The 275255-nt window shown below is 47.0% G+C and overlaps 17 protein-coding genes and 6 long non-coding RNA genes across 46 annotated transcripts in view; 10 read left to right on the forward strand and 13 right to left on the reverse strand.

Moving 5' to 3' along the window:
* Positions 1-4720: 4720 nt before the first annotated feature.
* On the forward strand, positions 4721-14572 carry LOC128399545 (zinc finger protein 500-like). 3 transcript variants are annotated; one of them, XM_053361114.1, is made up of 4 exons: positions 4721-4941; positions 9485-10499; positions 11839-12040; positions 13264-14572. In XM_053361114.1, exons 2-4 carry the CDS (start codon positions 9675-9677, stop codon positions 13908-13910), a joined length of 1674 nt encoding a protein of 557 aa, XP_053217089.1. In that variant the 5' UTR covers positions 4721-4941; positions 9485-9674; the 3' UTR covers positions 13911-14572. The 3 variants fall into 3 exon arrangements, with proteins under 3 accessions (XP_053217089.1, XP_053217087.1, XP_053217088.1); XM_053361112.1 differs by having other exon boundaries at positions 4723-4941; positions 13261-14572; XM_053361113.1 differs by lacking the exon at positions 4721-4941 and adding an exon at positions 5275-5666 and having other exon boundaries at positions 13261-14572.
* A 3069-nt stretch (positions 14573-17641) lies between these two features.
* On the forward strand, positions 17642-21440 carry LOC128399547 (uncharacterized). Its single transcript, XR_008327235.1, has 2 exons — positions 17642-19885; positions 19920-21440. It is a non-coding gene; the product is annotated as an uncharacterized LOC128399547 (long non-coding RNA).
* A 1970-nt stretch (positions 21441-23410) lies between these two features.
* Positions 23411-23785, reverse strand: LOC128399546 (uncharacterized). The gene is made up of 2 exons (XR_008327234.1): positions 23692-23785; positions 23411-23595 (listed from the first exon to the last, which is right to left on the reverse strand). It is a non-coding gene; the product is annotated as an uncharacterized LOC128399546 (long non-coding RNA).
* Positions 23786-33201: 9416 nt separating this feature from the next.
* On the forward strand, positions 33202-33741 carry LOC128400743 (uncharacterized). The gene is made up of 2 exons (XR_008327366.1): positions 33202-33260; positions 33295-33741. It is a non-coding gene; the product is annotated as an uncharacterized LOC128400743 (long non-coding RNA).
* A 1640-nt stretch (positions 33742-35381) lies between these two features.
* Positions 35382-53171, reverse strand: LOC128400745 (uncharacterized). Its single transcript, XR_008327368.1, has 2 exons — positions 53075-53171; positions 35382-35574 (listed from the first exon to the last, which is right to left on the reverse strand). It is a non-coding gene; the product is annotated as an uncharacterized LOC128400745 (long non-coding RNA).
* Positions 53172-60779: 7608 nt separating this feature from the next.
* LOC128400744 (uncharacterized) lies at positions 60780-61138 on the forward strand. Its single transcript, XR_008327367.1, has 2 exons — positions 60780-60841; positions 60945-61138. It is a non-coding gene; the product is annotated as an uncharacterized LOC128400744 (long non-coding RNA).
* A 5409-nt stretch (positions 61139-66547) lies between these two features.
* LOC128400737 (zinc finger and SCAN domain-containing protein 16-like) lies at positions 66548-71877 on the reverse strand. 4 transcript variants are annotated; one of them, XM_053363186.1, is made up of 4 exons: positions 70022-71877; positions 68625-68751; positions 68098-68187; positions 66548-67037 (listed from the first exon to the last, which is right to left on the reverse strand). In XM_053363186.1, exons 1-4 carry the CDS (start codon positions 70820-70822, stop codon positions 66595-66597), a joined length of 1461 nt encoding a protein of 486 aa, XP_053219161.1. In that variant the 5' UTR covers positions 70823-71877; the 3' UTR covers positions 66548-66594. The 4 variants fall into 4 exon arrangements, with proteins under 4 accessions (XP_053219161.1, XP_053219159.1, XP_053219163.1 ...); XM_053363184.1 differs by having other exon boundaries at positions 66548-67145; XM_053363188.1 differs by lacking the exon at positions 68098-68187.
* Positions 71878-75911: 4034 nt separating this feature from the next.
* On the forward strand, positions 75912-92591 carry LOC128400736 (zinc finger and SCAN domain-containing protein 2-like). 2 transcript variants are annotated; one of them, XM_053363182.1, is made up of 5 exons: positions 75912-76032; positions 80313-81461; positions 86934-87060; positions 88808-88861; positions 89497-92591. In XM_053363182.1, exons 2-5 carry the CDS (start codon positions 80352-80354, stop codon positions 90819-90821), a joined length of 2616 nt encoding a protein of 871 aa, XP_053219157.1. In that variant the 5' UTR covers positions 75912-76032; positions 80313-80351; the 3' UTR covers positions 90822-92591. The 2 variants fall into 2 exon arrangements, with proteins under 2 accessions (XP_053219157.1, XP_053219158.1); XM_053363183.1 differs by lacking the exon at positions 75912-76032 and adding an exon at positions 76308-76397.
* Positions 92592-101824: 9233 nt separating this feature from the next.
* Positions 101825-110556, forward strand: LOC128400740 (sulfotransferase 1A1-like). 2 transcript variants are annotated; one of them, XM_053363193.1, is made up of 10 exons: positions 101825-102247; positions 102642-102745; positions 102905-103053; positions 104830-104955; positions 105094-105191; positions 105625-105751; positions 106334-106428; positions 106856-107036; positions 107939-108073; positions 109983-110556. In XM_053363193.1, the coding sequence occupies exons 3-9, from the start codon at positions 102906-102908 to the stop codon at positions 108049-108051; spliced, it is 888 nt and encodes a 295-aa protein (XP_053219168.1). In that variant the 5' UTR covers positions 101825-102247; positions 102642-102745; position 102905; the 3' UTR covers positions 108052-108073; positions 109983-110556. The 2 variants fall into 2 exon arrangements, with proteins under 2 accessions (XP_053219168.1, XP_053219167.1); XM_053363192.1 differs by lacking the exon at positions 102642-102745 and having other exon boundaries at positions 101826-102247.
* Positions 110557-115805: 5249 nt separating this feature from the next.
* SGF29 (SAGA complex associated factor 29) lies at positions 115806-122131 on the reverse strand. 3 transcript variants are annotated; one of them, XM_053363194.1, is made up of 10 exons: positions 122010-122131; positions 121011-121089; positions 120629-120704; positions 120371-120443; positions 120209-120273; positions 119656-119785; positions 119409-119555; positions 117918-117953; positions 117673-117835; positions 115806-116651 (listed from the first exon to the last, which is right to left on the reverse strand). In XM_053363194.1, exons 2-10 carry the CDS (start codon positions 121083-121085, stop codon positions 116535-116537), a joined length of 882 nt encoding a protein of 293 aa, XP_053219169.1. In that variant the 5' UTR covers positions 121086-121089; positions 122010-122131; the 3' UTR covers positions 115806-116534. The 3 variants fall into 3 exon arrangements, with proteins under 3 accessions (XP_053219169.1, XP_053219170.1, XP_053219172.1); XM_053363195.1 differs by lacking the exon at positions 122010-122131 and adding an exon at positions 121714-121820; XM_053363197.1 differs by lacking the exons at positions 121011-121089; positions 122010-122131 and adding an exon at positions 120872-120996.
* A 10323-nt stretch (positions 122132-132454) lies between these two features.
* LOC128400738 (uncharacterized) lies at positions 132455-140231 on the reverse strand. The gene is made up of 12 exons (XM_053363189.1): positions 140038-140231; positions 139806-139917; positions 138722-138815; positions 138309-138363; positions 137855-137995; positions 136937-137097; positions 136707-136805; positions 136348-136493; positions 135731-135905; positions 134685-134797; positions 134510-134594; positions 132455-134316 (listed from the first exon to the last, which is right to left on the reverse strand). Exons 1-12 carry the CDS (start codon positions 140159-140161, stop codon positions 134260-134262), a joined length of 1362 nt encoding a protein of 453 aa, XP_053219164.1. The 5' UTR covers positions 140162-140231; the 3' UTR covers positions 132455-134259.
* Positions 140232-142367: 2136 nt separating this feature from the next.
* Positions 142368-145842, reverse strand: LOC128400742 (sulfotransferase 1C2-like). The gene is made up of 7 exons (XM_053363198.1): positions 145720-145842; positions 145415-145589; positions 144969-145097; positions 144714-144869; positions 144076-144209; positions 143372-143552; positions 142368-142867 (listed from the first exon to the last, which is right to left on the reverse strand). Exons 2-7 carry the CDS (start codon positions 145584-145586, stop codon positions 142755-142757), a joined length of 885 nt encoding a protein of 294 aa, XP_053219173.1. The 5' UTR covers positions 145587-145589; positions 145720-145842; the 3' UTR covers positions 142368-142754.
* Positions 145843-148295: 2453 nt separating this feature from the next.
* Positions 148296-157144, reverse strand: LOC128400739 (sulfotransferase 1C2-like). Of its 2 annotated transcripts, none has more exons than XM_053363190.1 (8): positions 156973-157144; positions 156029-156206; positions 155797-155925; positions 155611-155708; positions 154203-154329; positions 153315-153409; positions 150903-151083; positions 148296-148614 (listed from the first exon to the last, which is right to left on the reverse strand). In XM_053363190.1, exons 1-8 carry the CDS (start codon positions 156979-156981, stop codon positions 148502-148504), a joined length of 930 nt encoding a protein of 309 aa, XP_053219165.1. In that variant the 5' UTR covers positions 156982-157144; the 3' UTR covers positions 148296-148501. The 2 variants fall into 2 exon arrangements, with proteins under 2 accessions (XP_053219165.1, XP_053219166.1); XM_053363191.1 differs by having other exon boundaries at positions 156029-156203; positions 156973-157143.
* Positions 157145-160523: 3379 nt separating this feature from the next.
* Positions 160524-167848, reverse strand: LOC128399386 (sulfotransferase 1C2-like). Of its 5 annotated transcripts, none has more exons than XM_053360778.1 (9): positions 167714-167848; positions 167133-167301; positions 166861-166989; positions 166660-166757; positions 166246-166372; positions 164995-165089; positions 162615-162653; positions 161399-161579; positions 160524-160729 (listed from the first exon to the last, which is right to left on the reverse strand). In XM_053360778.1, the coding sequence occupies exons 2-9, from the start codon at positions 167296-167298 to the stop codon at positions 160617-160619; spliced, it is 948 nt and encodes a 315-aa protein (XP_053216753.1). In that variant the 5' UTR covers positions 167299-167301; positions 167714-167848; the 3' UTR covers positions 160524-160616. The 5 variants fall into 5 exon arrangements, with proteins under 5 accessions (XP_053216753.1, XP_053216750.1, XP_053216751.1 ...); XM_053360775.1 differs by having other exon boundaries at positions 162615-162656; positions 167714-167847; XM_053360776.1 differs by lacking the exon at positions 167714-167848 and adding an exon at positions 167547-167645 and having other exon boundaries at positions 162615-162656.
* A 1230-nt stretch (positions 167849-169078) lies between these two features.
* LOC128399387 (sulfotransferase 1C2-like) lies at positions 169079-173017 on the reverse strand. Its single transcript, XM_053360782.1, has 7 exons — positions 172657-173017; positions 172377-172505; positions 171986-172110; positions 171576-171702; positions 170522-170616; positions 169799-169979; positions 169079-169243 (listed from the first exon to the last, which is right to left on the reverse strand). The coding sequence occupies exons 1-7, from the start codon at positions 172835-172837 to the stop codon at positions 169131-169133; spliced, it is 951 nt and encodes a 316-aa protein (XP_053216757.1). The 5' UTR covers positions 172838-173017; the 3' UTR covers positions 169079-169130.
* LOC128399389 (uncharacterized) lies at positions 172029-175595 on the forward strand. Its single transcript, XR_008327216.1, has 2 exons — positions 172029-172116; positions 175006-175595. It is a non-coding gene; the product is annotated as an uncharacterized LOC128399389 (long non-coding RNA).
* LOC128399385 (cleavage stimulation factor subunit 2-like) lies at positions 175173-187225 on the reverse strand. Of its 5 annotated transcripts, XM_053360772.1 has the most exons (16): positions 187102-187225; positions 185983-186061; positions 185117-185286; positions 184867-185003; positions 184330-184449; positions 184010-184201; positions 183545-183659; positions 182640-182684; positions 181081-181140; positions 180516-180657; positions 179733-179902; positions 179061-179306; positions 178867-179027; positions 177712-177837; positions 177057-177193; positions 175173-175689 (listed from the first exon to the last, which is right to left on the reverse strand). In XM_053360772.1, exons 1-15 carry the CDS (start codon positions 187157-187159, stop codon positions 177071-177073), a joined length of 1944 nt encoding a protein of 647 aa, XP_053216747.1. In that variant the 5' UTR covers positions 187160-187225; the 3' UTR covers positions 175173-175689; positions 177057-177070. The 5 variants fall into 5 exon arrangements, with proteins under 5 accessions (XP_053216747.1, XP_053216746.1, XP_053216744.1 ...); XM_053360771.1 differs by having other exon boundaries at positions 178867-179306; positions 183545-183656; XM_053360769.1 differs by having other exon boundaries at positions 178867-179306.
* A 2223-nt stretch (positions 187226-189448) lies between these two features.
* LOC128399388 (sulfotransferase 1C1-like) lies at positions 189449-193310 on the reverse strand. The gene is made up of 7 exons (XM_053360783.1): positions 192963-193310; positions 192710-192832; positions 192518-192615; positions 191838-191964; positions 190738-190832; positions 190369-190543; positions 189449-190087 (listed from the first exon to the last, which is right to left on the reverse strand). The coding sequence occupies exons 1-7, from the start codon at positions 193135-193137 to the stop codon at positions 189975-189977; spliced, it is 906 nt and encodes a 301-aa protein (XP_053216758.1). The 5' UTR covers positions 193138-193310; the 3' UTR covers positions 189449-189974.
* An 8545-nt stretch (positions 193311-201855) lies between these two features.
* On the reverse strand, positions 201856-210776 carry LOC128399567 (sulfotransferase 1B1-like). 2 transcript variants are annotated; one of them, XM_053361148.1, is made up of 8 exons: positions 210469-210776; positions 208910-209664; positions 206298-206426; positions 206101-206198; positions 205880-206006; positions 205047-205141; positions 203854-204034; positions 201856-202778 (listed from the first exon to the last, which is right to left on the reverse strand). In XM_053361148.1, the coding sequence occupies exons 2-8, from the start codon at positions 209088-209090 to the stop codon at positions 202666-202668; spliced, it is 924 nt and encodes a 307-aa protein (XP_053217123.1). In that variant the 5' UTR covers positions 209091-209664; positions 210469-210776; the 3' UTR covers positions 201856-202665. The 2 variants fall into 2 exon arrangements, with proteins under 2 accessions (XP_053217123.1, XP_053217122.1); XM_053361147.1 differs by having other exon boundaries at positions 210259-210776.
* A 128-nt stretch (positions 210777-210904) lies between these two features.
* Positions 210905-222757, forward strand: LOC128399568 (phosphatidylinositol transfer protein beta isoform-like). Its single transcript, XM_053361150.1, has 12 exons — positions 210905-211018; positions 213078-213108; positions 213872-214017; positions 214092-214183; positions 215206-215213; positions 215520-215594; positions 216864-216947; positions 217833-217910; positions 218770-218880; positions 219172-219294; positions 221195-221276; positions 221738-222757. The coding sequence occupies exons 1-11, from the start codon at positions 210999-211001 to the stop codon at positions 221240-221242; spliced, it is 816 nt and encodes a 271-aa protein (XP_053217125.1). The 5' UTR covers positions 210905-210998; the 3' UTR covers positions 221243-221276; positions 221738-222757.
* Positions 222758-251832: 29075 nt separating this feature from the next.
* LOC128401063 (trichohyalin-like) lies at positions 251833-260027 on the reverse strand. Of its 3 annotated transcripts, none has more exons than XM_053363948.1 (8): positions 259265-260027; positions 256502-256692; positions 256225-256358; positions 256050-256104; positions 255832-255970; positions 253384-254849; positions 253124-253305; positions 251833-253034 (listed from the first exon to the last, which is right to left on the reverse strand). In XM_053363948.1, exons 2-8 carry the CDS (start codon positions 256544-256546, stop codon positions 252971-252973), a joined length of 2085 nt encoding a protein of 694 aa, XP_053219923.1. In that variant the 5' UTR covers positions 256547-256692; positions 259265-260027; the 3' UTR covers positions 251833-252970. The 3 variants fall into 3 exon arrangements, with proteins under 3 accessions (XP_053219923.1, XP_053219922.1, XP_053219920.1); XM_053363947.1 differs by having other exon boundaries at positions 256502-256716; XM_053363945.1 differs by lacking the exon at positions 259265-260027 and having other exon boundaries at positions 256502-257132.
* Positions 260028-260189: 162 nt separating this feature from the next.
* Positions 260190-269151, forward strand: CLN3 (CLN3 lysosomal/endosomal transmembrane protein, battenin). 2 transcript variants are annotated; one of them, XM_053363949.1, is made up of 16 exons: positions 260190-260210; positions 260329-260416; positions 260521-260611; positions 261360-261462; positions 262894-262953; positions 263044-263123; positions 263781-263866; positions 264244-264316; positions 264833-264976; positions 265089-265219; positions 265535-265584; positions 266085-266153; positions 266651-266706; positions 266837-266930; positions 268040-268180; positions 268620-269151. In XM_053363949.1, the coding sequence occupies exons 2-16, from the start codon at positions 260368-260370 to the stop codon at positions 268737-268739; spliced, it is 1347 nt and encodes a 448-aa protein (XP_053219924.1). In that variant the 5' UTR covers positions 260190-260210; positions 260329-260367; the 3' UTR covers positions 268740-269151. The 2 variants fall into 2 exon arrangements, with proteins under 2 accessions (XP_053219924.1, XP_053219925.1); XM_053363950.1 differs by lacking the exon at positions 260190-260210 and having other exon boundaries at positions 260250-260416; positions 260527-260611.
* A 2208-nt stretch (positions 269152-271359) lies between these two features.
* LOC128401065 (eukaryotic translation initiation factor 3 subunit C) overlaps positions 271360-275255 on the forward strand; it is an 18830-nt gene continuing 14934 nt past the window's right edge. Inside the window, exons 1-5 of one of the 2 annotated variants that reach the window (XM_053363951.1) lie at positions 271360-271482; positions 272733-272877; positions 273217-273282; positions 273472-273661; positions 274751-274876. In XM_053363951.1, coding sequence (XP_053219926.1) covers positions 272777-272877; positions 273217-273282; positions 273472-273661; positions 274751-274876 — 483 coding nt within the window. In that variant the 5' untranslated portion in view covers positions 271360-271482; positions 272733-272776. Of the gene's footprint in view, positions 271541-272732; positions 272878-273216; positions 273283-273471; positions 273662-274750; positions 274877-275255 lie in introns of both variants that reach the window. The other variant, XM_053363952.1, reaches the window with a different exon arrangement.

Here is a 275255-nt window from a genome sequence, read left to right on the forward strand (position 1 = left end):
TTTATATGAAAGAACTGAATTCAGGAATCTGGCAACCTGTAATGTTCTATAAGAGTCAATGTCCTGGAGTAGATAGGCGTCTGGATAACCTTGTGTTGGAATAAAACTAGAAGGTGGGGGAAAACTTTGTTTTTTGTTAGATGATGCTCTCACAATTCAACAGGCAACAACATCTCAGGAGAGGTGCCCCCTTCCCTGTATAAGCCAGGGATGGGGAACCTGTGGCCGTCCAGTTTCCATCATCCCTGACCATTGGCACTGCTGGCTGCGGCTGATGGGAATTGGAGTCCAACAGCATCTAGAATCACAGGTTCCCCATTCCTGCTGTAAGAGAAGAAGCAGAATGGCTGGGACCCATCACAGACTTTTAAAGAAATTTTAATATAAGAACATAAGAAGAGCCACCTAGTCCAGCATCCTATTCTTACAGTGGCCAGCCAGACACCTATAGGGAGACCACAAGCAGGAACAGAAAGCAACAGCCATTCTCCTCACTTGTGGATGTGGAACACAGCCGTGACTAGTAGCCATTGATAAGCGTTACTTACCCACCACAAATTCGTCTAAATCAGGGGTCAGCAACCTAAGGCCCATGGGCCGGAAGTGGCCAGCGGACGTCATTTGACCGGCCCCCGAGCTGCCCCCGAACTGAGCTGCCTGCTCATGCGCTACACTAAACTGGCACAGCGCGGCACAGGGACTCATTTTCACGGTGCCGAAAATTGCGTCTGTACAGACGCAGGTGCCGAAAATCACATCTGTGCAGATGCAGACACCGAAAATCATGGGCCTGCGCGCTCACGCGCACTCCGGCCCACAGAGGGATCTCTGCAGGTCCAATCCAGCCCAGGCAAGATAAACCTTGCTGACCCCTGGTCTAAATCCTCTTTTAAAGCCACCCAGGTCTCCTGCACTACCAACTCAGCTCTCTCTCAGGGCATGGATTGGAGGGACTTCCAAATGCACAAGGGCTGTTGCACCACATTTTGAAGGATGTGAAGTAGCACATCTTGCCATTTAAAAATGGGGTGGGAGAAGAAGTGGAAAGGGAACAGAGTGGCAGGGAGGAGACCACGACTGGCTGAAAGACAAAAAAGGAGGAATCCGCATGGCAACGTTTGGTTTCAGTCAGATCTCACTTCTTCAACCATATTTCTCCATTTAATTTCGATTTATGTAATCCCAGTTTCGGGTCAAAGTTTGAACTAAAGAAAAATTATACATTTCAGAAGGTGAAATGTTGCATTTCAACATTTGGCAGCATTTTATTTCTGTCAGCCTCAAGCTTGCACACATCTTTTCCTCTGGGAGGGACGACTTAAAAGGTTCCTACTATACTTGACTGATGCAGCTGTTCTGTAATATCTGAGGTAAGGAGTTTTGAGCCCAGGGGGCAAATGCAGTCCTTCAGGCTTCTCTGTCTGACCACATGCCTTCCTCAACCGTACCCGCTCTCCCCAGCCCTACTTCATACCCTATTTGAATACTTTTACCTAGCTGAATGTGTCCTTCACCTCCATTAATGCCTTAATTGCTTGGATGGATTGGGTTTGTGAGTGTAGAAACAAGCGTACTGCGTAAAGGTGAAATTTGCATTCATCACTCCATCCATTTTTGCCTCTGGCCCCTGAAAGGTTGCCCACAGCGGAATGTGGCCCTAAGTCTGAAAAACGTTCCTCACACTTGCTGAAGAGTTACCCTATGCCTGTTCAATTGCACTTCATTCCGGTTGAATCTGGTGGCATTTGCTCCTCAGACAAGACTTTACCACTTTGGGTTCTGCATTTGAGACCAGCCACCGGCCTGCGGCTAAACAGGGAAAGGACTCTGCCAGCATTTAGGAAGGCTGCGGCCCACTCCCAACCACTCAGCGTCTATTTCTCCAGTTACTTTTACAGACACACCAGTGGCGCTTTGAGAAAGCGTGCAGCAGTATGCCAAAAGCCGCACCGGATTAAATCTTGCATATGCCGTCAGGATGCACACAACTGCTGTGCCATGTGACAACATGGCTGGAAGGCAGCCTAGGCCCTTCTCAGGCCCTCATCCCCTTCAAACGAACAATCGGTTTTGAGTTATGCGAAGGTGGGGGGAAATATTTGTTGTATTTGGCGGGGACAGGATGCTCTCCGCTGCCCGGGCTCAGTGTGCCATCTAATGGCGGGTTTATGTAACTGTGCCCACAGTAGATTCCCTTTTATTTATTTGTTTTAAAACCCAGCTCAGCATGACTGCAGAAGTAACACCATCATGGCTCCCCCCACACAAACCCTTATGGAATACTGGTAGATTTCTGGAAAAGGCCAGAGATCTCTAACCGAGAAGTCTCTTAACACCCCCACAAATCTGCAGTGATTCTTGGAGGAAGCTCAGAGAATGAATCCAATTTAAAACTGGATTGCTTTTGTAGCATAATTGCTCAGTGACGGCGTAAACAACGACGGATGTTTTGAATCTGAAATGACAGTAAGTGAGAATCAGCATAAGCACTGCAGAGTTCACCCGGTTTGATTGTTTCCCAGGCTCATTTTGCTGGCGCGCTGCAAAAAGGTGTGTGAGCAGAAAATGCCGCAGACGTGATCTCATGTCTGTAAAAGATTATGATTTCTGCAGAGCAATAAAAGGGTTGATTTCCCCCTTGCTACTACTTCCATGGCACTCGTCCTAAAATTGTACAAATGTGACGGAGGAAGGAACAGAGAAGAGACCTCCTGCTATTGAGAGATGAAAACGTTGGTTCCCTTTTCTTTGTTTCCAATTCTGACCGCTTCCTTGCTCCCCAAAAATTCAGAGGAGAATTCAAAGGGGAAAGGGGGCTTTCCGCCCCACCCAAGAGCCTGTGGAAAGCTCTCCCTAAGGAGATAAAACTCCCCCAAAATAAAATAATGTTTATTTTTAATTATTTTATTTATTTATTAAATTTGTATACCACCCTATACCCATAGGTCTCAGGGCGGTTCACAACCTTCAGCTATCTCCTTGTGGCATCAGGGGTAGTATTGAGCTCTGTTTCACTCACAGCAGCCCCACTGAAATGAATGAGCATGACTAAGTTAGGTCCCTTAATTTCAACGGGTCTGCTCTAGAGATAGAGGATAAATTCGGTTTAGTTCACGTTTAAAGCTGATTCTATCAAATCTGTGCTTTCTAACATGAGAACCAAAAACACAGCCATCTTTCCCAATTTCCACTTCCAATTTTGGGATACAGTCCCCCAACCTGCCAATGTTTACAAAAAGGCCTACATAGGGGGATAAAAATGCATATATTAGTGAAAATAACATACAAAATTGCATTGCATTTAGGGGAGATTTCTTGCAAAAATGTGCAGTTAGTCAAAACCACATATATGTTACAAGAAATTCACACTATAATCCTAGCACTTTTTAAAGTTAGGGCTTTTCCCCAAAGAAACCTGAGAAGTCTACATTGAGTTGTTAGGACCCCTTTGCCCTTACAGACCTAGAGCGCCCTGGGAAGGAGGACTGATTCTTAAACCACTTTGGAAATGGGCTTTAAATGTATAGTGCAGATGTAGCCTTGACTGAATACTGCTCTAGGTTAATAACCCAAGTTGATCTACAAAGGCCTTTGATGAATGGTTATTATGGATAGTCTTTTGACTACATTGCCTGCAAAATGTTGCCTTTTCAGTCTGTTGGTTGGGATTGGCATGAAGGTAACTTGCAACTTTCACACATTTAACTTGAGCACGATCTGCTTTATGGGCTGGGCGGTGGAATTAAAAAGGGGGTGCAGGCATCCGGGGTAGGGAAACTTTGGCAATCCCACCCACCATTGCACCCAATGGGTTTTGACTGCTGTGTGCTGTAATCACTACACACAATTTTGGCTTTATGTACCATCCCCAGAATGTAACCCCCACTTAAGTTGAGAGTTGCCTCTACTTGACTTATGCGTGGATTTTGGAGTGGGTTGTGTGCTTGCTTCATTTTACATGAGCCACTGTGAACGTTTATGTAAATTGAAAGCCATTCTAGGAATAAATCAAGATGAGGCAGTTTTTGAAACCATATTCCACCACTTCACTTGGTGCATATGTTTGCAAGCCAACTTGTCTCCCCAAGTTGCTCCACACACGCTCAGGGACACTGGTTTCTTAAAAACCATATGCTGCCTTGTGAAAGTATGGAGATTAAGCATTGATCCGACTGGCCTAGTTCTGCCTCTCCTGACACCAGACCATCCATTGGGGGGGGGGGTCTCCTCTTAGGCAAGAGGCCTTTGCCTTCTCTTCTCCCAGGCTGAAGCAACACTATTCGCTATAAAACGACCCTACTCGCCAGCGTCGTTTTTGAAGCAGTTTCGCAACAGACAGGCGCTCGTTCCCTTCCTCAAAGGAAAGGCGCTTTGCACATGCCTAGAAGCAATGCAGCGCAATATGCAGCAAAAGCAGCAAAAAGTCGGCGACCCCTATTTCGGTGCGTTGTTTTATTTTTATTATTATTATTAGAATAAAGAAATCGAACGGGAAGAAAGACGCGTCTGCTGCGCCCTCCTCGACCCGGCTGCGCGCAATCCCGGCCGCGGCGCCTGCAGCGCGGAGCAATCGTGGCAAAGGCGGCCCTGCCCGGCCTGCCTCCCTCCCTCCCTCGCCGGCCCGCCCTCCCTGCCGCTTTGGGCGAGGGGCTGTCCCAAGCCGGCTTCCCCTTCCTTTCGGCGGTGACTGACAGAGATCGCAGCCAGTGCCCGCCCTGCGGAGGGGGGACTAACCCCAGCCTCTCCGGCGCAGCCCGGGAACCAACCTGGCGGCCACCTCCAGGGCAGGGCGAAGCGAGGCGAGCGGGGCTGGCGCGGCGCGCGGGCAGGGCCGGGCAGCGCGCGATGGGCGCCGCGGGACTCGAGGCGGAGACGCTGCCGCCGCCGCCGCCTCCGGAGCCCTGAGAGAGCGAGCGCCGCGCGGGAGGCGCCCCGGCCCAGGTAGCGGAGCCGGGCCCGGGGCGCGCCAAGACGCGCACAGCCGGCGAGCGGAGCGCGGGGCGAGGGCGGGGGACGGAACAAAGGGCGGAGCTGGAGCCGGGACTCCTGGGTCCCTGCGGGGAGGAAGCGGGAGCCGGGATTCCCTTTCGCAGGTCCCGGGGCTTTAGCGGCACCAGGACGCCTGGGTTCTCCCGAGGGAAGGAGGAGGGGGAGGCTGCGGCACTCGTCCGGGTCCCGTTAGTTCTCGCATTTGGGGTTGGGCTCCACCAGGCTTCCTAAGATCGGGGTGTTGTGGGGGGGTGGTGCGGGCGGGAAGGTGGAGGTAGGACTCCTGGGTTCTTTTTAGAGGCCGGAGCCAGGACTTCTGGGAGCGGGACCGGCTATAGTTTTCACAGATTAGGAGCAGGACTGCTGGTTTCCTTAGGAAGAGAGGCGCGAGGCTGGGCTCCTCGGTGCTCTTAGAGGGCAAGGGAAAGAACCTGCGCCCTCCGCCCAAGATGTTGTGGGGCTCCAGCTCCCATCAGCCCCAGCCAAAATGGCCTGTGGTCAAGGGGGATGGGCGTCCCGGTCCCAGCACCCTCTGGAGGCCCTGCCGATTCTCCATCCCTGCCTTAGGGAGACAGAGCGTGGAAGATTAGAAGCAGCACTCTTATAAAAAGGAAGAGATAAAACTTCTTAGAATTAGGGCTGGGAGCCAGGACTCTTGGATTTATTTGCAGGGAAATGTAAGTGGGAATCTGATGTGCCAGGGCCAGGACTTCTTGGTCCTCAGGAGACTTTTTCCTGGAAGAGCCACTGGAGAATCCTGAGAGTCAAAATTCCTTGGGATCTCAGGGAGAGTGAGTTTTATAGGCTCAAGCTAGCCTCCTAAGCTGGTCTCCCATATGCTTGGCGAAATGGGATGGCAACAAAGAAAGGCGAGGGGATGCGAGTCAAGGAGCACAGCTCCATTGTGACATTTAAGGGGGCGTATTGGGCATGAGGGGTAGAATTCGCTCCATCATCCCATCCAGTGATAGGATTATGTGTGGGTGGCAGGGAATATTAGAGTGGGTGCTTAGTCCAAAGGACTGCCCTATACGTTAGCAGTATGGCATATGCTGTGTGTGACATACAGATATGCGTTGGTCCATACGCGCTTGTGAACTCTTACAAGGGACTTTTGTGGTGTGTCCATTGGGGGGGGGGTGGATCTCCCTGACACACCCTGGCTGTGTGTTTAAGCATGACCAGAATTGCTTCTTGCCTGTTCATTCTTGGTGCGTGGTGAGAAGTCCGTTCTCCCGCATCCCCTCCCATAGCACTATAGCTCAAGGTTCATCTGATGAAATAGATTGGCAGGAGATTCCAGACTGACCCGCCACAAAAAAGTACTTTATTTGAGGCACACACTTAACATATGTATTTTGCTGCTTCTCGATTAGATGTCTTTAAAAAGAGATTAGGAAAAGAAAAAATGAATGGAGCATAGGCCCAGTTCATTGTAAGCTAAATGAGAGCACTGTGTTCAGACTCTGCTTGTGGGCTTCCCAAAGGCATCTGTCAGGCCAGTGTGAAAGCAGGAGGCTGGACTAGATGGGACATCAACCTGCTCCAACAGGGCTTTTCTTCCATTCTTACGACACAATAGGAAGCAAGATGGGCCTTTGGTCTTATGCAGCAGGGCCTTTTCTATGTTCTGCAAACACCCCAAGCGGTTTCTTGGAGCAGCTGGGAAGCAGCGCATTACTTGGGAGGTGTGACCCAGATGTGTGCATAACCCAAGTACTTCACACGCACCCCAGCATCCTCTGAAACCTTGCAAGGGATTCTGGGCATAATTCCCAGACTTCCCATGGTCTTAGTGGACGAACCTTGTCAAAGAATCCCTAAGAATTGGTATCAGGCAGCTCACAGTGGTTTGGTGCTCTGAATTGGCACATTTAAATCATAGAATCATAGAGTTGGAAGAGACCACAAGGGCCATTGAGTCCAACCCCCTGCCAAGCAGGAAACACCATCAGAGCACTCCTGACATATGGTTGTCAAGCCTCTGCTTAAAGACCTCCAAAGAAGGAGACTCCACCACACTCCTTGGCAGCAAATTCCACTGTCGAACAGCTCTTACTGTCAGGAAGTTCTTCCTAATGTTTAGGTGGAATCTTCTTTCTTGTAGTTTGGAACCATTGCTCCGTGTCCGCTTCTCTGGAGCAGCAGAAAACAACCTTTCTCCCTCCTCTATGTGACATCCTTTTATATATTTGAACATGGCTATCATATCACCCCTTAACCTCCTCTTCTCCAGGCTAAACATGCCCAGCTCCCTTAGCCGTTCCTCATAAGGCATCGTTTCCAGGCCTTTGAGTCGTGCCACATGGAGTTATCCAATGGAAGTGATTGGAATTAGATGCAGGAACCATAGAATTCTGCTTAGTGCAGAATCCGCAGTGAAGGAGAGCCCACTTTCTCCCTAGGGACATTTCCCCAGAACTAAGCATCTCTCGCTGTTAGGATGTCTCTCCTCCTGTTTAGCTGCTGCTTTGCAATTTCCACCTATTGGTTCTAGTCCTGCCCCCTGGAGTGACAGGACTGGCAAAAGGTTGCGTGATTAGCTTCTGTCATTCATCTTCATGGGATGCTGTGATGACTGCTGGCTTTCCATTGGCTTGTGGACCCTTAAAAATCCTAGGAGGCTGCCTTAGACCAGGTCAGACTAGTTGCTAATCTAATGCAGTACTGGCTCCTCCAACTGGCAGCAGCTCTCCAGGGCAGAAATAAGTATTGCCTCCCCCTTCCCACATCAGCTACTTACTGATCATTTTCCTTAAAATAACAAGAAACCCACTATGCTAAGAATTGAGCTTGGGACCTTTCTACTCTGAGCTACCATGCCGCCCTTAGGTCAGGCAAGGTCTGCCTAGCCCAGTATTTTACTCCCAAGTAGCAGTGGTCTTAGGCAGAGATCATTTGTTTCCTGCTTCACTGGAGATCCTGAGGATTGAACCTGGGACATTCTGCAGACAAAGCCCATGAGCTGAGGCCCCTCCCACCTGGCCAGGCACTTTCAGAATGCTGAACTAAAGGGACCTTTGGTCTGGCCCAGGAAGGCAATTCACGTGCTCTTTATCTTTTTAAATAAAGTGTCAGTATATTATTCTCTCTGGCTCAGAGGCTCTGTAGATGACCTGTCAGCCGCGAGAGAGCAAGTAATGGTGCAGAAATGTGCATTCCAGGGCACAGTTACACCCGGAACATTTTAAAGCAGTAGTGCTTTGATCCTCAGAGGCAAAGTACTGCATTATCCTGCCCTATCACTAGTTTTTACTGTGCCCTAGCTTTGAGGAGAGAACTACCACTTGCCCCGTGTTCCTAAGAAGGGTGCTCTCATTCAATGTGGAAAAAATGGATAGCTAGAAATTCCTTCCCCTCCCCACATGAAGATAAAACTCAGGTTTTCTCAAAAGAAATCCATTGGCAGCAGACACTGGAAGGATAAAAGGAAGCACTTTTTCATGCAATGGGTGCTTCATCTACAGCAGGGGTTCCCAAACTCTGGTCTGTGGCGTGGCTGTGGATTTGTGGCCAGAAATGGGAGGCAGTGCAGTGAGTCATTGCCTTAAATATTTTCAAACTGTATTTTTATTGCTTCTTGCGTTTCTTGCATTGTATTACAAGTTGAGTTCTGTGGAATTCGGGTTGCATTGCAATAAAATAGGTATGGAATAAAAGAAGCAATAGAAACACAGTTTTAAAAAATCGTACCGCGTCTAGCACAGTGCATTACAATTGCTACAGCCGGTGGAAAAATCATTAAATGGTCTGCTGTCTGAGACTCTTGGCAATTTGCAAGTGGTCCAGGGCTGGGGGGTGAGTTTGGGAATTGCTGGCGTGTGGTCTTCCCTGCCACAAGATGGAGTGATGGCCACCAACCTGGGTGGCTTTAAAAGAGGATTAGGTACATTTCTGGAGGAAGGGAGGGTCTATCAATGCCTGGTATTCTGTCTACGTTTTATCTCCAGGTTGTGAGTGCTGATGCTTATGTGACCAAAATGCACAAGAAGAAGAGGTCAGCAGGCTCAGCGGGGGGAGAGACCCCAAAGTTTGTAGAAGTACCAAAAAAAGTTAAAAAATTTAGGGGGGAAAGGGGCTTTAGGATCCTGATTGACTTGGGGTAGAGGTTTGGGGGCAGAAGGAATGGCACAGAGTATCTAGAATCCTGAAAAGCAGCACTCAGCATTGCAGCGTTTTGCTGCAGGCCCCATTTTCTTTATTATTATTTATTCAATTTATATGCTGTCCTTCATCCGAAGATCTCAGGTTGGTTTGCAAGATAAAAATACAGGATAGAAGCACAAAATAAATAGGTAAAACAAAATGATAACTCCCCCTTCTACAAACACATGTAAAAGGTCATAGAAACATTTAAAAGGACATAGACACTAATTGAATTCCAAACTCCTACTGACCTAATGCAACAGGGGTGCAGACAGTTCTCGGCCGCTTTGGGGTGGATCCCGTTTCTTACGAGCCTAATTCTCAGTGGTATTTTGGCTTTATGTTTCAGGGAGGAGTCCTCTTGCTGCCGCATCATCACTTCACCAGTGTTAAGGTAACATTTGTCGGCTGCCGACCCTTTTCACCCTTGTCCGGCTCACGGAGACGTGTGGATTGTCTCAACAGCCTCTTCTGACTGGCCCCAGTCGGCACCGGCCAGGGGATTCCTCCTTTTTGCTGAGGGGAAGGTTGGAGGGAAAATGGCCGCCACACAGGAAGTGCCTCCTCCGGCGCTGGGCCTCCATTTTTTGTACCCGTTAGAAGACACGCTGCCGCCGCGGGTGAAGATGGAGGAACCTGGTCCTCCGTGCCCCGAAGCAGGGTGGGAATGGGACGCCGCAGGAAAGGCCCCCCTCGTCGTCCAGGCTGGCACCATTAGCGATTTACTGAGGTGGGCAACCCCTCCTCAGGTGAGAAGCGACCCCATCCCGCAGCTGTGGGAGGTTCAGTGCCAGGAGATGGTGCAGACCCCCGTGGCAGTGCCGCCCCCGCCACCTGCCTGGGGGAACCTCCAGCTCCCCGAGCTGGCGCCTGTGGACGACATCGAGGCCTACCTGTCGTCCTTCGAGAGGGCGGCCGAAACCTGCCAGTGGCCGAGGGGTGAGTGGGTGACCCGCCTCATGCCGGCCCTCAGCGGGAAAGGCCAACCGCCCCACAACGGCCTGGACGCCAGGAGCAGCCGGGGTGACCACAGGAAGTCGAAGTCCTCCAGCCTGCGAGGGGAGGCCGGGCCCAGCGTGGAGATGCAGCGCCAGCGCTTCCGGCAGTTCCGCTACCAGGACTCAGAAGGCCCTCGGGAGGCTTGCCGGAGGCTGAGGGAGCTCTGTCGCCGCTGGCTGAAGCCCGAGAGCCGCACTAAGGAGCAGATCCTGGAGCTGCTGATCCTGGAGCAGTTCCTGACCATCTTGCCCCAGGAGATCCAGAACTGGGTGTGGGAGCGAGGCCCAGAGACGTGTGCCCAGGCGGTGGCACTAGTGGAAGGCTACCAGATGGGACGGCGAGAGGCAGGCATGTGGGAGCAACAGGTGAGGACGCTTTACGTCATGGTGACAGAGAGGTTTTATTTTGTGGACTACCCTGAGATCCTCCAATGAAGGGTGGTATAATAATAAAAATAAAAATAATAAAAATAATAAGGGAGCCTCCAGCCACAGTCCCTATAGTATCCTAGTTCCCCCAACGACACCTCCAGAAGTTTTCTCAAGAATCCAGCAAGACGTTTCTGTATAAAACCCTTAACCAAGTGTCCAGTAAAAAAGGTAAAGGGACCCCTGACCATTAGGTCCAGTCGTGACCGACTCTGGGGTTGCGGCGCTCATCTCGCTTTATTAGCCAAGGGAGCTGGCGTACAGCTTCCGGGTCATGTGGCCAGCATGACTAAGCCACTTCTGGCGAACCAGAGCTGCGCACGGAAACACTGTTTACCTTCCCGCTGGAGCAGTACCTATTTATCTACTTGCACTTTGAGGTGCTTTCAAACTGTTAGGTGGGCAGGAGCAGGAACCGAGCAACGGGAGCTCACCCCGTCGCGGGGATTTGAACCGCCGACCTGATCGGCAAGTCCTAGGCTCTGTGGTTTAACCCACAGCGCCACCCGTGTCCCAAGTGTTCAGTACTTCACATAAATAAAGAGAGACAAGTCCCTGCCCCAAGGGGTGTACAGTCTAAAACAGTGGTTCTCAACCTTTTTTTGGCCATGCCCCACCTACGCATCTCTAAAATCCCTGTGACATATAATTCTTATTATTCAAAAAGTGAACTATTCATGTGGAAGAAGCCTAAAAAGCCATTAACTGTTAATAACTCATTCTCAAATTGCCCCCTTTAAAAATCAAATTGCCCCCCTGTGGTGCGTGTGCACCGTTGGGAACCGCGGGTTTAAAAGAACCATTGGCCCTACGTATGTTGCTGGAACTACAACGCCCATCTGCCCCAGGAAGCATTAACAGTGGCCAGGAATTGTGGGAGATGGGCAGCGTCTGGAGGGCAGGAGGTGATCCACACCTGGTCTAAAATATTTGAAGGATAACAAGGGAAGACAGTCGAGAAGGGGAATGTGCAGGCTGGTGTTCATTTGCTCTCAGAAGGGTATTGCAGAGCTGGAAAGGTGCAGAAAAGGCTAACTTAAATGAGCAGAGGACTGAAGCATTTTCCTTGCAAGAAAAAGCTAAATAAAGCAAAAGGGGAGAAAGCTGTGCCCCTACGACAACTCCCATCAGTGTCCAAGAGTCAGGAGTGTTGGGAGCTGGTCTAGCGATAGCTGGAGGGTCACGGTTTCTTCCTTCCTGTACTTCAAAGGTGATGGGGGGGCCTTGAAGGAGACTGTTTCCTTCCTAATGGCATGTTGTTGTCCCTCATTGCCAGGTTACAGTACGGGTGAAAGTTGAGCAGGTAAGCCCGCAAGAGATGATTCTGCCCGGAGCGCCATGGGAACCTCCTGCCCCACTGCTGCCCCATCTCGACTGCTTATCCTCAACAGAAGTAACACTAAACCAGCCTCCCCTCATCCCTGCTCTCAAGATGCCCTGCATCCCCAAACAGGAGCCCCGAGGACTTCAGGAAACAGGTAAGAAATACAAGAGGAGCCCCTGGTTTTAATGGAGGAGGCTTTGGGTGCAATGGGAGGTTCTGGGGATGTTTTCCTATGCCCAGAGACTGAAGGTTGCTGGACCCAGTCCTCTTGGTTTGTTTCAGTTTTTACTTGCCTTTCTCATAAAACACAGGCCAACCTGGTGCTCTCCAGATGTTTTGGACTGTGGCTCTCATCAGCACCAGAAAGCAACTGGCCATGCAGGCAACCCACCTATAGTCTGGCTCATACACATGCAGAGTCTGCATTAGCGATGGGGAAACTTTTTTAGCCTGAGTGCCACCTTACCTTCTGGACAACATTTGAGGGCTGCACGCCAGTGGCCAAATTGGGCAGAGCAACAATCAGGGGGAAATGGGTATAACTAAATTAATAATATTAATAATATTTTTTTACCTGTGTGCAGTAATCTGGTTTGTGTACACACGCACCTCACACCATCCTCCCATCTAGCCTAGGAAGAGGCCTTAGCAGAGGTCAAGGACACACGCTAGCCAGTCCAAAATCACTCAGGGAAGGGTGCAAAGCAGGACCAGAAGAGGGTGTGACTAGGGAGAATGATTTTCAATGCAGGGTGCAAACAGGGTGGGGAAAACCTGGGGCCTTGTGGATGATGCTGGACTCCCAGTTCCCCTCACCCCTCACCACTGGCCATGCTGCCTGAGGCTGATGGGAGTTTGAGTCCAAGGAAGTCAGGGGAGTTCCACAGGTTCTCCATCCCTGCCCTACAGCACCCCAGACACACAGGCCGCTTCCCTGTTTGAATAGCTTTTACGTTCCTCCGAAGGCTTAGCCCGCTTCCCTGCCGTTTCCACTTATTTGGCACTGCAGACAAGATGCACCCATTTCTCCGTGTGGTGATTTAATATCTAGAGCCCAGATGAGGGAGGGTGAATCCTGAAGAACAGCCATGCTAGTAACTCTGCACAAAGAGCATTTCAGCTTGATGTTCCTGAAATGCAAAAAGTGAGAGGCGAAGCAGGGGCAGCGATTTATTTGTGTCTCGAGACAGATGCCAACGATAACAGCAACATTTATAGGGACCAGGAAATAGGAACAGTCCCTAATAAAGAGGGACACCAAGAGTGCTTGCATTTTGCTTTCACAATACCAGAGACAGGTTGCCAGCCTGGCTCTTAGGCGCAGGCAGCGTGCTGGCAAAGTGTGACAATGCCCTTCTCTTTTTCTTATCCCAGCAGGTGCCCTGATGGTAAACGGGAGCCGAGAGGAGAACCCTCTGCAGGGAGGTGCCATGGAAGTGGAGCCTCCCAGGGTGTTTCCGTCCGGGAATTCCCAGGAGAATGTGGCGGCTGAAAACCGTGGCGGCGAGAGAGCCAGCCAGCCTCGCGAAGAGAGGTGCGGTGAAACGGGAGAGAATCCGGCTTCGTGCCCCGTCCCCAGTGGAGCATCCCACCCGGCAGGAAAGCCCCTCCACCGGTGCTCAGAATGCGGGAAAACGTTCAGCCGCAACTCGCACCTGCTCACCCACCAGAGAATCCACACAGGGGAAAAGCCCCACCAGTGTCCCCAGTGCGGCAAGTGCTTCGGCCACACCTCCCAGCTGACCCGGCACCAGAGGACCCACGCCTCGGAAAGACCCTTCCGCTGCGCCCAGTGCAGCCGGAGCTTTTACCAGAGCTCGGAGCTGACCAGGCACCGAGCGTCCCACGCCAGAGAACGCCCTTACGGGTGCAGCCAATGCGGCAAGAAGTTCCGCTGGAGCTCCGACCTCATCCGCCACCAGATCACCCACACGGGGGAGAGACCGTACAAATGCCCTGAGTGCGGGAAGAAGTTCGGGCAGAACTCGCACCTCGTTCGGCATCGGAGAACCCACACGACTTAGCGGAAGATCTTCCCCCGACGGAAGGAAACCCGAATTGCCCTGCGCCAAGAGTTCGCCGGGGACCAAAGCGTGGACTGTGCTCACCGCCAAGTTTGGTGCTGTTGTGGGCCAGATGACTGGTGTCCCTTCAGCTTGACGTCTGCAGATCATTATCTGTCAGGGATGGCTTAGTTAGAATGAATTCTATTTACGTGCACAGCGGGAGGGACAGTGTGGCTGGTTTCCGGATCCCATTTTGTGTCTCGCCAGAAGCTCCATAGCACAACCAGACTGAGCGGTCCAAGAAGATGCCCAGTCTTGCTTGGCTTGGCTTCTTGAACCGATAACATTGTGGTGGCACCAGCTGAATGTCTCTTCTCTCTCTCTCTCTCTCTCTCTCTCTTTTTCTCTTTTTTATAGGAAAGGCGATAGCGATAGATCTTCTAGTCCTCTAGACAGGTTTATTGTTACATAACACAGCCTGTATTTCCGTATGCCAAGATCATACCTTTGTAGCAAAACAAAAGCAATGTATTTTTTAGAGAAGACGGTCCATTCTGTATTTGGGGAAGCGGGGAATCTTCAGAACAGTGGAGATCCCTCTTGGGGAAGCTGCTCTGGTACTTTGTTTTTTTCTGGGTGGTGGTGGAAATTACAGCTTTGATAAACAGGAGAGTTGTCAACACAGGGTTTCACTGGTACGGAAGTACACAAAGAGGAGGTGACAATGACGGCACTGAGAATCTGGGTGTCTGGACGTTATGGTAACAGGAGCTCTCCCCTGCCTCAAATGCTTGGGATTGGCAGCTGGCATTCAAAGGGCCCCACAGGCATTCCATCTGGCCCTCAGCGTTGCCCCCCTGTCCCAGAGAAACGCCATCCCTTGCTACTTGCACACCTTGGCCTTTTCCTCCAATGTAGCAAAGGGCTCTTCATGTTCTGTGCAACAGAGGATTTTCCAAAGCTATTAACTTGCTTGACTCGTCTGTGAGCTCCCTTGTGTGAGTCGAAACACATGCAAAATTGGAGTCTGAGCAGGTGATGTACGTAAGGAAAGCATCCCTGCCAAGGCCTCTGCTTGCTGTTCACACTCTGGGGTTACAGAAAGGGTTAAAGAGCCCTTTGCTGGTGAGGATGAGCTGGTGGGATGAGGCCAATGCTGCCAGCCCTTCAGGCCTTTCTTAGCATCGCCCTGCTGAAAATGAGGGACTGTGAGTATGAAGGGCCACAAGAGGGAGGAAAGGGGAAACTCCAAAAATCTCTTCCTGAAACCTCTTGAGTTCCTGCCATCTTCAGAGTGCTGCAAAGCCCACTCAGAAAGCCCACAATTCCCATTCATGATTCTAGTATAGTGTCTTTCAAACGTGGGTCTCCAGCTGTTTTTGGACTACAGTTCCCATCACCCCTGACTATTGGTCCTGCTTGTTAGGAATGATGGGAGTTATGGTTCATCTGCAGAAGGAGACCCAAGTTTGGGAAACACTGTTCTAGTCCACCTGCTGTCCACTCTACATGATAGGCAAGGCTTGGGACAATATGATACTTTTTAAAATTCTCGTATGCCCTCCTTGCTTCTCTCCTCTTCCAGCCAACATCCAGCTAGTCAGTGATTGCTCCAGTCTTCCCTCATTTATGCAATTTATGCAAACCCCTCCACACCCAAATATATGCAAATATGTTTTGATTTGCACAAACCATACTGGGCCCATGCTTCATTTTCTCTTCATGCAGAATTTTTGAGTCCTCCCCTTTTAAAAAACAAAATACATGTGTCCTAAGGAGACTCGGGGAGAGCAGTGAGAGCTAAAAGCAGGTTTATTGGGGGGGGGGCGAGGCTGCCACGTCCAGGCGGCACTTCTGCGGAGGGTGCGGCTGCTTCTCTGGCCTAGCGGTACGTGGAGGTCAGCATGACGGGCGGCTGTCGATGGAGACGATGACGCTGTTATCTAGGAGCCTGGACGTTGACGTCTATTACCACCTGGATGTCTGGGCTCGGCAGCTGCGGGAGAAGCGAAGGCAGGAGCGTTAGACGGAGAGGACGGAGCGGCGCCAAGGGGCGAAAGAGGAACCCACGTGACGGGGAGGGAGAGAGACTCACCCTGGAGTTGAGGGGCTCCCTGAGCAGGTTGTGGACGATTACGGTGCTCAGGTAGCCGAGGGCGCGGAGGATTATCTCCACGTTGAGGCGGCCTAATCCCCCGGAGACGTGCTCCCTGGAGGGGCCGGTGTTACGGGAGGAGGGGGAGAAGAAGGTCAGCTTGCGGGAAACGAGAGTAAAGAGGAGAAGGGTCGGGCCATGGCCTCGCCATCGGGAAAGGGTCCCTGGCCGACGGGGCGGGCTTACCTGTCCCCCGCGCTGATGTTCTCAGGAAGGGACGGGATCTCGGCCCAAACGGGCTGCACGTGGCTCTGGCTGACTCCGCTCGGCACCATCCTTGCACTTCAACTTCTTTGGTGCCGTCGGAGACCGAGGAGCCCTTTTTATGCCGTGCATCGCTGCATTCATGCAAGACTTTCACATAAATAGGTTTATGGGAATAAACAGAGAAGAAGACTCCAAACAATAACTTGGAACATCAAAAGAAAGAATAACACTTGCACAATCTAAAGTCTAGTGTAATTGGTAAGGTTAAATATGTGGGAGACCCAGACAGGATTAATAGGAATATATTTATAGGGTACTGAACTGGGAGCCAGTTCCAAACTGGACCATTTCCCCTGGAATCCTAATTGAATCACTCAAACATAGGCAAATCAACAACATAAAAATTCTTCCTTATTTCAGGATTGGTAGGAAATGGTCCAGTTTGGAACTGGGCCCCAGTTCAGGAGCCTTGAAATGTATTTCTAAACATCCAGCTTGGTTCTCCCATAAATTTAACATCACCAATTAGACTGGGCTGAACTACAGATTGGCTAAGTGTTACGTTCTTTCTTTTGACCTTGCAAGTTGTTTTAAGTTTGTTCCTATGTTTATTCCCATAAAATTATTATGTCTTGCACGAACACTTCAGTTGTTCATACTTTTCAGTAGGCTGAACTAGATTCTCAGCCCCACCCGCAATATGTTACATTTGGGGAGTTTGGCAATGTGGATAGGAGTCAGATGCTCTTCATTGTTCAATATTTGGTGCTGGGTCCAGCAAACGGTGGGACAAGATTCTTTGGGTGGATCTCTAGGAAAAGAAACAGCAGCCCAGCACCAACAGGAAGCTTCTAAAGAGAAATTGCTCAATTTTCCATGTGACAGCTGTTAGGATATTTGAAGATGCCTATAATTTATAGGAAGTGGGTGGCACTGTGGGTTAAACCACAGAGACTAAGACTTGCCTATCAGAAGGTCAGCGGGTCGAATCCCTGCGACGGGGTGAGCTCCCGTTGCTTGGTCCCTGCTCCTCCCAACCTAGCACTTTGAAAGCAGAAAGTGCAAGTAGATCAATAGGTACCACTCCGGCGGGAAGGTAAATGTCGTCTCCGTGTGCTGCTCTGTTTCGCCAGAATCAGCTTAGTCCTTCTGGCCACATGACCCGGAAGCTGTACGCCGGCTCCCTCGGCCAATAAAGCGAGAAGTGTGCGCCACAACCCCAGAGTCGGTCACGACTGGACCTAATGGTCAGTGGCCCCTTTACCCTTTACCTTTATAATTTATAAGAGGGACACAGGTGGCGCTGTGGGTTAAACCACAGAGTCTAGGACTTGCCAATCAGAAGGTTGGCGGTTCCAATCCCCGCGACGGAGTGAGCTCACATTACTCGGTCCCTGCTCCTGCCAACCTGGCAGTTCAAAAGCATGTCAATGTGCAAGTAGATCAATAGGTACCACTCCGGCGGGAAGGTACAGCCAGAAGCTGTACTCCGGCTCCCTTGACCAATAAAGCGAGATGAGCGCCGCAACCCCAGAGTCGGACATGACTGGACCTAATGGTCAGGGGTCCCTTTAGCTTTACCTTTATAATTTATAAGCTAAACTTCCCCAAATCCCTCTACCGTTCCTCATCAGGCTTGGTTTACGCAGGACACTTGTTACATTGAATTGCACTTGCCATGTTACTGCCCATTCACTCATTTCAGAGGGGACCTTTTGGAGACCCCTTTTTCCTTTCACCCCCCCCCCCACAATGTACTAACATACTCAACTTTGGCCACCTCACTGCTCTTCCCTGACGCTGGACTGTTGAGGAACAAGTTAAAAAGGAAGAAGCCCCCTCTTTTCCCTCCCCGATCCTTGTGACTCCCAGTTCCCCTCACCCCTCACCATTGGCCATGCTGCCTGAGGCTGATGGGAGTTGGAGTCCAAGGAAGTCAGGGGGGTTCCACAGGTTCTCCATCCCTGCCCTACAGCACCCCAGACACACAGGCCGCTTCCCTGTTTGAATAGCTTTGAAATGCGAAAGGCGAGAGGCAAAGTGGAGGCAGTGATTTATTTGTGTCTTGAGACAAACAGATGCCAACGATAACAGCGACATTTATGGGGACCAGGAAATAGGAACAGCCCCTGGTAAAGAGGGACAGTAAGAGTGCTTGCATTTTGCTGCCATGATACCAGAGGCAGGTTGCCAGCCTGGCTCTGTAGGCGGCAGACAGCGTCCTGGCAAAGTGTGGCAATGCCCTTCTCTTTTTCTTCTCCCAGCAGGTGCCCTGATAGTAAACGGGAGCTGAGAGGCCTCTGCTTGCTGTTCACCCTCTGGGGTTACAGAAGGGGTTAAAGAGCCCTTTGCTGGTGAGGATGAGCTGGTGGGATGAGGCTAATTCTGCGAGCCTTTCAGTCCTTTCTTAGTATCGCCCTGTTAAAAATGAGGGACTGTGAATATGAAGGGCCACAAGAGGGGAGAATGGGGAAACTCCCCAAACCTCTTGAGTTCCTGCCATCTTCAGACTCCTGCAAAGCCCACTCAGAAAGCCCACAATTCCCATTCATGATTCTAGTATAGTGTCTTCCAAACGTGGGTCTCCAGCTGTTTTTGGACTACAGTTCCCATCATCCCTGACCACTGGTCCTGCTTGCTAGGGATGATGGGAGTTGTGGTTCATCCGAAGCAGGAGACGCAAATTTGGTAAACACTGTTCTAGTCCACCTGTTGTCCACTCTACGTGATAGGCAAGGCTTGGAACAGTATCATACTTTTTATTTACTCTTCTGTGCCCTCCTTGCTTCTCTCTTCTTCCAGCCAACATCCAGCTAGTCAGTGATTGTTCCACTCTTCCCTCATTTATGCAATTTATGCAAACCCCTCCACACCCAAATATATGCAAATATGTTTGGATTTGCACAAACCATACTGGGCCCAGGCTTCATTGTCTCTTCATGCAGAATTTTTGAGTCCTCCCCTTTTAAAAAACAAATATATGCAGCTCACAGCAAGCTGCTGTTATCTCAGAAGCCAGCTTTTACCAGAGAGTGGCTGCCTCGTGGACCTACAAGACTGTCCAGTTTCTCAGGGCGGCTGTGAAGCCGAGAGATCTTATTTGAAGATTTTAACAGTGGATAGCGGGCTCACCAAGTCCTAGACTAGTCGGGTAGTGAAGAGGGGAGTGTTCTGCTGGTATAAACATCATCAGAGTTGTACCGATGGGTCAGAAGGGAGGACTCGAGAACACATAGGGCGGTGGTCAACTAACTCCTTCTTGTAGGAGACCCATTGAAGTTAACGAACCCAAGTTAACCATGTCCATTAGCTTAAATGGGTCTGCTTGGAGTAGGACTTGTGTTGAATCCCACCCCTAGTATCAGCCATGTAGGACCTTATTAGGTCGTTTTGACAGTCATCATAAGCACCGAAGCAAAGTCCAGGAATCGTAAGTAACTCTTTTGGGAATGTTCTTTTAATACTTGGATCGCCAAACATCTCACATATACTCCTAATTTTATACCAGCAGAGGTTGGGCAAGTATTGACGAGGAATAATTTGGGGGTTACTGCAGTGTCTGACAATTTGTTACCTAGATGAAGTGGGTGGATGTTGATAGGGGGAAAGGGGGCCAGTGCCAAGCAGCCTGGTTTCCTCCTGCGCTTTGGGTGCCAAGCAGCCAGGGGAAAACAGTAGTCAGGCACTCTTGACTTCCAGGAGGGTGGTTGTGTGTGTGTGTGCAAAAGCCACAATTTTGGAGCTGATTTTCAGAATTTTTGGAGTAAAATTAGAACGCCTGGAGTCAAAGTGTGATTTCCCACTTCATGAACACACTTGAACTTGTATCACACACATACACACCCACCCACCCACTAAGCCAGACTGTGAAGCTCACCATTTCATACTTGGCTGCAAGAGACTGCAAGATGTGTGTGGCTGGTGGGTGCAGGTCTGTGCCTCCTCATAGGCGAGCAGAGACCCACAAATTGGAGCCGGCCTTGGTAGCCAGCCAGAATTTGCACTTGCCACTCGCTTTACTTCTCCTTGTAATGGGGGAGAAATGTCCCGCTGAGCTCTGGAGGCTTTTTCAGAACGAATAAATACCAAAGGGACAAGCCTTCTCTCAAACTCCAAATCCATGTGAGTGTTGAGGGAACTTCCTCAATGCTCTTCCAAGAGGCTCCACATGAGGGCCAGGAAGATCCTCTGATGCCTTCTCTGAGCTAAGGAGAAGGCAGAATAATCTCCCAGGTTTCGGGCTGGGTTTCGGGGATGAGATCTGTCACTGTTACCCACGTAATTCCAAGGCGCTGAGTGCAAAAAAGTCTGAAGTGCAAGACGGTCTGAGGACTCTGCCCTGTATCTGAGTGGGGATTTCACCAGATTACAAAAAATGGTGTCACCTGTGGAGGTTGTATACTCATAAAAACCCTCTACAATTCCTTCACTCCTTGGCTAAGGTGTAAACCAGCATATCAGCAAGTACTAACCATGGGAGTGAAAATGAGGCTCCACTCAAATTATGAGGGAAAAGATACAGGCTTAGTGAAATCCACAAGTCCTACCCATTGACTGTCCCAAATTTAAGTCAAATCATGCCCCCATGCTCCCCATAGCCGTTCAAGAACAGTAGCTAAGGGAGTGTTCACAAAAAGGAAGGGCCACTGGCCCACTCTGCCTCCAGTTTAATACAAGCACTGGCTCTGCTCCTACCACCATCTGCCAGGCCTTTAACAAGGCCTAAGTTCCACCTCTTGGTCATTGTTTGTTGACAACCCAGTTACGTAGTAATTCTTTGTAGCTTTGTTTTATTTCAACATTTCTTCAGTCCTGGCTACTTGGAGGTTGACAGCCACTAGCAAAGTCTCTGCCATGGTAGAAGGGAGATTTCCTCCCACAAAGTCGTAACACCAAAGAGCAGAAAAGCAGTATCATCCAGTACCATGTTTGTTCCTTGGGATAAGGTTGCCCTTGTTCTTCGTCTAGCTATTTGATTATGATTCTGTTATTCTATGATCTGAGCAGGAGTGAGGAGCTAGCAGCCTGCAGGCCAGATCTGTCCCACCCCCACAAGCCTTTCCTACTAGAAACTGAATATTGGGGCTGGCCCAGTTGGACAGTTTCCTTTTTTTAAAAGAAGTTGGATTTTATTTTCATTTGTATGGATTAATTTGAAGAAATTAAACATCTCACATTTTTGTTTCTCTCACTGGTTCCCCTCCCCCCTTTTCACAAGTTTCATAATGCGCTCCCTTAACTGCATGCCTTTTAAAAACTCAGCAGCGAGGATAGATGGGTGAATATTTTATCGGAAGGATGCCTTTAAAAAGAAATGTCGTTCCTCTTTTAACAGTGCTTTTTTGTTACTGGATGGGAGGCTGTTCCTTGGTGAGAGTCGGGGGGCATGGCATTAGGACACCTGGATCACTGACAGCAGCAGCTACCAGACCCTCCAATTGTCTAGGGACAACCCCAGATTTACAGAAGCCATCACGATTTCCGATTTGATTCTGGAATGTCCCATTTTTTCCCTAGGACTTTCAGGCCCCATCCCTGTTCTGAAACTTCTGTCTGTCCACTTCATTCATAGGCCCTCAGTTCCAGTACAGTGGTACCTCGGGTTACAGATGCTTCAGGTTACATACGCTTCAGGTTACAGACTCTGCTAACCCAGAAATATTACCTCGGGTTAAGAACTTTGCTTCAGGATGAGAACACAAATCGTGCGGCAGCAGCGGGAGGCCCCATTAGTTAAAGTGGTGCTTCAGGTTAAGAACAATTTCAGTTGAAGAACAGACCTCCAGAACGAATTAAGTTCTTAACCCGAGGTACCACTGTATTACAACCTGTCATTTACAGCACAACCTGCTTATTGCCTCAGTCCCAAGATGCTTGTTCTTCAGGCAGGAACTGTAAAAGCAGCAGCAGACATAAATGCTGTGAGAAGACCCCTCACAGAGCTACAATTCCCACAGTTCCTTGGGAAGTGGGATTGATGGTTAGCGCTCTTGGTACTGTAGCTCTGGGAGGGGGATAGGGGGGTCCCAACAACTCTCCAGGCCCAACTGCCGTTCCCAGGATTATTTGGGGCAGTGGCGTAGCGTGGGTTGTCAGAACCCGGGGCAAGGCAAGTAATTTGCACCCCTAACCCGTGGATTTGCGCCCCCTAACCCTAACCCCCAGATGTTGCGCCCGGTGCGGCCGGCCCCCCCTGCACCCCCCACGCTACGCCACTGATTTGGGGGAAGCCATGGCTGTTCCACGCCTGTTTCAAATGTCTGCAGCCGGACTGGCGAAGTTGGAGTTGGTTCAGCAGGGAATCAGGAGCAGGAGCACTGGGGAGAGAGGAATTGGAGAGCGAAGGGGAAGAATCCGAGGGCAGCGTAGGGGAGTATGACAGTGGCCCGAGAGATTCCATGAGCTTCTCCAGCGAATCAGAAGATTCCCAGAAGGGGGCGCCGATGGTCAGGGCAAGGGGGGTCCCAGGGGGGACGCACCAGAAACAAGGAGCCAGAGGGGAACCCCAAAGCAGCAGTGGAGGATCGGGACCAGTTTCCCCACCAGAGCGTAGTGGGGGGGAAGAGTCACATGTGTCAGGGCCAGCGTCTCCTCCAGAGAGGGACTCAGGGCTGACCACGCCTCCATCGGAGAGTGGGGGAACGGAAGGGAGGTCAGTTGCAGCTAGCCCCCCCCCAAGGGGGAAGCAGTGACAGCAGCAGTGAAAAGGTCAGGAGGAAAGCTGCTGGCTGGGCGCGCGCGCCAAGTTCAAATGTGCAGGCGCGCGGGACAGCAGGAGACCCGGATGGGGAACCAGCTCCTAAAGCCCGCCGGAGGGAGGGAGAAGGCTCAGGGGAATCAGCGTCAGAAGAGGCTAGAAAGGGCGAGACCCCGGCGAGCAGGCGGACCCAGAGGAGGAAAGAGCAGCGGTCTAACGGTTGAGACGTAGAGCTGCGCGCTGCGGCTCTGGAAGTAAAACTGAACTTCAATAAAGACTTTTGTACTTAACAACGAAGCAGCGTTGGTCCTTTGTGAGCTGGGACCTAGGGTAGCTCTGACATTCAGATTCCTGCATTGCAGGGGGTTGGACTAGATGACTCTGAGTGTCCCTCCCAACTCGACAATTCTGTGATTTCCCGGCAACCCAGTTCAGCCTAAAGAGACTCCGGGAGAGCAGTGAGAGCTAAAAGCAGGTTTATTGGGGGGGGGGGAGGGACGTGGTCGAGGCTGCCACGTCCAGGCGGCACTTCTGCGGAGGGCGCCGGCTGCTTCTCTGGCCTAGCGGGATTAGAGCAGCGCGTTGATGATGAGCACAGCCTGGCTGAAGATGTCCATTTCCTCCTGGGTGTCTTGGTTCGGCAGCTGTGGGAGAGGCGAAGGCGGGGAGCGTTAGAGAGGACGGAGCTGCGCGAAGGGGCGAAGGAGGGACCCACGTGAGGGGGAGGGAGAGAGACTCACCCTGGAGTTGACGGGGTCCGCGAGCAGGTTCTGGGCGGGCAGGGCGCTCGGGTTGTCGAGGGCGCTGCCGAGTAACTTCAGGTTGATGCGGCAGATTATCCTGGAGATCAGCTCGCTCAAGGAGGGGGCTCTACGGGAGGAGGGGGAGAAGAAGGTCAGCTTGCGGGAAACGAGAGTAAAGAGGAGAAGGGTCGGGCCATGGCCTCGCCATCGGGAGAGGGTCCCTGCCCGACGGGGCGGGCTTACCTGGGCACAGCCTGGGCGCCGATGTCTGCGGAACGGGACGGGATCTCGGCCCAAACGGGCTGCACGTGGCTCTGGCTGACTCTGCTCAGCGCCATCCTTGCACTTCAACTTCTTTGGTGCCGTCGGAGACCGAGGAGCCCTTTTTATGCCGTGCATCGCTGCATTCATGCAAGACTTTCACATAAATAGGTTTATGGGAATAAACGGAGGAGAAGAAGACTCCAAACAATCACTTGGAACATCAAAAGAAAGAATAACACTTGCACAATCTGTAGCCTAGTGTAACTGGTATGGTTAAAAATGTGGGAGACCCAGACAGGATTAATAGGAATATATATATAGGGTACTGAACTGGGAGCCAGTTCCAAACTGGACCATTTCCCCTGGAATCCTAATTGAATCACTCAAACATAGGCAAATCAACAACATAAATATTCTTCCTGATTTCAGGATTGGTAGGAAATGGTCCAGTTTGGAACTGGGCCCCAGTTCAGGAGCCTTGAAATGTATTTCTAAACATCCAGCTTGGTTCTCCCATAAATTTAACATCACCAATTAGACTGGGCTGAACTACAGATTGGGTAAGTGTTACGTTCTTTCTTTTGACCTTGTAAGTTGTTTTAAGTTTGTTCCTATGTTTATTCCCATAAACTTATTATGTCTTGCACGAACACTTCAGTTGTTCATACTTTTCAGAAGGCTGAACTAGATTCTCAGCCCCACCCACAATATGTTACATTTGGGGAGTTTGGCAATGTGGGTAGAAGTCAGATGCTCTTCATTGTTCAATATTTGGTGCTGGGTACAGCAAGCGGTGGGACAAGATTCTTTGGGTGGATCTCTAGGAAAAGAAACAGCAGCCCAGCACCAACAGGAAGCTTCTAAAGAGAAATTGCTCAATTTTCCATGTGATAGCTCTTAGGATATTTGAAGATGCCTATAATTTATAGGAAGTGGGTGGCACTGTGGGTTAAACCACAGAGACTAAGACTTGCCTATCAGGAGGTCAGCGGTTCGAATCCCCGTGACGGGGTGAGCTCCTGTTGCTTGGTCCCTGCTCCTGCCAACCTAGCACTTTGAAAGCAGAAAGTGCAAGTAGATCAATAGGTACCACTCCGGCGGGAAGGTAAATGTCATCTCCGTGTGCTGCTCTGTTTCGCCAGAATCGGCTTAGTCCTTCTGGCCACATGACCCGGAAGCTGTACGCCGGCTCCCTCGGCCAATAAAGCGAGAAGTGTGCGCCGCATCCCCAGAGTCGGTCACGACTGGACCTAATGGTCAGTGGCCCCTTTACCCTTTACCTTTATAATTTATAAGAGGGACACAGGTAGCGCTGTGGGTTAAACCACAGAGTCTAGGACTTGCCAATCAGAAGGTTGGCGGTTCCAATCCCCGCGACGGAGTGAGCTCACATTACTCGGTCCCTGCTCCTGCCAACCTGGCAGTTCAAAAGCATGTCAATGTGCAAGTAGATAAATAGGTATCGCTCCAGTGGGAAGGTACAGCCGGAAGCTGTACTCCGGCTCCCTCGGCCAATAAAACGAGATGAGCGCCGCAACCCCAGAGTCGGACATGACTGGACCTAATGGTCAGGGGTCCCTTTAGCTTTACCTTTATAATTTATAAGCTAAACTTCCCCAAATCCCTCAACCGTTCCTCATCAGGCTTGGTTTACGTGGGACACTTGTTACATTGAATTGCACTTGCTATTTTACTGCCCTTCACTCATTTTGGAGGGGTCCTTTTGGAGATCCCTTTTTCCTTTCTCAACACCCCCCAACAATGTACTAACATACTCAACTTTGGCCACCTCACTGCTCTTCCCTGACGCTGGACTGTTGAGGAACAAGTTAAAAAGGAATAAACCTCCTCTTTTCCCTCCCCGATCCTTGTGACTCCCAGTTCCCCTCACCCCTCACCATTGGCCATGCTGCCTGAGGCTGATGGGAGTTGGAGTCCAAGGAAGTCAGGGGGGTTCCACAGGTTCTCCATCCCTGCCCTACAGCACCCCAGACACACAGGCCGCTTCCCTGTTTGAATAGCTTTTACGTTCCTCCAAAGGCTTAGCCCACTTCCCTGCGGTTTCCACTCATTTGGCACTGCAGACAAGATGCACCCATTTCTCCGTGTGGTGATTTAATTTCTAGAGCCCGGATGAGGGAGGGTGAATTCTGAAGAACAGCCATGCTAGTAATTCTGCACAAAGAGAATTTCAGTTTGACATCCCTGAAATGCGAAAAGCGAGAGGCAAGGTGGAGGCAGGGATTTATTTGTGTCTTGAGACGAACAGGTGCCAATGATAACAGTGACATTTATGGGGACCAGGAAATAGGAACAGTCCCTAATAAAGAGGGACAGTAAGAGTGCTTGCATTTTGCTTTCATGATACCAGAGGCAGGTTGCCAGCATGGCTCTGTAGGCGGCAGATAGCGTCCTGGCAAAGTGTGGCAATGCCCTTCTCTTTTTCTTGTCCCAGCAGGTGCCCTGATAGTAAACGGGAGCTGAGAGGCCTCTGCTTGCTGTTCACACTCTGGGGTTACAGAAGGGGTTAAAGAGCCCTTTGCTGGTGAGGATGAGCTGGTGGGATGAGGCCAATTCTGTGAGCCTTTCAATTCTTTCTTAGCATCGCCCTGTTGAAAATGAGGGACTGTGAATATGAAGGGCCACAAGAGGGGAGAATGGGGAAACTCCCCAAACCTCTTGAGTTACTGCCATCTTCAGACTCCTGCAAAGCCCACTCAGAAAGCCCACAATTCCCATTCATGATTCTAGTATAGTGTCCTCCGAACGTGGGTCGCCAGCTGTTTTTGCACTACAGTTCCCATCACTCCTGACCTCTGGTCCTGCTTGCTAGGGATGATGGGAGTTGTGGTTCATCCGAAGCAGGAGACGCAAATTTGGTAAACACTGTTCTAGTCCACCTGTTGTCCACTCTACATGATAGGCAAGGCTTGGAACAGTATAATACTTTTTATTTACTCTTCTGTGCCCTCCTTGCTTCTCTCTTCTTCCAGCCAACATCCAGCTAGTCAGTGATTGTTCTGCTCTTCCCTCATTTATGCAAACCCCTCCACACCCAAATATATGCAAATATGTTTGGATTTGCACAAACCATACTTGGCCCAGGCTTCATTGTCTCTTCATGCAGAATTTTTGAGTCCTCCCCTTTTAAAAAACAAATATATGCAGCTCACAGCAAGCTGCTGTTATCTCAGAAGCCAGCTTTTACCAGAGAGTGGCTGCCTCGTGGACCTACAAGACTGTCCAGTTTCTCAGGGCGGCTGTGAAGCCGAGAGATCTTATTTGAAGATTTTAACAGTGGGTAGCAGGCTCACCAAGTCCTAGACTAGTCGGGTAGTGAAGAGGGGAGTCTTCTGCTGGTATAAACATAATTGTACCGATGGCTCAGAAGGGAGGACTCGAGAACACATAGGGCGGTGGTCAACTAACTCCTTCTTGTAGGAGACCCATTGAAGTTAACGAACCCAAGTTAACCATGTCCATTAGCTTAAATGGGTCTGCTTGGAGTAGGACTTGTGTTGAATCCCACCCCTAGTATCAGCCATGTAGGACCTTATTAGGTTGTTTTCACAGTCATCATAAGCACCGAAGCGAAGTCCAGGAATCGTAAGTAACTCTTTTGGGAATGTTCTTATAATACTTGGATCTCCAAACATCTCACATATACTCCTAATTTTATACCAGCAGAGGTTGGGCAAGTATTGCCGAGAAATAATTTGGGGGTTACTGCAGTGTCTGACAATTTGTTACTGTGATGGGATGGTGAGCTGCTTGTGCGTAAAATCCTAGTCCCTCAGAGTTTGGCTAAGTCCACAAACCTCTGTCTGTGACGGAGCTCCTTAAGCATGGCTCCATCAGTCGCTCGTAGAATCGGACAGTGGGCGTTTACGGAACTTCTTCCAGCATAAAAGTTCCTTAACGGAAACGCGTCTTCTGGACTCTCGGCATGAGAGTTTCCGGCGAGGAGTGGGTGTCCCTATGGGAGGTCCTGAAACCTCCCCACTATTTTCGCTGGAAGTGTCTCTGAGCCCTCCCTCCGACTCACTTTCCCTTGGAGCTCTTCCTCTCCCCCTGCTGGTACCTTCCCCAGCTGATAAGTCTCTCTCAGCCTCTGTGAGCCCTTTCACCTCCTGCTTTTCCGATGGCAGTTCCCTGACATCCACCTCCCCTCCAGGGCCCCCTTCACCACCTCCCCTTCCCTCCTCTGCGGGAGGCGAGGGAGCAAAACCCCTGAAAGAACCTCCCTCATCTTCCGAAGTTTCGAACACTTCCCTCCACCGGTTGCTGTTTCCGGTTTCTAAGTACTCCTCCTCCTCGGAGTCTGTTCCTTCTTCCAACTCCGGTTCCCTGAATCCTTCCAGTTCCTCCTCATCGTCGGTGGTGCCAAAGTACTCCCTCCGGAACCTCGCTACTGGCTGAGGTTTCCTGGGGAACCTTTGGTGGAACGTTTCGATCAAGATCTCGTCACTGACCTCCTCTGCCGTCACCCAGGTGTTTTCCGACTCCTGTTCCCCTTCCCACGCGACCAAATACTCCACCTGATTACCCTTCCACCTGGAGTCAATGATCTCCGCCACATGGTTGCTGCTTTCCCTTTCTTCTAAGACTGGCCCCCGTGTGGATACCCCTTCACCTTCCCCCCTATATGGTGACAGCAATGACCTGTGGAATACTGGGTGCAGTTTCATGTGGTTCGGTAACCGGAGTCTGAAAGCCACTGGGTTGACCTGTTGGATGACCTCAAATGGTCCCAATCTTTTGGGTCTCAATTTCTTGCAACCCCCCTTGAACGGCAACCCTTGGGTTGACAGCCAGACCTGACTCCCTACCCTGATGGTTTCACCTTCCCTTCTGCTCTTGTCTGCCTGCCTCTTATATTCTTCTTTGGCCCTTTCTAAGTTGAGTTGGAGTTGACGATGGATCGCTTCCATTTCTTCTACAAAATGTTCGGCGGCCGGGACACTCCATCTCTCCCCTCCTCCCCCTGGAAACGCCCTGGGGTGGCACCCATAATTAGCCAAAAAGGGGCTCATCCCGGTGGACACATTCTCCGCATTATTGTAGGCAAATTCCGCTAGCGCCAACTTTTCGACCCAATCGTTCTCTCTGTCATTGACATAACACCTCAGGTATTGTTGGAGGATACCGTTTGCTCTCTCCGCCTGCCCATTGGTCTCAGGGTGCCTGGCAGTCGAAAAGTTGACCTCTACGTGCAACAAGCTCATAAGTTTCCTCCAGAACCTGGACGTGAACTGTTTCCCTCTGTCGGAGACCACCCTCAAGGGGGCGCCATGCAGCCTAAAAATATGTTCTACAAACAATTTCGCTGTCTCTTCCGCCGTGACTGCATGTGAGCAAGCTACAAAGTGACCCATCTTAGTTAACAGGTCTACTACGACTAGTATGGCGGTTTTCCCCTGGGATTTGGGCAGATCAGTCATAAAATCTATCGATACCGCCTCCCACGGTCGTTCTGGTGTGGGTAACGGTTCTAATAACCCCGCTGGCGCCCGCCTTTCTCCTTTGGCTCTCTGGCATTGGTCACACCCTCTTACATACTCCCGTACATCCTCCCTCACCTTGGGCCACCAAAACTCCCTGGTCACCAACCACATGGTCTTGTGTTGCCCAAAATGCCCCGCTGTGGGGTTGTCGTGCAGCTGTTTGAGTACTCTCCCCCTCAATTCCCCTTCGGGTATATATAGTGCCCCTTTGTAATACAATGCCCCGTTTCTTTCTTCAAAACCTCCAGGGTCTTCTCCCTCTCTCCTTAAACCTCTGAGCTTATTCTGGGCGTATTCATCATTTACCGTTCCCTCTACCAGTTCCCTTTGGCCCACCCAGGCCGCCCCACACACCCAGCGGTCCTCTGGGATGATATGTCTCTCTTCAGGCGCTCCCTCCCCCTCCAAATATTCAGGTTTGCGTGAGAGAGCGTCCGCTCTGATGTTTTCTGGACCTGGCACATAGCAAATTTCAAAATGGAATTTGGAGAACTCCTGGGCCCACCTCACTTGTCGTTGGTTGAGCACTCGTGCCGTTCTCCAATACTCCAAATTCTTGTGGTCCGTACACACTTGCACCTTATGCTGTGCGCCAATTAGTAAATGTCTCCATCTCCGGAACGCTTCGTGAATGGCGAGTAGTTCTCGGTCATATACGGTGTAGTTCCTCTCGGATTTGTTCAGCTTACGCGAAAAGAAGGCACACGGTCTCCATTCCGACTTATTCCTCCCCGGCTGAAGCAGCACCGCCCCCACCGCCCGGTCTGAGGCATCAGTTTCCACTCTCATGGGTTTTTGTAAATCCACATGCAGGAGCTGTTCTTCCGAAGCAAATGCCCTTTTCAATTCCTCAAATGCTTGCTCCGCCTCCCCCGTCCAAACGAATTTCTTCTTGCTGCTGAGACAGTCTGTGATGGGAGCCGTTAAGTGGGCAAAGTTCTTGATGAATTTACGGTAAAAGTTCCCAAACCCTAAGAACCTTTGCACATCCTTTTTCGTTTTCGGTGTCTTCCATTCCAGCACCGCCTGGACCTTGCCTGGATCCATGGCTAATCCCGTGTCTGATAAGCGGTACCCCAGGAATTCCACCTCCTTGGTGTGAAACTGACACTTCTCCACTTTCACCCACAGCTGGTTTGCTTGCAGTTGGCTCAGCACTTCCCTGACATCCTTTACATGCTGCTCCTCATTCTCTGAATATATCAACACGTCATCGAGGAAGGCCACGCAATTCTTGTAGAGCAGAGGTCCCAGGACGTGGTTCATGAACGATTGAAAACATGCTGAGCCTGATTGCAATCCGAAGGGCATAACTAAATATTCAAAAGCCCCCAAAGGGGTGAACATGGTGGTTTTCCATTCATCCCCTTTCCTTATTCGTATCAGGTTGTATGCCCCTCTCAGGTCCAGTTTCGTGAATATCTTTCCCTTCCTCACCCTGGTCAAAATGTCATCAATTCTGGGCATGGGGAAAGTCACTGGTTCTGACACTGCATTTAGGGCCCGGTAGTCCACTACAAGCCTGGGTTTATCCGTGTTTTTTTTGTCCACAAAAAACACTGGGCTCCCCCCCACCGCTCTGGACTCTCTGATGAAGCCCCTCTTCAGGTTTTTATCAATAAACTCCCTTAACTCCTGCATTTCCCTGTCTGACATGGCGTACAGCTTGCCCACGGGGAGCTGGGCTCCAGGGACCAGGTTAATTTGGCAGTCAAAGGCTCTATGCGGTGGTAGTTTATCTGCTTCCCTTTCGCTGAAGACCTTGCTCAGGTCAGCGTATTGTTTGGGCACCTTCCCTTTGTCCGCCACTTCCGTCCCTGCTAGAAAGGCTTTTGCCCCTTCCGGCACCTTTCCCTCTCTGCAGTGTTCCAGGCAATGTGCTGACCCAAAGGAGACCACTCTCTGATGCCAGCCCACTAGCGGATCATGCAACGCTAGCCAGCTCATTCCCAAAATAACGGGAGCCCCTCCCAGGGTGGCCACATTGAACGCTATCCTTTCGGTGTGCCTGGCCACCCTCATAACCATTGGGACGGTCTGTAGGCTAACTTCTCCTCCCAACAGCTCCCTCCCATCGATCGTGGTCACCTGCAGGGGGTTACTTAAAGGGAGTATCTGTATCTGGTGTTCAGCTGCAAACTCCTTACTCATAAAATTACAGGAGCTGCCTGAGTCCAACAGCGCCTTTGTCTTTAGTGGGTATCCGTTTGCCAGCTCTAGCAACACCTCTATTACTAGGGCTGGTCTTGGAGGTTCCGGAGTGGGCACTTTTACTGCTCCTTGGCCTGGCTGCTGTGCCCTGACGGTGGCAGCCAGGCGTTGGCTTTTACTGGCTCCTGGACTCCCTCCTCCTTCCCTCCAACAGCTCCCGCCATCCCTTGCCATTCCTTTCTTTGCGGGCAGACTCTGGCAAAGTGACCTGGCTGCTGGCAGAGATAACATTTCTTGGTGCTCTTCCCCTCCTTCCTCCTCCCTTCACTGGGATTTGAAACTGTGCGCGCGCGCGCTGTTCCAATTTCCATCGGCTCTCCTGGCGGGAAATTTGGCTCCGGAATCTCTGGAATGCGGAAATCCCTCCAACGCTCTCCTTTCCCTTCCCGCTTCTCCAAGGCTCTCGCCTCCTGGCGCGCTCCAATGGTCAGCGCTGATTTGGTCAGCTGGTCCATAGATTCCGCCCTGGGTGCCCGGGAAAGTTTGTCTTTCACCGCCGAAGAAAGCCCCTCTTCAAAAAGCATTTGAATGGGTTCCGCCGATAGGTCCCACCCCAATTTATGTATCAGCATTGTAAACTCAGTCCAGTACTCACGAACCGATCGGCTCCCCTGTTTACAAGCCATCAACTGTCTGCGCACCAGTCCCTGTTCAATCTCGCTGGAAAACATCAAATCCATGGTGCGAAAAAACTTCCTCGTGTCCTTCAGCATTTCACTATTCCCTGCCATCAGGGGTCTAACCCAGTCTCTCGCCCCCCCTTCGAGATGGCCAACCACAAACGCCACTCGCGATGCCTCGTCGGGAAAGTCGTCAAACTGCAGCTCGAGAGCATACTGCATCTCTGTCCTAAAGGCTTGATAGTTCCTGGGGTCCCCCCCAAACTTCTGCACCAATCCTGGCATCTTTCTTGCTAGGGTAGCGCCTTTTGCCTTTTCTGCATCCTGCGCCCTCCTTTCCTCTAGCCTCGCCGTTTGCAGCGCTAGCTGGACTTCCAACACCCTGTACCTTTCTTCCAGACTTGGACCCTCTCCAGCTCCTCCTGCTCCCCCGGCTCTGGCTGGGTTGCTCATGATGCCTCTCTGCACAAGCTGCTTTCAGGGACTGTCCGATTGCTGTGATGGGATGGTGAGCTGCTTGTGCGTAAAATCCTAGTCCCTCAGAGTTTGGCTAAGTCCACAAACCTCTGTCTGTGACGGAGCTCCTTAAGCATGGCTCCATCAGTCGCTCGTAGAATCGGACAGTGGGCGTTTACGGAACTTCTTCCAGCATAAAAGTTCCTTAACGGAAACGCGTCTTCTGGACTCTCGGCATGAGAGTTTCCGGCGAGGAGTGGGTGTCCCTATGGGAGGTCCTGAAACCTCCCCACTATTTTCGCTGGAAGTGTCTCTGAGCCCTCCCTCCGACTCACTTTCCCTTGGAGCTCTTCCTCTCCCCCTGCTGGTACCTTCCCCAGCTGATAAGTCTCTCTCAGCCTCTGTGAGCCCTTTCACCTCCTGCTTTTCTGATGGCAGTTCCCTGACAGTTACCTAGATGAAGTGGGGTGGATGTTGATATCTGGAAAGGGGGCCAGTGCCAAGCAGCCTGGTTTCCTCCTGCGCTTTGGGTGCCAAGCAGCCAGGGGAAAACAGTAGTCAGGCACTCTTGACTTCCAGGAGGGTGGTTGTGTGTGTGTGCAAAAGCCACAATTTTGGAGCTGATTTTCAGAATTTTTGGAGTAAAATTAGAACGCCTGGAGTCAAAGCGTGATTTCCCATTTCATGAACACACTTGAACTTGTATCACACACATACACACCCACCCGCACACCCACTAAGCCAGACTGTGAAGCTCACCATTTCATACTTGGCTGCAAGAGACTGCAAGATGTGTGTGGCTGGTGGGTGCAGGTCTGTGCCTCCTCATAGGCGAGCAGAGACCCACAAATTTGAGCCGGCCTTGGTAGCCAGCCAGAATTTGCACTTGCCACTCGCTTTACTTCTCCTTGTAATGGGGGAGAAATGTCCCGCTGAGCTCTGGAGGCTTTTTCAGAACGAATAAATACCAAAGGGACAAGCCTTCTCTCAAACTCCAAATCCATGTGAGTGTTGAGGGAACTTCCTCAATGCTCTTCCAAGAGGCTCCACATGAGGGCCAGGAAGATCCCCTGCCCTTCTCTGAGCTAAGGAGAAGGCAGAATAAACTCCCAGGTTTCGGGCTGGGTTTCGGGGATGAGATCTGTCACTGTTACCCACGTAATTCCAAGGCGCTGAGTGCAAAAAAGTCTGAAGTGCAAGTCGGTCTGAGGACTCTGCCCTGTATCTGAGTGGGGATTTCACCAGATTACACAAAATGGTGTCACCTGTGGAGGTTGTATACTCATAAAAACCCTCTACAATTCCTTCACTCCTTGGCTAAGGTGTAAACCAGCATATCAGCAAGTACTAACCATGGGAGTGAAAATGAGGCTCCACTCAAATTATGAGGGAAAAGATACAGGCTTAGGGAAATCCACAAGTCCTACCCATTGACTGTCCCAAATTTAAGTCAAATCATGCTCCCCATAGCCGTTTAAGAACAGTAGCTAAGGGAGTGTTCACAAAAAGGAAGGGCCACTGGCCCACTCTGCCTCCAGTTTAATACAAGCACTGGCTCTGCTCCTACCACCATCTGCCAGGCCTTTAACAAGGCCTAAGTTCCACCTCTTGGTCATTGTTTGTTGACAACCCAGTTACGTAGTTGGATTTTATTTTCATTTGTATGGATTAATTTGAAGAAATTAAACATCTCACATTTTTGTTTCTCTCACTGGTTCCCCCCCCCCCTTTCACAAGTTTCATAACGCGCTCCCTTAACTGCATGCCTTTTAAAAACTCAGCAGCGAGGATATATGGGTGAATGCCTTTATCGGAAGGATGCCTTTAAAAAGAAATGTCGTTCCTCTTTTAACAGTGCTTTTTTGTTACTGTATGGGAGGCTGTTCCTTGGTGAGAGTCGGGGGGCATGGCATTAGGACACCTGGATCACTGACAGCAGCAGCTACCAGACCCACAGTACAGTGATACCTCGGGTTACAGATGCTTCAGGTTACATACGCTTCAAGTTACAGACTCCGCTAACCCAGAAATATTACCTCGGGTTAAGAACTTTGCTTCAGGATGAGAACACAAATTGTGGGGTGGCAGCGGGAGGCCCCATTAGCTAAAGTGGTGCTTCAGGTTAAGAACAGTTTCAGGTTAAGAACGGACCTCCAGAACGAATTAAGTTCTTAACCCGAGGTACCACTGTATTACAACCTGTCATTTATAGCACAATCTGCTTATTGCCTCAGTCCCAAGATGCTTGTTCTTCAGGCAGGAACTGTAAAAGCAGCAGCAGACATAAATGCTGTGAGGAGACCCCTCACAGAGCTACAATTCCCACAGTTCCTTGGGAAGTGGGATTGATTGTTAGCGCTCTTGGCATTGTAGCTCTGGGAGGGGGATAGGGGGGTCCCAACAACTCTCAAGGCCCAACTGCCGTTCCCAGGATTATTGGGGGGAAGCCATGGCTGTTCCAAATGGTATAATAGTGGTTCAAATGTCTGGAGCCCGACTGGCGAAGTTGGAGTTGGTTCAGATTCCTGCATTGCAGGGGGTTGGACTAGATGGCTCTGAGTGTCCCTCCCAACTCTACCATTCTGTGATTTCCCGGCACCCAGTTCAGCCTAAGGAGAGTCGGCGAGAGCAGTGAGAGCTAAAAGCAGGTTTATTAGGGTGGTTGGCGGTGGGGAGGGACGTGGTCGAGGCTGCCACGTCCAGGCGGCACTTCTGCGGAGGGCGCCGGCTGCTTCTCTGGCCTAGCGGGATTAGAGCAGCGCGTTGATGATGAGCACAGCCTGGCTGAAGATGTCCATTTCCTCCTGGGTGTCTTGGTTCGGCAGCTGTGGGAGAGGCGAAGGCGGGGAGCGTTAGAGAGGACGGAGCTGCGCGAAGGGGCGAAGGAGGGACCCACGTGACGGGGAGGGAGAGAGACTCACCCTGGAGTTGACGGGGTCCGCGAGCAGGTTCAGGGCGGGCACGACGGTGCCGAAGTTCAGGTTGACGCTGCAGATTGCCCTGGAGAGGATCTCGCCGACGGAGAGGGCTCTACGGGAGGAGGGGGAGAAGAAGGTCAGCTTGCGGGAAACGAGAGTAAAGAGGAGAAGGGTCGGGCCATGGCCTCGCCATCGGGAGAGGGTCCCTGCCCGACGGGGCGGGCTTACCTGGGCACAGCTTGGGCGCCGATGTCTGCGGAACGGGACGGGATCTCGGCCCAAACGGGCTGCACGTGGCTCTGGTTGACTCCGCTCAGCGCCATCCTTTCACTTCAACTTCTTTGGTGCCGTCGGAGACCGAGGAGACCTTTTTATGCCGTGCATCGCTGCATTCATGCAAGACTTTCACATAAATAGGTTTATGGGAATAAACGGAGGAGAAGAAGACTCCAAACAATAACTTGGAACATCAAAAGAAAGAATAACACTTGCACAATCTGTAGCCTAGTGTAACTGGTATGGTTAAAAATGTGGGAGACCCAGACAGGATTAATAGGAATATATATATATAGGGTACTGAACTGGGAGCCAGTTCCAAACTGGACCATTTCCCCTGGAATCCTAATTGAATCACTCAAACATAGGCAAATCAACAACATAAATATTCTTCCTGATTTCAGGATTGGTAGGAAATGGTCCAGTTTGGAACTGGGCCCCAGTTCAGGAGCCTTGAAATGTATTTCTCAACATCCAGCTTGGTTCTCCCATAAATTTAACATCACCAATTAAACTGGGCTGAACTACAGATTGGGTAAGTGTTATGTTCTTTCTTTTGACCTTGCAAGTTGTTCTGAGTCTGTTCCTATGTTTATTCCCATAAACTTATTATGTCTTGCAGGAACACTTCAGTTGTTCATACTTTTCAGAAGGCTGAACTAGATTCTCAGCCCCACCCGCAATATGTGACATTTGGGGAGTTTGGCAATGTGGGTAGGAGTCAGATGCTCTTTATTGTTCACTTTATTGGCGCTGCTCCGTCCTCTCCGTCTAACGCTGCTGCCTTCGCTTCTCCCGCAGCTGCCGAGCCCAAACATCCAGGTGGTAATGGACGTCAACGTCCAGGCTCCTAGATAAGAGCGCCAGCGTCTCCATCGACAGCCACCCCGTCATGCTGACCTCCAAGTACCGCTAGGCCAGAGAAGCAGCCGGCGCCCTCCGCAGAAGTGCCGCCTGGACGTGGCCACCTCGACCTCGCCCCCCCAATAAACCTGCTTTTAGCTCTCACTGCTCTCCCCGACTCTCCTTAGGCTGGACTGGGGTGCGGAGAAATCACAGAATTGTAGAGTTGGGAGGGACACTCAGAGCCATCTAGTCCAACCCCCTGCAATGCAGGAATCTGAACCAACTCGTCCCTGGCAGGTGGCCATCCATCCTCGGCTAAAAACCTTCCACGGCTGCCAAGCACTGACAGCAGCAGCCACTGTATGCAAGAACTCTGAAACTATGACCCCAAGAGGTGATGGTCACAAGGGAGGATGGAGTTTGTTCCGGAAGGTAAAGAATGGCTGTATGTGGAAAGATGGAACAAATGGGACAATTCCGATATTTCTCAGTTTCCCCTTTTAAAATCCTGAGTTTAGTTTGCCACACTTGTACATCAGCTGTTGATTTTGTTTTAAAGCCCTCACAAAATATGTCAGCTTTTCCAATGTGCATTTCTCCTTAGATGTGTGATTTTGTTCACCTGTTTGCTTAAGGTGCACATTTCTGCAAGCAGTTCCACCTACTAGAATTCCACAAGTAATAGTGTGACGAGAGAGGGAGAAAAACTTGTCCCACACCACGCATCATGTTATAGATTCCGATCATGGCACCCTTTCCTTGCCTTTTCTCTAAACCAGTGGTTCCCAATCAGTGGTCCGTGGACCTCAGGGATTCTGTGTGACCCACCCAGGGCGTCCGTGGAACCTACCCATCAGCTGCCTGGGACATCCTGCTTTGGAGAGCTGTGATCATGTGCCAGATCGTGGCACCCAAGCAGAAGTAGCAAGTCAGGGTAAGCATCATCTCAGAGTCTTTATCACTCCCAATCCTCATGCCTTTCTTTCCACTGCTTGGTGTAGCAGATAAAGAGATAGCTATCCTGAGTTCTGTGCATGGCTAAACAAGGGCCACATCCTGGCTATACATCTAGAGCACTCATACCACTTGAACAGTCATAGCTTTCCCCCAAATAATCCTGTAGTTTGATAAGGGTGCTGAGAGGTGCTAGGGGACTCTTCACTAGGCTACAATTTCCACAGGATTGGGAATTATTACAGTGGTGCCTCGGGTTACAGACACTTCAGGTTACAGACTCCACTAACCCAGAAATAGTACCTCGGGTTAAGAACTTTGCTTCAGTATGAGAACAGAAATCGCAGCGGGAGTGGGAGGCCCCATTAGCTAACCCGAGGTACCACTGTATTGGGAAGAGGGATTGGTTGTTAAACCACTCTTTGTATGGTAGCTCTGGGAGGGAAATAGGGGTCGCCTAACAACTCTCAACGCCCAACTACAGTTCCCAGGATTATTTTGGGGAAGTCATGGCTGCCCATAGTGTTTTAAATGTATAGAGCGGGTGTGGCCAAGTTGGTGCTGTGTGCTTTCAATGCTGAACAGCTTGGTCTTGGGGGCAAATCCACTGAGCATTGAAACCAGTGGGAATTCTTGTCTCCTCTACTGAAGAACCTCCAGCCTGGGGTGTTGGTATTGCCAGCGAACACGGAGCCCTTCTCCAAGGGCAAAACGGTGCTCTCCTAATATTTGGGTCCCTTCAGGCCCTGCTATACAGCTGTTCTGAAACAGACTTTCTCGGGAGGCGGTGGACTCTCCTCTCTGGGAGGGTTTTAAGCAAAGGTTGGCTGGCCACTTGTCAGGGATGCTTTAGCTGAGATTCCTGCATTGCAGAGGCCTGGACTAGATGACTGTGGGGGTTTCTTCTTAATGTGCCTTCTTGCCTGCAAGGCCACACTCACCCCTCTTCTCCTTAAATTCTGGTTTAGCTAACCCAGGGTTTCTGATGCCACTCATGTTTCTGCCTTCTAGCGGTGTGCACCCACTGTGCCATACCTATATATTTTTTTTTAATAAGATATTTATTAGAATTTTCCATTTTATACAAACAAAGAAAAATTAAAAAGAAAAAATAATAAAAACACATAAAGTTCATAACTTATTTTTCAATAACATATTTCCCTGACCTCCTCATGCCTCCCCTTCTTGTATTCCAGTTCAAATTGTTTATCCAGCAAATCCTTATCTCCTAGCATTACAATTAAACCCCTTATTTTCTATCCATCTTCTTAAATTATTGTAGCTTAAATTCTTACTTATATACAAAGAAAAAAAGGACCATTTTTTCATATTCTTGTGTACCATTACAGCTAGAAACCACTTAATTTCAATCCAACATCACTCAACATTCATTAATATTGCAATATTTTTGTAAGTAGTCCTTGAATTTCTTCCATTCTTCTTCTGCCGACTCTTCTCCCTGGTCACGGATTCTGCCAGTCATTTCTGCCAATCCCATAAAGTCAATCAACTTCGTCTGCCATTCTTCCAGAGTGGGTAGATCTTGCGTCTTCCAATACTTTGCGATGAGTATTCTTGCTGCTGTTGTAGCATACATAAAAAAAGTTCTATCCTTTTTTAACACCAATTGGCCGACCATGCCCAAGAGAAAGGCCTCTGGTTTCTTCACAAAGGTATATTTAAATACCTTTTTCAATTCATTATAAATCATTTCCCAGAAAGCCTTAATCCTAGGGCACGTCCACCAAAGGTGAAAAAATGTACCTTCATTTTCTTTACATTTCCAACATTTATTATCGGGCAAATGATATATTTTTCCAAGCTTGACTGGGGTCATGTACCACCTGTATATCATTTTCATAATATTTTATCTTAAGGCATTACATGCCGTAAATTTCATACCTGTGGTCCACAACTGTTCCCAGTCAGCAAACATAATGTTATGTCCAACATCTTGTGCCCATTTAATCATAGCAGATTTAACCGACTCATCCTGAGTGTTCCATTTCAACAGCAAGTTATACATTTTTGACAAAATCTTAGTTTTGGGTTCTAACAGTTCTGTTTCTAGTTTGGATTTTTCCACCTGGAAGCCAATTTTCTTGTCCAAATTATAAGCCTCCATTATCTGAAAATAATGTAACCAGTCTTGCACTTTATTTTTTAATTTCTCAAAACTCTGAAGTTTCCATCTATCTCCTTCTTGTTCCAAAATCTCCCAATATTTCGGCCTGTGCCACACCTATAATACCCACCTGCTTTGGTGAGCACAGGAAAGAAAACATTGGTTGAAGTCCACAGCCAAGGCCCTGGTAAAGCCCCTGGAGTTCTTCACAGGAATGTCTGGAGGGCTTCCTCCTGCCTCCAACTTAGCACCCTCAACACACAGCGACTCTTCATTTTCACCCATTCCCTCCACTTGCTCAAAGTCATCTGATTAATACCCATCTTGCCAAACACCCCAAAGGTAACATATTGACCCCGAGGCTGGAAATTTAGTTCAGCCTACATAAAAATACACACAACATAATAGGTTTGTTGAAATAAACAGAGGAACAGACTTCAAACAACAACTTGGAACATGAAAAGAAAAAGGAACCCTTAGCCAATCTGTAATTCAGACCAGTCTAATAGGTGAGATTAAATAATGGGAGAACCAGGCTGGATTATCATAAATATGTTTCTAAGACACCAGATCCTCCAATTCTCTAGGGACAACCCCAGATTTACAGAAGCCATCCTGGTTTCCTATTTGATTCTAGAATGTCCCTTTTAGGACGTTCAGGCCCCATCCCTGTTCTGAAACTTCTGTCCATCCACTTCATTCGTAGGCCCTCAGTTCCAGTATTACAACCTGTCATTTATAGCACAATCTGCGTATTGCCTCCGTCCCAAGATGCTTGTTGGTCAGGCAGGAGCCAGCAGCCATGAATACTGGAGTAGCACTGGCAATTTGCAGCAAATTAACTAACAGCAAGGTTAACTAACAGCAGGATTGTTAACAGAAGTTTCCAGAACTGAGGAAACAACAAAATAAACCTATAATCATGTTGAAAAAAGGGACACAAGAGGAGGTGGAGGGATAGTTGCATAAGAAAAAATGTGTAATTTGTCCATGCAAAACTCTGAAGGCATGAGGCAAACATTGCATGCCAGCCTGATGCTTAATTTATTCAACAGCAGGTATTGGAGCTTAAGGCTACCTGGAGATTTAACCCTGTGATGTGGACTGTTTTATCCTGATCCAGGACGGAGGTCCACTGGAATTCCTCAAAAGTGTCAATGATGTACCCTGCACATAGTCAGAGAATGCTACTCCAAACTGCAGGTCCCGTGCTATAGAGCTATTCTGCCTTGGAAGGGACACTCCCGGGAGGTTTTTAGCCGAGGATGGATGGCCACCTGTCAGGGACGATTTGGTTCAGATTCCTGCATTGCAGGGGGTTGGACTAGATGACTCAGAGTTTCCCTCCCAAATGTACAATTCTGTGATTTGCTCGCGTAAAGAGACTCCGGGAGAGCAGTGAGACCTAAAAGCAGGTTGGGGGGGGGGGAATGAAATGTTTAATTGGGGACTTCCGGTTAGCGCCAGCGCTTAATGGCGGATCTCACCCGGAGCTCTGGGAGAGGTCTGCTTCGTAGGTTCGGGTCCTGTCAGCTACGGCGGAGTGGGGACCCTCAAAAATCACAGGCGTGTTGCCTGTGAACCGGAGACTCGGCGGGCACCTTTGCGCCCCCCCGACGCTGTGAAATAGCCTTTTTAAAGGCTGCGGATCAGCGGAGGGTGTGAGGAGCGGTGCTGAGAGTCGTCTTCACCCAGCCTGCGAAGCGAAGCCGCGTCGCCATTAGCGGAGAGCGCTGATTTCTTCCGGCGAAAATTGGATCAAAAAAAACAACTATCCGTGAGTAGGATTGACCGCTAAAATACAGTTGGACATTAAAATTAAAGAAATTGGGTACCGAGACGGATAAGCACTAAAAAGGAAGTCTGCTTTCCGTTCTGTAGCAAGATCAAAGCGAAAGGCACTCTGGCTGTAACTGCTTGAGAGGAAATTTGCGGAAATTAAGAAACCCACCACCAAAGCAAAGAACTCCCTCCCCGAAGGCAGAAGGGGGGGGAAGAAGATTTTAAAGCGTTTCTCTGCCAATTTTTAAAGAACTGAGTTAAATATCGCTGTTCTTATACCTGGGATCGGACTGCCGGAGGAAAGGAACCGGCTAAGGACTGTTGTTATAAGAAGGTTAAAAAGTATCTTTAATTGACTTTGGTTACTCTCAACTTGAAATATTTATTTTGTTGCATTGTAAAGTTACTTATTGGACATTATTGACTTGGATCCCTTAGAAAGAGAAAAGAACAATTGGAAGGGACTAGGAAAACTTTTGTTTACTTTTAAGAGAGTGTGGGACTATTTGGAGAAGTAAAAAATTGACTCTGCGCCCTCTAGAGGATTTACAAATTGTTACAGCAACAAGTGAAGTGTAAAATTTGAGAACTTTTGTTTGACAGTTTAAGAGTGTGGGAATGACCTTGACTAAAAGACTTTGTTATGGCAGATGGTAAAGACAAAGGGGATTTACAAGAAACAACTTTGAGATCTGGCAAACAATATAAAATTGACTCTTTCATGCAGAGAAGGGCTTCTGTATCAGGAGCCTCTGGAACTACAGCTGCTCCAAAGGCAAGAGTGAAAACAATGTCTACAGAAGAATCATTTGCCAAGGTACTGGAGAAGATAAATGACTCTTTGGAGGAACTAAAAAAGCAAGGTGCAGAAACTAAAGCACAAGTGGCTGAAACTAAAATACAAGTTGCTGAAACAAATAAGAAAATTGAAGAAATCTCTGGGAAAATTGATTCAAATACAAAAAGTATAACTGACCTTGGGAATAAAGTGAACTCAAATGCAGAAGCAATTGGGAAAATACTGGAAGAATCATCTACAACAAGAAAGATAGCTGAGGAAGCTAAAGAAATTGCAACTGCTGCTGAAGGAAAATTTCCACCAGTGTTTAAGAAACTAGACGAATACGAACTGGCATTTTCTATGCAGGATATGCAACGCAAGGAGAGGAATTTAAGGATCAGACTTGTGCCGGAAAAGGAAGAAGACAACCTGGTGGACTATCTGACAAAAGAATTTTCTGACTTTTGGAAGCAGGAGCTGGATAAAGAAGAATTTAAGATAGAAAGCGCTTTCAGACTGGGAGCAAGGCAGAGGAAGAATCGACCCAGAGATTGTCTTATAACTCTAAGATCAAAGGAGGAGCGAGACAAAATATTGAACCTGCATTACCAAACAACCCTTCGAATTGAAGATTTTCATATTGAGATCTTCAAAGACATTCCTAAGAGTATCTTGGATGCAAGAGGACACTACAAGGACTTGGTGATATTGCTGAGAAGGAACTACATACCATTCAGGTGGGAGTTCCCCCAAGGCCTGTCTTTTAAATACAAGGGGAAGAAGAGAAGAATAAAGACTGTGAGTGATAAAGACAAGTTCTTGGGAGAACACGAAGAAGACCTACAGAAAGAGACGCATCCAGGACAAGGGCATCCTTCATTAGATACGGATACGGAACCACCGACAAACGAAGAACAAAAATTGGGAGCTGTAGGAGGAAAGAGTAAATAACCCCATCATGGACCTGCAGCTTCTTACCTGGAATTGTAACGGTTTGAACATCCCTAGAAAGAGAAAAAATATATTTCATGCTTTGAAGAAAGACCAATTGGACCTAATTTGTTTACAGGAGACCCATGTGACAAGAGCTCATAGAAAGTTATTAATAAATAAAAGATTGGGACAATAATTTATTTCTTCAGACAGAGTAAAAAAGAGAGGAGTGGTGATTTATGCAAAGGAGAAGCTGCAACCGAAACAAATTTTTAAAGATGATCAAGGAAGATATTTGGCAATTGAAATTCAATTTCAAGGAGAGAAGTATTTGATAGTGGGAATTTAGTTTCAACAAATATGGATAAAGCACAAAGACAGGTTGTAACAAAAGATGGAAGACTACCAAAGACCTTTTTTGAAATGACTGACAATATGGACTTGATCGATATATGGAGAACAAAACACCCATTAGAAAGAGAGGGAACCTTCTTTTCTGAAGCCAAAATGACATGGACAAGGATCGACCAAATTTGGGTGACTAGCAATATGGCGCAGAACATAAAGAGAGTGGAAATCTGCACAAAAACTTTCTCCGACCATAATGCAGTAAAGATGGTGATGAGGCAAACAACAACTGGCTCCTTTAGATGGAGAATGAATGACACCTTACTTAGAGATGAGGAGATTTGCAAGAAGGCCCAAAAAACTTTGAAAGACTATTTTGAAATTAACCTCAGGACTAAAGTAGAAAAAAGAATAGTATGGGACGCAAGCAAAGCCGTGATGAGAGGGTTTCTGATACAACAAAATACATTGAAGAAAAGGAAACAAAACGAGAGGAAGGAAAAAATTTTGGAAAAGATAAGAGAAGGGGAAAAGAAACTAAGATTGAAGCCAAAATCACAAGAGATTCTAAGAGAAATTAAATTTTATCAAACACAATATATGGAACTGACGAATCAAGAACTAGAGTGGAAAATTAAGCAAATGAGACAAAAGACTTTTGAATCTGCTGATAAATGTGGCAAGCTACTGGCTTGGCAAATAAAGAAGAGACAAAAACTCAACACGGTAACAAACATAGAAGTGGAAGGAAAGAATATAAGCAACCCAGCTGAAATTAGAAACTGTTTTCAGAACTACTTTAGACAACTTTACACACAAGGGCCGCAAAAAGAAACAGATACACAACAATTCCTCGAGAAAAATGGGCTGAAAAAGATTTCGCAGGAAAGTAAGACAATTTTGAACCAGGAGATAACAGCACAGGAAATAGAAGATGCCATTCAAAATATGACGTTGGGCAAATCACCTGGACCGGATGGACTGACTTCCAAATATTACAAAGTTTTGAAGGAAGAGCTTATACAACCTTTGAAGGAAGTCTGCAATGAGATCATGGCGGGGAGGAGGGCACCCGATACGTGGAGAGAGGCCTATATTACACTTATACCAAAGACAGAGACTGAAAAGACCCAACTTAAGAACTACCGACCCATCTCGTTACTAAATGTGGATTATAAAATCTTTGCCGATGTTTTAGCAAAGAGACTGAAAAGGGTTTTGATGGAGGAGATTCATGGAGACCAAGCGGGCTTTCTCCCGAAAAGACATTTGTCGGACAATGTAAGGAATATAATTGACATTTTGGAGAAGTTGGAAGTGAACATAAATACTAAGGCTGTTCTGATATTCGTGGACGCCGAGAAAGCCTTTGACAACATTTCTTGGAGCTTTATGTTGAAGAACCTCCGGGGGATGGGGGTAGGCCAAGGGTTTGGGAATGGTATAGGTGCAATTTATTCTGAACAGAAAGCAAAATTAATTGTAAATAATGTGGTTACAGAAGAGTTCAAGATAGAAAAAGGGACACGACAGGGGTGCCCTATCTCCCCATTACTTTTTATATCGGTCCTGGAGGTTTTGCTTAATATGATTAGGAGGGACCAGTTGGTTAAAGGGATTCAGGTCGGAGCTAAACAATACAAACTGAGAGCATTTGCAGATGACCTAGTACTTACATTGCAAGAGCCAGAAGCTAGTACGAAAAGAGTTTTGGAAATAATCCAAGAGTTTGGTCAATTGGCAGGATTCAAACTGAATAAGTCAAAAACAAAGGTATTGGAGAAAAATCTAACACAGATTGAAAAAGAAAGGTTTCAGAATGAGACGGGGTTGTCTGTGGTTAAAAAAGTGAAATATTTGGGGATAAACATGACAGCTAGGAATGTGAATCTATTTAAAGATAATTATGAAAAAACTTGGACAGAAGTGAAAAAAGACTTGGAGATTTGGTCAAATCTTAAGCTTTCCTTGTTAGGTCGAATTGCAGTTATAAAGATGAATGTATTGCCAAGAATGTTGTTTTTGTTTCAAGCATTGCAAATAATGGATAAAATGGACTGTTTCAAGAAGTGGCAAAAAGACATATCTAAATTTGTCTGGCAGGGCAAAAAGCCCAGAATTAAATTTAAGATATTAACGGACTCAAAGGAAAGAGGGGGGTTTGCCCTGCCAGATTTTAAACTGTACTATGAAGCGGCAGCTTTCTGCTGGCTGAAAGAATGGCTGCTTCTTGAAAACACAGACATTTTGGATTTGGAAGGTTTTAATAATATTTTTGGGTGGCATGCATACTTGTGGTATGACAAGGTTAAAGCACACAAAAGTTTTAAAAACCATATTGTCAGGAAAGCATTATTAAATGTCTGGGTCAGATATAAAGATTTGCTGGAAAATAAAACTCCAAGGTGGCTGTCGCCAATGGAAGCTAAGGCAGTTAAAAAGTTAAACATGGAGTCTAAGTGGCCAAGATATTGGGAAATTTTGGAAAAGGAAGGGGACAAACTGAGATTGCAGAGTTTTGAGAAATTAAAAGGGAAGGTGAGAGATTGGTTGCACTATCATCAAATAAATGAAGCGTTTAAAGTGGACAGTAAAATTGGCTTTCAGGTGGAAAAATCAAAATTGGAGACAGAACTGTTAGAACCCAGTACTAAGAATTTGTCAAAAATGTATAATTTGCTGCTGAAATGGAATACAGAAGATGAAACGGTTAAATCAGCTATGATTAAATGGGCTCAGGACATTGGTCATAATATTTTGTTTGCTGATTGGGAAAAGTTGTGGACCACCGGGATGAAATTTACGGCATGTAATGCCGTAAGAGAAAATATTATGAAAATGATCTATAGGTGGTACATAACCCCAGTCAAGCTTGCAAAGATTTACCATTTGCCTGACAATAAATGTTGGAAATGTAAAGAAAAGGAAGGTACATTTTTTCACCTTTGGTGGACGTGCCCGAAGATTAAGGCATTCTGGGAAATGATCTATAATGAACTTAAAAAGGTATTTAAATATACTTTCACCAAGAAACCAGAGGCCTTTCTCTTGGGTATTGTTGGCCAAGGGGTGTTAAAGACAGATATAACTTTTTTTATGTATGCTACAACAGCAGCTAGAATACTTATTGCGAAGTACTGGAAGACGAAAGATCTACCCACACTGGAAGAATGGCAGATGAAGGTGATAGACTACATGGGTTTGGCAGAAATGACGAGCATAATCCGAAACCAGGGAAGAGAAACAGCGCAAGAAGAATGGAAAAAATTCAAGGACTATTTAAAGAAATATCACAAAGTTAATGAAAGTTAGAATGATGATGGACTGAAAGTAAATGGTTACTATTAGTAATGGTTAAGACAAGGAGAACAAGGAAGGTTAGCTTAAACTTAAATTAAAATAAGGGAAGATTTGCTGAGTAATTGATAAGAATTTGGAATACAGAAAAGGGAGGCATGAGGAAGTCGGGGAAGGAAGGTATAAGAAATTAGGATATGAAATGGTACATGTTTTTTTTTGTTTTGTTTTTGTTTCTGTTTTTGTATGTTTATGTATGTTTATGTATGTTATGTTTATATGGAAAACTTTTTGAATAAAAATATTATAAAAAAAAAAAAGAAATGTTTAATTGGATTGTTTTTATTTTTTTTATTTTGGATATGACATGGCAAGATTTGATATGTTATTAATTGAGATGTTATTAATGAAAAATTAATTTAAAATATGATTATTTGTTAAAAAGAAGCCAATGAGAATCCTTCTCTCCTCTCTGATGAGCCTCCAGCCTGGGTCCTGGGCATTGCCGGCTAAAAGGAAGCCCTTCTCAAGAAGCAAAATGGTGTTTCCTGCCATCTTGGGCCCCTCCAGGCCTGCAAGCTCCCTTGCTGTAGAGATATTCCCCCGTGGAAGGGGCATTCCCTGGAGGTGGTGGAATCTCCTTCCTTGGAAGGTTTTAAGCAGAGGATGGATGGCCGCCTGCCAGGGACGATTTGATTCCGTGGCTTGGACTAGATGACTCTGAGTGTCCTTCCCAACTCCATTATTTCCCGCACCCCCACCCACCCCGTTCAGACTAAATAGACTCCGGGAGAGCAGTGAGAGCTAAAAGCAGGTTTATTGGGGGGGGGGGAGGGACGCGGTCGAGGCTGCCACGTCCAGGCGGCACTTCTGCGGAGGGTGCGACTGCTTCTCTGGCCTAGCGGTACTTAGAGGTCAGCATGCCGGGGCGGCTGTCGATGGTGACTGAAATATACTCAGAGTCGCAAGGTGATTTCATGCTCTTTATTCAGCTCATAGTGGTGAGGAGGAATGAATGAGAGTCCCCTCAAAGTATCTGCTTTATATACATTATTTACACAATGGGCTACACATGATTGGCTAATTCCGGAATTCTACTGTAAGCCAATCAGGTTGTGGATTCACTTCTATCTGGAGCATGATTGGGTAGTTCCTGCCAACCAATCATACTGCTGCATTGTTCTAGGACCAATCAGACTGCTGCATTCTGAATCCTATTGTTCTAGGACCAATCAGACTGCTGCCTTTTGGATCCTATTGTTCTAGGACCAATCAGACTGCTGCAGTTTGGATCCTATTCAACTCAGTACATAACACCCCTCCCCTCTAAGTTCCAGTCCTGCCCGGGAGGTCGCATTCATAGTCCTCGAGGTACGCTGGCGGCCTACGTGTGCGTTGCGGCCTGGGGTGTTCCCTGGTCCGGGGTTCAGGTTCTGGCTCGTGTTCCAAGGATGCTGGCTGTGATGGGGCTATTTGGTCTGGCGCAACCGGCTCGCTCAGTCGTGGTTCTGGTTCCGGTGTCCTTTCGGCCTCGCAGGTCCTCTCTGTATTTACTGATTCTGCCTCTCCTGCTGGCCCCTCGTGCTCTATGGGCCTCACTGCCCCTCCGTTCCCTTGGGACTCCTCTGACCTTTCCTCCTCCTGGTTTTCTCCCGGGAATCGTCGCCGTATCTGGTCGCAGTGGCGGCGCCAGCATTGCCCCCCATCTGTTAGCACCTCATACGACACGGGGCCAGTGACCCTGGTGACTGTGGCGGGTACCCATGCTGGGCCTGCCCCAAAATTCTTTGCGTACACTGGGTCCTGGGCCTCGAAGGTCCGGGGGTTCCTGCCTTCCCCCACCACTACCTCATCCTGAGCTCTATCGGGGTGAAGGCGGTCCAATCTGATTGCAAGGCGCCGACCCATTAGTAGTTCAGCGGGGCTCCGGCCAGTCGTTGAGCTGGGGGTGCTGTGCTGTGCTAGAAGGAATGTGGCAAGGCGGTACTCCCAATCCCCTTGCGTCATGCGGCGAAGGGTGTCCTTGGTGGTCCGCACCATGCGTTCTGCTTGGCCATTGGTGGCAGGATGGAATGGCGCCGAACGGATGTGGCGGATGGCGTTCTGCGCTGTGAAGGTTTGGAATTCTCCTGACGTAAATGCAGTCCCGTTGTCTGAGACGAGAGTGTCAGGGAGCCCGTGGGTTGCAAACAGCCTGCGTAGTACCCGGATGGCTGCGGACGTAGAAGTGGACGGTACCAGTGCGACTTCCAGCCATTTGGTGTAGGAGTCCACCACTATGAAGAATGTTTTCCCCTGAAAGGGGCCAGCGAAGTCCACATGCAGGCGTGACCATGGTGCTCGGGCGGACTCCCAGGACTGGACTGGGGCCCTTGGGGGATCTGGGCGGGATTCTTGGCAGGCCTGGCAGTGTTTGACCCAGGCCTCTATCTCTCCGTCGATCCCCGGCCACCACACATAACTCCTGGCAAGGGCCTTCATTCTTACTACCCCTGGGTGTGTCTCGTGTAGGGCTGTGAGGACCCTTTTGCGGAGGGGCTGGGGAACAACGACCCTGCTTCCCCATAACAGGCACCCCTTGTGGGCCGACAGTTCATGTTTGCGGGTTGTGTAGCCGGCGAATTCTGGCCCGGGGCTGCTGCTGGGCCATCCCCTCCACACCCAGTCCAGGACCCGGGAGATGACCCTATCTTTCTTGGAATGGTGTGCAACTTCTTGTGCCTGAATGGGGCGGTCGGGAAGCAGCTCCAGGCTCATAACCTCTTGTGCAGGTGCTGGGTCGGGGCCTGTTTCCGGTAGTGGTAGCCTGCTGAGGGCATCCGCATGGCCCATCGCCTTTCCCGGACGGTGAATCAGTGCATACTGGTAGCTGGCAAGGAAAATTGACCACCTGAGGACGCGAGGAGACAGCACTTGGGGGGTCTGCTTTTCAGGGGCAAATAAGCCAAGCAACGGCTTGTGGTCAGTCACCACGGTGAAGGGCCGCCCGTACAAGAAATCATGGAATTTTTTTACTCCCTTCACAATTGCCAGACCCTCCTTGTCGATTTGCGAGTAGTTCCGCTCGGTTGCGTTGAGTGTCTGGGAAAAGTATGCCACCGGTACCTCTCTTCCATCCGGGAGTTGGTGTCCCAGGACAGCGCCAATTCCATAGGGCGAGGCATCGCATGCTAGCACCACCGGCAGCCTCTCGTCGAAGTGTGCCAAGACCGAGTTTGAGACAAGCAAGTCCTTGACTGCCTGGAATGCGGCCTCCTGGCGCTGGCCCCACACCCAAGGGGCCCGCTTGTCCAGGAGTCTGTGTAGGGGCTCTGCTACCGCCGCCTTGTGGGGAAGGAAGGAATGGTAAAAGTTCAATAGTCCCAAGAAGGCCTGAAGTTCAGTCTTGTTCTTGGGCGCTGGGGCATCACAAATGGCCCGTACCTTGTCCCCAGTCGGGTGGACCCCTTCTGCGTCCACCATAAATCCCAGAAAGTCCACCTGAGGCACTCCTAGTAGACATTTTTCCCGCTTCACCTTGAGACCCGCCGTCTGGAAACGGTGCAGAACGGTGCGGAGGCGGTCCTCAAACTCCTTTGGTGTGGGCCCGGCAATCAACACATCATCGAAGAAGGGGGTGACGCCAGGAATCCCTTTAAGTAGAGAGTCCATTAGATTCTGGAATATGCCTGGTGCCACGCTGACACCGAATTGCAGCCGCTTTACCCTGAATGCTCCTCTGTGCGTCACAATCGTCTGTGCCTCTGCTGTGGCCTCATCTACTGGCAGCTGTTGATATGCTTGGGCCAAGTCCAGCTTGCCAAAAATTTTCGACCCAGCCAGGGTGGCAAGAACATGGCTGACCACTGGCACTGGGTATGCATGGGCCGTGAGGGCCTTGTTTATGGTACATTTGTAGTCTGCGCAGATGCGGACTGAACCATTAGGCTTGACGGGCGTGACGATTGGGGTTTCCCAGGGGGCATTAGGCACCGGCTCCAGCACTCCTTGCTCCACGAGCCGGTCCAATTCCTCGTCTATACGGGGTTTCAGGGCGAACGGGACCCGGCGGGCCTTGAGCCTGACTGGTCGTACTGCGGGGTCAAGCTGTAGAGCAATGGGGGGGCCCGTATACTGTCCCAATTTCCCATCGAAAACCCCCGGAAATTCCTTGCATATGGCGTCCACGTCCTCTTGTAAGCTAGTGTGGTTCACCCCGGTGACGGCTAGCCCCAGTGGTCCAAACCATGCCAATCCCAGTAAGCTAATGTAGGGGCCCTTGACCACAAGCAAGTCCAGTTGCCGCGTCCGCCCTCGGTATTGCACCCTGAAGGTCCCCACCCCCATTGTGGGGACCTTACGTTTTTGGAAGTCCCGGAGGGTGAATGGGGCCGGCCTGAGTTTGGGACCCCCAGTAGGACACAGTTTCCTTAAGGTCCTTGCCGAGATTATGGATAGAGTTGAACCCGTGTCAAGCTCCATGCGGCATGGGGCCCCCTCTATCTGTACGTCAACATAAATTTTCTCTACGTTGGGGTGGGGCAACTGGTATACCTGGAAGTCCGTGAGCTCTGTCGAGTTGCCTTGGTGCGTTGGGCCCCGGGACCTGGGGCTCTTGGATTGGTCATCTGATGCCTGGCGTCGGGTGGGCCGAGCCCGACACACCCGGGCGATGTGTCCCAATTTTCTGCACTGCCTGCACTCTGCGTTGCGGAAACGGCAGGTCCTCCTCTCGTGACTTTCTCCACAGCTTGCGCAGCTCCCTCCTTCTCGTCGAGGCAGCTGTGGTATGTGGGCTGCTTGAGTGCGCTGCTGTACTCGGTGCACCTCCTCCCTGTCGGATCCTGAGTCGTCGGTGAGGTCTTCGTGGTGGACCCTCGGTTGGGACAGCTGGCTCGGCCGTGCCTCTTGCGTCGACCTCTCGGCAGCTTCCGTTGCCAGGGCCTCCTCCAGAGCGACCTGGAACGTTAGGTCCTTCTTAGCGTAGAGGCATCGTTGCAGCTTCTCATCCTTCAGGCCACCGACGAGGCGGTCACGAAGCATGTTCTCCAGCTCTGAGAAGTTGCAGAACCGGGCGGCTTGGCGGAGAGAGGTCACAAACCCAGTTATGGTTTCCCCAGGGGCTTGCCGCTTTGCGTAGAAGGCATTTCGACGAGCCACCACTGAGGGCTGCGGCGAAAAGTGCCCCTTCAGCTGTTCCATTATTGTTTTGTATGGAACAGTAGCGACGTCTTCAGGCGCAAGGAGAGCCCGGGCGATTTCAAACGTCTCCTCTCCGCAGACGCTGAAGAATATCGCCCTCTTCTTGGCGTCTTCTTCGTCGGTGACCCCTTTGGCTTCTAGGAGGAAGGTGAAACGGGAGGCGTACGCTTCCCAGTCTCCCGATGCTGGGTTGAACGGCGAGAAGCTGTTGTCGGTTGCCATTCTGAGTTCCTTGTGTCCCGGAGCTGAAGCCTGGATACACGGTGCGAGGCAGCGGTGCGGCAGGTGGCGGTGCTGCGGTGCTGTGTGTGGCAGTCAGCTCAGCGGGATCCCACCTTCGTCGCCAGTGAAATATACTCAGAGTCGCAAGGTGATTTCATGCTCTTTATTCAGCTCATAGTGGTGAGGAGGAATGAATGAGAGTCCCCTCAAAGTATCTGCTTTATATACATTATTTACACAATGGGCTACACATGATTGGCTAATTCCGGAATTCTACTGTAAGCCAATCAGGTTGTGGATTCACTTCTATCTGGAGCATGATTGGGTAGTTCCTGCCAACCAATCATACTGCTGCATTGTTCTAGGACCAATCAGACTGCTGCATTCTGAATCCTATTGTTCTAGGACCAATCAGACTGCTGCCTTTTGGATCCTATTGTTCTAGGACCAATCAGACTGCTGCAGTTTGGATCCTATTCAACTCAGTACATAACAGTGACGCTGGCGCTGTTATCTAGAAGCTGACGTCCGTTACCACCTGGATGTCTGGGCTCGGCAGCTGCGGGAGGGGCCGAGCTGGGGAGCGTTAGACGGAGAGGACGGAGCGGCGCGAAGGGGGGGGGGAGGAAGGAACCACGTGACGGGGAGGGAGAGAGACTCACCCTGGAGTTGACGGGGTCCGCCAGCAGGTTCTGGGCGGGCAGGGCGCTCAGGTTGCTGGGGTCGCCCTCGCCTTCCTCCAGGATGCGGCGGTAGACGGACTTGTAGATTATCGTTATCAGCTGCGTCCTAATGGGGACTCGGCTACGGGAGGAGGGGGAGAAGAAGGTCATCTTGCGGGAAACGAGAGTAAAGAGGAGAAGTAAAGAGGAGAAGGGTCGGGCCATGGCCTCGCCACCGGAAGAGGGTCCCTGCCCGACGGGGCGGGCTTACCTGGGCACAGCCCGGGCGCCGATGTCTGCGAAACGGGACGGGATCTCGGCCCAAACGGGCTGTACGTGACTCTGGTTGACTCCGCTCAGCGCCATCGTGCCAGCTCAACCTCTTCGGTGCCGTCGGAGCAGGGGCAGCCCTTTTATCGCCGTTCACCCCAGCCTCCCCGCCCCCGCGAGTGGCGTCTCTCTCGGGCTCTTCCTTCCGTCGGCTCTGCTGCCTCTCCCGCGTCCCAGCCTCCTACAGCCTTGGCTGGATTTGGGACGGGGCGTACGAGCCCTGGCAAGGGAGTAGCTTCCCTGCCATTCCTGATGCCTCCCGCCATTCAGAAGAGGAGTGTTCCACGAGGGCATCAGGAACTGGTGAAGCAGCAGGAAGCAGAGAGTTCTCCCCATGGACAGAAGGGGAAAGCAGAGTTCTCCAACGATCGGGAAGGGAAAAGAGCACATTTCTTTCTTTCTTTTTAACTTGTTCCTCAACAGTCCAGCGCCAGGGAAGAACAGTGAGGTGGCCAAAGTTGAGGATGATAGTACATTGGGGGGGGGTGAAAGGAAGAAGGGGTCTCCAAAAGGACCCCTCCGAAATGAGTGAATGGGCAGTAACATGGCAAGTGCAATTGAATGGAACAAGTGTCCCGTGTAAACCAAGCTTGATGAGGAACGGTTGAGGGATTTGGGGAAGTTTAGCTTATAAATTAAAAGGGTGGTGCTGTGGGTTAAACTACAGAGCCTAGGACTTGCCGATCAGAAGGTCAGCGGTTCGAATCCCCACGATGGGGTGAGATCCCGTTGCTCGGTCCCTGTTCCTGCCAACCTAGCAGTTCAAAAGCACGTCAAAGTGCAAGTAGATAAATAGGTACCACTCGGGCGAGAAGGTAGACGGCGTTTCTGTGCGCTGCTCTGGTTCGCCAGAAGCTGCTTAGTCATGCTGGCTACATGACCCGGAAGCTATACACCGGCTCCCTCGGCCAATAAAGTGAGATGAGCGCCACAACCCCAGAGTTGGTCACGACTGGACCTAATGGTCAGGGGTCCCTTTACCTTTACCTAGCTTATAAATTATGTTGTTGTTGTTTACAAATGTACCATAAACAAGGCCCTCACAGCCCATGCATACCCAGTACCAGTGGTCAGCCATGTCCTTGCCACCCTGGCTGGGTCGAAAATTTTTGGCAAGCTGGACTTGGCCCAAGTATATCAACAGCTGCCAGTAGATGAGGCCACAGCAGAGGCACAGACGATTGTGACGCACGGAGGAGCATTCAGGGTAAAGCGGCTGCAATTCGGTGTCAGCGTGGCACCAGGCATATTCCAGAATCTAATGGACTCTCTCCTTAAAGGGATTCCTGGCGTCACCCCCTTCTTCGATGATGTGTTGATTGCCGGGCCCACACCAAAGGAGTTTGAGGACCGCCTCCGCACCGTTCTGCACTGTTTCCAGACGGCGGGTCTCAAGGTGAAGCGGGAAAAATGTCTACTAGGAGTGCCTCAGGTGGACTTTCTGGGATTTATGGTGGACGCAGAAGGGGTCCACCCGACTGGGGACAAGGTACGGGCCATTTGTGATGCCCCAGCGCCCAAGAACAAGACTGAACTTCAGGCCTTCTTGGGACTATTGAACTTTTACCATTCCTTCCTTCCCCACAAGGCGGCGGTAGCGGAGCCCCTACACAGACTCCTGGACAAGCGGGCCCCTTGGGTGTGGGGCCAGCGCCAGGAGGCCGCATTCCAGGCAGTCAAGGACTTGCTTGTCTCAAACTCGGTCTTGGCACACTTCGATGAGAGGCTGCCGGTGGTGCTAGCATGCGACGCCTCGCCCTATGGCATTGGCGCTGTCCTGGGACACCAACTCCCAGATGGAAGAGAGGTACCGGTGGCATACTTTTCCCAGACACTCAACGCAACCGAGCGGAACTACTCGCAAATCGACAAGGAGGGTCTGGCAATCGTGAAGGGAGTAAAAAAATTCCATGATTTCTTGTACGGGCGGCCCTTCACCGTGGTGACTGACCACAAGCCGTTGCTTGGCTTGTTGGCCCCCGAAAAGCAGACCCCCCAAGTGCTGTCTCCTCGCGTCCTCAGGTGGTCAATTTTCCTTGCCAGCTACCAGTATGCACTGATTCACCGCCCTGGGAAGGCGATGGGCCATGCGGACGCCCTCAGCAGGCTACCACTACCGGAAACAGGCCCCAACCCAGCACCTGCACAAGAGGTTATGAGCCTGGAGCTGTTTCCCGACCGCCCCATTCAGGCACAAGAAGTTGCACACCATTCCAAGAAAAATAGGGTCATCTCCCGGGTCCTGGACTGGGCGTGGAGGGGATGACCCAGCAGCAGCCCCGGGCCAGAATTTGCCGGCTACACAACCCGCAAACATGAACTGTCGGCTCACAAGGGGTGCCTGTTATGGGGAAGCAGGGTCGTTGTTCCCCAGCCCCTCCGCAAAAGGGTCCTCAAAACCGCAAAAAGGTTTGTCATTGCTTTCCTCCCAAGAAGCAGGCGTCTCTTAATTTCATGGCTGCTGTCACCATCTGCAATGATCATGGAGCCCAAGAAAGTAAAATCTCTCACTGCCTCCATTTCTTCTCCTTCTATTTGCCAGGAGGTGATGGGACCAGTGGCCATGATCTTCGTTTTTTTGATGCTTATAAATTATAGGCATCTTCAAATATCCTAAGAGCTGCCCCATGGAAAACTGAGCAATTTCTCTTTAGAAGCTTCCTCTTGGTGCTGGGCTGCTGTTTCTTTTCCTAGAGATCCACCCAAAGAATCTTGTTCCACCGCTTCCTGGACCCAGCACCAAATATTGAACAATGAAGAGCATCTGACTCCTACCCACATTGCCCAACTCCCCAAATACAACATATTGTGGGTGGGGCTGAGAATCTAGTTCAGCCTACTGAAAAATATGCACGACTGAAGTGTTCATGCAAGACGTAATAAGTTTATGGGAATAAACATTGGAACAGACTCAAAACAACTTGCAAGGTCAAAAGAAAGAACGTAACGCTTACCCAATCTGTAGTTCAGCCCAGGCTAATTGGTGAAATTAAATATATGGGCTCCTGTTAAAGTCAAGGCTCCTGAACTGGGGCCTGGTGCCAAACTGAACCATTTCCTACCAATCCTGAAATAAGCAAGAATATTTATGTTGCTAATTTGCTTATGTGTGAGTGATTCAATTAGGATTCCAGGGGAAATGGTCCAGTTTGGAACTGGCTCCCAGTTCAGTACCCTATAAATATATTCCTAATAATCCTGTCTGGGTCTCCCACTATTTAACCTTACCAATTACACTAGGCTATAGATTGGGCAAGTGTTATTTTTTCCTTTGATGTTGCAAGTTATTGCTTGGATTAAGATGAATGTGCTGCCAAAGATGCTTTTTTTTGTTTCAAGCCCTCCCCATTATACATAATGTGAAATGTTTTAAAGAATGGCAGTTGCATATTTGTTGTTTGTTGTTGTTGTTGTTTAATCGTTTAGTCGTGTCCGACTCTTCGTGACCCCATGGACCAGAGCACGCCAGGCACATATTTCCTTGCAATGATGTCCCCTTTCAAGCAGTGGGCTCATGGCCTGAGGGAAGGGGCCTGGAACCAAGAGCCTCCTGGTCTGGGCTTAGGACCTGCCAAGCTGTCCAGATTGTTTTTTCTACCTCTTCAGCCAAGAGGGTAGTTGCTTACTGAGCCCAACTAGCGCTGCCTACACAGAAGTGGGAGGGGCCACAAGGCTTGGGGGGAGGCCCCACACCCCTGGGGTTTGCACAACAACAGGGAAGTTAAGAAAAAACCCCAAAGGGGAAGAACTCTCCCAATTGCCCAAGAACTGAGAACCCTCAATGGACACAGAGTGCAGACTGGTTTTCATTGCTGGGTATGTTTTGGGGGGCGAGGTCTCTGATGCTGGTCTCGTGGAGGCCCAGCCTCCTCCAATACTTTATTGGGGACCCCAAATGGACCTCGGTCCCTAGGAATTGGGTTCTGAGGTGGCCATCACCATGATGATATTACCCAGCACCTGCAGGAGAAGCAGAGGTGGGGAACTTTAGGTGGGAGGATTGAGCGGGTGCAAAGGAGGAAAGGAGGGAGGCCCCCTCCAGATCCCCCTATGGGGAGGGAGAGAGACTCCCTCAGAAGGTCATCTCCTCCTCCAGCAGGGCGCTCAGGTTGCTGAGGCCGTCCGCAATGCTGTCTTTGGGGGGGGGGCAGCGCTGTGAACACTTGGAATAACGTTCTGAGAGCAAGAGCTGTTTGACGGTGGAACAGACTCCCTCTGAAGGTGGTGAACTCGCCTTCCTTGGAGATTTTAAAGCAGAGGTTGGCTGGCCATCTGTCTGGGATACTTCAGCTGAGATTCCTTCACTGCTGGGGGTTGGGCTCGATGAGCCTCGGGATCCCTTCCAACTCTATGATTCTGTGATGCAAAAAATACACATCTTAACTCCACACATATATATTCATGAGTCCGAACTGGCAGTGGCCAACTTGGATCGAGACCTTAAGATGGTAGTGGAGAGCTGGATGAAAAGGCCAACCCTGTGTTCTGCAGCTGTGAAAAAGGCTGGGTGGGAGTCACTTGAAAATGCATTTAAAAACAAGACTGTGGCTACCAGAATGCCATTCTACAAATCTGTGGTGCAAAAACACTTGGAATACTGTAGATCAGCGGTTCCCAATTGGTAGTCTGCAAAACTCACCTAGGGGGTCTGTGGCTGGCACATACCCGTCAATATTCTGGGACATCCTGTTTTCTTGGGGGGGTGTCATGCAAAATTGTGATGCCCCAAAGTGCTCACGCCTTCTCCTCCTCCTTCCCTCCCCCAGTATGGCAAGCCTGCATAGAGCACCAGCCCCACATTACCCCCACAGCTGCCCTCCCAAGAGACTCTTCTGCAGGTGTCTTCTTGCCTGGCTTCCATGCTCAGCCTTTCGTGGACAGGGGGAGAAATGGCCTGCAAGGTCACACACGCTCCTCTTCTTTTAGCTTCTGGGTCAGCTGAACCGGGGAATTCTGCTTCCACTCACATTTCTGGCTTCTCATAGATGTGGCCTACACCCACTCTGCCCCTCATAAGCGTGCACCAAAAGTGTACGTCTGTGTTTGGATAGGAATACATGGCCAGGTCCCTGCATGATGGCCTCTATTACCTCTAATAACTACAGTACTTGGTTTGGTGTGGATAGGAATGTTTGTGTAGGTGACCCACCCTGGACACCTATAATGACCACCCACTTTGGTGAACACAGGAAATGAACCCTTGGTTGCAGTCTGTGGCGAAGGTGTCAACTTATCATCCCTGGTTGCTGATCCCCTGGAGTTCCTTCCAGGACAGTCTTGAGGGCTCCCTGCTGCCTCCAACTTTGCACTCTCAACACATAGTCACTCTGAATCTGCACCTGCTCCTTAAACTTGTTACTGTACTTCTTTCAAGTATAAAACTGGAATGATTAGAGGCGCCCTCTTTGTTGGTGTTGGTGGTGTTTGTGTTCCTTGAGATCCACTGGAAGAATCTTGTTCCACCACTTGCTGTGTCCAGCACCAAATACTGAACAAAGAGGGGCATCTGTTTAATACCCAAGTGTTTGTGCAAGGCTTTCCCTTAAATAGGTTTATGACAATAAACAAAGGAAGAGACTTCAAGCAACAACTTGGAATGGAACAAGAAAGAATAATACTGACCCAATCTATAGTTCAGCCCAGCATAATTGAGTTGTAATTTCTAGGCTACTGAACTGGGGCTTAGTTCCAAACTGGACCATTTCCCCTGGAATCCTAATTAACGAATAAGCAAGTAAACAAAATTCTTCTTTCTCATTTCAGGGTTGGTAGGAAATGGTCCAGTTTGGAACTGGGCTGCAGTTTAGTAACCTAAAATATATTTCTAATAATCCAGTCTGCTTCCCACATATATTTAACCTCCCCAATTAGACTGGGCTGAACTATAGATTGGGTAAGTCTTGTTCTTTCTTTTTATGTTCCAAGTTGTTGCTTGAAATCTGCTCCTTTGTTTATTTCCATAAACCTCTTAGGCCTTGCATGAACTCTTCAGTCCTGCGTATTTGTAAGTAAACTGAACTAGATTCTCAGCCCCACCCTCAATATGTTCCCCTTTTGGGTGGCTTGGAATGGGGAGAACTGTCTCTGCTTTCCTGCTGCTTCGCCTGTCCTGATCCCCACAAGGACCCGCCCCGCTTCTTTCTTGCCAGGCAAGTTTCCTGGGAGTCCCTTGGGGCGAGGACGTCGAGGACCAAATGCCCCCATTCAGCTGGAGGGACTGATCCTTCCTCTCTCCCGCATCTGCAGTCCTGCTGGCGACTGGCCTGGCGGACAAAGGAGCGACCCATTTGGTTCGATTGGGGTCGCAGCTTCCACCCCCGCAGGCGAGGACCTGAGAGAGAACCTCCGCGCACGGTGAAATATACTCAGAGTCACCAAGTGATTTCATGCTCTTTATTCAGCTCATAGTGGTGAGGAGGAATGAATGAAAGTCCCCTCAAAGTATCTGCTTTATATACATTATTTACACAATGGGCTGCACATGATTGGCTAATTCCGGAATTCTACTGTAAGCCAATCAGGTTGTGGATTCACTTCTATCTGGAGCATGATTGGGTGGTTCCTCCCAACCAATCATACTGCTGCATTGTTCTAGGACCAATCAGACTGCTGCATTCTGAATCCTATTGTTCTAGGACCAATCAGACTGCTGCCTTTTGGATCCTATTGTTCTAGGACCAATCAGACTGCTGCAGTTTGGATCCTATTCAACTCAGTACATAACACACGGCTTTCTGGGAGGCCCCATTCCTCCCTTCCCCTCGTGCCCCTCTGCCGTGCACAGCAATGGGGGAAGAAGACTGACTGGCCTACCTCGCGGGGTGTGTGTGTGTGTGAGGACTACCGAGTCATCATCGCCCAGGGAGCGTTCAGCGAAGATGCTCGACGGTGTCCGCCTGGCAGCAGGCAGCGGGAATTGCGAGGAGCATGCTCGCTTGCCAGGGCTCGTGCGCCCCGTCCCGGATCCTTGCCGAGGCCGTGGGAGGCAAGGACGCGCTGGCAGAGGCCGAGGGAGACGCCACCCGGGAGACAGGGCGGGCGGTGATAAAAGGGCTGCCCCTGCTCCGACGGCACCAAGAGGTTGAGCTGGCAGGATGGAGCTGAGCGGAGTCAACCAGAGCCACGTGCAGCCCGTTTGGGCCGAGATCCCGTCCCGTTCCGCAGACATCGGCGCCCAGGCTGTGCCCAGGTAAGCCCGCCCCGTCGGGCAGGGACCCTCTCCCGATGGCGAGGCCATGGCCCGACCCTTCTCCTCTTTACTCTCGTTTCCCGCAAGCTGACCTTCTTCTCCCCCTCCTCCCGTAGAGCCCCCTCCTTGATCGATGTTCTGGACAGATTAATCTACAGCTTCAGCCTGAACTTAATCGGCCCCCCCCCTTCGACTACCCTAGCGCCCTGCCCGCCCAGAACCTGCTCGCGGACCCCGTCAACTCCAGGGTGAGTCTCTCTCCCTCCCCGTTGGGCGGGGGCTCCGGACGTGGGTACCTCCTTCGCCCCTTTCTGTCCTCTCTAACGCTCCCCGCCTTCGCCCCTCCTGTAGGTGCCGAGCCCAGACATCCAGGTGGAAATGGGCATCTTCAGCTCGGCTGCGTGCTTCGGCAACGGGGTGCTCTCCATATAACGCTAGGCGAAAGAAGCAGCCGGCGCCTTCCGCAGAAGTGCCGCCTGGACGTGGCAGCCTCGACCACGTCCCTCCCCACCCCACCACCCCAATAAACCTGCTTTTAGCTCTCACTGCTCTCCTGGAGTGTATTTAGGCTGAACGGGGTGGGGGGTGCGGGGAAATAATGGAGTTGGGAAGGACACTCAGAGTCATCTAGTCCAATCCCCGGAATCAAATCGTCCCTGGCGGACCGCCATCCATCCTCTACTTAAAACCTTCCAAGGAAGGGATTCCACCACCTCCAGGGAATGCCCCTTCCACGGGGGACTATCTCTATAGCAGGGGAGCTTGCAGGCCTGGAGGGGCCCAAGATGGCAGGAAACACCATTTTGCTTCTTGAGAAGGGCTTCCTTTTAGCCGGCAATGCCCAGGACCCAGGCTGGAGGCTCATCAGAGAGGAGAGAAGGATTCTCATTGGCCTCTTTTAAAATAAATAAATAAATAAATAATTTTTTATTAATTTTTCATTAATAACATCTCAATTAAGAACATATGAAATCTTGCCATGTCATATCCAAAATAAAAAAAATAAAAACAATCCAATTAAACATTTCATATTGATTAATTGAATGGGGCTTCCCATTTTCTGGCTGGTCCGGAGATAGTCTTATATTTTTGTTCCTGCATTTTCTCTATTATTTCCAAATGTCTTAAAACCACACACCACCAACTTCACCACACCGGCTCTACACAGTTGTATCTTGGAAGTCGAATGGAATCCATTCCAGAATCCGTTCGACTTCCAAAATGTTTGGAAACCAAAGCACAGCTTCCGATTGGCTTCAGGAAGCCCCGTCTGACGTTCGGCTTCCAAAAATAGTTTGCAAACCAGAACAGTCACTGCCAGATTTGCAACGTTTGGGAGCCAAAACGTTCGAGGAATAAGCTGTTTGAAAACCAAGGTACGACTGTACATTCAAAACACTATTATAACACTTGAACAGTCATGGCCTCCGCCCAGTAATTCTTTAGTAAGTCACCCAGAGTAGCTGGAACAACCCAGTCAGTTGAAAGAGGTACAAAAATTAATTATTATGGAAATAGGAGGTAGCAATGGCAGCCATCTTGCTACCTCATAGAACCACTGCAATGGAGACAAAATGGTGGACAAAAGAGGCTAACTAACTGAATAAGAGCATCCAGTCCAACCCCCACAATGCAGGAATGCGAACATTATTTTGCTCATGTTGAACATGGGGGAAAGGAGCTGAAATGGAGAGTGGCTTGCCTGAGACTGCCTAGCAAGTTCATGACAAAAGTAAAACCTTTGTGCTGCATAATTCTGAGGGTGTTAGCTTCCCCTGTAAGGATTTGGATGTCTCTTGTATATCAGAGCAGTCTAGTACCCTGCCCACCTGCCCCTGCAGAAGGGTCTCGCTTGCCACATCTGCCAGGGAGTCCCATGTCCCCTCTCTGTCAGAAGAACCTGCATCAGAAAAGAAACACAGTGTGGTTTGGCCAAAACTGGCTGAAGAGAACAAGGAACGATATCAGAGGTTGTTCAGTCGCCAGAGGTTGAAGTGCTGCTACTCTCATTTCGTCCTTGGAATATCAGTCAGTTAGGAGGAGCTGCATATTTGCTTGCAATGATGTCCCCTTTCAAGCAGTGGGCTCATGGCCTGAGGGAAGGGGCCTGGAACCAAGAGCCTCCTGGTCTGGGCTTAGGACCTGCCAAGCTGCCCAGATTGTTTTTTCTACCTCTTCAGCCAAGAGGGTAGTTGCTTACTGAGCCCAACTAGCGCTGCCTCCACAGAAGTGGGAGGGGCCACAAGGCTTGGGGGAGGCCCCACACCCCTGGGGTTTGCACAACAACAGGGAAGTTAAGAAAAAACCCCAAAGGGGAAGAACTCTCCCAATTGCCCAAGAACTGAGAACCCTCAATGGAACAGAGTGCAGACTGGTTTTCATTGCTGGGTATGTTTTGGGGGGCGAGGTCTCTGATGCTGGTCTTGTGGAGGCCCAGCCTCCTCAAATACTTTATTGTGGATCCCAAATGGACCTCGGTCCCTAGGAATTGGGTTCTGAGGTGGCCATCACCATGATGATATTACCCAGCACCTGCAGGAGACCTGTGCCCCTTAAGCCCGTCCCGTCGGGCAGGGACACACTCACGCGGGCGAAGCCGCTGTTCTGACCCTTCTCCTCTTTACTCTCATCTCCTGCAGGCTATTTGCCGCGCACCCCACCTCCCACACCCGCTTCTCCCTTCCTACTGTAGCACCTCTCCGGCTACATCAGCCTGCAGGGAAAGAAACTACTTTGGTTTATCCACAAGGACGCCAGACTCCTCGTGGACAACATTGTCGACACCCTCGAGGACCTGAGCGTCCTTGACCGTCCAGAACCTGCTCGTGGACCCCGTCAACTTCCAAGTGAGTCTGGGGGGAGGGAGCTGCGGGGGCACGTTCCTCCTTACTTTCCTCTACTCTTACTCTTACTCTTACCAGGGGTCAGGAGACTTTTCCAGCAGGGGGTTGGTCCACTGTCCCTCAGACCTTGTGGGGGGGCCTTGGTTTGCCTACCCATGTCTTAGACTCTCACTCTTCTGGCTCTTAGCCAGCACATGACTCAACCTTCACACAGGATGGAGCCCGCAAGCAGAAAGTCTGAGATGTAGCTCAGACTTCTTTTCACTGTAACCACAAGATAAAGCCTGCCTTCAGATTACTGCTGTGAACTGAATGTGAGTTTAAAAAATAAATCTTATTTTTAAAGAAGACTGTGTTGTGTCGTCATTATATTAAGAGGGAAGTAAAGGGGAAACTTACCGAGAACCATTCAGACTGGCCAAGCCAGACTGGATTGCTTAATTAAAGGATTCTAATGAAGCATCAACTTACTTCCAGTCAGATGCAAAAGGAATGTGCTCTGCTGTTTATTCACTAGCATGAGTGAGAAGGGATATCAAAACAATATATCCCCTCCTGCCTTCCTTAACATTCCTACACCTCCTTCCCTTCTTTGCTGCTTCTGCTTTGCTGCCTAACTCTCCTTGCTTCCACCACTCTCTCACAGATGCTGAGCCAAAGCATGCAGACGGCCTCATCGCTGTCCGGTGCTGACCTCGAAGTACCTCTAGACCGCAGAAGCAACCAGCGCCCACTGCAGAGGAGCCGTCTTCATGCTGCCCCCTTGAATCCCTAATGCCCCCCCACAACAATCTGGCTTTTAGCTCTCTCACTGCTCTCCTGGAGTGTCCTTGGGCTGAGCTGATCTGGGGGTGGCAGGGAATCATGGAGTTGTAGAGTGGGAAGGGACCCCCAGAGTCATCTACTCCAACCCCCGGCAATGCAGGAATCTCAACTAAAACTTCTCTGCTTAAAAACCTCCCAGAATAACTGATCTGTAGAAAAGACTCTATCAGCTGAAAACAGAAACAATGCATGAACTTTTGTAACCCAAGTAAATCTTTTAATAAAATCTATTTATTTATTTTTTAAGAAAAATATACCTCCCAGAAAGGCGAGTTTACCATCTCCCAGGAGAGTCCTGTCGATGGTCCACAGCGCTTAAGCGGGGGACCTCGCCTTCATCTTCTTCTTTGGCAGTCGCTCGTAGCTAAGTAAGATTGTCTTCCATGAACACTGTCTTAACAGTGACTTCCTGTTGGTAAACTACCAAGCATCCTTGGAGTCCATCGCTGATGCTTGCTTGTCATCATTATTTTTCTAGCCCAGCACCAGCCATTTTAATTACCCACAATGCCCCACGTAAAATGGCTGCCTCAAGCTGCCTAGACCACTGCTGCTTTTGCCCTTGCCATAGTCAGGATAGCCCACCAGGACTTATTGATGGGGGGGGCACCAGACGTCACTTTGCCCAAGTGTTGGTCCTGGAGAAGAACTCAAAATTTTAGACCACTCTAAAAGATGTGTAATGGGGAGGGGGAAGAGATAAATGTACAGGCCCATTGGTCTGGTAGACCTGACTATCTTCCATTAAGTTCATTTACAATCACCTCTTCTGTTAGAGGTCCTGCCTGTTTTTAAGAGAAACAAATATGGATTCTGATCACACCTCCTATACTCAATAACACCTCTCTGACCTAGGGTAAAATTCAGTCACAAACGCTTTCATGTTGTGAAGGCAGATATAACAACAAATTCTTCAGCCCACCTTCAGAACTGAATGACATACATACCACCAAATCAAACACCGGTTCAGCTGTCATTCCCTTTATATTTCAAGTAGGCTCCTGAAACATGAACGCCTTCTTATCCACTTATTTGTCAATGCATTAATTTTAAAAGAAAACATTTTTTTTTACATTCCAAAAGGGCTCCAAGGGCTGGGAAGAATTCTGTTTGATATTCAGGGCACTCGGCACAGCTGGCTGCTACAACAGACCTGCAGGACCAGCTCACCCAAGCATGCTTCCTCATTGCTATATACAGTGAGAGGGGGGAAAGTATTTGATCCCCTGCTAAATTTGCCCATTTGCCCTCTGACGAAGAAATGACCAGTCCATAATTTTAATGGTAGGTTTATTGTAGCTGTGAGAGACAGAATAACAACAGGAAAACCCGCAGAGACCCCTGAGCATCTGTTGGTTTCTTCCCCCAGGGGGACAAAGGGTGGAAACGGGCTCCTTTCTCTTCAGTTACACCAGGAATGAGAAACTGAACCTTTGGTCCTCCGTCACAGCCAGCATGGCCAGTGATGATGGCAGCTACAGACCAGTGATACCTGGAGGGCCAAATCTCCGCCTTGTTGTTGTTTAGTTGTTTAGTCGTGTCCGACTCTTCGTGACCCCATGGACCAGAGCACGCCAGGCACTCCTGTCTTCCACTGCCTCCCGCAGTTTGGTCAAACTCATGCTGGTAGCTTCGAGAACACTATCCAACCATCTCATCCTCTGTCGTCCCCTTCTCCTTGTGCCCTCCATCTTTCCCAGCATCAGGGTCTTTTCCAGGGAGTCTTCTCTTCTCATGAGGTGGCCAAAGTACTGGAGTCTCAGCTTCAGGATCTGTCCTTCCAGTGAGCACTCAGGGCTGATTTCCTTAAGAATGGATAGGTTGGATCTTCTTGCAGTCCATGGGACTCTCACAAGTTTCCTCCAGCACCATAATTCAAAAGCATCAATTCTTCAGCAATCAGCCTTCTTTATGGTCCAGCTCTCACTTCCATACATCACTACTGGGAAAACCATAGCTTTAACTATTCGGACCTTTGTTGGCAAGGTGATGTCTCTACTTTTTAAGATGCTGTCTAGGTTTGCCATTGCCTTTCTCCCAAGGAGCAGGCGTCTTTTAATTTCGTGACTGCAGTCACCATCTGCAGTGATCATGGAGCCCAAGAAAGTAAAATCTCTCACTGCCTCCATTTCTTCCCCTTCTATTTGCCAGGAGGTGATGGGACCAGTGGCCATGATCTTCGTTTTTTTTTTATGTTGAACTTCAAACCATATTTTGCGCTCTCCTCTTTCACCCTCATTAAAAGGTTCTTTAATTGCTCCTCACTTTCCGCCTTACAGCAGAGGGGCCTAGGCTCGTCCCCAGGCCTAGGACTTCTCACTGCTGTGAATTCGCTAGTGCTGCACGAGCGAGCGTTTATTGGCACACCTTCGCCCGCACTCAGCGCAGTGGTGGGGCCTGTCCCCCAAGTGTGTCCTCTGGTGCTTGGTGAGGTGAGAGGAGTCGACAAACTGCTTCCCGCACTGAGGACACGCATACGGCTTCTCTCCTGAGTGGATCCTCCGGTGCACCGTCAAATGCCCACGCTGGCCAAAGCGCTTCCCGCACTCAGCGCAGTGGTGCTGCTTCTCCCCCGTATGGGTCCTCTGGTGGACGGCCAGCGCCGACGGCCAACGAAACCCTTTCCCACACTGGGAACACAGGTACGCGCTGTCCCTGCTGGCGGCGCCCAGGTGTGCTGGGAGCCCCTCAGCTCCCACAAGCCTCTCTCCATACTCTTCATTTCTGGCCGGTGCAGGGAGGGGAGAGAATCCGAACGCCGCTCCACAGCTACCAGCTGCCGGAGAGAAAAGAAGACTGAAGGCCTGAAGCTGGCAGGAGGAAGGCTCTAAATGATACAGCCGAGTATTTGCAGCCAGCCAACCCTGCGTGGGGTGTAAATGCACTAATGAATAAAAAGAAAATAAATGTTTAATGTAAGGAACAGCTGGTGCCCATTTGGACCGGCAAGGCAGAAAGTAGGGAGCCCAATAGCAGGTAGCGTCAAAGACAATGACTGGCCAAGTCAATTAATTCTCGTTTTTTTCCTCCCACATTCACACCCTACATCTCAAGCGCAGTGATTCCCTTTTAAATGGGCATGCCTTCCCATAAATAATTATGGGAAGGGCAGTTTATTCAGGGTGCTAAGAGGTGTTGGGAAACCATTCTATTCCCTTCGCAATACTCTCAATTCCCAGAGTGGTTTAATAGTCAATCCCTCTTCGCAGGGAATTGTAGCTCTCTAATTGTAGCTTGGGGATGTTTTCTTCCCCAAAAAGTTTTTGATTTGCGTTTCTACTGAAATGAGGCTGCATCTTAATGTTGTATTTTAATCTTGTTTTTAAGTTGTATTTTAATCAATTGTTTTTATATCTGGTGTTAGCCGCCCTGAGCCCAGTCTTGGCTGGGGAGGGCAGAGTATAAATAAAATTTATTATTATAAAGGGGAATAGAGGAGAGAGAATGAGTGTGACTGGCACAAGGTCACCCTGTAAGCTTTATGGCTGCATCTGGATCTGAACCTGGGTCTCCCAGGTCCTAGTCCAACACTAACCATACTGGCTTTCTTATAGCAACTCTGTAAAAATCATAGAAACATAGAATTGGAAAGGGTTCCAAGGGTCATCTAGTCCACACACACACCCCCCCGCCGCAATGCAGGAATCTCAACATTATTTGGCCTGTGTTGAGCATGGGGGAAAGGATCTGAAACGGAGAGTGGCTTTTGCTTAAGACTGCCTAGCAAGTTCATGACAAAGGTAAAACTTTGTGCTGCATAATTCTCAAGCCGTTAGCCTCCCCTGTAATGATTTGGATGTCTCCTGTATATAACAGCAGTCTAGTACCCTGCCCACCTGCTCTTGCAGAAGGGTCTTTCTTCCCACATTTGCCACGGCCCCCTTCGTCTGCCAGTGAGTCCCATGTTGCCTCTGTGTCAGAGGAACCTGCATCAGAAAAGAAACACAGTGTGGTTTGGCCAAAACTGGCTGAAGAGAACAAGGAATGATATCAGCCCTGGCCTGAAAACCAGGAAGTGGAACTCCAATAAGGGACATCACATGAACTGGAACATAGTACTGCTGTTTCCAAGACATGGCGGAAACAGCTGGTATGGATGGCCCCATAAAAAATTCTGTGAACAGGGTTGCTGCACACTAATTTTACAGAACTGGGGAGAGCTCAAGGGAAGAGCTGGAGGCAAATGTAGGGGTAGTTCTAGGTTTTGTGGGGGGGGCACACCAATCACATGCTACTTAACACTTAGAACAATACTCTAAGTTAAACTCAACACTCTAAGTTAAAACAACAGTACAAGCTATGCGCCCGTGAAGATGGCAATGCCTATGTAAACTTGAATTTCAAAAATGCAGCAACTACTCACCCAGAGAGCTGGCATCTCCTCCACCACCTGTCTGCTTGGCCTTCCTGAGGAGGTTTTGCCTGGTGTCTGACGGAGCCAGCTCTGCCCTTGGGGAACTCACGAGCGTGTCCTCGAATGGCCCTGACACCTGAAATTGCAGGGAAGGTCCCGCTCAATGCAGGAACAGGGCTGGTAGGAATGAGCATTCGATATCCTGGCACAAACTCCCTGGAACAGCTTGGGGGAGCAAAGGACTTCACTGGGTTTGAGACAGAACTGGGGACTCTCACAAGTCAGCGTGATTTGATGTCATAATGTCAGGATGCCAGCCAGCAATAAATCATACAAATTATAAGCTCAGGGAAGCCAGGCCTAACGAGCACAGCAACTCTTCTGAGTAGGTTTTGCTTCTACTCATAAGATGCCAAAATCTCCTTCTCTCTGGGTCCTTCCCAAGCAACCTGAGACTCCGCTGGCACGCCTGTCTCTGCTCCTCCCTCTTCATAACCCCTTCTGGTGCTGGGATACCAGAGGGGAAGGGAACTGGTCACAGCAGGAGGGGAAGACCCCTGACTTCTTTATCGCTGCCTCCCTCCTCTCTTGCTTTTGCTTCTAGACCTCTCTCTGCCACAGATTCTCCCCACTCACTAAACCCTGTTACCTCTTCAGCTTCTGACACTGCCTCCTCCCAGCCTGTTCCTCTTCTCCCTCTGATCTCCAATCGTCATCCCAACACTAGTCCCCTGGCTCTGAGCCTTCTTTCCTTGGGGGTTCCCAACTAGTGCCTCCCACCCCTCCTCTGTATCCAGCCAGTCCATGACACGGAGCCTCAGCTGGGACTCCTTACAGTCAGGAAGGTTTAAAAACATTAGGAAGCTGTAGGATTTTTCACTTTTACCATCACAAGGGGTAAGCTGAGAAAGGGGAACCAGTGGTCCTCCAGACAATGTTAGACTCCAGCTCCCATCAGCCCCAGCTGGCATGGCCAGTAGTCAGGGATGATGGGAGCCAGAGTCCATCAACATCTGGGGGGCAGCAGGTTCCCCACTCCTGATCTCCTAATTCTCTTCCCTGTCTTTTGTGTCCTGTCTGTTTAGATTTTATGTCTTTGGACACGGACATTCTTTGCTTCTAACTTTGGGCAAAGCACTTACATCGTTCTCCATACAGCTAAAGTCTATACAAATTAAATATATTATTCCAAGCCTTCGTGCACCAGATTTTCACAGCTCATAAAGCAGCTTTGACCATCTTTGCCTTTATGAAGACATTTTACATGAGAAGGATTTTATTAGATGGTGATCAGGAGGAGAGAGGTGCTTTGTCTCCCCTCGCATAAGCACCTAAGGAAAACTTCCCGCATGGTTAGACCAATTTGGGACCCCAGGGATCAAGAAGGAACTGCAGGATCCTCTCACCTGGAGTACCTGCCTCTCAGCCTCCTGCTGCCTTGCCAAAAAATTCTCAGCCAGGTTCACCGCCTGGGCACAGGTTTCTGGGACTTGCTCCCAAACTTGGCTCCGGACCTCCTCTGGCAAGATGGTCAGGAATTGCTCCAGGATCAGCAGCTCCAGGATCTGCTCTTTGGTTCGGCTCTCCGGCCTCAGCCAACGATGGCACAGCTCCCAGAGCCGCCGGCAAGCATCCCTCGGCCCCCTTGACTCCTGGTACTGGAACTGCCGGAAGTGCCTCCTCCGCTTCTCCGACGCCACAGGTTCCCTCTTCAAGATGGCTGCCTTCACTTTCCCATAGTCCCTTCTGTCACTAGTGTCCAAACTGAGGTAAGCCTCTTGGGCCTCCCCGCCCAAGGCTGGCAAAAGCCGGGCCACCAACTCTTCCCTCGGCCACCGGCAGGCGTAGGCCACGTGCTCAAAGGAAGCGAAAAGTGCCAGGATGTCATCCCAAGGTTCAGCCTCGGTGGGCCTTGCTCTCCCCCATCCAAAAGAAAGGGGATGTTCTGTCTCTGGGCCTTGGACCTCCCAGCGCTGGATCCTTCCTGCATCTGGCTCCTCCTTGACCAGTGGAGACACCTTCCATTGCAAGAACTTCCTGGCACGGAGGACACAAGAAGCCTGTCCTGCTTTTTCTAGGGCTTGCCCCATTCTGAGGGCTGCTGGTGCTTGCTCTTCCATTTTAATGCCTTGCAGGCTCAGTGGCGCTTGGGTCACAGCTCCCAGGTCTGCCTCAGCCCCCTCCTCTGTGGCCATCTTCTCTCTCATGGTACCACCTTCACACTCTCTTCAAACCTGCATTCTTGCTCCCCAAAACTCCCTTTCTCACATCCATCAGTGACTACATGAGGCGATTTGAGGCAGCCGTGGAAGAATCGTAACAGCAACATCGTTTAAATAGACATCAGATCAGCCAATTACAAATTATTTTGTACGATAACAAGTGTGAACGAATCAGGCAGCAGATTTTTTTTCCTTTAAAAAAAATCATTTTTTAAGGCAAGGACTTACAAACAGCATGTGTGCTGGCAGGCAACCATCTCAGGAAAGACATTTTCCTTTTTGGTCTTACGTAGCAGGGTACGTCTCTTTAAGAAAGCTCCTGTGTGTGTGCATTACTGAAAAATGAAGAGCAAAATAGTTTTTTCCTCCAGGGCTGTTGTTTTATGAAGGTGCGGATTCGATCAATTAAAACAGCTACGATGGAGCAACTAGCATTTCTTGAATCAAGTGAGTGCCCTAATTAGGATATGATGATCTGCAGAGTAATGTGACATCTCTGAGCGATGAGAACCAACTGTGCCTGAAATGATGAGATATGGTTAAAAAAAGAAATATTGGCATAGATTAGGGAGAGGCTAGTGAACCAACGTTGGCCCTCTCTCAACATTCTCAAACTATGCTTTTAAATGAAACCTGTTTAATCTCAGGGTTCCCACCCAAGAGTCTTTTGGTATTGTAGTTCTTGGAAGGAATCAGAGGCTTCTAATAATGTCCTCATCACTCTTTGCATAACCAGTACTTTTCAGAGTTGTTTGGGGGAATCCAGGGCATTTAACCTGGCTTCAAACTGTTTCCAAAAATGGCTCAGGCAAGGGATGGGGTATTTATGAGTCCAGAATTGACTCAGGACTGCACTCAGTTCTGTCCATGGTAGAGATATCCAAGGGGTGTCTTTATTATCTAGCTGATAAAAGGTCTGTTCTCCTGCCCATTTGTATGCATGAATTGCACAACTTTTCTGAAAGCAAAGCACATTCCTTTCAGCTGAACAGGTTGGAAACTCAAGCAGCTAAAGGAGATTTTGGTCTGCGGGGGTGGGCGGGTGGGATGGTAACAATCTTGATTAGAAAGCATGTATGGTTGGGAAATTAATAATCGCAGGGGTAGCTGCTAAGCACCCCTTGATATTTATGCATTTACATCTATTTCCCTTTTCTCTCTCTAGCTAAAGCACCCTATGGGTGCTGCGTTCTCTATCTTCCCGGGACCTCTTTTTAACTCACCCCAGGACTGCCTCGCCTCCACCACAAGCTCCTGATTCTCCTGCTGAAACACTGCCCCCCTCCCACCTCCATCTCCAGAGAGGCGGAGCAGGAAGGTTCCTCTCCGAAGCCCCTCTCGCGCTCCCCTGCTCTATCATATTAACCCTTGGAAAATCTCATTCGTCGCCACGTTATCGATAGAAAAGAGAAACCGGATCGGCGTCGCAGCAAAGCTGGCTCAAATCATCTAACTTTTCACGCTCTTTCCATACAATAAAACAAAAGAGGGGGGTGGGGGACAGATCTGCCGTTTAAGAATTGAAAGCAGGTTCAAAAATCCAGCCCAGGCTAAGCCAATGCCTTTGTATGCGCGATAACCTGGCTCTTCGGCGCAGTAGCATGGGTTTATGTGCGTGCACGGGAGTGCCCGTTCACACGTTACGTTAGGGTGTTCATGCCCCGAAGACCACAATTTTCTCCCAAGCACATTAAATCCAGGCCGAATGTCAGAATGAGCCCAGGAATGCCGTGCGGATGCAACCATAATTCCCGTACAGCAGCCCTAAATTATAACAGAATAACGAGGAATGCCAGTGGTGGCTAGTGCCCATCGGGAATGGGAGGGAGGAAGAAGGAAAAGTCAATAGTAGTTGGCTGTAGAGCCGATGGCTGGCAAATCACCACAGTAATTGTAGTGTAGTTCCCACCCTCCTCCTCCTCCTCCTCCCTGCTGAGTAGTTCTGCAGGGACTAAGGAGGAAGAAACTGGCAGGCAGTGCCACCCTCTGGGCAAGAGGGAAGTGAGAGGGTGGCAGGTGGTGGTTGGCTGAGGGCAAGCTGAGGTTAAGGGGGGGGGAATGCCATTCACCCCAATGGACCAGCCCCTCTGCTGAAATCCCAATGCTCTTTCCTGAAGGATCTATTACATGGCTGTTCGCTAGGAAGAGGGGCTGATTGTTAATCCACTCTGGAAATTGTAGAGTGGATAGTAGAAGTGGCAGTAGGAGTGTAGTAGTAGTACTAGTGTACTAGCAGTGGTAGTGGCAGTAGTAGTACAGTAGTGCTAGTAGTAGCAGTTGCAGTAGTAGTAATGGTGTAGTAGTAGTAGTTGTGTAGTGTAGTAGTAGTAAAGGTAAAGGTACCCCTTACCGTTAGGTCCAGTCACGGATGACTCTGAGGTTGCGGCACTCATCTCGCTCTATAGGCCAAGGGAGCCGGAATTTTGTCCGCAGACAGCTTCCAGGTCATGTGGCCAGCATGACTAAGCCGTTTCTGGCGAACCAGAGCAGTGCACAGAAACGCTGTTTACCTTCCTGCTGGAGTGGTACCTATTTATCTACTTGCGCTTGACATGCTTTCGAAATGCTAGGTGGGCAGGACTGGGACTGAACAACAGGAGCTCACTCTGTCGCGGGGATTCGAACCGGGACCTTCTGATCGGCAAGCCCTAGGCTCTGTGGTTTGGACCACAGCGCCACCCATGTGTCCCTAGTAGTAGTAATAGTAATAATAATAATCTAGACTCCTCATGAAAACTGATTTAACACTGGTTTAGCTATCACAGCTTCCTTAAAATCAAGCTGGGAACTGTTGCTCAATGAGAGTACTGAATGCCTGAGAATTGTAGGAATGGGGCAGAAATTTGATTTAGCTTGCCTTTTAATGAAAAGCTACGTAACTGGCACTTCTTGGACCAATACGCAAACCAAAACACAGCTGCCCTTTGAAACCGTGTGATGCAATTCGCCGGCCAAACTGTGTGTGCAAAAATGCTTATGTTGAGGGAAATGCACATAAAATGCATATATTAATTAAAATAACAGACAAATATGTGTTATTAGGGGGGAATTGCGCTCTGTGTGTGTGTGTGTGCCAAAACCACATACAAAAATATGCTAATTAGGAGAAATTCATCCTAAAAATGCTGATAAATTTTGATGAGTTTGGGTTTTTTAAATTGCTAATTGTTGCAGAAATGTGGGGATTTGAATTTGAGACTGGGAAAATGAGAAACCGAGAAACCAGAACTGACAGGTTCACTCATCCATATATGGGAGCCATGACATTTAAATCAGTATGAATGTGGCTTAAGTGTGTTGAGAGGGCTCCTCCAGAATACACCTTTATTGAGCATTCATCATAATTCATGTGGGGCATTTATACATCATCCCATACTTTTCAGTTCATTTCCGGTCACTTTCCTAATTGCAAAAATATATATCAAGTTTTCAAGGAAAAAAGAGATTATATGACATATTTGCATAGTGCTAACTAGCATTAATATCATTTATTTATTTTATTAACTTTCATTTGTTTCCCTTTTAAAAAGCCTTGTTTGAAGTTGGTGCCAGCCTGACAGTTTTGCTTGTTTTGAATGTACAGGTCCTGTTCATTTTATTTTGTAAGAAACAAAAATCTGCCCTTATTCCCTTATGGGGAACACAAGAGCCCTTATAGAGTCCTTTGTAGGTTCTCCATCAGTTGGAGAAAATAAGAGAGGCCAACCAGAGAATATTGGGAAGCAAAGCAGCTCGTAAGCCTGATCTTTATTGAAGTGTTGCAACAGGGTGCTCCCCTCACACACAGGAAAGGAGGAGGACCCAGAACAAAGGTGTGCCCGCCCTTATATAGACATTTTAAGTTGCCCACCCTGGAGTCCAGGACCATCCACAGAAACATCATACATACATCACAGAAGGGGTGTAGCCCAGAACTACCCCCCCCCCAGATACATCATACCTACATCACAGAAGAGGCGGTCTACAACAGAAATCTGAGTGCGTTGTTTATCTCTTGTCTGGCAGGTTACCTATTAATGGTCACTTGATTGGATTACCTGGGTAGCTTGGCCAGTCTTTTGTAATGATAAATACGGAGGAACTGAGCCAGGTCACAGGCTCACCCTATTCATACACAGACATACCCTTAAGACAGGATTTGTGAACAAAAAGACAATGGGGAGGCTTTTCCATTTTCCTCCGACCTATCAGAGAAATATTTGAGGTATATATATATATGACCTTAAATTTTTTATTTCAATTTTAATCATTTTTATTGTGCTGTGTTTGAGTGGCTTCAGTCACTGTTACTCTGTGCTAGATAGACTATTTGAGTCCAAGACCTTTAAAAAAGTTAGGTTTCTCCAGCTCGTTGGGGGGCGTGGGGGAGTTTGGGGGGTGGGGGGTTGTAAATGGAGAAATTAACAGAGTGCCTTGTGGCACCTGAAAAGATAACCAAATTATTTTTAACAGCATAAGCTTTTATGGGGTCCATTTAATCAAATGGTCTGTAGTCCAGTGATGAAAGCATATTATGCCATAATACATTTGTTAAGTCTTCCAAGATGCCACAAGACATTCCTTTGTAGGGTCAGCTGCAGCAGACCCACAGGCCTGTCCCTCTGGAAATGGTTACAAAGGAAGAAACTGCACGCTTGTGTCTGAACAAAATGAAGCCTGATCTCCATGGGAGGATAAAACTCCACGCTGAACGAATTTCCTGTGAGCAGCTTTGAAAAATCTCAGACGTGAATTATTTTTATTTTTATTTTATTTTTATTTTTTATTATTATTATTATTATTATTATTATTATTATTATTATTATTATTATTTCTAATGCGTAGGGGTTTTATTTCGAAATACGTTTTCTTAGATTAGAGAAAAGTGGGGTCATCCCCCCAAAAAACCACTTTGGACACTGGTTCGGCTCCTATAAATCCACAAGAAAATGACCATAAACTGGAGGAACGTGCATCTGATTTGCGCGTTGATGAGCGGCGGGGGCGAGAGCTGGTCGTCCGAAGCGCGCAAAGGGTTAATGCCCTGGCGCCGACGTGGGGAGGGAGGAAGAGGAGGAGGCGCCTTCCTGCTCCGCCTTTTTTGGGGGAGGAGGGGGCACGGAAGAGAGAGAGAGGTTCGGGGTTGCAACACCCCCAAATAGCCGCATCTGGTGCAAGGGGGCGGGAGAGGGAAGACCGGCTCTCCTCGCCGAAGGGTGAGTTGCAGCGGCCGGCCTCCCCATTTTGCAAAGCCACGTGCAAAGCGGGGGTGGGGGAAGAGAGGGCGGTGGGTGGGCTGGATTTGGAGGGGGGCGCTTTTCCTGCTCCCCCAAAATCCTAGGTAGATGTCACCGATTGGAAGGGGGGGTTGGTTGCTGGGAGCGCAGGGGAGAGCGAGCGGGGAGCGCAACATGAGCCATCGCTTTGCCCCTCCCACCCCCAGCCACATCAAAGAGGCAAAATGGCTGCATTCCCCTTGTCTCGGTTTCGGGGTGGCGGGGGGGGGCGAGTCTAGTGGGAGGGCTGGCAAATGCACCAGGGCCTCTCTCTGCCGCGATGGGGTGGAGAGGCAGGGGGAGCTGTGCGTAAGGGCGAAGGGATGGGCTCGGGGGCGGGGGAAAGGCCGGGCAATGAATGGTCAAGGTCCTTCTTTTTTGTTCTTGGGAAGGGTGGTGGTCGCAGGGAGGTGGCCTTTTTAAGCCACATGGGGGGGAGACCCTTCTCCTGGGAGAGGGGAAGGGGTTAATCAGGGGAGGGCTAGGCAGAAATGTTTCTGGTAGGAGAAAGAGGACAGGAAGCTAAGATGTGGGGGGGGGGGGGAGAGGTGGAAAGTTGGGCCATCTGGGAAGGAAGGAGGTTTACAGTTAGAAAGATGGAGGTGGGGGGCTGTGTCTCTGCATCTGATGGTGGGGAGGGAGTGCACCCCACTTTGTATAGGGGGTGTGGGTGGCTGATTGCCTTACCCTGGTCTTTGGGAAGAGGTGGGTGCTTCCTGTTTAGTGGAAGCAACCTAACAAAAATGACAAGGAGGCTGAATCACCACTTCAGCTCCCCTTCCCCCTTTTGGTGTTAGCACAGTAATCCTTTTGCCAATTAATTAATTAACAGATCAATCAAGTGCTTCGCCCTAATAGTGAACAAATAATTGAATGTCTGGTCTAAGTCCTTATGTTAAAGTGAGCAGGGAGGTGGTAGTAGATCAACTATGTTCTCACCATTAGTAAACATGCTCATTTCCCCCAAGCGGCCCGGGCTCCTCCCCTCGCTGCCCCCCCCCACTTCTGCTGCCAATCTGTGGCTTCCGTGGCATTAGTGTTCATTAGTCAGTGGCCCAGACATGCAGGGACTGCTTGGATGACTTGCAGTGCAGTTTGGGAATCTTTTGGGCATAGAGTTTGGCCAGAGTTGTTGAGTTTTTTTGAGGGGTGAGCCAAAGTTGTTGAGTTTTTTTGGGGGGGTAGATCGCTCAGGATCACGCAATCAACCATGTTTGACCACAGACAACACATGGTTGCCCGGTAGATCTCGATCAACCGGTTGAACATGCATGATCTAGGGTGAATCTTTTTAAAGAAATATTGAGGGAAGGGAATCTCCAGTGTTGAATATAGAGTTACTTTAATTGAAAGGGTGCATATGCCACCATACCAATTTTGGAGTACAAAAAACCTGTTTTATCAAATTAATAATCACTTGAAGTTGGCCGTGTGAGGTTTGATCAAACTATGTTGATGAACAGTGTTTGAAATTAGCCAGGCACCAGGCACATTTTGCTATTGGCCACTTGCAACACAATCAGAATGAATTTCAGGAACCAAAATGCTTTTTCTGTGCAACCTGTGCAAGAGCAGCGAACAGTGTTATAGTTAATTGTATCTTGTCCTCTCTTACCCCACCCCACTGCCCTGCTCACGGTTGTGAATAAGATTCTTATGTTATGAATGGTCCCTGTCACCACTGAGAAAAAGAATTGGGAAAGGGCAATATATATGTGGACTGTCCCTGGATAAAACAACTTTTCTTCTTTAAGTTCTCAGAGTTCTTAACCTAACTCAAGGTTTTCATCTGAACTAGCCAGATGTTTAACTGATAATCACAGTCAGACAGTCATTTGAAAAAAATAAGACTTTAGATCCATCTTGCCCCAAAATGGCAAGTAGACATTCTGTTTTGATGGCTGTAGCCTTGGTTTAAGGAGCCATTTGGCGCCTAGCTTATACACCTGAGGATGAACAATACTTTTTCAACACTGGTGGGGGTAGGAGAAAGAAAGATTGCATTTGTTAAAATGAAAAAGTATGGTGAGAGGGTGGGAACATTTCCTAGTACTTGTCCTTTAGCTAATTGTAAATGTGGAAAGTTTCCATTTTTGTTGCTTTTTTGGAAGTTAGAATTTGGTACATAGTCATCTGTAAGCACAATGTATCGATTGCTAGTATAAAGTTCCTACATTTCTGTACAACTTACTGTTGCTGCTTACATTTGCTTAGTTTATTGAGCTGTGAGACTGACCACATGCAGAGGTGCGTCATAGTTAATAGGAGGGAATATTTGTGAATATTCTTAATGCTGAAGGATGATGGAGGCGTTTGTATTTGAGGCAGTTACCAAATGTCAACAGGTGTCACCATCCTAAGGGGAGTAGAAGTGTGTGTGGTGGGGGGGAGAGTTCATCAGTGGCCTCATTTGCTTGTAACACTAAGCCAAACCATGGCTAAACATGAATGAATGAGTGTGCAGGTACTTGGAGGAGAAATAGTGGCCATGTCTCTCTTCCAGTGGTCCTCCTCCTCTTGCACTATACAGAGCTAAGCCATGGTTTGGCTTAGTGTTACAATAAACCCCAGTTCCCCCAGACCAGGCTTTCTCAAACTTGCCCTCCAGATGTTTTTGGCCTGCAACTCCCATGATCCCTAGCTAGCAGGACCAGTGGTCAGGGATGATGGGAATTGTAGTCTCAAAACATCTGGAGGGCTGAGTTTGAGGAAGCCTGCTCCAGACTAACCATGGGCCAGTAAGCCAATAACAGACCTTTGGCTGCAGCTTTTTGGAGCAAGACAAACCATGAGCCCTAGGTTTGGATGTAATGCTAAGTCACACCAAATGGGGTCTGTGTGATCATATGTGACCGAGGACTTAAAACAGAACTGCAAATAAATTTTGCATAATTTTGAAAATCAGGGGAAATCACCTGAGGTCAAACCCAGTACTCTGAAATTTTAATGTTTAATGGAGTGCAGACATTCCAGCCACTGTACTATATTGGCTTAATAAGTGGCCTTGGTAAATTATTATCATTCTTTGTACCACCCTATCAGCACTGAGTATGGCACTGTACAAACAAATGGGAACTTGAGCCTCTGAAAAGGAGAGAGAGAGAGAGAGAGAGAGAGAGAGAGAGAGAGAGAGAGCAGCAGCAGCAGCAGCAGCAGCAGCAGCAGCAGCAGAGCCATGAAGTCTGCTGCTTTCGTTGGGCAAGTAGCTAAATGGCAAAAGAATGGCACTTCCTGGCCTTGCTATAGCCTCTAGAGTGCTGCATCGTATTTCCAAGCTGGGAAAATACATTGTGTTGTGTTGTAGTAGATGTACTTGCCGTTCTCTTATCCATCTGGCCAGAAGACACAGAACCTGATCTACATGCTCAGAAAAACAGACCCTGCGAAGGCTGTCCCATTGTGGAATGCTGGGGGTGGAGGTGTTGCATGTTTGAATGCGCACCGTAATAAGAAATTCCCTAGGAACAGAACAGAGAAGGCTGGGCTATAATAACTCTTCTGTCTAACATTCCAGTATCCAGGGACATGGTGTTTTTGGCCTTGGGGAATCACTCCATAGTATGATTTCCTACCTGCCTCTTGAAGAGTTGCAGTATGTGGGCTGGGTGAAGATTCTAAATGTGCAGGATGGCTCAGAGTGAGAGAGCCATGAGTGAAGCAGACAGACAGTGGCTGTGTATCTCTCTTCTGGAATCAAACTGGAAGGAGATTTTACTGATGGCCATCCTAACAATTTCTCCCTGGGCTTTTTGCAGTGGAGTTAGGGGTGGCTGTGCAAGGAAGATGTTCCTCAACACTGGCTGTTTCCCCCCTCAACTTCCCCCCTTCCTCTGTCCCCCCCCCTTTTTAATGGACTGCAATGTTTCATTCATTAATCAGTTATATGTTTTGAAGTAGCCCGCATTAGTGAAGTGGCAGATTATTATTATTATATGCAAAACTATATAATTATAAATACAAAAACTGGGCAGCTGGTACCTTCTTAGAAGAGGTGTTCCCTCTTCCCTCACACACAGAAGGGAATGTTTTACCTGAGATGGCCCCCCCTCTGGCATGTGCATTGCATCACCTAAAAACAAAAGTATTTTGTTTTTCTTCAGAACTCTTGCTCTTATTCATATAAACCAATTCAGGAAAATGACTTTCAATTGATTAAATGGCTCAGGTTTCTTAAAACTGGGTGATAGCCTTCCTTTTTTTCTTTCCCCACCCACTTTCAGGGAGACAACGCCCCTGTAAACACTTCCTAGTTTCCCGCCATGTTTGCGTGTGAGACTTGGGGCCTCGGTGGCCAGACCTCCGTCTACAACTGGGAGAAGTCGGTCTACCTTTTGGAAGACAAAATGGAGCCCGAGCAGGGATCGGGAGAGCTGGATCTCCATTTTAAAGTGCTGCTTGAGCAGGGGGTCTATCCGGAAATCACGATCGAGGAAGAGGAGGAAGAAGAGGAGGAGGAGCCAGAAGCGGAGGCGGAAGTCGTGGTGGAAGCGGAAGGAGAGGAAGAGCAGGAGGAGGAAGAGGAAGAAGTAGAGGGAGAAGAAGAGGAGGAGGAGGAAGAAGAAGAAGAGGATGAGGAAGAGGAAGAAGGAGGAGAGGAGGAGGAAGAAGATGAGGATGAGGAGAATCCAACGGGGCCTGTACGAGAGGCTGTGGGAGCAGAGGAAGGAGATGACTCCCTACTTGTGGTGTGCACTGGGACTGTGGAGGAACTTCTGGGCTTGGAAGTGCCACCCGCTGCTGAGCCTGAGGCCCTAGAAGAAGCCCCACAACCTCAGCGCTGGGAAGTCCAGTGGGAGGAGGTGTCTCAGGCCCCACGAGCTCCGCCTCCTGCAACTGTGCAGCCGCCGCCGCCACCAACGCAAGATGCTTCCCCAGCGACTGAGGCAGCACCCATAAACATTGAGTCAGGGGCCTTCTCTACTACAGCATTAGAGCCAGCAGAGAACCCTCCCTCCTCCCCATGGACAGCTCCGTACGCAGAGGAGAGCCAGCAAGAAACCCAGCCCAGTACCCCAGGCAACGCAGACCGAGGGAGCATCGGGAAGACGCGGACGTCCACCTCGGGAGTGGGTGGCTTCACCCTAGAGACGGCCCGCCGGCGTTTCCGGCAGTTCTGCTACCAAGAGACGGAGGGGCCGCGGAAGGCTTGCGGTCAGCTCTGGGAGCTTTGCAACCACTGGCTGAAGCCGAAGAACCGCACCAAGGAGCAGATTCTGGACGTCCTGATCCTGGAGCAGTTCCTGGCAGTCCTCCCTCCGGGGATTCGGAGCCGCGTGTGGGAATGCAGCCCGGACACTTGCGCACGGGCTGTGGCCCTGGCAGAGGAGTTCCTGTTGAAGCAGCAAGAGGCAGAGAGAGCAGAAGAGGAGGTGAGATGGTTTTCGTCCCCCACCCCCTTTCTCATCCCATACGCCACCCCCAAGGACAATCTTGTGGCTTGCGGAGGGGACAAGTTTCTTTGTGAGGGCTGACCTGCTGAGATAGGCCCATAACTATGGCGGAGATGGGAAGGAAATGGCAGTGGGGTGCTAGCAACAGATGGGGGGCAGGTGTGATGGGCATATTTTGTCCTTGGGGCATGGGCTGCCTTTACAATGTTGTTATTGCTGTGGCTAATGGTTATTTTGTTTATTTATACAAAAAGATTTATATAGCACTTGATAAGAAAAACCTCAGCAGTTTGCATAAGATGATATATCTGTTTAAAGATGACATATTTGTTTTACAGCTAAGGCTCTCAAAATCGTGTACAATCAGCCTCGCAAACATTTTTAAAAAGATATAAATAGTATAAAACTACTTAAAACAACAACAACAATAATTTTATTATTTGTACCCTGCCTATCTGAACAGGTTGCCCCAGCTACTCTGTGTGGCTTCCAGCGAATATAAAAACATAATAAAACATTAAACATTAAAAACTTTCTTATAAAGGGCTGCCTTCAGATGTCTTCTAAAAGTTGTATAGTATTTATTTCCTTGACATCTGACGGGATGGCATTCCGCAGAGCAGATGCCACCACCAAGAAGGCCGTCTGCCTGTTTTCCTTTAACTTCACGTCTCACAGTGAGGGAACCACCAGAAGGCCCTCGGAGCTGGACCTCAGTGTTTGGGCTGAAAGCTCCTATAATAAAACAATCAAACAATGGGAGTATGTATTTTGTGCTAAGTCCCCAAAGCTTTTATTTACTTCTGGAATGCCAGGAGGGAGGAAGGAGTAAAACATTTAGCCTGTGGAAGGGCGTTTTGGAGCAGTCACCAAAAAACCTCTGCCTTGTGGGTAAACTAGTTTAGTTTCTGGATAATTTGGACCCATCGGCATTTTGTCAGCTGAACTTAATACTTTGGATAGGTTCATACAGGATGAGGCCCTGATAATGCCCAGGATCCAGGCCTTCAGATTCTAAGTCTGTAATTCTATATTCACCTTATGAAAGATCACAGGGCAGTGACCTGAAAATGAGCTTTTTCAACCATTGCCCCTGCACTGGGGAATATCCTTCCCTCTGCCATTTGTGAGGCATCACCGGTTGTCTGCTTCAGGTGTCTTGTAAAGAAGATGTGCCTTTTTTGCTCAGGCTTTCTCTGACCCATCGGATTGGATCTTCCTATGACCAAATTCCTGTTCTTATAATACTACAGTTTTACAGCTTTTTATGTTGCATCTTTCTTTTTTGGATACTGTTTTTTTAATGTTTTGTATTTGCATACTGCCTAGAGATTTTTAAATATTAAGCAGTTTAGAAATGCTTATAAATAAATTTAGGGAGCCCTATTCGAATTCAGTGAGGTTGAGCAGACACGTTTAGCGGGTGTGGGGAACCTCCAGGCCACTGGCCAATGAGGCCATTTCCTCCCACCTGGGTGATGTCAGCTGATAGGCAGGGGGCATGGTTCTATCCTGCTGTTTTCTCCAGCATATTCTCTGCAGGGAGTGCGCAGGTGAAGCAGACCCCTCCCTTCACCCCATAGGTCAGCTTTGACAGGTGGGGGAGACCACACGCCTATCAGTCGCTTGACGTCCTTATGACGCCCCCTGCCACAGTTGCCCCAATCCTGTTGTAGAGGATTGCACTGTAAAATTGCCAAGGCAGTGGCTTCTTCCGCATTAGCTGCATCAAAACGTGGAGCCGAGTTTTCGAAATGAGCCAAAACGCTTGGTAATTGAAACAGAGCAATAGCTTGGTTGCTTTAATTTCTGCCCTTTGGTGTAATTAAAATGTGGAGATGGTTTGGGACGTAGGAAACTGTTATGCACCATGGCCAGAATATTTGTCACTGTAGCCCAGTATTGTCACCTCTGACTTAGCAGAGGCTCTCTGGGGTCTCAGGTGACAGGTCTCTTCTGCATCACCTGCTATGAGGTTTGTTTGTTTTTCAATCAAGATGCCAGGGAGCTCTTCCACTAAGGTTTTCATTGCTGCTATTATTATTATTATTATTATTATTATTATTATTATTATTATTATTATGCTTCTTTAAAAAAATGCTATGTTTTCATTATTTCACATAATACATGATATATTCCATATTTTCTGCCTTGGCTGGTGCAGTTGTCGAATTTATAGCCTTCTCAGAACTAGTTGTTACAGAGGAGCCATGGCTACCTCCAATAACAGCAGCCCTTGTGTCTTGTCTCCCTACTTCTCCTGGTACTGCCTAGCAATACAAAATGGCAGACATGACGTCACATCGTTCCAAGTCTTCCCACTCGCCCCTAAGTAGCAGCCAGCAAAGTGAAACCAGAACAGGCCAAATTCAAACAGTGTTGATGTCACAACACAGGCCTTCTGTGGACATTACATTATATTAGGCATTGCAGAGGATGGAGATGTTTTGTAGGGAGAGGGACTTCTGCTTTCTGAGGCGCCTAGCGGGTGTCTTCCTTAACAGCAGAGTAATCGCAAATAACTGGGATTCCAGGAGTATGGAATCGAGGTCAAAGGGTGTGAATGGCAGCACTATGTTTGTCCTGCTCTTGTTAACATAAAATGCGGCTGTCTTCTGCCTCCCTCCTTAGTGTCCCTCAGGGCTTGCCTTCCATTCAGCCATGCGGGGCAGTTTACCTCAAGGAGTGGTGACTTTTAGGGCTACCATCAGGTATTTGGGGAGGCAATTTTTCCAGGGAATTCCCCCCCTCCCCATTTTGCAAGTTGATTTGTAAACAGTGAATGGGTGCCAGTTGCAAATAAATATTTGCAAGTGTGGCAGTTTAGAAGGGGTTTTTAAATAAATAAATATATATATATATATATATATATACATATATATAGCTTTGTTTACCAAACAAAAGTCAAATAAACATGCTAAATTAGATTGCTCTCTAGGGTATCAGGAAATTTTCTGATGCAAACTGGAAATTCTCCAACACAAATTGCCCTAATTTACAAAGGAAGATACCCCCCCCCCCCCCGTTTTAAATCTTCTGGAAAATCTGTGTTGCTGGGTGACACTAAAGAGAACAAATAGTCAATAGTTTTGTTTATTTTTATAGTTTTCCAGCTTGAGCTTTGTGCGTGAGGCACCAAAATACATTGAATCATCTCTGAAGTCTCACGTCTCTTTATTCCTTCCTCTGGCCATTAAGACTCCTCTCTTATTTTCAGGACCTCAAGGCAGCCTCTACAAACCCAGCTCTCAATTCAGAGCTGCGCCTCTTATCTCTTATTCCCAGCTTTCCCTCTTCGGCCCTCCTGGTCTCCTACAAACACTGTTAAGGCTGCCTACAAACCCCAGAGGACTTTTGCACCTGCCGCTCACAGCGGATTCACCGAAATCCGCACAAAGGCTTTTGGGAGTTGTAGTCCTGCAGCCCAGAAACAAAGGGTTTCCTCCTAGTAGCTGGCCATCTGCCATTCTCTACAAGCCAACACTGTGGGCAAGATGTCTCCTCTCCCAGGCTGAGGCATATTGGGGGGAATGAAAAGAGCTGTTTGCTAAGGGAGCCCCCCCCCATTGCAGTCAGGAATTGTGACTCTGCCTCAGAAATGATGGATTTGCACCAGTCATTTGTTGTTGTTTTTTAATTAATTTCATTTTTATTACAAATAGCCAAGGATTTTCCCCCCAAATATAAATCTGTAAAACAATCATCTTGACTGTACAATTTCATTTACATTATACAATCCAGAAAAAGTACACAGTTAAAGAACTGTTTTTATACATTAGCCCTTGGCCACAAAACAAAGAATTTGGCAGTACTACTACAACTTTAATGACTATGGGGTGAAAATCAACATATCAATTACATCATCTAACTTCATTATCAAAGCGGGATACATACATACATCATTGTACAGGGAATGTTAATTTTTTTAACTGGAAACTGTCATGTTGTAGTTTTTGTGCACCAGTCATTTGTGTGATTTGACAGAAGGGCACAACTGGCATAATTCTGTCTGTGTGTGCAGGTTTCCTGCAGGAAATCAATAAGCAGATGGAGAGCACACAATAGGCAGAGTTTTGCCTTCCAATTCTTAGGATATGAAGCAAAGAAGCCCCAGCCTTTTCCTCCACACTTCCAGAGTTCTGGAATCTGCATGGCAATGAAATGCAGAATATGGACTTTAACATAGCATCTGTTAGCCCTAGCAAAAATTCCAGGATCTCAATTCTGGCTTGTTCTTTGTGTTCTCTGTGTGTATATTTATCGTGCTAATATTATTTTGTGAGCCACCTTGAGGGCGATGTATCATGTTCAACTCTACGCTGAGGAATATTGGTTCTTGGGGTGGCTGTCCTATTGTCTCTTAAAAACCATCCTAATGAAGCTGCCTTGGTGCATCCTAGAAGAGCACTTATAAAATCTACATTTCCAAAAGAGCTCATAAGGGTGGAATTGCAGCCAAGCAATGCTATCAGCGGAATCACATGTTACAATTTGCTGGGTTGTTAATCTTTAGAATGCTGGTAGGGGAATTCATATCTGAGTGAAATGCCTACTCCCAAATTTCCTGCTCTTCTCTGTATATTATTATTATTATTAAAATTTGTATACCACCCTTCATCTATAAATCTCAGGGCAGTTCACAGCATAAAAATACAAGATAAAAGCACAAATAATCTGGGGTATCCCCCTGCTTGCAGTGTAAAATGGTACAGTCTAGTAAGAACTGTACCATAGAGTTCTGCTTTTCGTGCAGCTCTTAATGAATCAAGGCAGAGCTAAAAACATTATTAAAGCCAAACCGTAGTACATGGGATGGCAGCTGGATTTAGTTGCTTTCCTCCCCCCCCAAAAAAAATTAATATTACAGTCGTACCTTGGTTTTCAAACAGCTTAGGTCTCGAACGTTTTGGCTCCCGAACGCTGCAAACCCGGAAGTGACTGTTCCGGTTTGCAAACTATTTTTGGAAGCCAAATGTCCAGCGGGGCTTCCGTGGCTTCCAATTGTCTGCAGGAGCTTCCTGAAACCAATTAGAAACCGTGCTTTGGTTTTTGAACGTTTTGGGAGTTGAATGGACTTTCGGAACGGATTCCGTTTGACTTCTAAGGTACGACTGTACTGATCTATTAATCACTTTCTAAACAACCATCTCAAAGTGATATACACTACAGATTATTAAAAATGGTGAATTAAAAACCATACAAAATAGGCACTTGTGGCAAAGATCCACTTAGCCAGCTGGGAAAGCCCGTCGGAACAAAGATGTCTTCAGGTGTTTCTGGAAAGTGCCGCTAGTGAGCACCTGTCTTACCTGGACAGGAATGCTGTTCCACAGAACAGAGGCAGCCATGCTAAAAGCCCTACTTTTTTGTCCGTTCGTTTGTTTAGCTAGTTTAACATTAAACAGTCTTTGATCGATCTTTTTGTCGAATGTGTCTCTCTGTTTATTTCAGGATTCAGACCTATTTGAGGAGGTGGTTGTGAATTTCCCCGATGATGACCAAGCCTTGTCAGATGCCGAGCAGGGAGATGCATGCATGGAGGCCGAGCAGAGGGGCGATGTGGATATCTGTTTGCTGGGTAAGAATCCTCTCTTCCTTGTGCTTAGCTCAGGCTTCCTCAGCCTCAGCCCTCCATATGTTTTGAGACTACAATTCCCATCATCCCTGACCACTGGTCCTGCTAGCTAGGGATCATGGGAGTTGTAGGCCAAAAACATCTGGAGGGCCGAGGTTGAGGAAGCCTGGCTTAGCTCCTTGACCTACTTCTCTTCGGTACACAAATGCCTTTATCTGTTATGTATGCCAAGTGTGTTGTTGAACTGCAGCTTCCATCATACCTGACTATTCATTATACCCGACTGCTGACCTTGCTGGCTGGGGCTAATGGGAGTTCACAACTTCTTGAAAGCCACAAACTTCCCACCCTTGAGCTAAACATTTATTCTCACCATATTTTCAAGGTTAGGGTGATGGCTAGCATCACACCCAGATGGTTGAGATTATCCTCCAAACTATGGCTTGGATTATCAGACGTAAGTCTCCTCCCTCCTTCCTTTGTGAGTTTAATTTCACTCTCTAGTTTCATACAAACCACTTTGCTGTGTCATCCAAACCGGTTTGTGCAAACCATTGGGCTGCTGCCTGCCAGAATTGAAAACTGTAGTTTGAAGTGAGTTTCTGGTTCGAGCAGGTTTGTTGTTAGACCTTCCTACTTGATCTAGGTCTTTGGGCCTTAATTGAACTCCAGTAAAGTTTTTTTAGTAGCCCACAGACCTTCAGGTTCCAAAAACAAATATATGATTCTATACAACTGGTAGAAAAGAAACACAAAAGCTACGAGAAAGCATGCTAAATAGTACACTTTTCAGTGCTAGATGTTTAAACAAACATCAACATTGAAAGCAGTGCCCCACAGCAATTCTTGGAAAGCTGCATATGGATCTCTATAGCTTTTGCACATTTTGCAACTGGTTCACTTCTATGAGGCTGTGTATCTACAACCAGGAAGGTTGTATTATATAACACTTGAAGACCTTTCTGGGAAGGAAACATTCTAGGGACAAATAAGTCTGGGTCTTTTTGTTTCTGTAAAAATGACACAGTAGTAACATGTGTAGTACACTTTCTACTTGAAAGTGAGAGCCAGTGTGGTGTAGTGGTTAAAGCGGTAATCTCGTAATCTGGGGAACCGGGTTCGCGTCTCCGCTCCTCCACATGCAGCTGCTGGGTGACCTTGGGCCAGTCACACTTCTTTGAAGTCTCTCAGCCCCACTGACCTCACAGAGTGTTTGTTGTGGGGGAGGAAGGGAAAGGAGATTGTTAGCCACTTTAAGACTCCTTAGGGTAGTGATGAAGAAGAAGAAGAGTTTGGATTTGATATCTCGCTTTATCACTACCCTAAGGAGTCTTCAGAGAAGTGTGACTGGCCCAAGGTCACCCAGCAGCTGCATGTGGAGGAGCGGAGACGCGAATCCGGTTCCCCAGATTAGGAGTCTACCTCTCTTAACCACTACACCAAGCTGGCTCTGATAATGCGGGATATCAAATCCAGACTCTTCTCTACTTTTCACGGCCATACAGACGATCACAGTTCTGAAGGTCCCTTGCCTCAGGTGCATTAGAGATCCTCTCCAGTTGTCAGTCTGTACTGTAGACCTGTTTCAATGAATTTCTTTTGTAGTTCTGGGGCACTTGTGGGATGGAGTTAAACGTATCCAGATGAAGGCATATCTGTACTCTGTCTAAAACATCCTGTTATACTGTGTGGATGCGTGTGACGGAGGGCATGTCACAGTCGGACCTGACTCATTTCTTTCCCTGCACAGGTTCTTCTGACACCGAAGCAACGTGGGATTCTTCAGCTGATGAAGGAGGCTCAGGTGGGTCTTGCAGGTGGCAAGCAGCATCTTAGAAGATGCATTTTCTAATGTTGGAGAGAGAAGGGGAAACGTCTCTTCCAAGGTGGTGCTTGCTGTGAAAAACACACAAATCATGTTGAAGCAATTAGCATTATTTATCTATCCTCTTTTTTCCTCTTTTTTGTATGCTGACTTAATCCAGTTACAGGGCAATCTTATTCATGTTTGCTCTGAATTAAATCCCGTTGTACAGTCGTACCTTGGTTTTCGAACGCCTTGGTACGTGTACGTTTTGGCTCCCGAGCACTGCAAACCCGGAAGTAAATGTTCCGGTTTGCAAACGTTCTTTGGAACCCGAACATCCGACGTTGCTTCTGCGGCATCCGATTGAGTGCAGGAAGCCCCTGCAGCCAATTGAAAGCCGCGCCTTGGTTTTTGAATGTTCCGGAATGGATTACGAACCAAGGTGCAATGGTATTCAGTGGGACTTGCTGCCAGATAATAGTGAACAGAACTGCAGGGCTTAAACCTCTATCTAAAACACATGCATTGATCAACTATCGTTGCTTTAATTGAGTGACAGCTCTAGAATTCATACCTATGAAATCTGTAAATTTTCTCTTGCCTTCCCCCCTCCCCACCACCACCCAAACCAGGTGCCAGGACTCCCAGCAGAGCAGACCCCCAGTTTGAATTTGGAGAAAGGCTCAACGGGATGGTGCAACACCTGAACCCAAAGCGGATCCGAGTGAGAGAGAAACGCCACCCCTGCATTGAGTGCGGGAAGCGGTTCCGGTGCCAATCCGAGCTGGCCTTGCACCAGAAAGTTCACACCAGGCCAAAGTCCTACCACTGTGCCGAGTGCGGGAAGCAGTTTGGCCGTTCCTCGCACCTCACCAGGCACCAGAAGACGCACATGGGCGAGGAGTGCCACCTTTGCACGGAGTGCGGCAAGAGGTTCCGGTGGTCGACGGAGCTCGCCATCCACCAGAGGATCCATGCAGGCGAACAGCCACACTACGGCATGGACTCCGAGGCGCTGTTCCAGTGGCCGCCGGAATTCACGATGCACCAGAGCCTTTTCACAGGTGAGAAGACCCCTCCGGCTGCCGACTGCGCCAAGCCGCACACCGTCAAGAAGCCCCACCTCTGCCCCGAGTGCGGGAAGGGGTTCCGGTGGCCGTCGGAGCTGGCCACGCACCAGAAAACCCACAACAAAAACAAACACTACCTCTGCGCCGAGTGCGGGAAAGGGTTCCAGTGGCCGTCGGAGCTGGCGGCGCATCAGAGAATGCACACCGGCGACAACTCCCCGCTGGCCGCCGACTGCAGGAACGGCAACGGCCAGCTGCCCCCTCTGGGTGCCTACCTGGGAGGCCACGTGGCCGAGAAGCGCCACGTCTGTGGGGAGTGCGGCAAGGCGTTCCGGTGGCCGTCCGAACTTGCCACGCACCAGAGAATCCACACGGGGGAGAAGCGCTATTTCTGCACCGAGTGCGGCAAAGGGTTCATCTGGCCGTCGGAGCTGGCTGCCCACCAGCGAACCCACACTGAGAAGGAGTCCTACCAGTGCATGGAGTGCGGGAAGATATTCCACGACCTCTATGGGCTCACCAGGCACCAGAAGACCCACCTGGGGAGCAAGGTCTACCCCTGCGCCGAGTGCGGGAAAACGTTCACCCGGCAGTCTCACCTGACCCGCCACCGGATCACGCACACCGGGGAGAGGCCCTACCCATGCGTCGAGTGCGGGAAGAGGTTCGGCCGGCAGTCTCACTTGACGCGCCACCTGAGAATCCACACCGGGGAGAGACCGTACCAGTGTGGGGAGTGTGGGGTGAGGTTCCGGCGAAGGCACAGCATGATCTACCACCAGAGGATCCACTTGAGAGAGTCCAACGGGGGAGCGGACCTGCCAAACATGCCTGACATGGAGAACCTTGATGATGACCTCCAGAGCCCCATCCATGTAACAATCTGAAATTTGGATGCTAGGCGGTTAGGGGAGGAACCTTTGGATGGGTGAGTGGGACGATGCTCACAGGATCTGGCCGCCCGAGTCCTTTCCACGCAGAGCTGAACGGAGAAAGGTTGCTGCTTGGTGTGGCTGCCCCACCTGGTCAGAGACACAAGTGCCTCAGAGCTCCTTGTGGTGCAGCAGTGGACAGCCAGCCTTGTTGGATCACGTTGCAAAGGATTCTGGGACAGGGATGCCCACACACCCATCTCTGATCATGTGCTACTTTCCTGTTGCCCAAAATTTGGGGCAACTGTTTGGGACATTTGTGCGGCCAGGTTCAGCTCCGCTGCTCTAACTCTAGATTTTGCCTCCATGTAGCATTTACAAGGAGCACTTAAAACCTGTGGGGAGGTGGGGGGGGGAGTCTCCCTTGCTACCTGCAGCAGCTAGAACACTACTGTCCATTTCCTGAATCATGTGACAGAAGCCTTCCTCCCTGCCTCTCCAGCTAGTTCTGTCCTCCTATCTGACTGCTTTGCCACACACAGCGAGTTGAATCAGTGGGTCCACACCATGAGAGGGCCGTGAAGGGTGACTTTGCATGCTGTGGAGCCAAAGGATGGCTGGATGTCTGTGTGGTACAAGGCACCTTTGCTTTCTGAGCGTTCCATGTGCAAAAGGGAGAGAATTTGGGCAAGCTCTGCTTCTCTGGTTGCAGCACTAGGGAAAACAGCACCTTCTCTGATTCCCCCACAGAGCCTGGTTCTGGATGAAATCTGGCAAATTCCCAATAACAGTTTCTCTTTCCTTCCAGCTTCCCCTCCCTTTTGGAAAGATTCCAACTAATAAATCTGATTTTTAAAAGAGCCTGAAGCAGGAGTGATCCTTCCTTGTCATCAGTGGTACTTTTCCAGGCCTGGCCCAAGACACTTTGCTGCCCGAGGCAAGAGACAAGGTCGCCGCCTCCCATGCCAGTTAGGCTGGAGGTTGCATCTTGCTTCAGCACTGGCAACAGGACAGCATCCTGCATGCCTGAGGGCAGCAGGTTAGCTTGGGCGTGCGGCACACAGCGCTGCCTGCTCCCCACCTCTCTTTATCCGCCACCTGAGGCAGTTGTGTCACGCTGCCTAACAGCAGGGCTGGCTGTGTAACTTTTCCCCTCCAGAGCACTTTTTGCTAGGCACTTCTATTTCCTCCTTCCCTTTCCTTCTTGGAAATCAAGGGGGACAAGGTTTCCTTCTTAGGGGACGGGGGCTGTTTTACAGCCTTATATAAGTGGCTGTTTTCAAGAGGTTTCAGCAGAAAATCAGTACAACCAGCCTGGATTAAATGCTGGAGAGGAAGACAAAGGCATCTTGATCTATGTTAAATAGGGCTTTTACTCCTCAGTAAGTGCATTTAGGATTGCCTCCTAAGAAAGCAGATCTTTGGAGATGAACAGGGAGGTACTGGGGTGTGCCCAGCCCTGCTGCCTTTTGTGAGCAGGGAGGGACATTTTGAGCTTGAACTTAGCTCTGCCTCACAAATAACCCCACAACGGTTGGAATCTAGGAGAAGACCCGTGTCCCATTCTAGGCTTCAGATTCTCTCTTTGTTCACCCTTGGTGAAGGAAAGAGGAAAGTGTATTCCTGCCCTGGCGCACCCCTCCCACCCACCCCCACAAAAAAAACTTTAGCTGCATTTCTTCTTTTCCTCTTTTGGATCCACATTTGAGACTCTGAACCTCCTAAAGGAGCAAGAACGAACTCATTTTTGGAAATAACTTAAAAATAAATGGTTTCTACAAACGGCTTCTTGTGTGCAATTTTCTGTCTTGTGGAGGGAGCAGCATCAGGTTTTTTTCCGCCTCAGAATCCAGACTTACAGTTAGCACAAGATTTCTTATAAAAATCACTAATAGGACTCTGAGCAGCAGGTAGGGAAATTTTTCAGCTAGAGGACTGCGTGCTGGTGGGGGTGAGCCAGAGTTAAAAGTGTGAAGAGCAATAAATATGAATTCTATCTTTGTACGGTCGACTTGTTTCTGCCCTGGCACTCCCCTCTCTATCTTCAATCCAGGGAAGCAAGGAGCATTATCTGAGTTCAAGGAAACCTTCCAGCCAGGGCAAAAACACTTGAGGTTCCTGTTGGGCCTTAACACTAAGCGAAGCAACAAATTTCAAGTGATTGACCATATTAGGTGTAAAGGTAAAAGGACCCCTGACCATTAGGTCCAGTCATGGCCGAAAGTTACGGCACTCATCTCGCTTTATTGGCCGAGGGAACTGGCGTACAGCTTCCAGGTCATGTGGCCAGCATGACTAAGCCACTTCTGGCAAACGAGAGCAGCACACGGAAACGCCGTTTACCTTCCTGCCGGAGCAGTACCTATTTATCTACTTGCAGTTTTGACATGCTTTCGAACTGCTAGGTTGGCAGGAGCAGGGACCGAGCAAGGGGAGCTCACCCCATTTGCAGGGATTCGAACCGCCGACCTTCTGATTGGCAAGTCCTAGGCTCTGTGGTTTAACCCACAGCGCCACTAACTCCAGGAACTGGAGGCCATTAGCTTATGGCCCAAACAAGTGACCCTCTGGCCTAGCCCATGCTCCTGGCCCTCCACTTGGGTAGTTGTTGGCATGTGTCTGTCTCAAAAGACAATGGAGTGCCCCTCTAGGGGTGAAGTCAAACCAAGGTGGTAGCACTGAAGTGACGACCTGGGGCGCAAGCCTGGGCAGTGTGTATGGAGGTCCTGGGCTGCCCAGATGACAAGATCCCTCTCTTGGCCTTGCTGATGTGCTCCAAAGGAAAGCAGAGCAATATGTTTGGCACCAGCTTGGCTGCAGGAGTTGCCGGAAGGAGGCGTACAAGGCGCCATCCTACCCTCGTTGGGACTCCAGATTTGTGTAGGGTCCACTCCTTAGCCTTTTCTTCTCCCAAGGATATCCCGCAAGGCATCAGAGGTTTATGGTCTGAGTTGTCCTCCTAGATGGGCTACCTTCCCAGGTTAACAAGCCCCGTCCGCACCTCAAATGAAGATCAGTAAACAATCTTAATAATAAACTTCTTATTATGTGTTATTTATAACATGCTTTCCTACTATAGTATTCAAAAAGCGTTCTACAGCAATTGAAACCACAAATCATAAGCAGCTCACAAAATCCTAAAAACACTAAATCTATCAAAGAAACCTGTATGGTCAATAGGAACCTGCTTAAAAAGGATTGTTTTTGCCTGGTGCCTAAAGCTGTACAGCATAATGAAGGTGCCAACTGGGGAGAGAATTCCATAAATGGGCAGCCACTGAGGAAAAAGCCCATGTCTTATGTTGCCACCCTCCAGACCTTTTGAGTTTCCTCACCAGGGACCAGAACTAGAGGACTTACAAATAACTTTTGGCAACTTTGTATTCTGTATTAACAACATTCAGAAGTGACTCCTCCAAGTCTAATATTCTTAACCCATATCCATTTTTTTAATTAGAAATAAAACTGTTTATTGCAATAGCATTTTCTTGTGGGTATAGGTGCTTAGGATCACAGCAGCAACAACAATTTATTTACATGCCACCCATCTGTCTGGGTTAGCCCAGGCACACAATATGACATCAAATATTATTAATATTAATTAATAGTATAATGTAAATATAATAAAAATTAATAGATATTATTTATAACAATAACATGTTTATTTAGCTTTTCAAACATGCCTGCCTCTGCTGCTCACTGTTGTCAAGTTCTGGTCCACAAGGGGGAGCCAATGGCTTCAAAACCCTTTTCTCCACATAATTTAGACTTCCTTCGAGTCTAGAACAAATATTTTTAATGTATTTAGTTTCGAAATATCTTCCCAGCCCTTCCTTCCAAATGAAAGGCCGAGCAGCTGTCAAAACAACCATAAAAATGCAGCCAAACGTCAGGTAAAACGACTCAAAGCGAGGAACATTCCACACAATAAAAGCCAAACTGAACACGGAGATCTACATCCAAATCCTTGGCCTAAAAATGTCTGTTGGGAATAAGGATGTTTTATTTGTCTGTGCATGTGGACCTAGTATTTGCTGGCTTTGACTTGGGCAGTCTTCTCAGGGGATGGCATTCCACAGCAGCTGTGTCACAACCGAGAAGGCCCCGCTGCTTCCCAACCTCATACATTTTTACTCGTCTGGTCAGAATAGGAGAATGTAAAACTATAATACCAGCCAAGACATTTTTCCTGTCAGTACAAACAAGAACAAACATAGCACAGGTGCCAGAGGTGGAATACTGGGCTGGAGCTGGGCAGTCCCACGCCTGCGACTAGGGGTAGGCAAATCTGTCAGTTTTGGTTACTCTCAGTTCCGCATTTTTCAAATCTTAAATTATTCACATTTCCACGCCACTGCAATTTTTTTAAAAAGAGTCTTTAGTAAAATTCGTCAGGATCTTCACGTGAATTTTTCCTAATATACAGTTTTGCCCAATGTGCACACCTTTGACAGTTTTTCCTAATAAAATGTACTTTTGTATGTTATTTTCACTAATATACACAATGATGTGTTGAGTTTACTTTCATGTATGCATTTTTGAACAAATTGCATTGCTGGAGAACGGCGCTGCAAATTTCGGAGAAGTGCATTTTGAAGGATGGCTGTGTTTCGGATAGCATATTGTTTTGGAAAGTGCAAAAAAAACCCAACACGTTTCAAAAAAGCATGCAAAGTATTTTCTATGTAATCAAATGTCCCCTTAGCTGAGGAAGCTGCTAAAGAGATTATTCTAGCAGTCCTTGCAGAAGTGAATGTGAACTTTCTTTAATTCCTGCATCAAACAAAGATATATATGGGGGTCAACTCCCATCTCTTTGTGAGTGCTCAATTAGTGCCAGTGCCTTCCATCAGGAGTTTGGGTGTAACCTTCGACACATCCCTCTCTATGGAGGCACAGGTTGCAGCTAATGCAAAGGTGGCATTTTTTCACCTTTACCGTGCTAAGCAGCTGGTCCCTTACCTTTCCCACCCTGATCTAGCCACAGTGATCCATGCAACAGTCCCCTCCAGGCTCAATTATTGTAACTCACTCTATGCGGGACTGCTCTTGAAGCTGACCCAGAAACTCCAGTGGGTACAGAATGTCGCTGTGAGGGTCCTTACAGGGTCCTTGCCGTGGGACCACATTCATCCAGTGCTGTGCCAGCTGCACCGGCTCCTGGTGGAGTACAGGGTCAGGTTTAAGGTGCTGGTTTTAAACTTTAAAGCCCTATACAGCCTAGGACCCTTGTACTTACAGGACTGCCTCTCCTGGTATGCCCCGCGGAGGACCTTAAGGTCCACAAATAATATCTTGGAGGTCCCGGATCTCAAGGAGGCTAAACTGGCCTCAACCAGGGTAAAGGCCTTTTCGGCTTTGGCCCCAGTCTGGTGGAACACTCTGTCACAGGAGACCAGGGCCCTGCGGGACTTGACATCCTTCCGCAGGGCCTGCAAGACAGAGCTGTTCCGTCAGCCTTTGGTCCAGGTCCAGGCCCAGGCTCTTTTATTGGCTCATATGGGTCCAGCATGGATAGCTGGCCCTGATGAATGCTTGAGGTTTCCGACCCCTATGGTTGTAATTCGTGGGCAGTCATTTAATTTTATCCTGATTCTAATATTTAAGCTGTACTTTAATCATTTGATTGTGTTTTAATGTATTTGATATTGGATGTTAGCCACCTTTAGCCCGGTCTTGGTCGGGGAGGGCAGGGTATAAATAAAAAATTACTTACTACTTACTCACTAATTCAGAAGGAATTTTGAGGCAAGAGTTCAACAGTCTAAAAGTCCCTGAACTCCAGTGTGTGCTGTTTTATGGCTGGTGGAATGAAGGCCTCAGGTTAAGGTGAATGACTGAGAAGTAAAGATAGGGCTCAACCACACATAACTGCTGGCTACTGAATCATGGAAGATCAAATAACTTTTCATGCAAAGAGGGGGCAGTTTGTGGCTCCCTCCAGCCCAATCTACTGATGACCATAGATGACAGTTCATATTTTTTTGTCAGCAAAAGTATAGGACGAGATTCACAGCAAAGTTCATTACAGCCTCCCACTCAGGGAACTGCGTTGGTGACAAGGCCAATGTGCAACAAGGACACAGGGATAGCCTATACACTCATGCTAGGGCCATGTCTGTCTCGTTACCACAGAGAACTAGGCAGTAGCCACAAGCACAGCTGTGGGAGCCCTGTGACACTGTCTGTTAAAGCACACACAAGCACATTCAGGAAAACAGTTGAGGACGTCAGATCCACCATTCTTCATCCCAATGGACAGCAGAACTTGCTCAGTATCTAATCCACACTATTTTAGCTGCCAACCAGAAATTAAGTTAAATAAATCTTAAAATTAGTCAATATATTTCTCCCTGAGACACGAGATCATAGAATTGTAGAGTTGGAAGGAACCACGAGAGTCAGGTGCTCCAACCCCTGCAGTGCAGGAATCTTTTGCGCAATGTGGAGCTGGAACCCATGACCTTGAGATTGAGAGATGAAGGGTCTCAGGTTTTACTCGGATTCTACGTTCCCATTACAGTGGTACCTCGGGTTAAGAACTTAATTCGTTCCGGAGGTCCGTTCTAAACCTGAAACTGTTCTTAACCTGAGGTACCACTTTAGCAAATGGGGCCTCCCACTGCCGCCGTGCGATTTCTGTTCTCATCCTGAAGCAAAGTTCTTAACCCGAGGTACTATTTCTGGGTTAGCGGAGTTTGTAACCTGAAGCGTCTGTAACCCGAGGTACCACTGTACACTGACTCGGGCACCCCCCCACATCTGGTGATTGAAGCTGTGTACACAGGGCCGTCTTTAGCAGATGCGGGGCCGGGGTGCAAATATCTGCCCAGTGGCCCCAAATTACCATGGATAGTGGGGGGGGGGGGTGAAGCTGTGCACTGCCAGCCATTGGGGGTGTGCAACTCTCCCCCACTGAGCTGCGGGAGAGCGATCCCTGCAGAGGCTTGGGAGGGAAGCTGTGCACCCGCCAGCCATATGGTTGGTGGAGCGCAGCTGGTGGGCATGCAGGGAAAGCGAAGGTCGCTGGCAAAGCTGCGCAGCTCCCCCACTCATTGCGGCGTCCCTGAGAGGCCGGCGCCCTGGCACGATGCACCACTAAGCCCTATGGGAAAGACGGCTCTGTGTGTACATACGGCATTTGACACAGCCCAGACATATCCTGCAGCTTATTGAGAAATGCCATTTGATGCGTTTCCCCCTCAAACCGGCTTACATCCAATTCAACAACGTAAGCCGTATTCACTTAGCAGTTAAACTGAGGCATGTATGTTATTTGAGACAGCCATTGCGCATGTGCAGATGGCAGCTTCGTGAATAGGAGTTGATGGGGGTTGCAGGTGTGAGGGAACCAAACAGGTAATGAACATCAGGTGAAGGCATTCCCGAAATATGAAAATGTGACTTGAAACACAGTATGGGGAAACCAGTCTTGCTTCATTTTGAGCTACTAATGTGTAGGTAGCCATAGACTCTGGACCTATGGGTCTTTTATCATGGGTCTTATTGTTGTGTAGTAACGTGTATTTACTTCGCTTATTTCACAGTGTGTTCCATGAGGCCCACTGTGCTCTGCTGAGTGAGGCCTCAGAGTTAATGTCTCACTCTGAGCAACTTATTCCTGGTGTGAATACACACTGGCTACCTATTTTTGATTGTTGACTTGGACCCCATCTGTACTATACATTTAAAGCAGTTATCAAACCACTTTAAAGAGTCATGGCTCCCCCTCCCCAAAGAATCATGGAAATTGTAGAGTGTTGAGTGTTGTTAGGGGAACCTTATTCCCCTCACAGTGCTAAAATTCCCAGAAGTCCCCAAAGAGGGAATAATTGTTAAACCACACTAAGAATTGTGAGGGGAATAAGGGTGTCCTAAAAACTTTCTGTACCTTTAACAAACTACAGTTCCCAGGATTCTTTGAGGGAAGCCACAACTGTTTAAAGTGACATGATACTGCTTTAATTTTAATGTACATGTTGTTGCCAGAAGCTGGGATGTTCATCTTCCCAGCCATGCTCCCAAGCAAGTCACGTGACCTACGCAATATCACGGAGCTCAAAAACACACGTTTTGGGGCAAAACATGTGAGATCACGCTCTCACACAAAGTCGCAGTGCCCTAAACAGGGATTTTTACTCCTAACTTTTTTTAAATGTATATTTTTATTAATTTTCAAATACAAAACAAAATTATACACTCCATACATCTTAATTACATCTTACTTTCCTTTTTTTTTACTTCCCTCAATTTGTCTGTAAATCCTTCATATTTTTACTTTTAACACATTTCTACCCATTGTTTATGTTATTACTGTAAACTTCATTCCATTTTAATACTTATTTTAACCTTTTCCAATCACAGAGCTTCATTAAAACTTACAAACGTAATCTGGTTATCACTCAGTTTTTGCAAATATTGAATAAACTTTTCCCAATCTTCTGTAAATCTTTGATCTCGTCGATGCCGGATCCTTCCTGTCATTCTGTCCAGTTCTGCATAGTCCATCATTTTAGTTCTCCATTCTTCTATCGTAGGTAGTTCCTCCTGTTTCCATTTCTGGGCCATCAATATTCTTGCTGCTGTCACTGCGTATAGAAATAACTTCTTTTCTTTCTTATTTATCTCATTACCTGTAATGCCTAGTAAAAATGCTTCTGATTTCTTAACAAATGTATATTTCAACATTTTCTTCAGTTCATTATATATCATTTCCCAAAAGCACTTCACCTTCTTACATTCCCACCACATATGAAAAAATGTACCTTCTTTTTCTTTACATTTCCAACATTTGTTACTTTTCTTATATATTTTTGCTAGTTTCACCGGAGTTACATACCATGTATATATCATTTTCATAACATTTTCTTTTATAGCTGTGCATGCAGTGAATCTTGAACCTTCCTTCCATAGTCTTTCCCATTCCTCCATTTGTATATTATATCCTATATCTTTGGCCCAATCAATCATAACTGATTTTACCTCTTCATCCTTCATGCACCATTCTAATAATATCTTATACATTTTTGCTAGGATCTTAAAATCACTGTTCAATATTTCTGTCTGAAATTTTGATTCTTTATCCGCAAAACCCGTTTGATTCAAATCTTTTCTAAACATCTCATTAATTTGAAAAAAATGCAACCAATCATTGACATGGTCCTTAACTTCTTCGAATGGTCTCATCTTCCATTTACCTTCTCTTTTACTTATTAACTTCTCATATGTCACCCATCCCCCTGACATATTGACTTTCTTCACACTCATTGCCTCCAACGGTGATAACCAATATGGAGTTTTTTGTTCCAACAGATTTTTATATCTTTCCCACACTTCAAGATTTTTACTCCTAGCTTTTGAAGCAGTATCTTCTTCTGGTTCCTCTGGCCTTTGTTTGCTGTTTTACAACTTAACTCCTGTGTCTGCTACAGCCAAGAGCCTAACTCTTGCCAATTCCTCAAAATATCATTGATGTAAGAGTTTCTATGGTGTTGCTCTGAGGGAATGGCCCATGAAACTTTTTTCTATTGTTTCAGATACATACAACTACCACCCTCTATGCCCCTGAGATTACTCTTGGCAGACCTATTTTCTGTAAAAAAATTAAATGTTTGCCTTTTGAGCACTTGATGTTTGCTGCCCTTTGACGACAAGCAAAACCAGCTTTCTGAGGTGGCCGTCTCACTCTGCCTAATGGTAGGCCGGCCAGCTCTATTTGGATTGGTAGGAAGCTTCTGGAAAATTCTCAGCTACAGCCTTGTTAAGTCAGAGGTTTCTCAACCCCTTCCACCAACCACCTTGAGCAAAGGAACAAATATGTTATTATTCCTCCCATCCCCATAAACACATCTGAAACATTTATATACAACTATAAACGTGAAATAAGTTATAACACCATAAAACAAGCATTTTTAATATTTACTCAACCTTGCCCCAACTGTGTGGTCCATGATTGTTAAGCCAAGTATGGGTGTATACCATAGAGAACCAGAGCCAATCATGTGAGTGCAGTCTGCCATGTTTGCACTTATCCAAAGCATGCTTAAAGATGTGTGTTTGTGCATTGAAATGGCCCCTTTTTTTTACCTGTGTGAGACAGGTGCACACTACTAAACATATAACACATTGTATGAACTCTCTAAGTGCTAACAAATCCCATGGCACCTTTGTAGGGCCAGAAATGGGAGGCTAATGGAGATTTTATGGCACTCTTGTGACATCTATGTGCTTCAAAATATACAAGTTGAAGAGGTGGGAATCAAGCCAGTAGTCAAGCAGGCATAGAAGAGTTTGGATTTGTATCCCACTTTATCACTACCTGAAGGAGTCTCAAAGCGGCTAACATTCTCCTTTCCCTTCCTCCCCCACAACAAACACTCTGTGAGGTGAGTGGGGCTGAGAGACTTCAAAGAAGTGTGACTGGCCCAAGGTCACCCAGCAGCTGCATGTGCAGGAGTGGAGACGCGAACCCAGTTCACCAGATTACGAGTTCACCGCTCTTAACCACTACACCACACTGGCTCTCACTGGCATGGCAGCTTCAGAGACATATCAGGACCCCTGCAGAACACCCAAGTTGCTTCTCTAGCCAGATCAACACATTATAATGGCTTCTTTCATTGCTCAAATTAAAACTACCCAAATTGTTTTGGGAAGCCTGGTATCAAGAGACCATTAGTGGGCTCACTTAACACGGTGGTGGTGAGCTGAGAGAGTGTGGCATCATCTTCATCATGTGCACACGGAGGGGCCTCGAAACCATTTTAAACTGCTGTCTATCCGCAGATCTTCAATTGAGTCCACTTTCAGTCCTCACTGATAGGTGAGAACATGCAAAGTTGACCTCCTGAGCATGTGCAGAGTGTTTTCCCTGTAGAAATGAGTAGGAAAGTCCAACCCAAACTATGTTGGCTGTTGAACGGTGACTCTGAAGGGGCAGGTTACTTAACAGGCTTGTTGCATAAGCTCCCTGGCAGCCTTCCGAACAGACACCTGGAAGAGGGATCTATTCTCTCTGGGGCTAAGCGAAGAGAGGGCACTTGGGGGTCTGGGAAGCTCTTAAAGAGGCAGCACTCCGTTAATCCACCGTGCTTGAAAGCAACCCTTAAGCCTTGATCGGAATGCCAGCATTGTTTGGGGTTCGTTTTTGTTTGGGGGGCTGGGGATCTAGGAATTCCCAGCATCAAAGATTGCTATATATATTTAGTGTTTCACAATGAAAACCCTTCCCTTTGCTTTGCTGAAGCAGAAGGGTTGCCTTGATCTCAGCGGCACCTCGGCAAAGCCACCAGCAGCTCTCCACTGTCCCACCCCGGAATAATTCACCCCGGGAGATCTTCTCCGCCCATTCCTGGTCCACGCCCCACAAACCGGATTCGGGAGCGCTTCAGCTCCCAAATCAGCGCCAGCCGCCGAACCATCACCAGCGCCTCAAGATCAAGGTAAGCGACACCCGCGGAAGCTGAGCTGCCTCCGGACTGCGGGCAGTGGAGGAGCGAGGAGCTGTCAGGGCACAAGGCAGGCAGGACTCCTGGTCTCCCTGGGATGATGAGGGCAGAGCAAGACCGTCCAATATCCTGGTGGACGACTAGTATTCAAGGCTGAGAGGGAGCGAGAGCCTGGGTCTTATTTTCCTGCATGCAGGCTTCAATCCTCGCCGACCCATTTCCCAGGCAGAAAGACCGACTGAACTCAGGAGGACTTGTAGGAAGGGATGGGATTGTGAGGCTGTTTTTTTTAATCCTGGTCCGTCCTGACCCTCGGAAAAGGACACAGAGAGGACAGGTGGCAAATGAGGTTGAGGATGGGGGTAAGACTTTCCCTTTTCTTCAGCAGATATTTCAGTTCCCTCGCAGTGAAATCCCAGTTTCTTGCAGTTATCTGATCCTATTATTCAGCCCTGCCTCAGAAATCCCTGCCAACTCCAGTCAAAGGGGAAGGTAGCGCATGCCAGATGTTGTGTAATGTTTGGTTGAATTTCAAGCTCAGATTCCACTCATGTATTGTACACCTTCCTTGCATGCGGGGGGGGGGGAGGAGACTCACTCTGCCCAAGGCTGTAAGCAGCCCATTTCGCTTTAACCCCTTTTTTCTGCCAGGATGAAGCCCGATGCAGAGCCTGAGCGCCCGCCGCTGGTTTACGTCCAGGGGGTTGGCATGATCAAGACATTTGCTGATGTCTTGGAAGAGGTGAAGGACTTCCAAGTTCATCCGGGGGACTTGCTGATCTCCACGTACCCGAAGTCTGGTGAGTGAATGTCTGGGCTGCGTCCCACTCAATGCGAAGGAAAGTTGCGATGCCTGCATTTGCAGGGTATTGGACTAAAATTAAGGTCACCAGACGTCCCCATTTCCTGGGGACAGTCCCCGGATTTACAAATCAGTCCCCATACAAAATCTATTGAAGTTGAAAAGTGTCCCCGGATTCATTGAAAAAAATCTGGTAACCTTAACTAAAATGGCTCATTGGACCCCTTCCAACTCCACAGTTCTGGGTTTCTCTGAAAAGGTGCTATGCCCTTGAGGTAATGTTACATTGTCTAACACAGGCTCCAAATAGCAATGGCTTCCAAGAGAGCTTAAAAGGGATCACGTTCTTTGCAGACTTGTGGCTGTACAAATATGCCGGTTGTCGAGGTGGGAAGCAAGTATTTCCCTGGTGAAAACAGGGACATAGCTGTGCAGTTGTTGTCAGTGCTAGATTTAGGGCTGTGCAAGCGGTTCCCCCGAACCGAGGGGGGAAACAAAATAGAGGAGATCCATTGGAGGGCGGGGGCAAATTTTGGGCTCGTGCAGAGTGCCATATTACACTTGTGATATATCTCTAATCCTTACACTAAGAATTACTTTATTTATTAGATTTGTATACCGCCCATTCTTCAAAGGATCTCTGGGCAGTGTATTAAAACATGAGATAAAAGCACAAGGTAAAGGTAAAGGGACCCCTGGCACTAGGTCCAGTCGTGACCGACTCTGGGGTTGCGGCGCTCATCTCGCTTTATTGGCCGAGGGAGCCGGCATACAGCTTCCAGGTCATGTGGCCAGCATGAACTAAGCCATTTCTGGCGAACCAGAGCAGCGCATGGAAACGCCGTTTACCTTCCCGCCGGAGCGGTACTTACTTATCTACTTGCACTTTGACGTGCTTTTGAACTGCTAGGTTGGCAGGAGCAGGGACAGAGCAATGGGAGCTCACGCTGTCGTGGGGATTCAAACCGTGGACCTTCTGACCAGCAAGCCCTAGGCTCTGTGGTTTAACCCAAAGCGTCACCTGCGTCAAATAAATAGTTAAAACAGGACTCCCCTCCCCCAATCCACCACCACACAGTTTCCAGACTTCTTTTGGGGAGGATATGTACTTTACCTGTATTCATGGGATTTATTTTAGGGGGGCATGCTTTATGCTGGGGGGGGCAGAACTGAAATATCTGTGATGCAATTAGTCAGTTAGTTAAGTATTTCTATTTATTTACTTGATTTGGGGGGCAGTGCCCCCACCTGGGCTACAGCCATGACTGTATGGTGTACAGTGGTACCTCGGTTTACGAACTTAATCCATTCTGGAAGTCCGTTCTTAAACTGAAACCGTTCTTAAACTGAGTTGCACTTTCCCTAATGAGGCCTCCCACCGCTGGTTCCCTTCCACCGTTCTGATTCCGTTCTTAGACCGAGGTAAAGTTCTCAATCCAGGACACTACTTCTGGTTTTGCGGAATTCGTAAACCGAATAGTTCGTAAACAGGACTGTTCTTAAACCGAGGTACCACTGTATATGTACCCTCAGGTGGCATATATACGTTTTAAAGCACACCACCACCCCCTTAAAGAGTTCTGGCAAATGTAATTGACTCATTACAAAGTTACAATGCCCAGAAATACTTAACAAACTACAGCACCCAGAATTATTTGAGGAAAGGTAGTTCGCATGTGCTTTAAATGTAGGGTGTATGCAGCCGCAGTCTTGGGTTTCCCTAACTGCACTGCAATCGAGAATTTATGCAAAACACCCCTTCATGCCCTTTCAGGAACTACCTGGGTGAGCCAGGTCATCGACCTGATCTATAAAGAAGGCAACGTGGAGAAATGCAGCCACGAACCCATCTACCAGCGAGTCCCTTTCTTGGAGTTTGCTGTTGAAGGAGTTCCCAAAGGTAAAACACCCCAGAAGGCCAGCAATCCAGGAGTCCCTCGCCCTAAGGTATGCTGTGGGGACAGGTCGTAAAAGATGGAGAGAGGAGAAGCTTCTTTATTGACTTCTGTTTCCTCCCTCCCTCCCTCCCTCCCTCCAGGCATTGATCTGCTCAGAAAAGCACCTCGGCCATGTCTAATTAAAACACATCTTCCTGTCCAATTGCTTCCAAAATCATTCTGGGAAACGGATTGCAAGGTGAGCGGGTATATGGGCACCTGAATCTAGCAAGAGCGGGATCTGAAAGAGGTCACTGTGGAAGAAAGGGGCTGGAGGGTTAATCTGAAAGGAGGACCACAAAGTTGCCAGCAGGGCTGTGTATTCCATGCAGAAGAAGGTTACTGTTTTCAAAAAAGGAATCTAAGTTTCTAGTCTATATATGAAAGATACTTAAATACTTTATTTTTAAAAATCTAGGTTACTAGTCCATATGAAAACAGGCTTGAAAATCTATGGGCAATGTAAAAATTTAAAAACCAGAGGTGGGGAGGACTTTGCAGCATTTTGTAGTGGCCAAAGAGAGGGACTTCAAAACCTTTGCATTGCCCCTTGCCCTTCTGCCTGACTGACAGAAGCAGAATAAATTATGCTGATCATCCATTTAATCTGCATGCTACTTTCTGCACTACAGATGATCTACGTGGCCAGAAACGCCAAAGACGTGGCTGTCTCGTATTATTACTTCTACCAAATGGCAAAAGTGCATCCTGATCCGGGAACGTGGGACGAATTCCTGGAGAAGTTTATGGCTGGAGACAGTAAGGACTGTGGGAGATGAGACAGAGGCAGAAGGCAAGGGCAATGACCCTGAAAGCCAAGGACAGAAAACTTGTGATCTTCTAGATGTCATTGGACCCACCTGCTATATAGACCATGTAGAAATTATGAAATTCCATATGGAATTATGAGCAAGTGTTTTACATAGATCTTACCTGGTTTGGAGGAGCTTTGTGAGTGTGAAGGTTCATATCCAGGCATTGCTCCTCTGGCTTCCCATTGCTTCTGGGCAGGTAGTGGTAGAATGAGATAAACAAATGATGAAGCTCCCTTATATGATAATCTGACTGACAGCAGCTCTTCAAGGTGTCTGTCAGACTATCCCCAGTTCTGAAGATGGAACCTTGATCCTTATGTGTGTGGAAAATGTGCCGTGTTTTAGACTACCACTTCCATCAGCCCCAGCCGTCCTGACTAATGGTCAGGGAAGATGGGTGTTGCAGTCCAAAAAAGAAAAAAAGAAGAAGCTATAGTACTGAGTTGCAGCCTTTACCCAGCAGAGGCCAGAATTTCCTTGTTTCTAGAAAGGTTCTCACGGAAGCCCATAATCTCTCTTTCCTCAGTCTCTTTTGGATCCTGGTACGACCATGTCAAAGGCTGGTGGGACAAGAGGAATGAACATAAGATGCTCTACCTTTTCTATGAAGACTTGAAAGAGGCAAGGTTCCCACCCCTCATTCAGCAGAGGTCTCTGGCCCTCCCCGGTATAACCCTTTCAATGCCAGTTCTGCTGCAACGGCAAGCCAAGCCACCAAAATGTTCAGAGTGTAAACATAGCACATATTGAATGTATCGTGCATGCATGCAGTGTGTCAGAAGGAACTGTGGTGTCTAGAGGGCCAGAGCATCATTTGCCACATTCAAGAGGTGCACCAGACCAAATGACGGTTCCCAGGTTGGGAAATTGGGAGGTCCACCTGGGTATTCCCATTCTGTACACTGTGTCCTTCTCCCCTGCCTCCCTTTCCCAACCCAGGGCTGGGGAAACGCAGCCAGATGGGCGGGGTATAAATAATAAATTATTATTATTAGTTTATTAACCCAAGTCCCCCGGCTTCAACCCCCGATCATTGCTTATCTTCTAGAATCCTCAGCGGGAGATCCGAAAAGTAATGGAATTCCTGGAGAGGCCCCCTGATGACCGCCTGGTCGAGAAGATTGCTCACCACACCTCCTTCAAAGAGATGCAGAAGAACCAAATGGCCAATTACACAAGCATCCCAGCCACGATTATGGACCACAGTATCTCCCCTTTCATGAGGAAAGGTAAGCTGCACTGACAGCTGGAGGGATGAGCTGAAGAGGGCTGAGATTCCAGGGGTTCACCCCAGGGTCTGTGTTTCCTTTTGGAAATGAGGCACAGCGGAGACTGTGGTATCTTTATGATATATGGTTTATTTACACATATATACATCCTGAGCCTGCGATGGAGGGGTTCACAGCATCAGTACATCAAAAGGGTCTTGTTTCTACCACAGCCACAGGCTTGGATTCAAGCAGAAATCAGCCACAACTCTTTCTCTCGCTCTGTCTTTCTAGCCTGCAGCTTTTTCCTCCGGGTCACATCACAGCAAACCCAGCCCCCAAATCTCAGGCTTTGTCCTTCTAACTCTCCGAGAGCTGGAGAAGGGTCCCGCCCATTTGTCATCTAGCACAAACCGCCTTGCCTTTGTTCTCTTAATGATCCATCAGCCAGGCGGTTACCTCATCGGGAAGCTAGCCTGGCTTGATTAGCTTTTAATACTTGGTGTCTGGCACCCACAAACACATAACAATACTATTGCTCAGAAGAGGTCTTGAGGCATCATAGGGCTTAAGGAGTGGGCACCAAAAAGGGATCAGCTTACTAGAGGAGGCAAATGTCCCCATCATCTGCATCACCACCATCATCGTCATCACATCATCACAATTAGGGCCTGCAGATCACTTCCTCTGCTTATGTATTTATTTATTATTGAAAACCCTATTATTATTATTATTTGTTTTAAAAAAAATCCAAACAAATGGAATCTGCAACTGTGTATTGCTGCATGGAGTACGGTGTGGAAAGGGCAGGAACTCCCCGTTCCTCTCTTATCCAGCATATTTGACAGGTCTTTAGGTAGTAATGTTCATGTCTATCTTGTCCCTCTTTAATTGCTAGTGTCTTGACTCCCATTTCAACCCAGGAATCACTGGCGATTGGAAGAACAAGTTCACAGTGGCTCAAAATGAGCGCTTTGATGCTGATTACAAGAGGCAGATGGAAGGAACGACCCTGCACTTCCGGACAGAAATTTGATCTGTCTGACTTCCCTTTTTGGGTGAGTCGCCTTTTATTCCCATTCTATGGAATCTACTACCTTTGCTTCAGATTCTTAATATCAATTCCGCCCACGGGGTTTCTTGTTTGATGAACAGATCTTCAGGTGAGTTAATAGAAAAGAGACAAAATACGGAAGCCATGATTCTTGGATTCTCTCCCATGTCCACAAACGCTCCTGAACATGCACAATACTATCCAGCTTTCTCCCTAGTGGACAACTCTTCCTTGACATTCCCTGCTGGTGTGTAGGTGGACACTTCCAGAAGAGCTGTTTATTGAGCTCAAACCAAGTGTTATTCTGCACTTCCCATCACTTTTCTTATTGCAAAAAGTGGATTTCTGCATTACTTTTCACATTGCAAAAGTCTGATCTTTGGATAAGTGGTTTTGTTGTTCAAGACTGCCTAATTAACTATAATGGTGCACCCTGTCTTTGTTGGTATATGATTGAATCCCACCCCAAAATAGCAATGGTCTAGCAGAGGCGTGTGTGTGTGTGTGTGTGTGTTAGAGAGAGAGAGAGAGAGAGAGAGAGAGAGAGAGAGAGAGAGAGAGAGAACACAGGATTCATCAGTTCACCCATTCCCCAAATTTCAGTCCTGGTGTCAGAGGTCAACATAGTTGGGCACTTGCTGAGGGTCATACCATTGCTGCCCATTCAGTTGTCCCCTCTTAGCAAGTGAGTAGTGTCAGGAACAAGGAGAAAGTAAAAAGGTAAAGGGCCCCTGGACAGTTAAGTCCAGTCAAAGGTGACTATGGGGTGTGGCACTCAACTCGCTTCTGGCCGAGGGAGCCGGCGTTTGTGCACAGCTTTCTGGGTCACATGGCCAGCATGACTAAACTGCTTCTGGTGCCAACGGGACACCATGACAAGTGCCAGAATGCACAGAAATGCTGTTTACCTTCCCATCACAGCAGTACCTATTTATCTACTTGTACTGGTGTACTTTCAAACTGCTAGGTTGGCAGGAGCTGGGACATAGCAATGGAAACTCACCCGGTTGCACGGATTCAAACTGCCGACCTTCCAATTGGCAAGCCCAAGAGGCTCAGTGGTTTAGACCACAGCGCCACCCGCCACCCCAACAAGGAGAAACAGCAGGCTCCACTCCCTTACCTGCTCCCTCTGGGCAGTTGTGTGGCTTGAGCAGTGCCCAGAGAAAGAGGACTAGTGAATGGGGAACAGCAACAGCAGTGAAAATGAGCAGGGGGGCCCCGTGGAATCTGGAGCTGGCACTATTTCCCCTTCCTTCAAAACCCATATTTCCTTTGGGGCCTATAATCTCATAATCTTCCTTCCCTAAGGTAAAGGTAAAGGTAAAGGTACCCCTGCCCGTACGGGCCAGTCTTGACAGACTCTAGGGTTGTGCGCTCATCTCATTCTAGAGGCCGGGAGCCAGCGCTGTCCGCAGACACTTCCGGGTCACGTGGCCAGCGTGACAAAGCTACTCTGGCGAGCCAGAGCTGCACACGGAAACGCCGTTTACCTTCCCGCTAGTAAGCGGTCCCTATTTATCTACTTGCACCCGGGGGTGCTTTCGAACTGCTAGGTTGGCAGGCACTGGGACCGCGCAACGGGAGCGAACCCCGCCGCGGGGATTCGAACCGCCGACCATGCGATCGGCAAGTCCTAGGCGCTGAGGTTTTACCCACAGCGCCACCCGCGTCCCTTCCTAAGGTAACAAAGCTTCAAATACAGCCACATCCCCACCAACATTTAAAGCATATGACTCCTCCGCCCCAAGAGTCCTGGGAACTGTAGTTTACCAAGAGTGCTCTGTGAGGATTAAACTATAATTCCCAGAGTTCTTTGGGGCAACAAGTGTCCTTTTAAATGGTGTGGATATGAATGCGATGGCATCTGCCCACATCATTCCCTCCCTTGCTCTCCCCATTGTTTGTTTTAGATTGTAAACTGTTTGGTGCCAGGAGAACACCCTGTGGAAGATGCCACCATGTGCCTTGATGGTGTAAAGATGAAGATCAAGCCAAGATGCCTTCATGACCCCTTCAAGAAACAGCCAGTTTCCCAAAGTGCTGCTATGTAGTTTTTCCAGCCACTGTGTAGCTTTGGAGCTGTCACTGCTTATCAGGCTGTGTCTAGAACAACCACAAACTAATGTTCAGCTCAATTTATAGCCCAGTAAGCTGTGAATCCTTGACCTCCCTTCCTAGACAGCAGATGCAGGAAGGCGTTCAAGAAAATCTGGTTGCTACATTCCAAACGGAACGTCTCTTTTTTTGCCTCTTTTTTTTTGTCTCTTCTCTCTCTGTCCTGCTTTGACCCTGGAGAGGCTTTTTAAAAATAGAACGATCTGGTCTCAAAGAAGCCCACTTTTTATAGAATTTTAGCAGAGACATATATTTTGCATTACTTAAGCAGAGTGCATGACGTGCACTTAACAAAAGGTCCCAAATCGTCAGGTTTATACTCTGCTCATATCTCGTATCCCCACCATTAATAAATACTTTTATTGAAAAGCCTTCTCGTTCTCGTCCTTTATTAATTTAACAACATTAGTGTTGAGTGTCAGCAAATGATTTCCTGCATCAGCAGGGGGTTAGGCCGAATGAGCTTTGTGGTACCTTCCTGCTCTAAGCAAAGTTTCAAGGGTAAGTATATCTTTGAGCTGATGGCTATATTCAAGAAAAAGCACATGACATGTGGAATGTGCAGTTTCATCTGGAAATAATCATCATTATACCCTGAGAGGACTGCAGCCTTCCAGCCAGAACCTATGTTTCCTCCAAGTAGGTGGTGCTCTGAGCATCCCAAGGGGCAAAGGAGTCGGATGAGCTGAATTTCCCTGCCTTGTACTCTTCCTACTGTCATTTGGGGACGGAGTGTAACAAGAAACAAAACCAGGCACCAACCACCTCGCACTGAAACAGCCTTGGAACACTAAGCATTGCCAAACTTTTTAGTTTTTTAAATAATACTTTAAACATTGTACAGTGGTACCTCGGGTTACAAACACTTCAGGTTACAGACTCCGCTAACCCAGAAATAGTACCTCGGGTTAAGTACTTCGCTTCAGGATGAGAACAGAAATTGTGTTCCGGCGACCCGGCGGCAGCAGGAGGCCCCATTAGCTAAAGTGGTACCTTACGTTAAGAACAGTTTCAAGTTAAGAACGGACCTCCAGAACGAATTAAGTTCTTAAACTGAGGTACCATTGTATTCCATCAAAACTATTCAAAGACTGTTGAAACACATACATAGGCAGCAAAACTTAATCCCCTAATTAAACCCTTAACTTCAGTGTGGGGAAAAACTTAAGGAAGCTATGAATTAAACAAACACTTGTGTAGAAAGTCAGAAACATCACACCAGTTGCATTCATCTAAATGGCCCTGTAAAGAAAAAGAAAAGGATTAGAATAACAATAATAATAATAATAATAATAATAATAATAATAATAATAATAATATATTTATATCCCGCTCATCTGGCTGAGTTTCCCCAGCCACTCTGGGCAGCTCCCAATCGAGTGTTAAAAACAATACAGCATTAAATAACTTCTCTAAACAGGGCTGCCTTCAGATGTCTTTTAAAAAGTAAGGTTTATAAATGTTATGAAATAAATAATCTTTATATCAGACTTGGACTCAATAGCTATTCAAACAGAGAAAAATAGAGGATTCCCTCTCTAATGTAGGACACATGACCGCCCTGCTGTGATCTTGACTATTGAGAAAAGGAATTTAAGGTGTGGGGGGGGGGTCATGTGTCTAGGAGGTTGAAAATGAGTTAACAGACCGGTATACTGCAGAGCTGGAACTGAGCTTGATGTGGGCTTGCAGCTGAAGCTGAGGACCTGCAAGAACAGATTTGATGTAGGAGATCTCACCACACACTTTCATAAAGTGGACCTCTATGGGGGGGGCAGTGGAGAGAGCACAGATAGGAACTGCAACTGTCTTATTCCCCTCTGCTCCCCCCCCCCCAGACATAGCTTCAGTCAAAACTGGGGAGGGGCGGGATAGGCTGTTTTAAAGTGTATGTGTGAGGAAACAACTGATCTCACACCCTGTTTTGGCCCTCTGCTAAGTTTTAGAGCTACAGTTTCCAGCACATGATCTGAGAGGATTTGCCTTTTGTTGGAACTACCTTAATAGTTCACCCTTCCCACAGATGATGCAAAGAATTCGCCAGAGGATTACTGGATTTTCCCCTTTGAGGATTACAGCAATGTGCTTCAACATGTGACGGCTTTTTTAATGTTATAAACTTGTTGCAAGTACAGAGGCGGTTAGGTGACATTGAAATATACTGTGCTTTTGCAATACACCGTATTTCATCATATATTTATTTGGTGGAAAGCGCTGAACGCTACCCTACCCTTCTGTTTCAACACGTCCCGGGACAGTTTATAATGAATGGTTAACAACACAACCTTTTGCTTCTGTTCAGAAGTTTTAAATCCCATTGAGTTCAGTGGGAACTTAATACCAAGTTGCTGACTATAGGATTGCAATCCAAAGAATTAAAACTAACAAAAAACACTGCAACTTATTTCTCAGGACAGCAATCAAACATATCAGAAGCATGAAAACAGGCCCAGAAAAGACATTTTTAAAAAAAGCATTGAATAAATGGAGACGTCTCAGAAAGATTGTTCCAACGGGAAGCCTCGATTTCCGCTTCAGTCTGGCTGTCAGCCACCTCCTTTCAGCAAAACAGTCCATGATTGGAACTGAGCGACAAATAGGTGGCTGCTTATGAATTGCCAGAAAAGAGGGAACACATCATTTCAAGAGAGGACACAGGCATGGGAAAAAATTGCACATGCTAATTTATAGGCATTGATGCAATCTTAAGAAGGATACAGTGGTACCTCGGTTTCATAACAGTCCTGTTTACGAACGATTCGGTTTACGAACTCCACAAAACCAGAAGTAGTGTCCCAGTTTGTGAACTTTACCTCGGTCTAAGAACGGAAGCCAAATGGTGGAAGGGAACTGGCAGCGGGAGGCCTCATTAGGGAAAGCGCGCCTCGATTTAAGAACAGTTTCGGTTAAGAACGGACTTCCAGAAAGGATTAAGTTTGTAAACTGAGGTACCACTGTAATTTTAGATATAAACGAAACACATCTCACCACCACACTGTGGCCGTTTCCAGGCGACCTGTTGAGTATCCGTCCTAATTATTTTGCACAAATTTTCAGGGTAGTTATAAAGAGTATTGAGCATTGGTTTTGACTTGTTGGCAGGGAGATTAATAGGACATTGGGTCAGGCAATTGTTATCCAGTGCAGTTTCCTGTCACTTTGCTGACTTTGCTCTTGAGTTTCTTAATTTGTTTACTGAGGGAGGCTGTTACATAAGAGGTCCAAATCCACTTGATTTGCACAGCCTGAATTTACCAATCTGCAGTTGAAGCCCACCTGAAAGATGGCAACAGCTTGGAAGTGGCTTTTGACCAGGTGACCTGCTATGGGCCTCCTTTGTTTACTCTTCAAGTGCTAAATGCTGATGGGACATTTCAAGGCTTCTGATGCTGCTCTGCTTTCCCTTCTGAAGGTTATTTATCTTTTGAATCCAACTTGGACCAGACAACCCTTCAAGAAGGGGGAAAGGACATCCTCTATAGGGATGGGCAAATCCCTCAATTTTAGCTCCGCTCAGTTTCTCATTTTTCTCATTCTTAAATTCAGTCCTCCAGATTAGCTTGCAATTTTAAAAAAAGAAGATTAATCAGTATGGTATTTTAGTGTGATTTTACCTCTTTGAACATAATTTTGCCCAATATTTTTGCAATACATATTTCCCCCAAGATTTCTACTTTCCCAGATAAAATGGATTTTAGTGTTATTCTGACATATGTGCATTTTTGTACACATGACTTGGCTGGAGAACTGCACACTAAAATTCAAAGAAGTGTGAAGGACAGCTGCCTCTCTGTTTGCCCATTGCTTTGGAAAGGGAAAATAAGGTGGATTCATCCGATAATGTGAACTGATAATGTGAATTTCTTCCCCTATCCTGAGTTCTCTGACCCTCAGCCAGCCTAGAGACAAGATGGTTCCACAAGCCTGTTCTGTCCCTCTCCTGCTGCAGAGCTACTCGCAGTTTGGGGTGCGGTTGTTTGCATTTCTTGCCTGATGTCTTTTCTTGGCTCCCGTTATGTGTTGACACACTGAGGCAGATCCTGGCAGAAAATCAAGGTGGGGGTGAGATACACACACACACACACACACACACACACAACCCAGAACAAACTTAGTTGATCTCTAAGGTGCTACTGGACGATTTATTTTTTTTATCTCAACACACACACATCAGTTCAAGAACCCAGAGGGAGACAATAACAACATAACCTCCCCTTGGCTAGCTTTGGTTTGGCAGGCCTGCCTATGGCTGTGCGCAATTTTGAAAACAATTTGATGTTGCAAAATCGAGCTGAGCCGAAATTTCTCACGGGAGATTTTTCAACCGCCTGGAAGAACCTTGTTAAGAGGAGAGGGTTGGTCTGGAATCTTTCACTGCTTGAAGAGTAAGGCTGTGCACAACAATACTTTTTAAGCCTTAAGAGCAAGAAGGCTGCTTTCCTTTCCTTTTTTTTAAAAAAAGAAAGCATTTACATTTTTCAAATGCTGAACCAACTAGCAAACGTAGGATTTGCACCGCTCTCTTCTGGAATTGTCACACATACGCATCTTTGGGTATGACAGCCTCTCTCTAAAAGAAGCTTGAATCACCCAGCAGTAGAATAGAGAGAAATACAGAATCTAGATAGCCAGAGGCCTCCACCAGCAAATGGATTGGCCAACACAATTTTTAAAAGTGCTTGATCCGTGGGGTGGGAACTTCTGAGTTTTTTACTTGAGGAGGGGTGGAGCCTAGAGGATCATCTCGTGGTCACTGGGGAGGTGGTGGGATCTTGAAAGTACTTCAACTCGGAAGTGTGTTTGTCCACCCCAATCTCTGAGTGCTGCAAGATTCCAGGCACTTACCCCGGGTTCGTGTTTCCTTTTGAAATCAGGCTCAGGGAAGACTGTGGTGTCTTTGTGTTATATGACTTATTTACACACATATACAGCCTGAGCCTACAATGGAGGGGTTCAAAGCATCAACACCCCAAAAGGGTCTTGTTTCTTCTATAGCCACAGCCTTGGATTCAAGCAGAGATCTTGGATGGTGCTCTCTGCTGTTCCAGGATGTCGCTTTTGCATACAACTTCTAGCTCACATAACTCCTAACTCTCAACTCTTGACTTTCCTTCTCACAAGCTGAGGGAGGGGCTCCACCCAATTGCATCTCCCACAGCCCCTTCCTTTGCAGACTAGTCTGGCTGGATTAGTTTTTAACACTTGCCTAATTCCAGGGATCAAAGGGGTTCAGCACACACAAACTTGTAACAATACCTTGTTTATTCGACAAAATGCCAAAGAACCAAACTTGAGGCAAAGGTATCAAACCCTGCTCAAGTCTTGGCAGTGTTTTTATCAGTGGCTGGGCGGATCTGTTTAACAGTGTTAATCTGCAAACCCTGTAAAGATTAAATGAATTTTTAACAAGCTTAAAACTGACTGGCAAAGTTCACAGCCACACAGGAGAGAGGCCAAAAATGAGATGAACAAGGGCCTTTTATGGCTGATAGGAATCAGGTGATGGAGAGGGGTGGGGCCTCAGAGAGAGACTGAGGCTGTGGGCACTCTCCTGCTCCGTCTGTATCCTGCGAACCCCCCCCCCACTGGTCTGGAAAGCATCTACACAGGACAGCAGCCACAGTTCACAAATATCCTGCTGTTCTTTATTAATTGCTAAATTTTGATGAGCTTCCCACCAAACCAGTTTTGATCCAAATCAAGAATGACTTAGGTGCATTTTAAGCTGGTAAAGACACCAGGCCTGAAAATGTTAATATCCCACTCCCCATGAAGACCCCCACAATCCTAAACTCTGAATCCAGAGCCAGCCGCACTGATGTTGGGCTGGCAAGACCACCATTTTGTGAATGACATTTTTATTTGGGGCAGCACACATGGCTCTTTCCTCACCCTCTCTTTTTCCCAACACCCATATAGCCGCCCAGAGTGGCTGGGGAAACCCAGCAAGATGGGTGGGGTATAAATAATAAAATTATTATTATTATAATTATAAAAATTATTATAGGCCAGGCTGAGATGCTCAGTTGCCCAAAGCCACCAAATGAGATTTAATGGCTGCTCAATATCCAATGCCTTGAATCCATTTGGTCTGAAGCCCAAGCTTGCCCACAAGTCAAAAGCTCTGCCTTAATTCCCACAAGTACAGAATTCATGTAAAACATTTCTATCCCTTTGCAGTGTGCTGTTGTGGTTAGGGGACATGGGATCTATATTACTCTGGATTAAAAAACCTGTCTCCTGCACCTATCAGTTTCTGTTTTATTAACTCTGCAATTGTAACAGTCCCATTTGAGAGATCTGGTTCCTTGCCATGCCACACCACCAGCATCCACTAGAGGGTGCTGTCACTTCTTCTTTGTTTCTTTGCAAGCCACTACATAGCGCTGAGCCACATTGAGGGGTGGAGAGTAGCCATCTGCATAGCTGGTGTCTTCAAACAGCACAGAGTAATCATCCTGCGGCTGAGAGAGAGAGAGAGAGAGAGAGAGAGAGAGAGTGGTAGAGGAGAAAGTTATGCATTATCTCACAGAGGGGAAAGGCCCTGGGTCCCATGACCTCAACAGATAACCCCAGAGGAAATTCACCCTAAGAGCAATGTTAACCAATACTTTGTAGGATGACTTGGTCAAAGTGGGCTGTCCCTGCCCCAGGCCCCTGCTACCTTCCAACACTTGCAATTCACAGAATCACAGGCACAAAGACCCTGGGTGGGAAGCGGGGGGACACAGGATAAAGCCCCACATTGGGGAAGTGCTAGATGACAGCAGCACATGCATTCGCTTCATTTGGATGCAACCAGAACTCCAGTTCAGCATTTCATAAACAAGCTCCCCTTTTTTCTCCTCCTGCAATGGCTGTGGGAATCAACCGTGGTTTGAAGAGGGCTCGTTTCAGTAAGACTAACCACAGTGTAAGAAGGTTAGGACACAATGCCAAACCATAGTTTAGCCCCGCATCCAAAGGAGACCATTATAGCTGCAGCAGTGCTCACAGTTTGCCTGAAGAACCCAAGCTCAGTCTCCCAGTATCTCCATTTCAAATGCTTGGATAGCAGGAGAATGGAAAGACCTCTGGCAGAAAGCAGCCGTCAGCCAGGGCAGGCGTTGCTCGGCTTAGATGGACCAATGAACTGACGCCATATAAGGCAGATTTATATGTGGGAAGCAGGTTAGATGGCTTCCAAAACAATTTAGACAAAATTCATGGGCAGTAGGCCTCCGTGGCTATTAGAAGAAGCAAAACTTTTATGTTCAGAGCCGGATGTTGACAACAAACCGCTAGAGATGGCTATCAAGGGATAGACTGGGGTTTTTCAGAGGTATCTGGCTGGATTCTGTCAGAAGCAGAATGCCAGGCTAAATGGACTTTTTGGTCTCGTTTGGGCAAGGTGGTTTTTATGGTGGCCTGTAGGAGACAGTGCAAGACCAATGGGAGAGAAGGATTCGGAGTCTCAGCTGCCCTGTCCTGTGGCCTCTTCCTTACCCGCTGTGGAGGAGTGTGGATAAGTGCTCGGTAGAAACAGGTAGTTTGTGGGTACAAGGCCAGGACCAGCTGATCTTTCTGGAACAAGGCCTCAGGGTCTGTTTCAGGGTTGGCCTTCCACTGGGGCAGGGGGATGATGCGGCGGCGGCTCAAGGTGTGGCGCCTGGAGAGAAGAAGCAGAGATTAAGGGCGGGGGGCAAATCTGACATCCCCTCATCCCCTTCAAGAGTCTCTTCTTCACTTACTCTTTCCCTTCCTCGTCAATGTCATCCACCTCATACCTGGGGAAGAGAACACGGCAGGTGAGAATTCAATGTAAGCAAAACCATATGGCTGCACAAGAAAAAGGAAGGTGGATTCCAACTTTCCCATGGACACCAAGCGGTGTGCATGGGAAAGTTAGGATCCATCTTCTTTAGAAAACGTTTCTGCACCTAACACAAATGCAACACAGGTTTTGTGGTATGGTTACCTATGTAGAATGCCTAGATAATTTATTCTATATCATTTAGCTGCTGAAGTCAGAATCTTCTCTGTTAGAAAGTCATTATCAGAACCAAAGCGGCAATAAGGGGGGAGGGGGAATGGTCACAGCAACTTGTCAGGACATGCCTCTACTGAGATATATATTTTAGGACCCACTTGATTGTTGTGTTTGTGATTTATTTTAAACCATTTTTGACGTTGTATTTTAAATTACTGTGGCCCACCTCGGGACCCTAGGGTGAAAGGCAGCCAATAAATCAAAATTAATAAAAATAATAGTAATAGGTGTGCCAGTCTTTATACTTCAAACAACAAAGCTAACAAGCAATTTCCACCAAGATGGTAGAGGACCTTTCCTGAAGTAGGCCTGGCCTGCAGCATGGCCTGGCATTGTCTAATAAGAGGCTGTGGAAATTTGATGCACAATAGCTCATCGCTTCTGAAAATGAGGCTCTGGGCTATGAAGCCAGAAGATGGCATGTCCAAAGCCAGGGTGAGCCAGGAGAAACTGGGCCACCCAGCAAAACACAGACCAGAGCCTCAGCTCAGAACCTCCAAGAGTACCATTTGGTGAAGACAATTCTGGGAATGCAAATAACCTTGCCCTACTTCAGAGCTGCTCATTACAGAACTTTTACTTCTGTGTCAAAGAAGGCACCAGAGAAAACACACACCCAGCGCTGACCTCCAAAAAGGACAGCAGGAACCAACCAGGCTTTTCCGCAATGTTCCTCTTCCCCTTGGCTCTCCAGATGTTGAAATACAACTCCCATCAATTCCGGCCACTGGTCTTGTTTGCTGGTGCTGATGGGAGTTGCAGCTCAGAAACTGCTGTAGGGCCAAAGGTTCCCATGCCTGCCTTAGGCCACCACAAAGCCTCTTTCTCTGAAGATGTAGCTGCTCACTTTTCAGCACCTCCTAGAGAACAGGCTCCAGGTGACCATTGCATTCATTCATACATCAATTTGGGCTCAGTCAATGGCACACAGACATGCCCAAACCACCACCAGACCTCTTGAAGAATCCTTTCTGACAATACATTTCTTCCTGAAGGCTTTAGGCAGGGAAGGCCAAGCAACCACAGACTTCAAAATCCAACTTCTGGTGACTGAAACACCCATTCCTGGGTCTGGATGCCTGTCCAAACACAGGGCTCCCCAAGCCGAATGCTACCTGTGGCTGAAGGACATGGAACCCCAGACTGCCTTCTAGCGCAGTCCTGTAGCCCCAGATCTACCAGACACACTCACTTGTTGGTGGCGTGGTTGTAGCTCACGGCCTCAGCCAAGATCCACTGCTCGTCTCCATCGACCGTCTTGACACGAGCAGCCACTTTGTCGCCTGGCTTGGCCACGTAGTCGCTAGAGGCAGGGATGGCACCACAGAGAGGGGGAGGTCTGAGGTGGAGAGGGAGAGAGAAGCGGCTGTAAGCAGGGCTGAAGCATAAACACACAGGAGAGGTCCCCAGCACCCGCCATGCGCCCCCTGAATAATCACTTCTCTCCAGGTTTCCCAATCCACAAGGGAAGAGTCATGGCCGACTGCTGAAGGAGCGTCATCAGCACACCGCGGCGCATGGTTTTGCGTGGCGGCTCCGAGTCGTTGTAGAGGCCGGCAATCTTGGCAGCTGTTAAGAGGAGAGGGAAACCACAAGGAGGGCTTGGTTAGTGTCCAGGAAGCTCTTAAGAACATAAGAAGAGCCTGATGGATCGGGCCAATGGCCCATCTAGTCCAGCATCTTTTTATCACAATGGCTGACAAGATGCTTCTGTTTTAGCCATTCCCCATTTCCTTCCTGGAGAGAGGAGAGGACCCTCAACTGACTTATTTCAACCACACCATCGATCAGGGAAATCAAACTCACCCAAAGATTGCCCATGAAATACCTTGGAAAGCCATACACCACCGGCCCTCTATTTCTCCTGCACCCTTGGCTAGTTAAAATGTTGTTGGCTTATGCTGGGATGGTTTGAAGCTGTTTGCTCCAGAGCTCTAAAGCTATTCACCCAACACAACTGATCTTGCCTTCTTGGGACCTTGCAGCACTCACCTATGCGGCGTTCTTCCAGAAGAGACTTAATTTCTGCAATCTTGTCCAAGTCCTTACGCAGGATGCTAGAAAAGGAGGCAGAAACCCCAAGTGAGAGTCAACGGGAATTTCTTAAGGGAGTCAAAGTATCCCCACTGGAACATAACACTGTGCTGCACTCACTTGCATTCTGCTTCTGCATCAGCCTTGGCTGTTGTGTAGAGGCCACGTAATTTGGTCCGATAATATGGAGAAACTGAGAGGGAGACAGACAGGGAGATGAGACAGTAAACAGGAGGCCAAGGTTTCAGTCTCCCACAATTCTTCCCTCACCCCTAGCCCTATGGTCTAGTGGTATCTAAAATAGAAAAACCAGGAAAGAACTGAGGTCTTGGAGACTATAAAGCAGATGTTTTAAAGTGGAGTGGAGTTGCAACTCACTCTTGTTTTCTGTCTGCATTCTCTCGTGCGTTTTCTGGATGTTGACTAGGTTGTGTTCACTTCTTGATCGTTCCTCCTAAGAAGGAAAGAGCTTATGGGTTACTTTACCAGCTATACAGAGTATCTACTTTAATACACAGACCATATTCACCCAACCTGCCGCACTCAAACCAGTATTCTGTCCCTCCCTCAGAATACAGATGCTTGACACAGCATCAAAACAAAATGGCAGCCACAAACTACCATGTTCCTTCCATCCCAAGAAACTGCTGGAGAGGCCCTTTCTTCTCCTGTGCTGGACATCCACAAGCAAAGAAGACTCTCTTTATCTGACCCAACTCACTTCCTATCGCTTCAAATTCCAGGAAAGCTACCATGTTACCTGTGTCTGTTTGATAAGCTGGTGCAACTCCCCCAGGAGCTCAGCGATGCGGGAATCGGCTGATACCAGAGCCATGTTACTAAAAGGGATAAAAAAGAAAAGAAATGTTAACTCAAAAATTGATTTCCTATGTTGTGCTTTATCTTGACTGTACTATTACATTCTGTGGAAATTCTGCTCTTCAACATACAGCAAAGCTAATAGATTTTCCTAAGAGTTGGGGGGGGAGGGGTGAATGGGATTGAGGGCTTGTTTACTGTCACAAATGTGGACCTGTTTTTTCAGGATTGCAGAAGAGGTTTATCCTTAGAACCATAGAACTGTAGAGTTGGGAGGGGCTTACACATAGGATACAGAACAAACGTGCTTGGGGTGTCCTCAATGAATACCACCTATCAAGATAATGATAGCTCTTAATACGTGCAATTATGCAAAGCAGTGTGATAAAAAAAATAGGGTTTCCCCCTAAACACGTTTATAGATGAAGGGATTCTATTCTGCAGTAGAATGCAGAATAATGTGCTGGGAATTATTCCATGTTAACTCAGAGCCCCTCCAACTGTCCTTCATTCATGATGATTTTGGTGAACTGTCATACACAATCCCACTTTCAATACTATTTGTATCCTTGCTGGCAGAAATCTGTTGTTTTGAAGAAACAGCATAAATTATTTGTTAAGTCTGAGACTAATTGGCCATTTACTATCACATCCCTCAATGGGCTTCTTTTGGTTCTTCGTTTATTTAGGCTTCAGACACTCATGCTGCACCAGAATTAAATATAACGATCCCGTTTAGAACCACACTCCCAGCATGCACCACGGCCGGGCACCACTGAGCAGAGGCCAAAATCCCAACATGCCATGCGGCCTGACAGTGCGCGATCTTACTGGAGCCTTGAATCACATTTGCTGTAGGCGCGCCTGTATAACCGGCGTGCACACGTGCCCCGGGCACACGCACTAAACATATCCTGAACACGCGTCAGGCCATACATACGTTCTGCTGTTTGCGCGTCGAGGCAAGCTCTACCGCACATCCCCGCATACTGTTGCTGGCATAATGGGAACTGCCTGCTCGAGTTCCCGGATGCGAAACCCCGGCAAGCCTTGCCCCGTTGCCAGTGGCAGGGAATAGCTTCAGTGACGTTTTTTGAGTGCGTCCGTCATTACTGTGGCGCTAAGTGGAAGTTCGCGTGTGCCTTCCCTATGGGTTCCAGCAAAAAAGAGGGAACTGGGATATTCCCTTTTTTCCTGCCACGGCTCATTTCGCTTGAGCAAGCTGCTACTGACTGTCCTACTTATGCGGGATTAAACTCTCTCTGAGTTAGCCCACTAATCTTCCGATGGCGAGAAGCGAACTGCCCTTTCAAACTGCCACCCTTCCCTTTTGATGGATGTAATAATGGAATACTAAATGGTTTAGTTTTTGTAAAATATGCAGAGATATATGATATGCAAAATGAACCATGGAAAGAGAATAAGGGAAGTCATTTATATTTTAAGAATGTTTAAATGAGTATTCTAAATTGTAAAACAGAAAATTTAATAAATATGTTTTATATATTGTAAAACAGAAAATTTAATAAAAATGTTTTATATCTATACAACTGCCAGCCTTCCCTTTCTGCAAGCTTCACCTTTTATCTTGTCTCACATTTTGCCCTTACATGTGATTATTCCCCCACACACACACGCCCACAGCACTGTCGATAGTGATTCTTTTTGTAATTTGCTGCTGCAGCTCTTTGAAAATCAACCTCTGCCTATTCTCTTGAACGAGGGCTGTGACCAATGAGAAATCTTCTGCACTTAGGGTCTCCTGGGAGTTGTAGTAATTGCCATGGGGCGTCAGCCTCCGAGTCTGCTCTACTGTCGGCGTTTAATGCAAAGCATGATGGGGCTGGGGCTGTTTAAATCCTGCTTTTCGAGGGTGGTGAAGTATTTGTATAGCAGAGCCATTCTTTCTTTCAAGACGGGTGGGGAAGAGCTCATTTTCGGGATAGAGAAGTTGTTGCTCCTGTGCATGTTTCTTCTGAAGTAAGCCCCACTGAATATCAGTCGGACTTACTGTCAAGTATGTACGGGATTGCAATATTAATAAAACAGAATGAAGCTGCGTAGGAATTTTAGAGGATAGTGTCGCAGCAAATCCAACTAAATGGACAAGACTACTCAGAATCTAAAGATTTCTGATAGCTGCTTTAAAAGGGGTTGCGGTGGAAACTAAATGCAAAAAGTAAGGCGTTTCTTTGGAGGAGGAATCTTGTTTGTTTTAAGCAGTTGTACCCCGCTTTCTCCTAAAAAATGAACTCAAAAGCTGTGAACAATTAAGAAATCAACATACGATCATCAGAACAAAAGGAAAACTAAACTAAGTATAAAAAGGAAGCATAGCCATCAAATAAAAAGCGAAAGAAGTACATTGTAGGGAAATGTTTTAAAGACTTCCATACCTGATCTGAATCACAAGCAAATTATGAAGATGTGGTGGGCATGCATGGCTAGAATGCCTAGTGTCTTAAGAAAAAGGAAATCCTGGCAAGAAACCATAAAAATGGCACCCAAAAAGGTTTAATGGAAAAAGATAACCAATCAAATTTTCTCTGCTAGGACAGATACAACCAAGGATACCCCCTGAAAGATCCCTGTGTTGTCTTCTGACTAGTTAATAATTCCTCTGCTTCCTTCTAGCAAATGAGAACAAACTGAACCAGGACTGCTGATCCTAGATAAGATTGTACAGCACTGGCAAAGCAGGACTGTCCGTTGCAGGGAGGGTATTCAAAAGATAACTATGCCCCTAGCTTTAGTAATATCTACAGGTAGCCCTTGGACCAGCTGTTTCAGGAAACACAACATAGAGTTTCGTTTGAAGACCAGCACTTTTATTGTGGAGTACATTGTTACCAGTTTTGTACAGATACTGTTCTAGGGGCTGCAGCGTGAGGCCACATTGTCATGAAATGCAAGAGGTATTTTATACCAGCTGCACAGATATAAGATGGGGGACACCTGACCTGCCAGTAGTACATGTGAATAGGATCTAGGGGTCTTAGCAGACCACATGCGTAACTTGAGTCAACTGTGTGATATAGCGCCAAAGAAAGCTAGTGATATTCTGCATCAACAGAAGTATAGTGTCCCAATCAAGGGAAGTATGAGTACAGTGGTACCTCTAGTTATGAACATAATTCATTCCGGAGGTCCGTTCTTAACCTGAAACTGTTCTTAACTAGAGGCGTGCTTTCGCTAATGGGGCCTCTTGCTGCTGCTGTGCCGCCGGCACACGATTTCCGTTCTCATCTTGGGGCAAAGTTCTCAACTTGAGGTAACTCTTCCAGGTTAGCAGAGTTTGTAACCTGAAGCGTTTGTAACCTGGGGTGTTTGTAACTTGAAGTACCACTGTACTGCTCTATTCTAACTTGGTCAGACCACACCTGGAGTACTGTGTCCAGTTCTGGGTACCACAATTTAAGAAGGATATTGACAAGCTGGAACATGTATAGACAAGGATGACCAGGATGATCAAGGGTCTGGAAACCAAGCTTTATGAGAAATGGTTGAGGGGGCTGGGTATGTTTAGCATGGAAAAAAGGAGTCTGAGAGGAGATTGAATTGCCATCTTCAAATATCTAAAGGGCTGTCATAAGGAAGATGAAGCAAGCTTGTTTTTTCCTACTCCAGAAAGTAGGATTCGAACAATGTACCGGTATTCATCTTTCAAGGAAGGAGATTCTGACTAAACAGGAAGAACTTTATGAGAGTAAGAGCTGTTCGACAGTGGAATGGACTCCCTCAGGAGGTTGTGGGCTCTCATCCTTGGAGGTTTTTAAGCAGAGGTTGGATGGTCATCTGTCATGGATGCTTTAGTTGAAATTCTTCCAACTCCACAAGTCTATGATTCTATGATTGGTACAATCTGGAAATTCTATGTGAAGCTTCAGTGCAGGGATAGAAATCTGGTGCCCTCCAGATGTTGCTGAACTACAACTCCCATCGCCTCTGCCCATTGACCATGCTGGCTAGGATCAGGTGAGCCACTCTTGCAATGCAGTCAGCCAAGTGGCATTCATAGTTATGCTGACTGCAAGCATTGTCGGGCTAGACCTTCATGAAGAAAATTGAAAAGTGCAGCCATATGGAAATACGTGTGGCCGTGTCCCAAAAATGTGGTTTTATGGCACACACAAACATTGGTCCCTCCCTGCAACTTCTGGAGTCTCTCTTCCCACCCACAGAAAAATAAACGGTTACTGCTAGGAAAAAGAAAAGGGGAAATGAAAATAAAATGAAGCAATTGCTGTGTCATTTTGCACGGGGGCGGTTAAAATACAGACTGCTTACTGGAACTCTCAATGTTAATACCCACACCAGAGCTCCCATGAAAAAAAACCCTCAAGCCAGGGGAGGGTGATGGGTGTGGTAGTGGCATCAAGGAAGGTGATACATGTTTTCTGATTAGGCCACTGTTTATCTGAAACAGAATCAAATCACTTCTGTTCTCAAAAATACTGCTGAGTCTGCTGATTCTGAGATGGGTGTTGTTTCTTGTGCCCACCCACAATCATCCCCTTAATGTTGTTATGGTGCTACAAAGTGAGGCCACTCTTTTTCTAGGCTTCTGTAGTGCATTGATGGTTTGGAAGATGCTCATTGGATAAACACCAGCCACTTAGGTGAAAGGTTAGAGAGGCATATTTTGGAGTGTAGGCTATCTGGAAGCACAAATCTAACGCATGTGTACTTGGAAATAAGTCCCATTGAGTCCAGTGACTTTAGAAATAAGTCTCATTAATTATGTCCACAGGTAAGTGTGGACAGGATTGCAGGCTGATTTTTGCAGTTGACTGGCAAGAAGCAGTTTTGGGGAGTTGTGATGGCATGTTGTTGATTTTGGAGAAGTGATCCTGGTTTCAAAAGAGTTGCTCCATTTCCAGGTACATCCTCTGTTTGTACATTTGTAAGTAAATAAGATATTACAAAATGTCATAATACTCTCTGGTCAAAGACTGCTTCGTGGAGCTTGCCACTGGTCTGAGAAAAGGACACACCAGCTAATTCCTTGCTAAACAGCCCCGTGGTTTTGTTGGCTTCCTCAGTATTTGAGTTATTTGGGCCAACCTTTTTCTTTCCAAACCATCTCCTGAGGAGATGACGATGAACTAGAAAGTCCACATACTTTAGACCAGATTGAAGGATACCTCTCTTCTGATCCAGTCCATTGCAGTGAGTGGGGGAGAGCGTGCATACTTGACTTTTCTCCCAACGTCCCTGCATGCCCACGTAGAAGTACAATGTCTGGCAAAAAGCCTATGAGAGTAAAATCCAAAGCACGTGAGCCAAAATCTTTTCTTTCCCTGTCTCCCACACACTGGATTTTATGCTATATTCAGATACAGTATGCAGATATGAATATGCAAGGGTATGAAAACCAGGGTGAGTACACTAGCTGGGCAAAAGTACATTCAACACCCCTCCCTCTGATAGGCTGGATCAGGGAGACATATACGGTAATTTATCCAGCTCTCTGTCACAGACAGGTTCAAGTATTCTAAGAACAATTCTTTCCACAAATCTCTCTCCAAGCCCCTAAATAACGCAATTCCTACTATGTGCGCAGCTAACAATACCAGTAATCAGATTGACCAAGTTTTTAAATTCAGCTTTAAAAGAGTCTTGGGTGAGTATATTCCATTTTTATTGGGGCAGCAGTGCTGGAGAGGTGGGTTTAGCCTTCCCAACTGTTAATAAGACTGGCAGGGCATGGCAGGGGAACAAACAGGAAAAGATATCAAGATAGCATTCTCCACTTCCACCCTGCAGCAAGGAGCAATAACAATTTGAGCTGTGGAGATTTAGACAGGACTGGCCCAAGGCATTTACTGTCTGAGGAGGCCCTCTCACATTGGCTCTTAGGGTTTGTCCACACCAGAGCGAAATGTGGATTTGCACCTGCCTAATGTGGGAGTATCTGCATGAAGGCCTCCCTATCCCAGTGTTGGTGTGGACCTTTCCCTTTTTAAATGTGGGGATTTTTGATCCTTGGAATGTCTGAAATGTACATTAACAGTAATGGAAAACGATCCTCCACCACAGCTGAGGGCATCAGGCTAGATTAGAAGAGCACAGGAAAGGTACCCCTGACCGTTAGGTCCAGTCACGGACGACTCTGGGGTTGCACGCTCATCTCACTCTATAGGCCGAAGGAGCCCGCGTTTGTCCGCAGACAGCTTCCGGGTCATGTGGCCAGCATGACTAAGCCACTTCTGGCGAACCAGAGCAGCACACGGAAACGCCGTTTACCTTCCCGCCGGAGCGGTACCTATTTATCTACTTGCACTTGATGTGCTTTCAAACTGCTAGGTGGGTAGGAGCTAGGACCGAACAACAGGAGCTCACCCCATCGTGGTGATTCGAACCACCAACCTTCTGATCGGCAAGCCCTAAGCTCTGTGGTTTAGACCTCAGCACCACCCGCATCCCTGTTGCTTGAGGTGGTCTCCCCTAAATGGTAGGTCCAGCCCTAGATTTAGAACAATAAAATGGGGTGAGGGGTGTGGGTTAGCAGTTAAATCTCCTCCTCCAGGTCAGCTGCTCTGCTAAAAATTTCACCCCCACCCACCCCCATGGCTAATTTAAGAATTTTAAAAAAATAAGGTCAGGCAATACGATCACAGATCTCTCACATTACGTCTGTTTTGGCAAAAATGGTTAATGTGACATCTGTCTCTAGATTTCTGTTGAACACAGAACCACACACAAGTATGGCACTTTGCCTCTTCATCTCTTACTCTTAAAACAACTCTAGCTTCCACTGTAACCCAATTAACAGCATAAGAGCAGTAGCTGGGATCTGGTATGGGGAAAAAGAATTGCTTCAAGGAAAAACAGGAACAGCAGTAGAGTCACCTTGGAGCATAACAATAACATTGACTCAGCCTCTCCTTGTGACTTGATCTGTTTGTGTGTCTTGGGCAGGATCCAAACCACAAGGACTCAGTCAGATAAAAATACACAAATTAGGAAAAGAGAGCGAAAGGGCCCTGCCTAGGGGGGACGTGAGACACAACACCAGGTAGAAAATGCAGAGCAGCACACCAGCGCAAAGAAACAACAGATTAAAATTTGGGTCTAGAGTTGATTCCACAAACTGGTGTGGTGCAGTACTTAGGGTTAGACTAGGACCAGGGATCCTGGGTTCAAATTCCCTCTCAGCAATGAAGTCCACCTAGGGCCAGTCACGCACTCTCAGCCTAAACTACCTCAAAGGGTTGCTGTGAGGATAAAATGCAGGGGAGCTGGAGGAGAGGTGTGTACCAGCTTGAGCTCCTTTGAGGAACAGTGGGATAAAAAGCCGATAAATTGGATTGCATTTCTTGGTTCTATATGCATAATTTCTCAGAGCATGTGTAGATTAGCATCTTAACAGACCCTAGAGAAATATTATAAGTCCTTTAATCACACAGGAACTCCCAATCCCTGGCAGTTGCATATAAAACAGAGGATTCCTTCCAACAGACGACTGCCCTCTGCAACAGATGGCCAGTCTATTGCATCCATGCTCAGCACACAGGGATCCCCTATCTGTTCAGCAGATGTGGGGAATCTCAGCTTGCAGGTGGATGCCAGAAGCTACAAAAGAATGGAGCAGGAAATGCAAGAAGACATATCTCAGCATAAGATAAGGAACTGGAATATATTTGAAAGCCACTTTAGACCACTTCCGGTGGCAATTGCTATCCAACACAATCACAGAGTTGGAGGGGGCATGAGGACTTCTGGCCCACCCCACCCCTTGCTCCATGCAGGAAATCCTAAGCTAGAGCACCCACAAAAGATGTCCACCTATCCATCCTCTGCCTGAAGATCTCCACCGAGGGAGAGCTCTTGGCAGGGGGCTCCATTTTCAAACGGTGCTTACTGTCAAAGAGTTTCTCCTAATATTCTACCAAAATTTACCCTCCTGTAGCTTCAGTCCATTAAAGAACAATCCTGTGCTCCGTGGCATCACAAACCTAGTTTCTCAGGTGCAGTGATGGAGGTAAACACTGCTTACTTGGTGCTGCAAGGTATTATACAAACCACTCACTGCACTGTGTGGGACAATTTAAAGTGGCTTTTACAATATGTAAGCCAGTATAACACAGTGTAGAATCATCATTCCGTAGGCAAGATTGCACTGAAATGCAACACTACAACTCTGTATGCCCAGAAGGGTAATTTAAAGATGTTACTAGTCCACATTAAAAAAAACCTTGTGGCTTTAAAAACATATTATTTTGGCATAAGCTTTTGTGAAGCATACTTCATCAGATCTGTGGCATATTCATTCATAGACAGATATGATGCAATGGAGTTGAAAGTTTATGCCATTTATCTACTAGTCTTGATGGTACTGCAAAAAAAAAAAATCCCCTTGCAACGGACTAACAGGCCTAACTTATCTGGAAGTAATAGTCCTAGTTACTATTCCACTAATCTAACAAGTAGTTCACACTGTATTTTTGAGTACGTGATTAATAAAAAGTAAGCAGTAGATTCTACACCTGAACTAAGGAATATGGTTTAAAGTTGGTTATTTCAGCTTTCCGTCAAAGACAGTCATGCTCAATAGACATTAATGATCGACACATAGACCTTCTCAAATATACACAAAGTGGACATTTCACATAAGCCTCTGGGCAACATTCATTGTGCAAATAAAGTTACTCAGCATGTTCTTGACAGGAAGTTTTGGTTATAGGATCAGGTGAGGGGTGGGAGTGGAAAGTCCTTCAGTATACGGAAAAGGAGATTGTATCGTCACGTGAAGGGGATTGGCAGCATCAGATATTTTACCAGTTGCATCAGATTCTGAGATCTGTTGCCTGTAGCTTTAAGGGGTGGAAGAGATGATGCAATTGTGGGTGTTGTTGGGGGTGTGTATATATATATGTTGTCTCCCAAACACATTGAGAGAGAAAAACAGGCTCACAGAGAAGACAGATAGCACTTTGAACTCCTGATTGCTGTCATTCCTTCCTTCCTTTTTCTCCGCTGTCAACGAAAGATCGGTCCCAGCATGTCGACTTCTTTCGTCCAAGTCGAGAAGCTACACCCAACGCCTTTCGAGGTGGAATACTTTGACCAGTATGATTTCTACAGCCTGACGGACAGATACAGCAGTAAGTGCACTGCAGAAATGGGGGAGAACCCAAGGGCGGGAAAATCCCATATTGTGAAGGGATTCTTAGGGTTGCAGTAGAAACTATGCTCTGGGTCGTTTGAAAAACACTGGCATAGATAAAGAAGAAACATATAGAAGGATGGCAGGGAACTAGGCGCAGTGTAAAACCATAATGTTGATCAGCAAGCTGTGAGTGATCCCATGCAAAAGATTGCACCTCTGTTTGCTGCATTAAATTCTAACACCCCTGATTCCCTTCTCACAAATCCCCCACCCTAAAATTTGAATTCCAGCTTCACCCACATAAAGCCAAGTTTTTGTGCATCTTTAACCACTCCAGATGTGTGCTGTCATAAAGTTGGTTAAAACAGGTTACTGGTCTGTAATAGCATTATACTGTAGTCATTTTGTGGCTTGCCTACAGCGAGGGAAAAGGATGTCAAAGGGTTAACAAATCAGTACTAAGCGAAGGCATCCCTGGATGATGTGGGCCAGTCATGTGGTGCGTTTTTCCTTATAAACAAACAGCCCCAAGTTACCATTGGAACTCTTCACAAACAGAGCGATGCATAAATGTGAATCACTCTGGTAGTGCCCGATTCACAAGATGACTAGCAGAGATCTACTGTCGCTGCATGAACCACCTCTAACTGTTCAAGTCTTTTCCTCCATGGGTGGAAAAGCAGCTAGAGGGTATAATTTCGAGTAGCAAAAAATGACCCCAGGGGAAAAGGTTAAAGGGCTCAAGTCACAGCTCCCTAGGCTGTTTTTCTTCATCATCCAGGAAAACTGCATATGCAAAGGACAAGCCACGGCAGCTCACCTCTCTGGAAGAAACCTGCTTCTTAGGCTGGGGTGTGTGGTGAAATCAGCATTAGCTGAAAGGAGCAGAATCCCTAACCCTAGTAACACAAAGCAGATGGCCACCCCTCACCCTCAAAATAATTAGCCGTTTGGGGAAATTATAGTCCAACTGCCTGTGATGCAGAATATTATTAACTTGTGTTTGGTTCCACCAGGTGGCTCCTCCCGCAAAGGTCGTTCCAAGAAAGAGGCGGAGGATCATACAAACCGCCCAAATCCTGGGGGCCATGAACGTAAGATAGTATTGAAGCTGCAACGCACAGAGCAAAAGCGGAAAGGGACAGCATCCAAGAAATGAAAAACACAGGTGAGAGGCCTCCTCTGTGAGGCTCAACAAAATGGCTGCCCTTCTGCCAATGAAAGGATACCACCCAAAACAGCTGCCACTTACATGAACAAGATGTCTACTATATAAAAAAGGGGCTGCCCCTTATTTAGAGGCAAGAGACATAATCAAAAACAATGGGAGTGGTACAAATTTAGGGTAATACATATTTAAAATCCCTTCACTTACTACTGGGTGTGGATCAGGTGTCAAGCTGATACACACACATTGGCCGCAGGAAGTTGTGGTGTGCATTGCTCACAAATCTTTCCCTCACTTCCCCCCCTATAGCTCTGAGTCTGGTCACATTACTCAGGTTCTGGACACAACGGCAACGTCGATACGGAGATAGCTGAACGCCACGCAACGGTGGTTTCTTTTGAGGAGGAACAAGGTCTACTGCTCGCAGCAAGTGAGAGTGACGCTGAAGATGGTCAAGATGACCGCAGCCCAGCCCAAAAACCAACGAGGATGAGACTGAGGAAGAGACGGCCACAGCAGCCATCCCTCACACCTCATAAAGGCCAATGGAAGGATGCATATTTAAGCTCAGTTAGAAAATAAAACCTTCCAAGCCTTTCCATTTGGGTTTGGGTTTTTAAAATTGTATTGCAAACTGCCCTGAGGTAAATTTACAAAGGGTTATATACAGTTGATATACAAATGTATCAAATAAACAATATACAGATTTTAATATCTTGCCTGGGGGTGGAAACTCTTCACCCGTTTACTTACTGATATTTAATTGCCTATGTAAAAGTCTTTGCCCTTTTCCCAATTTGGGGGTGGTAGCTGGTGATCTACAAGTAGTGAAACTGGGAAAATCATCATGGATAGCATGAATTCATAGAAAAGCTGCATCCACAGAGCACCAGAAAGGGCAGAAGGGAAGGCAATATATTAATACTGCACACCCCAAACCAGTGTACTTTCTAGATTAAATAAAGATGCACGACTGTTTTCTTGTGACACTCATTTGAATGGAGCTGGGCCAGGAAACATGAGGAAAAAGCAGAAATTAACACCAGGAGGGGAAGGAGCTACATGTGAGGACTAAAAGCTTCTGGATGGGAAAAAAAAGCCAAGGCAAATTCTACAGCAAGCTTTATTAAATGCACCATCCTCCCCGCACCCACCCTTAGTGGTAATGTTTGCTGGAGCACATTGCAGAAAGAGAAACTTGTTTTACTGAAGCCCTAGGCAAGGGGTTCATACCAGCAAATTTTAAAACAGCTTCTAATGAGTATATTTTACGAATTTCAGGCTACACCCCTCCTCTTCCCCATCACCACCTTAGTACCAGTCCATGCCAACAAAAGACACAAAGCTTCAGAAAGTGGTGCGGAGGAACCATGATGGTGAGCCAATGAGCAGTGACACAGCCATAAATTCTGGCTCCTCTCCTTTCCTGAAGCAAAGCAATCTCTTGACAAACTTGGAAGTTGGTAGTTGGCATACATACCATGGGCTATTTTCTGTTTGTAAGGAGGGAAAGACAATTGAAATTGAACTCTTGCGCCCCTGTTCCATTGACTAGCACCACCACAATCCCATTTGGGGATCGGGCTTGAGAAGTTATAACCCCGATTGTAACATTTTTGTGCAGCTATGAGGGCAATTTAGAAACTCACAAATAAGCCATTTCTCTTGGATCATGGTTTACATCCAAGTCTCGTAAAGCAAGGGATTAGAGAAAAATAGCTCCCTCTACATTGAAAAGTTTCTGATCCTCACAACATGATTGGTTACTGCTACTGTCACTTGCCTCAATATGTGGAGTATCTCAAAACAGATGGAAAGATCAGTCTCTCATGGACACACCATCTTTAGCCATTTCATGAGGCACAGATACAGAGACTACAACAGAGATGTCTGAGAATCAATGAATGCAGCTGAGGGACCCATATGAGGGAAATTGGCTGAGACAGCCCTTTTTTCCAGACAGGTGCCACTAGATGTGTGGGATGAGACTCCCAGTATGCTACAATGAGTGCTGGAGACATTATAGCTTATATAAAAAATGCAGTTATGGTGAGAATTCACAGCGTTAAGTATCAGCATAGGTAGGACTGCAGAACGAACGAGAGGACAGTGGTTATCGGCAAAAATGTCCTGACTACCCCTCAAGAGCTGGTATCAGTTGAAGGCACTTCATAGTGTGAGACGGAGGATGACACGGGCATCTCCAAGTCCTAATGCAACATCCAGAGATGTTCAGAGGTATGAGGTATTGCTTGCCAAAGGATAAGAAGAAGACACTGACCTTGACATTTAACAGAGACAAAAGTCATCCTAAGGGACAGTGGATGGGCCAAGGCTAGTTACAGGTGGAAGTGATGCAGAGATGATGCATTGCCAAAGGAGGGGAGTACCAGTTAGGGTCATGAAGACAGGTGGTCCCCATCTTAATGAAAATGATGTTAGTAGCCAGTAAAAGAGCATTATCAGCTTATAGTGTTGCCAATTAAAAACTTGGTTATTTAGGAGTGACATAGTTCAATCAGGTGCAAAAAGCAGCTGGGCAATGCTGCTGTTGCTCCCTCATGAGGCCACAGAAAAGGCCAGAGGCACCATCCCATTAGAAGTTAAGTGTAGCAGCCTTAGCAGGACTTGTAACAAGTGCGGACGCAGGGCACCACTGGTGTGATTGATCCCAGTTCAGAAGAACACAGGGTGCCCACTCCTATCCAATCAAATACAAGGAGTTGACCTATGTAGAGCAGATGCTAAGTCAATTAGAGGCCCATGAAGTGGCGTTTTAAAAAAAAACCTGGCCCCTTAGGACGGTTCACAGTTGCTGCACAAATCTCTGTTCTCTGGAGTGACTCAGAGGGGAGAGATTTTAACATGGCAGGGGATTGGCAGTCTCTTTGAATCCATTAGGGAAGGGTTTCAGCTCAGGTCCTGCTCGCCGATGCTTTGGCGAAGGTATTCCTCATAGAGCTGTCTCTGCAGAAAAAACAGAATTACTTGTAACCTGATACACTGGCCAGCCCCTTCTCCTAGGAAGGATATCCCCAACCTACCATTACCCAGAATCCCACACAGGAGTCATGAACCCTGCCTCTCCTAACCATGATCTTTTGGCACAGATGCCAAGCCCCGTGTCATAACTCCAAACCAAATTCCCAAAGCTGTCAACCTTTTTTTCTAGCACCACGTCCACTACGTAGTCTCGCCTGTCCTCCAGCTGCCGCTTCTGTTTCTTTGAGAGAGTGGGCTTTGTCCTAAACAAGAAAGGAGGAGGGATACGTTAGTGTGGTGCATGTCTCCTCTGCACAAGGCTCTCTTAGCGTTAAGCCGAGAGAGCTTCTTACCTGAAAGTGTAACTGGCCAAGAGCAGGAGGAGAATTGAGAGGCCGAGAAGACCAAAGAATACTGTTAAGGTTTGCTCTTCAGGGACAAGGCTCCACATGGAAGCAATTGGACGCTGAAAAATAAGATAGTGGGTGTAAGACACAAGAGTTTTTATTCACAGAGGAAATCATAAGAGCTCACATACTATTTGCTTTAAATATTTTTTTACTAAAAATCCAAACATTTTATGGCAAGGCAATCCAAATTTCCTACTGACAAAATTGAAATTCTGTGTCCTGCAAAAAATAAGCGATATAAGCATGCATGCTTTAATTATATTTATCAAGTGTTCTACTATCTAGGCGCTGCCCAAATTTATTTTGTTTACTTTTTAAAGAACCACGGTTGTTTCCTCCCCAAAAAACACAGTTTTCTTATTTAAGAAAAAAGAAAGAGAGAAAACTGGGATTCTTACTGCACTGAATCCTGAAACCATGTTGCATAGGGGAAGAATTATAGACAGCACACAGCCATAGTTATCTGTATCAAATTAACTTTATCTAGCATTTGTGACTACAGGGTATATCCAGTTAGTCACACTCAGAGGATGCCCATTAATAATAATGTGCACTATTAACTTAGGTCCATTCTTTTCTTTTTTCTTTTTTTCATTCTTTTCAATGGGTCTAGTCTGGGTAAAGCCTGGATACAACCTTCTGACTTATTTCTTCCACCCTCCAGAGATGCACAAGTAAGGAAAGAATGGCAATTTTCTAATTGCTCCTTTTAAAAGCTTGCTTTCAAACCTGTCTATCCTCTTATACATGAAAGCTAAAATATGGCTTCGCCTCTCCCCTGCCCCTCCAAATGAAAGCAGAGATTCTGCTACACTATTACTTTTACACTTGCACAGAAATGTGGATAATACATGGCTCCAGTCATAAAAAGTGTAATGGAGCTTAACTGAGGAGCATCCTGAGAAAGCATGGGGGGGAATAGTGATTATGGGGCACTGAGGAGCAATGAGAAGCTGAATTGAGGGAAGGTAAGCAAAAAAAGCACTCACCATGGACAGCTCTAATGCTTGGCTTTGCTCTTCTCCCAATACCAGAGTCCAGAGTTGGCGAGCAAAGGCTGTACCAAAGAGCAAGGTCACGAGGAGAAAGATGGGCAGGAGGCAGCCTGCTAGCCCAAGCAGCGCTCCCCGGAAACGAGCGCGGAAGTTGCTGTTTCTAGCTTCACTGGGCACACGGAGAGGAGAGAAAAAGAGCAAAACACACACAATTGGGAATGAGGAAAACCACTACAATGTCTCAGGCACTCAAATCCTGCTACCCCTAATGCACTCATAGATGTCTATTTCCTGATTTCCTCTCCAATCTCTTTCACAATTTCTAGAGAAGATCTCTCCGGCCCCAAACACACGTTAATTAACTGCTCAATGTCCCTCCCACATGCATTTCACTTCAGGGCGGCCAGGTGGGCTTGCTAACCCGCCTTTTCATCCCATAAAAACTTCACACTCCATTCTTCCACCTGTGATTTGATGCGCTGTCCTGCTCCCTGCCAACTGCTCCTCACAGCCCACCCCTTCACAGACTGACAAGCAGCTCCAGCTCCTATGAGGAATATGGCAATGTTCAAGATATTCATCTTTCGCTTCCCACGATGCCGCGCTCTTACTTGTCCTCTTCTAGCAAACGCTGCGTGGCCTCGTCGATGAGGTGGCAGTCCCGCTCCAAAGCGTTGAGTGTGTGCTGCACAGTTTGGCTGATTGTCTTCTCGATGGTTCGGCAGATCTCCTCAATCTGATTAACGCACCGGCTTGGCTGAGGGACAGTGTTAGGCTGGTTACACACACCACCATTCATAGCCCATCAACATCCTCCTAGCAAATCTCACTTTTCTCAAACACACCAAGGTGCAACTGTTTTGCCTATTTTCTTCCCCCTTCCCAAGGCTTCCCACCTTTTCGTTAACTTTACTTCATGGAGGCTTTCCCATCACCCCCACCTCTGAAATGGCAAAGGGTTGCCACTCACCTTATTGGAGTTGGGGATGTAGATTGTGGGCATATCAAACCCACACTTATTGAGGCCTGGGCGCTTGCAGAGTTCCTGGACAATTTGCATCAGCACCCTCTGTCAGGAAAGAGAACAGATCAGAATCAAGAAAAAAGGGAAAGACCTTGTGCTGCTTCCCTTATTGAAACAGACATTCTGTCTCCCATTTCTTGATCATTATCCCCAAGACAACCTCACCCTGTGAGTACCTGTCTGTCACCTTCTGCACCCGCCTCATCAGCCTTGCTGAGGTAAAAATGCAGCTTGTCTCCGTGCCCCTCATTGAGCTTCTCCACAATGTTGAGAGTGCGTTTGCAAAGGGCCTGTCCCATGGGGTCAAAAAAGACCAGGATGAGGTCGCAGAGCTGGCCTGGAAGCCAAGACAATGGCAGAAGAAGGGAGTTAATCTACAGTAAAAGATGCCTTATGCTAAAATATTATCCCTACTGCCACTGTGGCAATGCGGCATTTCTCTGTGAATCCTTGCCACAAAGTTTTCTCATCACTTGAAAAGATATTTTCACAAATTCCCCCAAAGACACTTATTTCTAATTATGAAAAAAGCAGCAAAAACCTAATTAGGAAAGAAAACAGCAAAAAAATCAATTTTCCCTCCAGATTCCAACCACCACATCTTTGTACCCCAGTTTCCTTTCTTTATGCCTCCAATCCAGACCCCCGCCCCCACACAAGTCCATTTTCTTTTGAATACTAGCTTGATCCAGAATAACAGTTCTTCCTGATGCCATTTTCTAGATAGGAATGGTGAAAATGTGGCCCTCCAGGTGTCACTGGACTCCAATTCCCTTCAGCCCCAGCTGGCAGAGTCAATGGTAAGGGATAATGGGAGTTGATGTTCAATGACACCTGGAGGCTTACAGGTTCCTCATCTCTGCTCTGGATTAAGAACAAAAAGAAAGCCTGCCGGATCAGGCCAAAGCCTCATCTAGTCCAACACTCTACCTAGTTCATCACAGAATGATCAGTCAAGATGCCTGCAAGCTGAACCCGAGCACAATTCCCAGCAATTGGTATTCAGAGGCATAACGCCTCCAAAAGAGGAATTCATTAGGAGAATCTACAGCAGGAGACAACTCCATTCCACTTATCCACACTGCTACACTCACCAAACCAGATAAGTGCCCCTTCCACATCAAAAGGGTATTTCATGTCTCCGTCCACCAAGCCTGGCGTGTCAAGGAAAGTGACCAGGGGGAACTGTTTCTGCTTAGAGGTACAGATCTCAGTGCTCAGGTACTCCGGCACACCTAAAAGAGGGGAGGCAAAATTAAGACTCTGAAGTAGGCTCTTACCACTGACAGATGCTAAGCACTGTGTCTGTGCTCTACCTCTCCTGAAAACAAACACCGTACTCCAAATCATTCTACCCACTGTGGTGGTGTAACTCAAGGTGGCGGAGTTCCACAACACCACGTATCTCAATGACTTGATAGCATGATTTCAACAGCCACCCACAAATCCTGTAGATGGCAGTTGCCTGCCTTAAGGAACAACTGATCCAATTCATGTCACCGTTTAATGCAGAGGTCCACTCCTTGCTCTTAATTGTTTGCAACTAACCTTTGAAACTCTGCAAGGCCTGGAAATGGGGGTACAGATGGAGTGTGGCATTACCCTGTAAGAGGGGGGGGGACAGAAGAGGTTAGAACATAGGATACTGTACTACAGTACAGATAGCATTGAAAAGATCAGACAAAATCTTGGCCATAGGTCCATCCTATATGATAATTGTGAAATCATTATTTAAGTTCTTCATTTATTTCAGATCACCTTATCCACTCAATTGCTTATATAAGTGGAACTGATACTGTTACATATTTACAAGAAATCAATCTTTGTGAGTGTGGCACCACCTATACTTAGGAATTCCTTGCCTATTGATATCAGTAATGTCTACATCCTCAGTCCAGAGCATAGCAGGAAGGCAGTCATTTTCTCTTGGAGCATTGTGAATCAGAAAAGGAAATTCTCACCGTGAGAGATTCTCGCTTCCTTCCACTAGTGATGAAGGTGAAACCCTGAGTCTCAATAGCTACACCGGTTCGTTGAATGTGCTCCTCAACATACCTGCAGGAAAACATTGAAGGGAGCAAGATGCTTTTGAATGATGGAAATGTCATTTGATCCCACTCCCACCACAAAACTATCCTGGATATCTTGTGGATTATAGCCCCCTCTTTGCATACTGAAACCAGTCAGTATGAATGTGAGCCCTCTGGTATTCAGAATATCCTGTCCAACCCATCAACTAGCAATAATTCATAGCAGACTGTATCTTGCATAAATATCAAGGAGTTCTACAAAATGACACCTGTATCTTTTGTTACTATGTATCAGTGTTAAGAAACCACCCTAACAGCCCTGCAGACACACCAATGCCTCCTATTCAGCAGCAACACCTTCCTCAAGTCATCAAACACTTGGGGAGGGGGGGATGAACTGGAAGTTTGGCAGAGACTTGAAATGCGCTACCACCAAACCCCATAGGATTTCCCCAGAGCGCCATGCACCCAGGGCCAGATTTAGGTTTGATGAGGCCCTTGGCTACTGAAGGTAATGGAGCCCTTTATATGTCCAGCTGTCCTTTGTCAACAACAAATTTTCGCTGTTTTTCGTGTTGAATATATGCTATATGGTAATTTATGGACCTAACATGTATCTAAAGCCATTTGTCACTGTTGCTGTATGTAGGTTTTATTTTATTTGTTTTTTTATCTAATATTTTGGAAATGTACATCCAGTAGTTTTTTTACTTAAATTTTTTGGGGGGAGCCCAAGAGAGTGGGGCCCTAAGCTATAGCTTGTTTAGCTTATACGTAAATTCGGCACTGCCATGCACCTATGTCAGCACACCCCTTGGCACGATACTCTGCTTCCAGCTCACTTGGGTTTGCCGAAAATGAGTCTCTTAATGTCAGGGTTGTGGGTTCGAGTCCCACGTTGGGCAAAAGATCCCTGCATTGCAGGGGTTGGTCTGGATGACCCTTGGGGTCGCTCCCAACCCTACCATTTCTATGAGTCCCTTTGCCCTCCTTTGTATATCCCTCTTCAGCTCACCAGTTGATGAAGCTGCTCTTGCCAGCACTGTGGTTGCCCATCACCATGACAGTCACTTTGCGGCGTGGTGGGAGCAGAGTCAGGCCCAGGCGCCCCCCAATGGACACCAGCCCTGGGAGGGGGAGGGGAAAGGTTAGCTCCTGCACACACCCCCACGCAACCCTTTAGTCGCCCCCACCACCTCCCGACCCAGGAAACCCCCCCATCTTCTTGCCCCATCCCCAACTCTCACCATGACCCGGATGCACATAAAGCGAGTGCGCCTCCCGCAGGACCCGCTCGGTCACGGATTCAGACACACTCGCGGCCGCCGGGTTCGCGGCCTCGCGGGGCTTCCCACCCTTGCCCCCAGGCATGGCTACCGGAGAGCGAGGAGCCAACGGAAACGGCAAGGAAGCCTGGGAAGCGGAGCGGAAGCAAGGAAACTACAGCTCCCGAAAGGCACTGCGCGCGCGTGCGCGTGGGGAAGAGGGGCTTGTCTTTCCCATAAGGCATCGCGCCAGCAGGTAGTCAAGCCGCGTAGACGTTGCCGCTCTCTTAAGTAGACTCAGGTGTACGCAGCGGCACTACAGATCCCACGGGGCAATGCGGTCTGAGGCGCCTATCAAACGAGGAGCGAAACCCAGAAGGGGTTCAGTCGTGATGGTTGTTTGCATAAATTTCTGGTTCCCGATTGCGGGTGGTAAGAAGGTGTAAGAGGCAATACCGGTGGAAATAGACGCGAACGTGGAAAGCTCGGACCAGGCAGGGACAGGTGTTCCCTTTCGCTTGCTTAAAAATGATGTCCTCTGTTAAGTTGTGGATAGACATAGCAGACGATGCAGCGATTTCTCCAAAGCACCTCTTTATTTGTAAGCTGGAACAGAACTGAACAACAAACAGCTCAGCCGGCCTGCTTTTATAGGCAGCCAGCTATCAACATTGTAGCAACAACCCAGGGTTTCCCGCCTAAAGTAACTGACATAGACCTGAGTGAAAACTATGTACATGATACTCCTGGTGGCCAGTGTGAGAACTTCAATACATAACATCCTCCATCCCCAAAACATATTTAGCGTGGAGGGGCTACTTTTTAAAGGCTGAAGGAATAGCATAGATCCGTGTGGTGCAGCTCTCCCCAACATACAGATGTAGGGAGCACTACACCTGTTGAACCACGTTTCACATTCCAATCCTATGCAGATTTAAGCAAGGCTAAAAGTTCATTGATTTTCATGGGTTTACCTCCCCTCAACATTCCAGCCAACCTAGGAGTTTGAAAGCACGCAGTGGAAGTAGATAAATAGGTACCGCTCTGGCGGGAAGGTAAATGGCATTTACGTGCACTGCTCTGGTTCGCCAGAAGCGGCTTAGTCAGCTGGCCACATTGGCTCCCTCGTCCAGTAAAGCGAGATGAGCGCCGCAACCCCAGAGTTGGACACAACTGGACCTAACGGTCTGGGGTCCCTTTACCTTTACCTCCCCTCAACATAAGATTATGTAACTAAAACCCTCAACAAGGAATCTTTGCTGTAGAAACATACTACTAGGTGTGCTGTTGAACCGTCATTTTATATATAGAGAGAGGCATTGTAGGAAATCTTCAGGTGTTGGCAAGGCAGATTTTAACTTTTTATATGTTTTTTAGCACATGGTTTTATGTGCAATTGTTGTAAACTGCTCCAATATTTTTTATGGGTGTTTGCTGTTGTGCCACACCGACTGGAGTGAGTAAAATTTAGTGCAGCGTGCCAATATATTGGTCAAATGCCACAGTTCAGGACTGTCAGAAAATGGGGCAGAAGTTCTAGCATTATACTGTAATCAGGAAAACTCACACAATACTGCCTCATCTGAATGCACCCTTCAAGTCCAGGGCGCCCCACCCTTTTTTGCCCCCAACATGACTGTTGTCTGCCAGGCGCTCAAAAAGATGAGTGGGACCATTTCGTAAGCAATCCAAAGTTCACAGGTGGAGTCGTATCACCAACTCTTAACAGGTACTTCTAAATTTTATGTAAGTCTGGTTACATATTACATACATGGAAGGGAGCCAAGTGGGATCTGCCTGTTGAGAAATGTGAATTTTCTGCTTGAAGACTGCCAGAGAAAACAGGAGGCAATCCTTGTCAAAAAACGCAAGGAAGTAGGAATCGTTGCCCACCTTTCTCCATCATGGCCTTATCCTTCAGCAACAGACTGTCTTGCCATTTAGAGGGTTAAAGTGCAGAGAAACAGACTCTGGGCCTCCATATGTTGTTGGACTCCAATTCCTATCAACCCTAGACAGCATTGCCAATGGTGAAGGGTGATGGGAGTTGTAGTCCAGCAACATCTGGGGGAGGCACAGGTTCCCCATCCCTGCCCTAAGGCAAGCAGAACAGCCAAAACTCCAATCTATGGTCTCTCTTTTGGAAATGAGGATTTCTGACCAATGCAAATAGCACTTTCAGAGGAGGAGTTATTTGTGTTCTGTAAGGGCGTATTCTCTGAACATGAGAAGAGCAAGCATGGCAACAGAGCAAACCTGTTTGTTTATTTACTTTGCAAAAGCAAACAAAGGACAGCCACAAATTCTAAAATGGAACAGGAACTGTTAAGTTGTGGGTGAACATATCAGACGACACAGCGATTCTTCAAACAGCTCTTGTTTATTCACAGGCCAGGACAGAACTGAAGGGTTCAGTCAGCCTGCTTATATAGAGGTCCAGGACAATGTAACTGTAACAATTTTCTAAAACTATCCAATCACTGAACGTCACTTTCGATCCCTTATTTGCATAACTATCTACAGTATCCCCCTGCTGGCCCAGGGTGAGAACTTCAGTACATAACAGGAACCATTCCCACAAAATTCATTTTAGGTAGGCCTTGCTTGTGGCTTCAGTCCTGTATTGCACTGAATGCAGGTCAAGTAAGCACTCCAGGCCTGTTGTTGTGAAAATCCTGATGTGGGGCATAGAGGTGCGTTTATATCTCTGTGCGAAAGTTCAGGCCGCTGCCCTTCAGTAACTGAGCGCAGGTGTCATCTAGCCATTCACTCTGAGCCACTGTGAAGTGTTTCTTCCAGTTTCCAACAGTGCCTGCAGGTGGGAAACCAGGTCAGAAAAGAAAAACATTGACAGCCTGGTTTTGTCAGGCGCCTTTCCTAGCAGTCTTGCGTTTCATACTCTGTCTTTATGGGACCCTGAACTTCTGCCACAATTGCAGTTCACTGCAGAACACCTGGGAAATGTTCCAAAGCAAACACAGCCTGCTGAGTCTTGCTGTTACCCTCTTAGCAAGAGCAGAACCACTAGGTAATTTCAGATCCTGGTGATTTAATTGTCTTACAGGGTGGCCTTTTATGTTTGACCTCACCTAACAAATAACATTTCTCATCTCCCCAGCCCCCTGTTCCATGCTTGGCAATTGCTTCTGCACTTCTGATATTGTCGAACAAGAAGCCAAAACCAGTTCCTAACCCCAATAAAAAGAAATAACTTCCAGACTTTGCTTTTGCCCTATTTAGAATGTGCCAACACTGCCTCCCCCTCCTGCATTCTGCAGATTCTCCAAACGGTCCCCTAAGACCTGTTTTCTCTCACCTTTTCTCATGAAGGGTGACACACTGTGGTCCACGAGAGAGGAGGGCAGGGTGCTGTAATTAGCCATCGGGTTTGTTTTCATGCTCTCAAACTTTGTGTGCTCCACAATCTGGTTCAGAACTGATTCTGGGAGTTCTAGGCCCATAAATTGGATCACTTTTCGGATTTCCCGGGCTGGGTCCTAAGGAGAGAAAGACAACATGGGAAGGAGGATTCGGCCTGTTAGTGATAGAGAGTTTACCTTAAGACACCTCCCTGGCTTTAGGGAGGCTGTGTCTCCTACTTAACAGAGGGCAGTCGTCTAGCCGAAAGGCTGCCTGGCCCAAGTCCAGGTGGAGGATGGAGAAAAACAAGAAAGGAGAGCGGGGGCCTTGAAGATGCCCATCAACAGCATCAGAACAGCAGACTGAGCAAACATACAGGCCGCCCGATTACAGTCTTCCTCGCAATGATGAGTTATAACTGTGTTGCTATTTAAATTACAGTAATTGTTTAAATATTTGCAACTATGCATATACACCAGCATGTCCACATTGGATGCAAATCAATGTCCTCTTTTTTGTGATGCATGTCGTTTTTTGGAAACGCCTAAGTGCCCCCCTCACATTTGTTTCTTTCTAGACTGCGGCACTGCCGTCAGAAAGTACCGTCCTTGAGATGTGTGTGTGTTTGTGTGTGTGTGTGAGATAGAGAGACCTTCTTACCTCTTTCATATCTTCATAAAAGAGGTAGAGGACTGGGTGACGGTCCTTGGCCTCCCACCAACCACGAACATGGTCAGACCAAGAGCCCCAGGCAACTGCAAAAAAAATGGACCAGTAGAAAGTGAACATGGCATCTCAGATTCGTCTCACATCTTCCTCCCTGTGTCCTGATGCACAGACTATATTTTAGTTTTTTTTTTTAACATTATATTTCTACACCATCCTTCACCTGGGGATCACACAAAAATTTTTATTAAGAATATTATTTGGGTTGGGTTGGAGAGTGTGTGTTATTCGTTCGTTCGTTCATTGCTCAGTGGAATGAAACAAGAAGCAGCCATACCACCAACCCACCAACCACCTCATGTGGATTGTGCTGGTGTTTAATTCCTTTAGTGGAAAGAGGTTATGAAGGCTCAAAGCTGGTCTGGAAGGACAAATTCACACAAGGCCAGCCCACTCCTCAAAATATCGAAGTCTAGAAGCTGAAATTATTCTGTGATAAAAGCAAAAGCAAGACAATGATGAGGGCAAAAAGAAGAGACCCGTGCTCTTGAAACAACCTCTCTTTTGGTGACAATTCCACATGATCATGGCTTCGTGCCAGAATATCAAAACAACGGAACTGAGAGATTAACATTGGTTTAGATTAAACCTTGCCCTTTCATCAGTCTCACCCTGGTGAATTATCCTGACCTTGCATTTCTGTTCCCAAAAAGAAGCAGGAAGCAGCTGAACCGGGAGGTGACTTTTGAGTATACGTGGAGAGGGCATTAGGTCTGCCTGTTCAACACCTGAAAGAACAGAGGGCACAATCCAGCCTCATGATGATAAGCCCTTCACTCTACCCTCACCACTCTCTTCCCCAAAGTTAAACAGTACCCACTACTCACCAGAAACAAAAGGTTTCATAGGAGGCATGTCTATGAAGGGCATCCGCTCATAGATGGGTTTCTGATTACATTTCTCCAGGTCACCTCTATGCTGAACCATGCTCGCTATTTGCTGGATCCAGGTGGTCCCTGCCAGAGGAAAGTGGGAAAGCTTAGTAGTTAGTAGTGGAGTGGGAAGAGGAAGCTCTAGGGGGTTAATGGGGGATGGCAGGGGGTTGGCGAGCAAGCAAGCAGGGGCACAGCCCCTAGTATATTTGCAGGTAGGTATGTTATAGGACCCATGATAGTCTTGTGATTGAAATTTGTTTTGAACTGTCTTTTATGCTGCTGCTCAAATTAAGCACCACCACTATTCAACCAGTGTCCCACCATCCCTTATGTTCCCTTAGTATCTCCCCTCTGCCGTGCTCAGTTTTCCTTATTTCTCTCTTTATGAACCCCTTTACCTGCTTTGGGGTAAGTGCAGATGAGAAGATCGTCAGGGCGTGCTTTAAAGCCCTTTATGGTACCCCAGTGCTCGCGTAATGTATCGGGGAAAAGGACCCCTTCAATCTCCTCCAGGGTTGCTCGCTTGGGGTGCGTGGGGTCAAAATCTCCTGGCCCTGATTCAAGATCCATCACCTGGAAGCAAAATATATTTTAGTCAAATATGACCCACTCCTTGTCCCCCCCCCCAAAGAGCTGGTGCTGCTTCCTTTACTTCCTTTTGGGCCAAATCCTAGTAGGGGAGTAAAACTTCATGGCCACCTACCAGCTCTCCTCTACTTTCGGACAGCTGCACTTCTCTCCTTTCTTCTGTCTTTCTCTTGTTTCCTGAAGTTAGTTCCTGACCCAGGAATTGCAAATTGAGAGAGCAGGGTGTGTGCTTCCTCAGTTGAAGCTGTGGCTGGGCATCCAGCCAGGACCTTCCCCTAAATTGGCAGTAATTCCCCTAGTTGGCTAAAATTGTGTGAGATAACACACTCTCTCTCTCTCTCTGTCCCATGATACTTTATCAAAGGCACTGGTATGGAACCTCAGTCTCCACCCTAGCTAATTTAACCCCTTAGCGTGTGTACACAGGTAGCAAACCCAGGTGTATCCTGAACAGCCCAGGATAAGCTTTGTCCTACCATATTCCTTCATACCAAGGGAAGGGCCTTCAACCTTTGATCTGCAGTTACTGTACTCAGTTCAGGGCAAGGCATCCTGCAGGTCTAGATAACAAACGTTTACAAATTAGTACTTCCCTGACTCAAGTCTCGCTCTCTGGCAGGAGATGGACCTGGAGGCGATATTTGAGCATGCAGGAAAAGGACATCGCCTCCACTTGTTCCACAACTGCAACTCCAGAGGGTGAACATCCAACCTGGTGCTGAGAAGCCTTTCACACACTCACACTCTCACCCATTATCTCATTGAATCGATACCTATTATTCACCCAAGGGATGGATTTTGGAAGGCACATCACTGTGAAGGGCATCTGTTCACAGATGGTGCCTGAACGCATTTATGTAGACCTCCTCCATGTCCAGTCAAGTCTACCATTTCCTGGAATCAAGTAGTCCCTGGCATGAGGGTGGCCAGAAGAGGCATAGAGAGTGCGTAACAGTCAGCCAGTGGCCTCATCTCCGTATTCCCCCTCCAACTGGTGTCTCTCCCAGAGGGAAAGACTAGACCACGTGAAAAATGAACATAATATTTTAGCTGCAGTCCATTCATTTTCAGCTTTGTATTCTTGTTATTTAAAAAGTGTGCCTAGACATTCCATTGTTGTGCCCATAACCTAGGTTTAAGGTGCCATTTAGCTCCTAGCTTTCATATCTCAGTTTCTAATACTGCCTGTAAACCATATTTTCTTACAGAGAATCCAGGTGTCCTGCCTGATAGTTTGACCTTTGCCCCAGGGGCGCAACGTGAGGGGGTTGGGGGGCCTTAGCCCCGGCATACAATTTTGAGGGGGCATGAACCAGGCACCCCCATGCAGGGATCCCTGTCCCACCCTGCCTTCCGCCTGGGGTCTCTCGGCCCCAAAGCCCGGCCTGGCCTCACTACCACATCCCCTGCCCCCTCACTGAATGGCTACCTGGCCAGTGTCTGGGGCTGGGGCGGGATTCACGCACCAAGGGTTGTGTCGGCTAGCTGGGCTCCCCCTGCATGGGTGGGCCGGTGGTGCAGCATAGACCCACTTGGCTCTGGTGGTGAGAGCTGGGCTGGTGCAGCGGGTTCTGTTCACCCTCTGTCCCCTGCCCCCCCCCCCCCCCGTGGCAGGCACCCTGGGCACCAGCAAACCATGCAATGCCACTGCTTTCCCCCACTACACGCCATGATAGAAAAGGCTCAACCTTTGTTTATTCAATTTAGAGCAACACTTAAATATCGTTTGCTACTGCCCGCCCCGTGGTGTTTTATTGTGGACATGTTCTTGACGCAACAATTGTACATTCCTGGTGGTCTTATTCTGCTTTGTGAGTTGTTCTGTGATGCTTTCCTGGTGATACCACATTATTGCTGTCTGGAGGGCTGACGTATAAGCAGGTGGTGGCAACGAGGGAGAAATAGGACAGGTCACCCATTGTTAGTTGGTTGACGCTGCAAAAAACCCACAGCGATGCCTTGGAAATGTTTCGTTGCTCAGAGAAGAGAGGAGCATGCAACAGAAATATGTTTGTTTTTCATGAACAAAGACCCTCTCAAGCACAAACTATGCAGGAAAATGTGGGACCCATTTATAACTGCCCCATTTAAGACCTAAAACAAGGCGGGGTACAATTTAAAACACCCAAATGTCACGCAGTGAGGCGGTGCTCAATCTCTCCTGCCGCAGCACTGCCTTCCCCCAGCCAGACTCACTTCCAGTGTTAGCTGGTGAGGAAAGGACTTTATAGGACCGTGTAGGTATGGCGAATGGTGGAGGACAGGCACCAACAAACCCTTTCCTTGTGATCCTCTGGCGTTTGACCTATTCAATTTAGATCTGATGAGGAAAAGCCCCTGCTATTTTTAAGGCTGTGTTCATATTGCTGCCTTAGAACTCAGTGCTTGTCTTCATCAGTGCTTTTCACAGATCCTTCCCCCACCCCAAGCTGTTCACATCAGCACTGTTTTGTTAGTTTCAGATTCGTTTCTGTTTGTGTACACGCTAACAGGGGTTGGGAAGTGGGTAGGAAGGCTCTCGGACCCCATGAGAGCCTCAAGCCCCCTTCCCAAAGTCCTAGCAGGCACCTTGAGGGCTGCGGCGAGGGTGTCAAATGGCCTTGCACAGGGTGGCATATTACCAAGGTCCACCCCTGTTCACACGTTTGCTGGGCATGAATTAGGAATGACTTAAGGACTCCAGTCGGTGTGGAGCAGGTTTAATTATTGATTTCATTAAATTTATACACTGCTTGATTGTAAAACAACAACAACATCCTAAAAGCTGTCTGAGAAACAACACCTCAATCAGTAGTATTGTATAACAAAGAGATTTTCCCTTTATCAATATGGATCTTTTATTCAGCTCCTCTTCAGTCAAAAGACTGGAAGTCTCACTATGAGGAATGGAGAGATGCTTACAGCTGTGTGCGGAAGGTCAGATTGCTGCCCTTTAATAACTGGGCACAGACATGATCTAGCTGTTCACTTTGAGCCACTGTGAAGTGTTCCTTCCAGTTTCCTACAGTTCCTGCAGGTGGGGAAGACAATCCAGAAAAAATTAAGCTGTTTAACATCCCTTCAACCATCTGTTTTCCTATCTTCTTTTCTTTTTCTTTTAACTCAGCAGATTTCAAACTTTCTCTGTTTAGGGAGCCCTTCCTCAACTTAGTAAATCTGCTCAGGAACTCTTGCACAGGATTCTGGGAAGTAGTCTAGAGCAAACCCTTGGCTGATGTGAGGGACTACTGGACCAATAGTTTCTCTGCCTGAAGTAAAAATCTCCCTCCTGCAAGCTGTATATTTTATTTTGGAGCCGGTGTGTTATTCCTACTTGTTATGTACTGAGTTGAATAGGATCCAAACTGCAGCAGTCTGATTGGTCCTAGAACAATAGGATCCAAAAGGCAGCAGTCTGATTGGTCCTAGAACAATAGGATTCAGAATGCAGCAGTCTGATTGGTCCTAGAACAATGCAGCAGTATGATTGGTTGGCAGGAACTACCCAATCATGCTCCAGATAGAAGTGAATCCACAACCTGATTGGCTTACAGTAGAATTCCGGAATTAGCCAATCATGTGCAGCCCATTGTGTAAATAATGTATATAAAGCAGATACTTTGAGGGGACTTTCATTCATTCCTCCTCACCACTATGAGCTGAATAAAGAGCATGAAATCACTTTGCGACTCTGAGTATATTTCACTACTTCAGTTATGAATTCACTGTTTGGCCTTGAGCCTTTCACCATCTCTCAGCTCCGGTACTCCAACTGGAAATTAGGAGTGATAAATACTGGCCCACCTTACAGGGTTGTTGTGTGGAGGCAAACATGTTGAAGATTTTGCAATCTTAAACACATGGTCCTTGTTACCCACTTATAAAGGTAAAGGGACCCCTGACCATTAGGTCCAGTCGTAGCCGACTCTGGGGTTGCGGCGCTCATCTCGCTTTATTGGCCGAGGGAGCTGGCATTTGTCCACAGAGAGCTTCCGGGTCATGTGGCCAGCATGACTAAGCCACTTCTGGCGAACCAGATCAGCGCACGGAAACGCCGTTTACCTTCCCGCTGGAGCGGTACCTATTTATCTACTTGCACTTTGACGTGCTTTTGAACTGCTAGGTGGGCAGGACTTATACCTGAAAGCAAATTCCTGGCTATTACTTTTTGAGGCAGATTGAGCATCATGGGACAGAACAGTGGTGAGTGATGGGAGGGCTACAATTATCTCCCAACCGTTAACTTCTACCAGCTGACCGGCTAAGGGACAGGGTCATCATCCCCCCACCCCGAAATGAAGCACAATCCTCATCTCCCTTTTCAACATTCCCAAGTTCAAAATGGCTCCCAAAATCTCTGAAGGTAGTCACTTCCAATCCAATAGCTATTTCATAATATTGCTGAACTACCCTGAATGTAGGGCGCCAAATAGGCCCCCCCCCCGGGGGGTCAGCCAATGAAAGGGCCACCCCCGCCAAAGTTGATGGGCACTGCCATTCAAATTATGTGTGTGTGTGTCATGCTATGCCGTGCGATCAATTATGTGGGGCAGGACTTACCTACCCCCCAAATATTTTATACAAGTTGGCACCTGAAATAAGAATATTGAGGGGTCCCTTCAAGGGATTCAACTTCTTAAACCTGATCTTTATTAAAGCTGTTGCAACAGGGTGCTCCCCCCACATGCAGGAGAGAGGAGGAGGACCCTGGACAAAGGTGTGCAAGCCCTTATATAGACTTTGAAATTGCCCACCCTGTAGCCCAAGACCACCCCCCAGATACATCATACCTACAGCACAGAAGGGATGTAGCCCAAGACCACCCCCTTAATACATCAGAGAAGGGGCGGACTACAACAGAAATCAGAGTGCGTTGTTTTTTCTCCTGTCTGCTAGGTTACTTGATCGGATTACCTGGGCATCCTGGCCACTCTTTTGTTATGATAACTACTCAACTCCTGAATCCAGGTCACAGGTCACAGGCTCACCCTATTCACATCTTAAATGTGCCCTTGAGACAGGATTTGTGAGCAAAGAGACAATGGGGAGGCTCCCCATTTCCTTCAACCTTGCAGAGAAATATTTGAGGTCAATTTGGAAGAGAGAAAATGGTTTCAGGGGTTTTCTGTGGGTTTCAGACATGTGGTTTACATTTGTATGTGTTTGCTTGGTACATTTATGAACATCTATTTTATATATATAAGACCTTAAAATTCTAATAACACACCCCTGACTGAAAGTGACTGTGCACTGCTTGCTTTCACTGTTGCCCCTATCAGTCCCCTCCCCCATCCTGTCAGATGGGTCTTTGGTTCCCACCTTTTCTCATGAAGGGCGAGATGCTTTGGTCCAGGAAGTCAGAAGAGAAGGTGGTATAATTTGTCATTGGGTTTGTTTTCATGTTCTCAAAATCTGTGTGCTGCACAATCTGGTTGAGAACAAATTCTGGGAGCTCTATTCCCAGGAACTGGGCTACCTTCTGGATTTCCCGGGCCGGATCCTATAGAAAAAGAAAGGCAACTGGGAATTATGTTCACATGTGGTGGGGGTGTAAATATGAAAAAAAAAATTCTGGCAAAGGGTGTTTAAGGAGCTAACACAAATCACTGGGTTAAAGCTGACCAAAAGTCCAGAGGTAGCATTATTATCAATTTATGATAGGGTGGAAGGTTTGCAGGCTACGAAGGACTTGCTCACAAATTTACTGACAGCTGCACAAATTATGATAGCTAGGAAATGAAAGGGGCAAGCAGAATATAAAATGGGAGAATGGTATAAAGAGGTGAGGAATATAGCTATTAATGATAAATTAATTATTTCAAGGAGATATGGAAGGTGTTTATAGAATTTGTACTATTAAAACAGAAAGGGGCAAACTATCGCAAGAGGTGTTGAAATTTTGGGAGGTTGGATAGTTACAGTGGAATGGTCTTGGTGGTGTGGTCACGTTTTTATTCTTATATATTTATGATTATTACTTTGTCATCATCATGAAAAAAGAAGAAGCAACAGCATTTGGAAAAGAAAGAAAGAAAGAAAGAAAGAAAGAAAGAAAGAAAGAAAGACAAGAGTTGTGATGGGTAGTGTGGCAAATCAGGTTGTGTTCATCTAAAGGTAAAGGTAAAGGTACCCCTGCCCGTACGGGCCAGTCTTGACAGACTCTGGGGTTGTGTGCCCATCTCACTTAAGAGGCCGGGGGCCAGCGCTGTCCGGAGACACTTCCGGGTCACGTGGCCAGCGTGACAAAGCTGCATCTGGCGAGCCAGCGCAGCACACGGAACACCGTTTACCTTCCCGCCAGTAAGCGGTCCCTATTTATCTACTTGCACCCGGGGGTGCTTTCAAACTGCTAGGTTGGCAGGCGCTGGGACCGAGCAACGGGAGCGCACCCCGCCGCGGGGATTCGAACCGCCGACCTTTCGATCGGCAAGCCCTAGGCGCTGAGGCTTTTACCCACAGCGCCACCCGTGTCCCACTGTGTTCATCTAGAAATTGAGTATTCCTAACTCATCATCAACAGCATCATCATCATTAAATATTAGTGACTACTACTAATAACAATGCAATTTATATCCCACTTCAACCCAAAGGAGCCCAGGGTGGCAAATACATCAATTTAAAAAAAAAAAAAATTAAAAAGCATTCTCCGAACAATTAAAAATGTTCTCAAAGCTGTGATTTCAGGATTGCCCAGAACAGTGTCTTTCAGCCATCAAATGCGTAAACAGAAATGTTTTTAAATTCCTCCTGAAAGTCAGTAATGAGGGAAACAGATCCACCTCACTATGGAGGGCATTCCACAGAGAGCTACCACTGAAAAGACCCTGTCATGGGTCAATGCCAACCGGGCAGTCTCTGTTGTGAAGTCATGATCCTGTGAGCAGGGACCGCTGGGTGGGGCCCCTCAGGCAGGTGGTAACAATTAGTCCCCAAAGTGGGAGCATGCGATGGGGATGGCTGGTTGACAGTATTCCCCAGCCCCTATAAACCTTTGAGTTAACCTGCCGTGGGAGGGAGAGAACACGCCGTGTTTTAGACTTGCTGTTTGATGTTCTGTAGTTGGTACTACCAGAGAAAAAGCCAATAAAGCCTGGTAACCCATTCAGTGCCTGCGTGTGATTGATTAGTACAGTGGTACCTCGGGTTACATACGCTTCAGGTTACAGACTCCGCTAACCCAGAAATAGTGTTCCAGGTTAAGAACTTTGCTTCAGGATGAGAACAAAAATTGTGCTCCGGCGGCGCAGCAGCAGGAGGAGGCCCCATTAGCTAAAGTGGTGCTTCAGGTTAAGAACAGTTTCAGGTTAAGAACGGACCTCCGGAACGAATTAAGTACTTAACCCGAGGTACTACTGTAGCTTGGAGGGAGGACTTGGGAAAGCGACTCCCACCTTGACGGACTCCAGCAGCAGCACCACCAGCACAACATTTCCCTGATGAAAATAGGGATATTCTATTCCTATTCCTATTCTTAATTTACTTCTCTATGATTCTGTGAATTCTCCTCACCCCCAGGGGTTACCTGCGAGGTGAAATACATTTTACCACATGATGGAATCTGGCTGCTTATGACTTTGAGTCTGTTATGGGGAAGCTCACTGAATTTGTTTCTGGATCTTTTGGGGCCCTGCTGCCAGAAGCCCACAGCATCAGAATATTTCTTCAAAGCATTTCTAGTGCAAATAATCTCCTTAGTGGAACCTACAGCCTTATGTGTATGTTGCCTCTTACCTCTTTCACGTCTTCGTAAAAAACGTACAGAATTGGGTGACGTTCTTTGGCCTCCCACCATCCACGAACATGGTTGGCCCATGAGCCGTAGGTCACTAAATAATAAACCGAAGGGTTAGAGCATGGGTCAGCAACCTTTTTCAGTCTTGAGCCGGTCCATTGTCCCTCAGACCATGTGGTGGGCCGGACTACAGGTATCTATCCTGTAGCTTCTTGAGAAATACTGCGTTTTCACCTGATTTGAAAATGTAAGCCACCTTTAAGCTGAAGTGTGACCGTTCGTGACAGCTTTTGCACATGTATGTATGACAGCTTCATTGAACAGGATTTGGTGGAGGGTGAAGGCAAGGAGAGCCCAGATGGGTAATGCATATTGGACAAAGACATTCCTGCCCAGTCTCTGGTCTGTATAGCAAGGTAAAAAATGCACCTTAAAATGCAGTAGGGGGTAAAAGACTTTGCTGCATTTTAAGCTGCTAAAGTGTACATAGGTTAAGTCTTCTAATATAGGAAGGGAAATGGGATTATTGGTTAGTACATAGAGATGGAGAGTCAGCGAAATCCTCTGAAGCGAGGGGGCAAGTCGTGTGAACCTGCAAAGTTCTTTGCTGTTGTTTTTCCAGCCACGGGAAAAGTGACACTATGGGGAAGAGACGGACACAGGTCCGGGCGCTATGCTTCACTCTCTAACCTAGGGGTAGGCAACCTAAGGCCCGTGGGCCGGATGCGGCCCAATCGCCTTCTCAATCCAGCCCGCGGACGGTTCAGGAATCAGCATGTTTTTACATGAGTAGAATGTGTCCTTTTATTTAAAATGCATCTCTGGGTTATTTGTGGGGCATAGGAATTTGTTCACCCCCCCAAAAAAAATATATAGTCTCTACTTACCTCCCCCTGCAATGTATTTCTCAATAAACTCTTCCCACGTGCCAGGCTCTGGAAGGAATTTGTTCATGCGGTGAAAGTGAAAGTAGGAGACTGCGTTGTCCTTGGCATTCCTGGCCACATAAATAATCTGTGGGTCAAGAGAGAACCCAGGAGTCCTAGTCACAAGCCTTTTACTCTGCACTGTTCCAGTCCATACAAATCACCTCGCCTTCCTGGTTTTTGTAGTGCTCAGTTCTTTTGCAAAACAGTTCTAGGCATGTCTACTCAGAAATAAGTCTCCGTGAACTGAATGAGAATTACAGCCAGGTAAGTATGTTTAAATCTACAACAAAGCCATATTGAAGTCACAAACTCAACTTGACCACACCACTATGCGTGAGGAGCAGGAGTTGCATTGAAGGCACTCTGCTAATGCTCAGAGGCACTCCTTCACTTGTATCTCACATATTCTGAAGCCGAATCTGGCACTGCAAACAGGCTTAATGCAGGATCAGATTAAGCTTGCAGTCTGAACATGTTTAGAGACATCCTCTTTTTATTTTAGGTTTACATTTTCCAGGCAGTGGTGCAGGTAGGTAATTTTAGACCCAACAGACATACAATAATGGTCTAACGAAGCTCCTTAAGAAGCTCATGTGTATCACTTCAGTTGCAATGCATACAACTGAGCATTTCTCCCCATGACAACTACCATTCCATGCTTCACATTTCCTGTACTGTTTTCCTGATAACGTTAGCAGACAAAAACTGCTTGCCAACCTTCAGATTGGCTGCTCCCTAGGCTGCATCACTGGTCCCAAGGCAGAAGGGGTGTAGCTCAGCAGTGGAGCATCTTCCTTGCGTGCAAGTTTCAATTCCTGGTCTCTCCAGGTAGGTCTGGGAGTGACCACTATTTGAAACCCTGGATATAGGCTGCTAGTCAGTGTGGATTGTCACGGAAAAAATATATCACCAAGGACAAGTGCTCCACAATAAGGAGTATAGGCAAGCAGACAAATATAGGCATAGACTTTTTCTTTACAATCACTTGTGTATTTGATAGAAGTAACATCAACTCATACATCAAGACCCGGACGCTGTTGTACAGCTCAATGATTAAGCCCCTTTGTGGAAAGAAATGCTGAGTTTACCGGAAAGAGCATTTGTCTGCTTGTCTATACTGTACTCCTTCTTGTAGAGCACTTGTCCTTGGTGATATATTTTTCTGCGACTTTGCCTTGTGCTATTATATCACCACCCTTTGTATTGTCTGTCGAAGTCAGTGTGGACAGCAAGTGGACTTGGTAGACCAACGGTCTGAATAAGGCAGCTTCCGACATTTCTAAGGTTGAGCCCGGAAATTGAAATCGAACCCAGGGTGGAATCTCAGCTCCTACTAAGCCATCTACATCGCCCAACTTGTTCTGACCTTGCAGTTTTGCTTCCAGAAGGAAGGCGGCAGGAGCTGGATTGGGAGGTGGGATTTGATCGTGCGCGGAGAGGGCATTCCCGCCGCCACATCCAAGCCTGCAAAAGCAGAGGGTGACTTACAACCTTGTGCTGAGAGAGTCTTTGCCCTTCCTATCCTCTCCCTGAACCAGTGCCTGTTACTCACCTGAGGGTACGGGCTCTGGGGGAAAAAGGTCTATGAAGGGGTTCCGTAGGTAGATTGGCACCTGAGCGTATTTCTGGGGGTCTCCTCCTTGCTGGATCATGTACACAATTTCCTGCATCCATGTAGTCCCTGCCAGTGAGGTGTGGATAGCAACAAAGAAAATCTGCTTAGGCTGAGGCCAGTAGCCCTTGGTCTCCCCTTTCTCATCCCCATGTGATTTCTCTCCATTTACCTGCTTTGGGGTAAGTGCAGATGAGAAGATCGTCAGGGCGCGCTTGGAAGCCTTTCAGTTGATCCCAGTTCTCTTCCATTTCTCTGAGCAAAGGAACTCCCTCAACTTCCACCAGCATTGGACGACACTCGGACTTCAGGTCAAGACCTTCCAGCTCAGATTCGAGACCCATCGCCTGCTAGTGGAGCAACAGGAATAATATAGTGCGGTCATTTCAGGAGGGGCCTGTTCCCCACAGCAGTGCAGCCCTGGAATCAAAGGCATCTCTCCTAGCCAGACTCCAGCCGGCCTGCCCGAGATGCATCCCAGCCATTTTCGCCCCCTTCTTCTTCCTAGGACACCTCGCTCTCAATACAGTGGTACCTCAGGTTACAGATGCTTCAGGTTACAGACGCTTCAGGTTACAGACTCCACTAACCCAGAAATAGTACCTCAGGTTAAGAACTTTGCTTCAGGATGGGAACAGAAATCGCGCGGCGGCAGCGGGAGGCCCCATTAGCTAAAGTGGTACCTCAGGTTAAGAACAGTTTCAGGTTAAGAACAGACTTCCAGAACGAATTAAGTTCTTAGCCCAGGGTACCACTGTACTCTCTTTTCCTGACACCTCAAACACAAACCCCATCACCATGGCAACCTCTGTCTGTCCAGGTCCAAGAATTCCTCTCAGGTGGGCCATCAACACCTTTTGTCATGTCTAATATCCCAGGTGAGGCCCTGGCTTGGAAAGGAAGCTTAGCCTGTATTTTTCCACTGGCCTGCAAACTTCCCTTCAACTAATCAAAAATCCTACCATTATTAATGTATAGGGTTTAGCCACCCCCCAAATCTATCACAGTATTGTGCTTCACTGCTTATCCCCACTGTCTCTGCCCTGCTCTCCTTCAGCACCACTTGCTGACCCTGGAAGAACAAAACTTGCTTCACTCATTACTCCAGTTACGGACCTTTGTCATTCCTTACTTTCTTTCCCCTGTCTCTTCTCTTGCCTCTGAAAGAAACTGCACTGTACAGGACCTGCCTGAGGTGTGTCTGCTTATATGACAGAGTCCAGAGGGGTGAGGAGGGAGGTGCTTCTGATTGCTGTTTTTCTCATGCCCAGGCATCCAGCCAAGAGCCATGACTCTAGGAGAGTGTTGACTATAGGAGTGTGTCCTTGTGGATTAAAGTTGGGGGGAGGGGGAATCAGAGCAGGATTTTGGGGCAGACACATAGCTGTCAACCTTCCCTTTTTTTGTGGGAAATTCCCTTATTCCAGCACCGTTTCCCGCTGCTTCCTGCTGCTATCCCGGATTGTTAGATACCCTGTAGACTGTCCTGTAGAACTCCGACCTGCACCCGGCATCATTTAAGTCCTTAAAGGTTGGGCCCTTCTAGAGATTTATTTTGGACTACAGTTCCCATCATCCTTGACCATTGGTCCTGCCAGCTAGGGATGATGGGAGTTGTAGTCCAAAAACAGCTGGAAACTACAGTCTAACTGATCTCCACAGGGCTGTGGTAAGGATAAAATGGGGAGGACCATGTATATACTGCCTTGAGCTCCTTAAAGGAAAAGTGTGATATGAATGTAATAAATAAATACAAATTTAAAAAAAAAAAGCTGTGTAGGGCTTTGTGGGTTAAAATCTGCACTTTAAATTGGGCCAGGACTTGAGACTGGGAAGTGCTGGCAGGATGTGATTAAAAATCCCCACTCCCAGCTAATATTCTTGCAGCTCTAGTTTGACTCAACAGCAGTTTCCAGACCATTTTTAACAGCAGCCCCAGGTGCAACACATTGCTGTTGTCTAAGCAGGAGGTTACCTGAGCACTGAGCACTGTAGCTCAGTTGTCCCTATCCAGGTATGGTCACAGCTGGCATATTGGCCCAAAAGCTGATAAAAGACACTTTGAGGCCACTTAGAAAATACTTGAGCTCCTGTTGCCTGTGGGAAGAACTCTGTGGCAGGAGCTGGCCTTCCTCCTGGCCGGGCCATTGTCCCCAGTTCTGCCCTTGGCTCTGAACTGAGGCTCTGAACTGAGGGGAACGGTGCTTGTGGGGAGGGCAAGACGTCCAGGATTGCCACTGATACCGATGTGGGAATTCCACCAAGCCCTCTCCTGTGAGGAGCCCAACTGCCAATATGCCAGCTCTCTGTGTGCGAGTGTGGCAGGAGTGTGGCTTTGCCCTCCTGGCCTGGGTGTTGCCGCCAGCTCTGCTCCTGGATCTGACCTGCAGGTGGGAACAGTGCTTCAGAGGAGGAACTGCTCATGATCCCAGGTAAAGAGAGCCAAAACCGACATTGAAATGGGTTGAAACTTGAGCTTACTCCCCCCCTCCCTCCTCTCATTCATTTTTCCTCTTATGCCATGTCTTTGTGAGCCTGAGGGCAGAGGGGTGGTCTTAGACATAGGAGCCGACTCCTGGCAGCCAAGTTCCCTTCACCCCCCCCCCCAAATAAAACATTTGAGGAGGCCAGCTCCACCCCACCCCCCAATGGATAGCCGTTGCCATTCAAATGGTGTGTGTATGACACATCTTGTGAATGATTATGTGAAGCAGGACTTAAACACACACACCCCTCATATTTTGTTCAAGTTGGCACCCCTGGTCTTAGAAATGATTTTTGTAAGTTGCTCTTTAAGCCTTTTGAGGCTAAAGGGCTAGGCATAAATGCTGAAAATAAGGAATTATGAGCTCAATTCCGCTGTCCCTCTGGCACTACTTACTGGCAAGGAAATAAAAATGGTACAATCGCCTACCAACTTCCCTCCCTTCACCAGTTACCAGAAAGCGCCTCTTTGTTCCCCTGTACTGCTGTTTGTCTGTACAGTGGTACCTCGGGTTAAGTACTTAATTCGTTCCGGAGGTCTGTTCTTAACCTGAAACTGTTCTTAACCTGAAGCACCACTTTAGCTAATTGGGCCTCCCGCTGCTGCCACGCCGCCGGAGCACGATTTCTGTTTTCATCCTGAAGTACTATTTCTGGGTTAGCGGAGACTGTAACCTGAAGCGTATGTAACCCGAGGTACCACTGTACTGTACTGTACTGTTTGTCTGTACTGCTTGTTCTAGTCAGGTCTGGCTAGAATGCCTGTGTTTTTTGGTGAGGTATTTTCTCTTGCCTCCGGTTTCTTGTGCTCCAGGGCTGGGTTTCGTCTGCTGCTTCCTGGCCTTGCTGTGCAGATTTCACCATGGCCATATAATTTGTGGAGGTTAATGTGGGCTTGAGTAGTGATACCCTACGACATCTGCAAACGGAGAACACTGATTCCAACCGCACGCCACTACCTTAAAATGCCTAAATCAGCTGGCTGTTGTGATACCCTCTGATCTTCCGCTCACGCCAGCAATCTGTGCTGGGGTGTAAACAGACATGTGACATGTAACAATCCATATATCTGCAGCAAAGGGTGGAATGGAATTCCCAACAGGCACCACCATTATCCTGTTCTGCTGGTGAAAGTTGCAATGATTACCAGAGCCTCTTCTAACCACAGAATTACACGGGCTACCAATTCAGCTACTGAGCGTAAGAAGGGCCTGCTGGATCAGGCCAATGGCCCATCTAATCCAGCATCCTGTTCTCACAGTGGCCAACCAGATGCCTATGGGAAACCAGCCAGCAGGATCTGAGCACAAGAGCCCTCTCCCTTCCTGCGCTTTCCAGAACTGGTAGTCAAAAGCACTGCTACCTCTGACTGTGGCTGCAGAGCAGAGCCATTGTGGATAGCAGCTGTTGCTGAAAACCCCAACACGGCCTCTTGGTTTGAGATTGAGGAATTAAAAGAGGGGAGACTCACAAAGGCTTTTTCAGGGCTCTTCCCTTTTCAGTCCCCATCCTATTCTGATTTTATAGGGGTGGGAGAATACAAGAGAAACGTCGCTGTTGAATTTGCTTGCAAAATTCAGCTTTCGTTCTCCCTTCCTGGTCAAGTGGCATTGAAAGGAGAAAAATAAAAGAGCATCGGCAACAGGGCTTGGCAAAAGTGTGTTTGAATCAGCCCTCTTTTAAGGAAACAAATGAAATGATCATGGGTTGTGGCCAATTAAAACCAATTCAGAATAAGTCTGTTTGAAACCATTGGACCTAATTTAGCCATGGCTATCCTAGGACTTGCCGATCGCATGGTCGGTGGTTCGAATCCCCGCGGTGGGGTGCACTCCCGTCGTTCGGTCCCAGCGCCTGCCAACCTAGCAGTTCGAAAGCACCCCCGGGTGCAAGTAGATAAATAGGAACCGCTTACCAGCGGGAAGGTAAACGGCATTCCGTGTGCTGCGCTGGCTCGCCAGATGCAGCTTGTCACGCTGGCCACGTGACCCGGAAGTGTCTGCGGACAGCGCTGGCTCCTGGCCTATAGAGTGAGATGAGCACACAACCCTAGAGTCTGGCAAGACTGGCCCGTATGGGCAGGGGTACCTTTACCTTTTTATCCATTTAAATGACTCTACTTTGCATAGAACTAACATCATAGTTTCAGATGTACACAAACAAAATTCACTTTGGTCCTTCCATTTGGTTTCATTGCTTATTTTATTGAAATCAGCTAAACTGTCCACTACAGGAATGTTATGGAGAAAATATCAATGGGTAGCAGAAGGATGTTCTTACAACTCTGTGCGGAAGACCAGGCTGCTGTCCCCTAACAACCGTAGACAGACATCATCAAACCGCTCACTTTGTGCCGCTGTGAAGTGCTCTTTCCAGTCTCCTACGGTGCCTATAGACAGGAGACACAATTCAGACAAAACTTCCAGTTTACTAGTCACCTTTCCTCCTACTCTAATCTAGTGTGTTCCTATTTTCATGGAACCCTCTCTTCCATATTAGCTTGTCTATCATTTCCTTCAATGTCTCCCACAGAATCCCAGCTGGATTGCAGAGGTTTCCGGGAAGTTTCCTAGGGTAAACACTCATTTTTTATCAGGCATCATCACTGTCTTCCTAAAACAGATATTATGATCTGTCTACAGCACACACTCCATGACAATCTTGGGTTTCATCTCCATGTCAGTGCTGCTAAAGCATTACTTTCCTCCAGTCCTCTGGAAGCTGACAAAAACAAGTTTTCCCACACCACTGCTTATATTGTCCATCAGTGTCCATCCACATGACCAATATCATACTATAGGAAGCAAGTCCAATTCAGAAAGGTCTGTTGCACCTTTAATTAGAAGCTTCCTGACAGTAGAGATGAAGTTTATTGAACTAACCCTTAATTATTCTATTATTATGTGGTACATCAATAACACTGCTGCAATTCTGAAACTGAAAGTGTTTGCTCCCTGAACGCTTCCACCATCATCCCAGTACCACAATTCCCCTCTTCTCTCCGATGTGAGCTGGAACTCAGCATCTAATCCCCACCCCACCACCAACAACAACATACCTTTTCGCATGAAGGGTGACACAGTTTGGTCAAAGATCAAAGACGGAATGGAGCTGTAGTTAGTCATTGGGTTTACTTTCATGTTCTCAAACATTGTATGCTGCACAATCTGGTTCACCACTTGATCAGGGAGTTGTAGGCCCAGAAATTGGGCTACTTTCCGGATTTCCCGGGCTGGGTCCTAAGGAAGAGACAAAACTGTTGTCAGGGAAGATTTGGGCTGTAATTGTGCTTCTTGATTGATTGGGGCCCACAGTTGCAAGCTTACGATATCAGACTCATTGGCCACATTCTCACAGGAAAATTAAACAGATTTCCTGGTTTTTTGTGCTTTACTGTGATTGAGCAGCATAAGATACAATAAGTCACCATTCCCTAATTCTTTGACAGAGATAAATAAATGTGTAAGCCTTGGCTTCCCATTATGGCTAAAGCAGGCACTGTGATTTTTTTGCTCCATAACTGGGCACATGACCAGCAAGCCAACCTTGGCTGGTGATCATAGCTTGGCAGGGAACTACAAACCATGATCACAGTAGGCCTCCTGCTTTGGTTTTCTCACTTGTTCTAGGAAAGCAGAAATAGCTGGGCAGTATGTGTGGAATACGCAGCCTCATATAACCAACATGCTTAACTAATTAATGCATGAAAGGGTTAAGACAATAGAGTAAGCAGTCCTGCCAGGCTTAGCTAGGTCACCAAACTCTTTGTTGTTCCATTCCACCATGTGAACCCTACCAGTAAGGAGATCTAAGCTGGATGCTCCAAGCTTAGACCGTGTGGTTTAAGCAAGCCATATTTGTGTTTCTATACAAATGATTTGGAAACATTTACCATCTGGGAAGAGGGACGCGGGTGGCGCTGTGAATAAAACCTCAGCGCCTAGGACTTGCCAATCGCATGGTCGGCGGTTCGAATCCCCGCGGCAGGGTGAGCTCCCGTCATTCGGTCCCAGCTCCTGCCCACCTAGCAGTTCGAAAGCACCCTTAAGTGCAAGTAGATAAATAGTTACCGCTTTATAGTGGGAAGGTAAACAGCGTTTCCGTGTGCTGCGCTGGTGCTGGCTCACCAGAGCAGCTTCATCACGCTGGCCACGTGACCCGGAAGTGTCTGCGGACAGCGCTGGCTCCTGGCCTCTAGAGTGAGATGAGCGCACAACCCTAGAGTCTGTCAAGACTGGCCCGTACGGGCAGGGGTACCTTTACCTTTACCTTACCATTTGGGAACCTGAGTTATACTTCCTGTCTTTTTCTTGCTGCTGAATGGAAAAGCACATGAATCAGACCTTCAGAGAGTTTGTAAGTAAAGCATTTTTAATTTACAAAACGTGTGGTCTCTTTCTATACTGAGGGAAGTTGTGAACTTTGGAAGTAATTTAGAAGGGTATATTTTAAGGTCTAACAGCCTATAGCTCCATGCTTTATTTTGCTGCATATTTTGTGATTTTAAATCTCTGCTGGGGATCTCTCACCAAAGAGTTACTTGTCCCAAACCTGGATCTAGGCATCCAGGAATTCTTCTTCTTTAAAATTATACCCTATACCTATCTATACTTTTCCCAAAGCCAACGGTCTGCACCAGCAGACTGCTCAAGCATGCCAAACCACAATAAATCAGGAGGTGTGCTGTGCAAACGCAGCAATTACTTGGAGCAGTTTAGCAACAGAGTGCTTTCATGGCTGAAAACACTACATACTTTGAGGGAATGCCCAGGGAGCATATCTAACTAGATGAGCAGCTTTGTAGATGAAGTGCCTTCTAACACTGAAATGTTATTATTGTCTTTCAAGGCCAGCAGCTGACTAATCCTTCTCCTCACCTGCCTTACCCTCCAACCCTCAATTCTACGTTGATTGGATGGATTCTTATCCTTCAGTTTCTCTTCATTTCCTTTATTGAAATGCTTTGTGTTTATTTCTGAAGCTCTTTGTGACTGCCTGGTTTGCATTATAGCCAGACATGCATGCTAATTAGACATTGGGGCCCCCAGAAATTACATTTTAGACAGAGCCTGGGATCTAGTAACAGCTGTTCTTTTCACACGGGGGACCAGAGGCCTAGTTTTAAAGCACTTTGGGATCCTATTTCATGGAATTGTGCGAAGTTCTGAAGTGATAATAAGAAACTGGGGCTGCTTAATTCTCCAAGGGCGGGGAGGAATGTGTGGTGAGTTTAAGCCAAGCTGGCTGCAGATTCAGATAGTTAATTTCCTCCAGTCTTCTTCAAGGTCCTCGGCTCGGCTTGCATTGCTGAGAGGGGGAAGTGAATCAGATCAGCCCTGGGTCACTTCTTGTTTTATCCCCACAGAGTTCTACAGAAGAAGAAAGTTCTGCTACCTAGAGCTATCAGGGATACTGGAGTGGGGAGAAACAGCCGGAAGTGGCATGGGGCAGGAAAAGCCCTTGTTGCCTCTTGCTTCCTGCCCCCCCCCCACCCCAGGCAATCTCCCAAATACCAAATTAGACTCTTAGTTTGGAAAAAGAATGTACAAAGGATTTGATTCTACTCAACCCTTGCTGCCTCTTGCCTCCCGCCTCAAATCTCTCCAATGCTGGAGTGGAAGAGACTCTTGAAGAGGTTTGGAGAAAAAACAGCAAGAAGAGTTTCAGGGGGCTAATTTGATTCAGCTCTCTTTTCTCAGCAACTAGGCTGGCTCACGAGGTTCTTCCCTCATGACATCAGTTAGGGGAAGCTGGGAGAAAGTAATTTTCTTGATCTACACAAAGCACATGCACTCACCCCGACACACAGAGAGCACGCCAATGTCCCAGTCTGTTCTTATGGTTACAGATCCTGCGCAGTTCTGTTAAATCAGGGTTGTACGAAAAGAACAAAAACAGCCTCCAACAAAGCAAACTGTAATTTAATACTGCGCCAGCTAATTAAGGGAAGGGGTGATTAAGCGGAGAGCCAAACAAGCATACCCAGGGTATTTTCTGCCAAACTCTGCCCAGTGGTGGAGACAGGAAGTAGAAGGACAGCAATAAATATGTTGAATAAGAAAAAGGGGTGGGTGCCAGTTGCAAACAGAGGAAAATCAGGTCAGCATGACCTGGCTGCAAGATAATTCTCCCATCTGGACACAGCCTAACTCTCGGGGACCAGTCTCTTTTTCTGAATGCTGTATGAATCTGACCTTTGGAGAGTTTGTAAGTAAACCATTTTAAAGCTACCAAGCATGTGGTCTTTTTCTATGCTAGGGGAAGAGGGAAGTTTTGGAACTCTCAAGAGCATATTTCAAAAGGTCTAGCAACCTTTATTTCCATGCTTTAGTTTGCTGTGTATTTTGTGATTTTAAATCTCTGCTGGGATTCTTTCACCAAAGAGTACTTGCCTCAATCCTGGAGCCTGGTATCCCAGAAGTCTCCTTTCTATATACCTTTTTCCCCCCTTGAACCAATATTGAACCAATTTGGAAGACACCATGTTGGGGGTGGCATAATTTACCCTCCATCTCCCCACCCCACATTTCAATAAGCTTGCAATTTGAGTTAGATGTCCCTTGACTCCCGGGCCCCAGGAAAGGGCATCTTTCCTGCCCAACTTCATGCTTAGGCTACATCTGGACCGTGTGTGGGTGTGTGTAAACTGCTTACCTCTTTCATGTCTTCATAAAAGAGGTACAGGATTTGGTAACGTTCTTTGGCCTCCCACCATCCACAGACATGATCAAACCATGAGCCCCAGGCAACTGCAAGTAGATGCAAATGGAGAAGAAATGCTGACACACACACACACATAAATCAGCACATCAAAATGTTCTGCAGACTGGCACCACTTTTTGCCCTCTACTTTTCAGAACTAATTAATTGAAACAGAAATGCAATAGAGCCCCAATGTAGTGGGGGAATCTGTCCCCACATGATCTGCTCCATGTCTTCTCAGTCACTGTCCAGGTGTTAAATGTTGGTGAACTACCTGAAGTCTCCTCCTGCATATATCCACCTTAGAGCCTGGATAGCTCAACTGGTTAGAGCATGGTGCTGATAATGCCAAGGTTGCTGGTTTGATCCCTGTATGGGACAGCCACATATTCCTGCATTGCAGGGGATTGGATGAGATGATGATGATGATGATGATTTTATTATTTATACCCCGCCCATCTGGCTGGGTTTCCCCAGCCACTCTGGGCGGCTTCCAACCAAATATTAAAAACAATACAGCATCAAACATTAAAAATTTCCCTAAACAGGGCCACCTTCAGTTGTTTTTTAAAAGTAAAATAGTTGCTTATTGCATTGACATCTGCTGGGAGGGCGTTCCACAGGGCAGGAGCCACTACCGAGAAGGCCCTCTGCCTGGTTCCCTGTAACCTTACTTCTCGCAATGAGGGAACCGCCAGAAGGCCCTCAGCGTTGGACCTCAGTGTTTGGGCTGGACGACGGGGTAGGAGACACTCCTTCAGGTATACAGGACCGAGGCTGTTTAAGGTGTTAAAGGTCAGCACCAACACTTTGAATTGTACTCGGAAACGTACTGGGAGCCTTGGGGTCCCTTCCAACTCTACAATTCTAAGATTCTCCCTTTGATGGCTCTTTGTTTTTAAACCACACAATGAGCGGATAGCCCTTCAATCATAGGTTTATTTGAAACATAGGACAGGCCTCTTAATCTGGTTTTCACATAACCTTCCCTATATATAATTTATAACAGTGCAGAGTTTTGCAGGTGAACAAGAGTAATTCCCTCCTTCTGCTAATGTGTATCTTGTGTGGGGACCAGTAGCTTTCATCCCTCTCTAATACAGCAGAGGAGATCAAACAAGGTCTTGGCCTGGACTGAAAGCTTGCTCAGACTGATGCACATTTTATTTTTCCCTGTTTTGTATTTATGTATCCTCAACTCACTCTTTCCCGTGAGGAAGTTCTCCAGAAACTCATCCCAGTTTCCTGGCTCTGGCATCCCCTTGTTCATGCGGTGGAAATGGAAGTAGGAGATTGCGTTGTCCTTGGCATTCCTGGCAACGTAGATGATCTGCAGAAAGGGGGGGGGGACCCAGGAGTCTGAATGCAAAGCCTTCCACTCACATCCCTTGTTCCACCTTGTGAACTTTCTGTCCCCTCCTTTTTATTTTTTGGGGGAGCAGTGCCCTTCAAGGAAAAAGGGGCCCCAAACCTGTTTGAAACCTGACTGGTCCATAATATTGAACTTCTTCAGCTGCTCATAGGCCCCCCTCTCCTCTCCTTTGCGTTTCACACAGAAACTGAGAGAGGTTCCAGGACTAAACTTTATCTTATATTAAACCCATTGACCCAACAGACCTTGCAGTTCTGTTCCCAGAAGGAAGGTGGCAACAGAGGGACTGGGAGGTGAGATTTGAGCGTTCGTGGAGAGGGCATTACCTCTGCGTTGTCCAAGCCTGAAACATGAGAGGGTGACATTCAGCCTAGAGGTGAGGATGAAACCCTTCCCCCCCCCACACACACACCCATTGTCTCTCTGAAGCGGCACCCATTACTCACCATGAGGGAAAGGTTTTGGAGGGAACAGGTCTATGAAGGGAATCCGTTGATGGATGGGGGCCTGGTCACATTTCTGAGGGTCTCCTCTATGCTGGATCATGCTTACAATTTCCTGTATCCAGGTAGTCCCTGGCAGGAAGGGTTGGAGGAGAAATATGGAGATCCAATCATTCACCCATTGGCCCCCAATCGACCAAGCTCTACAGCTCCCCCCACATTGTTGTCTCCTCACCACCAGGACAAAGCCCCTTGTTTCTCATCTCCCCATTTACCTGCTTTGGGGTAAGTGCAAATGAGAAGGTCATCGGGCCGAGCTTTGAAGGCCCAAAGGCGCTGCCAGTTATCTGCCGTGTCTTTGAGGCAAGGGATGCCGTCAACGTCCACCAGCTCTGTGCGCTTAATGGGCTCCATACCTTCCCACTCAGTTTTGTGATCCATCACCTGGTGGAGCATGAAAAGAAATAATACGAGATAAGTCGAACCTGCATCAAAATGTTGCAGAGTGGCCTCCCCATCTTCAGGGTCACCCCCCTTTCCCTGGATACACCGTCCCAGTTTCCCTTCCCCTCCTCCTCCTCCTCCTCCTTTTTTATCCTTCCCACCTTGAATTCAGCCAGTGCTTTGCTGCCGCTGAGCCTGCTCAGACCTTACTGGACTGTTGGAGGTTCCCTGAAGCTTACAGATACCTCTCTCGTGGGCACAGGCGGTACCACTGGTGAACGAGACTGCTCTTAGCGTATAGGATCCTTGTGCTTTCCACCCCAACACAGCCGTGCCCGTTGGCAGGCAGCCACATGTTTGCCTCCTGCTCTCCTGTGCCATCTATCTGAAGGAAACCAAATGAAATGCCCACCTGACAGTTTCACTCCAGTCTTAGATTGTGAGCAGCTTCTTCCTCCTTTCTGCCTCTCTCTTGCTCTCTGCGCAGCTGGAGAGGGTGTTTTTCGGAGAGAGCAAAGTCCCTGACTGAACTTCCTGGCGTGCGAGTTGCGGGCACTCTGCCAGTACTTTTCTGAGGTTACAGTTTAGATTTTGTAATAGCGTGGTGATTTAATGTGTGTGCGGCTGTTCATATGTGAGGATATCGTGTTGCATCTACTGCCCCAGGGCCTGATTTTCCACCCAACGTTCTTTAACCCTCTATAGCAAGTATCCCTGCAGAGAGGCCAGGTGACCCCCTGGTAATATACTCCGGCATTTCCTCTAGGGGGCAGGGCCCTTGAGCGATTCATATTACAGCAAGGGACCTTGGTTCCTGTTTTACTACAGAAACACACATTTTTAGGAGTTAATACAGTTCTGTTTTTTAATTTTTAATTTAAATTTTATTAACATATAAAACACATACATTTACACAATTACACAATACAGTTCAGTGAATAGAAGATCCAAGGACTGTATCCCATAATCCTCCAAGATGGATTGTAGCAACTTGACATTTTGCCCTAGCATCAGTTGAGGCTTGAGTACTTGGTTTTCTACATACTGCACATGTAATATAGATCTATTGCATATATATTTTTGCCTTTGAAATGCGCTTCCTGATCAACCTCAAACCAGCCAAGGTGTTATTGTGTGTTGTTAGTAATTGTAGAAATGTATCAGGTAGGATCTAGGTTCCGTGGCAATTTTCTGGAAAACATCAACAAGATTTGGGGCATTGCTCATAAAAAGCTGGGTGGTCATATATTTGCTATGCAGCATTTCTTTGATATCACTGCTTGGTCTATGAGGCCATTTCAGTCATTTCATGCCTAGCATTTATCCAGTCTTCTCCCCGCCCCCTTTTTACACCATGGTTGTTGGTTTATATCATGGATGTATGTTCTGTATAATATTGCTATGAACTTGGCTAGAATAATAAACTTATGACTGACTGAAAAACACACCTTTCTTTATCCCTTCCTGGTCAATTGACATGGAAGGGAGAAAGAAAGGAGCCAAGACAGCTGATCCCACCTTACAGGGCTTGGCAAAGCAGCCTCCCCCCAAACCCCCCACTTTAAAGGAAGCAAAGAAAACTGAATCAAATGAAAGAAGGTTCAGTCTAGCGGGTTATATCCAGCTTCTACTCAGAGTAGGCCTACTGAAGTCAGTGGACCTAACTTAGTTGTGTGCACGAAATTCAGAGGGTGTACTGAGGGTAGAAATAACAAAGGGTAGAACCCCATAGTGTCAGCTTGTTCCTTCCTTATTTTATTGAACACAGGTAAAATGTCCGCTCCAGGAATGTTAGGGAGGAAGTCTCAACTGGTAGCAGGGAGATGTTCTTATAACTGTGTGCGGAAGATCAGGTTGCTGCCCTCCAATAACCGTTCACAGGCATCATCAAACCGCTCACTTTGTGCCACTGTGAAGTGCTCCTTCCAGTCTCCTACGGTGCCTATAGACAGGAGACACAATTCAGACAAAACCTCCAGTTTACTAGTCACCTTTCCTCCTACTCTAATCTAGTGTGTTCCTGTCTACATGGGACCCTCTCTTCCTATCATTTGTCTATCATTTCCTTCAACATATCCCCACAGAATCCCAACTGGATTGCAGAGGATTCTGGGAAGTTTCCTAGGGTAAACACTCATTTTTATCAGGCATCATCACTGTCTTCCTAAAACAGTCTTGGATTTCATCACCATGCCAGTGCTGTTGAAGCATTACTTTCCTGCAGTTGTCTGGAAGCTGACTAAAAACTAGTTTTCTCACATCACTTAATATAGTTCTATACTGTCTGACAATATCAATCTGCATGGCCAAGATCGTACTACGGGAAACAAGATCCTCTCCAACTTTAATTAGAAGCTTCTTCACAAGGGACATGCATCATTAATGAACTGACCTTTAACTTTACCATTCTGAAGGGGTACTTCTACAGTGCTTCTAAAAAATTCCCTCTGATATGAGCTGGAAATCAGCACCGTTCCTGTCCCTCACCCCAACACACCTTTTCGCATGAAGGGTGACACAGTTTGGTCAAAGATCAAAGAAGGTACGGAGCTGTAGTTAGTCATTGGGTTTAGTTTCATGTTCTCAAACATTGTATGCTGCACAATCTGGTTCACAACTGGATCAGGGAGTTGTAGGCCCAGAAATTGGGCTACTTTCCGGATTTCCCGGGCCGGATCCTAAGGAAGAAATGAAACTGTTGTCAGGGAAGATTTGGGCTGTGATTGTGCTTCTTGATTGATTCGGGCCCTGAAGTCGCAAGCTTACAACACCAGACTCATTGGCCACATTCTCACATGACGATAAACCGCACCTCCTGGCCATAGGACCAAACTCCTGGTGATGAGGTCCCTTTGGCCACCCCAATAAAATGTTTGAAGTCACACACACACCCCAAAGTTGATGGGCATTATCATTCAAATAGTGTTTGTGCTTGTGATCAATTGTGTGGGGCAATGCTTACCTGTCCCACCCTCCAACTATTTTATTAAAGTGGGCACCTTTGTTCCTGGCTTATTGTGGTTTACTGTGAATGAACAACATGGGATGCACTGTCCACTTGCTCGCAGTGTTAGAGCACAACACGCAGTTCTCTCCTCCTGCAATAACCTTTCAACCAAGGGGTCGAATCTCCTTTGGCCCCAGGAAAGGGTGTCTTTCCTGCCCCATCTCATACTTAGTTCCCACTCGATGCATACATGCATGCATGTAAACTGCTTACCTCTTTCATGTCTTCATAAAAGAGGTACAGAATTGGGTGTCGGTCCTTGGCTCCCCACCAGCCACAAACATGGTCAAACCAAGAGCCCCAGGCAACTGCAAAGAAAGAGAAGAGCAGGAGGAAAGGATGATCACACTGCCCAAAACGAGGGACTGAATCACAAATGCAAAAGAGAGAGAGCGCAGAAAATATGGCACTGATCTGCATGAAATTTCGATATGGTGACTAATGTGCATCAGAACTAATTCCTTTAAACAGAAGTACAATCAGTTTATTACTGTAATAGACCAGCAGTATCTCACTGTACTAGGGAAGGCAGTGACCAGGGGACCTGCTATGTGCCTGCAAAGTCTGCCCTCCAGGTGCCAGCTGTTGAATAGCAACCTAAAGTCCCCTCCTACTCTCTCTTTTGATGGGTCTTAATATTTAAACAAAACAGGGCTTTTTCAGGGGGAACTTGCTGGAACTCAGTTCTGGCACCTCTTAGGTAGGTTCTGGAAACTCTCAGGTGGGCGCCATTGCTATTCTAAGAGAAAGAGGGAGGTGTTCATGGTGAGTTCCGGCACCTATTTTTCTAGAAAAATAGCACTGAAACCAAGCTTATTTCTTATTTAGTACATTGTCACTACCTTTTCCTCCAAGGAATGCAAGCTGGTGTACATGACTCTCCCCTGAACATTATATACTCACAGCAACTCTGTGAGGTAGGTTGGGCTGAGGGACAGTGATGGAGTGGACAGCCCTTCAGATAGAGGATGCTTTCAAACAGAGGGCTGTCTTCTGTAAAATTGGCCACATGACTACCCTATGCATGTTAATCTGCCTTGCACTCTTCTCCCCTAAATATATCCCATAACATTTCAGGCTTGGAAGAAAAATGGTATGGAGCTTTGCAGATTCACAAAAGAGACCCCATTCCTCTGGTAGGGTCCAGACCCCTCCAAAACTGCTGGGGGTGAGAACTTGACACCCTGGCCCTGGACCCAGAGAGTGCTCTGACTGACCCCGAGTTTCTTTCCTCCTATTTTGTATTTCTGTAGCTACCTGTACTCACGTTTTCCTGCAAGGAAGTTCTCCAGAAACTCGTCCCAGTTTCCTGGCTCTGGCATCCCCTTGTTCATGTGGTAGAAATGGAAGTAGGAGACTGCGTTATCCTTGGCGTTCCTGGCAACGTAGATGATCTGCAGGAAAGAGGGAGGAAACCCCGGAGTCTGAACATCAAGCTTTTCACTCACTCACCTTGTTCCACCTGGTGCCCTTTGAGGAAATAGAGGACTCCAACCCGCCTGAAAACACCCAAATGAAACCTGGCTGGTCCATAATATTGAGCCTCTTCACCTGCTCATAGGCCCCTTCTCCTCTCATTTGTGTTTCACATTGCGGGGGACTGAGCCAACGATTTTACTAGACCTCGATTTAGATTAAATTCATTGACCCCATTGACCCTGCCCCACTTGCTCTGACCTTACAATTCTGTTCCCAGAAGGAAGGAGACAGCAGCTGGACTGGGAGGTGAGATCTGAGTGTGCGCGGAGAAGGTATTGTCTCTGCTTGTTCCAAGCCTGAAACACCAGAGGGTGACAACTGGCCTAGAGGTAAGAATAAGAAACCCTTCACGTGAATTTTGGAAACTAAGGATACATATTAGATAGATTATAGTAAAAGATGCAGGAATAAGATACAGAAATATAGAAACAGAACCCATGGAGGGATGCAGAAAGGTCCGAAGGTTCGAGGAACCGTTCATTTATTTTATTTTTATTTTTGTTTGTTATGTATAAAAATTTTGAAAAATCAAAAGAAAAAAGAAACCCTTCTCATCCATTGTCTCTCTGAAGCAGCACCCATTACTCACCTCGGGGAAAATGTTTTGGAGGGAACAGGTCTATGAGGGGAATCCGTTGATGGATGGGGACCTGGTCACATTTCTGAGGGTCTCCTCTATGCTGGATCATGCTCACAATTTCCTGTATCCAGGTAGTCCCTGGCAGGAAGGGTTGGAGGAGAAATATGGAGATCCAATCATTCACTCATTGGTCCCCAATTTACCAAGCTCTACAGCTCCCCCCCCACACACACATTGTTGTCTCCTCACCACCAGGACAAAGCCCCTTGTTTCTCATCTCCCCATTTACCTGATTTGGGGTAAGTGCAAATGAGAAGGTCATCGGGCCGAGCTTTGAAGGCCCAAAGGCGTTGCCAGTTATCTGCTGTGTTTTTGAGAAAAGGGATGCCATCAACTTCTACCATCTCTGTGCGCTTGATGGGCTCCATACCTTCCTGCCCAGTTTTGTGATCCATCACCTGGTGGAGCATGAAAAGAAATGATATAAGTCAAGCATGCAACAAAATGTTGTGGAGTGACCTGCCCCACTTCAGGTTTCTATCCCTTTCCCAGGACACACCGTTCCAGTTTCCCTCCTCCCAGTTTTTTATCCCTCTCCACCTTGAAGTCAGTCACTGAGCATACTTAGACCTTATTGTGCTGTTTTAGGTTCCCCTCCTTAGTATCCCTCCCACCCTGAAAGGACTTTTGCTAACTTGGAGGTTCCCTGAAATCTACAGATGGTACCACTGGTAAATGAGTCTGCACTTCGTATATAGGATCACTGTGTTCCCCACCCCTATACAGCCATGTCCCTTGGCAAGCAGCCATGTATGGGTGCCTCCTACTCTCCTGTGCCATCAACCTGAAAGAAGCCTACCTGTCAGTTTCACTCCCGTCTTGATCCTTTCTTCCTTCTGCCTCTCTCTTGCTTTTTGTGCAGCCCGGGAACCTGATAGTGTGTATTTTTCTGAGAGAACAAAGTTCCTGGCTGTGCTTGCTTGAGTGCTGGAGGTGGGCATTCTGCCAGGACTTTCCTGAAGTTACTGTTTAGAGGGCCCTTGATGGCCATGGGCAACCCAAGAAAATTGTCCTTTCTTTCTGCCCAGAGGTGTGAACGAAGACAGGGATTTAGAAGGTTGCCAAGGGAATTGGAAGTGATGTACCATAAAGAGTTTTTGGTTCTTTGGCATGAGGCTTGGGATAGCTGAGGAAGGGGCAGAATGATCTTGGCTGGCTGCCTGAAGGCCGGTGGGGAGAGCTGCTTTGGACTGCAGTGCTGTTGTGCTTCAAGCTAACATATGTAGAGTGGGTGGCACCCATGTTGTGGCAGGCTTCGCTCTATATACATTCATGAAAATAATGGGAAACCTCCGCACAAGTCTTAAAAAGGGAACATTGATTCTGGGTACAGGCAAGCCTGCTTTTGTGAACATCCTCAAGCATCAGCTACATGTTTTGGCCTCCGTTTCCCCCTCCCCTCCATGTTTATGGGCTTCTCATCCATCTCTCACCTGAGCTCCTGGGCCTCAGTAAATAGGACCCATTCAAATTCACAAAAGTAGTGTATGGAAGGAGCCCCGATAAGGTCCTCTTAATAGCATGCCATATTAAGAGAGAATGAGTGCACAATATAGCATTCTCAGGGGTCATGGAGCAAACTTCCCTCAGCAGGCTGTAAAAAGTTCCCTTTTCCAGAAGTGCCGTGTTTCTTGTTTGGATCAGCTTTTACTTTGGTGGTTAAACCACCATGGGAGAATATTAATCTAGTGCAGGGTGGATGACGCAATAGATTGATATAGAGGAGTGTGATTTCATGGGATTCTTTATCCAACTCTTTCCTGAAACGGTGTCTCTTTGCTCCTCCGGCGTCTCCGGTGTCACCTTTGGTAGACCATCACTTGTTTCACAAGTTATGCAAAATGTTTGACAGCAGGAAACCTGGGTTTACCATTAAATATTTTTATAGAGGAGCAACTCCTTTATCAGATGTCATCCAGAGAAACATTCTGCCTATTCCACCTTTATACACCAGGTTCTTCATTTAATAAATCATCCTGAGATCAAGTCACACAACTGAAACTCTCCTCTTAATTTTTAACAATGAGAGCTTTCCAAACTGTGTGTTGCAACACGTTAGTGTCACGCGAATGTTCCCCACGCTCCTCCTGGGGCTGGAAAGGAGTTAGTTTAATTCCCGGTTTCCTAGTAAAACTAAATTACGGTGTTTCAAAATGATGCAAAACTGAATTACCATTTTGCAAAGCGATACATGTCTAAAACGTGTGTCACCAACATGAGAAGTTTGGCAAGCTCTGCTCTAAACCATGTAAGATTCTGTCTTACACCACTGGTGACTTGAGGAAATGCTGGGAGGCTGATTTAAACATTATTGATTGGGGGGGGGAGGTGTGTTATGTGGGTATCTCCAATTGTGAAACCAATCTTTTTATTTGTAAAAGAAAATATGCTGAAACTTATTCATAGGTGGCATACTGTGCAGAATTTTGGGAAGAGGAAGTGATAAAAGGGATGGAAGGGATGTGCAAACCCAGGCCAATACTGCCCATATATGGTGGGAATGTCCTTATGCTTTTTAAAATTCTTTTTTGACATTGTTAATATTGCAAAATATGACATATCACTTGATCCAAAACAGGCTGCTCAGGCTCAATTCAACTGTTATAAACACCTTCCAAGACTCTTGTTGTGCACTTTGTGACTGCAGCCAGACTGGTCATTTCTGAGAACTGGAAATCCTTTACTAGAAAGCTATTCACAGAATGGATCTCGCAGGCTAGAAGGAAAACAAGACTACAGACAATGTGAAGAATTATCTGAATTTTTTATTTCTTACATAATGACAAAAAAACAAAACATGTTATCATCTGCCTTCAATACATATGCATCAACAGAGCATCTATTCTGGAATGAAAATATTTTGGCAACTCCTTGTCTTTTTGTAATCTATGTTGTTTCTCTCTCCCCCCCCCCAAACATTTTTCATTTTTTTTCTTGTTTTTGTATTTTCCCTTGTTTATGAAAATCAATAAATACACTATAAAAAAGAGAAAGAATGGCTTTGTGAAGACCAAAGCTGATCTTTGCCCTGCAAGAAACAGGGAGAAGAGACTGATGAAGTGAGTGCAATGCAGTTGTACAATAAAGCCATGGGGGTTTCACTCAAATCCAGGACAAGTTTTTAATCTGGAAGTAAACAGAACAAGGGGGAGAACTGAACAAGATAAATTGAAATAAAATTCTGCTCTAGGCTCAGGAAAAGAAAGGGCATCCAAGCAGTCTTCAGCGCCATTTTCAACATATCTTAGGCAACTTTCCAAACCTAAGACAACAAAGAGGATTCTGTTAAGAAGAGGGACTGTGCTCCCATCACACCAATCTTCTGCAGAAAAGCACCTAAATGGGGATTTCGGGTGGATCCCTGAAAGCAGACGGGGAAACAGCTTTTCAACCTACTCAGAACTGGTGGAACAAGGGGCAAGAGTTAAAACTGCAGAGAACTTGGCAAAAGTTTGTGAAGGACATCAGTGCAATTAGGCACTATTGAGTGCTGAGAGGTGCCGGGGCCTAGAAGGCTGTGAAAAAGTCTGGGCATGCATTGGTTTGCAGCTGCCTGAAGTCGGGGGTGGTGCCTTGCAGCTCAGGCTGCTGGCTACACTCTCCACCAGATCTTTTACAGCCAGCATGCCTCTACTCCATGCCTGCCATCGTTGTCCTTGGGCTCTTCCAGCATGGTTTCCCCCATATGAAAGCTCCTGCAGAAGTGCAACAGAAACACGCTGCTGCGGCAGAGACATATTAAATAACTGCGCCTCTTTGCTGTTCCTTCATAGAAATCTGGGACTGTGGGCCCAACCTTCCCCCCCCCCCAAAAGGCACAATGCTCCAAGACCTTCTCCTGTACAAGAACCATTGAAATGGTCAGGAGAAGATGAGAGCAGGGGTGGGTGGGTGTGCTTGCACACCTCCCTTTATTTTGGTGGGCTTTGACAGGAGAGCACAGCACTGGAAATAGAAGGCAATGAGGGTTTCTCACTTTGTTTACTCTGAGAGAACTAGAGCTGCCTGGCCAGTACAATTTCTATTTTTTTTCTTTTGACAAAGTAATGATCATAAATAAATAAGAATAAAATGTGCACCCCACCACCCAGACCATTCCATTGTACCTACACAACCTCCCAAAATTTCAACACCTCTTGCGATGGTTTGACCCCTTTCTGTTTTAACAGTACAAATTCTACAAACACCTTCCATATCTCCTCAAAATAATTTCTCCTGCGTGTTCCCCATCTTATCTTAATGACCCATGTTAATTTATCATTAAAAGCTATATCCCACACCTCTTTATACCGTTCTCTCATTTTATATTCTGCTTGCCCCTTCCACTTCTTAGCTATCACAATTCATGAAGTTGTCAATAAATTTGAGCAAGTCCTTCGTAGCCTGCGAACCTTCCACCCCATCGTAAATTGATAATAATGCTACCTCCGGACTTTCAGCCAGCTTTAACACAGTGATTTCTGTTATCTCCTTAAACACCCTTTGCCAGAAAAACTGTAGTATTTACACCCCCGCCACGTGACCATAATTCCCAGTTTCCTGGTACCCCCTCCAACATAACACCAAATATTCCTTTTTTATTTGATTTCACCGGCCTGCCAAACAACCATTTCTCAGCTCCCCTCTTACCCAGAGAGTGCAGATCAAGGGGCACTGGTGGACTTCTGTATCTGCTCTTTCAGGATCAGGATGCTCTGCCTTTGCTCTGGAGGCAACATAGCTATCTGGTCTGCCGTCAGCTGGAGGACCTGCATGATGAGTGCGGCCTATGAAGAGATGAGAAAAACTGAAAAGGGTGTATTCAGACCAATTGTTGTTTTTTTCCTAGAAAGGACTTGGCAATTGAATTACACTAAAAAATAAAAAAATACTAATAGCCACACACGGGCAGCATATTACATGCCAAAAGCTAGTTTGAAAAGATCTGCAAAGCACATTGTGTTGTAAGTTGAGGGATGCACTCTACAACAATTTCTCATTCCAGAGCCTTGAAGCCACCACTGAAAACACCTTGCTCCTACTGCCACCAATTCTGCCTCCAGCAGTGGCCAGCAGCACTTTCCTGGCCTCTTGCCACTGGTGCTACTGGGGAGTCCTAGGAGGAAGGGGTGATGAGGTGGAGGCACACTGGTGGGAGTGCAGGATTGGCTCCACCAGTGCATCTGAACTACGCTGACCTCCCCTGTGATGGGAGGTCATGTAAGCGCTGCCACCCTGTCCTGCTGACCGCTACTGCTTGCCTCTTTAATGGAGAACTCAAAGAAGGCAACAATGTTTGGCTTACCTTTTCATGATCCTGGGGTGTTACCTGGTTTTGGCCAGGACTGAACCCTCCAGGCTGGCCAGCTGCTGGTACGCTTGGTCCTGGCATGCCTCCAGCCTGCATTGCTGCGGCAGGCATGTTAGGCACCTGTGAACACAAAGAATGATTTCTGAAAATGTATTGCCCCCTCCTTGGTCACATGGATGCAAATGGCTAACATTCACAGGGTCTCTGAAAGCAACTCCAGGTCCTACTAGCTGCACCACCTCTGAACACTGAGTTGGGGGGTGGGGGGAACCATGGGAAAAGTAAGACAGCAAGCCTTTGATTAGAAAAGCACATGGGGACGTGGCCGGTAGCAATTCACTAACCACAGCCAATATAATTTCCGACCACAACTTGAAAAGAAATAGATCACCACTCCTGCTCCCTTCCCCAATGCATGGATTTTCCAGCCAACGACTTAGAAAGGATTAAGTATAACTGTTAGGAAAAGCTTGGCAGAGTATTAGGAGAGAATCCCTAATTTCCACAGTCAGCTCCCCAGCTAAGGACTCAGCTCTCTCTAATGATCTCTCATACTACTGGGTTCTGAGCTTTGCACTAGGAATTGTTCTCTGCTGCAAAGGCACAGGGCCGGCCAGAGTGTTTGCCTTTCCATCCAGCACAGGGGTTGGGAACCTGTGACACAACTCCCCACCTTCAAATGTTGCTGGACTATGAATCTAGTAATCACCGATCAAACTTTGCTGGGGCTGATAAGAGCTAGAGTCCAGCAATCTCAGGAGGGGCGCAAGTTCCCCATCCTTGCTCTAGAGCACGGTTTCCCAAACTTGGATCTCCAGCTGTTTTTGGACTACATTTCCCATCAGCCTTGACTGCTGGTCCTGCTAGCTAGGGGTGATGGGAGTTGTAGTCCAAAAAACAGCTGGCAACCCAAGTTTGGGAAACCCTGGTCTAGAGTTTTATCTAAGCGATCAGTCAACCCTGAAGCCACTTCCTGTCTTGGTCAGGAACCAACTAGGGGGAGCATTCAAGATGAAGATTCCTCTCCCACCTCCATTTGGAGATTGGATTGTTATGCCAATCGGCTGGCGTGACCAACTGAGGCTGTCCTTGCACTGGCAACAAGGACCTCTCAGTGAAAATGCAACAGATCACGGTTGCCCCACATACCTGTCGAGGCCCCTGCGAGACAGTGGATGCCATGCTAAGAGGTCCAGGGCCTTGAATGCCTCCAGTCATTGGACCCCTTGGATTGGGGCCAGGGCCCCTAGAGTCCATGCCTCTGGGTTCCATCCCCCTGGGGGGCTCCATCCCCCTGGGTGGCTCCATGCCTCTGGGGGGCTCCATCCCCCTGGGCTCCATGCCCCGAGGTGGTTCCATGCCTCTGGGCTCCATCCCACGAGGCTCCATGCCCCGAGATTCCATTCCTCTGGGCTCCATGCCCCGCATTTCCATCACTCTGGGCTCCATTCCTCTGGGCTCCATCCCTCGGGGTTCCATGCCCCTGGCATCCATCACTCTGGGCTCCATTCCCCTGGGCTCCATTCCTCTGGGCTCCATGCCCCTGCCATCCATGCCTCGGGGCTCCATTCCCCTTGGATCTCTTCCACCTGCATTGAAGACCATCAAACTTAACACATCTGATAGACAGAGAAGCAAACCTGGGAGTTACTTGCCCAAGTTAGGGGGGAATGAAATAACTGATTGTACCAGTTTGATTTTTAACATTTTTGTGGCTTGATTTTGTGCGTGTTTGTAGCCTATAGGGCTTGTAGCCAGGGAAGTTTTGCTTTGTGGCGAGGATACAATTTGATCCTCTAGAACATGGTATACTTGTATAATGATTTCTATTCGTTATTGTGTGGTTTATCGTACAAGTTATTTTATTATCTGCATCTGTTACAAAGGGGAACAAAACACTAACTGCTATTCATTTCTTATATCACTCCCCTGAGGGATCCTTTACTGTGCTGGGATTTATACCGCTGGCATTAAATAAACGTCCCTTTTCATTTGACCCTGAAACCGTCTCTCACCTCGGGTGTCCATCATGGGGCCTCGTGGCTCTCCCATCAAAGGCCTTGGTTCTCCCATTGGCCCACCTCTCATTTCGTGGGGCGGCGGCCCACGATTGTCATGGCCAGCCATGTGGTGCATGGGGGGGCCCTGGTGAGGAGGCCCCTGGTGCGATGGCCCAAGGTAACCCCTGCAGAAGAGGAGGGGGAGGGAGGGGGTGGAGGAGGAGAAAAGACATCAAAACCCAGTTTCCATTCTTCTCGCACAGCAAACAAGGTGAGACAATCTCTGCCTGGACTTCACGCCCTTCCAAGAGGCAAGTAGGAGGCTCAAATGTTACTGCATGACAAGAAGAAAAAATGCACTGCAACAAAACAACATTCTGCACACATAAAAGAAGATGGCCGGCAGAAGAGTTCCAGCCAGTAATTATAATTTAACCGTTTTCATGTTATTCTATTTTATTAAAGCAACTAGAAAAAAAATATTATGATGGGAAGTTCCCACACAGGTGAAGGGAAGCAGTGGGGAGGAGGGGAAGGTTAGGTTGAATTTGGGAAATAAAATAATATATGGGACAGCAAAGGATATAATAGATTCTTATAGAATAGTAATATATTGTACCCAGAATAGAAGTTCAAAAGGGGAAGTAAATGTATTTTCAGTATTTTCATTGTTGTAATAATTATTATTTCTTATTGGTAGAAGGCAATGTTAATTTAGACTTCTTTATTTTGCTGTCTGTATAATTTTCGTAAGTCAATAAAAAAAAAAAAATAGAAGTTCCAGGCCCTTCTGCCTACCTGGGTTCCACTTCTCCAGTGACTGACAGCAGAGTTCCCCCACGTGGATCATTTGGGGCGTCTCCCAGAAGGCCTCGGGGTGGTGGACCACTAGCTGGCATTGGCCCACGCTGCATGGGGGCCCGTGGATCCGGCATAGGCACTGTTGGGAGGGCAGATGGCAGGGGGAATTAAAATCATGGGAGAGAAGCGCGATTCCACTTTGTGAGCATTGGCTTCACTTGAGACGGAAGAGGGGGAAAGTCAGGCTTCACAGAGGGCAGGTATGCGCAGATGCAGTTGCAGAGAGATGGGTTAATTTCAAAAGCTCCAGGCTTTGAATTGCCTGCCACATACTCAACACTTGTCTTTGTTAACAACATGAGGAGACCAGGTGATCAAACGAACCTGCAACAGGGAGCCTCCTTGCACAAAGATGGCGTTTCTCCCTCTCCCCACGACAGCATGTCCCACACCACTCTCTGAGCCATGTGGCCTACACCCCCAAAGTAAGCAGAGGCCTTGTCTTGCATACTCCCCCCAGGGCATGCAATGAGCAAGGGGAGCCAACCGCAACTACAGGTACCTTGTACTCGCTCAATAGAGGAAGGCCTGGCAGGTCCCACGGGAGAGAGCTGCAGGTTCCCTGGCCCGGCAGCAGGAAGAGAGGGAGAAAGAGCAGACACATCAACAGGAGGTGCACTTGCTGCATCTGCGTGTGCATAGACACACACCTGCCTAGAGTGCCCCTTACTCTTCTTCTGGAACAGCTCTGGAGACACTTCCCTTTAAATGAAAGGAGGGACCACCCCCTCAGAATATGATTCCATAGTGGGGCAGTGCCTACACTTTGGAATTCCCTGCCTATTGATGTCAAGCCAGTAGGCCTTCACTGTCCTCTTTTCCGCGCCTGCTAAAACCTTCTTGTTTAGACAAGCCTATCCAGATGACTAAGAAAGTTGAGGCAATTTTAATCTGTTTTAGTATTTTAACTTTAGCAAGTTTTAAAGTACGGTTGTAAATGTTTTCCTGATTACAGCAGCCAACGTAATGCTTTGTGTTTCTGTTTCTTGAAAGTCTTCATGCATGGTAGCTTTTTATTCCAATTGCAAAGTAGACTTTTGTGTATTTCCCCCCTGGTCATTTTATGTTGATCTTTGGACTCGGAATAACTATACGTAAAAGTTTGATATAGTTCTCAGTGCTACTGACATTAGGGGCCACATAGCTGCAAACAGTAACAAGACTCTTGCTTGTAGCCAAGCCTTCTTAGGAGCAGCACATAAAAGAAACTGTCCCGTTCTCTCCCCTGACTGGGGGCATCCATTGATCCTTCAGTGTTTATCTGGACCTCCTTTTTGGTGGTGATCTGCATCAGCCACCCAAGAGGAAGCGTGCTGGGTTCATACATAACACCAAGTCATAGTTTAAAACAAACCATAGCTCCAGATAGTGGTTTGCTGACAGTGAAGAAACTATCGCTCAGCTTCTGGACAGGCTTCACACACAACACACACAGTAAACTATGGCTTAGCTTTATGTGTGAATCAGGCCAAAAAAAGGCTATATAACAAATACGAATGGGGACTCTTTGAGCATGAGAAACACAGGTACAAACCCCGTCCCCCCACTTAGCAACAAAGCTCAGTAAAGATGCCATCCTTTGCATGGCTTATTGAGAATAAGCTCTCCTTAACTCAGAGCTGGGCTATTGGTCTCTCCTTCCCCCATCAGTTATTACTGAGAATACTACTACAACTTGCCCCTGGGACCTGACAGGAAAAAGTAATAAATAAATGCAAAAAATAGACTTGTTTCTTTATGTCCATCAGCTCCATGAGCTTCTGGGAGCACCTGGAGGTTGGAGCCTCAGGGCTAAAATGGGATTTGCAGGCTGGCTCAAAAAGGCAATTCCAAAAGGATGTTTTGTTACTTGCTGCAGAACCAGAGGTAGATTTCAGTGCAACCAGGTGGAATAACAAACATGCAGCAACGTCTACACACACACACAAACCCCTTGGCCTCCACCACCAGAACAAAGCAAGCCCATTAACTTTGTATGAAAGAAAAAGGAGGGAGTGGGAAGCATTTCAAGGAGTGACGCCCTCTGCTGGCTAAGTGACAGAAGGCAGCCATATGCTTTACCTTGACCACGTTCCAAGAGCATCGGGCCACCTCCTGGCATGCCACCTGGGGAGAAAAAGAGCCGTGTTAAGCAAAGGAGGCACTGGGTTGATTATGGGGGTGTGCTGGGAGACTCAGGGATTCAAAACCAGTCTTGCAAACAAGCCAACAAGTACCCTGCAATTTATTTATGTTTACTAGTCCACTATCAGACCAGAAGCCTGTGTTTCCATGCTGGATGTGGAAAGAAGGAAAGCCTCATCTTCCTAGAAGGCCACTGAAAGAAGAGAAGGAAAAAAGCATTCTACCATGCCTCTTCCTCCAGCATTCTCCAGTGAGAAAGAGGCTTTCCTTCTCCCATACCTAGCACAGAAGTGGGCTGCAGGAGGGAGGATGTGAGCAACCCATCTCTCCTCCTCTAGCTCTCTTGCTCCCTCACATGGAGTTCTTGAATGCCTGCGTTGTCAGATGAGTTGTTAAATAAAAAGCTGATTTAAAACAGCAAAGTGAAAGCCCAGCAAGGCACGCAAAAGACAAAGATAAATAAAATAAAACCAAGAAAGAAGGGGTTTTTTAAATGTTAGAAAATGAAAATAAACAAATTGTATTGCTATCATCCACATCAGATCACTAAATATTATCAACACCAATTATCTCAATTTTCATCCTGGCTAAACCACTTAACCCTATGCATGTTTCTTAAGATGTTCGACATTCACTGGTGCTGACCCAGAGTTATGTGTGAACAGGATTATAGTCTTCCAGTGTTGCCATCCTTGATTCCATTTCTCGCCATGTGTGGCCAAATTCAGCCCTTTCCTGCCCTGAGGTTTCCTGTATCTCCTTATCCCTGGAACCCAGAGACCCTGAGTCAAAAATTATGACTGCCAAATCAATGATAGATGTTGGGAAAGATCCATACTCACCTCCAGGAGCCAAGGGGCCGGGGCCAGAGCTTGGCATTTGCCCTGGGGCTGGCACTCCTCCCTGCATGGGTGGCTGCATCATAGGGGGGGCTCCATTGACATGCATGCCCCCCTGCTTGGAAAGAGGGAATGAAAACAGATTGTGAGGCCTTATTCTCACTCAGGTGGGCAATTGATTTCTGGTCCTAAGTTTGTCCCTACTTTATTAACCCGTTTAAATGCTAATACAACAAATATAGCTACTAATAAAGAACTAATAAAAACTCTGTGAAATTTATCAAATTATTTATAACAGATGTATTCATGTTCAATAAAGGTTTGGCTAAAACCATCATAAAAACAACAAATAGGAAAGGACATCAACAGATTGTGACATAGACAACTAGCGTATCATTTACAACTGGGAAATAAGACTCAGCCCACAGAGCAAGGGATAAGATTCTACTCAAAGCAACAAACTCTTACTATTGGTTGTGGCTGGGAGGAGGGGACGTTTGGCTGGTTCATCTGTGCATTTGGACCAGGACCAGGCCCAGGCCCTGGTCCGGGTCCAGGCCCAGGCCCGGGACCTTGCCCAGGCCCAGGCCCTTGTCCTGGACCCGCTTGCAGGCCGCTTGGAATCAGAGCTGGGACGGTCGTCTGCCGATGCAAGATTTTCTAGGGAAGGGAAATGGCAGAGTAAAGCCTATTAAGTGTTTATGTTGCAGAAACACATGGCCCCACCTCGGGGGCAACATCCCACCCCCCACCCAGCTTCCCCAAGGCAAGAGATGTCGCAAGCATACCAGAGCGATCTCCGGATCCACAATCCGCATCACCACCTGGGCCTGCAGCAGGGCATAGGCGAGCTGAGGGTTCTGCAGCAGCATGCTCCGAGCCTCCTGAGGACTGTTCTGGACACAGAGCTGGAGAGAGAAAGAGAAAGGATGGGAAAGCACACAGGGCAGCTGGATTGAAATCCCCCAGCATTTAAAGCAGGTGTGGAGAACATTTGGCCCTCCCAATGTGGCTAAACTGCAACTCCCATTAGCCCTAGCAAGCACAGCCAATGGGCAGGGGTGATGGAGAGCTGTAGTTCAGCAATATTGGGGGGGGGGCATAGAGCATTTCTCCCCAGTCCAGGCTATTATTATTATTAATAAACTTTTACTATTATTAATAAAATATTATTATTATTAATAAACTGTTCCTCATCAAAAGATCTCAGGGCAGTTCACAATTAGAAACACACAAATAAACTCGAGAGAAGACGTGGGAAACTATTTCATATCTCTGGTAGCCACAGGGAAGCCTTCTCCTCTACTGCCATACTGTCCACTGACCTTCATCTGCTTCATCAGTTCAAACATCTGCTCTGGTGGGAGGCTGGCAACAGCCCTGCTGATGGACTCGGGAGCATCTTCAGGGTTCACAGGCTCTCCATAGGGTGACTCAATGATGGGGGCCCCAGTGCCCAGGCCTAGTAGAGAAGATTGGGTTAGAACCAGAGATCTTCACCTTGTCATGCACACCTTGAGTGGCAGCACATGGCAGCTGCTGCCCCCCCCCCTTCCACAAGGCCTTCAGACTCACTCTTCAGCTCTTCTTTGTTCTTCTCACTGGCTGCATTGTCCACACGCAGGGCTCTCCCACTGAACTCACGTCCATTCAGATTCCGCATGGCACTGAGTGCCGTCTCCTGGTCTTGATATTCACAAAAGCCATAACCTTTTGGTTTGCCCGTCTCTCGGTCATACACCAATCTAGCCAACAAGCACAGAAAACAAACTATAATGAGCAGAAAGGCAAGAGAGGAAGGGGAAAGGGTTTCGTGAAAACTGGGGATCATATATACTGTCCTATTATATAGGAAGCTACCTTAAGTCAGGTTAGTTTATTTGTCTATCCAGTTCAGTATTATTTACTGGCAGCATCTCTCCAGGGTCTCAAAGAGACAAAAGCTTTCCCCCACATATGATATCTCAAGGATAAGGAACCTGTTGCCCTCTGGATGTTCTTGGACTGCAACGTTCATCATCTCTGACCACTGGGATTATGGCAAATGGGAGATATGAGTCCAATGACTTCTGGAGCACCACAGATTCCTCATCCCTGTGCTACCTTAACATTTTATTGGAGGTTTGTAATATTTATATTCCACCTTTCTTTCAAGGAGTTCAAGTTGGTATACATAGCTACCCCACCCATTTTATCTTCACAACAACTATGTGAAGCAAGTTGGACTGAGAAGTGCAAGAGACTGAAGGTGGGACCTTCTGCATACAAAGTGCTTAATACTTCTCAGTTAAATTTCTCAGCCAAGATTCCCCACCCCTGACTTAAGATCCCCTAGTATCTACCACCACCACCACCACCCATGCCACATCCTCATCCAGCTTTCTCAGCCCTTCAGACTCAGCTTCTCTGATTCAGGAAATCCTAACAGGCATATGTCTCACCGGAAACTGACGACAGGCCCAACCTCTGAGAAAATGTCCTTTAACTGCTCTTCTGTGGCTTCATATGGGATGTTCCCCACTATTGGAGAGATGGGAGCAGATTGTGAGCACCAGCAGCATTACTGGAATAAGTGGGACATCTTTTCAAACATAGGTCAAGGCATACATCTTCCATCAGGAATTTCGAAATGGAAAATGGTTTTAGTGTTGGTTATTTGTTTCCCAGTCTCAATTACTGAAGGCACTGATTAAGCAGAGTTTTGAAGTATTTTATTTAGAACCAATCCTCCAGCAAAGAGTAAGAAACCCAAATTAGGCCCTGAGCACTAGATCATCTCGTGTTACTGCCCAGCTTTTACAACGTTTACTCTCAATTTTAGGCAAGAGGCGTTAGAATATGTATGCATTTGAAGGCAATGACCTAGCAAGCAAACGGTAGGCCATACCAACACATACTTTACAATATTTGCTAAGCACATGGAGAACAGCATACGTGAGGGAATGATAATCAACAACAAGGAACTTAGTTCTACTGTTTCTTTCAATAGCAGTGTACAAGGGAAACTTAAGAGAGTCTTTGGAAGCATCCTTGGAAGAAAGCTTGCCCATGACTACTGATCTCCCACTGCAATGCACAGCTTGAAATGGCAGGTTGGGTAGTCTTTTCAGGCAGCACAACTTTGGCAAAACTATGTGCTATGAGGCAAACACAGTTTCCCTTATAATGCCTAGGATTTGTATTGGGAGCTAATGCCCAAAATGTTTGAAAGGCACCAACTCTGGCAAAGCTGGACTAGAGTTGACAGAACAGCGCTGTGCACGGAGTCTCTCCATGGAGTCGGAGGTAAAGGGGAGGTGGGAAAGAGCCAGAGCAGCCACTGCTCTTCCCACCCCAAACTTCCTCCCTACACCTCCTAATCTCCCTTCCCTCCCTCTCCCATCCCTACCTACCTTCCTTCCTTCCTCCACTTCTACCTTTCCTTCCCCTTCCCCCGCCCCCTTTCCGCCTTCTCTCTCTCTCTCTCTCCCCTACCCTTTCCTCCCCCCACCTACTTTCCCCCGCCTTTCCCAAAGTGGGGGTTGAGCGGGGTGCTCTTCCCGCGCCCGCTCCGCCCTCACCGAAAACGGAGCGCAGGGACCGGTCCACGGCGGGATCCCGCACGGAGAGCCCCGCCATCTTCCTCCCGCTCCAACTTGCTAACGCCTCCTCCTTTCTTCTTGTGGGGTCCCTTTCTTCCCCCTCCGGCCAGCAACACAACCCGCAAACGTTCGTTCCGCCTCTCAAGCCCAGCGCCTGACATTGATGTTTTAATATAACGTTTTCCCCTTCTCTTCCCTCCCACGCGCGCCCCGGCGTTTTGATGCGGGGTGGGGGGGGGAGGCAGGCCGATTTCCATAGCTGCTGTTTCTATGGCCGGGGGGTGGAGAGGTGCTGCTTTTTTCTATTTCTACTTTGGGGAATAGCATCTGAAATAGCTTCCGTGTGTTTTGCCTTTCAGGCGCTCCCCGGAATGACATAAAAAGTGGGGTTATTAACGTCGCAGTCTGGACCAGGCAGTCTTTCATTGCGTGTGTGCAACATTAAATGAGGCTCGAGTAGTTTGCCCCCAACAAACATGGCGGCTTTAGGGCCTCGCTAAAGGGCGGTGGCCATAGCAACCAGACAACGAGTCCGAAAAGATGGAAGGGCTCCTGTCTCCTTTTGCAACTGCTCGAGAGTGTGCCATGGCCGCGCGAGAGAGAGCGGCGCGCATGTGTGACTTGTGGCAGGGGAAGAATTTGGGTGTTGCGCTGTTTTATTAAGGAAGGTTTTAATGTGTCCCGCGTGGAAGTGGACTCGAAAGACACGAGTGAAATTCCTCTGCAGCTGCTATAGATGCAGCAGCCTTTTCTTCACCGAGGGGTCGTCTGGGGGCATGAATGGAGCCCTGCGCCATCAGGGCGAAGAGGCAGCCGCTGGTAGAGTCGGAAGGGACCCCGAGAGTCATCTAGTCCAGCCCTCAGCAACAGTGCAGGGCATCTTTTTGCTCAACGTGGGGCTCAAATCCACGACCCTGCGATTAAGAGTCTCGTTCTATACCGACTGAGCTATTCCAGAAACCATACATTTCAAGCCCCTGATGGTTTTCTATAAGGAGCCCTGGGGACTGTAGTTCGCTAAGGGTGCTGAAAACTGTGGCTCTTTGAAGGGAATGCAGCAGCACCCCCAGGGTGATGTGTATTGGGTGCGTGATGTGGATCCCCCCCCCTCCCTTAACACTCAGTCCGGGCATTGGCTGTTGGCTTCCTTCTCCGTATTGGCAAGTACCAGAATCGGGACAAAACCATATTTAGTTGGCTCTGCCTGTCTTTGGCTCCACCTGCTGCTGGGCTCCCTGTCTTCCTCTCTAGCAGCCTCCATGGCAACCAAGAATGGAGGCACCCAGGAAGAGCTCAGTAGGGCTGAGGGACCTTGAGTAGACTGTCCATATAAGAAGAAAGAGAGAGTATTGGCAGGTGTAGCTTCTCATCAGAGAGGATCACTGTCCTTTCTTTTTTCTTCTTCACCTGGCTATGCTTCTAGCACAGTATCTATTAAGAAATGTGCAGTCTGCTCCTCTGCATGTCTCCTTAGAAATATGTCCACTAAGACTTACTCCTGAGTCAAGAATACATAGGATCACAATTATTGAGGAGTTGGGGTGAGTCCTTAATGCAAAGGCACGTTTTTGAACAACTTGAGCTCCTTCAGAAATAAATAAAAATGTAAAGGTATTGTTCGTAAACACTGAATGGGCGAGTGGGGATTTGAAAACTGATCTCCCAGGTCCTAATCCAACACACTCACCACTCCACCACACTAGTTCTCAAGACCAGGTTACCTGAAAATGGTCTCCTCCTGCTGCATATTCCTATCCTTCTAAATGCTTGTGCCCTGTACATCATGACCAGTCAACTGTAGCTCTCTTGCACTCTCTCTTACACAAAGCACAGAACAGTGTGGAAACCACATCTTCAAACATGACAGCAAATTCCTGCCATCAAGCACAAGCCTGTTCCAAACACACTTAAAATAAGAGTACAGTCTGAAAGATCAATGGGTCATGGTGGCAGGGAGTGAACACGACCTTTGCCCCTCTCTACAGTAAGGGAAAGCCTGTTCCCGTGCTTTTCTCTTTGGGGCAAATCCTAACCAAGGGGGCAGGGTGGCTAGTGAGGTGATGAACAGGGAATAGTTCAGGACACCTTGGTATCAGTACTTTTAATGGCACTCCAAACCAGCAATATCACTGCCTAGCACATCCAGGTCAGAAGGCAAAGATCTGCTGGCTTCAGGCCTTAAACCTTTCTTTCTTTCAACATATTTTTAAAGGTGAATGGAGAAAATTACAAAACATACTATCATTTCCCTTTTTTAACCAAAACAAGTCTTTTAAATAGATACAACAAAAACATAAAAGGAAGGAGAAAAATAGAGTAGGGAAAAGAAAAAAAGAATAAACAGTATAGAAAAGAGGTTAAAAGCGAAAGATAGAAAAATATTATTCAGAAAATAAAGAACTTCCGATTCTTCATCTATCCACTATATAAAAGCAATACTCACATCATCTAATCCAATATAACACCCCACAAAGCCACTTTCTATGAACAAAACTTATATTAAACCTCTCTTTCCACTCTCTTCAGTACTACAGCCTGCCTCAGGGCTTAGGATAGAGTTGCTGCAAAGTTAAAATGGTTAAACCCTAAATCTGTCCTCTGGGGTTAATTGGAAAGAAGGTGGAACACAAATAATAATGCAAGACGAGTTATTTTATTCACTCTCAGTATGGAATTAATAAAGAGCAAACACAATCATTTTATTTCACAAATCATTGATTTTTTTAAAAAAGGTAAATTTCAAAACAAACATGCACAACCTATGTGGTCCTTGCTTGTGGCTACACGGTCTATTTTGTTTAGTGCAGGCCCAAGCTCCGGGCATGGGATTGATGAAGAGCACAGAGGGGTGCTTATAGCTGAGTGCGGAAGGTGAGGCCACTGCCCTTTAATAATTGGGCACACAGATCATCAAGCTGTTCACTTTGAGCCACTGTGAAGTAGTCTTTCCAGTCTCCTACGGTGCCTGCAGGCAAGGGAAACAGCTTAGAAACGCCCCCCTCAATGCATACTGTTTCCCTTCTGCTACTACATAACATACTTTAAAGGTATAATAACAGTCAAGGCTTTTCCCCAAGAATCCTGGGAACTGTAGTTTATCCCTTACAGAGCTCCAACTCCCAGCACCCTTACCAAACTACAGTTCCCAGTGTTTTTGGGAAGTGGAGATGTGCTTTAAATGTATGAACTGTACATAGCTCTCCTCCCATATCACTTGTGGCTGGAAAATGTCCTTTTCACTCCTACCTTTTCGCATGAAGGGTGACAAAGCGTGGTTGTAAGTTGGCATTGTGCTGTAATTAGCCATGGGATTCACTTTCATGCTGTTGAACTCTGTGTGCTGCATGATCCGGTTCAAAGCTGGCTCAGAAAGCTCTTGGTCCAGGAACTGAGCTATTTTCCGAATTGCTAAGGCTGGGTGCTAGGAAGGGAAAGATGGAGAGGATTCTGCCCGGAAAGCTGCCATAACAAACCTCACTGTGTTTATCACTTGTTTGGGACACTGATTTTCAGAAGCTCACTGTATGCAGGTGGTTGCTTAGAACATTTATCGCGGATAAATTCCTTCCTGGTTGAAATTACTGAAAGGAAGGAGTGCATATGTAAACTGCTCACCTCTTTCATGTCTTCATAAAAAAGATAGAGAATTGGGTGAGAATCCTTAGCCTTCCACCAGCCACAAACGTGGTCAAACCAGGAGCCCCAGGGAACTGCAGAGAGGTAAAGAGGTAGAGAATCAGTTATGATTATTAAGCTCATTTTCATTAGAATTCAAAGGCAAACAAAACAACAACTCAACAACCCCTTTGCAGGTTCACAAAGAGCAATATCTTGTTGCCAAGGTGTTGCTAACAATTAGGGCACACTTCCTGCAGCTACTACTGTATAAGGACTCAGTGTCCCCTTGTTCTTTGCTGGAGCTACTTCAGATTTCTGTGCTCCCCAGACCACAGCCCCACTGTGTCTCTACCTTGAACCCTGCCACACCTTTGCTTCACAGCCAGCCTGAGCCCTACAATGCCTTGCATCCTGTATGAACTTGGTCCTGCCTTGCCACACATGCTAGTGGGCCTTGCTCAGCTGAGACAGGCTAGATTGTGAGATAAAAAGTGTCCTTGTGTGGTGTAAAGTAACACATGCATTAACTAGAAGTATTTATAGTTAATGTAAATGTTTAGTTAATGCAAATGAAAAGTAAATCTATTTACTTTTCTCCAAGACTTGCTAACCTGCTCTGTTGTGCCTCTCTGGTCTGAAGAGAGAGGATGTTGTTACTGTAGTTGGACTCTAGCCCACCTCACAAACCCTAGTGGAACTGCAGCCTCTCCAGCTCCTTTAGATTTCTGTCAAAGCAGCCTGGCCTCCTTTAAATGGGAAGGGTCCTCTCACTAAAGACAGTGCTAGCTACTCAGTTAGAGGCACAGCTTCTGTTTAAAGTTCAGTCTCAGGTTGACTGGTGCCAAAACAGTGAGTGCCACATGGAGCTGACCGTCACATCCACAGAGCATCCATTTGTCTTGCTCTGCCTGCTCAAACCAGGTGGCCTTGTGTAAGAACCCTCATACTGCCGAGACTGTTGCTCGGAGCAGGAGTTCAATAGCTAATAGGCTCCACTCTCCTCCCATATGTACAGAGCTTGAGCATTTGGGGTGGGCCCCACTACTCTCTCTGGGTCCAGTGCCATCTCCTCTATCCCATCTGTTGCCTCTACTCACGTTTCCCTGCAATGAACTTCTCCAGATACTCGTCCCATGTTCCCGGGTTTGGCATCCTCCCGTTCATACGTTGGAAGTGGAAGTAAGAGATTGCATTATCCTTGGCATTCCTGGCCACATAAATGATCTTCAGAAATAGATCACAAAGAAGAGTGAGCCCAGGAGTCTCAGCTCCATGCATGCTGTTTTTGCTCATCTGTGTGTGTGTGTGTGTGTGTGTGTGTGTATAAAATTTTATTAAAGATTTTCTTGTTTTACAGAAGTATGTGTAATGTCTCTCGTATTTTTTCCATGTAACATTTTTACAAATCAGTTTCATTTGTTGAGACATTGGGGAGGGAGATGGGGGGATCGGGTGGCGATGTTTCTATTTTGCTTACTGTATGTAGGGTTACGTGTCAGCGTTGCTCATGCAGGTTCTCTGCTGTTCATTTGTGTTTCTTTGGTGGTGAGAGAGGTTGGGGTTGGCTTTGGTGATCTTGCTCATTTATATATTTAAAAAACATGTCAGTACTGTCCTTCAGCCTCAAAGGGCTCCCAAAACGATTCACAACAATAAGAACCTTAATACAATAAACGTTACCCACAAAATTAAAAATGCAATAGAGAACAAGCAGTGTTGATCCTCGGCTCAGATTAACCCCTAAGCAACCTCCCTCCAGTTGTCCCCCTGTAATGACCTTGCAATTCTGTTCCCAAAAGGAGGGCGGCAGGAGCTGGACCGGGAGGTGAGACTTAAGTGTGCGTGGAGAGGGCATCAGCTCTGCCTCTTCCAAGCCTGAGATACCAAAGAAAAACATTCAGAGCTGAGATAAACCCTTCACCCCACCCTCAACCATCACCTCCCATAAGCAGTTCCCTTTCCTACTCACGTGAGAACAAGGGACTGTGCATCTCTAGGAAGGGCATCCGTTTGTAGATGGGGACTTGAGCACATTTCTGAGGGTCCCCTTCATGCTGGATCAGGTCTACAATTTCCTGCGTCCAAGTGGTCCCTGGCAGGAGGTGTTGAGAGAAGACCTGAGAAGACCTCATCATTCAGCCAATAGTCCTCGACTTCCTGGCACCATTCCTGCCCCCGCCCTCTGTGCTAATGCCCCACATCTCTCTTTTATTCCCATTTACCTGCTTTGGGGTATGTGCAAATGAGAAGATCGTCCGCCCGGGCTTTAAAGGTTGATATGCGACCCCATCTTTCTGCAGCACCACTGAGCAAAGGGATTCCGTCTACCTCCACCAGCTCAGAGCGCTGGGATAGCTTATGGTCTAAACCTTCCATGTCAGATTCAAGATTTGTCATCTGGCAATACAGGAACAGCAAGTATAGCACCTGCTTTTAAGTAGCCAGCCTGCTTCCTTTCTACATCTGCTGTCAGCAGCCGCTGGTCAGTTTTACTTTTCTTCCCTGACTCACAGTTTCTTTTATCTTTTCCCCCTTCTCTCTCAATCTCACTTCCTGAAATTGTTTTGGGTTCCTCCAGATGACCTCAAAACCCTCCTGCTTTTTCTGGTGCAAAGCTTATGCAGAGGTTAGATTATAGTCTTCATTTAGTATTTGGTCTGGTTTGTCTGCTGGGTGAGCATTCATGCAGATTTGCTTGTGGGGTACTTATATACAAATTGCTGTTAATCATTTGTTCATCTCACTTTTCCAATGCCATTCTTTTAAAAATTGATGAGTTATGCAACAGAGTACTTTAATCCACTTTAATTGCCCATGTTTAAGTTTCCCAGCAGGCGCATGAATTCCTCCAGCAAAATGCTGGCATTCTAGAGGCCCCTTTGATGACCCGGGAACGGGATTGGGTGTCTGTGCAGGTGCGGATGGAGAGAGGGGAGTGTGAGGTTTTGGCTGAGTTTCCTCACATGCCTTGGCCTGGGGGTTTTATCGGCACCTTCAACTGAAGTCACTGTACGGCTTTTAAACCTTTGTGGGGATATCTGCACCCTGATTTCCGCTCCCTTTAGGTAAAGGTAAAGGGACCCCTAACCATTAGGTCCAGTCCTGACCGACTCTTGGGTTGCGGTACTCATCTTGCTTTATTGGCCAAGGGAGCCGGCGTACAGCTTCCGGGTTATGTGGCCAGCATGACTAAGCCGCTTCTGGTGAACCAGAGCAGCGCATGGAAACGCCGTTTACCTTCCCGCCGGAGTGGTACCTATTTATCTACTTGCACTGGTGTGCTTTCGAACTGCTAGATGGGCAGGAGCTGGGACCGAAGAACGGGAGCTCACCCTGTCGTGGGGATTCGAACCGCTGACCTTCTGATCAGCAAGTCCTAGGCTCTGTGGTTTAACCCACAGCGCCACCCGCATCCCTGTACATCCACTTCCTTTACACACCTACATTTGGGCGGGGTGAGCAGAAATTACATCAGGATCTAGAGATCTCTGATTGATTCATAGTAGACGGTCACAGGTTTCTGGCTCCCAAATGGCCATCAAAATGACTTTTCTCACCCATATAAATTCGCTAGCAGAAATCGAAGGAAGTTAACCAGAAATGGACTTTTGTGTGAAAGCTGGGGAATAAACAAATCAAACTTTTGAATTCTATCAGTTTCTCATTTCTGCAAGCTTACATTCAGTTCTCCATATTTCCCCAACAATTTGCAAAGAAATAAAAAAAATCTCATGAAAAATAATCAGAATTAAAAATGAATTTCTCCTAATATGCAGTTTTGACTAAAATACACATTTTTGATGCATTTCCCCTTCACACAATACATTTTTGTATGCTCTTCTCACTAATACATGCATTTTACAAATACTTTATCCTAATGCAGGAGTTTCCAGTCCATGGCCTGCAAGCTTTGTTGAGGTTGTCAGTGGTAAAAATATAAATAAAAATCATACCACATCAAGCACAGCACAATTTCTTCAACAGGCAGACAAATCAGTAAGTAGTCTGTCAAGACCCTTGCAATTTTCAAGTGGTCTGTGAGGGGAAAGTTTTCAGAATTACTACCCTTGTACATATATTTTTGGATTGAGAACTAGAGAAGTGCAAATGTGGAAGGTTTGCAGTTTGCTTTGATTTGCATATTGTTTCACAAAGTACAGATTGGAAGGCTCAGCTTTCAATGCAAACTGAATCCAACTCCCCCCCCCCCCATCTTTAATGAAAGTTCAGTTCAGTTCTTCTGTTCCTGAAAGCAAACTTCTAGGCTCCAGATGTGCTCAGCAGCACTCCCGTTTGTTTATTGTCTAGGGACACTTCTATTCCAGATGACCTGTTTCTAGAACATTCATCCTGCTTTGTTTGTGGGGTTGTCATACAACATCAGCTGTTCACTGAGGAGACATTTATTTGTGGGGCCATGATACAATACTGCAAATGTTATCCCACGCTTTCTAGTGAATTTTCTTTACTGCAAGACGTCCAAGTTTTTTTGGTTTGTTGCACACGAGTGCCAAAGCCATTTCAGTTGTATAGCCCAAAGTGTATCAAAACAAAGGATGACGAATCTGTGGCCTGGCAGATATTCTGGGACTCCATCCCCATCAAGCCCCAGTCAGGGATGACGATGGCAACAGGAGTCTAGATAGGGTTGCCATATGTCTGGTTTCTCCTGGACACGTCCTCTTTTTCAAGGTTAAGATTTCTGTCCGGGCAGATTTTTTAAATTAGGCAAAATGTCCAGGTTTTTTTTGTTTGTTTGGCACCATTAGTAGGTACCATTAGTAGGTGGCAATGCTACTAAACAGAAAGAAAACAGAAAGTCACCCCTGCTTCTCCTCCGCATCAACAGACTATGGCCACTCTTGCGATTTTCCTATCCCTACGGTGACTTGCGGAGTCGCCGGCACTTCTGGCTTCTTCCACATCTGGGTCAAAAGATTCCGCTTTGTTAATTCCCTTTCAGCCGCTCAGGGAGCCTTGTGAGGTGAGACGTGATGCTACGCAGGGAGGAGCAAACTTGAACATCTTCCTTTCTTGTGGTAGGCCCAGGGTGAGAGCGAAGCGTGTGTCTGGCCATTGGGAGCCGAGAGAGGGGGGCAGAGGACTTGCCTGCCCACCTCCCCCTTTCACAGGGTCCAGCCGGGATGAGGGCGAGAGGCCCTTCCTCCTACCCTGCACCGCCCAATTCACTGCTGCTCACGTTTTGCAGCTCCCCACCCAGCCGTGTTAGTGATGTATGGAAGTGAAAGCTGGACCATAAAGAAGGCTGATCGCCGAAGAATTGATGCTTTTGAATTATGGTGCTGGAGGAGACTCTTGAGAGTCCCATGGACTGCAAGAAGATCAAACCTATCCATTCTTAAGGAAATCAGCGCTGAGTGCTCACTGGAAGGACAGATCCTGAAGCTGAGGCTCCAATACTTTGGCCACCTCATGAGAAGAGAAGAGCCCCTGGAAAAGACCCTGGTGTTGGGAAAGATGGAGAGCACAAGGAGAAGGGGACGACAGAGGACGAGATGGTTGGGCAGTGTTCTCGAAGCTACAAACATGAGTCTGACCAAACTGCGGGAGGCAGTGGAAGACAGAAGTGCCTGGTGTGCTCTGGTCCATGGGGTCACGAAGAGTCGGACACGACTAAACGACTAAACAACAACAACCCAGCCATGTGCTCAGCACTGTGCAAGAGGCCGAAGCGATAAACCTGGAGTTGGGCTCCCTCTATCTTGATGTGTTTTATAGTGACTCGGGTATAAAACACCTGAGCTTTTCTTGCCCCTCACCCTGCTTGCTATCTATCCCAGAGGTTCAAACAGAGAAAGGGACTTTCTCGTCACCTGCTACCTGAAGCCTTTAGCTGGAATTTGAACTTTGGGCCTCTGCAGCGCATGTGCTTGAACACTAGGCTTTAGCCCAGGGGTGGGGGCTCTGTGTCCTCTTTTTTGCTCTTCAGAATATGGCAACCCTTGTGTAGCAACACCTGGAGGGCCATAGGTCCCCCACACTTGATCTAAACAGATCCAAAAAGCCTGATGTCTGCCGACTGCTGCTCTGTACCATGTACAACGGTTGCAAACAATCACAACACAGATTGATTTTTGGCTTATTATGTAGGAATGATGCCATTGTCCCCTCTTCAGTGTCCCTCAATGGTTCAGATCTCACGTCCCGGAGTACATTCACTGGAATTTTGCCCAGCCCTTTCACAAGAAAAACGAAAGAATGAAAGCAACTAATGACTCATTTTGTTCCTTACCCATTTGAGGAACTAGAAACAGATACGGTAGGCCTGATGGTCTACTGAGCAGAGGGGGTGGAAACTGGGATTAAATTTTAAATCCACTTGGCCGGGTCGATTGTAATGTGTTGGCTGTTTACATGGAAGCTGCTAGAAATAATTTGGAGGCATGGTAGTATATCTGCCATTGAAAATGAACCTCTGGGATAACAACAGGGTGAGAGATTTTACATAATTAAGGAGGTTAAGCAAAACTCGGGGGGGGCAGCTTGATAATATAGTTCCTGAAATTGAGTAACATGATCAGAATAAAAAGTAACATGATCAGAATAAAAATATTAGGGGTGAGGAGAAGAGTTAGCAATTGAAGGAGAACACCCCTCTGTAATGGTTGTTGGTTGTTTACTCATTTTTCTCCATCTTATATTTGCTGTAGGGGGAACAATTAGAGAGGGCATTTTCCAGGCATTTGATGACACTCTCAACAAACATTGTTTGTTACTGTTATTGTTAAAATGCAATTTGGAAATTGTGCTTCTGCATATTTGCTTGTGTCATGAGAAGCCATGATCAGAGCGGGGAGTTAATAAATGAAGCTCTCAGTGTTACGTATTTCTATGCTAACAAAAGAATGTATCTTTTTAATTGTATCTTTTACTTGAGGAATGCAACTGTTGACTCTACCAAATGTATCACCTTTTGTATCTTTCAAAAAAGTGTTTTTTACACTAGAAAATGTAACTAGAATAGAAAAATGTAACTGGAAGAATGTAGCCAAAATATTTTATATTCTATGTGACTTTCCATTGCTGTATACTTGATCTGTCAATATTCTGATGTTCACAAACTGTCAAATACCTTCAAGCACCACAGCGCCACCTACTGGGTCTACAAATGACATTGTGAATACACCCAAAATGCAACATAAAATCAGTTTAATTAATAAAAGTATGCAGAGAGGAAACTTCACACCAGCAATGATAAACATGCAGAAACAGGACTTCACACCAAGACTGATAACCGTTTCCCAAATATCCAGCCATTTAATCTGCATACCGATCATCCCAAAACCTCCGGAATTTCTTCCTGAAAATGAAGCAAAAACAGAACTGTGAGTCAAGATCCGCTTTTATTCCCAACCTCAAAGCAGACATCTTCATTAACAACACCCAAGATCTTACAACATCCCACTTACCTTATGTTAATCCTCTCTTCGCTCCATTTCTGTCATTTTTCTGTATCATTGATCTGTATGGAAATGAAAAGGTATTTAAGTAAAGGCAGTTCCTTTGTTCAAGGTTCTCACTCCATCCTTCTGTTACACGAGTGGGAACCCTGTTGCAACAGTCTTCTGTTCTTTGAAAATAAAGATCAGACTTTGCTTTTTCGCCAATCCTGATGTGGTCTCTGTCATTTCCCGACCGGTTCGGAGCCACCACAAGAGTCCGGTCCTCCTTCCAAGGCTAGGACCCCCTTGGGGAAGCAATAATATTTATTTCACTTGTGTTTGCATTACAGCTGAAAGCTTTCTTACGCTTGCTATGTGCTGTAGTCCTGCAAAAAGGTCCAGTATAATAATTAAAAACTAGATGACTACAGGAGGCCAGAGCTTTGTGCTGTTCTTTTGCTTCTGTCCTTCTTGTAAGCAACCTTCTGCATAGGAGAGCATCCCAGCTTGATTGTGCAGCTGGCCATTCCTCTATTTCCCTAAAGACCCATCTCGCTCTAGGAGATTGAACTCACACAAGGCAAGAGCCTTGGGAGGCTTCCAAGAGAATCATATGCACAAAGAATTATTCCTCTGTTAATAAATTTCACAAAGCAAGCCTGGTTAATTTGCTAATATACAAGCCTGCGAAGCAACATGTTTTTACAGAAGCTGCCTCACCCAAAATGAAGATCATGCTTTATGCAAACAAGCAAGCCAGCTTCACAAACCATGGCTTGAAGTTGGGCTGTTTGAAACTGGCCATAGGTAGCATTAAATCACGATCCCCTCTTTAGACAAAGCGAGAAGGCATGGTTAACAAAAAATGGAAAAGAACGCTTCTGCAAGCCTCTTCTTGGCAATGCAAGAGGAAGAGACGGGACTGTTTGAGTCTGGAAAGACACCAAACTCGTCCCTGCAGTGCTAAGCCACAGTTCAGCAATATCTCCAAAAAGTCCCAGGGGTACAGATTTTGTATCAATAAAATGTTAATTAAAGTCAAATAACAGTTCATGTTAAACCTGTGATTGCAATATTGTTTTTTGGGGAGGGTGTTTTTTTTGAAGCCCATTGTTTTTTGCTGGACCCTGCTGGACACACTGGACTTGGCTGAACTTGCTGGACCGTACTGAACTGGTTGACTGTGCTGGACTTATTGGACTGAACTTGTTAGATCTTGCTGAATTTATTTGACCTTGGTGAACTTTGGTGGGCCTGGCTGGACCGCTTTGAATCTTATTGGGCCTTGCTGGACTTTGCTGCATTTTGTTGAGACTTGTTGGCTTTCAGCTGAATAAAGTAGCCAGTGCTGGCTGGCTGGTGCCCATTGGGGTAGAAGGCAGGGAGATCAGCAATAGGTGGAGCAAATTACTGTATAGTTTTGTCCCCATCCTCCTCCCTGCTGAGTTGCACAAGGCGATGTTGAGACTAAGGAGGAAAAAGGTGACACAGGCACAGGAAGACAAGCAGATGGTGGCCGATGAGACCAGGCTGAGTTTAGAGGGGCAGTGCCCCATTTGCCCCTCCTGGGCCACTGGCTAGTCTCCTCTGCAAGTAACAGAATTTAGGAACCTTTATACCTTATCTTGTTGGGATTTGAATGATATTAGAAATAAATAGATGGGTGTTTCTTCTCTTCTTACTTACTATGGAAAGTATACTTCAATGCCATGATCATACAAGAGCTAGTTTTGAACATGAATGGGAACAGGATCTCGGCAAATCAATCACTACAAAAAAAGGGGAATTACTGTGGTTAAGAAATGTGATGCTAGTAACTCTTGAAGAATAGTTTAATTTTTGATAGCTCACCAACCTTTAAAGAACTGTATTGGATGCCGATTTGCTACTGAGCCGAATTTTAAGGTGCTTTTGTTGACTTATACAGTTGTAAACAACTCAGGGCCTGGATATCTGAAGAAACCCCTGCCTTTATGTTAATATTTTATTGTGCAGCAATTTGCAATTGTTTTTATTAAAGATTGTGCATCTGTATATATGTGCACTGGCCTGGTATCATTTTGTAGGAAGGGCAGTATAAATATTAAATTTCCACTGTCACATTTAGTTTGGCCCTTAGAAGATTATAAGCTTAGTTACAGACCAATTTACCTTTTTTCATATACTTTGATTACCTGGGGCCAAAGAGTCTGATGCCAATTTGCACATCGTACTGTGATGCAACATTGACAAGCTTAGAGCTGGAATTTTCTGTAATAATTTCCCCTTCCTCTCCACTTTTCATTACATTAGGCTTAGCAACTGATGAGAGAAAGCATCCCAGCCTCAATTGCTTCCCTGCCTTTATGAGCAGCTTGAGCTTCAGAAATTAACAAGTTGAACATGAACAGAAGCAAGTTGCTGTCAAAGGCATTGGGAGAAAGTCCTGTGAACCCTACTGAGGGCACAATGGTATACTGTACACAAGAACTTCCGGATTTCATAGAAGCTTCCCTTTACTAAAGCCAGAACTTGAGATTTGCAGCTGTCATTCATTTATTACATTAACCTCTTGCCCTTCCTTCTAAAAGAGCCCAGGATGCTATGGTTCCTGTTGTCACAAGCCCATTGGTTCGATCAGCGCATTAGGTGGATGTTGTTCCCAGCCCAATCCCTGATCGGTTGCCACTGGTGCCATTTCCAGGGATGCTGTGGGTGGGCCTGTCTGTTGTTTCTGTCCCATTTTCATTTCATCTGGTTGGGTCTTTAACTTTCCCCCCGGCCATGCCAAAGCAGAGCAACCACTGAATAGGACAGCATACTGCCACAGCCAACGTCTGAATCTCAGACAGATCTGCCAGGCTCCTAGTTCAACCTCCTATCACCCAAAGAACCCAGGTTCCTTTCTGTCCACTCCCACCGACTCATCTCCTTTTGTCGCACACGCACACTGTGCCCACAATCATTCTTAACGGTGCCTACATTTATTACAACCAAAGCTGAATGGCAAAAGAACCTGTTGTGTGCCTTGATGGAAACGGTTCCAAGAGGGGCAGTTTTCTTTCTTTCTTTTCCTATTTATTAGTTTGGTTTCACTTATTAAAAATTACAGTCATATCACAACACATTCCAACAGTTCAAGATTCCCACAAATCTCTCTGGACTTCCCACCTCTCTCTCTGTGGGTCCCATTGTCAAACCCTTTCTGCTGCATCTTTTATATTCATCCAGATTTTTGTAGCACCATTATATCCATAGTTCTTGTTACATTACAAGTGTTATTACAATCACGCTAACTACTTTAACTGTTTACAGTGGTCTCCAAGGTATGTTATTAACCCCCCCCAATTCCTTATTAAAGTTTTGTTCTTCCTGATTTCTGATTTTTCCAGTCATCTTTGTCATTTTGGCATAGTCCATCAACTTGATCTGCCATTCTGCTCTGGTAGGGACTTTGTCTTCTTTCCATCTCTGGGTTATCAACATCCACACAGCTGTTGTTGCGTACATGAGCAGTCTTCTCTGGTCCTTTAGGATTTCAGCACCTACAATTCCTTATAAAAAAAGCCTCTGTGGGTGTTTTTTTTAAAAAAAGTTATTTTAAACATTCCCCCCCAATTCATTATATATAATTTCCCAGAATGCTTTTATTACCTTGCACGTCCACCACATATGATAAAAGGTGCCTTCTTTTTCTTTAAATTTCCAACCAATATTTGTACCTTTCTTGTACCTTTCTTATACATTTTTGCTAACTTACTAGGAGTTAAATACCAACGGTACATCATTTTCATATAATTTTCTTTCAATGTATAACATGCTGTAAATTTCAAATCAGTTCTCCATAACTTCTTCCATGATGAAAGCTGAATATTATTCCCCAGATCTCGCCCAGTGTATCATTGCTGATTTAACCTTTTCATATTTTGTATACCATTCCAAAAGCAGTCTATACGCTTTAGAAAGTAATTTTACAGTGTTGTCCAACAATTATTTTCTAAACCTTGAAGTTTCATTACTAAAACCCTTCCTTTTATCTATTTTTAAAAAATAATTTATTTGATGATATTATAACCAGTCAGTTGATAAATCTCATATCCTCAAAATCCTTCAATTTCAACTGGTGTTCTGCTTCCATTAACAGGTCCATATATGTTGCCCAGTCATTTCTCATATTTACATTTTTAAAGGATATTGCTTCCAGTAGGGAAAGCCACCATGGCATTTTCTGTTCTAGTAAATTATATTTCTCCCATACCACATAAATTGATTTTCTTACAAAATGATTCAAGAATACTTTATACACGTTTCCCTTTTCATACCATAGACATGCATGCCAACCAAACCTATTATCATGACTCTCAAGGTCTAAAATATTACTATTTTTTCAAATTATCCATTCCCGAAGCCAGCAAAGGCAGCATGCTTCATAATATAACCTTGAGTTTGATAGGGAGAAGCCACCTCTTTCTTTCGAATCTATTAATAATTTGTAATTTTTTCTTGGCCAAGAATAAAATACAAGAGGGGCAGTTTTCTGAGTCTATAATACCTCCCGGAAACGCAGGGTCGTTCCTTCCATCTTGTGCCGGTAATCTGCATCAAATTCCTCCCTTTTAGCCACTGTGAAATAATTCTTCCAGTCGCCAACTTCACCTGAAGAAATTCAGAAACAGAGAGAGAGAGCTTCACCCTGTGACCATTTTGAAAGATGCTATCCTCTCTCCTAACATAGGGGGTTTCTGTGATAACTATTACTTGCCTTTCTTTTTCTTTATAATTATAAAGGACCTTTATATTTACAAAGGTTCTCCTTTGGGTGTCCAGCACAGTGCATTTAGGTTTTGTACATATTACCCAGGTTGTGCCTGAGCACATATGTTGTATTACTCTACCTACTGTATTTTTCGCTCTATAAGACGCACCAGACCACAAGACGCACCTAGTTTTTGGAGGAAAACAAGAAAAAAAAATTCTGAATCTCAGAAGCCAGAACAGCAAGAGGGATCGCTGCGCAGTGAAAGCAGCAATCCCTCTTGCTATTCTGGTTTCTGGGATAGCTGTGCAGCCTGCATTCGCTCCATAAGACACACACACATTTCCCCTTACTTTTTAGGAGGGAAAAAGTGAGTCTTATAGAGCAAAAAGTACGGTATGTGTATCTGCTCAGAAGTAAACTACATTGAGTTTGGTGGGACTTCCATGTAGATATATCTAAGATAGCAGCCTAAAGCTCTTAGGACAGTCTTTACCAAAGGTGTCATGGACTTTGAAGAAGCACCAACTCAGGGTTAAAAGGAGAAACGGGCTAAGAGGAAGACACATTTGGTAAACCCTCACCGTGATCAACTCCCACCCAGAAACCTAAGTCCCCACTGTGGAAGGATGTGTGGATCCAGAATTGGCCTCCACAGTCACTTACGGACTCGCTGTTAAGACCGTTTTCATGGAAGACAATCTTACTCGGCTACAAGTGATTGTCAAATAAGAAAGCGCTTGGTGACTACACACTTTGATTCCCTATAAAGTTAGCAAAACGCACTTCAGACCACTGGAACATTCTCTGGGCAATACATTGGGCCCAGACAGCATAAAAGATTACTCTCCCCAGTTAAACTTCACTCCACTTCCCAATTTCACCCTTCTTTGTGGGGAAAGGGGGAGCAAATGCACTTGTGTAGCTGGGAACAACGTCTTTTGAGGTCTTAAAAGACTAGCGTCACTTACTCACCTTTCCTCATAAATCTGCCTTTTGTCTTGTCAAAGATGGCATTGGGGACAGTCTCATAATTTGTCATTGGGTTCTTCTTCATGGTCTGGAATGATGCGTGGTGGACAATCTTTTGAAGGGCGTCCTCAGGCAGATCAACCTCCAGGAAATCTTTCACACGACGGACCTCGCGAGCCAAGTCCTGGCGGAGACATACAGATGGGTGTGAATGGGAGTGAGGTCACAACAGAGCAACTTGGTACTGCAATTTGCCTGTAAGCTCCAGAATGCCTCTGAGGTTCCTGAGAGTGTGGGAAAGAAACACTAACTGTCTGGCTGGTTCTTTTTCAAGAAGCAAAACCCAATGGTCTCTGGATCCCTTCCACATTTCTGCACTTGATAAATTTACTTTTGCTTCACATGCCTCTCTGTTTTGAACACACTTCTTTTCAAGTTGTGCCACACAGCCTTGACCTGGAGGCAGTAGTGTTAAAATCTCACATTTCTGAGAGCAACCTGAGTGAGGAATGTGCCCTCTGCCCATGCTGGGAGATTTGTATTACTTCCAGGGATGGGAAATCAACTCGGTTGAGTTCACATTTTAATGCAATTCTACCTAATTTGGCTTCTTGAAACAATAAGCGAACTGAAATGCAGCTCTGAAATTCAGACTTCTCTGAATTTTGCAGGAAAGCGAGCCAACGAAAAAAGGTGTACAAGAAATGCATATGTTAGGGGAAAGTATACATAAATGGCTCAGGACTGCAATACCTTAAGGACTGCCTCTGCATTCATCGTCTGAGGCCCTTGTTTGTGTGCCTCCTCCACATGAAGTCTGGAGGGTGGCAACACGAGATCGAGCCTTTTCTGTGGTGGCTCCTCATTGGTGGAACGCTCTCAGTGGCGAAGCTTCATGCTCCGGGAGCACCGGGGGGCGGGGCTGGCGTGCGCCCCGGAGTTGTGGCGTGTCACCCACAGGGGCGGGGCGCACCACCTGTGGGGGCGGGGCACCCAGGGCGGGCAGGGGGCAGCCGCGATGGCACCCCACCAGGATCGTGCTCCCGGGGGCAGTGTGCTCCCCCCCACTCCTCTTCCTCTGCCAGTGAATGCTCTCCCTAGGGAAGTTCATCTGGATTCTTCTATATATCTTTAGGCGCCAGGTGAAAACATTTCTCTTCAACCAGGCCTTTGGCTGATTCATATTCTACACCCACCTCTTTCATGTCCTCGTAGAAGAGGTACAGGATACGGTGCTTTCCTTTCTCATCCCAGTAACGCTGGACATGGTCATACCAAGAGCCCCAGGCAACTGAGAGACAAGGGAGATAAGATGTAACAAGGATTAAGTCTGTCACCTAGTTAAAGGAATCAATTAATCCAATGCAATCCCACAGTACTCTCCCATTCATGTGTACCTATTTCCAGGTATGTAGCAGAGCTGGGAAACAGTGGCCCTCCAGATGTTGAGGGACTCAGCTCCAGCCAGCATGACCAATGGCCAGGGACGATGGGAGGTAAAGGCAGCATTGTTCAGTTTTCCTGACATTTCCCTAACCTTTAATTTGCACGTTATATTAAAGGTTTCAAATGGTGTTGAAGGCACTTCTGAAATCTAGCTGGGTAAAGCACAAGATCTTGTTATTTGCTTCCGGGAAATAATCTGTTTGTAAGCCGGGAATCCTCTCGCAAACCCAGAAGTTTCTTACAGGAAAGGGGCTTTGTGCGAGACGGAAAATGGGTGAGGGCCAATGAAAAACCAAGGGAACCTGCTTTACATGAATCTATAAATTCCAGGAGTCCCTGGATTATTTCCCCTCTAACTCAGTGGCCTTCAACTGCTGTGGGTTGTGGCAGCACCCTGATAGAAGGGGGATCGCAATGCTGTTGAGGTTCAAGGAGGGTCTCAGAAAATTCAGTCGCTGCTGTTCTGATTCATTAGACACCCCCTTCATCATGGAGGGGGAATCAGGGCATCTTCTGTACCCCACCCTCCCCATGCCCAACAAATACTAATTATTCAAGATGAGCTCCTTCTCCTAGAACTGACGTTTGCCCTCCATGAATTTCTTAACATAGCCATCCCACGGCCCAGGGTCTGGCTGCGTCACGTTCATCTGGTCAAAGAAGAAGTAGGAGACCAGGTTGTCCTTGGCATTGCGAGCAACATAGATTACCTGCAAGGGACCAGAAGGGAGAATGGTATGAGGTGGCATAGGGCAGGATTGAGGGGTGGGGAGGGCAGGAAGGGATGAGGCAAGCAACACTTACTTTGCATTTCTTGTCCCAAAAGCTTTTAGGAACAAGCTGGAAGGGGAGGTGGGTTTTGATCACACGAGGAGATGGGGTATCTACCAGAATGCTGACCCCTAAGGAAGAATCAGAGAAAGGGTTGGATGAGTTAGTTCGCTGCCTGTGGGGGTTTTTTTTTACAAGTGGGGCTGCATGCCTGGGTTCTCTGGGCTCACCTGAAGGCACCGGGGGTGGAGAGCAAATTTCTAGAAATGGGATCCGGATGTACACAGGAGCTCGACGAGCTTTTTCCACATCGCCGCCGGTAAGGACCAGGTCAACAATCTCTTGAATCCATGTGGTACCTGAAAGCCCAGAGGAACAGTAAATATAGAGATCTACTAGAACCTAAAACCCCTTGGTGGATCTCACCTATAGAAGTATTAGCTGTGAAACAGAAAAACACGAAAGAAAATTGGGCAACATACAAAATGTTATTAGAGGAGAAAAATAATAAATTGGGATTTATTGATTTTTAAAGTCCTCACAAAATTGACGTTGGTGTGAATTTCTCCTAATACATAAACATACTTTGGCATGCAATTTTAACTAACATAAACATTTTTGCAGATTTCCCCAACTACAATGCATTTTGGGTATGTTATTTCCACTAATATTGGCATTTTGAGGTGAACTTTGCCCTAGCACAGGCGTTTTTCCACATGTTACTTGGTTGGAGACCTACATTGCAAAATTTAAAGAAGTGTGAGTTTGGAAATGAAATATACTCGGAGTCGAGTGTGGATTTCATGCTCTTTATTCAGCTCAAGAGTAGTGAGGAATGGAAATTCCCCCGAAATGTCTGCTTTATATACATTATTTACACAATGGGCCCCACATGATTGGCTAATTCTGGGATTCCCCTGTAGGCCAATCAGGTTGCGGATTCACTTCCACCCGGAGTTGGATTGGGTGGCTCCTGCGGACCAATCAGACTGCTGCATTCTGGATCCTATTGTTCTAGGACCAATCAGACTGCTGCATTTTAGATCCTATTCAACTCAGTACATAACAGCAAGGCTTATGTTATCAGCCCCACAAGTGCTGTTGGGATACGATTTGGCCCAGATAGAGGAGAAGGAAGAAGTGGGGGACTATACCAAGGGAACCAGGGGTGGAGGAAGGGCATCTCCCCTTCCCACTCTGGCTTCAGCCATTTCGGAGGGGAAATAGGGATGCCAGCTCTTGCCTCCGACCCTTCAGTGGAGCAGAGTGTGTCCGTGGAAGCTGGGGAGAGTTTTTATAAGCCAAGGGGAAAGGCTGAACAAGAGGAGGCAGCCTTGTTACCCACAAAAGCTCATGCTCAGCATTCCTGCAAGGCAAGAGAGTCTTCCGAGTGAGTGCATCACACCTCAGCTTTTAAAACTTGGCGGGAGGAGTGGGGAAGCTTGTTGGGACATATTTGTTGCTCAGCCCATTTTGGAACTCCCTGCCCTGCTGCGAATTCCCAGCTCCAGAGGAGCGCTGCATCTGAATAAAGATTTCTTTAAATAAGTCAGAGCCTCAATCTGTGTTTTGGGGAAGCAGGAACCAGGACAAGGTGTCTGTGTTTTGCTTCACCTATTGTTTCCAAAAGTGCTGACTAGGCAGGTATACCTTGAATGTGAACTGCATGGACTTTCTCCTCATCCATAGTTCAAACAAACGCAAAAGCATTTGCCTACATTGCCACCCCCTCTAATGTATAACTCTCTCTAACTATTGGCCATGCTAGTTTGACCTGCCCAACAGCATTTGCAGGGCCATAGCCTTGGTTCACTATCCCTGCTGTTGTCCCCCTCATGCCTCTATTACATTTTTTTTTTGAGCAGGTACAAAAAAACTAAGCAACAACATGTCTGCTACTTGTTTGTTCCGCTTATTTAATATCCTTCTCCTCAGTCCTGAGGGATTACAACACTCTTGCAGTAACTTAAAATACAAATAAATGCTATACACATTGCACAATGAAACCAATTTTTGGAAAAACAACAACAACTTATGCATATGTTTATGAAATAATGTAGCTTCCTTTCAGAAAGAACATGTTTACTTTTTGGTGCTTTTAAAGCCATTTCCTCTGCCAAGACACATATTTATGTAACTCCCCGAGAGACAATTGAGCAACCCTACAGCAAAACAAACACATGAAACCAACCTAACGAAATAAACCTCAATTTCTGCTTCCTTTCTCCTGATTTATTGGGCCCAGTGCATTTCTTCACCAGAACAGCAGTCACCAGGATGGGCAAATCTGTCAATTTTGGTTTCTCTCCGTTTCTTATCTTTCCAGTCTTTCAGTTCTCCACATTCCCATGTCAGTTTGCTGTGTTGTTGTCATTTTAAAGTCACCATGAAAGTTCACCAGCATTTTAGTGTGAAATTCCTCCATGTTTTTGTATAGAATTTTGCCTAACATGCACATTTTTGCATAGCAATTTCTCCCAGAACAATGCATTTTTCTATGCTGTTTTCACTCACACATGCATTTTGATGCATATTTTACCTTTCGTATATTCATTTTTGTACACATCAGCCGGCTGGATAATTCTCTTCCAAAATTTGAAGAGTGCCAAATAGGTTGGTTCAGCTTTAAAGGTGACCCGAATATAATTTCTCCCTAACAGTTCCTCCTTATTTCCTGGATAACAGGAGAACTTTGAGGGTGCTTTGAGGTTTGTCTCCTTGGTCTTCCCCCACCCCACCCATTTTCTTGGAGGGGTGGCACCTACGATTGCTATGGCCCTCCTCCTTCTGTTTTTCCTCCTGCAGTCGTACACCCCGCCTGCTCCCCTTTCTGGTGTCTCACCTGCTTTGGGGTAAGTTGAGAGAAGCAAGTCATCTGGCCGTGCCTGGAAGTTTTCAATTGGAGCCCATTGTTGAGCAATGGGCTCCATCAGGGGGATCCCATGGACCAGCTCCAGCGGAAACCTCCGGAAAACATCCCTGTGCTTGTGCAAGAAGTCGTTGTAGTCTGTTTGGTTGGCCATGGTCCGAGGTGCAAGGGTTGTGTAGCCCTTCACAAAGAAAGCAGCAGCCTCCCAGATGTTATTCTCTAAGAGGGTTCTCCACTTCCACTCCACAACTGTGTTTCTCTTCCTGCTTCCAGGCACAGTTGCTTCACAGCCTGTTTTATTTCATCACTCTTATGCAATCTAAAGGGCAACAGGCGAGTTCCTCATTCAGGAAAAGTCCAACCCCAGGAAACAGCGTTGATTTTATCATTTCAATCCAGCCCATTGTTTTACCAGCCAACAGAATGGCTGCAGGGGGTGGATGGGTGGAGTATAGGCAGGCTGAATACTATGCTTTTCCTCCCAGAACCTCCAATTTGTTCATTTTGTCCGCTGTTTGCTTAGATCTCAAGATTTCTCTGCAAGTAATCCAAGAATCTTGGCTGCTTCTTCTACCCTCAGCCTGAAAAGCCTCTTTTCCTCTCGCAGGAAATCCAGACCTCACACAAGTTCTTTCAGACCACAACTAAACTCTTTCCATTGCCTGGTGGAGGGATTTTATCGGAGTCATTGCCTTTCCTGTGTTGAAATTCTTTGGCTCAGCACCAGACTGTGTAAAAAAAACAAAACAAAAAACTAAGAGATAATAGCAAGTAATAGCTAATGGAGGAACGACATAAAAGCCCCTCTGGGTATATAAACAACAAATATATAGGGTAGCTGTGTTTGTCGGTGAGGGAAAACTCCAAAATCCACAGTTGAGTAATCACCTTTACTGGGACTAAGGAAAACATAACAAATTAGCATGCGAGTTCTGCAGAATTCATTCACAGGCGTAGTATCTGAGTGGTCCACGTTAGCAAAGTGGCTGGGATAATGCAGACAGAGTCAAGAGAGAAAATAAACAGACCAAATTTATTGAGGAGAACAGATCCAGGTGAACATATCCTGGTCTCAAAAATAAATCAAGAGGCAATAGAGGCCCAGTCAGGCCTAGAGAATGAACCCTGGGATCTTGTACACGGCAGTCAGAATGTCCACAAGTTCCACCTCCCATCTTCATGTTGGGAAATATTTCCCGGGTTAAAATTCTTGCACAAGAGACCTGCCAGAAAAGAAAACATTGCACCCCCTGTCTAGAATACTCAAAGTCACAGATCTCCTACTCTAAAGGCAATACAGCTGCAATTCTGTGTACACTTACTTGGGAATATGCATTATTGATCTGGAGCATCAGGATGTATATTTCCATAGAGATGTGAACATTTAAAGCAAGGGTGTAGCGGGGGGGTGGGCAGGGGGAAGCTGTCCCCCATCAAGTAAATAAATAGAAATACTTAACCAACAGCTTAGTTCTACTCCCCCTAACATAAATCCTGGCTATGCCCATGATTGAAAGGAATTTCGAGGATACCCTGCAAATATGTCTCCTCCTGTCCCTTTCACGGTTCAGTAAAAAGTATATTCAGTGAATAGTTTCAAAACAGAAGGGACAAGGCTCAATTTCGCGTGGGGTACCAAACCCTTGAAAGGTATGAAAGTCAGGAGGTCCGGGATCTTGCCCTTTCTCAAATAAGACTAGAAAGGCGCTCTGCACATATCTCAGAAGAACTCTCAACAGAGCCGATTCCAAACACCCGGTTCGAGCGCGACCCCTAGTGGACATTTGTGTCCAATGCAACCCTCAGCGTCCCGTCATTCCCCGGCTTCCCTGTGCTGTCAATCAAGAGGACCGACCTGCTCCTCCCCAACGTGGCCGGCCTTTGCTCCGGCTCGCCCGCGCGGGCGAAGCCCAAGTGAGGGCGGAAGTGGCGTCGTCGCGGGCAGGTGCGGGCGAGCGGGCGCTAGAGTGAGGGCGGAAGTGGCGTCAATGGCCGGGGTAGGGGGGAAGAGGAAGAAAAGGGCTGGTGCATTTGGCGTGCGGGGTGCCGGAGGGACGGGAGGATGGTGCTGATCAAAGAGTTGTGAGTACTGGGAGGGGTGTGGGGGGCGCCAGCGTCGGTGGTGCAGGGCATGGGAAGGGTTAACTAGGCAGTGGGGAGGGGGCTTTCCTAAAAATGGGTGGGCGATAAACAAGGGACCCGTCTACATATGGCTGCCCCTTTCTACGGCTCTTCCTTCTGTATTTTGCTGGGGGTTTTTAGAGCGCCTAATAATGTGCGCTGGGTGAGAGCTGATATTTTGGATGAATGGGGCCTTTTGTTTCTGCAGTGTAACGGGCGGCGCTTTCTCATATGCCTCTGAAAAGCAGAAGTGGGGGGTCGCCTTGGCCCATTCGGTTTACCCTGCGAGGAGGTTTTTCGCACACCCAGTCCTGCAATCTATCTGGGGTCCCTGACCCTGCATGTTTTCCCGACAGGAGGCGGCCTGGCTGCCTCCACACTTGGCTTGCTTTATAGTTTATACCGTTATTCTCCATTTCGATGTATTTTTTCCCCCTCTTCCCCACCCTCCACCCATGTTTTTTCACCAAAGCTCAATGGAATAATCAGTGAGGGAGGAGAACAAATAAGAAGTGCCATCCTCAGATCCCTGAATCCGTCATAATTTTTGTGCTCTGCTCAGCTCACTTTCTTTAAACTAAGGCCTGTTGATTTCCAGGAACTTATTTCGGAAGGAACACGAAATGTTTGCAGTTTCAGAGTGTTACCGCAAATCACGCTGAGCACTGTTTCAGGGGAAGTTGGCAGCAGCAGCAGATTTATCTTTGTTAAAGCTGGCTGAGGCATGCGCTGGAGGAGAATTGTAGGAGAAAAGACCTTAGGGGTGGGGAGATGGCACTCCAGCTTATTTCATCTGGCACATACAATAACATTGCCTCAAGGGGTGCAGCACACTTCCAGGGAGAAAGCCCTTTTTAATTCAGTAAGGCTTACTTCTGTATAGGCCTGTTTAGGATTGCACTGTGAGTTTAGGAAGGTTCTCCGTGCATATTGGTGTGCTCTTCCTCAGGGCAAAGGAGACAATCTGCTTTGTGTTTCGATTTCAGCGAAACTTCTGCAACACCTTTAAAGCACATCTCCCCCTCCTCCCTGGGATTCTGGGCACTGTAGTTTACCACTCAGAGTTGCAATTCCCAACAGCTCTCAATGGACTACCGTTCCCATAGTTTTTTGAAGGGAACATGTGTTTCTAATGGTACTTTAAAGGTATACCATGTACACGGCCTTCAAGTTTTGAGATACCAGGGTCCTGCATATGTATGTTATTGCAATGTGCTATATATGTGCTCACCTTAGCAGACTGTTTGGAAATTGCAGCGAGTGTTCAGTGCAGCTGACAAACTGATAATAGGCACCAGACAACAAGTACCTATTACTCTCATTTGCCCCAGCTTCAGTGGCTCCCAATGGGTTCCTGAGACCAATTCTGATTTTAGCCTAGAAAGCTTCTCACAGTTCAGGACCCCAATACCTAACAGAATGCCTCTGCCAACACATGCCCTGTGGTTGTCATCAGAGGCTTTCTTCTTCCTCCAAGAAAGGTCCTGTGATTGGCAACAAGGGAAAGAACATTTTGGCTTCTCTCTCCTCCCACCCCATCTATGGATTGGTCTCCCCGGTGAGGCCCACCTGGTGTCAAGTTTAATACCTTTTGGCACCGGGTAAGGTCTTCCTCTACTTCCAGGCCTCTGGTGGTATTCGATAAGCTTGCTTCTTAATTCAGTGTTACTGTTTTAAAGCTGCATTTTACGTTGTGGCTTGTTCTTTGGTATTTCTAAATTTTTGTACACTTTGATATATCATATTGTAAGTTGTTTTAAGACTAGTTTTAGTGGCAGTTTTCTAGAAACTTGATAATGATAGTTCAGATGCAACAGTAGTGCTTTACTTAGTGGTCTTTGTTGAACGGTCTGTTAAATACATTCCAGGGTGAATAAAGTGTGTATGTGCTTTTGATCTGGTGCGTGTGGCAGTGGAGTGTGAGGGCTTGGGCACTGGAGGATTCCCTCTCTAACTCTTGTTTCTCTTTCCTCTCCCTCCCCCCCCCCATGCTGCTTTTATCTCCATCCTCCAAAACCAGCCGGGTTGTGCTGCCTTGCTCCGTAGAGGAGGTAAGTTCCATTTACATGCAGTGGTATTAGGAAGTGTGCAACTTTGCTGACCCCCTAGTTAATCAATGGGGGGGGGAGGGATAATGGGTTGGCATAAATCAGCAGAAAGTTTAGGGTGCTTTTCTTCCTGTTTTTCATAGGTGGGGCCAGAACCAAAAACCAAAAGGGCATTGCCCTTTTCTCTCTCTCTTTCTGGCTCCCTGTTCTCTCCCTCTCCACCCAGCAGAAGTTGGGGCAGGCAGGCCTCGCCAAGTGACTCCTATGGCCTTCCTCGTCCCCAAGACCTGTGCCTTATTTGAAGGCCAATGGGGCAGGAGTATTTCCCCTTCTCTCTTTCCCAGTGCTTGGAATGAGCTTAGCAGACTTCATCAGATTAGTTCAAAAGTCTCTAAACTACATCTGAAAGTAGTTTCCAGAATTGCCAAGTGATCAAAACTTGAATTACATTTGTTTCAGTTTAGAACTTTGAACGATTTCTAGTTTTATCCTCAAGTTCGTTCTCTCATCTGTGCTTTTCACTCTATAGACTCTCATCTTAAGTTTATTTTATACTTTTATTTTATACTTCAGCACAGGAGCATTTTGAATACTGAAAAAAATTCTTGAGGATCATTTGGATCAACTTGGAACTGTGACCTGAAGGCAACTACTTTGTTTTGTAAAGGGACAAATTTGAACTGGGACGAGTTCCTTTTGGGACATGTTGAACTTGAATCTCCTGTTTAAAATGCCCATTTCCAACCTCTGCTCTTTTCCTCTTCAGTATCAGGTGGGGCAGTTATTCTCTGTTGCAGAAGCCAGCAAGAACAACACTGGCGGCGGCGAAGGGATTGAGGTGCTAAAAAATGAACCTTACGAGCGTGAAGGGGAACGGGGGCAGTTCACCCACAAGATCTACCACCTCCAGAGGTAAGATCCTTCCTGGGCTCGGGCATCCAAAGGCATGGGCTTCCTCTGATGCCCTGTTTTTCTCTCTCTTGCAGCAAAGTACCTGGATTCATTAAGATGTTCGCCCCTGAGGGGTCCCTAGTTGTTCATGAGAGAGCCTGGAATGCCTATCCCTATTGTCGAACGGGTGAGCCAGGGAGAGGGATGGGAGAAGGGGCTATGTCTGTAACTGGGACTCCCTAGGTCAGGGTTTCCCAAACTTGGGTCTCCAGCTGTTTTTGGACTACAACCAATGGTCATACTAGCTTGGGGTGATGAGAGTTGTAGTCCAAAAACAGCTGGAGACCCAAGTTTGCAAAACCCCGTCCTACCTAGATGCTTTGTTAGGGGAACAAATTTGTCTGGAGTGTTCTCATTTTTTTCAAACTCTCTATCTTGAACGATCCTTTTGAATAATGGCTGAGTGGCAAAAATCCAGGGTTTGTTTGGCAGAGATTCTGGAAGTACTGTACACTCCATTCATCACTCCTCTGCTTAAGCTGAGAATATAACCTAGAAATGCACCCAGCAGACTCCTACAGCAAGCAGCCTATTGGGAAACTCTTTTCATACATTACTGCTCTTCTCATTGACACAGCCCAGAGGAACCTCAAGTTTCCACAGAACTGAGTTTGAATAAACATTCATTTTGAGCAAGTGCTGGGGAAGTTTTCATAGGCGAAGGGCCACATTCTCATTTGGGCAACTTCCTTTGGACGGTGTTGGGTGTGTCCTGTGGCAAAAGTGGGAGAACCAACAAATGCAAATTTTACATTTGTACAGTTGGTTTCTACACAAACTCGCACGCCCTGTCCAGTCCAGCAGGAAATATTATCAGAGTTCAGGGACAGTCAAAACTGGTGTGGGAAACCTTTGGCCCTCTAGATATTGCTAAACTACAATTCCCATCTTCCCTGGTTTTGGCCATGTTTGCCGGGGCTGATGGGAGTTGCAGTTCAGCAACAACTGGAGGACCATAGCTTCTCCACACTTTGTCTAACCTGCTGGATATATTGGGCTAAAACTGTCCTGTGTGATTTGGGTTACATAAATGGCAACTGTGGCTAGAGAAGACTTATATCAAGCTGATTAGGGAAGGTTTTTCGTTTCATTATCCTGCACTAACATGTTCTGTCTTTCTCTTCTTTCTTGTGGTCCCGTCTGCTGCAGTTATTACGGTAAGTGACTTGGGGAAGGGACATCTGTGGGTGGGCAGGCAGTGCTTCTCAGTGAACCCCAACTCCCTCAGATTCTCTGGGTACATCTGTGTCCTCGCCTATCTCCAGTAAGCTATGGCACACCTCCTACCCCATGAAGTCCACTTCTCATGAGTCACACACCCACATCCCAGAATGTCGCAGAGCATTCTGGGTAATATGTCTGCTCAAGCCATGTGTGGCTTTAGATCTGCGTGTGCTCTTGTTACCACAAAGTATTCTGGGTAACCATTCTTCTTTCCTCCCCACCTTTTCCTTTTTGGACAGAATGAATATATGAAGGATGATTTCTTCATCAAAATTGAAACCTGGCACAAACCAGATTTAGGTGACCAAGACAATGTAAGTGATGGGAATGAAACACCACGTTTTATCCACAGAACAGGGTGCCCAAATCCTGCTGAATTGTACTCTCTGTTAATAGAAAGACCATGGGCACAGATGCACTGTTTTATTATTAAGGGTGGGGAAATAGTATTTGATTAACCAGCATTTTTTCTTTCTGCACAAAGAAAATACTTTGTATCCGGAATAGTTGTTGTTGTTGTTTATGTCACTTATGAGTTGCTTCCTGTGAGGCATCTTGAAGTGATTTACAATACAATGGCGTATATAAAATAGTTGCATATGTAAAAACAACTGAATACAAAACAAACACAAAAAATTAAACATAAAAATGCCTTTAAAATAACACCACACAGAGGAAATCAGTTCAGATCCAGGAAAGATACCAGCTGGGATAAATAATTTAGACTTTGTTAAGGTTCCATTGCATATATAATAAGAAATAAAGCACTTATTCTTGCAAAGATCTTGAAAGTACTTTAGAGGAAACTGTATGGAAGAGAAACATGCTTTATAATTAACTATTGGATGCAGTTTGGGGTTACAGAGGTCTTTTTCTCTTCTAAATGACTGAAATATTTGGCAGTATTGAGGGATGCAGTCTTAAGGTATTAAACTTTCTGTGATTTTTATTGAAGCAAATCTGGGTTATGTATGTTGTTATTATTTAATTTCTATACAGTCATGAGAAAATTGAATTCTGTGGTTTTACATATGAAAACATAACAATCATCTGTTTTTAGCAGGTCTTAAAATTAGGTAAATACAACCTCAGGTGAAGAACAACACATGACATATTATTCTGCGTCATGATTTATTTAGCAAAAATAAAGCCATAATGGAGAAGCCATGTGTGCAAAACTAAGTACACCTTATGATTCAATAGCTTTTAGAACCACATCTAGCAGCAATAGCTTGAAGTAATCATTTTCTGTATGACTATATCAATCTCTCACATCATTGTGGAGGAGTTTTGGCCAACTCTACTTTACAATTTTGCTTCAGTTCTTTGAGGCTTGCTGGCATTTGTTTATGCGCAGCTCTCTTAAGGTCCCACCCAAATCTTGTGTGTTTTGATGTAAAATACATTATTATTATTAAATTGAACACATTGATTGCCTAACACTCGTTGTCTTTAGGCCAGTACAAAGCATATATCATAAAACGGAAGCATATTAAAAAGTCAACAAAGCCCAATCAAACTTTCAGTGCTGGCGACTCCCATTTTTGTTTCGGGTGAGGACATAAAAACTCTTCTCTGTACAGGTCCACAGCCTCGATGCGGAAACTTGGAAAGATGTTGAGGTGGTCCATATAGATGTCGCTGATCGGACGCAAGTATCAGATGACGTAAGAGGCAACCTTGCTTTTTGTTTGGCAGTTGGAAGAGTGTTTGGCAAAGGTTAACATGACACAGAAGGCAGGGGAATTCTGGGAGGGAAAGCGCCCTTCCAGCCGACTGCTTTTGATAGGAAAGAAGGATCCCTTTGTGGCTCTAGAGTGTGAAAGCCGTGAGCACAAAGGGAATCTTTTTGGTTATTGTAGCATCTGCAAACACCCTGCTTGGAACCATTTGTTCTTTCGAATTGCTCTAGATTGGGAGAGCTCAGGAGAACAGTACCCCAGCAATTCTAGGCTACAGCTATCCTGCCCACCACTACCTGGCCTGAGGGGCCTTCATTTCCACACACAACTCGCTCCTCTTCCTTCTCCCTCCTTTATTCCTCCAACATTGACAGAGAAAGGAAGTTTGCTTATATCTGGCCAGGCTCCACATTGTGATTTCATTTGTTCCTGCTGGCCCATAGCCTACAGAAGGGATGAAAGGAGATCTCCTACTCTGAGTGAGGAGAGGCCCCTGAGAGGAGAGCTTGTCTCTGAGCATATGCTGAGCACTTTCTCTTCGCCTCCAAGTGACTAGTCTATTCTCTCTAAGGATGTACCTTCACCTTAGAGTGAAGGTAACAGTAGTGATGGCAACGGCTGGTACAACTAAAACCACATTGTGGCTCAACTTTTTGCACTGCTCGTAGTATCCAAAATAGTACCCTTTTGCTTTCAGGGCTGGCTCTTGGTTTTGAGATGCTATCAGGCCCTGTTTTTGTGTCAGGGGGGATCTGCCCTTTCTGACTGCTTATCTACCTGCTGAACAAAGATCTTCATGGCATTTATCCAGCTCTGTCCCCCTGTATCTCATACTGCTGACATTCTCATCTCTGCTCTCTTATCTTTCAGGACTACAAGCCAGATGAAGACCCGGCTCTTTTCAAATCACTGAAGACGGGCAGAGGGCCTCTTGGTCCTGACTGGAAGGTACGTCCAGTCCCCTGTCTTGTAATTTGTTTCAAGACGCCTTATGGGATGCAATTCATAAATGAAATAATAGATAAACGGATGATAGCAAAACTTGCGAACCAGCCTGTAAGTGTGTCCTGCTCCCTCCCATCCATACATCTCGGGCCTCTTCGTTGTTTTGAAGACAGGCTTTGGCGGTGGTAGTGGGACCCCAGGGGTCTGCAGGTTTCATCTTAGCAAAGCAAAATGTGCGCTTGCTGTGGCACCAGACCCAAAAGATGGAGCCTTCTCTGTGACCTTTTAGTCATGGCAGGAAGAGAGAAAGCAAGTGTTGCAGTGGTCACTGGGTGCACAAACTGGCTGTAGGATTTTTTGGAGCGAGGCTGGGTCTTATCAAAACTGGAAGGTGCTGCACCCAGCACCTTCTATAAATGCTGCCAGGGCTGGGGCTGTGAGAGACATAAACAGCAGTCACTCTATGCCCTTACCCATGTGGAATTAACACCCATCTGCTTCTACAGCATGAAGAATCAGCTGCAGAATGGCATTTGTAGGAACTCTGGAGAACAAGGGGAGGGAGGAAACTTACAATAATCAGGGCAAAGGTGTCTGTATCGCTATCTGTTCTGTTGTGTTTTAAATATATTGCAAGCCACCTTGAGAACTTTGGTTAGTAGGCATAGTGTAAATACTTCTAAATGAAAAATAAAAAAGGGGTAAACCTCTTTCTCATCCCCGCAAATCCCCCTCAGATGTTTCATCTATAAGAGAAATCTCCACAAGTTTGCTTTGAACCTTCAGCGGCAACTCCAGGCCTAATCTTCCTGGCTTCTTCCTTTCTCCCCCTTCCCCTTTTCCCCTATCTCCCGTCCATTAGCGGGAACTAGCCAACAATGAAGATTGCCCCCACATGTGTGCCTACAAACTTGTGAGTGTGAAGTTCCGCTGGTGGGGTCTTCAGGGCCGAGTGGAAAAATTTATCCAAAAGGTAAGAACAGGCCGAGGCTGCTGGCTCTGATCTGCGTTGGAGCTTGCTTGGATAGTAACAGATGGCAGAGCAATATTAGCAAATGGGATTTGAGACTTTCTCTAGTGTTGTTGAGGGTTTTTTAGGGGCGGGAAGAGGTGGGGGTAAAAAAACCCATCTTGAGCTTGCTCTGCAGAATGCAACCCAGGGACTTTCCCCCTCAAAGAGAGCGTGTAGACTATTATCCCCACTTCAAGGTCTCTTGTATTCTTGTCATCCTGTTTTCTGGAAGCCTTTCTTCTCTTCCTACAGCAAGAAAGACGCCTCTTTACCAACTTCCATAGGCAGCTATTTTGCTGGTTGGACAAGTGGGTGGATTTAACCATGGCTGACATTCGACGGATGGAGGAAGAGACACAGAGAGAGCTTGATGAGGTATTTTGGGGCAGAGAAGCAGGTTTGCGGGTGCCAGGGGCACTCGGTTTGGGCTGTGAGAGTTTCCCTTACTTTTGTGCTTGAACTCTTGTGGGTTGAAGGCCAGAAGTACAGTGGTACCTCGGGTTACATACACTTCAGGTTACAGATGCTTCAGGTTACAGACTCCCCTAACCCAGAAATAGTACCTCGGGTTAAGTACTTTGCTTCAGGATGAGAACAGAAATTGCGCGGCAGCAGCGTGAGGCCCCATTAGCTAAAGTGGTGCCTCAGGTTAAGAACAGTTTCAGGTTAAGAACGGACCTCCGGAACGAATTAAGTACGTTACCAGAGGTACCACTGTACAACTTTCCCTGTCACTGGGTCTGAAAGGATGGCTGTGCCCATATAAGCCTGATCTCTGAGATCATTTACGGGTGGCCTGCTTCAGATGCCATTGCTGTCGGAGAGTAAGGCGGATGGGGTCAAGCAGCTAGGCCTTTTCTTTTCATGGCTTCCTTATTGTGAAACTCCCTTCCCAAAAAGGCCTTCCATGGCCAGCTCAGTTCCCACTTGTAGAAGCTTAGTTAAAACCCTTTCCTGTTTGTTTTCCCGTGGCTAGTCTTGAGGCTTTGTTGATTTGGGTGAGCTGAGTTGCTACGCAGATCTGCCAGGCAGGATTTTAAAAAAAATCGCTGCCACTGTTCCATTGAGTGATGATCGGTACTGCTGTTTTATATTTGCTGCCCCTATGACACACTTGTTGTTGTAGGTGCAGATCCCCAGACAAGAGGAGAAGTTTCCAGCTAGAGCCATAGGTTTTATTTAGTCGATGTGGTTTTGATCCACTAATATAGAAGCGGAAAACCCTGATTCGAATCCTGAAACGTGAAAATTGCCAATTTCGGACCCCATCTTGGGAGAGGCAATCCCTCTTCAGTCTCTCACAGAAGGGGTCTCCACTTCCAAGACATATGCCATCTAAAACTTATAGATATCTATGCACCCTATACATATGCCATCTAAAATCGGGTATACTTTTTTCCCTTCTTCAAAAGCGTTTAGTCATATGCAGGTTTATGTAGATTCAGTTGTTTTAAAACTCAGTTGATCTGCTTAAAGGTGAGAGAAGCTTTGGCCCTTCATATGTTCCTGAACTACAACTCCCATCAGCTCCTGCAAGCATCACCAGTGGTGAGGAATGATGGGAGTTGTAGTTCAGCAGCAAATGGAGCACCAAAAGTTCCCCACAGAGGCACGAAGATTTCCACAATTGGGTGACAGTCCTATATGATATTAATGTGGAAGAAGATATTTTGATAGGCATGGGTTTTTTCCACTGCTGTAAGAGATGCACTGCAAAAATCCCCTCTTTTTAAAATATTTAACTGTTAATGTGCTTACCATTGTTTCCTCAATTTGTAGTTTTTTAATGTCTGTAAATGTATAGTTACATAAATATGTTATGCTTCTGTAAACATATTTTATATATTTGTAAATATATACCTTTCTAGTTTTTGATGATTAAAACCTTTTCCTATACAACTTTTACAAAATATATAGGAGTCCTGCCCTTATTTGAATCTGTTCCTCCTTAAAAGAAAAGGGAGGGAAAACTGGTGCATTCAAGTGTTTTGTTTATAGATAGATCCCATTTTGCACTTTGGGATTAAATGTGGTTCCTGTCTTGCCCAGAGAGTATTAAATATGCTTTGAACCCTCAAACCCTATAATGTTTGGTAATATGCTGATGCATTTAAATACAATTGTAATTGATTATTGATTTTTTTAAAAAAACTTTTTAAATTTTTTTGGCAAATCTTTCTGGCAAGGCCATGTGGAAGTAAACAGAGCCAGTACTACCACCACCATGTAAGACTTGGAAGTTACCCAGCTGCTGAAGGATCTTGTTTTGTTGCAGATACGCCAGAAGGGCACTGTGAGAGGAATGACTGCAGGGGACGAATGAGCGCCCCCTACTGCCTGGGCCGAGAAGTAATAAGGTAGAAGAAACTGGAGAGTGGAAAGCTATGGGTGGAAACTCTGGGTGAGGGTGGGAGGAGACAGTGATCATATCTTGGCCTCATCAAGCCATGATATGCATGTGCCTATGCCCACCCCCAGCCAATTTGTGGCATGAGAAAACAAGCCGGGGTGCTCTGATTAACCAAAGTTTCCCATATTGTCAAAACTTGGGAGATACAGTTACCACATTTGGAACAAGCAACGATATTAAGGCAACTTAGAACTATGGTTTTAATATATGGTTTTGTTTTGGAGCTGGTAACCACCGTTTCCTGGATCAGATGAAACCAGAAACTATGGTCAAGTGGAGACTTTCTGGTTTGTTTGCTCCTGCCACGCAGAGAAGGCCAACTTGTCTTTTTAAAGAACATTAAATAAGAAAAGGAAAGCTGTTGCTTTTCGCTGCTAATACTTCCTCTTTGTCTTATTTCTTTCCCAGGTGCAGTGCCCTTTCTGACCTGAGATTGGACCTCTCTTCGTGGGACTCCGCTCTCCCTCCCCTTGCCACCTTGGGAGGGGAAGATGGGTCCCCGTTCTTCTCCGTCCTTCTGGTCCGAAAATACTGTCTTCAAAACTGCCCCTGCTTCTGCCGGCACGGGAAACCCCAGGAAACTGCCCTTTACTTCTTACTGATCATGGATTAATAGGTGCCCCCCTCACCACAAGTGGGGCCTTAAAAGGGGGAGGCAAGGACCTTCCAGGGTGGGGTGGGGGGGTCTCTCTTATTTTTGCCCTGCAGGAGCAGGGCTGCATGACTATTAATAAGATTAACCTTAACCTTGTCTGAAATTGTATTGGGGTGGGGCTTTCTATAGGCCAAAGGGAAAGGAAGATCAGGAATGCCTAAATGGGGGTGGGGAGGAAGAGAACGAGTGAAACTATATAAGGAGCATCATTTTTGCCTTCACTGTGGATTTAAAATTGTCTTTTGGAGAGGCATGGAAGCGCTGCTTCAGCACCACATTCATCTCCTGGGATTGTGGGGAACAATGACTGCAGCAGTTTCACTCTCGGTTCTTCCCGTGCCATATGGTGGAGTTAAAACGTGCCACTAAACTGACTCCTTTGTTTTAGGCAGCAAAGTTTGCCTGCCCTGTTTTCCAAAGAAGGCCACGTGTGGCTAAAATTTTCAGGGTCTGTTCCTTGACCCTCCATTTCCTCCTTTTTAAGTGGCACTGAACTCTACTCCTAGGTTGTTGGTTGGTTTTTTATTTTACTCTTCTTTTCCCTGTCCCTCATTTCCCCGTTGTGTTGGTGGGAAGGGCATGTAATTTCCCCCACTTGGGAGAGTCACTCAGAAACATTTCAGCTGCCCCTTTGGGTCTTAAGTGAGGGAAAAGTGGAGGCATTTAAGGCCCAATAGTGCATTACTAAGGATCTGAACAGTATTTTTTTTAAGCAAGAAAAACACTGAAATCTTTTTTTAAAAAAGTAAAACAATAAATAAACTTGAAGTTGAGTTCTGGTCCTGTTTCCTTGTTGTGGGGTGGGTGGGAGGCTGCTGTGGCTCATCTCATAGAGTAGGGTGAGATCTTGCAAGTCCAACCCTATGTCAGTGGAGGAAATTTGCTGATTTGGATAACGTAGTTACCCGGCTTCTGCTTAATAAAAAACAACAGCAAGAACACCTCTAATCTTGGGAATATCCACCACCTTCTAAGTTACCTGCTCACACTCGCAAACAGCTCATACAGTCAGGAAGTTATTCTTAAATGTTTCATCGAAAACCTGCTTGTCCTTAGACCCTGTAGTTCAGAGCCTTCCTTCTGTAGCAGCACAGAACAAATGTTCCCCATATGTGGCAACTTTTCCAGGAGCTGAATAAGATGGCTACTTTTTCACCTGTTAATCAGCTTTTCTCCAAGTTAAACATACCCAACTTCCTCAAAGGTTTTGGTCTCCTATTTTGTTCCTTTCCTGCAGTATAAGATGGGCTAGAGAGAAGCTGGTGTGTGTGTGTGTGTGTGTGTGTGTGTGTGTGTGTGTGTGTGTGCTGGGTTTTTTAATGTACCCAATGCAGAAGTTTCCAGAATAAATTACAAACCTGCTCAGTCCTCCTTCCTCACCTCTCTGTTCTTCCCTGTGGGGAAAGGCAAGAACTGACTTAATAATGCTGCTGCTTCCCCAGCAGGATGGAAGAGAAGCTCTCCTTCCTGTTCCAGCTGTGAGGAACCTCTGGCCCTCTATATGTTGCTGAACGACAACTCCCACCATCTCAGCCCATTGGCTATGCTTGCAGAGGCCATTAGGTCTTCCTTATTCCTTTCCTAACCACACCCTAAAGAACATAAGGCAAGAAAGAGAATCCGACAAAAAGTGCATTTTCGAGATCAGGCATCCCCAACCTGTGGACCTCCAGATGTTTTGGCCTACAACTCCCATGATCCCTAGCTAACAGGACAAGTGGTCAGGGATGATGGGAATTGTAGTCCAAAACATCTGGAGGGCCCGAAGGTTGGGGGTACCTGGTCAAGGTCATACGTTGCAGCTTTTGACTGTTCCCTTCAAACCCCAAACATACGTGGATGGAGCTCAGAGCAAGCCAGTGAGAGACCAAAAGCTGAAGCCACAGTAGAACTAATTCATGCTCTTAAAATTTGTTTCAACTAAGGCTGCCATCTGATTAAAGGAAATATTGGTCCGTGCATCAAATGGGTTTGGACTGAGTGACCGAAACAACACAAATTTGCATAAGACAGTCGGTTTGTTTGGGTTTTTTTGAGGAGGGAATACTTTTGTTTTTAGATAGCGTGTGTATATGTCAGCCAATGTCATTTCGAAAAAAATTCTGAGAGTGAAAGGGGAATGCCTCTAGTAACAGCTTTATAAGTAACTTGTATTTAACAATACTGTAAATTCTAAAAACGTGTTTCCCTCATGGATTGGGGATTCTTGTTTATAAGGCAGGTATAGGCAAACTCGGCCCTCCAGATGTTTTTGGCCTACAACTCCCATGATCCCTAGCTAACAGGACCAGTGGCCAGGGATAATGGGAACTGTAGTCCCAAAACATCTGGAGGGCCGAGTTTGCCTATGCTTGTTATAAGGAATCATTAAAATAAGGCTGAAATCCTATACCTACTTACCTTGGTGTAAGTATCCTGGAAATCAATAGGTCTTAGGTCTAAGGACCGTGTATAGAGGGATAAGAGACCTTTGGTCCTCTGGATGTTTCTGAACTACAATCCCCATCAGCTCCTGCAAGCATAGCCAATAGCCTCAGGTGATGCAAGCTGTAGTTCAGCAACAACAGACAGTCCCTGCAACTGATAATGATGTTATTTAGTCATGTCTGACTCTTCGTGACCCCATGGACCAGAGCACGCCAGGCACTCCTGTCTTCCACTGCCTCCCGCAGCTTGGTCAAACTCATGCTGGTAGCTTCGAGAACACTGTCCAGCCATCTCGTCCTCTGTCGTCCCCTTCTCCTTGTGCTCTCCATCTTTCCCAACACCAGGGTCTTTTCCAGGGGCTCTTCTCTTCTCATGAGGTGGCCAAAGGATTGGAGCCTCAGCTTCACGATCTGTCCTTCCAGTGAGCACTCAGGGCTGATTTCCTTCAGAATAGATAGGTTTGATCTTCTTGCAGTCCATGGGACTCTCAAGAGTCTCCTCCAGCACCATAATTCAAAAGCATCAATTCTTCGGCAATCGGCAACTGATGTATTACAATGTAAAAACTGTTGTGAGCACACAGAATGGCTACCTGATGTTTTTTGTGCTATTCCCATCAGGAATCCCACCCAGATCTTAGTTTGAACTGCTTAATGAAATTTTCACATGACAAAACAATTGTTTTGAAGTAACAAGGAAAACAAGCCTTTTCTAGCTAGTTAGCCAGCTCCATCTTAAAAATAAGGTTTCCCTCCTGTGTGAGATTGGGGGGGGGGTGCCTCTTGGGTGTGTGATGCCTGTAGATTGCAGTTTAAGTGCTTAGATTTAAAGCACACACTTGTTTTACCCTATTTAAAAAGCCAATTTAATTGGTCGACCCAGCCAACAAAATTTTTGGGCAGCCCAAGTTCTAAGTGCTCTTCGGCCACATTTTTCCCGTCTGCATCCCCATCTGTATCCTGTTGCACAACTTTAGGTCATGCCTCCAGAACAGGCAAATTGCCAAACCAAACGCAACCCAACCACTCCTTGTATGGTGGCTTGCAAGGGGCTCGATTCTACATGCCTGGGGAGTCAGTGTGCACCTGCCGGCCCAGCCAGTGCATGGTGGGACGGCGCAAATTGTGCAATCCTGAATTTGATCAAACTCATTCTCGGACCTGGTAGGGAGAACCCAGGAGGACTCCTAATTCCCCCTCAACGACTGATGGTAAGATCTTAGAGGGTGCTTGAAGGGACTATTTGCTCTGCTGCTCAGAAACAGTGGCTGCTCTAGGAAACAAGACATTTGAGCACCACTGATTTCACTTTCTGTTTCTTAGCATTTGAAAAGAAATGTCAAGACCCTGCTGGGACTGGCTTCCTAGAAAGGCACCCCAGGGTCCAAGTGTATGTCACTCCCTTCCCAAATACAATCCTTGCCCTGTGGAAAGCCTTCAGATGCAGCAAGCAAGGTGTGCTCCCTGTGAAAGGTGTCTTGTGATGGCAGGAGCTGTGTCTGCGAAAAAACAGAAGCATCTACGCGCAGCCACAGTATTGTGGGAAGGCAGTTCCACAGCCTTTCAGGTATGAGGAACTTGCTCTAGAGTAAAGTGATGACCTCATCCCGCTGCTGATGAGCTGAGCTGGCCATGAGTCAGCAGTATCTGAGGCCATAGGGACATCCACCCCCAGGTTTCTGCTCTGGCTGCCTGGGATTTTCCATTGGCATTAGTTAAAATCCCCTTTGCTGTTTTTCCTACTTGTCTCTCGCTCTCATGATTCAGCTCCCCGCTGAAACAGAAAGACGCACACACTCTGTCCTCTCTCGCAGAGCATCACAGTCTCACACACCCTCTGACATTTCTCCGATGAAAACAGGGACATCCTAAGGAAAAGAAGGACATTTTGGAATCCGATCAGAAACTGGGTAGGCTTCTGTAAATCCAGAACTGTCCCTGGAAAATAGGGATACTTGGAGGGTCTGGAGTAGTAGCTGTTAAAAGCAGTTGGCAGCTGAGGGGACACAGCTCACAGCAGCTGGATCCATCCCTCTCCTGGATCAGGCCAAAGGCCTACCTAGGCCAACATCCTGTTCTCCACAATGCCTATCCTATAGTAACAATTGTGGGAATCTCAATCCTTGACGCTCAGGGTGGCCATCTCCCAAAACAGAGGGCAAAATAGATTTTCCATAATTGCATATGGATACAAAGCTAGACACCATTCCTATAATTTCAGTAGAGATATTGTACATCTCACCATAGTGTAAAGACTGACCAAGTGACCTGTAAGGCCTGATTTGACTGCACTGTTGATGGGCAACTTTCAGGGCCCTTCCTGTTTCTTTCGTTTCCATTGGTTCTTTTATCTTGAAACCAGATTTAGACTGAACAATGTATCAAATAGAGGATTCCTTCAAGCAACTCCTCTGTGAAGCATGATATGTGGCTGCCCTACTTCTTCACGTAGGGCTGGATCTAGACATGTCAAAGAAGCGATTCAGTTAAACGCGTTGTAAACTCATACAGGGAAATCTGGTAGGGAAAGATAGGACTCCACAGCGCCATCTGGTGTCACAGTGTTATATCACATATACAACGCATATAAAATGCTTTTTCTTTACCAATCTAGCTCAGTTCTAGGACAACAGTCAGGATGTGACCACTGCAGGCACTTCCCTATTCTTCTAACATTTTTACTTAAATAATGAAAGCTATTTTAGAAGTGGGGAACTTCTTGTTTGTTTGTTTTTTAAAAAAACAATCCATGCCAGTTGGTGTCCAGAAGGGTAATATTTTTCCAAATTCCACCGAGTTCTGCCCTTCTAGAATTCCCCCGGTGGATTTTTCCACATCACTCTCACTCTTACACTTCCTCCCCTCGCCCCGCCCTTTAAACACGCTACTTGGGTTAATTAGCTGATCAGTGCCAGGAATCTGTTTCTTTTGAATGGTTCCCTGCTCCAGGACAAGTGCTAATACAGTGGTACCTCAAGTTAAGAACTTAATTCGTTCTGGAGGTCTGTTCTTAACCTGAAACCGTTCTTAACCTGAGGTACCACTTTAGCTAATGGGGCCTCCCACTGCCGCCACACAATTTCTGTTCTCCTCCTGAAGCAAAGTTCTTAACCCGAGGTACTATTTCTGGGTTACTGGAGTCTGTAACCTGAAGTGTATGTAACCCAAGGTACCACTGTATGATTGTTTGAGCAATTACCTTCAATCTGCTACTGTAAAATGTTACGGTAAAGGTAAAGGGACCCTTGACAGTTAAGTCCAGTCACGAACGACTCTGGGGTTGTGGCGCTCATCTCACTTTACAGGCCAAGGGAGCCGGCGTTTGTCCACTCCATAGTTTTTCTAGGTCATGTGGCCAGCATGGCTAAGCCACTTCTGGCGCAACAGAACACCGACACCAGAGCAGTGCACAGAAATGCCGTTTACCTTCCCTATTAATCTACTTGCACTTTTGGGCGTGCTTTCAAACTGCTAGGTTGGCAGGAGTAGGGACCGAGCAACGGGAGCTCACCCCGTCGCGGAGATTTGAACCACCAACCTTTTGAGCGGCAAACCCTAGGTTCAGTGGTTTAGACCACAGCGCCACCCGCATCCCTAAAATGTTAAAGGTATGCTTATTTAACATATATTTAATTATCACAGACTGATTGGAGGTTTTGTTTTTGTTCTTTTGCATCTCATTGCCATTCATTCATTGCGTAGCATACAATTTATATGGATACACACACAGACACACACCTTAGGAAAGCTGAGGAAGTGGTCATGAGTCTACAAAAGTTTATGCCATAATCCTCATAAACATAACCCTCAGAAGCAAACTTAGTGGTGACACAAGAGAGCCTTTTCTGCTCCAGTATTGTGAAACTCCCTCACAATAAAGGTTAGATTGGCTCCCTCTTTGTTATCCTTTTTTTAAAAAAAATAATTATTTATTTGGCTTTTCAAATTAAGATTTTACCTTCACAAACATACAACATATAACATATAAACAAGATTCCAAAGAATCTCCTGGACTTCCCTCCTCCCCTTTGTAGGTCCTGTTATTAATCATTTCCTCCTGCATCCTGCATAATAATCCAAATCTTTTACATCTCCATTATATCCAAAATTCACCGTTAAACTACAACTGTTATTCAAATCCTATCAACAATTTAAACTGTTTACAATGGTTTTTAAGGTAAATTATAAATTTTCCCCATTCCCTATTGAAGTTTTGGTCTTCCTGATTTCTGATTCTTCCGGTCATTTTTGCCATTTCAGCATAAGCCATCAACTTGATCTGCCATTCTTCTCTGGTCAGGACTGTCCTCTTTCCATCTCTGGTCCAATAATATCCGTGCAGCTGTGGTCTCATACATAGTCTTTTCTGCTCCATTGGGATTTTGGCACCTTAAATAAAGGCTTTGGGGTTTTTTTAAAAAAGAAAAAGTTATTTTAAACATTTTTTAAAATTCGTTCTCTCTTTGCTATCCTTCTGCCAGCTGGCCAAAAACCTTTCTGTTCAGATAAGCCATTGAAAACTAAGGGGCAGATGAAGCTGATCACTGGGCTGGGTGGCCTGTGGTCAGCAATGCCATAGTCCCATCCTGCATTGGGGATTCTACACGGAGCAGCTGTTTGAACTATGGATGATCTCAAGGGTCAATAGTGGACCTTATTCCAATTGCCCCAGCTAGAAACCTTGCAACCTTTGCAGTCATCTGCTCCTCTTGATCTGCCAGGAGAAAAGACACTGTGGCAGAAGAAGAAGAGTTTGGATTTGATATCCCGCCTTTCACTCCCTTTAAGGAGTCTCAAAGCGGCTAACATTCTCCTTTCCCTTCCTCCCCCACAACAAACACTCTGTGAGGTGAGTGGGGCTGAGAGACTTCAAAGAAGTGTGACTGGCCCAAGGTCACCCAGCAGCTGCATGTGGAGGAGCGGAGACGCGAACCCGGTTCACCAGATTACGAGAGTACTGCTCTTAACCACTACACCACACTGGCAGTGGTTGGGTGACCCAGAATGGACAATAAGAGAGGGGTGATAATCTCGTTCCTCAGGTCTTTGTAAAGAGTGCATGCCAGGAGGATGGAAAATGGAACTTAACTGAACTTCGGCCCCACTGAAATCAATGGAGTAGGTTAGTCATGACTTAGTTTTAGTCCCATTGCTTTCAGTGGGAACTAAAGTTAGCTGGTTAAGTTGATTTAGTTGGTTCCAGTCTAGTGGCTAGAGTCATGGGCACAGCCCAAGGAGACCCGGGTTCAAATGTCTGCTCATTCACAAAGCTCATGAGATTACATCATGCCAGCCTCTCATCCCAATCCATCTCCCAGGATAGAAGGGAATGTGGGGCATGCGTGTTTCTCTTTTGAGGAAGAGTGGGGCTCCAAATGTAACACAAATAGTCATAAAGAAACTGTGCCTGTTTTCAAGAAAACGTGACTAGCTAGGTATTTATCAGTGACTCTTACACTGTGACTCAGCAGAGAACAGGAACTGGTTTTTTGCTGCTTCAAAACCAAAAACTCTAGCCACAAGTTATAAAAATAATCATTATACACCTACAAGAGATGATTACAGCAAATCAACCTCCTCTGCGCTTATCATGTAAAAAAGGGTTGCTTGTTAACAGCAGCCATCTCCAGGCCATAGGCTAAAACCATGAAAAAATATTATTATTATTTAGTGAATTTGTGTACCTCCCTTCATCTGAAGATCACAGAGCCGTTTACAACATAAAAATACAAAATGATAACACAGAATACAAAAAAAACCCATGCTCCCACAAACACATTTAAAAGGACATACCGGTATATTGCTTAATTAGCCAAAGGCCTGGTTATAGAGAAAAGTTTTCACCTGGTGCTTAAATATATGTAATGAAGGCTCCAGGCAAGCCTCCCTGTGGAGAGCATTCCACAAACTGGAAGCCACCACAGAAAAGGCCCGTTCTCATGTTGCCACTCCTCAGCGGCAATTTGCCTTACACTGGGAGAAGCTCCCACTGGCAATAATGGAAGCCTCACTTCTGGCGCAAACAGCAGCTTCAAGGGGGCAAATATTGTTGGGACTGCAGTGGGAACGAAAATGCATAAACCAGGGGTCAGCAAACTTTTTCAGCAGGGGGCTGGTCCACTGTCCCTCAGACCTTGTGGGGCGGGGGCAGACTATATTTTGAAAAAAGAAAAGAACGAATTCCTATGCCCCACAAATAACCCAGAGATGCATTTTAAATAAAAGCACACATTCTATTAATGTAAAAACACCAGGCAGGCTCCACAAATAACCCAGAGATGCATTTTAAATAAAAGGACACATACTACTCATGTAAAATCACGCTGATTCCCAGACCGTCTGTGGGCCAGATTTAGAAGGTGATTGGGCCGGATCTGGCCCCCTGGCCTTAGTTTGCCTACCCATGGCATAAACTTGCCCACCCTGATTAAAAACTATCCCACTCTACCCCTGGTAGCAGCTGTAAAATACAAATGTAAATTCAAGTGACACATTTATTGTCACATGGAGACTGGTTCTCAGCCAGCTGCTACAAGTGGTGTACTGTAGTTGGTGGTACTATTGTTGCAATTGCTTGAGACATTTAATTCGCTTGCAGAGATGAATACCGTAACCTGGCCTCTGGGGGTAGGAATCTCAACATGCAGTCCGCCATCCAATTTGGAACTATACCAGACCTTGCAAATGAGCTAGAAGTTTTGTTGCTGCACCACTTGTCTTCACAATGTAACAGAATACTTTTGAGAAACTCAAATCCAATACTCTGCATGCTTATTCACGAACAACTTCCTCTTGTGGAATTCAGTTGCTGTCAGGCATGCCAACTCTAGGAGGCCGAGGTGTCTTAGGCCCCTTCAATATTTGCATGACGTCTCAGAAGGCTGCACCAGCCTACACAGCATCGGGGGATGTTTGTGTTGTCGTGTGCTGCGTGTGTGATGTCATATGTGTGCAATGCACACTGGGAGCCTCCCCAATCTTGGGGGCAACCTGGCACCTCTAGTTGCTGTTAATTTGATGTGAAATTTGCCTGATCCACACTTACCAGACTCATATGTAGATTGAAATATAGTTAGCCTTTAAAATTTGTGTTTTACTGTACATTTCAAAAAAGTACCGATATGTATTAAAAATGCTTATAGGATAAACTTTTTCTTTTTCTTTTTAGAAATGTGCACATGGCCACAAAATATGTATTTAAAGACACATTTATATATATTTAAATGTGATTTTGGTGATTAATATTGAATCAGATTTTCAGATTATTGCAGAGTCAGGAGAGAACAGACATAGACTGGGAACAGACTGATCCATCCATCTCTAGGCTTACTGCCAACCAGGGCTGTGTTCACATTCCTGGCTTAAAATGCAGCAAGGTCGTTGGATTTTGCTGTGTTTTGAATCACATATGCATGCTGTTGTACACATGAGTATGGTTGAATTTGTTTCTAAGTCACCTGCTATCTGTCCACATTAGTGGGCAAAGAGGGGCTGTAGTTGTCTTCCCATGGCTTACATTTTCAAACCATATCAAAGGTCGTTTGAACATATCCAAATGCAGCATTTTTCAACAAACGACAAGATATGTGTGGGTAGTGGCTAACGTTGTGTGTACACGGCTTCACATACCAGTGATGGGAGTGCATTGGATGCAGAGTAAACTGGAGTGTGTACATGGCCAAAGTGTGCCTGGGGTTGCAGCCTGAATGACAGAACCTCTTGATATGTGTGCAAAATATGTGAGATATATGGCAGAGATTTATTATTATTTTTAAATAAGACACACATAGTGAGTAGCTCAGAAATGGACCATGTGGTGAATTTGGATGTTTGGACAGGAGCAAGTTAATGGAGCCAAGACAGGACTACAACCACTTGCTGCCATAAAAGTAATCCTAGTACAGTTGCCTTCATTTTGCTAGAGAAGTTGGCCAAATGCTCTCAGTGGCTAGCCTTCTGAATACTCTCTCCACAACCACCTAAACTAGACGCTGATGGTGAGAGAGAGACACTGAACGAGAATAGAATTTGCATACAAGGGAAGACGTGCTTTGATTCTTCAGAGTTCCTATAAGTCAACTTCCTGGCCCTGTTTTTCTCATGGAACGAACATACTTCTTTCCGTTGTGGCCAGAACACCCACGTTTGTACACCAAGTCTTGGTCTGTGAGCAAATGTTTGGATTTCTGCATTTGCAACATTTGCAACACTCTTTTATGTAAATGCATTTGCAGAACTTCGGGACTTCTCCAGCAAAGGGGCGCTGGACCTCAGTGTCTGGGCTGAACAATGGGGGTGGAGACGCTCCTTCAGGTATACTGGGCCGAGGCCATTTAGGGCTTTAAACGTCAGCACCAACACTTTGAACTGTGCTCAGAAACGTACTGGGAGCCAATGTAGGTCTTTCAAGATCTGTGTTATGTGGTTTCGGTGGCAGCTCCCACTCACCAGTCTGGCTGCCGTATTCTGGATTAGTAGTAGTTTCTGGGTCACCTTCAAAGGTAGCCCCATGTAGAGGATAACTTAATAAAAGGATTAGACAAATTCATGGAGGACAAGGCTATCCATTACCACTAGTCTTTTGCTATTAGACCCTTGATATGAATACTTTTAGCACCCACCCTCAGGGGCAGCCTGTCCTGTTTCACCACTGAAGCCCACCCACCCCACCTGAGCCTCGCTTACCTTGGTCGCACGGTACCACCTCATGGGGTTGTGCCACCCAAAGCAGCCTCCTCACTGTGCCTCGTGGCAGGCCGGCCTTGCGCAGCCCTATCATTGTGATTGTAATTTGTCTTTAACTGATTTTAATACAGTGGTACCTCAGGTTACAGACGCTTCAGGTTACAGACTCCACTGACCCAGAAGTAATACCTCAGGTTAAGAACTTTACCTCAGGATGAGAACAGAAATTGCGCAGCAGCAGTGGCATTGGGAGGCCCCATTAGCTAAAGTGGTACTTCAGGTTAAGAACAGTTTCAGGTTAAGGACGGACCTCCAGAACGAATTAGGTTCTAAACCCGAGGTACCACTGTATCGTATTTCAATTGGTTGCGACCTGCTCTGGAACCTTAGGGTGACAGGGCTGGGCAATATCTGGTTTTTAACATTGTGATATATCACCAACTAAACATCTCAATATACTGATATATAATGATTTCTGAAATAAGTATGGAGCTTTGTAGAGGCATTGGTTGGCTTTATGGTTTTCCCCGCATTGGGATTTTTGCATAGCACATGGGCACACCATGATTCATAATGTATTGCCAGGTCAAAAAATTATGAAACCGATATCACAACATGGACTTCAAACTGGTTTTGGATGATATATGGCCCAGCTTTAGCACACATCATGATTTGCAATATATTGCCAGGTCAAAAATTATGAAACCAATATAGACTTCAAAGCAGTTTTGTTCGATATATCGATATATCGCCCAGCCCTAGTGTCAAAATAGCAACAATAATAGTAATTACCTCCATTATCAATACCATGCCTCCGAAAAGCAACTGACGGAGGACTATTGCACACACGTCTTGCTAGTGATCTGATTAGCCACTGTGGGAAAATAAGTCAGGCCTTTGGTCTGATTGAGCAGAACTCTTATTAGTCAGAGTAGACAGCACTGGGTACATGTACCAATGGCTGACCTCGCTGTCAAGCAGCCATCTTGAAGCCACTCCTGTGCCCTGCCTCACTCTTGTTCCTGGAAGACCAAGGAGAAGGAGGTGGCTGCTTGGTTATTGAACAGGAGCAGGAGCCAATGATAGGGGGGATGTTGTCACCTTATTGTCTCATGCAAAATGGTTGTCAGTTGTCCAGGTGCTATCCCTGGAACCATAACCCCCACATAAGCGGAGAGTCACCTGTATAGTAAACTCCCTGACAACAGTGAAATGTGCAATACTAAGGCAGACCTTTGTCAAACAGAGATGGGCAAGGGTTTGCCAACGAGGGGCAGCGTATTCAATGTAACATGCAGAGCTAGCATTTGGGGATGACTTTCTATTCCCTTATTCCAAATACTGCAGTGTATTTTATGATGAGGCAATTTTTAATAATGTTCTCTGCTTGGATTTTGCTGCGAGGAGGGTGAGAAACATCAACAGAGACCAGAAATTGAGTACGTTGGTGGTGTTGAAAAAGCCCCAGGCTGAATGAGAGGGTTCCCCAAGATGAGAGGGCATCCTGTGTCACATGGTCAGCTGAAGAAATCCTCTTTTCAAGCGGTTTCTTCCCCCCCCCCCAAGAAAAGAGGAAGCTGAGCAAGCACCCTGGCCGCTCCAATCCCTTGCTACTCCCTCCCCCCGAAACTACAGCAGAGAGAAGCTACCATAGAGGTGAAAGACGCAGTTCCAGAAATCAGATTGTTTCGCCTCTTTGAAAAGAGCACCCTTTGTAATCTTGGACATTACAGGTCCAAATGAAAATGAAAGCCAGTGGACATAAAAAGGCCCCCAAGATGGGCTGTAGGATCAAACATTGCCTTCTTGGACAGACAGGCAGATACCCCACTAATCAGAGATTCTCAAGATGCGTCTGTGTGGTAAGAAATGAGAAATTATTTGTGATATTTCTTTATATTTCTAGCTTTTCCTTGCTTCGGTCCTGAAGATAGTCCAGGGTGAGATTTATTGGGGCACTGTGTAGTGCAGGAAAGGGATGAGACACGAAGACTGGCTGTGTCAATGGCAGGAAGGGGCTTGCCACGGCCGGCTCTAGCATTAGCTAGGGTGAGGCAAAGCAGCTCAGGTGGCAGGTTTTATAGTACTACTAACGGAGAAGCCTCCACTTTGAGACCCTTTGCCTTGGAGCCTGAAGGCAAATGGCTATGTAACTTGGATGTGGGTCACAGCCGCACCATGCCTTTAAAGCAGTTTCGTACCACTTTGACTATCATGTATTCTCCAAAGAATCTTGGGGAACTGTAGTTTGTTAAGGATTCTGGACACTATAGCTCTGTGAAGGGTAAATTACAGTTCTCAAGATTCTTGGGGGAAGCCATGACTCTTAAAGCAGCACTAATGTGCTTTAAATGGCTAGTGTGTGGCCGTGTTAAGGAAATTTGAGTTTGGCTCCCCCTTGGGTGTGAAACTGCTCAAGAGGCATTCATGAATATCAATTCTCAAGTTTCACGGCAGAGAGGGAAGGGGGCATAAGCAGTCATAACAAAACAAACGGCTTATATTTTACTCTGGAACAGAGGTTCCTAAAGTGGATAGTATTACCTGGGGTGCTAAGAGACAAGGAGAAAGCAGGGGGGTGCTGGAGGTGTGAGGGGAACAGGTGGTGCTGTGGTCTAAACCACTGACCCTTTTGGGTCGAATCTGTGGAACGGGGTGAGCTCCCATTGCTCTGTCCCAGCTCTTGCCAACCTAGCCGTTCAAAAGCATACCAGTGCAAGCAGATAAATAGGTACCATTGTGGCAGGAAGGTAAATGGCGTTTTCATGCGCTCTAGCTCTAATTGTTTGTTACTGTTTTGAATTTTATTGTGTTATGATCTTCCTTAGTGGGCCTAGCAAAGCACTATTCTGAATAATGCTTTTTATAGGGTAGGGGGCAGTGGGGAGGAGTTTATGGAAGTAAGGTGGGTTCCTCAAAGAATTTGGGAACCACTGCTCTGAAGGATGAGGGGAGGGCTATTTGTAGGATAGCCATGTGTGTCCTACTTCGCAGTCCTCTATTGTGAAGGGCTGTCAGACAGTCCTCTGTTTGAAGGTATTCCATATTTGTGGACTGTCCAGCCTAAGTCCAGTTCTGTAACGATACATACAAAATTACCATATGCAAATGTTAAGCAAATTGGTGTCACCTTTCACCCCTTTATTTTTGGCAATGCATTACTGGCATTTGGATTTTCTACTTTAAGTACCAACATGCCCTGGACCACTTCTAGACACCTTTGTTGATGGATTCAATACACTGTAGTCCAGGTTTGGGAATCCTGTGGCCCCTCAGACCTTGCTGGACTACAACTCCATCATCTCTGATCTGGCCATTGGCCAAAGGTTCCCCACCTGTACTCTAAAGGAGCCTGAGACGCTGTTCTATTTTGTCTTGAAATCAAATCTGTGAGGTTGTTTAGGTCTGAGGGATCAATGGCTCGCCATTCCATGCTTTCCCTTACTGGTAAACATAACCTCCAAATCTACTGAAAAAACCTCAAAGTGGCCAGCGAAATTCCCCTCACATGGGTTTCCCCTCTCCAGATGGTGAGGTCACGCTGTGTGACAGGCCTGCAAACCAAATTTGGGAGCACGTGTGTTTGCTAAGGTCCTGTGACAGGAATCGTAGGAGCCAAAATGGTGTTGTTTTAATCAGTGGTGCTGTTGGGTAATTTTTGACTCTGGGTTGAATGGTTGAGTGGGGCAGGACTCTTTCGATGGTACTGCTGTGTATTCAAAACATGGTAAGCTGCACAGTATTTATAGACTTTCCTGCTCATTTTGCCAAAGTGGCTCTAGATATTGTGGGATATGAAACACAAGAGCAGTCAAGTACAACATTCCTAGAGTGTACATGTTTAGACATGGGGAGGGATGTTTGTCCAGCCAGCAGGTAAACTTCCTGTTTCCCTCTGGGCTGGGACAGACTTCCTCCACATATGACTAGAGGTGGGTGTGGCCTCACCTGTGCAGGTAATGATAAAACCACAGGACAGGGCAGCCATCTCTCTCTTTCACCACATGCATCGAAGGAACAACATCTCCTGAGTGCAAGATGTCCTCTTGGCTCCCAGCCAAGAGAGGACAAAGGGACTATCTTCTTAAGAGATAGACTCCAAATGTATATTACTTCACTAAGCTTAAGTCTGCCTTCTGGGATCTGATTGTGAACAGAATGTAAGTAAACTCTTTTTATACTTTTGTAAAGGACTGTGTCGTGTCTTCTATTTTAAGAGGTAATAAGGGGAAATTACCAGAGTAGTTATTATAGAGGCTTTAGCGAGCCTGAGCAAACGCTGCCATTGCAAACTTAAGATAAAGGGGAATGTTTTACTCTGCAGAAATTGGGAACTTGTTAGCACAAGTTGGATAAGGATATAATCAGACAATATATCCTCTCCTGCATCCATGAACATTCGCACAGATATCTGCCTCAAAGTTGTGCCCTGATGGTACCACCCATTGCTCCCTATGGACAAACTGAGGTTTATCCCACCACAACCCTAGCTCTGAATTCTTGTCCCAAGATCAACAGGTATCCAGCTCAACAAATTTGCTGCCTTTCCCATGTAATGGCACCACCTTTCCCTTCTCCCCACAACTGTCTAGGTGCAACACTCCTTCTCCAAGCTGTCCTCAATGTTGACCTTTTCATTGCTGCCACCGCGGCTGGGCTTCAGGGAGAGAATGACTCCAGTCTCATCCCACAGTGGCGGCTGACTCTGCAGAAAGAATTTGGCATTAGCTTAAGACACTCCCGGCAACTTCTCTGCAAAATACAGAATATTTCATGTCGCTACGTAAGTCTACTTGTCTTTCTAACTCCTCTGCGCACAGTGTGATGGGCCTTGGGATAGGAACTGGCTGGTTTCTGGAAGGGAAAGTTAACAGCTTCTTAGTTCATTAGTTCTTTCCCCTTTCGCTGTTTATCCAATTAATCATGCAATGGTTGATGGGGATATCTGAAGGTTCTGACACATGAATAGTAGTGGAAAACTGAAAACCTGGAAAATTCTGTGTCCTTAGTTATTGCTGATGGGATCAAACAATAATCAATCTGTTATCTATGAAGGCGCAGTATAAAATTAGTAACTTTATGAGCAATAGTTAAATTTATTTTTGGTAGTTCCTGCTAACATTATAATGGAATAATTTTTTTTCAACTCTCTTTAAAAAAAAACAACAACAGGCCAATCACATCACATTATCCAAATCACATTAGTTCCAAATTATACAGCCAAATTTTAGATTTTGTTGGGGGTACCCATACATCAAGTTCCGCACGAGTCCAAAACTCCGGACAAGTCCAAGCATCACTTATATTACTGCTTTAATTAGACAGTTCTATCCAGTTCTATCCGGATAGTCCTTTATTACTTTCTTTCTCTTCTTGTTGTTATCGTATATTCCTTTCTTGGCGATCTCTGATGATTTTCACAAGCAGATTTTACAACTCTCAGCAAATTTGGAGGAAAAGTGGAAATAACATAATAAATAAATTTGAATAACTTGCTTCTGTCTCTTCCCCCATCTCAAGTAAGGTATATTTCTTAAGGCACATTCGCAGCAGCTGGTTGAAAAGTTGGCAACCCCACCTAGAGTCTTGGTGTTTTCTTTCTTTCTTTCCAGCTCTCTGAACGTCTGTCTGGAGTGCAGCCCACTTCTGTACGAAGCTCAGGGCAGCTTCCCTCAGTCAGCCTTGATCTCCGCACGTGGCTTTCTCTTCCAGTAAGAATAATTATTTATTTGAAAAATTCCTATCCCGCTTTTCATGCCCTCAGAGTATGGCTTAAAATGATGATAGAAAGCAAGTAACAACATAAATTGTGTTTAACAACATTGTCAGTCTCTACAAGAGGCGGTAAAAGCCCTTGTGAACTACTCAATGCCACCAGAAGCCTGATAAAGCAAACAAAATGTTTTGCTACCTGGTGCCTAAAAGATATGAAATGTTGGCTTTGGGTGAGCTGATAAGGAGAGGGAATTCCGTCACTGAGGTGTCACCAGTGAAAAGGCCCTCTCCCTCCAGGACCCACTGACCTTGCCTCTGAAGGTGAGGTCACCTGGAGGCAGATTCGCGGTCGTGGCTTCCCCCACAGAATCTTGGAAAGTAAGGTTACAGAGAACCAGGCAGAGGGCCTTCTCGGTAGTGGCACCCACCCTGTGGAACACCTTCCCATCAGAGGGCAAACAAATAAACAACTATATGGCTTTCTGAAGACAATCTGAAGGCAGCGCTGTATCAAGAAGTTTTTATTGCTTGATGTTTAGTTGTGTTTTTATATTATGATGGATGCCACCCAGAGTGGCTGGACAACTCAGTCAGATGGGCAGGGTATAAATAATGTTGTTGTTGTTGTTGTTGATCAACTTGAGTGGGGGCAATATAGATTGGGGAACTAGTGTTAGGAAGAAGGTTAAACACCCTTACCCTAAGTTATCTCCTTGACCAGATTAATTAGACACCTCTTTCTGTAGGCTGCAATTTGTTATTTGTTTTGAAGTAGGCTATCCATTATCAATTTCCCAGATTAACATATAGTTTGGGCCTTAATCAATGATTAGTATTTTGGATGGGAAGTTTTGGCAGAGCTTTGGGACACTCCATAGCTGCCTGCTTTCGCCAGAGTTTCTTTCCACATCTCAAGGGCAGGGAGGGAAGAGGCAGGGCACCTGGGTGCTCCTAATCCTGCCATTTTCCCAGGATGCCAAGCGCCTGACCTACATGTCCAAGATGCTGCCATTTTATCAGGGTTTGGCACAACAGCTGAGGGACCATGAGGCCACCAAAGAAGACTCTAAATTCCTATCTAACCTTGAAGACATCAGTCTTTCCCTCCGAGACCTGGACCATCACGTGAGTTATCAGGTAGGTTTTCCTGCCCTTTGGGACACAGCTAGGTGGGGCAAAGGCGTCCTTTATCTTTTGTGCTGTTTTAACACCTTTCCTTGATTCTCCCTGTAGATTTTGCTTTGGGGCCTGCCGATTGAAAACGAGCCTGAGCCAACACTCAAGCCCCTTCAAATTCTTCAGCACTGGAGTTGGTGGAGGAATCGCCAGGAAGTGTATGTCATTTTGCGCTCCCTCAACAGTTTCCTGTGCCGGGTCACAAGGGAATTCTCGCTGCTGAGGACTCGGGTGGCTAAAGAGACTTCCTTTCCCAAGGCTTCCAGATCTCCACCACTCCCAGCCTAGATCCCCAATCCGCTGTCAGAGAATGCTGGCATCCTGGCATCCAGACCACAACACCTCCCCTACTGTAATTTATGGATTTACCAATTACCTTAAAATATTTAATTTATAAGTATTTATTTTTTTCTAAATGTTTATATTTTATATTTTTAACTTATTTTTTTTCAATAAAACCAACACTGCTGTGACCATTTATGGAAACTGTTGTTTCAGTTCAGCAAAGGCGCTTTTCTTGGGAAAGAGATAAGAAAGAGTGAAAGAGAAAGCAAAGCTAGGAATGTTTGACAGACAATTCTAAACCTGCCTTAGGCAGCTGGCTTTCTGCTGATCTGGGCAGTATATGCACCACACTTTTAAATCACATGGTGGCTTCTCTGCAAAGAATTCTGTGCCTCCTCGCCACAGCCGCTCCGGGTGCATGTGGCGGCAGCAGGGGGTGGGGGCAGAGGGTGGGGGGCGTATGCAGCAGTGGAGGAGCAGGAGGAAGTGGCGAGCTCCCAACAGTGCAAGGAACAGGAGTGGGTGGCAGGGAAAGATTCTTGTCTGAAAGTCCGAAGAGGCACTGACAAACAATATAACTCAGTTGGTAGAGCATGGTGCTGATGATGCCAAGGTTGCAGGTTCGATCCCCAGCTGCATAGGAGGTAGGACTAGATCAGGGGTAAAAGGTAAAGGGGCCCCTGACCATTAGGTCCAGTCACGGACGACTCTGGGGTTGCGGCGCTCATCTCGCTTTAGTGGCTGAGGGAGCTGGCGTTTGTCCGCAGACAGCTTCCGGGTCATGTGGCCAGTGTGACAAAGCCGCTTCTGGCAAACCAAAGCAGTGTACGTGTAATGGTTATAGGGGTTGCTCGTGCGTAAGTTGCCGCCACTCCTGGCTAGGTTACCTGGTTGAACCCTTTCTGTCTGGACAGCCCTTCACTTCGTGGCTGTTTCAGTCGCTGGCAGAATCCGTCAGTGGCGTTTCTTGAACTTCTTCCAGCAAAGAAGTTCTTTGACGCCAAGTCTCCTCCTACTCTCCCTGCGCGGAAGTCTTCTGCGCAGCGAGGGTGTGGGCAGCGGAGCACCCGTACTCTCTCCGCTGGTCTCCAGTGAAGAGTCCTGGAGCCTCCTCTCCGATTCCCCCATCTGCCCCCCTTCTCCACTGGTGTTACGCTGATTTCCTTCCCCAGCAGATGGGCTGCCTCTCTGCCTGCTGGGACCCTCTCCGGCATCCCTCTGGAGCCTCCCTCCACCTCTGGCTCCGATTGCAGTTCCCTGACATCCACCTCCCCCCCAGGACCCCCTCCACCCCCGGCCCGACCTTCTGATTCAACCTCGTCCCTTTCCTCGGCCGACGATGCGGGGAATCCCCGGAAGCAGCTGTCGCCCTCCTCTGAGGATTCAAAACCCGCTTCCCACCCGCTCCGATCTCTTCCCGCGGGGTGGGCCTCCCAGTCTGATTCTTCTCCCTCTGACACCTCCCCTCCTTCCTGTTCGGAGGCAGGGAAACCCACAAAGTCCTCTTCGTCGTCTGTGGTTCCAAATTGTTCCTCCCAGAATCTCGCTAGTGGTTTTGGTTTATCTGGGAACAGGCTGTGGAAATCTTCCACCAGATACCCGTCATTGAGTGCCTCAGCGGGAACCCACGTGTTTTCTGACCTGGGTTCTCCCTCCCAAGCTACCAAGTACTCCACCTGGCGCCCTCGCCACCTTGAATCGAGTATTTCCATGGCTTGGTTGTGGTGTTCCCTCTCCTCTACCCGCAGGTGGGTGGTGACTCCTCCCTCCCGCCCCGGAAATTCCCGCCCCTCCCTGTACGGTGAGAGTAGGGACCTATGGAACACCGGATGTATCTTCATGCTGTCAGGCAACTTGAGCTTGAATGCCACGGGGTTCACCTGCTGTGTTACCTCAAAAGGTCCCAGCCGCTTCGGCTGCAACTTCTTGCACCCTCCCTTAAGGGGTAACCCTTGGGTTGACAACCACACTCGGTCTCCCACCCGTATGGCCTCCCCCTCCCGATGGTGCTTGTCTGCCTGCCTCTTGTAAACTTCCTTGGCCCGCTCCAAGTTCATCTTGAGTTGCTGGTGCTAGGCCTCCATTTCTTCCACAAACTGCTCTGCCGCAGGTACACTCCATCCTTCCTCCCCCCTCCCCGGGAAGGCCCTGGGGTGACACCCATAATTGGCCATGAACGGGCTCATTCCCGTGGACACATGTTCAGCGTTACTGTACGCAAATTCAGCCAGCACTGGTTTCTCTACCCAATCATTCTGTCTCTCGCTGATGTAGCAGCGTAGGTATTGCTGGAGTATACTGTTCGCTCTTTCTGCTTGCCCGTTGGTTTCCGGGTGTCTCACCGTCGAGAAGCCCACCTCAACCTGCAGCAAGCTCATGAGCTTCCTCCAGAACCGGGAAGTAAATTGTTTCCCGCGATCTGAGATGACCCTCGAGGGAGCCCCATGCAGCCTGAAGATGTGATCCACAAACAACCTGGCTGCTTCCTCTGCCGTCACCGCATGTGAGCAAGCTATGAAATGGCACATTTTCGTCAGTAGATCGACTACTACCATGACTGCTGTCTTCCCCCTTGACTTGGGCAAATCTGTCATAAAATCGATGGACACCACCTCCCAGGGTCTTCCCGGCGTGGGTAAGGGTTCCAGTAACCCTGCGGGGGCCGCCCTCTCCCCCTTTGCCCTCTGGCAGCGGTCGCACCCCCGTACATATTCCCGTACATCTTCCCTCACCCTTGGCCACCAGAACTGCCTGGTGACAAGCAGCATGGTTTTGTGCTGTCCAAAGTGCCCCGCTGTTGGGTTGTCGTGGAGTTGTTTGAGTACCTTCCCCCTCAAGGTCTCCCCCGGTATGTACAGCGCCCCCTTGTAGTACAGTAGCCCTTCCTTTTCCTCAAACCCTCCATGGTTTTCCCTTCCGTCCCTGAGTTCCCTGATTTTAGTTTGAGCGAACCCGTCGTTTCTAGTAAGCCCGGCCAGTTCTCGTTTCCCAACCAACGCTCCCCCCCACACCCATCGGTTCTCGGGGAACACGTGTTGGATCTCCGGCGGTCCCTCTCCTTCCATGTACTCTGGCTTCCGGGAGAGAGCATCTGCTCTTACGTTTTCCTCTCCCGGCACATATCGGATCTCGAAGGAAAACTTGGAGAACTCCTGTGCCCATCGAATCTGTCTCTGGTTGAGTACTCGCGCAGTCCTCCAGTATTCCAAGTTCTTGTGATCCGTACAAACCTGGATCTTGTGCTGCGCCCCTATTAACAGATGTCTCCATCGGCGAAACGCTGCATAGATCGCAAGCAGTTCGCGGTCATACACCGTGTAGTTTTGCTACGACTTGCTCAGCTTCCTCAAGAAAAAGGCACATGGCCTCCAGCCCTGCTGGGCCCCTGGCTGCAATAGTACCGCTCCGATGGTTCGGTCTGACGCGTCGGTCTCCAGCCTCATGGGCTTCTCCAGATCAACGTGCAGGAGCTGCTCTTCCGAAGCGAACGCCTTCTTCAGTCTTTCAAAGGATTGCTGAGCACTTTCTTTTTGCTACTGAGACAATCTGTGATGGGTGCTGTCAAGTGGGCGAAGTTCTTGATGAACTTCCTGTAGAAGTTGCTGAACCCTAGGAACCTCTGCACATCCTTCCGGGTTTTGGGGGCCTTCCATTCCAGCACCGCCTGCACTTTGCTTGGGTCCATAGCTAAGCCCTTGTCTGACAACTTGTACCCCAGAAACTCGACCTCTCTGGCATGAAATTGGCATTTGTCCAGCTTGACCCACAACTGGTGCTTCTGTAGTATCTTTAGCACTTCCCTGACGTCTCTGACATGTTGCTTCTCATTGTCCGAATAGATTAAGACGTCGTCCAAAAAGGCTACGCAGTTCTTGTACAGCAGGGACCCCAACACGTGGTGCATGAAAGCTTGAAAGCAGGCGGAGCCCGACTGTAATCCAAATGGCATAACTAAGTACTCAAAGGCCCCCAGGGGGGTGAACATGGTGGTCTTCCATTCGTCCCCCTCCCTCATCCTAATCAAATTGTACGCTCCCCTGAGGTCCAGCTTGGTAAAAATTTTCCCCTGCCTCACCTGTGTTAAAATGTCGTCAATCCTGGGCATTGGGAAGGTCACGGGTTCTGACACCAGGTTGACGCCCTGGTAGTCCACAACGAGCCTGGGCTGATTAGTATCCTTTTTGTCCACAAAGAACACCGGACTGTCCCCCACCGCCTTTGATTCTCTTATGAACCCTCTCTTCAGGTTCTTGTCAATAAATTGCCACAACTCCTGCATCTCCCGGTCAGACATGGCATACAGCTTACCCACCGGCAGCTGAGCCCCTGGGAGTAAGTTGATTTGGCAGTCAAAGGGCCTATGGGGGGTAGTCTATCCGCCTCCTTCTCCCCTTTTGGCTCCACAGCCAGCCCAGCCACCCTGGCCACTGTCATCCTTGGGTTCTCCCCCCTGACAGTGTTCCAAGCAGTAAGCTGACCCAAAGGTGACTGACCGCTGATGCCATGACACTACTGGATCATGCAGTGCCAGCCAGCTCATCCCCAGTATTATTGGGGGTCCTGCCAGTGTGGCCACGTGAAAGGCAATGGTCTCCGTGTGCCTGGAAACCCTCATTCGCATTGGCGGGGTCTGGTGTGTCACTTCCCCTCCCAGAAGTTCCCTGCCATCGATGGTGGTCACTTGCAAGGGAAAATCCAGGGGCAGCAGGTGGAGTTGGTGCTCTAGAGCAAAGTCCCTGCTGAAGAAATTGCAGGAGCTGCCTGAATCCAGCAGCCCCTCCACCTTGACTGGGTGCCCATTCGGGAGTTCTAGCACCACTTCTATGGCTATAGCTGCCCTGGGAGGGTCAGGCTGGGGCACTTCTATTGGTTGCTGGCCTGGCTGCTGCCCCCGCTGGTTGGCAGCCAGGCGTTGTCGTTTCCCTGCGCCTGCCCTTCTCCCCCCTTCTCCTCACAGCCAGCAGCTCCCACCATCCCTTGCCAGGCCTTTCTTTGAGGGCAGACCCTGGCAAAATGTCCTGGCCGTTGGCAGAGGAAACACTTCTTGGTGGTTTTCCAATCCTTTCCCTCCCTCTTGCGACCTTCACTGGAGTTTGAAACCTCGCGCGTGCGTGCGCCATCTATTTCCATTGGCTCAGCCGCCTGGGAAAGCTGTCTCGGTATTTCAGGAATGCAGTAGTCATGGCAACATTCCCCTCTCACTTCGCGTTTCTCCTGAGCCCGCGCTTCCTGCCGCACTCCAAGCGCAAGCACAGCCTTGGTCAGCTGATCCATCGACTGTGGGCAGGGCGCGCGGGACAGCTCGTCCTTCACAGTTGGGGACAACCCCTCCTCAAACAACATTTGAATGGGTTCAGAGTCCAGATCCCACCCGAGCCGGTGGATCAACATCGCAAAGCGCGACCAGTAGTCTCTAACTGATTGGCTCCCCTGCTTGCACCCCATCAATTCCCGTCGAGTCACACTTTGCTCCACTTCACTGGAATACATCGCATCCATTGCTTGGAAAATTTTCCTAAGGTCCTTCAAGGCAGCATTTTGCGTCGTCATTAGGGGCCTGATCCATTCCCGTGACCCATCCTCTAGATGCCCCACAATATAGGCCACCCTTTCCCCATCATCAGAAAAGTCATTATGCTGCAGTTCCAAAGCGTACTCTATTTCCGTTCGGAACGCGTTGTAGTCCTGGGGCTTCCCCCCAAACTTGTGTACCAGCCCCGGTACCTTCCTTGCGATGGGGGTGGGTCTGACCTGTGCATCCTGAGTCCGTCTTTCGTCCAGCCGCGCCGTCAGGAGAGCCACATGCTGTTCCAAATCTCGGTTCCTCTCTACCAGATTTTGCACTCCAGCTGCTTGCTCCGTCCCTCTGGCTTCTCTGGTTTGGTTCATTATGCTGCCTCCCTGTAGCTGCGCACAAGCAACATCAGAGACTGACGGATTGCTGTAATGGTTATAGGGGTTGCTCGTGCATAAGTTGCCGCCACTCCTGGCTAGGTTACCTGGTTGAACCTTTTCTGTCTGGACAGCCCTTCATTTCTTGGCTGTTTCAGTCGCTGGCAGAATCCGTCAGTGGGCGTTTCTTGAACTTCTTCCAGCAAAGAAGTTCTTTGACGCCAAGTCTCCTCCTACTCTCCCTGCGCGGAAGTCTTCTGCGCAGCGAGGGTGTGGGCAGCGGAGCACCCGTGCTCTCTCCGCTGGTCTCCGGTGAAGAGTCCTGGAGCCTCCTCTCCGATTCCCCCATCTGCCCCCCTTCTCCACTGGTGTTACGCTGATTTCCTTCCCCAGCAGATGGGCTGCCTCTCTGCCTGCTGGGACCCTCTCCGGCATCCCTCTGGAGCCTTCCCTCCGCCTCTGGCTCCGATGGCAGTTCCCTGACAGTATGGAAACACCGTTTACCTTCCTGCCGGAACGGTACCTATTTATCTACTTGCCCTTTGACATGCTTTCAAACTGCTTGGTTAGCAGAAAGATCAGGGGTAGTCAACCTTTTTATACCTTCTGCCCACTAATACATCTTTCTTGATGGTAAAATTTCCTTACTCCCCACCAGTGCTCGATGGAAGGAGGATTCAGCTTGTGCCATAGAACTCCCTACCATTCACCTAGAATCCTGAAACGCCCACTAGTGGGTGGTAGGGACCAGGTTGACAACCCCTGGACTAGATGATCCTCCTGGTCCCTTACAACTCTACTGTATGATTCTATGAACATAGACATCTAGATGGACCAAATGCTCTGCCTCATGATTAACATTAGGCACTGTTATAAGAATTCTAAGGTCTCAAATATAGAACAAATGTTCATAAATGTAAAAGCAAACACATACGTAAGTGTATAAACCACGTGTCTGAAACAGTACAGGAGAGCAATCCTGAAGCCATTTTGACTCTCTCCAAATTGACCTCAAATATTTCTCTGCAAGGAAGAAGGAAATGGGAAAAGCTTTCCAAATGTCTTTGGACTGTAGGGGCTTACACCTCCCTGCAAATACAGTCTGGCAAGTATCTGTTAAGCTGAGTAAACCATCAATATGTGTAAGAGATTCAAGAACTAAAGTACCATACTCTGGGCAATCACCCCCCCCATTTTCTTAATTTTGAGTCCCCCAAAATAGGGGGTGTCGTATACTTGTGGGCATGTTATACACGGAAAAATATGGTATTTACCATCTCAAAGGAATGGCCAGGCTACCCAGAAAATGCAGTCAAGTAGGGCATTATCAGGTATCCTGGCAGACAGGAGAGAAGCAACACTCTCAGAATTCTGCTGGAGTCTGCCTCCTTCTGTGATGGATGTATGATGTTTTGGGGGGTGGTCTTGGATTACAGGGTGGGCAATTTCAAAAGTCTTTATAGGGGCTTGTGCACCATTGTTCTGGGTCTCTCCCACCTCTTGTAAGGAGGGGAGGGAACTCTGTTGCAACAGAAAAATAAAGATCTGCCTTGCTTTCTATGGATCTTGCCTCCATCCATTCATCTCTGATCATGGATTTACGGGACTCAGTCCCCTGGGGAGTTGGGCAGCAAAAGCCAACCCCCCTATTCCCCCCCCATAACAGCACCCTTGCTATAGATGTTTGCCAAAACTTTCTTCATCTTAACAAGTCTATCCTAATTTTGTAATTAAATATTTGTTTTAAATGTTGCTGATCTTCTCTGCATATTGTTGATACAGTGGTACCTCAGGTTACAGACGCTTCAGGTTACAGACGCTTCAGGTTACAGACTCCGCTAACCCAGAAATAGTGCTTCAGGTTAAGAACTTTGCTTCAGGATGAGAACAAAAATTGTGCTCCGGCGGCACGGCAGCAGCAGAAGGCCCCATTAGCTAAAGTTTGTGCTTCAGGTTAAGAACAGTTTCAGGTTAAGTACAGACCTCCGGAACGAATTAAGTACTTAACCTGAGGTACCACTGTAATTATTTTCTATCATTTTTATACCACTTGATGCAACTTGGCAGGGAGGTAATTCCGCAGTTTATGTATGGGCTGTGGAATTAAGTGTTGCACGTGCATACTCTGTGTGTGTGTGTGTGTTTATATAGATATAAATAAAAAATACATAACATGCATGTCATAACTGAAGGAGACATTCACTCAGATTTCTTTTTTAAAAAACCTATTACTGGTACTGTGATGGAGACTGATCTGGTAAGAGAGATGCCAGCTAGCTGGAGGTACAGGGTCCCTGTATCTTCCACATCTGCTGACAGGCAAAGAGCCAAAAATGATGCCGTTCCCCTCCCCCGCAAGAGAACGCAGCTCTTCCATCCACTTTATGCATTTGATGTAGCAGACTTGCTGAAAAAACGGGCTGAAATAATTTGATTGTTGCTCTCTCAGAGAAGGCCTGAACCTTGTGCAATTCTGGAAACACACAATCAAATGTCCAAACATTGTTTTTAAAGCTTAAACGCAGCAGCAGCCTGCAGGAGAGGAGAAGATTGGGTCAGAGCAGTGAGACAGAAGCAGGCGGTGTTTGACTTAACAGATGGGCAACAGAAGTGGGTTCTGTGATGAGTTCTAAGAGGCTTATAGTGCAGAGCTGGAAAGACAAATTCCACCATCTATCACCCAGTGGTTAGAAGATCTCACTGCTCTTTCCACGTTCGAGCATATGGTTTGTAATCATCAATTTAATCCAGGCACCTATTGGGAAATTTGGACTCCCTATATAAATGTATATGCTTAAAACTGGATTGAGGAAATATTGTGTCAAGGTCGTGTGGCAATGGATTGCTTTTTCCAATCATATATTATTAGTATTTTTTCCCCTGTTACAATTGCAAATTAAAACCTCAAGGGGTGGGGGGAATTGGGAATGTTTAATCCTCTTCTCTGCACCATTTCCCCAGTAAAAAACCCCTCTCTTTTAAAAAGGTGTGGGCCACATAATCCCTTTCATCCTCTGCCTAAAAAATGTCAACAGAGAGAGTGAAACCACCTGATCAACAGCCAAAGCAAATGGGATTTATTGATTCAATAACCATGCTCATGCAAAGCAAACTAAGTACAGTGGTACCTTGGGTTAAGTACTTAATTCATTCTGGAGGTCTATTCTTAACTTGAAACTGTTCTTAACCTGAAGCACTTTAGCTAATGGGGCCTCCTGCTGCCGCCGCGCCGCCGGAGCATGATTTCTGTTCTTATCCTGAAGCAAAGTTCTTAACCTGAAGCACCATTTCTGGGTTAGCAGAGTCTGTAACCTGAAGCATATGTAACCCGAGGTACCACTGTACCTCAAGGTATTTCCCTACACTGTGAGGCGGCTTTGGATCAAAAACTCTGCTCCTGGAATTGTCCGCCCCTTCTGTAGATAGATATTCCAACAACAAATCCACAGAAATCTAGATAATGCAGATTACCAGTGCTAACACCATAGAGCTCTTGAAGGCCACTTTCTAAATTAATGAGTGGTAACTTTGAGAAGGAAACCAGAAAAAAACACTCCCCACCCACCCGCTTCCTTATTGTGAAACATTTTTTTTTCCTGGTTACATGAACATAAATGTTTCGTGCTATCCCACATGCTATTTGTCACTTTCCGCATTCAGCTTCATGGGAAGTACCGTATTTTTCCATGTATAAGTCTAGATTTATTTATTTTTTTAAAAGGTTTAAAATTGGGGCTCGTCTTATACACGGGTAGTGCTGAGAGGTGTTTTCTTAATAGGGTGCAGAAAAATACAGTATTCTTGGGCTGTAAATGGCCCCCTCCCAAGGCTGCTAATCGCCTTTCTGGAGGCGAGGGGACAGGCACAATATTTCTACTCATCACTGCTCAAGGCAAGACTGCAAGAAGCTTGGATAGGCAGCAATTTTGACTGTGAAAATCCCAGATTATTGGCTCCCCCCCTCCCCGGTTTACCCCCAAAACTGCTACTTCAAGCCAATTCAGTGACACTCACCACAGCTTTATGGAAGATTGTGTCAGGAAATCCACTCACATATCTTCCCTATTCAGGTAGGTAGCCGTGTTGGTCTGACGCAGTAGAAAAAAATAAAAAAATTGTCCAGTAACAAACTTAGTTGGTCTCTAAGGTGTTACTGGACATTTTTTAAATTTATATCTTCCCTAGTGTGTTGTAGTGGTTAAAATGTCAGACTAGCATGTGGACAACCGAGGTTTGAATCCCCCCCCCCCCACAGTCATGAAGCCCACTAGCTGACCTTAGGCCAGTCATTGCCCCACAGCCTAACCTACCTCACTGGGTGGTTTTGGGGATTAAATGAGGAAGGGGAGAACCATGTAACTGGAGAAAAATGGTGGCATATAAATGTGATAGATAAATAAATAAAATCAGGTATGCTCTGGCTCAAACAGTGTTTCTCACCTGAAATTTGTCTCTGTAGGCTCCATGATCATTGGTTCTGATGGTAAGAGTACAAGCTTAACAAGCAGAGTAATAACAAACAATAAACCTCGGAGTAGCTCTGAAAGAACCTCTCTTGTGTTTTTATTATTATTATTATTATTGATGGGATCTAGGTATCTGTGTGCAAAGGACTTATAGCAGTCTGAACCAGAGACTGGCTGGTTTGCCTGTAATGGCAAGCCATGGTTTGTTCTGACAAACCACAAACCATTAATTGTCCAACAGCCAAACAAACCATGGCTTGTTTCTCCAGTTTAGTTTTTCATCTTCTTTTGTTTGGTGCTTAATGAGCATCAGGGGTGGGATAGCCAAAACAAACATGGGCTGTGGACATTGCTGTTCCCTCGGCATCCACTACACTCCCACTGCTATTTTGGGAAGCAGTCTACACACAATGTTAGCCACAATCCATATCTTTCCTGTGTCTACCCTGTTGTTTTTAATGAAATATTGCATTTTGATACATTCCCCCCGCAACCAGCTTTAATCCAAATTGGGGGAAAAGAAGAACCTAGCTGGATTTTAAGATGGTAAAGAGTATGCAGCCAGGGTTAAGAAAGGGTGCTAGGTTTGCACATAACACCAAGCCATAGTTAAAACAATCCAACATACATAAGTCATCAACAAACAATGGCTTAAAATTGTGGTTTGCTGGCAGAGATCTGATGTGGGAGCATCTGCCTATCTTTTGGTGAGATTAAACTGTGTGTTTTCATTTTGTATTTTTATATTGTGGACCGCCCTGCGAACTTTGATTTAAAATTTGTGTATGTGTGTGTGTAAATGAACATAATTATTACAAAGCATCAATAAGTCACTCTAGTAACCTCTTTCCAAAGGAAATCAAACCCCCAGAACTTCTCACTGCTCAGAGAACTGGAGTGAGTGTAACTGTTTGTTACAGAGGATTCTGGGTATTTTCTAGGGAGCACTCACCGTTCCTGACTGGTACTGGCCTGGCTAATGTATCTCACTGTTGCCTTAGGTGAACAATGTACACTACCAAACTCTCCAGTAACTGCATGTTGCAATGGAAGACTGGCAGCAGCAGGCAAGTCGTTTTAGCTCGCCTGCCTATAAGCTCCCTGTGAAACAGTATGACAACCACTGACATGGATTTATTGATTCATTTGAAAGATTTCTTGTCTACCTCTCAACGGAAGCTTTTGAAACACGGCAAAAAACAGTGCAATTAAACAATTTTTAATACCAACATTTTGACATTTTAAACCAGCCAGAAACTGCACATCTGACGGTGAAAACAGCAACTAAAAACAAAAGTAGAAATAACAATTAAACGTGAATAAATGAACTACATTAACTAAATTTAGTTAAATGAACTAAAGCTATCGTTAAAAAGCCAGAAAGAAAAACATCCTCTTCACTTAGTTACAAAAAAATATTTTAAAAGTCAGGAGGACACAACCACTGAAAAGGCTCTCTCACATTTGAAAGTTGTGGCACCCTTGATAGAGCTTCTGATGTGGGTATTGTTACCGGGGTAGCCAGTGATGTCCACTGCAAGCTACTGGATTACAAATGCGATCTGACCCAGCCAACATAGCAAGTGGTCAAGGGGGACGGGATATGTTATCCATTGACATCTGGAGGGCACCACGTTGGCTATCCCTGTCTGAATGGATTGAGCAGGAAGGCATTTTTAGGGAGGAAAGAGCTATATGAAGTATTACGTGGAGTGTTAAGTCCACTTCCAGATCATTGTGGAAAAGCAGTGCCTCAGCAGCGCTACAAGGCTCTAATGCAGAAGGAGCCATTGATATGAATGGCAACCAGTATCATTAGCCCCATTTTCTAGTCTTGCTCCCCCAACACACACACCCTATACCTTACCAATCACAGGGGTGCGTTCAGACATGAGAATTTTGTGGTGGTTTTCCTGATTATAACACTAGCGCTCCTGCCCTGTTTTCTAACGTCGCTTTCACACTGCTGTACCTATTGTAGCTTTCCGATCAATACGCTGGCATGCTGCACTAATTCTTTTTCACACCAGCGGGTGCGGTGTGATACAACAACAAATGTCATTGGACATGTGGCTGCTTCCCCACCCTTTCCGCACCTGCGCACTTCCGTCCCCCCATGATTCACGCATGAAAATGGCACAAGAGAATTGTATGCAGGTAGAGTACCCCAAATTTCATCGCTCGTCTCCCACAATTTACTGCATTAACAGGGTTGCAAATGGATATCCCCTGCCCCGAAAGCAATTAACATGGAAATGAGTGCTAAACTGCCCCTAGATTTCCAGAGGCGGCTTTTACGTCCCGTGAAAGCTCAAATATAATGCAGGAATCAGCCCTTAGGTCACTGGGGCTTGCGCAGGCGGGTCTGAAGTTCAGCCATCATGTTGGGGTGCATAGGCCCAAACCTGGGGAGACAAAGAGAATGAATGAGCAGAGTGAGGCAGAACTCCAAGGTTAACTCCTAGGGTGGTGGTGATAGGATATTCATATTTACCCAGAAAGCCTTGGGTTCTGCCTGCGCGGTGTTTGTGGTTGAGCTGGAACCTCCTCAGCTATGCTTATTGTCTCTGGCTGGGTCTCCACTGGCTGTCTCTTTGTGCTGGGCGCCCGCCGGATAGAGCTCTTGCGGCGAAGCAGCACCCGCTCCATTTGGTGACTTGTGTCCAGGGCCGCGACCTGCACAGGAGAAGTGGATTGGTTAACTCCAGAGTCCTGACTCCCATCATGCTCCATTTTTATTTTAGTTTTGCTTACCTTAACTGGGAACGTCCCAGCGATGGAGGAAGTGCACACCATGGGTTCTTGCTGCCGGCTGCTGTCGGTCTCTTCCGTTTGCTTTGTCTGGACTCCAGCTGCTTCCAGCACCTCTTTGTCAAGAAGACCACTAGCTTCTGCTGGCCTCTCTGATTCGCCCTCCTGGTCACTCTCCTCCAGCCATTCTTCTCCTGTAAGTTCCACTTCTTCTGCTGCCTCCTTTCTCACAGGTTCCTCTACCTCCCTCTGCTGGGCCCCTTCTGTCTCTTCTGCACCTGCCACTTCTTCCCACTGACCACCCCTGTTCTCTGCTATTCCCTTTGGCTCCCCATCCTGCTCTTCCAAAGTCACAGCAGTTTCCCTTGGCTCCCACTGGTGGCATCTCCCGGCCTCTTCTTCCTCGTCTAGCTCCTCCTCCTGCCCTCCCTCAGTTTCTGCAGTGCCCAGCATTGTTTGCTGAATTTCTTCTTCTTCGGCTATATCTAACTCCTCCTGCAGGTTCTCTTCCACCTCTGGTTCTTCTTCCTGTTCCTGCTTGACCTCCAGCTGTTGACCATTTGCCATCTTTACCTCTTCTTCCTCCTTCTCCAGCCCCCTGGGGTGAAATCCCACAGCCCATGTCTCTCCCTCCTGCCCTTCTGCCTCTGGATCTTCTTTGTGTTCCTGCTCGATTTCCAGTTGCTCATCTTCTGCCATCTTGGTTGCCTCCTCCAGCCCTCGCTGTTGTACCTCCACAAACTGTGACCAATCTGGTATCCTTTCCTGAATCCCCGCATACCATAAAGTTTCTCCCAGTTCCTTTTCCTGACCACAATCAGTCTCTCTTGTGCCTTCTACTTCCTCCTTTGGCTCCCACGGATGGCTTCTGCCAGCTTCAGCTTCTCCTCTGAGCATCTCCTCCTGGTCTCCTTCAGTCTCTGCCCTGCCTGGCATTGTTTGTGGAATTCCTTCCTTTGCAACCACCATATTTGTTTCCTCCAGCAGGTCATTTTCCATCTCTGCTTCGTTTTCCTGTTGTCTCTCAGCCTCTAGCTGTTGTCCCTCCACCATCTTGACCTCCTCCTCCACCCCCCCACTGAGCTGAAACCCCACAGCCCTCACCATCCCTCTCTGCTTTTCTCCCACAGATAGTGCCCAATCTGGTGCTGTTTGCTGGATCCCGTCATACCACACAGTTCCCACTTGTTTTTCCTCCCTCTCCTCTGAAGTCTCTTCTCCCTGCCCTTGTTCCTTTGGCTGTTTGCCTTCGGGCTTCTCTGTTTCCACATGCTGATGCTGTTCTGTATCTGCCTCTTCCTCTAGCGCCCCCTGCTGCTGAACTCCTCCTATCCAGCTGGTTCCTTCTAGCTCCCGCTGATGGAGTCCCTCAGTAGCAGTTGGCCCCTCCACATCTTTCTGTCTGATGCTGCTGATCGCAGCTGCTGTGGGGCTTGACTTTGGAGCATTAGCTGGGAATTGAGAGGACTCTGTGGGGGAGAAATTAGGAAGGTCACATTTACAGTATTTATGTATTTGGATTATGTATTTGAATTATATAGCTCCCTTTGCATAAGCCACAGGGCAGCTTACAACAAAGCAAATATATAAAAATGCATACAACTGATGAACCAGGATCTTTCAAAAACACGTAGCAGTTATCACTGAATCACAATTGCTAATAGCATTCAGGTCTCTCCTCCTCTGAACACCCACCAAAAAAGAGGAATCTTAATGGCCTCAGTTATGATGGAGTTACAAATACTAGGAGTTACTGCTGAAGGGGCTCTTTCCTGGGTCCTACACTATGAATCTCATACTGTGGTCACACAGATCTTGCTCTCTTCAGCTCTGCATTTGAGCACCCCAGAACCTAAAGATACTGGTTTCTCCCCACAAATATACACATTCCTATATTATTGTTCCACCCTGAAATTAAGGATGTTTTCTTATTGTAAAATATTTTTATTATCGTACTTTCTTGTAAACTGCAACAAGGCTAACAAATCATCATCATCATCATCATCATCATCGTGCAAGATCTTAGAATAAAACATCATCCCCAGTAACAAAGCACCAAAAAATCTGAAGTTATACAGGACCATTAAACGTTCAGGGTCACTATCAATAAAAACAATAGCAGAGAAACATCAGTGCATGCACAGTGCCCAATATAAATATATTGATTTCTCTTTCCAGGATGAGCCATGGGTCAGTAGTCCCAGTTCTGGAACCTTATTCAAATGGCATAAATTAGCCCAGGAATGTGTCAATGGGAAAGATGGAGGTTTCTCTGCTCATATGCAGACAGTTTTATCCTCAAGACTGAGCAACCACAATAGCTTCCCACACATTTATGTTTAGGATGGAGACTCCAAGCTAAATCAAACCAGGTAGCAACCCATGCCTCCTAGAAACACCCATCGGGCCCTCCACAGTGTGACTTTGGCACATTCTAGAATTTTCCATCACCTGAGAGCTTTTCCTCAGCCTTTTTCTGTCCCTCAGATCTGTTGGGGAACTTGGAAGGTTTGTGAACAGACTCTGTCGCCTGAGCATCGTGATCTGCTGCTTCTGATGCTGCCTGGATTTCCTGGTTGGCTGGGGTTATCTGAAAAAGGAAGGACCATGGTGAAGGAGAGGCGGAGCTTAAATGACTCTTTCCCCGCCTCCTCTTTTCCAGCACCTACCTCTGCGGTGAGCGAACCTTCAAAGACCTCCAGATGTCTCCTTGGAGGAATGTCCCTGCAGGGAAGAGGGGGAAAGGGTGAATCCAGCTGCTGTGGAGACCCTTCCACTCAAGAGGTAGAAAGCTCCAAGCATAAATAGCTCCCCCACTCCCACCTCAGCCAGCGGCTTCATTACCCAGAGTGTGCTGTCTCCACTTCCCCGTCATGGCTGCTGCCTCGGCTGCTCCTATCCCTTCTATGTCCTGACTCTTCTGCTCCTGGGTAAGTTTCATCTCCAAGCAGGTAAGTGGTGAAGGATGAAACATAATCCTGAAGATGGGGTGGAGCAAGGGAGACACTGAATGCAGACGGTCTGTTGAGCAAGCCAGCAGACGCACCCACCTCCCTCCATGTAAGTCATGGGCCCTGGAGCCCACCCCAGCTTGGCTGACGACAAAAGGGGGTTTCTTTACCAGAGCCCGTTGCAGGGTCCCCAGCAGCCGTTGAAGGTGCTCCATCGGACATCTGGGTCAGGTGGAGAGGAGGTACAGCAGCTTCTCCTTTCTCCCCAGGGAGGGAAGTAACGCCGCCGTCAAAGCTTCTGACCACATCCTCCTCCTCCCCTTTGCAACTCATTGCCACAGTCCGTTCTGGCTTTGCACAACTGTTAAAAGCAGCACATCACAAACTTGATGGAAACAAGAAGCGTTGAGAGACAGTCAGTGTCAAATGCCGACTAAATCAGCCTCCAACTCAGGGGAGAACCATAGTTGGAAAACTCAGTCCATCTTGTTCATTAACCCTCCCTTTTTTACTTTCACCCACATATCAACCCTTCTAAAACAAGAGAGAAAGATCCTCTCTCTTGACAATTTAGTGGCAACTTAACCTGAACCCTGTGCAATGAACTTTGACCAAAACACACCCAGGTTCTTTCCCAACTTGTGGAACAACCCACAGCAAATTTCAGGGTGGGGTTCTGATTAGTTACAAAATAGAGCAGAGCTTAGCGGACTATTAACACAATTACAAGTAAGGCTGCTATTTATTCTTTCATCTGTTTATTAGACCATTACGATCATGCCTTCCCATCCCAGAAAAAAGACCCTTAAAAAGACCAGAAAAAAGCCATTGTTAAAATCATAAAAATTCAGGAGGTTTGAAGGGAGAGAGAGGAGAGAGAGAGAGAGAGAGAGAGAGAGAGAGAGAGAGAGAGAGAGAAACCAACCAACCGAAGGAGCATTAACAAATCAGTTCCCAAATGATGACAGAATGATCCAAGGCCATAGCAGCCGAATTCAGTAGGCCTGCACACACACCGTACATTTAAAGTTGTAGCTTTATCCTCACAGAACTACAGTCCTCAGCAAACTATAGTTCCCAGGAGATGGGTGGGTGCGTGGGTGGGTGGGTGTGCTTTAAACGTATGGTGTGTATGCAGCCCCAGATGAGGCATTTACATTTCTAGGTAGGGCTTGAAAGAAATGAATGGGAAATCAGGCAGCTTCCAGACTGTTGCTGTTTTGCAGGTGGGATTTAATCCCGTACCGGCAAATTCAGGTTGCGTGATTAAAGTTGATCTAGCACTCTTTCTCAAGAAGCTCATCCACTCCGCCAATCAAAAAGGAAGGTGATGGGGAAATGCACTCAAAAGTGTGGAATTAAAACTTGCTTGATGCAACACTGTATAATCTCCCTCCAAAGGAATCGGAGCAAATGCTCAGTCTTTGTGCAAACAGATCGGGATGAATGCTCCATAAATAGCTCACCTGGAAGTGACCTTCGGTTATTTCCTCAGAAATATGGCTGCAACATAGGATTAGACAAATAAATGGAAAAGAAGAGACTGAGAGGAAATATGATAGCCATCTTCAAATATCTTAAGGGATGTCACATGGAAGACAGAGCAAGCTTCTTTTCTCCTGCTCTGGAGGGTAGGACTCGAACCAATGACTTCAAGTTTCAAGAAAGGAGATTCTGACTAAACAGGCAGAAAAACTCTGACAGTAAGAGCTGTCTCCCCTAGGGCGGTGGTATACTCTCCTTCCTTGGAGGTTTTTAAGCAGAGGTTGGGTGGCCATCTGTCATGGATGCTTTAGCTGAGATTCCTGTATTGCAGGGGGTTGGACTAGATGACCCTTGGGTCCCTTCCAGTTCTATGATTCCATGTTTCAAAATGCAGGATAAGGCTATCAAAGGCTACTAGCCACAATGGCTATGCTCTGCCTCCACAGCTGGACATTGTGTGAAGCTTGGGCTACATACACACAGCACACTTTTAATGCACACGACTTTCTCCAAAGAATCCAGGGAATTGTAGTTTGCTAAGGGTGCTGGGAATTGTAGCTTGGTGAGGGGTAAACTACAGTTCCAAGAATTATTGGGGGAGTCATGTGCTTTAAATGTACGGTGGGTGTGTAGCCTAGAATGCCTGAAGAGTACTAATAGTTACAGCTCCAAATCGCTCGCATATATCCTCTGCAGGGTTGTGTTTCCTGAGAGGAACCAGTTAAGAATAACATCTATTTCCTCTGGCCTGAGTGCGGAGAGAGAGGTCACAGATCAAGGAAGCTCTGTAAACGGCGTCCTTAAAATCAAACTCATTGTTGGTTTGTACAATATAAAGATCCTTCGAGAGAAGACTTCTTCAATCCAGAATCTTTAAACAACTTGCAAAGGGCCATTTTCTTTAGGAATGCAGGAAGGATTCCAGCATCTAAATTAAAAAGTGGGACTTCCTTTGCAGTTGATCTGGAAAAATATGGGTGGTACAGAGATCCACAGAGCTGTAGTTGGGAATGCCACGCTGTCCCTCAGAGAGCAACCAAAAACCCAAATTCTGAACATAGTAGGGGATAATATTTTTTCTCTCTTTCAGAAATTTACCATGTGGAGCAAAGCTCGTCCCCTCATCAGAATATGCCCTATTTATTTATTTTTTGCCCTGGTCTGCATGAATTGCATGTGCATGAAAGGTCATGTATTTAAGCTCAGGGTAGCAAAGCACAGACAGATTTATAAATTCATGTGTATGTGACAAATTCCAGAGGGGCCATCAGGTTTGGCTGCAATATACTGTAATGGATTGTTCTGAAGTAATTTCAGCACCAGATTAAAAACAAAATTTCCCCAACTCCCCCTGCCCGCCCGCCCGCCTGCCATCCTGTCCTGTATTTTGTCAGAACAAAGTTGGCAACCCTACTTGGGATGACTGGGCCCCCCACGCTTTTACTTACTTTTTTAAATGTTTCTGTTCTGGAAGGTACTAAGGAGTTTGTTTTGTTTCCGGTTTACTTTGTGATTTTTCTCTGGTGCTGTGGTTTCTGCTATAATTTTAAATATATACATTCTACTGTAATTCAAGTGTTTTGAATGGTCAGGATAGAGGGATTCAAATGTTTCAAAATAAAATACATGGCAAAACTCCGCAATTGGTCACTCCATTAAAAACATGCATGCTTTTAACAGAGCTCGTGTAGAATGCCTAATTTAAAATGATAACGAAATGATACAATACGATAATCTTTATTGTCGTTGTCCCATACAGAATAACGAAATTGAAAAAATCTACATCAGACATTTTAAAACCAACAAGCCTGCTATCCCAACTATCCCAGCCTGGTTAACCCACTTAAAACTCTGATACCCCATAATTAAATACAATATACTCCCACAGAGACTACTTTACACTGCGTTTAAAACCAAAATCGCATTTGGATAAAAACTGTTTCTCAGGCAGCTAGTCCTAGTCTTTATAACCTGTACCTTCTTCCAGAAGGCAGAAGCTGAAAGAGATCATTACCGAACCTGTTCATACTCATCTGCAGCTACCCGATGAATAGCGTTATTGCAATAAATTTCTGACAATCACGCTCTCCCGGGAGAGGAGATTGTTGTTGTAAAGCAGCCATGTATATTGAGGGCAAATCTAGCTTCATTACACCGGCTTGTTTGCCAGCGTGTGCTTGCGTCAATGGATGGCTTTATCGGCAGGGCACACAAGTGAGGGCACTGGGAGCAGGAAATGGCATCAAACCCGGAAGCAAAGTCAGGCGGCAACTTCAGCTTCACATGACAGCCGCTTAAGAGGAAGCTTCTTGGATCTGTTACGCCTAGATATACTGAGAGGGGCGGTGATGGCCTAAAGCTACGCGGTGATGGTCTAAGGCTCCGATTTCTTAAAGGGACAGAAAGAGAGACTGGTGTGTGCAAGAGGGAGAGGATATCTCAGTGTAGTTAAGAAGTTTCTAGGGCAGCTATGGTTTCTGTTTTTATCTATGCCCCCCCCCATTTTTGTTATAGGTAGTCGCCCCCACTACCCCATTCTGCCCTGCCTGCCATGGGACCTGCTGGGAGTCTGTGGCATCACATCCCGAGTGATTCTGAAGGTGAGTCTTCTTTGCTCCCATCTCTCACCCCCCCTCCCATTCAACACCCCCACCCCCACCCCCCGTTTTCTTCTCTGACTCTGCTTCTCTTCCACCCCCTCAAGAAACAGGGGAAGATGAAGATGCCTCACCCTCTGCCGAGCCTGAGATCATCCTGGATGCCTTTAGCCAGTGGAGGAACAACGTGGGCTTCTGGTGAGGCACCCTTTGCTTTATTTCCACAGTTTTTCCAGGCTACGTAGCATGAACAAAAGCAGAACCTCCTTTCTTATTTTATTTAAAGCAGCTTCTTTGTGGCGTTATCTCTTGAACAATGACAGCTCGATTAAACTCAGGTTTCTCTTTCTATGCGTTGGTGCATTTTGCTGTATGCTCTGTTGACACTGTTTACGGATCAGATTTCCTTTTCTTTTGATCTCTTCCCTTGTTGCATCCTCCACATCTGAGCATATTGCAACATACTGGAGGGCTGTGTGGGGCTTGCTGTAGCCGGATTTGTATGAACTCTCACACACCCTCAGACCTTGTTGGGGGGGCCAGACTATATTTTTTTTTGGGGGGGGGGGAAATGAACAAATTCCTATGCCCCACAAATAACCCAGATATGCATTTTAAATAAAAGGACACATTATAATCATGTAAAAACATGCTGATTCTTGGACCATCCATGGGCCGGATTTAGAAGGCTATTGGGCTGGATCTGGCCCCCGGGCCTTAGTTTGCCTACCCATGGTCTAAAGGCACGATGCAGCAACCTTGCTGAAGCTAGGCAGAACTGAATCTGGATGGGAGGCTGCTTGGGAGCAGGGAACCTTATATATGCCCCCTTGAACTCTGGCCTGGAAAAAAAGGCAGAATAGAAATTAAAGGAATGATATGATAACCCTGACTCTCCTGTCTTGCATTTTTGGGTGCTCTGACTTGCCTGCTTTCCCCTCCACAGGTTGCTGGGACTCTGCAACAACTTTGCCTATGTGGTAATGCTGAGTGCTGCCCATGATATTCTCAGCCATCAGAAGGTGCCAGCAGGCAATGGGACTGAACCAGTGAGTATTCAAAGGAGAGGAGTACTTGAGTGTTTGTGTATAAAACAGAGCAAGAAACAGATTGTACTCGGTGCAGGAGAAAGCGAGAGAAAGCATCTGAGCCTGGATGAGAGAGATGAATAGAAAAACATCTGTATGCCAGATCTGGTGCATTAGAGCCTACACATGCACAGGACTGTGGACTGTGGCAGAGGGTGCATCACATGTGTGTACGAAAGATGAAAAAGGATTATTTGGATGTTGGCCCTCCACTAAGGCTGGCTCTAGCACTTGATTAGCCAGGGCCTTTGGATATTTGAAAGGCCTCTTAAGATCAAACTACTCTAAGCAGAGGGGAAATTTCAGGCAAACGTGAAGGCAAACATCTCAGAGCGTTGGATCTGACTACAAACAGATTTGCTCTGTAAATTAGTGGACTCGTATGTGGGGAAAATACAGAGCCATTCAGATATTGTACATGGCAAAGAAGGCATTGGCATGCCCTTACGCTGCTAGTGAGCACATGCACTAATCGAGAAGATTGTGACATTACCCAGTGCTAACTAAGATCGCAGCAGTACGTAATGGCACTCTCCACCTGGGCCTTGCAACATGACCAGGGAGCCCTATACAAACCAGCCATGCTGGTTGCTGATATTGGTCATAAATATGAGCAGTATGTTTGACAATGCCGTTTAGTGGTGCTAATATTGTACTGTTTAGTGTTTAGAATAGGACCAGGGAGATCTGGGTTCAAATTTCCACACAGCCATGAAGCTCACTGGGTGATCTGGAGTTAGTCAGCCTAACCTACCTCCCAGAGTTGCTGTGGAGATAAATGGTGGGGGGAGGGTAAAACCATGTTACACTGTCTCTAAACTACCCATTGATGGAAAGTTGGACTAAAAGCATAATAAAAAGTGTCTGAAAATCTGCAAAGGTCAAACTAGACATGACTTCTAACTGCATCTTTTGAATCCTTCAGACTTCAGACTGGTCATGTATCTTTCTTTGCAAAAAGCAGCTCCAGGGGCCCCCTAATCTTTCCCCCCTCTCCCCTTTCCAAACCTCCCCCAGCTGATATTTGCCCCTATTCTAAAAATCAAGAAAATGGCAAGGGAGAGAAGGGTTAAAGCTGGGTTGAGGAACCTGTGACCCTCCAGTGACCATGGTGTCTGGGGCTGCTGGGAGTTGGAGTCCCAACAGCATCTGGAAGGCCATAGGTTCCCATCCATGGATTAAACCCTGCCTCCCCTCATACTGCAGCCCTGATTGGGATTGTGACCCAAGTATGGAACCCCAAAGTGGGTCTTGAGTCCATGGAATGCCCGATTGAATAAGTTATACTTTCATACTGGAATGAGGAAAATCTTGGAAAACAGATGGTGAAATGATGGCTGATGAAATTATTCTCTCCTACATTTAACCTCTTGTACCCAATTGCTCCCTCAGACTCCCCCCAGTGTTCCTGCAAACGCTTCTCGTTATGACTGCAATGCCATCTCCACAGGGGTAAGTGTCGGGTACGGGGAGATGACAGGGGCAGGTTTGAGTGTGGCACCACCTACTGGCTCACTCCCATCTCTTTGCTGCCCCATATAGGCCGTGCTGTTGGCTGACATTCTGCCCACCCTTCTCATCAAATTCAGCGCACCTTTTTGTATCCACTTGCTCCCATATGGGTGAGTTGGCTCAGATCGCTGGAAGCGTCGTCTAGGTAGATACCAAATTCCCTCGTAACGCAAGACGGAAATGGGAACTTATTTGCATGTGCGATGGACATACAATTTGGCAAAGTGTATTTGGAACAAAATCGTATAATCCATGGAAAAGATAAGATGTTAAATTACATTATGTACTTGCGGCCTTTCTGTTAACGTATACAGAAAAATATCTTGCCTTGTTATTGTGAAGTAATATCCAAGCCAAGAGTTGCTGGGAATTGTAACTATGAGGGTCAAACCACAGAGCCCAGAATTATTTGAAGAAAGAATGAGCTATGAATGTGCTTTAAAGGTATCGGGTATAAACAGCCCTGGTAGTCACGAGGGGTTGTCTTTGTATGTGACATATGGGCAAGAGGCATAGCTGTCAACTTTCAGATTTGAAAATAAGGGATCAGCAGCCTCGAAAATAAGGGATCAGCAGCCTCACCTGTCCCAGGGACAGTCTACGGGATAGCTGTGGGAAGCAGCGGGAAACGGCGCTGGAATAAGGGAATTTCCCACAAAGAAAGGGAAGGTTGACAGCTATGGCAAGAGGCTTTATGGTTAGTTCAGGCCTCATCCATTTGCCCATCTTATATCTCACCCCCCCTTCCCTCACCCCACCCCTCACAGCTTGCGTGTCATCATCTGCGTCATCACGGCCTGGGGCAGTTTTCTGGTGGTGGCCTTCTCCACATGCACAGTCCAAAGCCTTGCAGGTAAGAAGCATCTTCACAGGAGATGGGGTTGGCGGGGTGGGGGGGGGGCAGACAGGCAGTCCTCAAATTATTGCGGGAAGACCCAGGGAGCTTGGCCCCTTCTTATTTATTGTTACAACCTCTTGGCAGCTGTTCTTTCTCATGCTTCGAAGGCACGATTTTACCAAAATTGTGGGGAGCAAGAGCATGAGGCTTACGAGTTTTATATTGCACCACCCATATCTTTCAAGCTGTGACTTGAGCATATATGATCTCTTGCTTTAGAATCGCTGCCTCTTAATAGCGCGCTCCGGCGGTGAGGGCCAACAGAAAAGAAGAGGGAAGCATCAGCATGTTTTGTATTGACTGGGTCTTTCTCCACCTTCTAATTGCTGCAGGTGTCGTGCTGGCCAGTATTTCATCTGGCCTGGGTGAAATAACGTTCCTTGCGCTCACGTCTTTCTTCGACAGGTAACTAAAAGGACACAGTGGCTGCAGGATGGAGATTTGGTAGTGGGGTCAGATGCATTACTTGCTCAATGGGTGCGGTCTGTTTCTTTAGATTAGGGATGGGGAACCTGTGGCCCTCCAGATGTTGATGGTTTTGCCTTTGATCTGAAGAAACAGGCTCCACAACCTTCCAGCTTAGTTGCTTTGTACCACCCCAGCAACTTTAGAAAAAGATACTTTGTTGGCCTGTTTTTTTGTTTTTGTTTCATTTTCACAGTGAAGGGTGGATATATATTTAACTAAACAAACATGCATACCTATCTGATAATGATTATAAAAATCAGAAAGGCCTGATGTATGAGGGGAGGAACAAGATTGACAGCTGGGCCAGTGTTTGGTTTGAAGCATGAGTAGAATAAATTTGTGCAGGATTTGTCAATTAGGTAATGACGCTAAGTATAGGGGTGCTTTCTGGTACCCAGATATCACCCCCATTATGACTCATGTTCTTTCTGCTTCTCTTCCCACCCCTCTCAGTGCCGTGGTGTCTGCCTGGTCTTCTGGAACAGGTGGGGCTGGCCTGCTAGGGGCGCTTTCATACCTTGGGCTGACAGAGGCAGGCTTGAGCCCCCAGCACACCCTCCTCCTCATGACCATTGTTCCGGTCATCATGCAGGCCAGGTGAGGACTAACTCTCTCATATTAGGTATCTGCTTATAGCAGAAGTTTTAATGATCATTCAAGGCCCCGGGCTCCTTGACCATCTTCTTCTTCCTCCCCACTTTCTCTATAGTTACTCTTTTGTGCTGGCTCCACCCCCCGGGGCCCCTCGCTGCGGCTGGGGCAATCGTCCACAGAAGTCTCTACGTTCTCCTTCCTCAACTCAGCAGCCACTCCTTGAGAATAAAGCTACACTTCAAAATAGTAAGCAATCCCTTTACTGGCGGGTTCACCTTCCTGGGGTGCCACCTGTTGCATATAAGGGACAGGTTATGTATTTATAACCACAATGCACCTTGTTTATCTTAAGACTTTATCCCTGGGAAGAAATGCTGTCACAGCTTCTTTACCCATGATGCACTGTGCTCATGCCAAGCACAAGAGAGAGTTGCTCATAGATATTGCTGGAACTCTTCATGTAATGTCCTTGGCACTTGGCTATGTGCATAATTTTTTCACAATTCTTCCAATAAGGTTGTTTTATGCTGTCTCGTTTCAACCGTCCTTTTCTTCCTCCAGAGGCACAAAGCCCTCAGCTCAGCCTGCAAGAAAAGGGGCAGGTGGTCAAGGTAAGAATCAGGCTCAGTATGTGGGGGTTTTTTTTGTTTTTAATATGAGAGAGAGTGTAGGATATTTCGGAGCACATGTTTAAAGGTGTCCATATCACAGATCGTATCAGTATAAGTCTGCATGTAAATATGTCCCTATTCTAGAGGATATCAGGGTGAATAATGCGTAAAATGGATGCGGGGAGAAGGCTATTCAATTGCTAAACAAAGGCCAGGTCTTGGTTCTTCATGGAATTTATCTGGAAGCCCTTCTCACTAATCCCAGATGTAAAAGACCTCATTGTGAGTTAACCCCTCACCTTGCCAGCACCCTTAACAAACCACAGTTTCCAGGATTCTTTGGGGGGAAGCCTTGTTCTTTAAATGTATGGTGCAAATGTGACCCCAGTAGGGTGCTGTTTGTGAAGCCTGCATTACTCAAGGCGACCATATACCTCTGATTGACTCATGGTTTCATGGCCTTCTCATGATGCACTAACATGTACCTTCTCTGTTACTAGGGTCTCTTAAAATACCTCATCCCTTTGGCTGTTGTGTATTTTGCTGAATACTTCATCAACCAGGGCCTGGTGAGTAGTGTGAAAGTTGGGGATGGGTGGAGACTGTTGGGATACTGCCAGGGAGACAGAGTCCATCTGAGCCCCCAAGCCGGCTGCCGGACGATCCATCGACCTCCCGTAGACAGGCAGTATCAGCAATTAGAGACACGAAGCCTCAGAAATAGATTGCCACATTCTTAGGCTGGTGCACACTCTAGCAGCAGAATTCACACAGCGAGAGATGCACAGCAGGAGAGCATATTTACAGTTTATTCAGCGTTGGTCAGAACAAAGTAAGACATGACCGCCTGCTTCAGCGTTCAGGCACGAAGAGGAAACGAAAGCAACTGAAAACATAAACATCCTGTGCAACAGGAAATACACAGACTCTGTGACTCACAGCCTGCTCCCTTTTAAGGTGGAACGGAAATATCCTAACAGAGACTTCTTTACCAGGGAGGTGGAGCTAAATCTTCTGATCCATCGCCATTAATGGTCCCCCCCCCTTTTGTCTTCTCCTTCCTCAGTTTGAACTGCTGTACTTCCATAAAGCGCCGTTTACTCATGCGCAACAATATCGTTGGTGAGTGAAAGGTTGGGAGGTGAGACGAGATGGGATTTTGGAACCTCAGTCTGGCTTGGGTTGGTAGGTTAGACTAGAAAAGTGCTGGGAGCTAAAACTCCTGATTCCCCCCCTCCCCCGCCTCCTATAGGTACCAGATGCTCTACCAGGCTGGGGTCTTTGTCTCTCGTTCCTCCGCCAGCTGCATACGGATTCGGCACATATGGCTCCTTGCAGTGTTACAGGTAAAACATTCCCCTCGCCAACAGACACCTGCATGAATGATTCCTTTCTGCTCTTCCGAGACATGTTCATCCCCCCATTTCTGTTATAATGCTGATGTTGCAATCCAAGTATTGTGATCCTTCTCTGCCAGTGAACGAATGAGGTTGTCTTATATGGAGTCACATCCTTGGTCTATCTAGCCCAGTTTTGTAGAGTCTGCAGGGAAGCCTTGCTATCTGAGCTCCTTTCAGCTGGGGATGCCAGGGACTGAACTCGGGCCTTTGTGTTTTGTTTCTGAGGTGGAGGAATGGGGTCACTCCTCCCACCTGCTTCATTGGTGGGGCTATGCAAATGACGTGGTGTATGGTCTGCTTCAGTGGGAGGAGATTCCACCAATTGGGAGGAGACTCCACCAGTTTGTCCCACCTGCTTTAGAAGCAAGAGAAACTAGACTTCTGTGAACCTTTTGGAGCATGACCACACATTTATTGCACTGCAAATTGTCCTTCTGGATAATCTGGCCTAGTCTCCTGTTGTGCCTTTAAGAACTGCCTGAGCAGCAGGAAGGAGCAGGCTAATGTCCGTAGAGCAGTGCTGAGTCTCTTATTTTGGTCTGTTTTGAAGTCTCCTACCCTTGTAATGTGGGACGCGGGTGGCGCTATGGGTTAAACCACAGAGCCTAGGACTTGCCGATCAGAAGGTCAGTGGTTCGAATCCCAGCGACGGGGTGAGCTCCCGTTGCTCAGTCCCTGCTCCTGCCAACCTAGCAGCTCGAAAGCACGTCAAGTGCAAGTAGATAAATAGGTACCGCTCCGGTGGGAAGGTAAACGGCGTTTCCGTGCGCTGCTGTGGTTCGCCAGAAGCGGCTTAGTCATGCTGGCCACATGACCCGGAAGCTGTACGCCGGCTCCCTCGGCCAATAAAGCGAGATGAGCGCCGCAACCCCAGAGTCAGCCACGACTGGACCTAATGGTCAGGGGTCCATTTACCTTTACCCTTGTAATGTTTTCCTGTCCTGCTTATTACTGCCACCTTTTGCTCCTTTTTCCACAACAGAACAGCCTTATTGTTTTCTCCTCCACTTGTCAAGGTCTTGACATGCTATCTCTTTCTTTCCCTCTCCAACTAGTGCCTGAACATGGTGTTCCTCTCGGTCGCTGTGTCCAAAATGTTTCTACCCAGCATCTACATTGTTTTCGCTCTGGTACTCTACGAGGGATTACTGGGAGGAGCTGGTTACGTGAACACTTTCCACTGCATCAGTGAAAAGGTGAGCTTGGCGGGGGTGGGGGGAGATGGTGGCCCAATGGGGAAGAATGTTAATGGAGCGCCCAGGAGGGTGAGACTTCAGTCACATGACTGAGGGGGGTAGAGAAAGGCATATCACTCAGAGCTTCAGAGAGATGAGCATGAGGCCAGTTCCCTTATTAGGAGGGAGCAAGGAACAAGCAAGTGGACCTCTTTTAACCAGTTAGAGGTGTGTGTGTATACACCTCCTTCCTCTTTCTCCTTCCCCTGCTCCAGCAAAGCCTTTTTGTGTTGCAGAAGACACTTGGGGGAGGGAAGCAGGAAGCAGGTGCCTGGGAAGTTCAAAAGAAAGGTTACAGTGACTAGGAATAGTACCTCCCATTTTCAGAAGACATAGCAGAGGATCACTGTCTAATATATATATATGTATTCTCTCTCCTCCTTCCTCCCTCTAAATGCAGAGCAAGCCGGAGCACCGTGAGTTTGCTATGGGAGTTGCTTGTATAGCTGACACCTTGGGCATCTCGCTTTCAGGTGCTGTTGCTATCCCTATCCACAATCATTTCTGTCGCCTCCCTTGAGGCCCACTTCCCAGAGGGACCAACAGATGCCTTGACTTGCCACATGCTTGTTTCTGAATAGTACATTTCCCAGTATGGAGGAGGGAAAGACACTGGGATGCATGTGCTTATGCCCTCCTCCTCTGGCTGTCAAAAGAGGAGAAAGGAGGCACGTGGAATTGAGGTGTCGGCTTTTGGCATTAATTTCCTCGTCTGTTTTGATTTTGGAGAGCATTTTATTTTAACTGAGCCTGAATGGGAATCTACTTTTATCCCACGTTGCACAGCAGTGGGGGGGGCTTAATCAGAGCACACAATCGCAGATGGATGGGAAATCATGTTCTGCAGTTCGTAGGGGGGAAACATGTGAATGTTGCATAAAATAGGTCACACAGCACATCCTTGTGTTGGGCAGGCGGAGCAGAGGAGGAATATTTAGAAGATCCTGCAGAAATGGGATGTGCAGCTGCATAAGTGCATTAATAACTATAGATAAATACGGAAGGAGGGAATGAAGATTGTTAGGGTGAGATGCACGCTCAATTCAGAAAGGGGCAAGAATAATAATTTTGCACAGTGATCAATTTCTGTCTCAAGCTCAATCAATAAACCAGTCATATTTCAATTATTGCTCTGTTGTTGCCCTTTTTCAAAGATATACCACTTATGGTACGGGCTGATATGTTTGGGGGATTTGTTGAGACAGTGGCTAGAAGTAGTGAGTGGAAGTAGCAAGGGTGCAGATTTTGGTTCAGAACATTATCAGAAAGCTTCCTAATGGGAAGAGCTTTTTGACAGTGGGAAATGCTGCCTGAGGAGGTAGTGGTGTCTTTTATTGGAAATATTTAAGTACAAGGTGGACACCCATCTGTCAGGAATGCTGAAGTTGTAAGATTCCCACACTGAGCACAGCTGGACTAGGGGATACCCAGAGACTCTTGTAGCTCTAAAATCTTCCCCAGCGTATACATATTTGTACAGAATGAAACATATTTTAAGTAAGGTTTTTAATCTTTGTCGTCGGGGTAGCTAACAAACAATAAAGCCACAATAATGTAGGAGTTAAAGAGTGTTGGAGATGCGAGTTCAAATTCCTGCTCACGTGCAAAGCTTACTGGTGACACTGTGCAAGTCACTCTTTCTCTGCCTAACCAAACAAGTAGTGTGGTGGGGATACACAGAGAGGGCATGTGTTATTTATGTAATTAAAAGTATTTATAAACTGCTTTAAATTTCTATGCCACCCTTCATCCGAGCACAGGGCAGTTTACAATACAGTCGTACCTTGGAAATCGAAAGGAATCCGTTCCGGAAGTCCATTTGACTTCCAAAACATTTGGAAACCAAAGTCCGGCTTCTGATTGGCTGCATGAAGCCCGTCAGACATTCAGCTTCCAAAAATAGTTTGCAAACCGGAACAGTCACTTCTGGGTTTGCGGCATTTGGGAGCCAAAACATTGAGGAAATAAGCTGTTCCAAAACCAAGGTACAACTGTATTAAAAAAATACATAATGTAGCAAGCAAAAGCAATAGCTCACAGTTTAAAAGGCCATAGATTGTTTAATTAGCCAAAGGTCTGGGAGAAGAGGACTGTTTTTGCCTGGTGCCTAATTTTTTTTATATTTCTAAGCAGAGTGCACACAATATACAAACCAACCTAATAACATGTTATTGACACCAGTCTGTCTTGGGAGACAAGGAAGAAGTGTGCCTTTTGGGGGTGAAGACATATTGCTGGAAGTTTACTGTGCCTGCTGCGGCTGTAGAGAGACATGGGAGAGACATGTCTTGTTGCAGCTCGGGCAGATAGCAGGAAAACAAATAAACATAAAAATAGAGATCTAGTAGTGACACAAGTTCCAATTTTCTAGAACAAGGAATGCCTGTACATTACCATATGTCTTTGTAGGATATCCAAAGCAAATTATGCTTCAACGATGTTCCAAAGTACAAGGACAGCAGCTGAAAATGCTCATTTGTGCGTCAATGCTTTTCTGATATTATACAGGGTGTTTTGCCGCAAGTAAAATTTCTCCAGATGATGCAAGTGATCTTAACAGATCTATGCAAGGGCAGACAATCTTTCATATGAGCCTGGTCCAGAGTTCTTAAGGCTTTTTGCGTTAGTAAAAATACCCTGAATATGGCCTGGGAGCAAATGCAGCTCCCTTGGCACAGGTGTTGAGCCCAGAGGTTATTGGAAGAAAGTCAGGATAAATAGATGGAACAGTTTAGGAAATTCCTAATTTAAGCCGTTGTGCTTTTAACTGCGGTAAGTGGTGTAAAGGTTCGACTGCGTCACCGTCGATGACTAAAGCAGTGAAATGGTTATTTTCCAGAAAATACGGTACAGAATCATTGCTCTGAAGCACCAGCACGGCAAACAAAACGACAAACATTGCCTTTGCAGTTAAGGGCACAGGGCGTCACAGCATCTCTATATGGACTACAACTCCCACCATCCCTTTCTCCAGGTCACTTTGCCGCAAAGTTTAAGACCATAGAAATTAAAACGTAGAATCTCTCTCGGTAATCATGGAAAGCCACCTCTGTAGTCGTGATTTCCGCCCCGCCCCCCACCTTCGGAATGTACGAGTGGTGCCGCTCTAGAATTTAGCATCTCTATTATCTTAGCATTTCCCCTCTTGGGAAGGAAGTAGTCATCAGGGCCGCGCCGGGGTGTTGATGAGCCTGCAGAAGGCTTTGCGCATGCGCGTTGGCCGCGGGAAGCGACGCGCCTTCATTTTACCAGGCCCGGGCCGGGTAAGCGCGTGCTCGCGGTTCTTGGGGTCCCGTTGGAGGAAGGAGGCAAACCCCGAAAGTTAGGGGAGGGAGGAGTAGGAGGCGTCCGAGGGGGGCCCCACCGGCTTCTTGGGTGGCCTTCGCTCTAGGAGGAGGGGGTTTTTGTCCCCATTGGGGAGATGCGTGTTTGTCTGTTTGGGCTGTCGGTGTTTTAAACTCAGCTGAGCGTTTGGAACATTTATACTGATGAGGTTTATATGTGGTTTTATGTAATATATGCATTGACATAATTCCTGGTGCGCTGTTGGTGATCTCAGTTCTCTGAGCGCTGGTCCTTCCTGGAGCCAAAATGGCTCCACTCCTAGCAAAGAGGAGGCATCGCGGCAGGATTGGGGGAGGCCCGAAGCTTCCAGAAGTAGTGGGGGGGGGGGTTCAGTTTCCCACTCAGTGATGAACCTCACTGGATGAGCGTGGGCCAGTCACTGTCTGTCAACATTATCTACCTCTCAAGCTGCTTGTGAGGATAGAAGGGGGTTGGGTGAGAGCAGAAGGATGTAACCCTCAGGCCCTCACAATGCTGGACAACTCCCATCATCCCTGACCATTGGTTTTGCTGGCTGGGACTGATGGGAGTTGCCAGATGGATGAAAGGTATGATAAACATAATATAAACCAACATCAGTGTACTTGATGTTTTATGAGAAACACAAAATGACAGTCTGTGCCCTGAGATGCTTATAGCCTGCAGTTTGGTCTGCAGGGAGGCATAGAACAGCTGTCTCTTGCCCATTGCTGTACTCTGTTCCCATCAGCCATGGCTAATATAGGGTTGATGGGAGTTATCGGCTGAAACATCTGGAAGGTGCCAGGCTGGAGAAGAGATGATAAACATGAGAAGAATATGCATTTAGCTCAGTTACATGTGCTTAAGCTTAGTTTCCATTTAGGCTGGTGACAAAAAAGTTTGCCAAGGTTTATATCAAAGCATGCACAATAATTCATTCAGTGACCATTTTGCACGGGGGTTCTGTTCCTGGCCCTCACGTGTGTCGGCAGAGTGTGCACAAGCTCGCTCCGCCATGTTCTGCCCCCATTCTTCCCTCTTCTAGATCCAAAAGGACCCGCACGTCAGTGGTCTTGCATCAGTTGGACGCACCTAAAATGGTTGCTGCCTGCATATCAGGTGTTGACATTATAAATGGAAGCAAATGAACTCCCTTTTGATATCATTGCACTCACTGGGCCTTTGGCTTCTTGTCTTTCCCATCCAGAATTGGGAGCAGTGGGTTGCTGACAACCCAGAGCCACTGCCGCCATGTCGCGTTTCTTTACCACTGGCTCGGACAGTGAGTCGGAGTCGTCACTTTCTGGGGACGAGCTTGTAGCGAAGCCCGTTGGGGGCAATTTTGGAAAACAGTAAGTATGTGGGGGGAGGGCTGGGAGAACTTGAGTGAGAGGGTGGGAACAGAGGTTCCCAGGGAGTGATGAGTTGGAAGAAACAGACGGATGCCAACGAGAATAAGGGGGAGCATTTCTGATTTAAAAGTCAGAAACAGGTAGTGAGGACAACATACCCATACTTTAACCTGAACCCAATACACCAAGGTAGTACCTGTCTTGGGATTCCAGACCAAGCATCTCCTACTTCTGAGTTATGCACTGCCCCTTCCTCTCCCTGCCCTGCACCTCTCTCACCTGCTTCCACTGATCATTGATAGCAGGGATCCATTGTCTGTTCCTTTCCCTTTCTTGTAGGCCTCTGCTGTTGAGTGAAGATGAGGAAGATACAAAGAGGATTGTGCGCAGCGCAAAGGACAAGAGGTAAAGTGTGGTTGGCTTTGTGGGAGAAGTGGCTCCTCTGGTTTCTGGAGGGCTGCGCCAATGCCACATTTTTGGGTAGCTGGGTAATTTCCCGTCCTGTTGAGCAGCATGTTGGTGGCACTGTGTTCTCTGAGGGCATATCAATGCCCCAGGCTTAACCATTCCTTCTTTGATCTTCCTTTACTGCAGGTTTGAGGAGCTTACAAACTTGATCAAAACAATCCGGAATGCCATGAAGATCCGGGACGTCACCAAATGCCTAGAGGAGTTTGAGCTGCTGGGCAAGGCCTATGGCAAGGCCAAGAGCATTGTTGACAAGGAGGGAGTGCCCCGCTTCTACATCCGCATCCTCGCAGACCTTGAGGACTACCTCAATGAGGTACTGGGGCCAGCAGGGAGGTTTTTGGTCCACAAAGTCCCTGTGCCTGGCTCAAGAGGGTTTCGTGGCAATTTGAGTCTGACACCTAGGGCTAAGGGAAAAAGAAGGGAATCTGTTCTCCTGCTTCCCCCCTGACAAAGAATTATGAGCTTCATTGCAAAAGGGAGCTGAATGTAGAGCTCCCAGGATCAACTTTGATTCCTTTTTGGTGTCTCCTTTTACTGCCGGTTTGTTCCTGCATGAATGGAGTTGGATTCAAGGTATGGGGGCTAATTGGGGAGAGAAGTGCTCTGAATCAGTTGAGCAGTGGATCTGGATCCCATGTGGATCTGCCTATTTGTTAAGATCTGAACACACATCCCACTTTGGCGATCCGCCAGGTGATGACCAAGGGCATGGTCTTTTGGTAGTGGTGTCCTGTTGGCCTCCCCAGAAATAGCCACCTGGCACCTGCTTATTTACTGTGCAGGAGCCAAGTTTAAATGTGTGTTGTGTTTTTCATGTTGCTCCTATTTTCGTGTATCATCTTGGCGTGGATGTTGGTTTTCAAAACACGTAGTTTTTGTTGTAAAGCTGTTGTGTTCTGTAAGCTGCCTTGAAGGCTTTGCAGAGTGGACCTAGAAATTTGAATGTCTGAAATATATAGAGAGCAAGAATGCATATAGGGAAAGTGAGAGCAAGATGCCATCCACCTGCCTCTCATCCAAGGTACTAGGGCAGTCTATATGGTTGGTCTCTTCCCCATCCCCACGACAGCCCTGCAAGGTAGGTTCAGCTGAGAAAAGGTGACTAAGCCTAAGACACTTCACAGCTTTGTGGGAATTTGAACACAGATCTCTGGTCCCAGCTCTGATACCCACTGTTGCACCATTCTGAGCCTTCATGCAGCACTGGGATGGGGAGTGGTAACAAGCCAATCCCACAGACCCAAGACTCTGGGATCCTGAAGGGAATAGCTGGAGAGCAAAATGGCTGTCCTCTTGCACATAGCTTTGGTTTGCATGCTTAGAGAAAAAGGGAGATAGGCTGGTGTGTGGACCAAATGCCCATGGGCTGCCTGTAATTTCATCTCCCTTCTGGCTTTCGTAGCTCTGGGAGGACAAGGAAGGCAAGAAGAAGATGAACAAGAACAACGCCAAAGCCCTAAGCACCCTCCGCCAGAAGATCCGGAAGTATAACCGAGATTATGAGGCCCAGATCATGAGCTACCGCCAGGTACTGGGGCATGGTTGGGTGGAGGGCATTCAGGGAGGCGGCTGAGACATTGGGAATTATGTATAGCTCTGTCAGTGCAGCATGAGACTCTTAATTTCAGGGTTGTGGGTTCGAGCCCCATGTTGGGCAAAATATTCCTGCATTGCAGGGGGTTGGACTATATGACCCTCATGTTCCCTTCCAATTCTATGAATCCCTTAGGACCTCTGACCTTCAAGATGTTGCTGGACTCCCAACTCCCATCTGCCCCAGCCAGCTTGGCCAAGGGTCAGGGAAGCTGGGAGTTGTAATTCAGCAAGATCTGGAGGCAGTTACTGTCCTTGCTTTAGGCAATAGGGTTGATTACTGGCTTTGCAAGTTGTGTTAAGCATGGGTAGGC

This window comes from Podarcis raffonei, chromosome 13 (assembly GCF_027172205.1).
Source record: "Podarcis raffonei isolate rPodRaf1 chromosome 13, rPodRaf1.pri, whole genome shotgun sequence".
Lineage (NCBI taxonomy): Eukaryota > Metazoa > Chordata > Lepidosauria > Squamata > Lacertidae > Podarcis > Podarcis raffonei.

Excerpts from the sequence above, each read along its gene's own strand:
- LOC128399545 (XM_053361112.1), top strand. The coding sequence starts at position 9,675 with ATGGCCGCCACACAGGAAGTGCCTCCTCCGGCGCTGGGCCTCCATTTT. Across the intron at positions 10,500-11,838 it reads CAGGCATGTGGGAGCAACAG|GTTACAGTACGGGTGAAAGT; the intron begins GTGAGGACGCTT and ends CCTCATTGCCAG. Across the intron at positions 12,041-13,260 it reads CCGAGGACTTCAGGAAACAG|CAGGTGCCCTGATGGTAAAC; the intron begins GTAAGAAATACA and ends TTCTTATCCCAG.
- LOC128400737 (XM_053363184.1), bottom strand. The coding sequence starts at position 70,822 with ATGAGAGAGAAGATGGCCACAGAGGAGGGGGCTGAGGCAGACCTGGGA. Across the intron at positions 68,188-68,624 it reads AGGAGATGCCAGCTCTCTGG|GTTCCTCTGACACAGAGGCA; the intron begins GTGAGTAGTTGC and ends TTTCTGATGCAG. Across the intron at positions 67,146-68,097 it reads AGACCCTTCTGCAAGAGCAG|TGCATTTACACCCCACGCAG; the intron begins GTGGGCAGGGTA and ends TTTATTCATTAG.
- LOC128400736 (XM_053363182.1), top strand. The coding sequence starts at position 80,352 with ATGTTTGCGTGTGAGACTTGGGGCCTCGGTGGCCAGACCTCCGTCTAC. Across the intron at positions 81,462-86,933 it reads CAGAGAGAGCAGAAGAGGAG|GATTCAGACCTATTTGAGGA; the intron begins GTGAGATGGTTT and ends TGTTTATTTCAG. Across the intron at positions 88,862-89,496 it reads AGCTGATGAAGGAGGCTCAG|GTGCCAGGACTCCCAGCAGA; the intron begins GTGGGTCTTGCA and ends CACCCAAACCAG.
- LOC128400740 (XM_053363193.1), top strand. The coding sequence starts at position 102,906 with ATGAAGCCCGATGCAGAGCCTGAGCGCCCGCCGCTGGTTTACGTCCAG. Across the intron at positions 104,956-105,093 it reads TGTTGAAGGAGTTCCCAAAG|GCATTGATCTGCTCAGAAAA; the intron begins GTAAAACACCCC and ends CCCTCCCTCCAG. Across the intron at positions 105,192-105,624 it reads TCTGGGAAACGGATTGCAAG|ATGATCTACGTGGCCAGAAA; the intron begins GTGAGCGGGTAT and ends TCTGCACTACAG.
- SGF29 (XM_053363194.1), bottom strand. The coding sequence starts at position 121,085 with ATGGCTCTGGTATCAGCCGATTCCCGCATCGCTGAGCTCCTGGGGGAG. Across the intron at positions 120,705-121,010 it reads AGCTTATCAAACAGACACAG|GAGGAACGATCAAGAAGTGA; the intron begins GTAACATGGTAG and ends TTTCCTTCTTAG. Across the intron at positions 119,786-120,208 it reads TCTGGAAGAACGCCGCATAG|CTGCCAAGATTGCCGGCCTC; the intron begins GTGAGTGCTGCA and ends TCCTCTTAACAG.
- LOC128400738 (XM_053363189.1), bottom strand. The coding sequence starts at position 140,161 with ATGCCTGGGGGCAAGGGTGGGAAGCCCCGCGAGGCCGCGAACCCGGCG. Across the intron at positions 134,798-135,730 it reads AAGCATTAGAGCTGTCCATG|CGTCCAATTGCTTCCATGTG; the intron begins GTGAGTGCTTTT and ends CTTATTTTTCAG. Across the intron at positions 134,595-134,684 it reads TTGGCCAGTTACACTTTCAG|GACAAAGCCCACTCTCTCAA; the intron begins GTAAGAAGCTCT and ends TTTCTTGTTTAG.
- LOC128400742 (XM_053363198.1), bottom strand. The coding sequence starts at position 145,586 with ATGGATCTTGAATCAGGGCCAGGAGATTTTGACCCCACGCACCCCAAG. Across the intron at positions 144,210-144,713 it reads AAGGTTTAATCTAAACCAAT|ATGCCATGTTCACTTTCTAC; the intron begins GTTAATCTCTCA and ends GACGAATCTGAG. Across the intron at positions 142,868-143,371 it reads GTCACCCTTCATGAGAAAAG|GCACTGTTGGAAACTGGAAG; the intron begins GTGAGAGAAAAC and ends TCCCACCTGCAG.
- LOC128400739 (XM_053363190.1), bottom strand. Across the intron at positions 155,926-156,028 it reads CTGCACTTACCCCAAAGCAG|GGACTACATGGATGCAGGAA; the intron begins GTAAATGGAGAG and ends CCTCACTGGCAG. Across the intron at positions 151,084-153,314 it reads TTTACGAAGACGTGAAAGAG|GATCCGGCCCGGGAAATCCA; the intron begins GTAAGAGGCAAC and ends CTTTTTCTATAG.
- LOC128399386 (XM_053360775.1), bottom strand. The coding sequence starts at position 167,298 with ATGGATCACAAAACTGAGTGGGAAGGTATGGAGCCCATTAAGCGCACA. Across the intron at positions 166,758-166,860 it reads TCCAAAACCTTTCCCTCATG|GCTTGGACAACGCAGAGGTA; the intron begins GTGAGTAATGGG and ends CTCATGTTTCAG. Across the intron at positions 166,373-166,659 it reads TCTGGGAACAGAACTGCAAG|ATCATCTACGTTGCCAGGAA; the intron begins GTCTGTTGGGTC and ends CCCTTTCTGCAG.
- LOC128399387 (XM_053360782.1), bottom strand. The coding sequence starts at position 172,837 with ATGCTCCACCAGGTGATGGATCACAAAACTGGGCAGGAAGGTATGGAG. Across the intron at positions 172,506-172,656 it reads TTGCACTTACCCCAAATCAG|GGACTACCTGGATACAGGAA; the intron begins GTAAATGGGGAG and ends CCTTCCTGCCAG. Across the intron at positions 172,111-172,376 it reads TCCAAAACATTTTCCCCGAG|GCCAGTTGTCACCCTCTGGT; the intron begins GTGAGTAATGGG and ends TCTTACCTCTAG.
- LOC128399385 (XM_053360769.1), bottom strand. The coding sequence starts at position 187,159 with ATGGCGGGGCTCTCCGTGCGGGATCCCGCCGTGGACCGGTCCCTGCGC. Across the intron at positions 185,287-185,982 it reads GGGCCTGTCGTCAGTTTCCG|ATTGGTGTATGACCGAGAGA; the intron begins GTGAGACATATG and ends CTTGTTGGCTAG. Across the intron at positions 183,660-184,009 it reads CCTCCCAGCCACAACCAATA|CAGGGGGGCATGCATGTCAA; the intron begins GTAAGAGTTTGT and ends CCTCTTTCCAAG.
- LOC128399388 (XM_053360783.1), bottom strand. The coding sequence starts at position 193,137 with ATGACAAATCTTGAATCTGACATGGAAGGTTTAGACCATAAGCTATCC. Across the intron at positions 191,965-192,517 it reads TTTGGGAACAGAATTGCAAG|ATCATTTATGTGGCCAGGAA; the intron begins GTCATTACAGGG and ends CTATTTCTGAAG. Across the intron at positions 190,088-190,368 it reads GTCACCCTTCATGCGAAAAG|GCACCGTAGGAGACTGGAAA; the intron begins GTAGGAGTGAAA and ends CCTTGCCTGCAG.
- LOC128399567 (XM_053361148.1), bottom strand. The coding sequence starts at position 209,090 with ATGGCCAACCAAACAGACTACAACGACTTCTTGCACAAGCACAGGGAT. Across the intron at positions 204,035-205,046 it reads TCTACGAGGACATGAAAGAG|GACTTGGCTCGCGAGGTCCG; the intron begins GTGGGTGTAGAA and ends TGTCTCCGCCAG. Across the intron at positions 202,779-203,853 it reads AGGCAGATTTATGAGGAAAG|GTGAAGTTGGCGACTGGAAG; the intron begins GTGAGTAAGTGA and ends GAATTTCTTCAG.
- LOC128399568 (XM_053361150.1), top strand. The coding sequence starts at position 210,999 with ATGGTGCTGATCAAAGAGTT. Across the intron at positions 211,019-213,077 it reads ATGGTGCTGATCAAAGAGTT|CCGGGTTGTGCTGCCTTGCT; the intron begins GTGAGTACTGGG and ends CTCCAAAACCAG. Across the intron at positions 218,881-219,171 it reads TGGAAAAATTTATCCAAAAG|CAAGAAAGACGCCTCTTTAC; the intron begins GTAAGAACAGGC and ends CTCTTCCTACAG.
- LOC128401063 (XM_053363948.1), bottom strand. The coding sequence starts at position 256,546 with ATGGAGCACCTTCAACGGCTGCTGGGGACCCTGCAACGGGCTCTG. Across the intron at positions 256,359-256,501 it reads GGACCCTGCAACGGGCTCTG|GATTATGTTTCATCCTTCAC; the intron begins GTAAAGAAACCC and ends CCCCATCTTCAG. Across the intron at positions 253,306-253,383 it reads CTGGGACGTTCCCAGTTAAG|GTCGCGGCCCTGGACACAAG; the intron begins GTAAGCAAAACT and ends TCTCCTGTGCAG.
- CLN3 (XM_053363949.1), top strand. The coding sequence starts at position 260,368 with ATGGGACCTGCTGGGAGTCTGTGGCATCACATCCCGAGTGATTCTGAA. Across the intron at positions 262,954-263,043 it reads GCAATGCCATCTCCACAGGG|GCCGTGCTGTTGGCTGACAT; the intron begins GTAAGTGTCGGG and ends TGCCCCATATAG. Across the intron at positions 263,124-263,780 it reads ATCCACTTGCTCCCATATGG|CTTGCGTGTCATCATCTGCG; the intron begins GTGAGTTGGCTC and ends CACCCCTCACAG.